The sequence below is a fragment of the Hetaerina americana genome, unplaced genomic scaffold, assembly GCF_022747635.1.
Source record: "Hetaerina americana unplaced genomic scaffold, ioHetAmer1.1.p SCAF_4, whole genome shotgun sequence".
Taxonomy (NCBI): domain Eukaryota; kingdom Metazoa; phylum Arthropoda; class Insecta; order Odonata; family Calopterygidae; genus Hetaerina; species Hetaerina americana.
Window position 1 is genome coordinate 62,929,747 of NW_027286985.1, and position 288,358 is coordinate 63,218,104.

Sequence of the window (288,358 nt, forward strand, 5' to 3'; positions counted from 1 at the left end):
ATTTAATGAAGGAAACGGTAGTTTTCGCGGAATATTATCTAGAATCCTCTTCATAGTAGCTTTGGTTGCCAACTTCAGAAATACCCAATGGCGACTATATCCAAATTGGATTGCCACAATCTCTTCGGGTGTGAGGCCCAGCAACTCTAGCGTGAAGAGGTGGACCTCCAACGGTGTGGGGGGCTTCGCCTTCTCATCTACTTGCAAGGCGAGCGTGTTTACGCGACGTCCGACCATTTGGAAATAAATCAAATTGAGCACGCCTGCGCGAAAAAAGGGCGCGCCAAAGGAACAAGCGCTCCAAGGAGAGAGAAAAAATACTCGTGTGCACTCCTTCCCCGCCACAAGCACCCGGCGGTAGCAGAAAAAAAAGAGCCTCAGATCTGCACTAGGTGATAAGGTCAATCCTGAACCAGTAAACAAAACGAAAGCACGGTCTTTCCGACGGAAGAAGTCGAAAGTTGAACCTCACGCTCCTAGATGAACTAGGCAGTCAACCGCCACTCGAAACAAAACACGATCGGAACCTCGATTTCCGAGAGTCCGGCAGTGCTACTCTCCAAATCCCGGCGGCCGAATCCACGATCGCCGGCGAAATCAGACACTCGGTAAACACACTCACGTCCTGCTATCGAGGAAACGCAATTTAAAACTGAGATCTGCGGGTGTTATATGTAACCAAGAGCCCTGATTCTTTGGCCTAGAGATGGCGTTTGGGTTTTGGGCGTTTGGTGGGTAAAACAGCCCCACCAAACCCACCAAAGGAGAAAAATACGAGACACTAGAGGAAGGACAGTAGGTAAGCGATCATACATCATAAAGGATAGGAACAGTGCGTTTCATGGCACGCATAGCCAGAAGAAAGAGATGAGCCACATTAGCCAAATGCACATTAAAACACGAAATCCCGCCATACGGCGAACAAATATTCATTCACATGGAAATAGATATAAGGAAAGCGGATAGGAATACATATAAAGGACGAACACAGGAGAGGTGGGGAAGACGGAATCGAGCAGATCACAAGCGCGAAAATATTTTTGTGCTCCTTTCCCTTCCCTTTTCCTTATATCCATTTCCATATATATATATATATATATATATATATATATATATATATATATATCGACAAATCTATGATCTGCACACTCCACAAATACATACATATCTAAGCATATCAAATTGAAGATTTCGCACGGTAATAACCACTCGCCTTGACCATGAGTCAAACCCAGATTCCCTAATATGTGGCCGAGCCTTTGGCCCGTTAATTGGCTTGATATCAAGGAATCCAGGCTGTGACCCGGGTGGGATGAATGTTTATTATGGAATTACTTGTATTTGTATCCACACTAGCGGGTGAATTCGGGCTAATTCGGGACTTCCGCCGTTTGCGACATTTTACCCATTCCTTTGACTTTTCGAATATACATACACATCAAGTCAAATTTAACGAAATTTACCTCTAGCTGATCATACGATTTATTAGTAGAGCGCGATAAAAGCGGAATCCTTGCTTTTTGAAGTAACGATGACCAAATTTCGCACATTTAGTCGGATCGAGATTAAAACTGACTGGATACGTTACACTCAATATTTTCTACATATGTTAAAAAATACTATGGTGATGAATACATGGAGACACTCGAGGGTTACTGAATTTCGGAAAGGTCTGTGATTCCCATTTTTTCAAAAAGTTGCCATCCATGCGTCCTGAACTCGCGCACGTTGATATTTTATTATTTTTGATGTAAGGCAAAATCTATGGCGGGCATCCGTGCATCTATAGGTTTTTTTCACAACACGCTAGTCACTAGAATTTTTCGTGTTCACAACCTAGCCGATAATAGTGTCAAATGCTAAGTTTTGTACAGATTTGGCAAAGTTGCAAGGAAAATTTCATACACCGATTTCCGTCACAAGTGCGTTAAACTACGCTAAGTGACTGGGAGTATCATGACGCGGGAGTATCCGCCGCTGATGGCCTCATCATTCGAGGGGATCCTACTCCCACGGGATCTCCGCGATGGAGTAACGATAAAATATGAATATAATGAAAGGGCAATACGAAATCCTTTCAGCTCTCATCTACGGCAGACATCCACAGCCTAATGCGAGATTCTAATGAGCTCTCTAGTAAGCTTTCCGCTGACTGCAGTATCCATTGGCTGTGACGTACACTCCGAGGGCACCAACCACGGAGTAGGCAATCATTCTATGTTTGCCTACTCTGCGACATCGACTGATGCAGCAGTGAATATGAATTGCTTATCTATCTGGGAGAGCGCGTGGTCCGCCGTTTACTCAACGCATCGTTTTGCTCAGAGGCGGTCCAAGTGTGCGTATGTTGGCGTCATTATTCGCTCAACTGATGCATACATTTGGGCGGTGTTTCTGAGACGAGCAGTTCGAGGGTACATCCATACGCTCAGTCGCTAGATAGACACTCGCGTTTCTTTTTTTTTCATTCTATTAGGGAAGCTGCCGTAAGAGGGGCGAATATAGAAGGCATTGGTTGAAAAACATTCTCCCGCCATATCCAGGGTTTGGTAAAAAAATTATTTTTACTGTAAGACCATTGCTTAAATTTTCGTCATGAAAATAATGTACCGCAGTCAAATATTGAAAAAATATATTTCAGATGACCGCAAAAGGTTAGTTCAAGATAAATTTCGTTATAATCAGTATTGATATAATTCCTTGGTTTTGCCACTTTCTTGCACATTAGTCGAAATATTTATTTACAACATATATACTTAAATCCAGTTATGTATTACGCTTTCCTAATAACATGATTAGATGCAAGATATGTACGTCAGTCCCTACGTGAACTGAGTAAAATTTGAAAACCTCGTCGAAAATGAAATATTTTTTACCTTTCTGTTAGCGAATATACCATTTCACCCCGATTAAAATTTTTTGTCTATGCTGTTCGTAATGCGCTTGAAATGTGCATTTTGGTGTGACCCTTGAGAAAAACACAAAATGAGGGTGTTGAGAGGAACAATGGAAGAGGAGAGATATTCTTCCTCGGGCGGGGGTTGGACCGCAGGAGGGAAGTATTGGTGATTTGGAGTCGGCCGTTTTGGTTCCATCTAATTTCTAACCCATGTGCAGGCCACGCATGCAGGGACCCTTCTCCCTATCCTTTTCCTCCTCACTCGGTTGGCTAATCGGTGTCCGGGGCCCCTCCATCATTTCCCTGCCTGACGTGACAACTTGCCCCGTCGCCCTTTCCTCTGGCATGAGACAAACAGCATGCTCTATCGGCAGCTGAAATTTATTTTCCCGCAAAGCTATCACATCTCTCATACATGGGCTCTCCGAAAATCAGTTCTGATCCAATTAATATATACATCAAGGTTTTCGAGGCTAGACTTTGAATATACAGGAAGAAGGAAAGGCATTTACCACCCATGTCAAATCCAATCGAATGGATGGACACATATGGGAGTGCAGTGGAAAGTTAGAGTGACCAAAGAAGTATACATGAGGGTATCTTTTTTAAGTAATTATAATAAGAGATATCCAATTTATCTGGATAAAATTTAGTCTGCATTTAAATTGATTCGTATTTGCATAATGTTGTAAATTACAGCTAATAATAGGATTTTTTTGTTTCAGGAAGCTGTATATTGAAGCAACTCGCAGTATGGAGAAGAGATAGGCTCGTAGATTGATTACTTTCCTTCATTTGAAAGGTTACAGTGCCCGGAAAATCCACGATACAATGATGGGTGTCTGTGAAAATGATAGCCCGTCATATGGCAAAGCTGTGAAGTGGAAAAGGAATTTTCAAACTGACCACATGCCCTTCAAAAACGATCCTAGAAGTGGATGACTCTCACTCACGAACGATGCTGCCACAGTGAAGAAAGTGGAAGATTTTATCCTATTTGACCTAGTCACACCATCCAAATATTAATGAATGAGACTGATCTTAGTTATATCGGTGTGTGAAAAATTACTCACGAATAATTGTGCATATCAAAGGTGTCAGTAAGCTAGGTTCCGCAACTACTGACGCCTTTTCAGAAGTAAACGCGAAGCGACCTGTCAAGGGAGACCTTGAATATTTTGTAACGAGAAGTAGACAATCTCTTTGTCGCCATAACAATAGATGAATCTATAATCTATCAATATGACCCAAAGAACAAAGGGATGAGCAAGGAGTGGAAGCACAGCAACTCACCTCTCTCCAAGAAGACCAAGGTGTAAAAGTCAGTATATAGGGTCATGCTGTCTGTTTTTGAGACTGTCGTGGAGCTATCTTAACAGACTCCCTGGAAAAGGGTCAGAATATCACTGGTGCCTATTACTGCACACTACCAAACAAATTGCGTAGTTTTTTTGAAAACGAAACGGCTCGGTATGACCACCGATGGCATCTATCATCTTGCCGAAAATGCACCTACTCATTCATCTCGAGGTGCGGTTGAGGAATCAAGCGATCTGGCTTTGAACTTTCACCACACACGCCCTATTCTCCCAATTTCATCCCAAGCAACTTTTTCTTATTCCCAGTACTCAAAAACCATAGAAGGGGTTGGATATTTGTCAACTTAAATGATGTCACCCAAGAAGTGGAACAATGGTTTTCGATGGAACCTTCTGAGTACTACAATGACAGCCTTCGACAGTTCAAGAAACGCAGAGTGAAATGTATAACTCTGGCTGGTGACTATGGAGAGAAGTCTTAAGAACAACTAGTAAAAATTTAGTTTCTATCTCGATTAACTTTAAGTATACGATACTCCCTCGTATACTACACAATTTTTTAAAGATGAACAAATTAGATGAATACTTATGCCTTCATAAATTGCCAAATCTCTCTTTCAAATTTCGTTTTTCCAGTGTTTCCAAGTTAATTACAAAATAATATCATAAGCAACTAACGGGTAGGTTTCAATATCTTATAAGTTATTGAATTCCTTTTTTTTTTGTAGTACTACTTACTAAGGAAGCCGAAAGACGGCTGTGGTCTATAGTGCCGTTACAGATATGGGAATTATTGGCAGTGATACATTTTAGGATATGAGGGAAGAGTAGAAAATTCTCGAAAACGGCGATCACTGATTCCTAATGGTAAGCACCAAGGGGTTGCACACAATTTATAACGTTCCATCTGACGGATGGCGTACTCCACTTGGAAGTGCCTCTCCACATGGTAGCCAAGTAGGGATCGGAATGCCACTGAAAAATTCTGACACCGCTGGACTCCTAACCCTCGCCCTCGGGGTTGGAAAATTTAACACTAGCCACCACATCAACTCCAGGTTGATTGTTTTTAGTACCCGTTACAATACTTCAAGTCTCCCTGAGTTACGAGAGCATGGGAATTCAGACGCACCGTGCTGAGACATAGCGAAAACCCACCTTCCTTCTTCAATTCTTTTCTCTTGAAAAATTTTGTTTATTTCAAACACTGTGGCCATCATTTTATCCGATTTTTTTCTTTTTTCTCCTGAAAAGAGGCGTCGCTCTCCTTCCCTTTCCCACACCCGTGTGTTCATCTTTTGTGCTTCTGCTTCAGCTGTATTTTCTATAATTGCACACCACTAGAGGCCATTAATACGGCCGTCAAGAACACTTCGTCCCAACACCGTGAGCTACAACTCAGAACATTTAGCAAGATTTCATTTTAATAAATTAACCTCTCTTTGTTGCTTGATAAGAATTAAACTAAGACGAAAAGCTTGATCAATGAAAAGGAAATAGTATATGGTACTTCAAACAAATAGTTACCGACTTCAAAGAGAAATAATATGATATGTAAATATAAATATTTATGTATGCATAAGTATTAAATTGAAAGGGATAGACGATGGACGAACTGAGTGGGAAGTTTCTTCAAACTAATATTGAAAAGAGTGATGATTAGCGATCATAGGCGAATAATGCCGACGTCAAAGACCATTGGCTAATGATATTGACTATTGATTCAATATTAAATGCCTCTTCATCACCTATTGGGAAAAAATGGACGTAATTGAGTATCAAACATCTGTGATATGAATCGAAATAGCAAATTTCAAATTTCAACCCCCTACGTGATTGAAATACCTTTCTCCAGCAACAACCCGATCCCATAGCTATCATGTAACCCTCACGTTCTTCCTCGAAACTGTAGAATTAACGATTTTTACGTCAGTTTATGCGGTATGAAAGCAATCTGTACTACATTTAGTGAATTTAATATGTTATCGAAGAGTTTAATGACCTTTTGTGAATAAATAATTTCGAACGAATAATTCCCAAATGATAAATCATTCGGTGAATCACCACGCTAATTAATACCTTAATCCTGCCATCTCAAATTGGTCCCATGGAACGGTAAAAGAATCCATAAAAATTCATTGATTTGACCGACATCTTTTGGACCAAACTGATACTTGTCCGTCACAAGAAAAAAAAATGTAATTTGAAAAATAGTTATCTGCTCTTTCGTGGTCCTGAAATGCTTTCCGTTTGAACCCGTGAATCTACCCTCCGGCCTCTTTTTTCAAATCCACCTATTCGAAAGATTATTGATGCCCTGTTCAATTGGGAAAAATCCGATACCTTATGGCTGCCTTCGCTAGTGGAGAACGATAAAATGCAGCATCATACCCCGAACACCAGAGCAGAAAACCAATTTAATGGCGCCACAATCACGTACCGCATTGAAAAAGAAACGGTTTCCACTAGGCCGGTTTTACTGAGAACGAGAAGGAGGCGGAGCGAAAAATATTTTCAGTTTTATATGCCCAAACATGCGTCATAGCAAGTACTGCGATAGCAAATCGATGGTGGTAACAAACACATTCTTGGGGGTGGCTTCAAAGCATCCGTGGCCCACTTTCTCGCGTTCTCTTACCGCTTAGTACCTCAGAAAGCGATGTTTAGGGTTACTTCGCTCAAGCACTTATTAAGGTTATTGGAATGAATGGCAAATCTACATTTTAGTTGCACGTAAAACTTAAAGAATAGTAATTTCAATGTCAATATAGGTTACAGTTATTTTGAATCAGGTTAATTCTCTCGAAGAGACTAAAAATATTTCGGCAAGTTGAGTGATTTCGGGATTTTTTTCGGAAAACGCGTGTAAATGCAGTTCAGCCATTCGCTCTACGAGTATGGCTCAAAATAATTCAGAAGAATGCTTACGTCATCGTCTTCACCAACAAATACGGGAATACAAGAGGGAGCGGGATCGCGGGGAATAACAACGCATGCGCATTCCGTATGTTTTCTCCTCTTTGTTTTATCATTTCTATGCCTGCGATCGAAGTCATTTTAGAGCTTACTCATCCTTATATTGTAGTCTCATTCATTATTCTAGGTTCCATGATCACTTCAATCAACTCCTCCGTGAAATCAATTTTAAGTTTAGCGTATCAGCAACGCCGTACAACCAAAAGTATCATATGAATGGCAATTATAGAATCATAAGTGAGGACTTCGAAAGTATGCCAAATAATTATATTTATTTCTTTGCGATGCTTCAAAGGTTTCACGAACGGCTGCATTATGTGGCTTCTGTATCAATTTTAAGTGCATTTATAAGTACTTTAACTAACCACCATTATACACACCTTCTTTAAGTCAAAGCTACGATTAATCGAATGTACATAAATGGGAGAATGAATAGATCTTGAAGAATTCCTACTTGACCAAAACAAGTTACGACTGATTATTTGGCGGTATAACTAGAGAATCCTCAGTAATTCATTCTTTGCTTCAATCTAAGTTTATTATTGTGTACTAAAAGCTTCATTGGTATTCAATATCTAAAATATGTACTCATTTAAGTCTTAGCCCTTATGACTGCTTTGCCTAAAGAAGGGAATAATTTAAGCAGTAAGACGCATTGGTATTTTTCACTGCATATCTAAAGCATATTTGAACTCTTTTTTCGTTTTTAAAGTTGTATCAGGAATATTTTTGGAAGAAATATGATTCAAATAAGTATGCTTACGTTATGCCTTCATATTCCACGGATCTCAGAATAGCCATAGGAATTAATTAATTCTCTTGATAATTTTTTTGCATCTTACGATTATTTAAATTTCAGAGCGTTAATTTGATACAGCAGCATGAGGATTGAAAAAATGAAATGGCAATAATTTGCTTCGTCATTTGAATCTTATAATTATTATTGTTTTTTTTCGAACACCCGATGTTCCTGGGAAACCATAACCGGCAAAGATAAAGGAACTGGCCTCCTTACCCTGGTGGTTGCATTTCACACGCCGTTGAACTGGGTGAACTCTACCTTCACCTACCAAACCGATTTTAGGGTTGATTACTGTGCTTATGGTTTTTATTATTATTACTACTTTACTACTAATGTTATCATATTATTATTATTATTATTGTTATTATTATTGTTATTGTTATAGGTAATCAACCGTTTAAGATAAGGTTTGGTTGGACACTAGCTATCAAATAATGCTCTTGTGTCTTCTCACAAAACACACAGCCCAACATCCTGCTCTACTATAAGATGCTCTCTTATTTACAGGTATATAAAAAATGAAATAAAAGCAAGTGTAACCAATGTAGGGATTAGAGTTTTTCAAAGATACTAGAGATTGAGAATTAGTATTGAGACAGACAAGTATGATGAGAGAGAAAGTGTTAAGCAAAATCAAAAATTTATTTATATTTAATTTAAATATTTTTATTTAATAATATAAATTTATTATTTATAAAATATCTATTTTATTCTGATGGACGCCAATCGGGCATTGGCATTAAGTTACAGCTAATTTTAAAATATAAACATTCCTATAAAATGTAATTGCCATCATGAACAAGCGTGGAAACTGATGAAATGTGAAAATAGAAAATAACAGGGATGTCGGACAAAAGTTAATTACTAAGGGAGAATGGGTTTTTTTTATTTTGCCTGCTTTCGCTATTGCTTGGTGGTTTTTTTTATATTCCGCAAAAAGGAAAAAAATAATTCTTTAGTTTTGGCTGAATATTTCGTTCCTGCCTAGTTATCAGTTTGTTTTGAAAACGACTAGGGTGAGCTTGCTAACCAAAAATTGTAATTTTTAATATTCTTTACCAAAGTATAAAAATGTATGCTTCAATTTATTGAAGCAGGAAATTTCAGTTTCGAAAATTCGATGATCTATGGAAAATTTTGGATAAAAACTTCAAAAAATATTTGAAACAAAAATAGGGGCATAGTTCCTGTCACGAGGGATTTAATGCGGATGAATTTATCATCATGGGTTATCGTTCCAAGGATTGATAAGTATCAGCTCTCCAAACTATCGAGTTTCATTCTGCCAATTTCTCCATTCCCTCATAGCACCTGGCACCTTACATGCTTCTCCTGTTTATTCATGGGCCCTCCCGAGTAACTCTTCCCCTTTATGCTTCTTTCAATGATTCTCTTCAGTAAACTATCATGCCTCGAGATATATCGAGTTGATTTCCCTCTCCTAGTAGGTGTTCTCAATAGGATTCCCTCTTCACCCACTCTTTGAAGTATTTCTTCCCTTATTATAGCCTTAAAAAAGCCTAAAAAATAGCCTTAAAAATTATTACATCTTAATAATTTAAGAGTATATAAAAATCCATAACCAGTGCCTTCGCGGGATAGACACTGCCAATGTGAATACGTATTGTTATGATAGCTATTTGCACTATGTTTATAAGCTTAGTAGTTTTTTTATATACGCCTAAATAGTTAATATCCACGCTGTGGCCTAGAGCATATTGGCTAACTTGTAGGGCTAATTGACCTCGACCTTCAATCTCGAATGTTCTGGCAGAAATATAGTCAAATCACGAAGAGCTTTGGAATGTTCACCATTGAATTCAGCGTTTCTTTTCCCTTGATCGAGAGGACTGGAACCCATGGAATCATGGGATGGGTACTAAAAAAATTAATTTTTTTTTCATTTTAAATTGGCGTATTCCTTCCTTATTTTTTTCGGTTTTCTCAAATTCCTTCACCGTCACGGTAAATTAAGCCGATTTTGAAAAAAAATGATGAAAACTACTTTAACTCCCTCGCTTCATTTTCTGTTCTCGTGACCATCAATTTTTGCCATATAATGTAAGTTTTTTCAGTCGGTATTTAATATAAGTCGTAATTTTTTTCCGAAAACCCTTAAAAACCTTTAACTTTAAACGGACGTCGAAATATTAAAGAGAAAAACCATTGCAGTCCGTGATGGTGGCTCCCAAAGTGTGGGACTAATATTTTTCACTGTTGAGAGAATGGCGCGAGGAAATACAACGAGCAAGATTCGCACACACGAACTACATGTAGTGATATACGGTCCCTTATGTGGGAACAGAAAACCGTGTTATATGACGTCAACCTTGAATGTTTGTGACAAAATCATTTAACCTTGTCACCAGGTCTGAGGTAATTTAAAAAAAGATTAACTTTAATATAATGAATGAAGTTTCACAGTTTACCTAAGGCTTTTAAGTCAATAATCACCAACAAGAAATTTAATTTGATCGCAAAGACTACTGCTATAATTCCATCACTGGAATGGACGTAGTTAACTGAAGTCTATGTGCTAATGGAGTGACAGGCAAACAGAAGTGTCCAAGTTTAGAAGCTAAGATTTAAACAGATTGAGTAGCTTCAGGCGTGATGTGGTGGAATTCGAACATAATGGATAAATGATCGAAGCACTTTTCCACTTGATAAAATTTCGATGTATTACACCATCATCACCTGATGATGAAACCCGATCGTAAAAATAAATTTCATCAAGTGGAAAAGTGCTACGATCAGTTATTCGCCAAGATAAAAAAGATTGATTTCGCTTTATATTTGAGTGAAACTAGGATTATTACGATATTTCCCTTGAATAGTCTATCCCACTATCACTGCGGCCGTGCTTAACCGAGTTATATCGGGAAGTGGAGTAATGAATCATTGAATCTGAATGTGATATTGATGTTCTGACAAAGACTTTTATTTTCTATTCAGTAGAATATATTCGCCTTAAACCGAGGTTCCTCTAAACAATAACTGAATTAATTGAAAAAAATATTCACTAACATGCAAAGGACATTCATGGTGTTTCCTGTTGGGCGATTTGCCCCAACCGACGAATCCCACCATTCGTCATTCTCACTCTCTGATCGCTCACCTTACATAATGCAACCCAACAGCACCAAAAAATATAAAAAACCTGAATGAAGGCGCATACTACGCGAAAATAATGGAAATTGCTACGCTTTCCAGTAATCCTCATCCCGGACATTGAAATTCACCGGATGTGACCATGAAGAGAAAGAGGATGGATACAAAGAGACGGGACAGGGATGCGTTGCTGGCTCTTGTAAATCAGGAATCTGCATCTCTTAGGGCGACGAATGATTCCCACCGCCAAGGGAATCCGCTCTCGGCAGCGTTTTCCAAGAACCATCATTTATTGGCTCCGGCGGTAGAGGGAGAGATACAGCGAGAGAAAGAAAACCCAAGAAGTACAATAAAAAAAGCCTGGAGAAGTACACACATTTTATTCGTGAATATGTTACGCAGCGATGTATGGAAAAACAGGGCTGTGGGACATACAAGTATTTTGAGTGGCCAGATACCCCGACGCTATAGTGAATACATTGAACCGTCACTAGTGATCGAGGCATCTTTCCCTCTTTCGTCTATCACCCTCCATATATTCATGCATGTATTTGTATGTTTATATATATATATATATATATATATATATATATATACACATACTATATATACGTATATACATATACATATGTATATATATACATATTTATATATATTATATATGTTTAAATATATATAATGTATATGAAGTTAGTGCTATCGGAAAAAGACCGAAACACAGAAATACTGTACATAAAAAAAGAAAATAAACTCACTTTTTGTGTTTTCCTATGTTTTTGGCTTTGTTCGCTAGTGCTAACTTCATATATACATATTATTATTCACATAAAGGAGACTTTAACATTATATATATATATTTATATTTATATATATATATATATGTATATATATATATATCCTCTTACGCCTTCTTCAGGTCAGACTCCTCTCACTCCTTCGTTTGAATGATAGTATACATCTGTGTGTGCATGTATGTGTGTGTGAGAGAGAGACAAAGGATATATTTGTGTGTGCATATCACATATATATGCATGTATAAAACGAAAGACTACTAGCATTACAATTCCTTCTCTATCTCCGTATCCGTCCTCACCCCAGCATTTCTCTTTTATTTTCCTTTTCCTTCATTATTATCACCATCGCTTTGATTAGTTCCTATACCAAGTGCAGCGTCATGTCCCGATCTACGACAATCTAGAAAGGCGCGGTCTCGCTAATCGTGATATTGTTCGCGTCGAGGGCTGAGGGAGTATTAGTGAAACGTCTGGAACTATAAAAAAATATGAAGTGAGAGATGGGTAGGACGGAATGTTTATTTTTTTCGGGAGTTATGGACGGGAGAGAGATTAGAAAAAAACAGGAGGAAGAAGGCGAGGGAAAAAAGTCTCCCTCCCACTGCGCCCAAGGCGTCGCATATATATTTTTTTTATTTTCCACCTTCCTCGACTCCTTCGAAGCTCGGAGGGGATGAATATTTTTACGGGACAAGAGCGTAATCCGGCGATTGCAATTCCCGGGACGAATCGTCACACTCCGTCATTATTACCTACTCACATTTATGTCTCCGGCGCGCAAAATTAGGTCGACTGATTCGGCTCCCTTCCTGTCTACATCGAAATTTCATCTGCATCCGGCCTTTGAACGTGATGGTGACTATCTCCCTCGACGCACTTCGATCCGTAATGAAAAACCCGACGAACTGTTTCATTTACTTCTGGAGAGTGATGCCCCAGAGTTCCCCGTGATGCAACCGCTTTAATACTAGGTGCGACTGACGTTACCCTGCTTCCTGCCGGTCAATGTCTAACGTACGCATCTTTCGTGGCTGGTTGAATGTCAATTTTCTGCATTTCCTGGTAACTAAATAGCTTTTATCCCCTACTGCAGAACATAATCAAGATTGGCTTCTTAAATAATCAAGGAAAACAGTTGTTTCATCTATTGAGGTCTTTTTAAGTACCTCTGATTCTTAAACCATCCCTCTCCATTCAGTCCGATTGTTTATAAAAGGTTAATACAACGGCGTTGCTCCGACTATTTGAACAATTAGATTCTCAGAATTCATTTTTTTCTGCTTCCAAATGAATGATATACTTAAGCAATTAGCGCCCGCAGATTTTTTTGCCCATTGAAACTTTCCTGATACAAGCGAGATAAAGTTTTTATTACCTATTGGCACCTGTTTTCTGAACAGATACTTGATGTAGAACCTTCTTTTTCACAGCGATATAACATCACATTCGGGATAGAACAAACTTTGATCGCTTCACAATAACTTAATGCTCGAATTTACGGCCATAAATTACTACTTTTCACGTCTCGAAGGAAAAAGTCGCTACCTCGACGAAAGAATTTCTCAGGCATTTAGCCAACGAATGCTTCGTTACACCTCCAAATAAAATCGAGCGAATGAAGGGTGGGTAGGAAGAAATAAAAATTATAACATCGCTTCGCTATATTTCCCGTAAGAAGAAGATCTTTCCTCGATATCTTCAGACATCTCATATCCTAAGTAAGGATTCGATGCACTAAACAAGGGTGTCAAGTATAAAGAGAAGGAATCGAAAGACGAAGGAAAGGTATTCCCTCGGATCCAGCATTTAGCATGTTCTAAAGGGTAATATTCACATATGACCACCAGACCTTCACGAGCGCTGGACCCTTTTGAGGTCCCGAAAAATTTGTTTACAAAGTACGCAGGTATTTCGCTCAAATACCGAAAAACTTGATATCGATGCTGAATTCAAATCTGTCTACCGAATAGGTTCAAATAAATCAAAATCCTCTGCACGATTTTATTTCAAAACAAAATATCTCCTTTTTTAGGCCCTGATAAAATATGCTGACTTTATAAAACCTTTTTACGCGATTTGATTCGCACGCAATAAATATAACATTCACCATTCTCCGAACTCCTCAGGATATCCGCGGATACATCACATACGTGCGTCATGCATATCTGCATGCATGCATATTAACGAAATACGGAAAAACCTACCCAGCTCGTGAACATCCATAACAAAACGGAAAAGTCTAAAATATCGCAAAAAAATCTGGAGACCAAGCTGCAACCTGCAAGCACTTTGAAGAAAATTGTTCAGTTTTAAGTGTAGTCAGTATTCTGCAGCATGAAAACTAATGCGCCTTAATTCTCAATATGCGATCTGAGCTAAATTGCATTCAATTAGGATGATAAAAATGTATATCTTAATTGCTGATGTATACATCGAGTTCATTCCGCTTTGAAAGTAATAATTATATAACGAATTTCTATCAAAACACAAAGTAGATAACTTAATCTCGAATAATTAAAGTGTAAGTAAAAGTTATTCGTAACCCGGCATATATGTTAATTTTATTCAAGTATCAGTAGAAAAATAGAAGCTATTTAAGGTCAGTGTATTAATTTAAAGCGTATTCGGCGAACTTTCAATGCAAACATTTGCGAATTCAGTTTTCTGCCTTGGAAAATTTCAGCATCGTTGAGTAGAAACCAACTTTTTCAAATGTTCATTGTTTTCATTAGGTTAAGTGGAATAAGCAACCTTGCCTACTTTTCCGAATTCCTAATTCATTTAGCCGTAGTCTACAGAACAGGATTGAATTCAGTAATTTCCAAAATTTGTTCGTCGAACATAAAACCACTGTGTCTGCATCGGATCTTGTAACATGGATGAACCTCGTGAACGAAGGCCGTATAAACTCGGGAAATGATGTATATGGAATTCTTCCCTTGTTTTTCCTTTAAATGTCACCAATTTAAATCATACATACGATTGAAGGGAAAATGTCTAATTTATCAAAAATCTAGGTCAGTCATTCAATGGAAAAATCGCATGCCACACACGCATTGAAACGAAATTGAAAACTGTGACAAACTTATTATATTAGAATTAAAGCAATTCCAACGGGTCAAAAGTTCTGGAAGCCTCCGACAAATTTTCCTTATTGATATTTTGTTATATGACAACGAGAATGCGAAAGATGTAGCCTTATTTTATGTACTACATCGCGTTCTGGTTACTTCACGGGACGGAGGACGTAAAAATCTTATGTTTACTCGGAAAAACCCCTGCGGAATCTGACTGCAGCCAGGCCATAATAGCTTTCTTTCCCAAATAAATGGGAAAAAATGAATACCCTTTTTCGAGCCGAGACTTGTGAGCGAAACTTTTGAAATGCATTTCCTCGAATGGATAAAATAAACAAACGCTGGATAAAAACTTGTGAAAAAAAAGAAAATTCACCTCCTGGAAGGCGCCGGGTTCCTGGAAATAGCACGCTGCGGAACCATTATGCCCGGTACCCCCAAAAAATGATAGCCTTGGTGGGATCAAGGAGTTCCAGGGTTAATCTTCCGCTCCGCGGCCCCGTCCTCTCACATGCAGGGATGAGAAGGAGAGGGAGAAAGAGGTCACGCCCACAAGACCAGCGCGTCCCCCTGTTCACATGACGACTTACGTCCAAGGGAGGGAGACAGAAGCAGATTTTTTTTGACTTCCGAGTGTCGTACAAAAAGAATACCTGCCTGAAGGATCACGGCAGCTCCAGCTGGACCGCGCTAGGGGGCAGGAGCTGTATTGATCTCTTTTCGCACTTAAAATGCGATATGAGTATTCTTTTAAGATTAGTGAGGGAGGGTAATCCTCGCTCAGGTCAACTTGGTAATACCACGCTAGCCACCACACGTAAAATTGGTGTAAATTTGGTGGCATTTGGATTCCAGTCCCAGAAAGTTAAGAGAAATCTCCGAAGAGGGTATACGGAGTCCATTATAAAAGTAATGCGCATTCTCTGGGAAAAATAGATTTATTGATCTTACTTGTATAAATGCTTAAAATTCTTCAAAATACCCTGCCCTGCATCAATACACTTGCGAAGACGTGTCTGTAACTCCTGGAGGGCACCCTGAAACTCCTCGACGGGAATGTCTCTCAGGAACATTGTAATTTGATTTTGGATGTTTTCCACGGTCTCCCAAAGCTTTCCTTCCAGCTCTCTTCAGTCGGGGAAAAAAAAGTCGCACAGAGCCAAGTCGAGACTTTAAGAGGGCTAGGGGACCACCTGGCTGGGGTGGTGCTCCGTGCCAGGAAGTTGATTACGATGAAGGGTGTGTGGATGGGGGCATTGTCATGCCCATCTCCAACGCAACTCTCCATCGAGCCCTGTAACGAAGTCTAAATACACACTTCAAGCGGAGGCTCGTCTTTCCGCTCAGAATGCTCGGATCAAACTGGCGATCGGCTGCGTTGGAAGGGCAGACCCCCCACCACATTTTCCGAGTGGTTTAAACACGTTGTCATGGATAGTCGTGTTCAATAAAATCATGTGCATTGGTTTTATAATTGACCTTGTATGATTAATTATGTGAGTGTTTTGGTTTCATTTCCGGTTCAGGTCTTGAATTTATGTCTGAAAATATATCACTGCTTTCCTTTTCACATCCAGCGGTGGAGTTGTGAAACATAACTTAAGAGAGATTTTTTCTTTAATTTTTCCTTGCTATGTCTTCCAGCTATGCGTTACAAAAACGTGATCTAATTCAAATAATCCCGGATCAGTTTCCATTGCTAGCTAATTTATTAATAAAAATATTTTAGAATATATCTAAATATTTTTGGGAAAGAACTTTCTTATTTACTGCAATGCTTTTCAATTTCTTTCAGCCATTGTTTCTCTGTTGGGCAAAACAGAATCCATTTAATTTAGGTTTTTAACAGTTACACGTACTTTTTTAACCACGGAAGAATTCGCTGATTGTGTAAGCCTGACCAAGTTGCTAGCTAAACAATAATGAGAATTGAGAATTTCTAAATATGTTGACTAGGCAAGTTAGTGAGGAGAACAAATTATACTGTGGAAATGAAACGCCAAACAAATCATTCCGGAAAATCTTTCTTCACTGTAGATATAGTTCAACCTCGGAAAAAATCTATACGAGAGGTGAATTTTCACTTTTGAAATCGATCATAAGATCAAACATTTCGTTTCCTTGACATCGAAAGAATTTTTTAATGCATTAACTTCAAAATTTGCCAAATTAATTCCTTTTAGATCAGTCATAAACATACAGGACTCAGAAACATCTCAACAAGATACGGGGGACATAACTCATGCCATAAACACAACATATTCGAGAGATCAAGAAATCTGCACCTGTTTATCAATACAGGAAAAAACATTACACCAGCCAACTTGAGACTTTTGGAAACTCCTATAGTAAAAAAAATAGACAACTCGCAGGATCAGTATGGAAATCTTTAGATTTTCAAGCAAAAATATAATCAAAGGATTAAGCCCCTATTCCGTTTTCACTGTTATTTCTCTGATGTGCAATGACTAGAAACTAAAAACTTTTTGATTGAAATTAAGGGTCTTTTCATCTCAATGCTCTCTCGCCATTTCACTCCTTCGTTTCCTTTGTTTCTTGCAAGCCTCTCCACTCCCTCCCACTGGTCAGGTGAGGATGGTCAGCAGTCAAATCATGCAAAATTCCATACCGAACACACTCGACCTTCTTGCGTACCCATCGTTCTCCTCCCACTATATCAATGGTCTAAAATATTGGTTTCAATCCTCATGTTTTATCTCTCCCCGTCCTTGTTTCATATAAAGCCATGACTTACAATTCACTTGAACTTCATGTTCCAGTAGTTTCTATCGTATTAACATCAGTACACTGGGGAGGGTCACCTAGTGACCGAAATACGTATTCGCCTAGTGTAGCTTTAGAATTTTAAAAAAATATTTTTACATCATAATCAAAAGCGGTGACTTAGGTCATAGAATTTGTTCTTACCCGTGATTCCCTCAATGAGAACTGTATCCAGGTGGGTGTTTTTGTGTTTTCCTCGGAGAACCGAGCGGAGATTTTATTTTGTCTGGCTAGAGCCCTTTATTTTCATAGCCATAGTAGTTATTTAGGAAACCATTCAATTTTCACAACAGCACGATTCATCTGCGACTCAGTATGGCTGAAACTCTGTATGAATGCCTCGGAAAACAGGAGGAGTATTTTCCAGGAATATAGAGAGACGAAGATATTTGTTTGGTGATGCACACCATTCGACGCTGTAGTCTGGCAACCGTGCGGTGCGGTGGTAAATGCTTGCCACCATAAATGCGAATTGCAGCCATCAAAGTATTCAGAAGGGAGGATTCAAAGGAGATATGCACCATAATGGCGGCAATTTTATTTTTTCATAGTCATGGACGGGTTCATTATAAAAAATATTCGAAATTTAAATTTGCGTTAAGAAATAAATACCGCTAAAATTACCCCGTTATAGCAGTCGTGCATCCATAAAATATGTGAGCCAAATTTGTAATACATCGCACTCTTATCCTATATTAAATGATTTCATTTAAGCATACTAACATATGATAGGATATATTTAATAAATATATGTTAATGGTAATAAACATTACTATACTTTCACTCCATAGGTTTCGAAACCTCATGTAACATGTATTCTGCTCCAAGGGACTTTGCTCCCAGAGCAATAAAAATTGTTTATTATTATAACAATACACTGTACAATTATGGCACAATCACAGTAGACTAAAGCTACGTTACTCATTACAGACTGTGTGATAAGTGTGGGGTGAGATAATATAAGAAAAAGAAGGTAATGAGGTTCTCAAGAAATAGGAAGTCCAAGGTTACATTAAAGTCGAAGGGCATCAACTAGAACAGATTGAACCTTTTACCTAGTTAGTGTTTTAGAAGAAGGGGACAAATGGGTGGGTGGGTAGAAAGAAGTCGCAACAAATATTACGTTTGGTAAATAGGCTTACAAAAAAGCTAAGTTTTGTTCATGGGTACCTAAAGCAAGCATTTAAAGTAAAGACCGGAGGAAAACTTAAGTACATGTATAGAGGGTAGTTTAGTACGACTCGGAAACTGGTTTTTTAGGTAATAGGATAAGCGTCTATTTGAGACTATTGAAATGTGGATGTTGTGAAGAAGGCTTTTGGGATACATTCGAAAAAAATGTAGGACAAGTGGATGCAAGAAATTCTTAAGGGAAATTGAATGTTGAAAAAGGGGAATGTATTGGGGAATTGATGTAGATGGAGGAAAGAAAAAGGCATTTTCATATGAAATTGAATATGGTAGAAAATGTGCAGGTTTAAAGAACGAGTTATTTTAGTGTGTATTATGTGATTAAGTATAGTTTTTAGCCAGGGCTTAGGAGAACGGTAGAGTGCAGTGCCTGGATTCATCGAAAACTTACCCTGACTTCTGATGGTAACAATAATTTAACACAATTCAATCCTTCATGAAGGCTTAAAAGTAGAAATTTTTTAATACTATATTGGCATGCCTCTGTCTTGGGGACGCATTAATTACTTTCGTGGAGGAAAATCGAATCCTGAAAATCTATTTTTTTAAAGGTTATTCCCATATTGTTGTCAATATCATTTAACCTACCGATGGACTTCAATTATTTACCCAATGTCGGAAGTGAAATCGCAAGACTGATTATTATTTAATAACACATCGTTGAGGCTTCTAACCTTCGGGTCCTCAGGGTCTCAGGATACGTAGCATATGAATTAGAGTGTAATACTAATTGCATTTGGCATTGAATTTTATAAAATCGCAGCATAAACATAATATATCGAAATCATCAGAGAGCATTTAATGTTTTACTGGATTAATACTATATTCGATGTACTACAAATATGCTCCACCAAAAGATTATGGAGCAGTAAAAAATGAAGAAAAACTAATATTATTAATACAACATAAACTTATTATTTTATTAGGCAGTCTGCCGCTTTTAGTAGATTTTGAATTGACACAGACTGGGCAAAGATACACTTATTTGCCTCCCAAGCAAAACCCAACTCGACACCCGAAATTACAATATGCCCAACTTCAATCATGCACACTTTCTTCCTTCATTCCGTCCAACATTCCAATTCTTTTCCTTCCCCTTATTTGATGGTCTATTGTTATTTTCTCTATCACATTCTTCAAAATTCCATCGCCATTCAAGTTCCCCTGCAACCACTTCTCTTGATTCCTTTACATTTTCTCGAACCATCCACTCTTCTCCACCACCATGCCTATTAATTCCTCGTTTATTTTCCTTCCTGTCCATACCCTCTTTTTCAACCTTTTCTACACCCACATTTCAAAAGCCTCCAGATTATTCCTATCAACTTGTTTCAACGGCAATGTTTCCACGCCTTTCAACACTGTGACTATATGATTTTTTTCGCTAATCTTTTCCTAATATTCCAACTCACGTCTCTACCATCAACTCTCTTACCAAAGCAAAGAAGCTTTCACTAGAACCGAGATTCTTATTCTTATGTCTCTACTATTTTGAACAGTTACGTCCGAAACACTTCCAAGATGAGTAAACTGTTCGTTCTACCTGCTCTAGTTTATTACCTCCTATTTTAACGTTTATTTAGCCTTCCGCTTTTTCGAAAATGTCATAACCGTTCGCACACAAATGTAAGGAAAAAATTTAGTCACCAAAAATATATTAGAAAAGTTAATTGAGATTATTTATACAATTTTTCGAGCAAGATTTCAATGACCTGATGAATAGATAGCCATCTCTAAAGTAACAAAATGTAGAAATTTATGGAAAATATTCGCCCTTTTTTATGTTTCTCGCATTAATTTTAACGCTTATAGATGATCATGGTAACTACAGTTTTATTCTTTCATAACAGTTTTTCACAAATCGGGTATTTTCCTCTGAAATTATTAATCGATTTTACTTTTTTATGGGTCTCAAATTCAATGGAAGCGATATACTAGTGGGGATAGAGCATTTGGCTACTGATCGGATTTGATTCTCGGTGACTTCATGCCCAGCTTCACCGCAGCTTGTGAGATTATGGGTGCCGGATCGCCCTAGATGACAAAAGACTGGTTGTGAGCTCCCTACCATTTCATACGGCATTGGATATTTGGTACGAGATGAGCCCTCATTTATCAAACCAACTTTCGGGTTAAATACTGCGGTGGAAAATTCTCGCAGCGTATTCTTTAGAGGGAGTGTAACGAAAGAGAGAGATTATGTTTTCATCCTTCGTGTTTACATCGACATATATTCCAAACGTGTTTCACAAATGTAAGCTTTTATCGGCTGTACCCATATGCTGCGCATGCGAAATAACCTTAATTCCTTTTGCAATACGTCATCAGACCGTGTAGCAAATAAGCCAGGATGCATATAGGTATCCTTTTACGTTCTCAATCCGTGAAAATCGTCGATTTGTCCCATATATACGAGATATGCATAAAGTGGTCTCTAAAAATGGTAAAGTGACGTAAAATGATCAATTGTTTTTTTCTTCTGTTGTCACAAATGGCAGAAATGTCCCCGAATTTGCAATATGTCGAATGAGACCAACCACCCACGTCATTTAGAGCTGATTCTTCAGTCTTCCAAATTAACACGATGTAGCATTTTTCTGCTTCATTTCTAATTTCGTTCCTTACCAATCCTCATTGCTTAATAAGCGCACGAAATGATTTTTTTTAGGCTGCAAAATTAAAAGGCTCTTTTTTCGACTAAGTAGGCGAGCATTTGCGTTCACTGCGTAAGCTCTCGCAGTACTTCTGAGAATATTACGCCCTGTTTGACGTAAGTGCTGCTCATAAATAGCACCAGGGTGCTTTGGCCATTTTCAAACCTTTCTACCATATTGTCATACTTTGTATGGCTACAGTGAAGCCCTCCCTTCCATATTCGCTCCCATTTACCTCTAGCTATAGCAAACCATTGCCTAATCGATTAAGTTGAAATTAGCTAAACTCCACTAGTGAACGCATTATCCCTGTAAGATATTTGTGTACCGACCTATCGCAGTAGGGAAGTTTTAAGGGCATGAATATTCACTAATACCAATACTAGTGGAATCAATCACAGCAGCCTATCGGTTAAGGTCAATGATGGGTAGAAAGGCACTGCCTAGTCTCTGCCTTACACTTTACTAAACACCACTGTAATATTAAATGAAGAATACAATGTATCTTTCCTCTGTCCTTAATTCACGTACAACTAGTTTCAACGCTTAAGCGTCATCATCAGGTACAATTATATCAGGTACCTGAAGGCGATTACATCAGGTACCTGATGAAGACGCTTGAGCTTTGAAACTAGTTGTACGTGAATAAAGGTCAGCGGAAAGATACATTGTATTCTTCATTTAACAAACATGAATTTCCACAAGTTGAGCCGGGAACAATTGACCACTGTAATATTCTACAATACATTGCAATAAACCATTCTTCAATAGCACATACTTCTGGCTTCTTTCAACCGATCCAATATGCGTAATTTCTCTCTTTCTTTGAATCGTATTCCCTCTCCAATAGAATCTTTAAATATTCCAGTACCACTGAACATGCCCAGCATTCATTTTTACTGCCTCCAATTTTCCCCCAACAATCCCTTCCCCCGCCTACCATGAATAGCTCTTCCTCATTAACTTTCCTTTCTGTCCATTCTATTTTTTCATACTTCTTTACATACACAACTCGAAAGCATCCAAGCTAAGCTGAACATCTTGTCCATAGAGTTATGTTTCCAAGATTTGAGAACCAAGCTCCTTATCAAAGTTTAATTCATATTTTCTTTAGACCTTTATTAAATGTCCTTATCAGAAACTCCTCCCTCCTTGTATATGTAAAAGCTTATCTCGCGCATTTCCTCTTTTTATGTCCCTACTTTTTTGCCAATTTCCATCTAAAACAATTCCTGGGTAGGTGAAATTTTCTGTTTTCCCTAGTTTATGCTATCTTTCTTTAATGAATACTTTCGCGGGCCTATTTTTCGACAAAATCAGATGAATACGATGAGGGAAAACACTAAATTTTTACCACGACGTCGAGGTGATTATCACATATGTTTTAAATTGAATACTACAGCTTTAAATCCAGTTAACTGAACAGGGGTTGATTTAGTTTTTCATACTTCCAACCCCCTGTCCTCGGCCTCACGGTCGCTCAAATCACACCCTTTCCCTCCCCCCTCAACTATAGCGTCGCTTAACTCTCCCTCTCACTCACATTTCTATGCGGCACTTAAAGCACGTCCTCTATCCTCCATTTCACGGTTAAGTAAGGTTCACATTCTAATTCTTATTTATTCACTTGAGCCGTAAGAGACAAGTTCTTTTTTATGAGAAGGTCGATTCTCTTGAGCATAATGTGACTAGGTGATAATCTCTACTACGGAGGAGCTTGCTATCGTAACCTATTTCGTAAAAGGTAAACTCCGCAGTAATCTTCCATGAGAAACATTGAAAGTTTGTGTTATGTTAAGATGGTTCTACTCCGATGCACTGGAAACAATATTTCTCTCCCCAGTTGAGAAAACTTGCTGCTCATTTATGATGCTGACGCTTCCGCCTTCTTCGTTGTACGCTACTTTTCAAAATTACCAAATGCCATCTGAAAGAAGGCTAAAAAGGTGTGCTTTTCTACGTCCATCACGGCCAAGATAGGCTTCATGTGCATTTACCCTAATGGTGTTCCAGTACTATTATCCATGTTACGTAGAATATATCGCAACGGAAGTGCAGAAGGCACAAAGGCTTAGCTTTTTTTTCGTGAAAGCTTAAAGCAATAGAGTTAAGATGGGAGAAATCCAGTTAAATCCGCGAACAACGTTTCCACGATGCCATATAGTGCTTTTTCATAAGGGGATTTTTTACCATTCCTTCATGGATGGTATCACTATGAAGGTTTTTTTTAAATTAATCTCTACCCTTTTGAAATCAAAAGAACACTTCCCTTAAGCTGATTAAGAGATGCGGTATCGTTAAGTATGCATGGCATGTCTAATAGGGTTTAATTTTTATGTATGAGGGAAATAAACTATCTTTTTCATAACAAATACGGAAACGAAATGGAGTACTTCTCTTGTTTAGTTATCATTATAATCACGTTTACAAATAATGTTGATAACCCCGCGAGCAACTATGGTTTTAAAAGGGTAACTATCCTATTCCCCGTGTATCCTGGGAGTTGATTGAAGAGTTGGCGTGATATCCCCTTCATGATAAAATATTCTGTCATGGATTTGTAGCTTAAATCTCTTCAGCCCAACTCATGCCGACGAAGAACATTTCAACTATGGTGAGAGAAAAGTCATCAGAACTCGCACTGTGCAAAAGGAGTGTACGGACATCGTAATGCAAAAATAATTTTTTTAGGTTTTATGATCAGTGAATTGGTAGTACCCACCTCTGCTTAGGTTCAAAATTCGCGGCCGCAATTCTTGGTACTCCCTCATGCAACTCAAAATTCTAATAATTTCGTGCCGTTCAAATAAATGAGGTTAGAATTGTCATTAGTTTTTCTTTTTTTAATCCGTGAGACATTGCTGGTTGCTATTGATATATGTAATTTATAAACATCACCTTCAGGAAACATCGACACGAAGATTGCTTTGTTTCTCCCCAAGCTATCTTGTTTCTGGCCAATTTCTTAAAATGTTGCGATCATGATTTCCTTTACCCCCTTCTCGTAAATCATCACTGGCCTACCTCTTTCATTCTTGCCATTATATCCTGTCTTTCTTTCAGCTATGGTGTTCAGTAAACTATCGGGCTTCATGTTGTATCCAATAAGTTTCCATATTTTTTTACAAGCGCGAAATCTTTCTCTCTTCTTCATCCTTTCGAAACACATCTTTATCTTTTCATATTTCTTTCGACAACTCCATTGTTTAAAATCTCTTTTCTTCTGCTGCTAAAATCGTCCAATATTTACAGCTAAAGAAGAGTTAACTCCGTATAAAAGCATTAATAGCTCATGATGAATAACTGATATTAGCACTATTCCACTGAATAATACCCAGTGGAATAGTACTAATATTAGTTATTCATCATGTTTGATTTCCACCACATCACGCCTGAAACTACTCAATTCATTTATAGATCACTTTATTACATCCATTTCAATACTATTTGCCGTTATTTTTCGTTTATTCTAACAAATAGCCTTCTTCGCTATTCCTATCTGACCTACTCCCTTCCCTTCTTGCCTCTCTCATCACTAAATGGCAGGCCTCTGCCCTTGTTCCCTGTGTAATTTCCTGTCTTACATGGAAATCAGCTTCCCTATTTCAGCAGCAGATTGGATTTCAGATTTATTATTTTTTTATCCAGCGGTTGTACGTTCACATTTCCATCTGCATACAGGCCTGTCTTTGTCAGGATTCTCTCTTCTCCCATCCGAAAATCTTAGAATACTTGTACATTATTTGTACGCCGACCTTTATGTGTCCTTTGACCTAGTCCATTCCCTTTTTAATATGCACATGAAATATCAAGGAAATTCATGACCAGTTCTGTCCGAGTTCATTCTTTTTTTTCATATGTATGTTCTATCTTCAATTTTTATTTTCCTAGCCCTCTATGTGGCACAAATATCGATCTTCTTCGCCCATTCCCAGTCCTTTTACTGAATTGCACTATACATAGACAAAACATTCTCGAAGTGCATGAATAGAACATAGATCGGTTGCCTTTTCCATCCTCTACTATACGAGAAGTGAAAGAGCATAATAGGTTTCCATGTCCTTTTTATTAATTAAAATCGAAGTTGGTCCTCGCTGAAGCTATCTTCTGATTTCCTCTCCTTTTTTCGATAAATCATTCTTACTGTTACCAGATATTCGGAACTTTTTTTTACTTATAGGTTTTAAACATTTAGTGCCTCAAAATAGTTAACACGGTGGTATTTGATATGCCATCAAACTGTGAATAATGTGCAACAAATGAATTTTGTAATTTCAATAAAAAATTATATATGTCGTTTCTACTCGTAATTTCTCACGAAAGTTTATGTCATTCGAGTGAATAAACGATTTCTTTTAAAAAATACATAATTATTAACTTTTAAAATATTAGAGTTATTTTAATGCATTGGCTGATCAAGACACATTTTTTAAACTGATACTCCCGGCCGCGGTTGCATTAAATTTCAGTGCTTAGAGCCGAAATTAGAGGCCAAAAAACCATGGTGGTCGTTTTCGGCAATATCTGAAAGTGAATCTTCTATCATATGGTTAATTTCTCTTGGAAATGCCATGATAAATGAGAATATTTTAAATATTTAAATCGAATAGCGTTAAAGCAGGCACACCCATACCATTTTTGTACCCAGGTCTTGTTGATGCTGATCATAATATTGATACGAGTATACCGACTTTCCACGTAGAATAATCTGGTTTGTTCTCACTGCTGACAGTTAAGGCAATAATTTCTTGTCAGAATTTTGTAATAAAGGAGTCTTATATTTTTCCACAAAATGGTCCTGTGGATTTTTCAATAAAAATATCAGCATAATTTAAAAAAAATAAATTCAAAACATTTTCATAATATATGAGGGGATAGAAAAAATTAGTAGAGTGTAAGCTCTTTATGGAGACAGCACCAAACTTTCTGTCAGTTGTCATTGTTGATTGGTGGCGGTTTTGCTGAGAAACCATTTCAACACCGGGGGCAACCTAACTCGATTGCTCGAATATTAATCCCAAAGCGCCGCAAGAATGGCAATATTTGCTATTCTCCTAGCGAGTGCTTGTTTTCAAGCAATTGAATCATGTCCCGAAATAGCTATTCATTTTCGCCTTAGCTTCCCTTGCATCCCTTGACTTTAGAATCGGCCAGATGTCATAACTACGAGCTTGTATTTCCCTCGTCTGTCATGCACGCCAAAAAATATATAAATAAACCGTAAAAAATGCACATCCTGCAACTATGCATTACGAGATGGGAAGAGACACTTAGACGAATGACATGGGATTTTTATTTTTCAGGCGTATTTATTTTTTATTTCAGGAAATAAAAATGGAGTAATTTAATCAAATGGGAGGTATTTTTAAGCTCTACTTCATGATGTTGGGCTTCATCGTTAAGGATCGTATTCTGAATGTATCCAACAAACTATGGGCCACACCCGTCATCGAATTGCATTATATGAAATGTGTTCTAATCATTCTAATGAACGAAATCAATGAACGATGAAAAGGCATTTGGTGGCAAACAGAAAAAAAATGTAATGGGGGTTTTAGCTTGGACATGTATGCCTATGTATACTCATTAGTTTGTATTTTTGGCACATGGTTATGGTTATTCTACGGAAACCTGCAGGCACGTAGATTTGGATAAATGAAGATAGTAGCAAATGTATAATTATAATATATCGTCTCTTTGCCGTAGGCTTGATTCTCCATGTTGGGTATTAAATGAAATCAATTAAATATCATATAGCTATCATAAAGTCATTTCCAAATTTCCTACGGTTAAATTTCATGATACATTGGTCTCATGATTTTAATGACAAGAAAGTAATACGAGAAATTGAAATTCAATTCAGTAAGTTTCATTATTTGTTAAACGATTCTTATATGAGCAATCTTTCCACAAAAGTGGAATAAATTCTGGCCGAGCGTGCAATTTTTTTTTTTTCAATATAAAACTGGTGTTTCATAACTTAGGTGTCAGTCTACTTTTCAATGTCCGAGCTGCAAGTTCGTGGGTCCAATCTATGTCGCTTGCATGATAAATTATTACATAATGCAAGGCATGTATCATGAAAGTAAAAATAACATTGGAAGCATGATATAAATAATGGAAAAATAGAATAGTAATGAATATTAATAATAAAATACGTATACGTGGGGGGCCATTTCACCTTTTCCGTCCTCCTCACCCTAAAAATCCTCAAATTTTAGCCTTTCACAACACTTTAATTACTTTTTCCGCGCCGCATAGAACCCACCTTACATATCAGTTTTAACCAGTCAATTGTTAACATCCCTAACATTCCTGTCATTAATTCCATCATCTTGAAACCTTCTTTGCCTAAAGTAATTCTTCATGTGTCCCCGCTACTTTGACCATTTTGGTCCAAAACACTTCCGAGACAGGTAAACTGTTAAACCTCCTCAAGTTTTTTTCCGTTTTATGCATACGTGTAACTTAACTTTCCTCTTTCTCGAAAAATTAATAACAATTGTTTTTTGCATTAATATTTCTCCCATATCCATAACAACAATGGATTCTTGGATGAATGGTTGACTGAAGCTTGATAATCCGCAAACCTTACTGATTTTAGTGACTTTTTAGCCAGCACTCATCCTCATCTCCCTTGTTTACCATGCCTTTTTTCAGCATTTCTCCCACGAACGCGTCGAAAACCTTGGGTGATAATGGACACCCCTTACTCCTTTTCCTAACACTTCTCATTCCGACTGCCCAAATCTACATACATCTGAGTGACTGTCTAAAACATGCACAAGTGTATGGATAACTCGCTTGTCTCTTTAGTGTACTCATTTCCTCCGTGAAACATTCATCCATTGTACCCCGATTGTTCTTCCGGAATCTAGGAACAAGGTAAACGTATCTTGATGGTCCTCATGTTCCTCTGTATTGGTGACCTCATTAAAACTACGGCATCACACGTACCTTTCCTCTTGTTAAACCTGAGGATATCATCGCCTAAGTAATCATTTGCTCTCCTCTCCATTTTCTTATTGATGATCCTGAGTACCACCTTAGCTGTGTGCGTAATGAAACTTATTGTTCCATAGTCCTCAGGTATACCTTGCCTTTCCCTTCCTTTAGGATGGGAACTAACACTTATCTGATGAAATCATCTGATCAAAATCCTTCCTCATCAATATCACAAATTATCCCGTAAAAAACCTTCCTTTCATATTTTCCTAACTCTTAAGCAGTCCCATATAGATGTTAGCTCTACCCATGGTCTTATTTGTTTTGAATTCCCTAAATGCTTTTTCTATCTCGTAATTAATTATACCTGTGACTAAGCCCACATCTACGTTATTATCTCTTTCTAAAGTTTCTGGCTTAATATTCTTGCCAGAAATCTTCTTTGTATTCTTTCTATGCCTGGTTCAGTTTATCAATTTTTCCCTTTTTTCTACTTTCTACCTTTCTGCCCAAAGATAAATATGTGGAAAATTGATTGAAACACACATACAAGACAGATACAGGATTGTGTACAAAACCTTAAACACAGTAATGAACCCGAAGATCGGCTTGGTAGGTGATGGTAGAGTTCACCCAGTACTAAGCCCTATACGTCGTGTGAAAATTCACACATCAGGGTAGGGGGGCCAGTTCCTTTCCCTGTGCCGGTTATGGTTTCCAGGAAGACCTGGTACCCGAAAAATCACTTTAGCTTGGGTGGAGCTGCAGGTGCCCAGAGTGCCTTGCCCGGAAATCGAACCCGGGACCCTCTGGTTAGCAGCCCAACGCTCTACCCACTGGACTACCGCGACCCATATATATATATATATATATATATATATATATATATATATATTATAAAAATATAAACACACAAACACACATATATATATATATATATATATATATATATATAACTAAATGATTCATTTTTCTACTTCTTCCTGGCGCTCCTTTTTTTATTTCAATTCTGTACTTCTGCATTCCATTTTCTCGTACGCCTTTCCCATTTTATCCTCTTGAATCTGGCATTACTCGGTAATAACGGTGAAGTATTAACTAGTGCTGTAAATATCTATGCGATTTTTTTCCTCATTGCCCATTTTTACCAAGCCATGCACTAAAACCTTAGCGTGGAGGAAGGCTTTGGGCATTCCTATGACCCCTTGAACTTAGCTTGCGGGAGCAATTGTAATTGCTCCTAGCAATCACTCCCAGGATCGTCCCTGTTCCTTTCGTCGAAGGGTAGGAGATAAAGGAAAGGTAGCCCGCGTTGCGTCTGTTCGTCAGTTGGGTGAAAATTTGGGTAGAACCACGTTTAAAACACTCTTGAGAAGGGCAACGGGAAACCACCTCAGTTATTTATTCAAAGAATTATGATGAAAGATAATGAATATTAGTACTGGCAAACTATTAATTCTTTCAATATGAGGCCTATCACCAATGGCTCAAGGATATGCTACGAGTAAACTCGAAGTAGACGCAAGGAAAAAATATATCACATACGGAACTGTAATGATACTCCATTTGAAAAGAAATATTGTAGATGGCGCTTAAAACGTATGTACAAAAGGTTTGGTCGGGATTAAAAAGGGTGGAATGTGTGTGGAATAAAGTGGGAACAGGCAAAAACCCAGTGGAATGAAGGGGTAAAATAATGATGGCGACGAATGAGGCATGCAGAGGGTGGCGATAACTAAAGGTGAGGAAGCTATAATTATTACACACGATGTCTATAAAGAGAAAAAGAAATAAAGATGACGCGCCACAGATAGGTATTGAAGAGGGAATAAGAATGGCAAAGCAGAAATATGTATCTTGCATTTCAAAAAACTGTTTCGAAAATTGGTCAAATGAGCAAATCAACATAAGATAAAAGAATGGGGGCAATAAATAATAAATTCAGTGGTATTGTATGGGATGGATGTGGAGAGGGTTGCAGTATCATGTGAGCCAGGGAGTATTTTTAGGATTTGCATAATGTGTGGGGTTTTTAAGCAAGGCAACGATGAAAACCAATGCGGAGATATTGATGCACAGGTAATTGAAAATGGTTTTGTACTAACTGTGAGAATTTTGAAAAACGAAAAATGAGCGGGCCTAATTGATATTCCTAGCAAAATTAGGGTAGCAAAGACAAAGACGAAAATATTTTGTGAAGAACATCAGGATAAGGCTGACGTTGGTATGCAGTAAGTCGCTCATGTCAAAATAAACTTCTAAGCCCTTTTCGTAACGCTGCACCACCTTTTGAAATCCCTCGGCATAGAAGTTCGCCGCCTGGGAATTGAACCAGTTGTCAACGGCGGTCTTGAGTTCCTCGTCGTCTTCAAACCGTTGTCCATCAAGCCACTATTCGCTGGGAGGGAGGTCGGGTACATAGATAAGCTGCCAAAAAAAGCGTTTATACAACATTCTTTGCACGGTAACGATAAACATTTTCGGTACCCACCTTGCGCATGCGATAACTTGTGATATCCGAGCTTTTCCTTGACAGTCGTGTAAATAATGATGCGTTCTACAAGAGGATATTTATCAGCCAGAGCACTAATAGTCAATCATGGATCAAATCACAGTTTTTGGGCCACTTCTTGAACGATTTTACTGGTCTGGATTCTGAGCCTGCCACTCCGCTCTTCATCATACACATAACTTCAACCATCTTTCAAGTCTCGACACCATTGTCTAATCTTTCCTTCACTCTTTCCTGTTGGTCCATAAACTAGGGACAACTCCCGATGGATTTGGACAGCTAATGATCCTTTTGCACACAAAAATCGAATCACAACATCCACACAGCAACTGTCGGGTCGGAAATTATCACCTGCTTTCACCGTTTGGGAAACGACTGCTTAATCAAAACAATAACTTTACTGTCTTCGGAAGAAATCATATAGATTGTGCTGCATGTGTAAAACTTTGTTCTGACCCGCCAATATTTATGTATAACAAAACGGCCCTTAATTTTCGAGTGAGTCTCGTACATATCGACTCTGTGGTTAGATGGTAACATTTCAAGAAACTAAAAATAATACATTTGATATGAATTTTAATTTATATTTACATTTAAACATAATCAACTCGATTGAAAACTTACTCGATATACATTGTAAAGATCAAGCTTAAAATATAAATTAACAGACACTTGTAATCTCAGTATGACACCCACATATTTTCCCATATTTTCACCAAATAATAACACCTTAAATTGGATTCATTTGAAACAAAATCAGCCTAGAGAGCTACGGAGAAAGGAAAGAAAATTAAATAGTCTGGTTTTTTAGCTTCTTCTAAAAAATTGGTGCCTTTACCGGAAAATTTTCTAGTTTTTTTTTTAAGTACTGAGTTCCATTCCCATAAAACCCAATTGAAAATGAATTTTTAAAAGATAATTATAATCTGTCTTGAAAGTTCAATTTTAAGTTTATGGTCCCTCCTGGCTATATGGCTGGCGTTTCAATTCATTCTGTTATATCTGGCCCAAAACTTTCTCCCAAATAGACGTTATATATTTCCGTACGGCGCACTTTTTCAACCTTTTTAGCTCAAGAAAATCTCACCATAACTCATTTACCCTATCAGTAACGCTCGCTTTCTTTTTAAATTCCTCTTAAAAATTCTTACTCCTAATCGTGGACGAGTTGAATTTGTTTTATTTGTTTTACGTGAATCACGGAATTAGCATTCCAAATTGAAGAGAAATGCTTAATTATTGGTCTGATAAATGTTTTATATCCGTTTCTTGACTACTTATACCTTATGTTTTCATGAAAAAGTGTAATACTTAAAATTATTAAATTGGGACGCATTCTACTCGCAATTCCTATCGTGAATCATTAGGTCACACCAAGGTTATTACTTATTGATTTGGTTGGTAAGAAACTTGGTAGCCTGAGAAGCCGTAGGGAAGGAAATATTCTAACTCATCATTAGTATATTAAGATTTGTTTGAAGCGGTTTTTGACTCAGTTATTCTCTCCGCTGACCTCTTCATATTTTTACACACACACACACACACACATCTTCTCAATGGAAACTCCCATTACTTGTCTCATGTTCATTCCGGAATCTTCACCTCTCCCTTTCTTCCAGTGGACCTTTCCCTCGACGTCTCTCTTCATAACGCCATCGAATTTCAAAATGTGTCCGATATGGTTATCCCTTCTCCTTTTTTGGGCTTTCATCGGACTTATTCCTTCTCCTACTCTTTGTAGAACGTCTTCTTTAATTCATCTGTCTGGCTGTTTTATCTTTGACGTTCCTCTGTAGAACCACTATTCCACAGATTTCAATCTTCTCATATTTTTTCTCTGCTATGACCTTGTCAAAATAATCATAAACCAAATAAGAAATTAAATTATTCACAAATATCAACTAAACTTTAAACGAATTTGATAGTTTGAGGCTCTAATTTGTGAAAATTACAGAACAAATAAAATTGATATTTTTTCATGCAAAACTGGACTGGTACGGAGAGATACTGTAACGTCTTTGAGTTATTTATAATCCCAGTGTAAAAATATTAAGTTCACTTCTTAGGAGGAAGTCAAAGGAAAGCTCAATTTCCTTGATATTACAGTCTCGAGAACCAGTAAAGGCAATGATTTTTCAATTTACCGGAAGACAGCCTCTACAGATCATATTACTCCCTTTAACTCCCGCCACCATATTTCCCAGAAACCGTCCGTAATTCATTTGATGTTGAATGGGTTGCTAAATAATCCACTCCCAAAATGTAATTTTTCCAGAGTACTGAATATAATTAAAATGACTGCAGCGAAAAACGTACAGTCAGTTGAAAAAATACAGTCAGGACTCAATTGTAAGAATGCTTAATAAGAAACGCTCCACAAGAACAAGTAATCTAATATATTCAGCCCTAAAAGAAACATTTTGCTGGTGTAAACTTCCATATGACGGACTCATCTCTGAAAAAATAGCCAATCTCCTTCCCGAAAGACAAATTTAGGATTGCACACAGCAGCAGATACAACCTGCGAACGTTTTTGAATAGGACCAAGGACAAAGTGGAAAACAAGGAAAAACGAGGCATTTACAAACTTAAATGCTAAGATTGCAACGCAGTCTATATAAGACAAACGGGGAGATCGTTAAAGCTACGCGCCGAGGAACACAAGTGGAATCTCCGAATTCGGAATGTCACCCAATCCCATTTCGCCATGCATATATGGGAGATGTACCACAAGAGTTACTTTGTTCCGGACATACCTCTCCTCGAGGAAAAGGGACAAAAAATAGGCACACTGGAACAGTTAGACAATAAAAGAGTGTATTACCGGACATTTGGTTAAAGAAAATATCTTTTTAAGATACTCATCTTATTTCATCTACATCTACTTAATACCCCGCAAGCCACCGCAAGGGCGTGTGGTGGGGGGTGTAAGGACACCACCCGTAATTTAGAAAGAAAATAAAAAACCGCATGCAAAAGCCACAATACATATATCCACAAAAAAAACATGGCATACATTCATGTAAGAACACTTTCACCCCACACACATGCAAACACCCAAACTACGAACTAACATACACATGCACCTGAAAGTATACTTAACATGTTTGCAATGTTTAATTTTGTTCCGACGTATTAATTCAATGTTTTTAATATTTCTAATGTGACTTTGGTTTCTTAATATTATGATTTCTGATTGTTCGGGGAAAGAATGAGTATTTGTATCTATCTGTACTGGAATCTATCCATCTAATATTTGAAAGTTTTATTGTCCATTAGCAAAGTGCATTTCGTAAACTCTGCGTCTTCCCCTGTGTATAATCCCTTCCTTCTTACATATTGTCTCTTCCCTTCCCCCGTCAGTCACATCAATATACTAACCCACGCCCCTCCACCCCCCTCCCCCACGCGGCCGCGTCCTGGCCGATACTTCCCTCCCTCCTCGCCGAAAATTACCTTCCATAACCCACCTACCCTCCTAATGATAATTCGTAAATTTCCCGGCCATGTATTATTTTATACCTGATCGAAACCGGTAATAATATAAAGTTTTTGTGAGAAAAAATACCGAGTTCATTTATTCATTAAACATTAAATATTCTAATGCCTGCAAAGTGCGCTGACGTTTAAATAATCACCATAAATATTGCATACCATGGCAAAACTGATATTGAAACAAGTTCTTTCATAACATTTTTTCATACCAAAGCCCGTCTATATCAAAATACACATCATAAATCACATAAAAAAGAAAATTAAGGTGAAATAAGAAATGATGAGACTGGAACGGGTAGAATAAATATTTATGTTTGCGATAAAACTAAGAGAAAGAAAAAGCCAATAATCTTGAGAGGGAAAAGCTGTGTAACTATGAGGAACGTTAGGAATATATGAGGAAGAACTTGGTGAGAGAATAAGTGAGCTCCTGAAATGGAAAGGAAACGCTGACTAAACCTCTCTAATAATGAAGGAAAGGTAGGTTCCCTTACTTTGAATGGACGCGTAAAATCAAAAAAAAAATGTTAACTTCTTTATATTTTTAGGAGAGAGAGAGAGAAAGAATAATGAAAGGCTCAAAGCGTCGGCATCATCATTTTTTAATTGGTGCGAGAGAGAGGGAGATGAGGAGGACCAAAAAAAGACAATCGGCTCAAAAGGTGCAGAGGACTCTCGGGGGTTAGTGACTGAGTCGGACACGGCAGATTTATAAAGATTACTACCTCCCACCACCCATTTTATTTATTTTATTATTCTCGTGAACTTTTTTTTAGATTTCACGGATCGAGGAGACGACAAAATAAATGGTAGGTGTAAATGTGGCATTAGTCAGGTCTCATCTTGGATACACCTCAAGCATTACGGAGAGGAACGCAGAAAGATTTAATTTGGGATTTTTTAAAAAAATGCAAATAAAAAGATACATGAGTCTGAAAAGTACTCTCAACAAGGAGACGCGCATTTAATAGGGAAATCAGATGGGAGAAATGCAGGAATGTGATACGGAAGACTTAACATACGGAAAGATTATTGATCGGATGAGTTTAATGCTGACACTGACAGAATAATTATGATAACTCTTTACATTTTGGTATACGAGACCAAATTAAAAGCGGCTTGCGTCGTACCGCATCAATGACCACCGAACTCAGAAAGTAGTGGTATTGATCCGCGGGGTAAAAAACGTGACTCATTCGCTTTTGGATGAAACTGTTTGGTTGTTGCCACGTCAGCGTGATGAAACCTAAAGTTTGTGCCACAGGAACCTCAACTTCTTGGGTCAAAATTATTCTTGTGTGTATTCATCCCCTGCCACACACGCTAGCTGTGGCTTGTAGGGTATCAAAATAAATAAATATATGAAATAAATGCTGACTTTCATGCCGTTGTGCAAACTCCGTCGGTGAAAATATATTAATTATTTAAAATGTATTAAAAAATCAGTTCAAACTAAGGAAAATTTTGAAAAATTTAGATGGATTTACTATTCGTAAAAATGGTTTAAATTAGCTCCGTTGCGTGAAAATTCCTTCCTTCGTACGGGTAAAAAAATACGATAAAACGAATGAAACTATATTTGATTCTCAAGAGCGCAAGATCTTCAACAATCTTTTATAAATTAAGTCACTAGCGATACAAAGTCTGAGGGAAACAGAAAAAAAGCCTGTTTGTCTTCACAAGTCCATCACTGCTGCAGAACAATTTCGGGACAATTAACCGATTAGTGAGGTTTATTTATAACCCCCAAATGTCCTTTGAATTATCCTAAAGATCCCTAATATGGCATCATAAATATTCTATGCCTCACTATTTCCCATGTAAGTATGCATAAAACTGTTGAGATAATATATGTGGTGTGCATGGGTTTGGATCTAGAAACAGTTTAACGTAAGAAAGAGAATGAATTAAAAAATGAAAATTTTGTAATACCCACGAGAAATCTAGATTTTTAACACTTCCCAAATATTATTTTTTCCAGTACATGATTCATGACCACTATACAAGGACAGGGACATGGTGGTATATACAGGAACTGTAAATACCTGTACATTCATTAACCCACTTTTTCTACCTTTTTGTGGCTAGTGTCCTATTATCCCATTAAATGTGCCTTAGCTGCGAGTTGACAGACATTTTAGTTGTAGATGTAAGACTTTGCTCTAGTTGCTAGACTTTTCAACGAGATCAACATAAACAAGAGTAAACTCAAATAAGTGTTGACTATTGAAAGTTTTCATCGATTTTCACTCATTTAATAATAATTTGGAGCCCTTCGTTTGTGTCTGAGAGCTTAATAGATTAAGTCCATATATTGATAATCGTCTCTCTGTCCCTGATCAATAATACATATTTAATATGAAATTGCAATGGGTCCTCATGCATGACTAAGTCGCGACTACTATTTTTAAAGTTCTTAAATCATATAACAATATCAGAGCGCAAAAATCATTCACCTTTTCCGGGATTCGAACCCGGATCCCTCGATGTTTGACCAAGTGCTTCAGCCAGTTAAGTAACCTCTTAACTTCTCCTAAACTTTGAGATTTTGGGGGCTTTTAAAGGAACAACTGGCATTCGGCCGGACATCTTGGGATCCGGGTACGAATCCCGGTCAATGTGAATGACTTTTACATTCTGATATTGTTGCATTGTAATCCGCATTTAGCGGATGACTCCGTTAAAAGTTACTGCCGCGGCATCTCCCGCAGTTTCTTGGAATTATTTAATCGGTTTTTTAGCTACGTATGACCTTTCATTAAATCTCTCTCTGGGATTTTACCAAATCTATTTTTATACTTCCTTTTTGCGATAAAATTTCTGATATAACCGTATAATCTCTCATTGTGATTGTTTTTCTCTCGCATTATTCACAATTGCAACACGGAGGGAAGGATTAACTAACAAACTAAGGCATATCTCCTAGACATTTCTATTTTTAGGTGTTATGTGTTCAAATAGCCTCTGCCCAATGCTGCTGCGGTGGCTTGAGAAGTATTGCATATAAGGATATAAAATGGTCAATCCGTCACATGAAAAAATAACTTCTCATATCGAGCGGTCATGAGCAACACACATTTCGCTACTGCTACTCTTCACGGCAGGTTTTGATCATATCTGTACGACTCACACTAATAATATACTGTATAATAACATCTCAACAACAACTGCGCGCAGCCATGCCCCCTCCATTTCATAAACATCTACCTTATATCTTGAAAATGTTCCATTTACTTTCTTGGACCTTCCATTTGTTGTCCTCATTGTTGGGATAAAACTTTGCAAACCATGTTGGGATGTAGCCAACCATCCACATGCAGAGTGAACATCCTATTTTATTTCACTGAGAAAAAAGTTCTTTCGGGAAAAAAGACTATGAAAGAGAGGCACAAAGAAAATCCAGGATGAGGGGAAGGTTTCAAAATATGGCATGGGAGGTTCCTGCTGAAAATTAAGCTTGAGTAAGTACGAAATGGGCATGTGTGCAGCAGAAGAGAATAGGGGAAATGATGGTATGAAATTTTATCGTAAAGATACTAAGTAATAATTAATGCAAGGAAAAAACCATGAGGTTGGAAAGTACGTAGGATTTAACAGTTAAGAAAAATAAAAAGAAGAGACTAAATACCTTTTCCTTTTATAAATCTAATAGAAAGTTAATCTAGCAACAAGATATCATATTTTACATTGTGTTGAAAATTTCAACAGTTACCTACGTAATAGCAATGTATATTGAGACACAATAATGGTCATCAATTTTTACGTTATATTAATTAAAACAACACTTATCCTAGTTTGTCTTCAAGTCTTAAATACTTTCAGCAAATTCTGCTTGCGATTGATCAGGTAGATACAAACGATTTGTCTTCTTCGGGTGTGTTTTCAATGCTTACCATTAAACCCGATATTCTGTAGAGGTCCGAGTAAGAAGTAAACTCTCGCGAAACTTATCCCGATGCGAGGATTGCTATTTCCAATTGCGCATTAGGTATATGAATGAAAAGAAGAGTATGAATGAGCTATATTTAAGAAATAAATTCACCAGTGAAGCCCGAGCCAAAGAGCAAGAAATTATCGTTTTATTTTAACGCCGAAGACGATTTAATTAGCAATGGAAAATTAACTTAACGGAAAACTTTTTCAGTAAAAAAATAAATAAACATTAATACCGTGAAACTAAAAACATCTTTGTCTGTTTTATACTTCTCACAATTCCAATGCCACATCGAATGATCGCGGAGTAAATTACATTATCTCTTCTGGTAATCTAACAGCATTTATAATAACCACTGCTGATTGTTTACTCTTTCCACTTTTTGTCTTGAAAAAATAACCCTTTTCCCATTTTCCCTTTAATATGTGATTATGAGTCCTTCACTTGCCTTGGAACTTGGAAGTCTTTGACTATATACACCCGATTTCCAATTATAATCATCATTTTGCCCATGAGAATTGTCTATATCGCAAACGCCAATTCCAAGTGCCCCCTTAGTATCTCGGCAAACAATTAAACCAGCATGTTATCTGGTTATTCCAAATAATGGAAATTTCATAAAAAGTGTTTTAAAGGTATCCTGGCAGACAATCTCATTCTAATATTTTTCATTTCATTTTGTATAAAAAAGTAAGTGGCATATGACCAGGTTTCACCAATTATTGTTTCCATAATTGCCAACTATGTGAGTTAAATTAATTTATTTCTTTCAAATTGCATATTTTTAATCAAAATATAAGAATTCATTATTTGTGGATAATTATTGCTGTTGTGTTTCCTACGAAACAGCAATTGGAAAACCTCTCAAATTGAGGCTTAAGGGAATACAAAATTAAACGAATAAATAAGTTTTCGACACGGTTATTGTAGGTTAAATGCGTTATAAGATAGTATTATAACAATGTTTTTACTGAATTTATTTATTTCAATTAAAAACACAAGGATTGAATGAGAGCATTGACAGAATATTCTTGCTTGTTGTGTCCTGGCTTGCGTGTTTTAGGATGGCTTTGGTGCTGTATCCTGGGGTGCAGTTTTTTGTTGTTTTGCGGTGTATGTGTTTGCATGAGTATTGGATGGAGGGAGTTTTGCATGAGTGTGTGCGCTGCTGGGGTGTAATTTTCCGTGTTGTTTTTTGCATGTGGTATTTTTCGTTTTTACGGTTGGTGACCTAACACCCCCCGCCACACGCCCTTGCGGCGGCTTGCGGGGTATTATGTAGATGTAGATGTAGATGAATAACGAAATGATGCTAAGTGAAGTGTCTCATCTAATCGACCGAGTCTGGGAGGTACTCGTAACTATTGCATTCTTCTAACGGTTACAAAATAATCAATATAAAATTCTATGTTGCTCTAATCGCCAGTTATTAACCGAATATTAATCCTATCCATACGTATATTATTTCATCAGAAAAACGCGCATAACTTGTCAGCAGGATCTGAAAACCGAACAACCAATAATATGTTAATTTCTTGTGTACAATTCTGCGTTGAAGTGCCGACAGGGAAAGAAAACTTTAAATGCTATGAAACCAAAGAAAGCCCATATGATTAAAGAATAATGTCGCAATGGAGCTGGATAATTGTAGTGGATTGAGGGGCGAAAGTCAGGTATGGGAGTTTGAATTAGGAGCAATAAATTACACGTTTACTCGTAAAGAACGGATTTTCGCAAGAGGTTTCATTACCTTCATCTGATTCAAACAATACCATCGACTCACGTATGCGAGAGTTTCAAGAAAATAGCAAATAGATTTTATTTAGTCAGACAAATTTACAGGTAGATAAATCAATGTCCACAATGCCTCCATATTTATATAATTAATAGCCATATTGGTCATGATATTAAAATTAAAAATCTGACAGGCTTGAAAGGGGAATGAGAGTGAGGAAGTTGAATATGAAAGTTTTAACGGAAATAAAAAAAGCAAGGGTTACCACGAAGCAGTTGATAAAATTTTAAGCGAGATTCATAAAGGGGATGAGAATAGTGGCATTTTCCCTTTAATAAGGTCAGATCTAACGTAATAAAGGGGAAACGAGAGCTACAGGGATAACAATGGGAACAGTAAATACGAAAAAAAATCGGGATATGTATGCTACAGCAAAGAATGTTGGGAAGATAGAAGAGATAATGAAATGAAAGAACATGAACACGGATTTCGAAGAGAAGATATGCGGAGAATTGGATATTAAATTGAGGAAAAAAATCGATAAGGGGAGAGGGAGAAACGCGATGGGAAAAACAATGCGAGGTTATGAAGAAATTTGGAGAAAGGAAAAGTGAACGCGTTATGCAAGATGGTGAAAGAATTTTCTGGAGTTAGAAAGGAAAAAACGGCATATACTATAAAAATATCATTGGAACGGTGTCGCTTGTTCGAAGTTTCCGTCAGCACTCTTCCTCACTGGAATGAGGAGGCTCCGAGAGAAGCAGCGGTACAATATTATTGCATCATGCAACTCAGCTACATTATTATTCTCCATTGCTCCAGGCGCTGTAAAATGAAGAAAGAGAAAGATGCCACTCCATCCACTTCCCGCTGGCCGGAGTACGCACACGCTGATCTCAAGAAAGAGAGTAAACAGGACCTTTTTTAGCCGCTCAAAAGGAGGGTTTGAGCCAATGCATTGAAAATGTATAAAGCAAACAAATAGATACACGAGGAAACAAGAGGTACGTCATATGTGATAAACAAATGTAATAACATGATGATAATTAAATAAGTCCATTTGGCTTACGCATAGAGAAGGAAAGCGAAGTGGATCAAAGCATAGGTTGAATTCAAGGACATGGATTGATGAGGCAGAATATTTTAAGAGTAATTTCAGCGGTTGGGTCGGGTCACACCCCTCAGAACTATTGATTAAAATAAAAATGGAAAAAGGACTTTTTAAGGTTGCTTTCGAGAGGAAGAAATGTTCTCAGAGCACGATGCTGAGTCGATTTTAATCCCAATCACGAAATAGGGAGCACGATATGTCTGTTCGTATTCCATTTCAAAAGCGACAAGTGCAGTAGCGAGAATAATCATCATAATTTTGAAGAATAATCCAACTGACTTCTTAGACGACGGTCATTTTGGGTTTATCCATAGAAGGGGAACATGTAACACGATTAACTCACCGAGAACATTAAAAATAATAATTAAAATCATAAAATGTCATCACTTTATTCTTGAATTCCAAGTTGCCCGGCAGATTAGAGCCAATAAAGTTAAAAAAAGGTCTCGTAGGACCTGAAGAATTTGCATCTTATTTTATATAGTAACTCAAGAAACTAACGTATATTAACGAAAGCAAAAACGGGAGAGAAAGTGACGGGCAGGGAATTAGGACAGGGTTTTCCGTTATCGCCTGGGCTATATAATTTACACTCTCAGGAAACGGTTGGAGAGGCAGGGAGGTAGTCGGGGAGCTGATTAAGTCAGAATGGAATTAGAGTAGGCGGGGAGTTGATTAAGTCAGATTTGCAGAAGATAAAGTTTTAGATGGTCAGTCAACAAAGAGATTTCAGTCGTTCTTATACCAATTACAGGATCAATGAGAGAAGGGATGAATGCGAATAATTAGAAGGTGAAAGTAATGAGATTCTCAAGAAAGAGGAAGGATAGATTAAACGTCAAGTAGGAAGACCAATGAAAGTTAATGGAACAGTTTACGTTATTTGACAGCATGCTGGGTGGAAATCGGCATAGTTTTACCATTACCATTTAATATTACTGGTAGAATAGCTTTATCTTAATTAGGCAACTAAAATTGACGAGCAGCACTTAAATCAAAGAGCCAATGAAAATATAACCAAGGAAAACAATTAATAAGGAAGCGTAACGTTCTACGTGGCTCAGCAAATTGGCCATTGAGAATGAAGATAAGCTTGAGCTAGTGAGTTTTGGGTCCTAAGATTATTTTACTCATGTTATTTATTATCAGAGACATAGTGTTGACTATTTTAAGACAGTCCTTTGGATTATAATAAATAATTATAATAAAAGATCAAAAGAAAAGGACATAATTATATTGGTAAATGATATATAATTAATTAAACATCATATATTTATTAAGGCAAAACATGAATATATATAAAAGTTATATTTTTATACTCATTTACCATAAAGCAATGAAAGCATTAGCAGTGAATATTTAAAGGAATTACTGGAAATGAATTGTAGATAAAAACAGAGCGTTGGGATTTTTCCTGTGCTAGGGTCAAATGCAACGTAATAATTAAATAGCAAGGGCATATTCTTTAGCAATCTACACCAATCTACCTGTATTTTAGCTTTACGGTTATATATTGCTAAAGATATCCAATATGCCAAATAAATTCTTGAAACCAGAATTTAAAATATTGTACTTCTTATGAAACTCATAATTGTTAGACCATTACTTTTAGGTAAGGTGTTAAAACGACTTAGTAATTAAAAATATTGTGACAGTTCATTCATTGAGGATTGATTATCATGAGACAAAATGTCATCAAGAAATAACTCACATAGCCACATCGCAGTCACGGACACAGGCACAGATAAGTCACATCACAAGCTACCATCCAAACATCAGAGGCATGATCATAATTAACTCACCCAAGTTGTACTCTCTAGAGTTGCGTGATGTAAATATTGAATTACGTTGGTAGAGAATGCGATATTATTTTATTTGTATGAGCAATCGATCCTGGATAATACAGGCAAGATCCTTAGGAGTATAATAAAGAACATTAAAGTCTTTGAAGAGTAAAAATACAAGTATAATCACTTTATGGCCAGCTATGGTGAGGAGAATGTCTTGAATATGAATGCAACTGTGATCACTATGGAAACCAGATTGATGTTTACTTAGTGAGTTGATTATGAATAAAAAATCAACCGATACCCTTTGAGAAAGTCGCTCTGTGGCTTGGAGACAGTTACGGAATATGGATCTGCTGTATAGTGCAATAGGTCAGTAGGATTGTAATTTTTTTGTCCCGGGGGAGAAATCTTTAATATAAAGCGTTTTACTATGGCAGAAATACATTCCAGAGCAGTGAACTGGCTCATATGAAAATATCTCAACATCATCGAGCAACTGAGGGCAATAAAATGTCTCCAGTATTAGAATCTCATAGTTAGAAAATATTACGAGGGAAAGTGGCACCGTCATAAAGCCAGAGATCCTAATAAATGAATAAAGTAAAGGAAGTATTAATCTACTACTGAGAGACTTTAAGATTTATATCAAATGCTCCAGTTGTAACAAATATAAACTTGATATCCTAATTTCGTATTTATTTCCATTCCAATGTATCAATTTACTTAGTCTTCTTTTACCTTTTTATTTGTGATTAAGCTTCATTTCTCAGGATTTTAATCTTCAGATAAAGTGTTAACAATTTATTCAAATTAAAATTGGGTCCCGTTACACCCCTTGTGGGGTTTATTTATTTGATTCCCAACGGTACGCATGGATACGGATTCCTCTTCGGCCCTAATATGCTCAAAGACGCGCGAGATCTAATGGATAAATCAAGGGAGATGTGAAAATTAGCATTTTAAAGAAAAAAAAATAAGCGAGAAAGAAACTCGTTCCAGGTAAAATAATTTGTATCAAAATATTGCTGAAATAAAGTTCAATATAATCTCTGGAGCAAGTTAAGGATGATTCACATTTAGGTTGGCGAAACCTTATTTTATTATTGAGTTATCGCAATATATGGACGGAGCAGGCACGTAATTTTAGTTGTCTCTCAGTAATCAATAAGATAATCAAGATAAAGCAAGTAGGTCTAGCAATGGTTACAGGTAGACGACACGTCGAAAGGAATGATACCATGGAGCGAAAATTTCGCGTAAAAGGTCCTTGAGAAAATGAATGTTTCCAATTCGACCCTCGGGCCAATTCCTGTTCGGAAGGCTTAAACATTCGACAATTCAACTGTATCCAATGGAATACCTTAATCTCCATAACGTTCATGATTGAATCCTGTTCACGTAATTCAATTGTGTCACCAGAATATTAATTTGCTTAAGAAGATTTTTACTTTATTTAAAAATGGCTAACAAATCTCCCATGATTATTTTATGAACTGTATTCCATATAGGTATTAGAGAATCGTATTAAGAAAGCTTAGGCATACTCGTTAATTAAATTTTTCCTGGATGATGAAGCTTTTAAAAAAAAAGAGTGGAGGGGAATGGAAAAATTAATGTCGATGTATGTGAGAAGGCAAATGGAAATTGGGAGGGGACGAAGTATACGGTAGAGTGAATTCGAAAAAAAATGGAAAGAGTGGGCGGATGAGTGGTATATTAAGACGAGGATGTGTTGAAAGGAGTTTTTTTGTAGGGTTGGGCTGAACAATTGGCAGGAAATGAATACGTATTTGACGGAGCAGAGGAATCATGATCTGCTGAAGAAGGAAAATTATAAGGAAAAGTGTTAACGCTGCTCAGATTTATTTCCATAGCTCAGAGGACCATGCCATGACTTCCGAGGATATAAGTCTTCCTTAATCCGGCAGACCATGCAAATTGTAACAATAAAAAAAATTGGATTTCTTTTGAACCATTATTATACTTACTAACACCACCACAACCTATTCAGTAAAGCATCTAATCAGGTCCGAATAGCTTCCGGCTTTCCCTCGAATGCGACTGAATCGTATCTGTCCCTGAGAACATAAATATATAGAGAAGGGAACCTCGTCTCTCGTTCGTGTTCTAATAATCTCCGTCACTCTAAGGGTTCCCGCATCACGATGAATTCCCCTTTCTTCCCACGGGGTCCAATTATCCAATTTCGGCTTAGTCCGAAACATGGAAGTTTAATTACGCCGCGATTCCGAGATGTGTATTGCCTTTGGGGGGCTTTTGGGAGTCAAGTTGGAAAATGGATAATAAGTTTATCGCGTATCCCGACTTCAAAAGCAGTTATCCCCTTCATCCCCTCCAAAATCCAACCTTCAACAAGCCTCTGGTAAAGATGGGCGAGGGTGCGAAATCCAACACGGGCTTCTTTTACGACCCTTACGCACTTTTATCATCTCGCCTGATGATCTCGAGCTCGCGGAAACTTTATAGACACACCTTAGTCATATCTGGAAGGCTTTTTAGTGGTGAAAGTGGCATTTCTCCGTGTTAAACCGATTTGGAGGCTCAGGTTTGTCGCTTTCGGTGGGCCTTGAAGGACAAGCGTAGAAAAATATCTCTCGCGTAAGATATTGCAGGAGTTTTCAAGCTTTAACGATAAGACTCGGATTTAAATTCTCCAATTTTACCTTCTTTTTGGCGATCCCCATGTTACATGTGACTCTGTGTACTGATTACTGGAAGATTTCAACGGATTATAAAGTATAACTTAATAATATTCATGCAAAGTTTTCGCCACATTTGAGGTTTCTTTGTAGGCTAGGGCTTTAAGCGTTGTTTGCATGAGCTGATTAGTTCAACAGCGAGTGAATGCACGTCTTCATGGCTTGCCTATTCCGGCAGGAGATAATAGCTTCAGATTTTCAAGAAGGAAAGGTCTTATCCCAGATGTACCAATAATTGGCCGCTTTTGATATCTTTCACTTTTTTAAAACAAGTATCGTGTCTGGTAAATAGATAGATAGATATTTGTCTTTATTTTGGGGCGAGATTGATACTCTGGAGTAACTTCCACCATCAAAATGGTACAGTGCAGTCGCAAAATGAGCAATTTTAAAGTGATTTCTGCAGGAAACCCATTTTTCCTAAGACTGACAGCCAGGAGTATCTGGAATCAAAGCTTTTCGACCATGTCTAATGAAAGAATAGACTGCATTTTTAAATATTTACCTAGACATGTCGAAAACTAAAACTCAACCATTAGGTGAAGGTTAGCCAGCCACGGTGGAAGTTTAACTTACTTTTACGGATAGTCGAAATTTGAAATGTGCCTTTAAATCAAAATTGTATCAGTCCCGACCAAATTAGATAAATTAGAGTAACAAATGTTTTGCAATACTCTTATGATATTAAAAAATACGTAACTAAAAATCGATTTAAGAAATCGTATCTGTTCTGAGGGAAAATATAATGCATATTAATTTTATCCTCTATCCTTATTAAAAGTTGTTTTCCTTAGGGCATCGTCCCTGTCCACTCTTTATCTCCCATTATATTTTATATCGAGTATTTTAATTCCACAGGATTGGAGGCGGTGGGTTTACTTTTTATGTCAACGCCCCAAGTTTTAATTCCGATGGTGGTGGATATTTCTCTGCTATTTTGATCCTTTCTTCATTTCCTAATGAAGATCATTTCAAGGGCTGTACTCGGCAATCAGATGTAAGGTTACGTTATGGACCCCAAAATTCCTTTCAGAAGAAGAAGGCCACATACATAATACCCACACCCCTATAAAAACCATGGATAACCCTTGTTTCCCCCTTTGTAGTACAAATTACCTCTCGTGTCATTTGAATTTCATGGTACAATATTATTTTAAAATCTCATTAAAACAATTTTTTCTCTCCTTTTAAGGGCAAACTATTGCCACCAGGAAACTTTTTTAATCAAAAACTGGCCTTGAAAATTTTTAACAAAGCTAGCAGCTATGCAAATTGAACTCTCTCTTGAACATGCATATTTTAAATCAGGTGTTTCATATTGAAATAAAGCAGACGTGCAATCCTTCAGGTGATTTGAAATTCCAAATGCGAATTAATAATTTTATAAAATAAAATAAAAATATACGTAAATATATATATATATACACACACACGAGGGTCATCCGGAAAGTAGTACCCGTTCGTGCCGCATGAAGTGCTGACGACGCGAGTAGCCGCTGGACGAGGTCAGATAGCTTCAGTGGCTTGTCTGCCTTCTCTGAGCCAAGTTGCGTGACGCTAGCATTGCCTGTGTTGTTTCTGTGATTGTTTACAATGTTTAAAAAAATTGAGAACGCCGCCAGTTGTGAAGTGAGGGCAGTGATTAAATTCCTCAATGCAAGAAACGTTCGCCCATGTGATATTCATCGCCAATTAAAGGAGGTGTATGGAGACAATGTAATGGACGAGTCGTCTGTTCGGCGGTGGTGTCGCAACTTCAACATGGGGAGGGGGAACACACACGACGATGAGCGTTCGGAGAGACCGTCTGTCATTACAGACCAACTGGTGAGCTCAGTTGACGAATTCGTGAGGAACGATCGGCGCGTCACAATTGATGACATCTGTGAGCATTTTCCCAATGTTTCTCGAACAATTGTTCATTAAATTGTTAAACACCATCTGCATTATGCAAAAATTTGTGCAAGATGGGTCCCTCGCGTATCTCAATGAGCTGGCGGCGAAGGACTATGCAGCAGGAATACAGAAACTTGTCACACGTTATGACAAATGCCTTAATTTGCTTGGAGTTTATGTTGAGAAGTAGTTTAAAGTATCCTCTTTCAAATAAAATTTTTTATGTTTGTTAATATTTACTTTTGTGTCTTTATTTCACGAACGGGTACTACTTTCCGGATGACCCTCGTATATATATACCTATCTATATATAGAAAATATATATATGTTCGTATATATATCCACCACCTACAACCTCTTGTACTCTCCTTCCCCTCCTTCACAAAAGACACCACTTCCTCCACCGTTCAATTCTGTCCCCATTCCCTCCACCTCTAACCTACTACTTATGATTAACATCGACGTTACTTCCCTCTATACCTCTATTATCCATACAGAAGGCTGATCCTCTCTCCGACATTATCTCTCTCTACGCCCCCCACCCCAGCGCCCTTCGATCGAATTTATCCTCAATTTAGCTACTTTCGTCCTCACAAAAAACGCATTTTCGTCCCCAAATTGTCTTTATGTACAAACCATAGGCACTACAATTGGAACAACAATAGCGGCACCATACGCCAATCTTTTCATGGGCCACCTTGAATAGACATTCCTTTCACAACAACCCCTTCAACTTCTTTTCTGGGTCCGCTACATAGACGACATTTTTATTCTCTGGACACACGGCTCTGAGTCTCTCAATAATGTCTTATCGGCCTTAAAATCTTCTTTCACAGTAAAATTCACTTCTTCCATTTTAGACTCCAACATCTCCTTTCTTGACACAAACATATCTATTCACTATAACAAATTTACCACTTCAGTTCATATCAAAGCCACTAACCATCAGTAATATCTACACTTCAATAGCTGCCACCATTCTCACACTAAACGCTCGATTTCCAACTCTCTCTTTTTCCTTGGACACCGGATTTGCAACACCACAGCCATCCTCAAAAAATACCTCCACAATCTACACCATGCACTTCATAAACGCGGTTACCCACAAGACCTCCTACAAAATAAAATCCACTGCCCCACCCAACTTCACACACCACAGAAAAGCAACCCTTTATCTGACGCAGGACTCAATCTTTGCACCACCTATTTCCCCTGATCCCACTGACTGAAAACCTTTCTTGATCCTATTTTATTTATCCTTCATAATTTATTAACCCTTTCTAATTCCTATTTTACAGGATAATGACACTACCTCATCCTTTTTGCCTCAATGCCCCTCTCTTGCAAACAGATAACCCGCCAATTTCAGAAACATCCTGAGATGTATATCACTTTTTTGCATTTATATATATATATCCCTTTTTTGAAAGTCTCACGGACGTGAATGATAATTTATAAAGGTTAGCAATAGTGGAGACAGTCAAAAACAAAGAAACACACTAAAAGGAAAAGAAACTCACTAGGTTTTGAATTTTCGGTGGTCCAAGCCACCTTTCTGAAGGAAGAGAGGGACAGAAGTGAGGGAAATATGAGGGCTGGAACGATGGATGGAAGGGGAAGGTGGAGAGAGGTTTCCAAGGGGATGAGTTGGGAAGTGAAGAGTTGGGAGGGGAAGAGTTAGACGAGGGATTGTTAGAAGGGTGGTGAAAATATGGAAGGTGATGGGGGTGGAGGAAGGATGAAAATATGTGCAGATCAGGGTAATTAATGCCTAATATTAATGCCAGGGCAATTCCAGGAGTCCCAGAGCCAGATAAAGGCTTGCTCTATTGTTTTGAGTTTCAGAGGAGGATCAGAGGGTGGGAGGGATGCTAAGATGGATACACTATAGCATTTATCAAAGGGGGTGTTGTGGTCAGAGGCATGTTTGAGGATTGGGAGCAGACCAATCAGGGAAGAATTCTTGCATTAGGCCAAATGGTTATTGATTCTAATATTGAGGGGTGTGATACACTGTCCAATTTAAAAGGCAGGGCAAAGTTGGCACTTCAGAAGGTAAGCTACATTGCTGGGTGTGCATGTGGAGAAGGTAATTGGTGGGAGAGAATTAAAAAGCAGGTGGGAAAGGGATGGGATACTGGTGTTGAAAATAGGGCATGTTTTGCATCTAGGTTTTATTTCAGGGTATGGGAGTGGTTTTGGGAAGACGCAGGGATTTAAGGAGCGGATTGGTTGATTTGAGATCTGATAAGTTGGCGGGGCATTTGAAAGTAACCGAGGGACATTTGGGAAATAGGTTGGTGATGGCATTATGTTTTTTTAGGATAAGGTAGAGGTCTTTTATGATTAATTGCAGATATTCTAGGCCAGGATAGTATGTGGTGCAAATTGAAAGAAAAGGATCCGAAGACATGCCTACACTCCTAAACCTTCCTCCGCCGTGGAAACCTAGTCTCTTTCATTTACTGTACACTTACTCGGACATTAACTGTACTTGAAATCAAACTTAGAAGAGTCCTATAGTTTTCACATACTGATGCTTTTCTTTTTTTAGATGGGTAACATACCAATCTAATCAAATCTTTTAGCCATATTTTTCCCTCAGAAATGCAATAAATTAACCTATTAAAGCTTTTCCTACCCCATTTTCTTGAATTCTGGATTATTCCTACAATTTTGTCTATTTCCACAGCCTTTTCTGTTCTCACATCCTTTAATGTATTTTCTAACTCACAGTCTAGTATTTCTAATCCTAATCTATCTTTATCAACATCATTTTCCCTTTCTATATCTGAACTCATGGCCAATTGTCTTTGCCATATAGTTTCTCTATTACATATTTTCATCTTTCCAGAGCCTCTTCTGCTTGGATTAATATTATACCCAATGCACCAAACAGTGGGACTAAAATCTAAATTACAATGACCTAAAATTACCTAAATTCTCATATGAGAATAAAAAAACCAGACAAAATAAAAAACAGATGAAATGCTTTCTTCCAGAATATATTCAATCTTTTCGCTTAGTGTTATAAGGGAGACGTGCTTTTAAAGTTAGTGGAATCAGAAGTAGATTGTGCATTCTTCTTTATGTTGTATTGATATGAACCAATCCGGCATGGTTTAAGTTAACGCCATTGTATTTACCACCTGTTTTTAAAGCTATTTGATTGAACCGGAATTATTGTTCTGAAAGAAGATTGCATGTCTATCTATGCATGTTACATGGCCTTTTTAATTGGGATAGTAAGCCCTTGAGCATCCTTCATTAGTACTTGAAAGTACAGTCCCTCTTTAGAACACAGCTAGACACTTCTGGACTATATTTACAATACAAAACCATATTGATCAAATAATTATGCCTGTCACCTTGGCCCATCTTTTCTTAGGAAATTTGTGTTTTTAATGCAACCATCTCAAAATGTAATAGAATCAGTAATTGCTGGAAGTATAGCATTCTGGGACTGAAATATTTTAAGCTCAGCAGAAAGGTCTTATTCCAGTCATTGTCTGAGTTGACCTTATGTAATTTCATTTCATTGAAATTAATTTTTGAAATTTTTCCAGGAAATAGTTTTTATTTACTCAGTTTTCCAATAGGCCAACCTATCATTTCTACCTGTCTATTCCCTCTACCCCACTCCTCATTCTCCTTTCTTCCCTTCTTTTTTCATACCATTGGCAGTTAAATTCATTTCACATAATTAATCACTAGTTCAGGACTAATTTAATATGTGTGCAAGTGGTAAACCAAATCAATAAAAATGTTAGAATTATTCTTCATTTCAAAGAGAGACAAATGACAAATTTTTCTTTAGAAGGAGTCATGATCATGTTCATAATTTTTATAGACTAAGAATACTGAGATTATATACATGCACAGTGTTTAAGAGTACTAATAAAAGGTATTACTACTTTTAAGCAATTACCCTTGTATGCCTGATATATGTAGTGTTGAAAAGAATACAAATGTACTAGTTTTTGGAAGTAGATCAATAATGCCAGATCCTAATGCATATCATTGTAAGACATCTAAACTTCATGATTCTGATTAGTGGCCAAGAGTAAGCAGTCAGGTGGAAATCTATACATGGGCAAGTATCATCATCATCCTATTTGCCTGCATTATTATGTTCTTTCAGAGTAAGTTTAATACAGCTGTAGTATTTGTGAGATATTCCATCCAGTAGAAATATTTGCTAACATGTTTCAAGATATGGAAATACTTAAATATGGATATGAGCAGTTTTAGAATTACAAAGAAACTATTTGCAACTTAAATACTATATCTAAGTTTTATAATGCATGCTGCTACACCTCTAAGCCTTGCTTAACATGTTATTAAATTCTATAATGCCCTGCACTACAAAAACCAGTCTTTAAGTTTTACATCTCCATTCCAACCAGCATACTCTGTTCCTTCCTCTACTGCACTCATCCAGATTCTCCCTTAGATCTCAGTTTTCAAAATCCCATTGCATCTTAATATTCCCTGTATCCACTTATGCAGAAAAAGAATAAGAGCAAGTTTAGTAACACTCCATATTACTGAATAAGTGAGCTGCTAAAATTTCAGGATGATCAATCAGTTGAGAAAATTAGGCAAAAAATAGGAATCATATCCTAATTATTTAGAAAAGAAACAACATTATTATGGGCTAACTTATCTCATCGAACTGTTTCATTCTGTTTCACCTGTTTCAGTCAGCAGGGCTACTTTTCAAAGAATGATGTCAGATGTACGAGTAAGCATTAACAACAGATTGTACTCAGTCAAGATGTTTAAATACCTACACTCTAAGAATTACTCTGTTCGATTTATTGCTAGCATTACAGGCATTCTAACTAATAAGGTAGGCCCATAATGAATATTATCTATACATTGATAGCAATTCCTCATCTTTATCCTATCTTTTCTTATTGAGTTTTGCATAACTTCTGCCCACCTCCATAATATCTAAAAAGCCTATTCTCTTCCTTCCTCCACCTCTCTTACCTAAATTCTCCCCATCATGGCTTTCAACAGTCTACTACCTTCCAACATTTACTCTATCCACTTTGTCTACCTTTTCTGAATTCCCCTGGCAACTTCCTCTTCTTGCCCATGATTAAATGACAGTGTCTATCTTACTCTCTGTCAAACTTATTTTTTTATCCTTAGCCATATAGTACATTTAGGAAGCCTCCTACTCCCAGCTCAGCCTGTTTCCCCAAAGATCAGGTGTCAGATTTATTTTGCGCGATGCTTAATTTTAGACTCTCTACTAATCTCTCATCTTTACATCTCTAGTTAAAATGCCCGACATTAATTTTCTTCTTCTTTTAAATGCTCCTTTCACCAATACAATTCTCCTTCTAATGTACTCTGGCCATTTTCCTCATAAATATGCCCAAAAACATAAGCTGCTGAAATAATTTTGTTTCTTTCCTCCGACTTTATTGTTTAGCTTAGCTCAGCCACTTTTAGATAATCCTATTCCTTTATTTCCTTCTTGTGGTTGATCTTCTTAAAAAAGTTTATGATCTTTGGCTTGCTCCCATAAATCACTCATAAGTAACTGCAGTTTGATCATCTGCAAACCTAAATGGCTAAATATATCCTCAGCATACTGGTATGTTTTTGCATTCTATATACTGGTTTCATCCCTTCAAAGAACTAGCTCCGTAGAATATCATCCTATATCGGTGACTGGTGCTGAAAACTTTAGCCCATTTTCTCATGATATACTCATTCTGGATGTTCTGCCTAGTTAAATGGACTATGATAAAGGTAAACATGATACTTTGGTGATAATATGACAAGGTTATGGCATATATGTGTAATCAATGTCCCCGTTGTTTATCGGAACTCAAGTTTTTGTACCATTTTTAGCATTATGCCTTCAACCCCTCCCTATGGATGGCAAAGGTGGCTGCAAAGGCATCTGACCCCAGTCAAAAGGTCATCGATTGATGATTTCACATTACAAAAACACTATTGAGGAAGTATACAGGAAGCCACCTCAAATATTCACCCCAAAATTTTTATCATGGACAGGAAAGAGAAAATGAACTGTAGAACTATGTGACTTTGCCAAATCAGCCATGTGTCATGCCTGGCAGCATAGGAGGCAATACTTCTTTGGTCATCCTCTCACAAAATCTTTGCTAAGAGAAAACAACATCATCAGGAAAGAAGATGTGGGAAAAGACCAAATTATTTGAATTAGGACCTTTGAATGCTGGGACAATGGTGAGGGCAGGAAAATTAGAGAATATAAAGTGAAAGATAGAGAATGAAAATATAGATGTTTTAGGGCTGTGTGTGGTGAGAAGAAGGATAAGGGGATTATTGGAGTAGTAGCTATAGAATTAAATACAGTGCAAGGGAAGAGAGTCAGTGAGGAGTGGCTATCATTTTGAACAAAAAGTAGATAGAAGCATAGTAAACATGGAGTAAGCGATTGATAGAATATTAATAGTAGAAGTGAAATTGGAAACAACAGATTTCGTCATTATTCAGGTACACATGCCACCACGTATTAATAGGGAGGAAAAAGTCGGCAGAGTTTACCATCAGTCAGAGTACATGATCACCAGGGTTCCTGAAGGGAAATATTTGATATTGACGGGGATTGGAATGTATTGTTAGGTGAAGGAAGAATTGGTTGTGAGGTGGGGGACTAAAATTTAGGAACAAGGAATGGCCATGGGGAGAAAGCAATAGAATTCTGCAGAAGACAGGAGTTAATCATCAAAAACACATGTTTTGGACACCACAAAGGGCATAAGTATGCATGGAAAAAGCTAGGTAAATCAGGAATATATCATTAAATTACATTATGGTTAGGCACAGAGTTAGGAAAGTGTGAGATAGGTCGGGAAAAATATTAGTTTAACCAGTAAGACGCAAGAGAGATGGAAAGAATACTTGTAAATATATATGTAGAAGAACTGAATGGTAAAAAAATTAGGCCAGTAAGGTTAGACATATAGTAGATAAGGATAGCTTAGGTCCAAACTTACTTGATGGGGCATTGGGGAAATTGAAATCAAATAAGAACATGGAGTTGGGCAACATCCTCACAGAACTACTAGAACATTAAAAAAACATGGGAGGAGCAGGAGTTTTTATGGACTAATTTGTAGCATTTATAAGGTAGGAAATTGCCCTGAAGACTTCACCAGATTAGTGTCAGTTCCTATTCCAAAAAAGGTAAAGGCTACTTCATGTCAGGGCTACAGAACAATAAGTTTGATTTCACATGCAGCTAAAGTGATTCTCAAGATTATCAATAATCAGGTAGAAAGCAGGGCGAATGATTAACTAGGGAATGATCAGTTTGGTTTTAGGAAGGGGAGAAGCACCTGTGATGCCATTACAGTAATGAGGTCACTAATTGAGATGAACATAGAATGCACCCAGGATGTATTTTCATCTTTCATAGATTTTGAAAAGGCATTTGATTGAGTGAATTTGGAAAAATGAATTACTATTTTGCAAAAAATAGGAATAAATAGGATAGGAGACTAATCTGCAACCTGTACAATTCTCAGACTTCTAAGGTACGAGTGGGGGCAGAGAGTCCGGATGGGCAGACTTAGGTAGAGGAGTAAGGCAGGGTTGTCCATTATCACCGTTGCTGTCCAACCTATCACCGGGCAGTTCAACATATACATTTAATCATTTCCCCCACATACCTGTACGTGGGGGAAATGATTAAAGAAGCATGGGGATAACTAAGCAACCAATAAAATCTGTTAGTTTTGCTGATGACCTAGCTTTAGTTTTTCTATCAGCCAAGGGGTTGCATAACTGCTGGGTGCATTTGAATGACAGTGGGATAGGTAGGGGATGACGATAAATGTAAATAAAACATAGGTTTTATTTTACAACAAATATGTTTAAACAACAAATAACCAGTAGATTACTGATAATATTGAACACCTTCAACACATTCACCAGAGATTAATAATGCACCTCTGATCTTAACTGTATTATTAAACTACTCTTGTTCTGCATCATTAATTTTGTGCTCATTGTAATACACCTATTTGTGAAGCCAATTTACCTCATCTTTTAAATTCATTAGTTCTTTCCCAATCATCTCAAACCTCTTGCATTTTTTAGCCTGTTTGTATTTTTAATTGCAGAAGGTAAACTGTTAAATAATTTACATCTCATATACAATGGCCCATTATTATATAGCATAAGATTATGAAATGCTACAAAAAACCCTGTCTATTCCTAGTGTGATAATTATGAACATCTTGTCTACTGATCAAAGTTAATTTAAGTTCATATTCATTGAGGTACATGATAGCACCATACATATAAACGCATGCTAATGGAAGAATTCTCATTTCTTCAAATAGGTTCCTGGAATTTTCTCATCTTTTTGCAATGCAGATGACCCTAATTGCCAATTTTTGGAATTAAAAAAGGTGTTCAGTTTTTTGTGAGTTCCCTCATACCATAATACCATACTTTAGCCTACAGTAAATATTACCATGGTATGTATATGGAGATGGCTGTTTCAAAATTTGTGAATTTGATCATTCCTCCGATTAGGTAGTAGTCAGGGCCTATTGATGATGAGAGGGAGGCGATATGAGTCTCCCAACTTAATATTTGGTTGATAAAAAGCTCAAGAAATTTAGTATCTATGACACATCTCAGGCTGCAATCAACAAATTTGATTCACGGCCTATGATCAATTATTTTTTGTGTGAGATGAAAAAGAACAAAAGAAGATTTATTCTTATTTATAATTTCCCTGTTCAAGTCACACCAGTTCTCCATGTTACAGACAGCATTTTGAGCTAAAATGATGTAATTAACCTTTTGTTTTAGCAGGTGATTTGCATAATCTAGATACGTATAGACTTCACCATTCAATGAGATTGGTAGACCATTTATATGCAGTAAGAATAACAAAGGCCCAATCATAGAACCTTGGAGAATACCCCTGACTTCCTCCAGCTACGAGTATGAATATTTCATCACTTCAGTACTTGAAATGGTTACTGCCTGAGTTCTATTAGTAAGGAAGGGCCTTATGAAACCACTTGATTTACCTCTGAATCCATAAAGGTGGATTTCGTCCAAGAGAAGTTCATAATAAACCAAGTCAAATACTTTCTTAAGATCATAAAAAATACCAAGTGTATTGACATGAAAGTCTAGGCCATTCAGGACCGGAAATATTTGTGCATGTTGAAGGGTCGATTGAGAAAGAAATCCTTCTTTAGAATGTTAGAAGTGGCAATTAAAATTAGTGGCTTTTGCATTGGGTTTAGTAAGCTGTATATTGCTGTGGGGAATAGAATCAATTGATTTAATTTTCTGCAATTTACCAGAGTTATTATTTGTTATGTTCCAGGCTGTTTTGATTATGCAATCTGATGAAAGTATTGAATGATATTGACCTTTCTTTTTGTTTCAATAATTAAATTTGAATAGAATTTTTCCATGCAACGTACAGCTTAATATCAGTATCCCTAATAGTCATGTATAGTGTCTACAGGGATTTTAGTTCCTGGGTGATTACCATTATCTCAGGAGTAACCCAAGCTCTGCTTGGAACCCTTCGAAGTTTAATTGCTTGTAAAGGGAAACAGCTATTTAGAAGACTAATTGTATCCAAGATATTGTTACTTTTTCAGGGCAGTAGAAAATCTTCAATGGAATCTGGGCTAAATTATTTTTTTTAAGGAGACTTCTACCATTATGTAGGGCTTTTGAGGCAGCTGGTATAGTAGCAGGGTTCATAAAAGTTTAATAATCAGAAAGATGTGAGTCCTTCACTCTACCATCAGTTAGGGTTATGTTTTTGAACATGTTATCGATAATGGATGCAGAGTGATATATTTGTTTGGTAGGAAGAAAAACTGTTGGCTTGATGTTAAATGTTAATATGGTATCCAGTAAAGAGTTTTTCCTGTTATCACCTTGACTCAAGTCAATATTATAATCTCCACACAGGATCAAGTTATTTGTTACAAGAAACAGATTTTTATAGTACCTAGATTAGATTATCTAAAATGAGGGAATTACCAGTAGGTGATCCAAACCACCCACAACATAAATAAGGCACTTTTATGTAAGTAGGTCCACTGCACAGCACTCAAAATCCATGTCAGCACAATTCAAAAGCTATACCACTGCCTCAGGAAATTAACCATTTCAAACAAAAAGTAATCACCACCACATTTTAAATTTTATGTCCAAGGAAACGATATAAAAACCATTGATATTCACACTGAAAAGTTCATAAAAATGAAGTTAGTGTTCAGTAATACAAATAACATCAACATTTGGTTCTTTAGCAAACGATTCTAAATAGTCAATTTTGATCCTAATATTTTGAATACTCAAGGTTATCACTCTTAAGAAGAGTCTAGTCAGCTAGAATGAATTCATTATTTCAAACATAATAATAATTGTGAGCCAAATCATGTATTTATATATATGTATTACTGGTGTACACCTTTGTAAACCTTTCAATGTATGACACAAATTGTGGTATTCACCACTATGGGACCAGGTCTAAGGCACCAAACTTACGTAAGAACTAGAACCACTGCACTAGGCCCTAAATCTATGATCTCCTTATGTTTATTAAGCTAAATGAGGACCTGAAATCCAGCACAAACATTTATCTATTTAAAACGAAATTGAGAGCTTTTCTTCAAAGGAATTTGTTCTATTCTATTAGGAATTTCATGGAACATGAAACTTAGAATAGGTATATGTATTGCATTGTGTATTATTGTATACTATATTGACGTGTCCTATACTATGTGTACAATTTTTCGTATGATGCAGTCTCTGGACAAATAAACTTATTATTATTATTATTATTATTATTATTATTATTATTATTATTATTATTATTATTATTATTATTATTATTATTATTATTATTATTATTATTATTATTATTATTATTATTATTATTATTATATTATTATTATTATTATTATTATTATTATTATTATTATTATTATTATTATTATTATTATTATTATTATTATTATTATTATTAACCTTTTTGATTTTGATGTTATGTTTCCTGAAATTGAACTTTTCAATAGCCATGTTCTTTGGCCATAAGCTTGAATCAGATATTATTATTACAAGGTAATCTACCGGTTAAGGTAGGTTTTTGGATGGACACAACTACAAAATAAATATTTTTTGACTCCTAGCCAAACACAACATTCAGCATCCTACTCTACATCAGGTCCCTCTTCATCTCTGAGTACCTTCTTCCTCCCTTCATCCCATACAACATCCCTATCCTGCTCCTTCCCTTTCCTCGTTTGCCTGACATTCTCACCTCTATCACAGTCTTCAACATCCCACTGCCGGTCAATACCGCCTTCATCCACTTTTCCTGCCTCCATAGGATTTCTCTCAACAAACCCCTGTCCTCGCCCACCATACCAAGCACTTCCTCATTTGTTTTCTTCTCTGTCCATTTCACCTTCTCCATTCTTCTCCTGACCCACATTTCAAAAGCCTCCAATCTATGTCTATCCTCCTGCTTCAGTGACCATGTTTCTGCGCCGTGCATATATATATGCTCCATATCAAAGTTTTGACTAGCCTTTTCTTAGCATCCTTACTCAACATCCCTGTCGTCAAAGCCGTCCTTGAGAAAGCCTCTTTGCCTAGTGCAATTCATCTTCAAACATCCCCACTACTTTGACCATTAAGATACAAAACACTTCCAAGATACATAAAATATTCCACCTGCTCTAGTTGTTACCCTCCTATTTTAATGCTAACCTTGACCTTTCTCTTTCTGGAAAATTGCTTAACCTTTGGTTTATTTATATTGATTCTCATCTCATATCTGTCACATTGAATCACCAATTCACTCAGCAAAGCTCGCAGCCCTTTGGCTAACTGACAAGTTAGAGCTTCATCATCAGCAAACCTAACTGACTTAACAAATACCCCTCAGACTTTCATTCTTACTTGCAGTTCTTCCCATTCCTCTTTAATTTTTTCCTCCCCATTTACTTTGAACAGCACCAGTGATAATGGACAACCCTGCCTTCCACCTCTTCATGACACTTTTCATCAGCACGGTCCGTTCCCCATTCGCACCTGAGCAGTCTGAAAAATTTACAGGTTGCAGATTAGCCTTCTGTCCCTCCAATTTATTCTTATTTTCTTCAATATACTCGTTAGTCATCCCCAATTCATTCTATCAATTGGCTTTTGGAATCAGAATTTTTCCAGTGGTATCCTGATCCCTACTCTGGGTACCATGTGTAGAGCATTTTAGCTCGCCCTACTTGAATGAGACGTTGCAATATGGACCTCGTTGTGGCGTCTTTCCTTAAAAATAGGCCAATGTTTGCGCCGGGTTACGCTTCATTCCATAAAAAGTACCCACATATCCCCAACGTGTGTGTAGATATAAATGGTGTAAATGACCTCAACCATCATTCAACTTTCCGGGTAACTACTACCATAGCGATTATATGATTATATGACCGCGGTTTGTATGAGGATTCGACCAAAACCTGACCTAAACTGGCTTCAGTCGAGACTTCTGGTTTAATTTGCGTTGTTGCCGGAGGACGCAGGCAAATAGGCATTTCACGTTAGCTACAACAACATTTCTCAGTGAAGTGCATGGCATGTTCAATTTGACTCGTCATCCCATGAAGCCTCTATTCTGTGCGCATAGCTCGTTACCCTGAGTCAATAGTGTCCCGACGTGTAATAAAACAAGCTCGGGGGCAGAATACCTTTGCTAACTGAATGGTCTCTAAATATGCAAGGATAAGTGGTTAATATGTGTGCATGCATCTTGGGGAAAAATTTACAAAGTTACTCCGTTTTCTTGTGTGAAAACAAATCGTTTTGGGCCGATATATTTGTATGTTCATGGTTGCGCATTTGGTGTCGGCGTCATATCGCCGATAAAGTTACTAGAATGAACTACTTAGCGGGAAAAGTCCCATTTCAGGCTATTCCCCTATGTCCTCTCCCACATGAAGGGAAAATGTCGTGAGCATGTAATGGAATAACGATGAGTAAGGGCTCGTCTGCCATCTTAAGGCACATAGTCTAAGGAATGGTTCAAGCATAAAAACCTTTGAGTTTCTTAAAATAATCTACTAGAATAACTGTATTATTTAACAGAACAATTATGCCGTTCGGATGCCATGATGCCATTTAAGTTATTTCGTAACTTCCAGCGGACTAGTTAAACTTCCGTAACTAAATCAAACCAAAACTTCCGTTTCCAGCCGAAGTTTCCTAACTGACTAAGGCAACGTGTGCATGATTTAAGATACAAAATGCTCGCAAAAAGGTAATTCTCTGAAATACTGAAACGCTTCCACGGTTCTCCTTACGATCGTTTCTACAAGGTATTATGTTTTTTTTAACTTAAAGATTATTAATCTTCTTCGAAAATTTCTTTTCGGAAGTGTTTCCGAAATTCCCTTGAAATAGAGCCATAGATTCTATAGGTTGTCGACAGAAGTTTTCCAGTAGAGTTACTATATGTTCCAACTAGTGTAATTCATCCGTGGTGGAAGTTATGCTCTCCACCACCAGCCTTGGTTTTGAATTTAACAAAAGTTACCCAGGGCCTTAGTACATATTATAATTAACCTTTGAAATACTACCTAATTTTAAACTGAAAATCTCTGGATAGTTGTTATATTATCAAATGTTTCGGACCATTAATTTCAAAGCATTTCAATTTTTCTAGAAATTTTCCTGATCATTTCAAAGTAACCTTTACCGGAGTATCATTTACTTTCCCCCCATTAAATTCCAACCATTTAACAGCTCAAAAGATTAACACCTCTTTGTAGACTTTCCAGTATTCTTTAAGCTCCATGTCTAATCAAGATTTAATGGCAAAATTATATCGATTCTTTTTCTTTAATTTATAAGTTTATCATTGCTATCAGCAGTAGTCTACCAGCTAATGTTGGTTTTTGATGTACTCTAGGAAAACGAACTGCTATACTCATTAGCCTCGCTTATCACTGAACTGAATAACGTTGCATCACCATTATTTACCTCAGCATACATTTTACCACTTCATGGCATGTGTGATGCTCAATCTTTCCCACCCTCTAATTAACTTAACCTACATTCTCCCAAATATCAAACCCATTAACGTCATATTGCCTTCTTTGATTTTTTCCGAACAACCTTCTTCATTTTCATATCATACTTAGCCTGAATTCGGGTTTCATACTTTTCTACATCCATAAGGAATCCTGCTCATGTGCACAAGGGTAGGCTGAAAACTAATTCACTCATGCTTGTAGAGCGCGAACGAAATGACCTTCAGAGACGAGCCAGGTGTTACGTGGAAGTAACATTCCCCTCATTGCGCATGGACACGTTTGAGGTAGTTGCGGTCATCCAGTGTATTGCGAGAAGCGGAAGTATGAAGGCGTGTTCTAGTGCTATGTCAACGCGAGTTAAATCTGTTATCGAATTTTTATCTGCTGAAAAAGTTACTCCTACTGAGATTCCTCGTCGTTTAAAGGCTGTTAATGGTGACAATGCTATCGATGGGTCTACATTAAATTGATGGATGGTGAAATTTCGCGGTTGCGAGCTTGGAAAAGCCATAATTGTTGATGAAACACGCAGCGGACGTCCGATCACTGCCACACACGATAAACATCGCAAACTCGTCGAAGATTTTATTCAAAATGACCGGCAAATCACTCAAAAGCGTATCGCAAACCATATTGGTCGTGTTTGTCGCCTTAAAGATAGCGTGGCGCCAATAATCTTGCAATATGACAACGCTTGTCCACACACCTCGCGCACAACTAGAGAGGCTCTGCAAAACCTGAACTTTGAACCGATTCCACACCCTCCTAATTCCCCCGATCTTACACCTAGCGATTTTTATTTTTTCCCTCACCTCAAGAGAGACCTCAATGGTAATCATTACACCTCGGACGACGAGGTGAAAGTAGCTATCAATAACAGCACGCTGTTTAACATGCGTTGACATAGCACTAGGACACGTCTCCATACTCCCGCTTCTCAAAATACACTGGATGAATGTAACGGCCTCAAACCTGCGCATACATGTTGAGGGTAAATGCTACTTCCACGTGCCATAAGGACTGCTTATGAAGGTCATTTTGTTTGTGGTCTACAAGCATGTGTGCATTAGTCTTCAGCCTACCCTCATATGTAGGTTTCGGATGGTCCATAATGACAATTTACTTTTTATTATTGTTAAGAACTTCCTCTTCATTTTTTAAAAATGATATCTGTAATCATTTCTCAGTGACTTCTGTCTGCTTTCATGCTGTCTAAGAAACCGACTTCCTTACTTCCTCTAACCCGCTTACCCAATGCTCTTCCTTCTATCACGGCCTTCGATATAGAAACACCTTTCAATTTTACTCCATCAAGTTTCTTTGACTTTTATGGATTTCCCCCCAGTAGTTTCCTATATTCACTCAACATATTTAAAATCTTGCTGTTAATATTTCTTTCTGTCCAACTTATTTTCTCCCTTACACCTATTAAGTCTCCCTCTTGCGCTTATTCACTTAATTCAACGATTATTTACAAAGCAATACAAAACTGGGCCCCAGATCATAGTTTTCACTGGTGTTTCCTCACGCCTTCGCTTCAAAATCCCTGCCATCAAGCCTCCTCGTTTTTTTTAATGCTTTTCTTGTATTCCTACTCGGGATCTAAACGGATATAAATGCTGCCCCGGCCGTCAGGATGCTAATTCTATAGACCAGAAGTTTCCATGTGTCCTTCCCCATATGAGTCTTGAGAATTGGACCATCTTTCTCTCAAGATGCTGTTTTCTTCGTCCACACCGGAGACCATTTTCGCTGCACTGTCCCTTCAAAGCCTTCGCGAACTACCGAGCCAGGCCCTGAGTATTAACTCACTCCAGTCGGCTAGCAACTCTTCTGTCGCAAACGCCGCGTTGATTTGGGCGCCGTGTGGCCACCGACGATCAATCGGTCACTCGGTTCGGGAATTTATTCCATATGAGGACGGCGGCATTGTCATCAGCAATTCCAGAAGTTCTCCAGCTGTTCTCCAAAAGAGTTTGACGGGCGATACTTTTTAAGACATGTAGTTGTTAAGTGTCCCATTTCACCATCAGGAATATGGAATGTTTACGGCTCTGTGGTAATCAGATAAGACAAAATCTGTTTTGTGATCTGGCTTTGGCATTAGCAAACTCTTAACAAGGGTCAATAGTGGTGGGGGGCTGACAGAAGCCGAACATTTTATGCATAATGCCCAATACTCCGGACCTAGGGCTCCATGGAAATACTCTCCAGCACAGGCGGAGATCGAGGTATCACCGTAGTGACCTGTCACGCCCCTCCTAATGAAACGAGGACCTTCAGCTATCAGCAAAAAAAAAGTGCATGATCAACCAGATTCTCCTCCTCAAAGGAGCGTACTTTGAAATAAATCAGCAGTTATCACCCATTTTAGCCCTTTGGTATGTATCTCAGAGTTAGGCAAAGCTCATGAAGATTTGCTACATGCGTGGCGGAAACTGACTTCAAAAATTGTCTTTCAGAGGGATTAAATTCGAAAAACGTGAATGCATTTAAGGCCAGGATAACTACGAAAAATTCTTTTCAGGAGGGATCTTTAGTTGACCGCGAATGACATAGCAACAACAAAACTTGGATTTGCTATGGGAGCGACAGGTCATTAAAGGAAACCACAAAATTGACAGCGATTCACTTCCTTTCCTGAAAAAAGCTAAAACTAGTCTATAATGCATGAGCCTTCTTTCTTCTATTCATTTTCAATGCTATCTAAACACGCACGATGCCATTAATAATTAGGTAACATGATATTAATTTGATATGTATAAGCTCTGTATGCGATGGGAGCCACCAATTGACGTCTCAAATCGTCCCGGTCAATGATAAAACCATCAATACGGTGATTTGACAGCTTACAACACATAATTCAAGCGTATTTTTATTAAAAAAACTGTTTACTCAAATATTGAACTCACAGAGAAAAGGAAATTACATCTATTGTGCTCGCATTCTTATAATTTAGAGCTCAAAGGGCTTTCTCGCGCATGTTGATCCGGAGCAAAGCCCGGTCAATATACTCGTCGTACTCGTCAATCCATCTCAATCGAGTCACAAGGCAGTGGAGCAGGCCTCGAAATCCTCCAGAAAAATCTTCGGAAATACATATACAGAAAATATTCCACGGAGCCATTAACGGATTTATAAATCACCTGTGGAGGAGAAACGTTTTCATGCATGGGCAAAAATTAATTTAAAACCACTTCCGTAAAAAGAAAGTTGTAAATCTTATTAAAATTAGAACTAATCTCTCTAAAATTTTGAGATCGCAACGCACCCTGCGATAGATGATTGTATGCTGAGGGATCCGGTTACCATTGGTGGCCATTTAATTAATTAACGTTTTCAAAATTTTATTACAGCCAATTGGGGAAAGGGCATGACCCCCATTGCCCTCCCTTGGATCCACCCCTGCACAGGATAGGCCTTTATCACATGTTTTTCATCAAACTTAGATATTCAGTGCGTTTTTAAGGCGGAAGTAGTGACGAAATTTGACGGTTTTCACTCTCCGTATTTACTTTTCCTCCGATCGATCAATTGCCGTCAAAGCCAATGAAGTGTAATATTCGGAAAGCCTGTTCAGATGGGTAGGGTAAGGGCCTGAAGAGTAGGGTGCCCTGCTGTGCATTGGCTCAAACTTTTTCGGCTAGTGAAAACTCTTCTTTGGTTTCAAGTTCACTCGTAGCTCTTGACGTTGAAAACTATTCGGTCCAGAGGAATATTGCATATTATTGCCATGTCAAATCCATGAAGTGGTCATTTAGGTCCACTTATATCAATTACTGGACGAGAGAACGCATGCTTGATGATTGAAAAGACACCACTTGGAGGGTCAGCTTCTAGGAAGATTGCATCGTGGCAAATGTCACTTTGATGTATATATGTGGTTGTAAATATAAGAAACTAAGTTCCCTCGTTCAAATGAGAATAGCTTCGTTTCAATCAGCATATTATTTGAGCACCTCCATTCTAAAAACAATGAGTATTATGCGGAAAACAGAACTATTTTATAAATGAAAGGTTTTCCTTTAATTGGTTATGCAGGTGGGCATGATATCTACCGAAAAACGACACTGAAAAAAGCGACAGGCTTGAGAATAAATGAAAACTTTCGAAATTATAACGCATTAAGTCAAACATTCTCCAGGATTTTTAAGTTATGCCATTATAGTTACCGAACTCTCTATGGCTAAAACCTGCTTTCAAACGAATTGGAAATGTCCTTCATTTCATATCTTTTTTTGGAGGATCAGTAGTGATTTCTTTGATTCCTAATTTTTTCCTTTCCTTGACAATCCAAAACTTCGGGTCAATAAGATTCAAAAAATTATATTTTTATTATTCATGCACTTAAAAAATTACAAAAGCCAATGTTTTCACCTCAGTGAGGTAGCCTAATGGATTTAACTTGTAGTTCCTTCGTATTCTCGACTTTATCTTATTCCGTATCACCAAACATACTTCTTTAAAGCTGCGTTCTTTTAAGCTGTCATCGTGTGTCCTTGTGCGATGCGATGATTGGAGATGCCTCGTAGCTGTCATTAGTTGCCATAAACCCAAATTTATCGATTGATAAATATTTTGTAGAAGGACAAAGAGATAATTTTCAGGGGAGGTTTAATGTAAAACAAGTTTAGCACATCCGACTTCAAAGCAAGCTGCTAAAGCCTTTATCACCAGAAAAGTTTTCAGAATCGTACTTTTCACAGACTGCACTATCGGCACAGAACCATATTATTCTCCAAACACTATTTCCACATCGTTCCATACTCAAAAATACAGTATATCCACTTATTAACCATTTGGTAAACGTACTAGCCACCTAAAAAGAAAGGGCATGTAGTATTTAGCGAAAGAGTATATTGTAAGTACCTTAAGTATGATTTTCACCTATAGTTATACTACTACTAAAGGGATGCAAATTGCAAAATCTTCGGGACGTTCTTTCAGACGAACGTTTAAAACCTAAGAAGTCAAGATGACACTAGAAAGGCATGGTGTTGAGGATTTCGGCAAAACCAAGGAATATTTGGAAGGGGTTTAACAGCGTCTTGACTTTGCTTTCAACTAAGTACACTGGCTTGGTTTGTCAATTTATTTTCAATAAGATACTACTACATTTATTCACTTTTGATACCTCATGCAATGGAGAAAGTAAAAATATGACAAGAATTCGTTGAAAATATTTCAACTGTTTTAAAGATGTTACAAGTATTTGTACAAGTAATCTGTTCAAATAATGAGAACTACAATTCGAATGTTGATACATCTTTGTCATGTAAAAGTTTAAGCCTTAGTATTTATTCCCCGTAAGGGTTATTGCTACCGGAATCGATGTAATCACAGGTATTTAAAATGGTCCAAAACTTGGTTTATCTAATTAATACACTCTTTTTTCAGATGGAAACTCGTAGACAATTTATAGTCTTTTGATGTCTTCAGCCGGAAAATAAGCGTAAAATATGAGCAATTTACACGCATATATTATATGATCGTTGCAGTATTGACCGTTGCTACCAGGAAAATCGCCTAATTGCAACGTAATTCTTAAATAAATAACATATGATCTCACCTCTACGACATAATACGAGGCACGGCAGTAACATAATGACATCAACTCATTTGCGATACATTTTTTCTTTCTTTTTATTTTATAAAATTGGTAATTAGAATATTTAGATTCCGGGAAAACAGTTAAATACGTGGGCCAAGTCTCTGCTCTAAGGCTCCAGTCTATGCTGTAAATTAGGCTACGGCGAGGCACTGCATGCACTGATAATAGGTCATTTGTACTTTAATTTTCTATGCAATTCAAAGAATAACTATTCCAATCATCAAAATGCGATGACTACAGTCACTCGATACGGCCGTTATTGAACATTGTGCAACTCCGAACCAAGCAAATATTTATTGATCCCGAGCTTTTATTTCTTTTTTGTCGAGGCAACAAGAATGGGAACCCTGCGAAAATATGGATCCCGTATGGAAGCTTCTAAATAAATTTAGGCATTCGACCTGATTTACCCACGCATCTTCGGCTCAAAGTATACCATTCAAATTAAAAGTCTGAAGATTCTCGAAACTTGGAACATTACCAAATCCCACTCCGCAGTAATAGTTCATATCGGCTGTCCTCAATCATTTAAAACAATGAAATCGTGCAGAATTTCCGATAAATTCGCATCCGGTTCCCGGGTGTACTCGGGGAGAGAGAATAGGTATTAAGATTACATGTGATACAATGTCGTCCATATCTGGTCCATATTGCTTGATTCATGGAATTGAAACGCAAGATATTTTAAATAAATCCCTCGTTATGGATCAAATCAACAACTTTGCAATTCACTAACTAATTTAACATGCTTGACCCAGATTTCGTCGGTGTGAGATGTCACGAAGTGACGAAAACCGGATCGTGCATATTAAATAAATTCGTAGAATGTGAAGTTCTTGTTTTGATTCCAATATTGAACGATTCTACAAAGAAACGCCGGGTACCATTAAGTGAAATGCAAGATATATTAAGGGCACTATTTTGCCAATAGTACGATACGGTGAAAGTTAATGAATTTTTCTTGGATATCAAATGACAACGAGACTATTGTGCATTGCCCATTAATACACAATGTCACTTCGTGAAAAAACTTTCTTTTCCTACGGCTTTTGATCCACGCAAGATATTACATTCACGCACTTTTTGCGCATTAATATCTTTCATACCATGATAATTTGGCTGCAAATGACTGTGGTCAATAGGAATGAAATACCTTTGAGGCAAATACTTAATTAATCGATTTACAAACTGTCTTTTTGACGGCTGGATTGATCCATCGTCCAAGTGCCGAATAAGAAAATAAATCCTCAGAATAAGACGTGTGATTTGATAAATTAGAATTCAGAGTATTACATTCAGGGACTCCGATATTTTCTTTTGCTGCATATTTAGAGTCTTTTCTCTGTAACGTATAGTATATCATTGTGTCCTCATTTTCCGCTTTGGCCACTGATAGTGACTAGCGTGCAACGAAGCACGTAAATATCCAAAAACATCTCGCTGCTTACGAATTCCCTCAATTTTCCGGCTTGCAATCGCCCAAAAATGTAGATAACTTAAATTTAATGAATTTTACCTGAATTAATACGTGAACCACAATCGTTATTCCTATTCATATTTATCTGTGGTATAATTTTCCAAATGGAACCTTTATGTTCTCCGAATGCAGGGCATAGCGAACTCACATAGCATCGATTATTGGATATGGATAAACCTCGAAATTCTCTCCGATGATTCATGATGCCCTCTTTGCCCTTGTTTCATTTATTCACAATGATCACGTGTCTGAAGCGCACACTTTACGAGTGGCTCTTTGCCATTAACCCTTTAACTGATGAATCCTATATCCAAAAAGATCAATAAATTTGAGTTGGCAAGTTGATATTTTCACTGTGAATCCTTTAGCTGGGCTCGAAAGAATCATTAGCAGGCGTAAAAACAGATCGTACTGATTGTTTGACAAGAAGAAATTTCGACAAAAAAATGTCTTCCTTCAGTGAACCAAATCAATGTAAAACCAAGGAAAAATCTCACTCCTCCCGCGGAAACAGACCGCTTTGCTATATGGAGCCTAAAAGTGTGTAACTCCTAGTTTTACCAAGTAGAAAATAAATATATCTCGAAACTAAATATTCAAGAAAATTGTTCATCTTTTGCACCGTATTCTTCCAAAAATATTTCAGCAACATTCAACTGGATGGGCGGGGACTGTGAATTGGAAATCCACTCACTATAGCTTCATTATATAGTATTTAAATTAGCACAAAGTGAGTCAAAATACTTTTGAAGTATTTTTGGTGAGGAAGTTTAAAATTTTAGAGTCCGAAACATCTAAACGCAACAATGGTGTGGGGTGGTGCATATTTGTAAACATGTCATTGATCATTTCATGCGATGGTAATCTTTAACTTTTTAACAACCATAACTTTCAGTACGAGCAAAATTATCTGGAGTACAATTACGGATTATATCCAGAAAGTTTTAAAGGTACTATTTCGTAATGGGTTTGGCATTCGAAAGTTACCGTAGGAGGCCGTGCCCATGAATCCGAAGCAGCCAAGCGAAGTCTTTTGTTACCCCCAGGGCCCAGGTAGACAGGAGGCATAACAAGAAGAGAATTGCTTTCCATTTCCCCAAAGGTTAACGCGCTCTGTCGAAAACCTCATTGGGAAATACTACTGAAACAACCTGTCCAATGCGATGCAAAAATTAGATTGTAAACATAGCAACATCGTTTTTCGGTGAAATTAATTTTTTCTTGAGTGCATGGAATGCTTCCTGTTCATCCCCCTTCCGTGATATTTATTTTAGAAAACGTCCTGCGGCGACAGGACTATAAGGGACGAGTTTTTGTGCTAGTAAAAAAAGGATAATTTTTTTATCCCGTTATCAGAACTTAAATTCCGCAAAATTCATCATTTGGCATACTAAATCGAATTTTAGGTACTTGGATATTTTTGTATGCAATCATAATACTCCGTTTAATGTTTTCGTTAAAAGTACAATAACTTAGGACCCCGTCCGCGTGCATTACCCAGGTTGGAAACTGGAGGCTTCCGAGATGTCGGCAGAGACGAGACATTTACTCTGGGCCATGTCCCCGGTCCTGTTCGTCGGGAGGGCCCTCGGTCTGACGCCGATCCCCTTGAGGAACAGGAGTCAGAAGTCGAGGGACTTTCTGCTGTCGTGTTTCCAAGCGCATAGCGCCCTCACCTTGGTCATCTTCACGGTCACCTTCATCTACGTCGCCTCCGAGCACTTCAAGTTGGCCATCGACGCGAACTCGGAGCAGAGTAAGGTGATCACCATCTCCTGGGTCTCCGCGGACACTCTCCTCTTCACTCTCTTCTTTCCCTGCGTGGCATTCCGGCAGAGGGCCCTGCACGACCTCCTGAACCGCTCCGTTTCGGACGGGCGACGCGCCTCTGGCCTGCTCCCCGACGCGTCGCACGCCCGCCTCAGAAGGCAGTGCCTCGCCGAGGCCTCCTTCCTCGTCCTCTTTGCCTTCGCGTACGTTGCCTCTCAGGAGTTCGCCACCGACAACATCAACGTGCCCATGAAGGTCATGATGTTCTACCGGAACATCACTATGATGTTCGCCGAGCTCATATACGCCCTTGTGCTGCGCTCAATCCAGATGCAGTTGGCTGAGTTGAACGGGGTGGTCCGGGAGTTCGCCCTGGAGTCGGGTTAGTGACCTCCAGTAGTCTAACGACGCATCCGATGCGGAACATATATTACCTGTTTTCACAACTATTTGAACGTGAAATCATCATTATTTATAATTTATTCTACCTCCTGAAAGATTTATTTTGGATGTACACAAAGACTACCACTACCACACTTAAAAGCCTCAGCGAATACGAGCCAACGCGACGCCAAATAATACCAATTAACCGTTCTTCATTTTCGCAAATATTCTGCCTTCCTGCCGTCCAATAAACTTACTATTATCACAATCTCGTTCGCCAAACATTCTCGCCTCTATCACCGTCTTCAACATTCTATCACCAATCAAAACGCTCTGCATCCATCTTTCTCGCCAATTTTTAATTTCTCCCCCAACAAACCTTGCAGGCTCTTCTTCGTTTTCCTCTCAGGCCACTTCACTTTTTCCATCATTCCCCAAACCCACATTAATGAAGCCTCCAATCTATGCCTATCATCATGCTTCAATTGTAATGTTTCCATGCCATACAAAACCATGCTCCATATCAAAGTTTTGAAGTGTCTTGTCTAGGACAAGACACTTCAAATCCTTACTCAATCCTTACTCCTTCACATCCTTACTCAAAGTCCTTCCATCAACTCCTTCTCCTTGTGAAAGCTTCTTCGCCTAACGCAATTATTTTCCTTACGTCTCTACTACTTTGACCGTCTTGGTCAACAACACTTATTAGATACTCGTATACAAACTGTCCCACATCTTCCAGTTGATACCCTTTGATTTTAAAGTTTAACTTGAAACGTGGAATACACAAGCAAAAATGTATAGAGTAAACATTTTGATGAAGAACGATAATCGATAGAGATACTCTTTGTTGACAATAGTAGGTCCTTGGCATCGTCAACAAACGTAATCCAAATTTAGCAGGTGACGTCGCGAAACAGTAACGCTGGCATTCTTAGGCAGGCTTATAATGCGAAGGTTTGTTTGAGAATATTTGATGAAAATTAGCGTTTCATCTTATTTAGAGAAAAACCAAACTAATTTCAGTGAGATTTCATTTAAGGAATATAGATTGCAGCAACTCAAGTGCCTTGTTTCGTGCCTTGCTATACTAGACCATCTATTTAAACTTCGGACAAGGTTTTTATTTACGTTTACATGGCTTTGAAATTATAGAATTGTCAATAAGTTATTTTTATTTCGTCAAACTGATAATGGGGTTTTAAAATAGGAGTGTAGTCGTCAAAATTAAGAACTACTCCATTTCGTAAGAACTGTAAAGAGGTCATATAAATAAACCATAAACGCAGTAATCCCGTAAACCCGAAGGTTGGTTTGGTAGATGATGGTAGAGTTCACCCAGTTTTCTCAAATAAAAAAAATTAAGAAAAATTTACAATATTTAATCTCTGTAATCACAAAGTAAGGTGGATAGAGTAGTCATTTTTTAATGCAATAGATTTGCTCAAATATGTCTTTTTATATATAGTATTGTTATACATTTAGCTGGTCTATGAGCGACGGCTTTCTACTATATATCCCAATCAAGTGCAATAACAAAATTTTAACAAAATCATTAGTGATACAGGAATTCGCACAGGATACGTACAAGTTTCTTGAGGTAAACTCTACCATTAGCAACGATATGCCAAAGTTCCACAATATGATTTAAACGTAATAAAACAACCCTTAAGAGGTGAGGATTTGATTTAACAGTCTTAAATATTTGCAAGCCAAAATTTCTTAATCCGAGTCAGTGTTTGCAGTCGCTAATGGTAAAAACTTAGTTTCTTTGAAATAATTCATTCGCTATAAAATTTGGAAATCAGCCGATGACTATTAAATTCCAACAAATTTCTTAATTATTTGAAATAAGGTCATCTGCTGGTTTTCTTAATTGATATAATATAGGATTCACTCTCTCAGGAAACGAAAATTAGCGCAATTTTTGAAATGGCAAACTTCAGCCTATAACGTGGTCATTCATTATATTTCATAGATTCACTATTTCATACATTCATTATATTAGCATAGCTGGTAGGCAAGAGCGTAGGTCATATATTGGGAAAAATAAAGTAGAATCCAGCGATTTTTGTCAATTCAGTTCAGGTAATGCCTCTCAAATCCCCAAAAAAATTGAACAAACAAACACTTGCGTTAAAACAACATATAACCCACGTAAATTTAATAAAATTGGTGCCTCTACATACATAACAGATAGCAATGCAAGTGAATGTAATTCTTTTGTCTCTGTTCACCACGAATCGTCTCAAAACAGTTTTGTTAGCGTACATAAAACCGAAAAACAAGAAGTTATTAGCCATATTAAAATTATAACATTAAACTGCCGTGGCATTAGAAACAAAATATCGGATATTGAACATATTTTTGTCAGTACAAACGCAGACATAGTAGTTGGAACGGAAAGTTGGCTCACGGGAGATATAGCAAACAATGAGGTTTTTCCAAACGGTTTCACAATTTACAGAAGGGACAGACCAAATAGGTTGGGTGGGGGAGTATTCATTGCAGTAAAGTCACATCATAGTAGCCAACGATATGAATGCGACGTAGATGACATAGAAAGCGTTTGGTGCAACATTAAGGACTACAACGGCAGAAGCCTATTCGTGTGTTCATTTTATAGACCCCCAGATTCTAACACAGATGTCCTACACAAGCTCGACCAACAAATATCCACTATCAGCAGCAGACAAAGCAACAGTATTACTATAATCGCTGGTTACACAAATCTACCGTCAATTGACTGGGACAACTACTGCGAAGGAAAATCTGCCAAAAACAGAGACTCATGCCAAGAACTCCTTCATATATTCACAAAACACTCCTTAGAACAAATTGTTAAATCACCAACACGGGGCCAAAGCATACTAGACATCTTTGCGACTTCTATGCCCGAAATCATTACTAACATTGAAATAATAGACGGAATCAGTGACCATAAGGCTATTCTTGTAGAGTTAAAAACTAAGTTGGTCAAAATAAACAAAGAAAAGCGTAAAATATACCTATACAACAAGGCAAATTTTAACGGACTAAGAGAATATTTAAACATAAAAATACCAGAATACAAGACAAAAACACTGACAACAAATACAGAGAACACTTGGAATTATTTCTTAAATATTTTACGCGAAGGAATGAAGACGTGCATCCCGTCCAAACTCAAATGCGACAGTAAGGAACCTAGATGGTACAACGGGGAAGTCAGATCGGCATTAAGAAGGCAAAGAAAGCTACAGTAAATTTTAAAAAGAGTTTAAAAAGTGACGATATAATTTATATGAATACAACCAAACAGCAACTAAAAGAATGTCGTAGTAAGACGAAAAGTATTATGCGCACAGCACTACACTCTTTTAAATCTAAAATGCTAAGCGAATATCTTGAGGAAAATCCAAAGTCATTCTGGTCCTATGTTAGGGAAATACAGGGTAAACGTCCCACTGTTCACTCTTTGAAGACGGAAAATGGAGAAATCATTACAGATAGCGTGAAAAAGGCAAATATTTTAAACCATTTTTTCCAGAGCGTCTACAACAAAAACACAAACGCACCAAACGATCCTCCACACCCACCCGGGGAACACATGAGCGATCTTACACTGACCAAGCAGGGAATAGTACATCTGCTCCGTAGTATCAAAGCACACAAGGCACCTGGTCCGGAAGAAATACCTGCTAGAATATTAAAGGAATTAGCTGAAGACATTGCCCCATTTTTACATATTGTTTTTCTAAAATCGATAGAAGAAGGCTCAGTGCCTCGCGACTGGAAGCTAGCCCATATAACTCCCATCTATAAAGGCGGCGATAGGGATAAACCAACCCATTACCGACCCATTTCTTTAACATCGATCTCTTGTAAAATATTGGAACACATTATTGTCACTAACATTGTGAGATTTCTTGATAGTAGGAAAATACTAATCCACAACCAGCACGGATTTAGGAAAAGCAGATCTTGCGAAACACAACTTGGTCTCTTCATTCACGATATACTTAGATCGGGAGAAAACAACACACAAGTCGATGCAGTATTCCTGGATTTCAAAAAAGCCTTCGACAAAGTCCCACACAATAAATTGTTACATAAACTTAAATACTATGGGATCAACGAGAAAATAATTAATTGGATTAGGGACTTTTTGTCAAACCGCAAACAAATAGTAGTCATAGATGGGTTGTGCTCAACGGAGAGAGATGTAACTTCGGGCGTCCCCCAGGGAAGTGTAATAGGGCCTCTTCTGTTCTTAATATACATAAATGACTTAAGCACACACGTTAGTAGCAATCTAAGGTTATTTGCTGACGACACGGTGATATACAGGGAAATAAGGAGCCAACTAGATCGCGAGCTACTCTCTAGAGACTTAGACAATATCTCGGAATGGTGCAATAAATGGGGATTAACACTTAATATAGATAAGTGTGCAGTTTTGAAATTTTGGAATAAAGGAAGCGAGGAACAGGATATAAACTACAAAATAGAGGGCTCAGTATTGACTACGGCAAATCAAGTTAAATATTTGGGGGTTGTTCTAACACCACGCCTTTCATGGGGAGCACATATCAGGACAATATGCGGATCAGCTTTAAAGAAACTTGGCTTCATAAAACGGGTGGTGGGGAAATGTAATGAAAAAGTTAAAGAGAGGTGTTATTTTTTCTCTAGTTAGACCTCATTTGGAATATGCCGCAAGTATTTGGGATCCGTGGGAGAAATTTTGGCAAAAAGAATTAGATAGAGTCCAGAGAAAATCCGCTAGATTCGTTTAAAATTGTTATGATAAGAACACAAGTGTGACAGGTCTCCTAGGGGATTTAGGCTGGGAACCACTTGAATTGCGGAGAGAACAAGCGAGGCTTAGACTTTTAGAGAGGTTCAGAACAAACGAGTTTAACTATGACACTGAACGAATTATAATGGCCCCACACTACTTAGGTAGATCAGACCACAAAGATAAACTAAGGGAGATAGATTCCAGGACAGATAGGTACAAATACTCATTCTTTCCCCGAACAATCAGAAATCATAATAGTAAGAAACCGAAGTAACTTTAGAAATATTGAAAACATTGAATTTACAAATCGGAGCAAAGTTAAACACTGCAAAGCTAGGTATAATTTCAGGTGCATGTGTATGTAAGATGTAGATTGAGTGTTTGCATGTGTGTGGGGTGTAAGTGTTCTTGCATGAATGTATGTCATGTTTTTTTGTGGATGTATGAATTTATGGTTTTTGCTTGCGGTATTTTTTTATCTTTTCTAAATTACGGGTGGTGTCCTAACACCCCCCGCCACACGCCCTTGCGGCGGCTTGCGGGGTATTAAGTAGATGTATTTCTTGACCACCGTTCTCTCAAAGGGGTTCCTTCTTAGAGACGAGTGAAACACAGAACGTAGCTGAAGCACGTGATCATTGATGTCAAAAGTATTTCCATTTAATTCGCCCTGATCTGTCCGCAGGTTCGGATTTTATGGCTGTTAAACGTACCAGAACAAATTACGGCGATCTCAATCATCTCCATCGCACATACGACTACCGCACAAAGTCTAAAAACCAATTGGGAGGAGGCGACACGGAGAGCGGCAAGAAATGGAAAGAGAGGGAGCATCTGGTCGTGAGGAAACTGGCATGGCACTACCTATCCATATGCCAAACTGGGAAGAGCATCGATGCTATCTTTGGCTTCCCTTCCTTGCTCTTTGCCACTGGAGCCTTCCTGGGCGCCGCGTTTCAGAGTTTCTTCATCATCATTTACCTGCTCGAAGTGTACGCAAACGTCAAGGCCGGCGTGGTACTTCTTTTCCCCATTCCATGGAAGGTCGCAGCGATGGTGGTATTTGCCGTATTGGTGTGCTGCAGTCAGTCTGCGGAGGACGAAGTAAGCCTAATTATTTCCTATGCTGCAAGGAGAAAAGTTTATTTTCCGTTGGGGAGCTGAATGTAAAAGTTTAGAACCAAAATCCATTTTGCTTTAAAGCGAATCAATCACAATAGTTTGCCCAAAATTGCACCGACGCTTTTGCTTACGTACCCAAAAGTGGAATGATGGAAGGAGAATATGATATAAATAACAAAAATTTGTAACTATCAATGGAAATGTAAATTTCTTTGAGTTGACTATAAATGTGAATATGATGAGCAAATATAATTTTGCGCTTCAACAAAAGTACGAAACTACGTCTTTTTTTCGTACATTAAAACTCTACATACGAGCGACAGAATTATTTTGATGTCTTAAACAAGACGTGTTTAAATATGTTTGCAAACTCTGTGCTCTGTTTGAACGTAAACTATGTGGATGACTCGATCTCTTTCCAGTTCCTCCCGCATTGGAGCATCTAGGTGGACGAAAATGCCATCGGTATTTCAGTCGACATTATCAAAACTGATGATACCGTCTCCCAAGATGACTCGACTCAAGTGCAACTCAAAAGCCAACGATCATCCTTCTATGCATACAATAGAGTATTTCGCTTAAAAGATAACGGTCAAGGGCGTATAATCAATAGAAATTTCACCAAGAGCGCCTAAATGCGTTCACTTTAAAGAAAACCAAACTTTTCTTTGATTTAAATGAGTGGCGGTTTTTTAATGCTGAATTAAATGGCATACTGGAAATTTATATTTCTCTACGTGCGTAAATTTAATTTTTGCTAATAGAAGTGCCACAATCATGGTATAGGTATATGCTTTTCAAAGTACTCCGGTGGTGCTGCAACAGTAAGTTTAACGGAGTTATCCGCTGATGAGCATCGAAATGCGGAAATTTCACCGCACAAATATCATACGCCTGCACCGGGAATTGAACAATAATCCACTCAATTTCCGGCCAAAGCTTTTCACTGTTTAAGATAACTAGGACTTGACTTATTAATGCCGCTAGGAAGTCACATCATGAGAGGTGGGCCGGAAATCGAGCCTGCCCGTATTCGAGCCCCGATCAAGGTGAACGATTTCATCACTGTGAAATTTAACTGACACAGTTTCTGGCGTCACTTGGTGGAAATTCTTCATATTGAAATTAAATTTAAAATACTTCGCCTTTCCACAAAAACCATTTTTATTACGGCCTAGGTTTCGTTATGATATCACATCATCAGGTTCAAATGAAGTTGAAATTAGTGTTGGACCTGATGATGTTATACCATAACGAAACCTAGATCGTAATAAAAGTGGTTTATGAGGAAAGGCGAAGTATTTTAAATTTAATTTTACTGTGAAATTTCATCATTTACGAAAAGCACATATTGCACCAATTATTTCACACCACTTGTAACTCGCCACACCTGCTTGAAAGGCAAAGTTTATTTTTTCTTGTAATTTGATTTATTCACAGGGCAGGAAAACTCGAGAGGTGGTGGCGTTGTATCTGCTGAGAACTAAAGACCGTCGCGTAAAACAAGAGGTATACATTGTTATGGTGCGTTTTAAACAGCTATATATAATTAGCTTTTTGTAATATATTTCCTTACATTTACCTTATTTCGATCCTACAGCTTCAAATATTTGCCATACAACTGGTCCATAGTGAGATAAAGTTCTCCGCGTATGGATTCTTTGATTTGAACTTTAGGTTGTTCACTTCGGTAAGTATATATTTTGAGTGATATTTTTAGCTATTGCAAAAAGTCTATGTTTGAGACAAATATGAAATTTTTCGAGATAATAATTTATATTTCCAAATCATTTTTGTATTCAAAATAAATACGTCCCATTGATTTTACCCTCCCTTTCAGATATTTTCGGCACTTTTAATGAATCTGGTGATTCTGGTTCAGTTCCATTTGACGAACTTTTAAAAATCCTTTTTCAATGGCTGACACCGAGGTAAAAAAATCCTATAAATAAGCCTTTATTTATTCGAGGCACAAAGCTAAAATTTTTCAAATTCTTATGTGCGAATGATTATCAATGCGTGTGATGATATTATTCAAGTCAAAAAGAAATGAAAATTTGAAGTACAAACATTGGAGTTCCCTAACAAAAGCACAATAATTAATATGTTGAGTAAGATTAAGTAAGTGATTAATTATTAGTGAGAACCTTAGATAAAATTATATATGTGAGCGAATGCATGTATGCGTATTTTTTCATGCATGATGACATTTTTAATACGATTAAGATAGCTGTGGAGCTTTAATCTCAGTATTTTAGCGTTTTAACGCCTAAATTTTTAGCATAAATTGATCTTCTCAATTACTTTCCAGTAATTTTAAGGTATGATGCTTGCACATTGAACACATGAATAATAGTAAGCAATTAATGAATAGCATTAACATTTGAAGTGAACTCCGTTTATTTCCGGAAGATGCTCGACCAAGGACGGATTAACAATTCGTCACAAAAATAAAGGAGTAAAGACGGAGTATTGAAGACAACTATTATTTCTAGAAGAGACTGGTGATGTAATTTGTGGGCAACCAATAAGATTTGCGTTAATAGTATACTATCACTTCTATCACATTGCGTGGCCTGTGCAAGAGAAGAGCTTTAAGTTTGTGAAAAAGGTGTAGTTTTACACAAACAAAGGAAAGTGGAATACCGTCAGCTGAATACAAGCTGCTAATTTGAGGTGTAAGAAATGGACCTGGATTGCATGCATTTTGCTGAAGAATCTCAGAGACGCGATTAAAGCCGCTATCCCCCCGTCGGACCTTTTAGCAATACCAGTAAAAATATTCATGTTATTTTTCGATACTGAATAAAATATGTACTCCGCAAGGTTTCTTAATTTTTATTGGTAGCAATTAGTTATCCTCAAAACGTAGCTCTCTTTCAATTACAGATTAGTCACCTGGAGCTGTTGCCATTAGATCATCAAATCTAAAAATGTTTATACTATTATATTGTTAAATATTATTCAAACAAAGCACGAAGAGGAGTCTAAATTTCAGCCGTAGCTGAATTCGTTTAATCATTATTTTTCAAATCTCTCCTCGAAAGTGCATGCTACATCACCCTAGCAAAAATATGAAGTCAATGTATTGTATAACGTCTTTCTTGAGATAGATTTATTAAATTAACTTGTCAATTCATTCCAAATTTAACAAATGAGAGTAAACACAGTATTGTTGATTGGGTAATTATGCATTCTGGACAATTATGTGGAAAATTAGAGCTTAGATCGGAATTAAAAATAATTCCAACAAAATACAAGCAATCATTGAAGCTAAATAGCAATTATACTTGTATTTTAGTCACCTACTGGAAAAAGCACCTGACATTTCCCCACAATTGGGGGTAATAGTGATTGTTCAATCCTCATTAATTTTTTTTGATAAATCTAACTTTAAATGAGTGATTAATAATTTTTCTGAGTAAATTTAATTCCTAAAATTTGTGTATACATACAAACTGTGCGAAAAAAAATGAGATTGGTCTTTCTACCCACAAACTGCTAGATCCATCACAATCGATGAGATATTGCCTTATAGTGGCGTTTGTGAGAATTAAAATACCTTGTAGCCCTATCTGGACTCTCTCCGCACAACAGCGATTCTTGTCAGAGGTTACACACGCTTGCTGTGCAAATTCTTGTGACGGTGAGAATGAAGGTGTTAGAACGGCAAGGCGTGTGCATTTGAATTTGTTTCAACCTCGAAAATACTGCAACTGATAAAATGATTCAAGAGACATTTGACAATGAATCTATGAGTCGGACGTTTTTTTCGGTAAAGCTGCTTTCAGCCTAGACAAACCTCGAACGATGAAGGGCCGAGAAGTGAGCGACCATTTACGAGAACAAACGACGTCCACGTCAACAGTGCGAATGACTTAGGGTGCGCAAACCGTAGGTTAACTGTCGAGGAGATTTCCAATGAAGTTGATATTAGTGCTGGATCGTGTTTCACCATTTTGACAGAAATTTTGGGCATGTAGCAAGTCGCGTCAAAATATGTGTCACGAGTGTTAACGGTTGAATAGAGGCAAAAACGTTTTGACATCAGGCAGGAACTTCTCGCTCGTTCAAACAACGACAAAAACTCCTTAAACACAATCCTTACAGACGACGAAACCTGAGTTTATGACTATGATATGGGTAGAAGTTAAAGCCCAATCTTCACAGTGGAAGTGGAACACATCTTCCCAACGGCCCGAAAAAACTCGGATAACATCATCAAACGTGAAGGTTATGTTGATTGTTTTCTTCGATTGGGAAGGGATCATTCCTAAATAATATGTCCCCAAATGACAAATAGTGAATTGGCAGCACTATATCGAGGTTACGAGAAGATTAAGACACACCACGAGGCGTAACAGACCAAAAATATGGAAAAACAAGTTTTGATGCTATCATCACGACAACGCACCGGCGCACACGTTATTGAATGCTACCTAGTTTTAGGCCAAAACAGCAGACTGGGGATCCTCCAGCCACCCTACACTTCGGATCTTATTCCGGAGGGCTTTCCATATTTTCTAAGTTGAAATCTACCTTGAAAGGATGAAAATTCCAAAGTTGGAAAAAACATTATTAGCATTGCATTGGCTACCAAGGGCTGTATTTTGTAGGCGACAAGCATGATTAAAGGGTCACTAATAAAACCAAGTATTTATTCATACAGTCTCATCTTTTTTGAACGTATCTAGTATATTTACACAAATAAACTTATATCAATATAAATAATTAAAATATAACTGTTATGCATATATTTATTGTATTATTATATGCTTTATGTATTTAAATGTTATATATACGTGTTATATATGTATACTCATGTGTGTGTGTGTATATATATATATAAGCATTCTCAAATGCAAGTATCCTTTTACGAGTTCTCTATTTGATTTTGGTATTCTACTGCGCCATCCAAATGTTATATATATATATATATATATATATATATATATATATATATATATAATTAAGCTGGATTCCTGCCCAGTGTATTTGTAGCTCCTGTGTATTTATTGGTCGATAGGTCGATATACTACATTTATAAATTTGATTTTCCTTGAATGTGCATCATTTTCAAGGAAGTAGGCAAAGAAATTAGATTGCAAACCTTCAGTGCAGTCAATCTCTCCGGTGAGGTGAAGAGTATGAGTATAATTTACCAAGAAAGCCGCATATGTTTGCAATTACCATGGATTAAACAGCTACTCTTTTTAAATGTATAATCAATACATCTCATTTGTATTACATGAATAAGCAATTCTGAGAGACAATGGAAAGCATGGAAGAGATATTATTTAGGGCTTAAATCCGAACAAGGTGGGAGGAAGGATTGCGAGTGGAGTGTCACATACTATTTGTAGGCATTTAGTCCGTGAATCAGGTGAAGTTTCATGTTGGAAAAGCTCTTAAATAAATGGAGCACACTTAGACTCACTACATTCACTTCTTTAACCCCTCTTTAAAAAAAACCACTAAATAAATATAGTCAAACAGAGATATCTCAAATAAGACTAGATAGCACAAGACGAATAAGACCAGATAGCATTTTCTCCAAGACCTGCTGATGAAAGTCCATTCTCATTGAATGTTTTGTGAAAGGTGAAACTGCAGGAGTATGACCAAGTTCGTCATGACGGCTGATATTATCTGAAAGAGAAGTGACAAAAAAATCATTTCATGGTCCCCATGGAGGAGAAAATAGAAAAGGTACTTTATAAAAATACAGATGGGTTGTTCATGGCCCGAAATAAAATAAACGAAAGAAAAATTAGACTTCATATGCCATTTGTACCGATTGAACTCAAGTTACACGCGAAATCAAATCGCAATCTATGAGTATATAAGTTCGTGCCATGAATCCCAGCTTTTATATAAATAGGCCATTATGAAATTAGTACACATGCTTTTATTGTGACGCGACTATACATAGCAGCGCGGTTAAACCAGTCAGGAATATGGTGGGAGGGTCTGGCCTTCGAATGCACCCGGTCGCCAGTTTGCTCAGAGCAGTCTGAGCGGAAAGACTTGCCTCCGCGGGAAGTGTATGTTTCGACTTTGTAACACGGCGCAAAACACGCTCAAGCTCAACCATGAAAATGCCCCCATCCACACGTCCTTCATCATTACCAACTTCCTGTCCTTAGCACTGAGCCAGGAAGGGGACTGGAGGATGGTTGTCCCCCAGTCCCCTTACAGTCCCAACTTGGCTCCGTGCGATTTTGTTTTGTTCCTCCGACTGAAGAGAGAGCTGAGAGGAAATCATTGTGAGACCGTGGAAAGCATCCAAAAGCATGCTACAACGTTCCTGAGAGACATTCCCGTCGAAATGCTTCAGGGTGCCTTCCAGGCGCGACATGCATGTCTCTACAAGTGCATCGATGCAGGGGAAGTGTATTGCGAAGAATTTTAAGCATTTATACAAGTACGATCAACAAATCTATTTTTCCCAGAGAATGCGTATTACTTTTATAGTGGACCCTGTATAGATACATTGTTTTAAATTAACTAAATATTTGCGGATCTATTATTTCTCATTCAACTTACCGAAAGTAAGAGCGTGAAGTCGATTGAAAAAAAGTGGCATGCTGAGAATTCCAGGTGCATGTGTCTCAATTGGTCCGAAAATATGGATAACTAGTTACAATAGAGATGTATCATGTTTTAATTCAGAAATGGTATTTCAATTTTCATGTGTACCAAAGTAGAAAACCATTCATTTCCTCACCCATTTTCTCACACTGTTATCCTCGGACAAGTAATAAAACTCTGTCACCAAGCTGCGGGTCAAGTTCGCCTGAATGAAAAGTGAAAACTTTGCTTTAGGACATTTAGTTCTGAATGTTAATGCTTGCCATAAAATTTCAATATGGAGATGGTTTTATGTATGCGTATTTTTGCACAAACAAACACACACACACATACATACATATATATATATATATATATACATATATATATATATATATATATATATATATATATATATATATATATATATATATATGATTTTTCGTCTAAGTAACACGGAAGTGTTGAATAAAAAACTTGAACAGCAACAAACAATATGAGAACACATAAAAAGAACATTCACACGTTATTTCTTAATAATTTCGAAAGAATTTAGCTCCGTCTTTGGAAGACGGAGCTAAATTCCGTGGTAGACCCGCCGAACTAAGTGTATCAATGCAGGAGGAATGTATTTTGAAGATTATTAAGTAATTTTAATGATAGCTGCAATAAATGTTGATTTTTGGAACCAGTCCCGATACTTATTGTACAGACCCTGTTTATATATATATATATATATATATATATATATATATATATATATATATATATATATATATGTATATATGTATGTAAATATATATGTATATATATATGTATATGTATATATACACATACATACATAATATATATATATATCCATATATATATATATTATATAAATATATAGAAATATATATATATATATATAATACAGATAAATATTGTAAACAATACATTTCCTTACCTCTCCAATACAAAAGTGCAACCTGTAATCGGACACTAACATAAGTCCTTTCTCAATTTAGATAGGAGTTCGATAGAATTGGATATATTTGGAAGCCATGCACTCGAGTGGAATACATCTACCCTATCGTGAGAGGTAAAAAAAAATACCGTGAGACAACAAAATTTGGTTTAGAAAAATATAGGATTACAACGCTCATCAAAGAATAGATTCATTGTCCTTCTTCTTCAATAAATATAAAGAAGGAAATAAAAAAATAAAGAAAACTACGAATAGCATCAATGCGCAGTGAAAACCTGCTGTCCGCTGAAGTGTTGTCGACGAATTAAAATTGGAAACGGTGAGAAAATGTTTCATACATGTATTATTCCTATCAACACGTTCGAACAGAAGCTATTCAATACGAAAGAAAACTTGGTATGCATTAAAACAACATAAGAATTTATAATGCACCACTCCAACGAGAACTTTATAAGAAAAATTCCACATAATTAGAATTACATTATCAATTGATAGAGAAGTAGTCTAGGATGTAAAAGGAGATTTTTGGTGGACGCCAGCACTGCTGCCCTTTTGATTCCAGCCTAACAATCCAGTAAATTATCTATAAAACCAAAACTACATGAAACTACCTCCTCCTTGAGCTCTGCATACAATATTTATGTAAAAAGTATAGGTAACATTTTATTCCTGACGTGTGCGTGAAGTGCTGAATTCAAACCGCGAAAGAAGAAATGAACATGTCCTCCATCTTGAATCTAAAACCAATAAGGTGTCATGCCATTGGCTAATTCAATATATTTTTACCCAAAAAAACATTTCGACGATATTTTCGTTTAAACACAGCCAAAGGGGGATGACTTGAGTGCACGTATTCATTATAATAAAGCTATGAAACCCTCGAACGTACCCTAGTTCAATGATATTTGTTAACATCAATGAATTATTCATTTTAGTTTCGAAAAGTAATAGAAGTACGCTATGTAGTTAACAACCAGATCATTACTGTAAGCCCAAACTAATGCTAAATTCAAATTCAGTTCCAATATTCCACATTTAGGTTACATGTCAGGCTTGGGAGTGTGCCTTAATGAAAGGTCTATGGCCTCGTAGTCAGAGCTGAACGGGTAGAAAAACATTTTTCGATCCATGCAGAATTTTATCAACTCATCACCTCTTGACTAGCATTCTCGCACGTGGCCAGGACGGCAACAAACACGGCGACAAAGGGACACGTCCAGAAGAGACCAGCGATGACCCGCAGCCAAAGGTCAGCCCCCCGGTGGATGCCCACCGCGAAGTTGAACAGCTGGAAGGCCAGCTCCATGAGGGTCATGGCCGAATGCACGACCAAGGAGGGCCCGTATATGCCGCTGAGCTCTACGGCCACTCCGTGAATGCTGAAATGCAGCTCTGCCAGCATCCGGACTCGATCCGACATAGGGATATTCCGCTTCTTGGGGTCGCTGAGGCGGTGGCCCCCCGGGCTGACGAAGCCGCGGTACACGGCGGAAGACCAGGTTGAACGCACGCCATCGAAACTCGGGGACTCCGTCATCATGAGGACTGAGTGGGGAAGGAAATCAGTAAAAGAGACATGCGATTCCAAATTTCACTGTCAAACGGTGTTCACTCATTCAGCGAATTCAAATCCTCGCCATTCATATGTCCTATTCTCCGAATTTCCTTCTGAGTTAGTTTTAGAATCTTATATTTTATCATAACATGCGTAAAGCACGTAAAATAATAATAAATACCTAGTGTTTTTCTGCCTAATAGTAATCAGAAGAAAATCGAAGTGCGAATAATTATCACACATACCTTAATATCATAGTAGCTCTTGAAAAAATATTGGCCATTCAACGACCTGTTGGTAAGCCATTCGCCCACCAAGAAACGTCTTTCTTCACACTCTCCTTGAATTCTAAAGAGTACTCTCCATTTTATCAATATAGATAAAGTATCAGGTACATGGGGTTTCATTGTAAATATAGATAAAGGAATGACTCGTTGCCATTGTCCTCGCGTAATGTATAGGTTTTTGACAATTATAATTCCAGAGTAACTAATGGTGAATTTTAGTTTCTCAATAATCTCATTTTATCTATGAAAACCGCTGACATTATGTAGAACACGTGAGGGCTAGTGACAAAAAAAGTGTTCACGTTAGAGGTTTCCAGAGTGAGAGGGCAAAATACGATAAAAATTCGAAACTAGAACTTAAAACTTCATATTACATTTTTAACAATCAATACCACAAAATTGACCAATATAGTGACAAAAATAAGATTTTCATGGTTAAGTACCAAGTTTCATATCACTCATTAAACATTTCTGGTTTTTACACTATGCCATGAGACTGGATTTCAATTAAGGAAAAATTAACCAATCCATTTCCCCTTTATCGACAATTTAATGAGAAAGGCCATTTAATGGTAACATTAAGTTGCCGCGGTCTTCTGTTTAGAATTAACAAAATAAAGTCAGACAATATTCATAATGGCTAACTATTATTCAGATTTATCATAATACTAGCCATTACAGAAAGGGGGACGAAAAAGTAAAATATTCACATAAACAAGATTAACACTAAGGTAATGATCTTTAGTTGATGTAGAGAAGATAATCTCAAAGTAATACTAGGGCAAGACGCTTGGATTAGTTATTAGGATTATTAGTTTTGCTTTTTGGGCAGCAGGATCAACATCAATGTAGAAGGCAAGAGGGATATAGTCAGAAGAATAGGAATGGCGAAGAAGGTTTTCTATCGGAAAAAAAAAAGTAACGGTAAATTGTAATAACATAGCTTTAATGGAGAGATTCATTACAACACAACGGCTGTGAGACGCGGGCGATAGGGACAGCTGAGAAAAGAAGCCTGAAGGCAATGGAAATGCGTTTCAACTGAATGACGACAGATGAAATATGTTGGTGACAGGTTCTGCAGTATGATGAAAATTAAACTGATAGAATGAACAACAAATGAAAAATTTATTTATGGAGTTAGTGAGATAGAGGCTAATGGAAAACACACAAAATGAGGAGTCCTGTAGCACGATAGCTTACTAAAGACCCATACTTGAAGAAAACATTCAGGATAAGAATCACAAAGAAAGGCCAAGGATGAACTATGATAGGCAAGAAGTGGAAAATATCAATGCAAGGAGCAATGGGGGAGAGATTGGCTTGGAATGGGACAGTTTGAAAAGGGGCTACAAACCAATCCTTAGATTGATAACCTCAGAAGGGGATTCAGGGATATGTAAAAGTACAGCTGAGAATGCATTGCATAAAATTTAAAAAAAACAAACAGAGGTGATTCGCTTATAATAGCCATGAATTGCACACGAATATAATATACCAACCCAATGGGAGAGGTATATGATATGAAAATAATTTGCCTTATAAAGGATATAAGAAACTAGGGTTCAAGCGCAAGAAATATGCTTAAATCAATTAAAGGCTGAACCAGACAAAGTAATAAAGATATTAGAGAAGAACTTAAAACACAAGACACTAATGTCAAAAAAACATAAAATACGATAAAATGGAAGGACCATAAAGAGAACATTGCAGAAAGAAATATCTAAAAAAATCTCTTCAATACAAACACAGTAGTCAAATAACTCTTGATTTTAATGATGAAACAATATGATGATGATAAATTTTCCCGATTCAAATCCAACAAAAACATAGCTATAGTGTTTTCAACTAATAGCTATTTTGAAAATATTACTTGGAAATTTCTATGAGCAACAACTTCCATTCACTTAATTGTTTTAAATCCATTTTCCTCTTAACAAAATTAAAGAAAATTACAGAAGAGGTTAACAAAAATATTTACGTCACAGGAATATTTAACCAAAAAATCAATCGTCATTAAAATGTATATTATAATCGAGCGACATTCATTTTTGCTTACGCATAGACTAATCTATTATTTTACTTGATTACTCGCATCTCACATTTAAATTGAAATGAAAAGGGTGCCTATCTAATTGCTTATTTAAATGAAGTCTTAATTTTGACTAAAGGAAACGTAGAGGAAATCTTAAATACATAGTCTATTTAGAATGGCTTGAAGCTTATGTGCCCACGAACAATAGTATAATATCAACTTTACATGAAAATCAATATTTCTCATTCAGGTTACTCAGTGACACAAACTGAGACAATAATATGTGACCCCTTCTTACACTTCCATTAATCTGGACAGAAAGAGAAGGAAAAAAGCTTCAGGATAAAAATTTCAAATTTTTCTTACACATATTCAAAAAACCCTTTGATCACCTCATTTCCACAAATCTTACAAATATAAGCGCATGAAAATTCATTTACAGTCATATTAAAAGGCGTTCGATCACATTAAACGTAGTTTACTATTGATTTGATGAATTTAGAGGTATAATCTATAATACCAAAGACACCCCACAAAATTACAGGCTAAGTTTCACTCGAGTACCCGAATGGTATACCTACCTAACGAGCGATTGATCAGCACCAGTTTCCGGCGCATCACCAACAGCAGATTTATAAACTGGACATCCAAGAGGATGGTCACAAAAAATGCGAAGAGTGGAAGATAGAGATCAAAGATTGCCCTGTCCCATTCATAACCATATGTGTCGAAATGTAAATAAGTAGTTCCGGATACCACTCCAACAACTAGGATCACCTGGAATGTTAATATCCTTAAAATTAGGCACATTTAGTATCTATTAAGGCCTAAGAAAATTTCACTTGATTATAACTAATAGAGAGGTGTATTGGTATAGCAATTTTACCTGTAAATTGGTATAACAATAGAAATATGGAAGATTGTTTCCTGAAAAATTAAAAAAGGTTAGAAATACGAAAATGCGCCCTGATAAGCATTTAAGATGATCAGATAGGTCGATGGGTTAGCAAATTATGATAGTCAGAAATTATGATGAAGGCGGGAAATCACTTACTATCAACTTCTCCGCTCCTACCTGTATCCGAGATTTTGAAAGAATCAGAATGTTTATAATAAAAATATAGGGCATTTCTTAATGCCCTATATTTTTATAATGCCCAAGGCACTGATTAGGAGAGTTTAGTATCTTTCAGATTGTCACATTAGATTTCTTGAAATCACCTTAATGACCAATTCTGACATTCGAAAAGTAAAATTCGAATGTTTATCCCCTTCTTTCATTCCTCTGGACAATATAAGTCCATTCAGTGAACCACAATGTGGAGTAGTAAGTACACCAATAATGTGAAAAACTCGTTTGAGGAGAATCGTGCGATTTTCCGCAAAATAATTAAGTTTTGGTCAAATTAACAGTTAACATCCGAAGCAACACAATTAGCTCGTTTGATCCTGAAACACGCGCAACCAACAATACACGAACCTCGCCGTTGTCCGGGGGCTCTATACAACAATTTCATATCCTCAAAATAATTTGTTAAAGGAGAAACTGTGTGGGAAACGATGCAGCTAAATGTGAGCACGATGATTGAATGAATAATGATACAAATTACCTCTTATTTTCATACTTGAGAAAAATAATTGCTGAGATGCTATACATAAGTAGTCCTGGGACAAAAGTCACATTCCCCGAGCCCGTATTCAGGTAATCCGTCTTACCAAAGAGCATGGATAAACTCAATAAAAAACTCGACAAGAGAAAAGAATTTTGCAAATGCATTCAAACCCCGCACATTTTTTCCACCACTAAATTGTCAATCAGTTCTGGGTACGAAGCACTAACTTCCCAGAAAGAGCAGTCAATCGTCTCACCCAGATTTGAACTTGGGTATCTGCGTACTGTATCTGAGCGTAATATCTCATAAATACCACGCCAAAATCACACCCTGTGCACTTGAGCAATTTAATTACAACAAAGATTTTCCCTCTTGACCGGAAAGCGTGACCTGACCTGTAGGACGAGGGAATACCAGGGCGTCTTGAAGCCCTGGACACTCCTCCATGGCTGCGGCATGAAATGGATGCGGTCAAGATCCACGAGGACATCCCGCAGTCTCCCACGGCGCGATACGTAGGTCACCATTACGACGATGGCGAAGAGGCACGGCACGAAGGTCCAAAGCAGTGAGATGAGCACGTTCATTCTCTCCGAGGCGGAAAATGCGGTGGACATCCGGTGGCGGTAAATAATGGGGAAGCTGAGGGCGAGGGTGCCGGCGAAGGTGACCATCACCACGATGCTATAGAGGAGGGCGACGGAGCCCAGGGACCCATGGAGGAGGCGCCTAGACCAGAAGGGGATGGGCGCCAGACCGACGACCCAGCTCGCGGCGAAGATGGGCCGGAGCTCCTCCAGCGGCCCTCCCCGGTCCATCGCCTTCATATTACGTGGCGAGCCCCCGATATCGTTGATCATTCAACTTTGATGGGTAGGTGCTACTAAACTACGAATCCTGTTACTTTGGATAAGAACTTAACCTCACAGATAGGTCCCTTTTCTGGCTTCCATTCTTTCGAATTAGCCTTGTGGGCATTTTGTCACATGTGAACCGATGGTGTAGTGTATAAATAAAGAAAGTAGTTCCCTAATTTTTCATTTGGCTTTGATTCATTTAGGACAAGATTTTTCAAGAACGTCGAGGTTTTTCCTTTTTTACCGGAATATTGAATTATCAACACAGTGAAAGTGTTTTAAACTGAATGAGTTCCCTCTATAAGTTCCCAACTCGGTACTATTTTGGTTTTGAGAATTCTCGATGGCCCTATGATTACGACTTTCCGCACTATTTCTTTCCATCAAGCAGAATGATCCAAAAGTGTATCTTACGGTAGAACGTGCTGTCTTTCACCAGAGGGTATTTTTCCTTTAACAGGGGTTTAAGTTTATTTTAAAGAACATGTTCCATGGAAGGATGCGTGGTTGTAGTCAATTTAGAACTCTCTAACTAGGGGTCAGTGATATTAGATTATCTTCTTTGGGCAAACGATAATTATTCATTAATTTATATATTCACCAAACATGTTGTATAACAGTATGCTAACTTTCTTTAAGCAGTGAAGAATGCTATGCGATGTGAAATATGGAAGGACAGAAATTATGTAAGGAGGAACGGAGGTGCTTTTAAGTTTGGAGAAATAATTGTGAACGTATAAATATAAAACAATGCAACAGTTAGTTTGGCAGTTTCATATTCGACTATCCACAATATTACTTAGAAAATAAAATATATTGAAGAAAATGTAAACCCGAATTACACCATTCAGCTTTCTAGACCAAATAAAAGATAAAGAGTACTTTCTATCAATTGTTAGGCAAATATTTTAGGCAATTTTAAAGGAAGATCTTGGGTAAAGATAAGGAATAAAGTTCAAATTGAACATTGGATGCTAGTAAATACTGTTCAAGTTGCGGGGTTGGGAAAATCTTAACAGCTGTACTTTTCCCGAGTAGAACTGTGACAGCTCCACCATGACCGGAATTTTTTATAGCTCACAAGACCATAGGAAAAACATTTCTGACCTCAATTTTTTAATAAATGTCACAAATTTTCCTCATATGTCACGCGCTAAATACGTACTTCGAACTTTGAAAAACTTTCGAGTGCCCTCTAGGGGTATAATTTGGACGCCAATGAAACAAGCGATGAGATAACGATGCATATCAAATTTGAGAACTTTTCGGAGTTGAGAGCTCTGAAAAGTTTCATTGGAAAGGAGTTTAAGTTGTCAAATCGTTCATTTTGCACAGTAAAGATCGTCTGCTCGTTTTCATTGAACCGATATGGAGTGCTGTTGTTAGTTTGTATCGTCGGTTAAATTATTTTTCTGTTTGAAGTCTTTCTAAATACCTAATAAAATATTCTTTCAATTTTTAACAGTATTTCAATCAATTAAATCCAAAGGGAATTGAATAGACGACCAAAGAGTGGATTATACGTGCTTAATCGCACACTATTATAAAACATATTCAATTAATTACTTCTAGCCTAACATCATAAATAAACCGAATTGTCTCTTTCATTAAACAGCCGGGTAGTCATTACCATGTAAATAATTAAGTCATAACTTATTCACATCCATATAGCCACGTGGGACGTAGTGTTAAGTCGTAGATTCACATCACACAACAGCTTATGACTATTAAAAAACATGAAACTAACTCAGATGTAAAACCCTTAGTGATGAAAAAACTGTCTCCACTACACTGCGTTGTTGATCATATATTTTTCCTGATCCATGCTCTACTAACATTTTTTCTTCAATTGCGAGCTTATTGTTACAACACGCACCACAACGCTACGAACTGCGACTTGATCCGAAAAAGTGTCTGTGATTAAAGCCGTGATTACTTAGGAAATGTTGCGACGTAAACTCACACCAGAAAAACCAGACCCGAGAGGAAAGTCGAAACCGCGACCTCCTGATCAGCCGGTGGTGCTGTGCCCACCGAAATAAGCGGGTCTTCCGTCTTACGACGTCAAGAGAGAACACAATCAATCTACTGCCTTTGAGTGACCGGGAGAAGTGCGGTTTGGTTCGCGGTCACTAGGGCAACCAAAGGATTCAAAGCCCTCTCCTTCCTCCTTCTCAGACGCAGCGCCAGTTTCCTCGCCCTCGACTTGGCTCCTTTCTTTCTCTTCTCGCCCTCACGCTCGTCCGAAGTGCGTTTCCCATTCCCAGGGCACCAAACCTTCCAGCCAAAGTAGTACAGGAACTCCACAGCACTCAGGAGACTTGCCCCGGCGAACAGACCACAAGTTCCACCAAGAGCCACTGGCAGCAAAGAAAGGGTGAATGCATTGAAAACAAATTGTCATAATTTATCCAGTGAAATCCTGCAGTAAATCAGAAAAATATCAAGATCAAGGATTCCAAAGAAACTGCGGAAGATGCCGCAACAGTAACCTTTAACGGAGTCATCCGCTAATGTGCATTTCAATACAACAATTTCAGAGTGTAAAAATCATTCGTCTTGACCGGGATTCGAACCCGGATATGAATTCAGAGTTTAAGAGGTCACCTCGATAGTTTAACTGGCGAAAGCACCCGACCGGACATTGAGAGATCCGGGTTCGAATCACGCTCAAGGCGAACGATTTTTACACTCTGAAATTGTTGCATTGAAGATCAAGGATAGTTCAGTTATGAAAACGCTTTAAAAAAATGTAGCAATACAGAGAAAACTTCGTACAAAAAAGCTACGATAGGATCAACAGTCGCGGAAATAATGTGGAATTGCAATCATTTATAGGCACAGTTTTGACAACAAAAACTTTTCTTTTTCCCATGAAACTAAACTCTGAATTTTCGTAGACTGTAGAAAATGCACTAACATTAGGAGATTAGGAGTAAATTCTTTTCACATGGGTAGTTAAAAATTATTTAGACGGATGAAATGAGAAGTGCCATTACTTAAATTAATGACAAAGATAAAGGTAAATAACTTAACTTCACATACCTGAAGGGTTATACTACTTAGTTCATGCCCATCTCAATTTTTTTTTCATTTCATAAACACTTAGGGTCCTTTCTTTCAGGCGATATTATATACGCCGCTGGGATGACTAACGGTCGACCGACGACGAAAATGCCATCGTCCCCCAACTTAAATGGAAATAGTCGGCGCATTTAAGCACGTTCGAAACGCAAATACGTGCGAAAAGAGCAGATGGCAAGATGATCCACTCACCCACCAAATCCAGTTTCCCACGGACAACATTCCTCAGGTACCGCTCACTAGGCAGTCGATCCATTATCATTCTAAAGCGACGGGCGTTTCCTTCTGCCCTGGAATATTTTCCAAAGAGGAAAAAATTACTGAAGAGATCTTAGAAAATACGACAAATAAAGAAACTCCTATTCACTCTAAGCGGAGTGGTTACAGAGTATAATAAAAGAAATCTACGGACCAACATTATGAAATGCATGGTCGGTTAAACTAATGATTTTCAGTCACTCAAAATCAGCATCATTTTGGTTACTATGAATCAGCTAGCAGGGTTGAAATGTTAAGATTCAATAAGTTGCATAAAACTGGAAGATAGCAGAGTCTGACTGCATGTCTCGCTTACTTGGTCGCGTACTCTTCGATAGTATCGATCTCGATCTCCTCGCAACTAGGGAAGCAAGGGCAGTAAATGCCGTTCTTGATGAGATTCCATTCAGATTTCAGAACAGCCAGTTTTCCTGAAAAAATATGACCAATGTTGATCCTTACAATTAGAAAGCAACTTAAACCGTGTCCGTTAATGACAAAAGAAAAGTGTAACCTATGTAGTACTGAGAAAAGATGGCAGAGAGAATAACTATGGAGTTATAAAATACAACATCACCTTAGATACTCGTATTTTTCCCAAAGCTCACAAACATCGTAGAAAGTCCATTTTTTATAAAGCAAATATAAACATCGACATGTTTTTAAAAATCTAACTCAAGTTCATGCAGGCGCACAGATCCCTGTCCAATAAGTAAATCAATTTCACAGCCTTTCACCATAATAAGTAGAATAAATCCGAGAAAAAATTATGGCAGATCAAAGCACAATTCAGGAAAATTCTTCAAAATAGCGCCCCCGTGCATCGAGACACCGATGCCGGAGACACCGATGCCGGCATCTCTGCCAGTCGCGGTACGCTTCCTGGAAGGTGGTAACGGCAACACCATTCAGACACCTCGTCACGGCTTCTTTGTTGCTATACAGCATTTCAAGATGGTTGCTCTTTACGTCGACGGCCGTCCAGCTCGGGACTCGTCCTCCACACTCTCTCGGCCATCTTCGAAGGGCTTGTGTCACTTAAAAACTGCAGTTTGTGACAATTTTATCCTTAAATACTTGGAAAATCATGCCCAACGTTTCCGTACTCGATTTTCCGGTCCAGCATAAAGGTTTATGGCGTGCCATAAACTATGGCTGTTCAATCCTTCGCCGCATTTTGTACCTGCACCGAGTCACTAGACAAGGACCCACTAAAAACACGATCCAGCCTGAACGCAAGCTCGCAAGCGATCGGTACTCAAACATCCCAGTAGCACAGGAGGCTCAGACCCCCCGCCACCGAGCCTGCGCGGTGCTAGCTTGCTGCGACGTCCAGTCACGCCATGCCATATTCCTGATAATTTTTACCCATACTGTGTATACTATATATATATATATATATATATATATATATATATATATATATAACCATATACACAGTAATCAACCCGAAAGTCGGTTTGGTAGGTGATAGTAGAGTTCACCCAGTACTAAGCCCGGCGGGGGGTGATATCCACACATCAGGATAGGGGGGCCAGTTCCTTTCCCTGTGCCGATCATGGTTTCCCAGGAAGATCTGGTACCCGAAAAATCACTTTAGATTGGGTGGAGCTGCAGGTGCCCTGAAACTAGCCCGGGAATCGAACTTGGGACCCTCCGGTCAGTAGTCAGAGTCGAACGCTCTACCCCCTGGACTACCACGATCAACATATATATATATATATATATATATATATATATATATATATATATATATATATATATAAGGCCGAGCAAGATCCGTGGTTCATTTCCCGATCAAGGAAACCTTTTCTGCCTTTTGATCTGCATTCTTTCACCTTCCCCACCAATCCGGTGTTTGTCTTCTGTGTTTTCCCATCCCTTTTTCATCTAGTTACATCCTTGCTAATGTATATGTGATCGTCATTTGGCGAGGTTTCGTATTTGAATGCATATGAGTATGTAATGCACTTTGAAGTTAGTTGTAAAAGTTGTAAGAATTCTCACCAATTATCTGGCTTAGGCAAATCATGCCAGACATGTTGCACACCTCATCTGGACCTGAAACACACAAAACATTGGAGCACGTTATTGTGAAGAAAGATTTTTCTCCTCGCAGGTAAGAAAAGTTAGAAGAAATTCCAATTCAAAATCACTAATATTTTTCGTAAAATAGGAAAATAATGAATACATCGGAATAATTTCTCTATCATTTCAATTGTGAGTTAGCACTAGAAAGGGAAGATCAAGGAGCTGCAATAAACTAGTAATCGGATTTAGCGAAGAAAAACAACATCAGACGTAAGTGGGGATAATCCCCACTTACGTCTGATGTTGTTTTAGTATTAAAGTTTAATATTTAGTATTTAATATTTGTTTAAAATTTAGTATTAAAGGAGTTGTAATATACATTTAAATGGTGAAGTGGCATTTTTTAGATTTATTCAGCATATTGCACCTAACTGGTCAAAAGGATCGATAGAGAAAATAGCTCAATTAGCTCATTTTGCACTGCGCACGTAGGCGAAATAGGAATTAACTACACGCAAAAATCGCCTATAGTTCAGGTGGAACAATGCGTTCACGAGACTAAACTTAGGCTTTCACGCATCTGGCTTTGCGTTGTTTTCACAGAGGCAAAATGCTTTACCGTCAACCTAATTTTCATCAATTGTGGAAGATAACATAAGAGATACCCTGTTTCCTGGACAATATTTATTATATTTGGCCATACTCGTCGAAATGATAGTTAAAAAAGTAAAATAATGGTGTTTTAATGGGATAAATATACTCATTTGTAAAACTACGGGCGAATCATTGGGTGGTTGTGTACGTGAAGTAAATCATTTCTGAACTGTTGAAACTGAATAACAAGTACTATTACTGAAGTTACGAACCTCAAAAGATATAATATACTCTTCCGTAAGAATGCAAGTACATTTTCGAATTCACCTCACATTAACTTGACCTCTCAATAGCGACCATAGTCGATCAGTTTCCACATTTATTAACTCCCAATACCTCCCTTGAGTGGTCAGTGAATATAGTGTAAATATAAAATGAACCCTAAATACAGTAATCAACCCGAAGGTCGGTTTAGTAGGTGATAGTAGAGTTCACCCAGTACTAAGCCCGACGGCGTGTGAAATTCACACATCAGGGCCGTATAGGGCTTAGTACTGGGTGAACTCTACCATCACCTACTAAACCGACCTTCGGGTTGATTACTGTGTTTATGGTTTTTTTTATGAAATGAACGTACCTACGGTCGTGAAGCAATAAAAATGAGATAGCTGAGACCATAAACTTGATTGGCACTGGTCTCGGCTATCTCCTTTTCATTTCACAGTAAATATAGTTTTTAATTATGTAAGCATGATCAGCGGTATTAAAGGACTGTTAGTTTTAGTCAAAAAGAAAGACTGAAATGTTACAGGTTGTAGTCGATGGAGAAGAATATCCAAATTTTTCGGTGGTCCTCTCAAAGTGAGACGTAAAGTGAAATGCTTACACAATGTAGTGAATACAACACCGTAACTATCAAAAAGAAAAAAATGGAAAAACTAATCCTCATCGATTTCCTGGAATGACACAAAACACTGAAAAATGATTTTTTTAAGAAAAAGGATGGGATACGTATTGTTTCTGTGGGCACATAACGTGTTAAAAATAAATACATATGCATGCACGGAGGTATTAAACTAATAACGCGTATTACCCATTATTATAACTGCTCCCACACGCGAACCTATAACGGTTAATTCATCATTCCCAGGAGTTGATCGTTGTATGGAGGCTCTCCTCTGTTAATATTTCTTTAAAATATTTTCAACGGTAAATATAAATATTACAAACATGTTGAGAGGGGCGGGCAACCCTAGCGTCATCGCAATACGTCCTGCCTGGCGGTGCAGAGCGTGCGGCGACGCAAGGAGGATGTACGAAAACGTGGCTTAACCCGGAATCAATTCTAAATTGAAACCCAGTCGAATGGGACAGAACACCATTTGACCGGAATGCCCCAAATCTCTCCCATCATCCTCTCCTCACGTGATCCCGGCGTCAAGGGTGGCGTGCAGTTGCACTCCCGCTTTTCGTGGAGTACGCGGCACTGGACGACGCACGCGCTGTACGAGTAGTGGTCGTAGGCCGAGTCCTCGCCCGCCTCCCAAGGGAACTTGCAACGGCGTACAGTCGCCTCGATGTCCTCTACGTCCTCGCCGTTTCGCACCTCGTGCACGGCGAAGCGCTTCGTGATGAGGGCCCCGGACGCCGTCGGGGAGGACTCGGGAGAGTTGAGGAATGGCACCTCCTCGGACGAGTGCAGATACACCTGGAATCGAGTTTGAATCATCCCTGCCCTCGCAATTCTTATCGATCAAAAATGTAGTTTGGGCTGGTTAAAAAATAATAGGGTTCTTACGGACATTTCTGGTATATGTCTGTAGCAAAAATATAAAACGTTCGAGCAATACTTTAGTTACTCTGATAAATTAGTATTTCACAGGTCCATCTCTTTTCCTGCCCAAAATGGATTCCCACATCTGGGCTCGCCACAACTCCCCCACAATCGCTTTTCCCCGCATTGCCTAGTTATCTCTCCTTTATAGGTGGAGAGATAGTCATTCCTAACCCCCTACCGATTCACTTAAAACACACTTTCCGCCTCTATTCCCTCTATCTCTGCCCTCATCCTCTTCGCCATTACCCCAGCGCCGTCAGTTACAATTATCAAGATCTCTTATATTTTATGAGAAAAATTGCTCTTAAACCTTCCCATCGCATTTCCCAACACTATTCTTAAAACTTTTTGCAATGTGTTTTAGAATTATTTCATCAAAAAACGCAACATCATTAGATTCATGTAAAATCATCTTGATTGAATTTTCCTTCCAAAACGCTAATACAGTATTTTCGTAAATCCAGAATTTCACACGTTCCTAAGGCGGTAGTTGCTTTATTTTCAAGTAATTTTACTCGGGAAATGAGTAGCGCGTACTGAAAATGCACCAAAATAGAAGATAATGTGGCATTTCTTTTCCAACCACTTCGACAATTAACTTTTCCCTCACTTACATGCCGTGTATGGGTTTGAGTGGGTTACTCTCTTTGACCTCCAGATCAATAACGACTGGCTGAAGCCGTAGGGAATTGAAATTTCTCCGAAAACTGAAGTCACCATAGATCATTGGTAGTAATCTAGCGAAAGGGTCTTGCAGCGTTTATATCCAAATGAGGCTGCCGCAAAGGCTTTTGATCCCATTTTCGCAGCCACAGTGACCCATCTTACGAAATGTTTATTGCTATTTAGGTAACCATAGCATGGTCCGCAAACGAGGAACGTAAGATCGCTGGAAAGCGTGTGTACCCTGTTCGAGTAAATCCTGCGCCGTTAAATTCACTGGTTACCATTCGGTTCCGATTCCATCATAAGAACCACTAGCCGACCCCGTTCGCTCGAAAGGCCAAATAGAAGGTTTCAGAGTCGAATCCCAAATCGTTTTGTAATTGATTTTAGGGGTTCAGTTTTGCTGTGTGAGTGCATAACTGCTACTGCCAAACCGATTCTGAGAACTTCACCACGAATGAAAGCTTCAGCAAAAAAACATTTCGGACTTCAAGTACTTAGGTAATGCTTGTGATGAAACCATTTCAACTGTTCAAGAAAGATAGTTCTCTAATCAATACGGTACTTATTTAAAAACTAGAATTACTTGATTATAGAGAGTAATGAAGTTTTACTTACTCTGGATGGTACTTTTATTTCAATATCCAAGGTCCCAGGACCAGTACTTCTGTTTGACACCATAAAATGGTCCCAACCGTTTCCACTGAAAATAATAATTTTATACTCTAAATAAAAGCTAAAACTATTTAACTACCCTGTATTTTAACTAAAAATCATCATTCTCCTAAGGTAAGTAAATACTAATATTAATAGAAATAAAAGTAGACACTACCGTTTAAAACTATTATATTTGTGTTCATTTATGGCCGCTTGCCCTACCGATGGACAATACCCTTGACGTAGAAGAGCTTATCCGTTCTGATTACCCATAGAGTTGTACTGGGGGGAGCAATAATATTTTTCCTGGAAGGGTTACCCATGCCAGAGAGGCGAAGGATAGGAGCCAGGAGAAAGGTAGTTTGCCCAGTTCCTCAGTGAGGCTGCTGCAAAGGCATTCGACTATTTTTTATTTTAAACCCTTTTAAAACAGTTTCTAAAATAAAAAGCAGTGGAACTTACAAAGTTGTTATTATTCACTTTTCATCAAGATGTTCCATCAAGTTGAGCCAAAAACCATAGAACCCATCTGACCCTAGTGTGGAGGCCATCTGAGTGATAATGTCACGTTGAAAACACTATTGAGGAAGGCAACGGGAAACCTCCTCAGCTATTATCTCATGGCCAAGGAATTTTATTTTTATGACAGCTTCCCTGTAGTTTTAAATATCTTCTCGTTGTCAACGTTCGATATGAATATTCAATGCCCGATGTGGAATTTCCTCTTGTCAAGTACCTGAAAGGCAACTTGTAGCTCCGCATATGGATTAAATTTTTCGAATGCATCTAATCATAGAACCTCACGATGGCTAATCCAGTAGCCACAACAACTTTGAGTTGAAGCTAACAGTAGAAGCCTTACCTTGTAAATTCCATGAAGAAAGAGATGAAATACGAGTAGTAAGTAATAATTTCAAAATTTATTAGGAAGCACCTCAACTGATACGGCATATCGACGTCATCATCGGTGTGCTGGGCTTACAAATAAATATCCTAATTATACAAAAAGAGTGTAGGGCTGTGGAAGGGGAGGTTAAAGAGGCCATCTTGAAATGAATATGTTTAACGCGTAATTATTCTAGTTCGGCCAGACAATCGTCCCTGAAGGGAAGTTAATGATGTTCGGATTTAAAACGTAGCCATTTATTTGACTGAGCAAAGATTTTTCCATCATAAAATCATGAGCGAAATGATAATATCTGCTGATCAGTTAGATATAGCTGGTGCGAAATAAACGTGATAGAAGCACTATAGACGAAATGCAACAAGAATAGCTTGACATTTTGGTAAAGGTTCAATTCTAATAAAAATATTGAAACTAATTTATACTAACTAGCGTTGTCTTGCTGACTCTTAATATACCTTCCATGGACGGAGTTGATCGTGTAGCAAGTGCCCACTTCGGTGTTAATAGCCTTGAACCAGGAGCAGCAGTCGAAAGGCTTCGAGTTCCACCTGCAACTCTGAAAGACGGCATCGCACGGACTTCTCACCTGAAAGTTGAGTTGAGGACTTAGCACCATCAAAAAATAAATAAACGTCGATCTGAAATGATTATAAAGCAAATCATTTGTCTCGTTATATGATTCTTGCACAAAAACACGGCCAGACGAGGCAGCGAGGTGTGCAATAGCGTGAGAACAAAAATTTTCACCATGTGAATAGAACTCTTCCGGATTGAATGACAAATAAGTTTCAGGAAATCTATGGAAACTCCTTTTTAAATACACTCAAAGCGACTCGCCGCTCGATCAATGTCATCTCTTTAGGAGATACGGATATTTCTCAAACTGCCGAGAGAAATAAGCAACGTGCTGGTCACAGTCAATACTTTCGCAGATTTTTTTGAACTTCGTCGTCTTTCATGTTAACGGGAAGTTGATCGGTCGAAAGCCAACACATTAATAAACAACGAGGCATCCCGTCAAGTCTCCTTCCTCGATAGCCTTATTCGGTCTCAAAGAAACCTTTTGCAAATCCAGATTTACCATAGATGCGAGATATATTTCCGTGTTTAAATTTTTTACCTTGGACATGAATTTCACATAAAAACATAAACAGAGGGCATCGGTACTTAATAACAATCGGCAAGAGTTATCAACCCGAAAGCCGATCTGACAGGCAAGTTTAGCCCTTCTGACAAGGCCTCCAGCGCGTGAAATCCATGGCTTCAGGGTAGCGATGCCCATAAAGCTTGGGTTTAACTAGGAATATCAGGAGGAATCACCTGGATTAGAAATAGGGTTCTTCGGCCGACAACTGTGCCCAATGGGCTACCAGGCAGGATAGTCGAACCATCAAAAACGATCGATACGACACCAGCTTCCACTATATTGTTAGGACGGTTAGTATGTCAAGTCATACGTGCGGAAAAATATGCAGATATTTGAAAGATATATACTTTACGTCATTACTTAAAATCGGCAAATTATGTATTCAATGGGGTTAACTGAAGACGACTCGATTGTATTGATAGTTTTTCCGGTCTTATGGTGGCCGTAATTTCACGTATACGATTCCGTTCTGTGCGCTGGGAATTTTTCCGACACGAAATAGCCAACGGTGCTGAGGCCAGTACTCCAGCGTTGAAATGTTTGTGTGCTGTCCTCAGGGCTTCAAAAGAGACGTCGAAGAACGACATCAAAAACAAAGGTGCTTTAAAAATAGAAGTGTAGTCGTTTCCTTTCGGATGACACGACTCAAAATCCTTCACCTTCCCCCACAGCAATCATTTTTCCTGGGGCCAAAAAGGAGCAGGTGAGATGACAAAGTGGTTTTTCGATCGCAGGCGTGTGAAGGAAGGGTCGACAAATTAAATCGCCTTGACTTCGAAGATTTAAGAAAATATGAGATTTAAATAGTACATCTAGTAACACAATTTGTCTCAATGTAAAAATTATTCATTCGCCAGGTTTTCGACTCTAGGATTGGTAATTGCAGCGCTTCATCGCCCCCTATTCCTTCCCACTGGCAACCATCCATTCCTCCCAAACTTCCCCTGATGTTGTACACATATCCACTCGTCCAGACAGTTAAACAAGGAAATCTCAATCAAAAATTCACTTTCGAATCTTATTTTCTTAATCGCGTTTCTTTTGCAGCGCGAGAGTTTTGGTTATTTGACTCGATTCATCCCGGACAATGATTCATTTCATTCAATCAAGTTATTCCACCTATTTCAAAGTTAAATTTCGGACGATCCCTAAGAACTATTTACTTCAAAGTATTTCTCCAGAACTTCCTCAACATTAAAGCTTTTAAACAAAGGAAAACGTGTACGGTGGTAGCGTAATGATTCCAGATTCTGATGACCCGGATTCAATACCCCAGTGAGAAAGTATCGACTCGTTACTATCAATACCTCAGTTGTATGTGTTACATTTATTTTATTTTAGTACCCTGCAAGCTACCGCTAAGGTGTGTGGCAGGGGGTGAATACTTATCAGAATAATTGTGATCCAAATATGACCCTACCATGGTCGGACAATGTTATTCTGATCCCTTATCGTTTCTGGAAAAAATGATATCTTAAATCTATCTGTTCTACACTTGATCTCTCTAATTTTATTGGCATGATCTCTCCTGCCGTTATAAGATGGGGGTAATACTACATTTTCAACATAACTGCAAAAGAGACGTCCTTCCTATTTATGCAAGAGAGTCAATCTGTAATTTAACCTTCACTCCGAAAGTGATTCCCAGCCTAGCTGATCTAATACTTCGGATGCGCTACTAAGTTTATCATAACAACGTTTTACAAATCCAGCTCCTCTAGGCTGCGCCCGATCCAATTCGGCAATTAATTTCAAAGAGGGTGAAGTCTGTCTGTCGGCTGGATAGGCAAACCGTCATCTTAACATAATTGGTACAGAATAAGGAAATACTGACGAGTTATCTACCCTTTTCTCGATAGTTGCTATTTATTGCTAACCATGACTACGATTTCCTCACAACTCTTCACTTTTTTCTAATTTCCTATCAGTACATATGTACAATCTTCATTTAATGAGCATAATTTTATTTGTGAAGTTATCATCCGCTCTTATTAATTTATAACGCTCATGAAGATGCCTTAAATGGACATAGCTGGCTGAATTCCGCCACAATAATATGCTTATCTCTAATGGCCGCGGGCGACTCTCACGCCGATGAAAAAATGTCATGCGACTATTTCTGGCTTGCGTCTTATCAAGTGTGTCGCGTGAAGAATTTTTTATAACTTAAGACACCGCTAGTACAAATCGCTTATCAATCCTACTCGGCCAAATGCTTGGCACTCGCCTCAACAGCCGAAGGAAGTATGGCCTTGGGCGACGAGCTTACAGTCCCCTTTCCCTTCCCGTCAAATCCTTACACACCTCAACCCAGTTCACCTGCAGAGGCAGTCTACGAGCGGTTTCGCCAACCAGCTGCGACAGCCAGTATGAGTGCTGAATAGGGAGGCAAGAAGAAGAGAGGGTAATGCACTACTATAGGCACAGCAGTGTGTCATGGGGGGGTCAAATGCAGAACTGCAGTGACAACTGCTCAGATTTTTAATTGACTAAGTCGCCAATGAGGTAAGTTTCGTAAATAAACTGGAGAGCCAAGCAGCTCCAAAGCATCGGCATTAATGTCATATTTTCAAGTTTTATTGAGAAACAATAGAATTCTTTGAGTTTTCCAGGTGACAACCCTGAAGAATGATGATTGGTTTAATGCTGCCGACATTCTAGGACTAAAAATTAGGTGTTTGCATACAATCAACCAGTTAAATTTCATTTTTATTTATGCATGAATTTTGAGTGAATGCGGCAGAAGATACTTATGTCTAACAATGAAATTATTTCACCCAATGCATAAATATATGTAAGAGTTCTACAACGAAGAAATCCGAGACAACAGCAGAAAAAACAACATATCTGTAATAGTGAATCACATACTGTCAATAAACCAGATATTTAGTTGATTTAAATGCTGCCCACTACTGAATCGAGTCATTTAACTTCCCTAAATTCTACTGTATGATTATAAATACCTGTAACACTACAATGATTAACGATAGCTCTATCAACTTAGAACCGAACCTTAACGTACGAGTACAATTTATGAATTAAAGGTTCGTCGAAAATATTCGGTAACATATTAAACTCGAATTCATTACTATTAAGAGTATTTGATTATGTTTTTTTTAATTTGGATTATTTTGGCCATTATTCAGTCTTTACCAGGGAAAGATGGCTAATGAATGAAAATTGAAATGTTTTGATTCACTTTCTGTTACCTCAAATACATTTGAAACTATTTTCACATGATTTACCCAAGTTCAGTTATTACTGCACAATTTTTACTACTTAATTCATCTAAAAACTCTCATGTTTTATAGGGTCCGCGTTAATGCATATGTCATGGAAATATTATCTCTTGGATTTCACTTTCAAGTCAGTTAACGACTACTTATATATAGCTTTGACAATTACTGACAAGATTATCCTTGAATGAATAACTCAAAAATCAGTTATTCATTATGTTCGACTTCCACCACGTCACACCTGAAGCTACTCAAGATTGTCCTTATTAAATCCAGCATATAAGTGCCTTCAAAAAGTAACGTAGGGTGTAGCAACTCTTTTCGAGAATATAGTCCATCCTTTGGAATTAATCATGAACGTTAATTTTTATTAAACTTCCCTTGATACAATCACTTGAAAAACTTTTTGACTTCACTGTTTAAAAATCCGCAACCCAAAGAAGTTCACTGTTTTATCCCCTTTAAATTTGAGGTACAGTTCTGATTAAATAATTTGTGACGCCTTCCGTCTTAAATTTATCGTAAAGCAGTAAACGTTTTAGGCTTGTACTTTATAAGGAATTTTTTTGCAGGACAGTATATTGTATCAGCTCACCATCTATATATTAGATAGATATTTTGAGCAACAAATTTAATACGAAATAGTTTCCGTTAACCTATACCCTGAACGCCAACACTATATACACCTTCAAACTTAAAGGAAGGCTCTTCGAACTCCCAGTGCGGCCGGTTTTTGTTGGCCAAATGTACGTAGGTGATAAAACATGGAAGCTAAAGACCACATGTACCTTCCAGTCAGTTAGCTTAGACGCGGACAATTTCATGTTTATATATTTTGGACGTCACCTATTTAAAAATGTTTATGTATTAAAAATTCGGTCAGAAACTATGGCAAATAATTATAACTGTACTATATTTAATAAATTTTGCTACATGTACACCAAAGCAAGAATTATTCTTCAAATACAAAATATTAAGAAATATTAGGGAAATGTACAACTCATTGACTGCAAACCCGCACAGTGGGAGGTGGGTGGGTGTGACTCCAAATACTATGAAAAAGTATTTAGTAAACAAAATGCATTTTTGGAACTCATGCGCTGGATTTTTATTCCTCAAACATTTATAATATGCGGATTATGAAGCTATTGGTACAATAAAAGAGAAAAAAATTGCTACAAATTTGAACGTCAGAAGTACAATTGTAACCGTTAGACACCACAAGGTTTCTTTGAGGATTAACGTGTTGTGTATAACATGGACTTTTTTTACTATGAGGTGATGTACAAGTTCAGAGTCACCCGGGTGTGAGCTTATCATAACGTTCGGCCTATTACACGGGTAACGCGATTTTCCAAGACAGGAAGGAAATGTGAGCACATTCTTGTCAAATGATGATAGCAGAATATGATTGTTTATTTGGACCGGATTAATCTGTGTACTATTACTGCTGTATTTTTCTTTCAAGATTTGAAAAAAGCCGTAGTGGAGCATATTAAGATATTTTGCGGCCATAAAATGTTACAAGGCGTAGGTTATCCGTTGAACGATATGGAAATTACGCTCTCAATCGGAATTTCGTCGCAATATAGTTCGTTAGTTACAAACATATTTCATCCTTAAATTCGATGATCACTAATGTAGAATACATTGGAAAATAGGTGAAATTGGTCATTTGACAGATTAATACGAAATTCACTGGCATACAGGTGAACTTAGTTCACATACTATTTGCATACAAGGCGCCATATGAATAATAGAGAAATGTATTCATTTTGCCAATTTTCACGCACATTGATCTCCATATTTATCTTACTGGATTTGTATGCCTTTATTGCTTTACTTTGTGAATGCACCTTTAACCTAAAGTCGTCACCTAATATGTGAATGTAATAGTAATTACGTGAATAGAATAGTCATCGCGTAAATGAAATAGATTATGATTGTTTTAAATTATAAGCTGAATACAGAGGAAAGAGAGAATATTTAGTTTCTTTCACAAAGTCAAAGGTAGGTGCCCAAGGTGGCATTTCTATGATGTGCCCGACTGTGTCATATGATCTTTTGTAAAAAACATCCACCAAATATTTAAGTGAAATTATAGTGTTTATAATCAAATAATAAAGATGATTCCTGAAAAATATAAAAGTAAAGAAAAATATAGAAGTAAAGAATAACAAGACACTCGGGACAAATGACGTTAATTCACATGCATTTACTTATAAAATATTATTTGCATTACACGTAAACATAAAACTTCCTGAAAACATCCGCCGCCAGAAACCGCTAGTATGTCTTATACTTTTCAACAATTGGAACCAGCGTAAACTTTTTTCGGTGGTAAATTCAGTGATGGACCTGTACGCCATCGGAAAAAGCACCTTCCAAATAGAAATATGGCATGCTCTTCATTTTCTTTCGCGGTGTGCGCAGGATAGAGAATTTGCAACTACGTGGGAACAGCAAAAATGAAGTAACGATTCATTCGGTTGTTTTGGTGGTGTGGTCTGGATTTCCCAAGAAGAAACTACGCAAGGCCTGGTTTGGATTTTAAAAGGCAAATTCATAAGATTTGAGAATTAAAATGTTGACCTATGCATGAAGTTACAGTTGTAAAATGAGAAAATAAATTCGCGTTCTATGAATGGAAAATATCCAAATACCATTATTGCTATCTCTTCTAATCCAGTTTGGGGACACTCCAAATTGCCAGTGCAGAACTCGTTGATGTAGTAGGTTGTCTCCCGAAAGTAAGCTATTTCTCTGAAAACTTCATCGAGGTTATAATCATGATCTTCTCCAAAGGTCCTGAAAAATTACAAAAACAACTCACGTCATCACCAACCCTTTGACGGATTTTAAGATAGAATACAGAAATCAAAACTTCAATCGACTACTCGTCAACAACTCTGAAGACGTTATCCTTGTTGTCCTCCTCGCAGACAGACACAGCAGGGAAAGAGGTATTCCAGCGTAGGTAATCTGTTTCGACGACGAAACTGATCGGATTATTTTGGTAAACGCTCCAAGTTTCGGCCATAAAGAGCGAGCAGTAGTACCACGAGACTCCGCAGACCACCACCCAGAATAACCTGCAAAACAAGGTGGCAAAGAAACAGTCATTTGATTTAAGTATGACTCTAATCGTGATTGACTTTAATTGTGGCCCGATACTCCCCGTTTCGTCACCGATAATATCGAAAGCGAATAAATACCTGTCATTATCCAGAGTGTAACAACTCTTTGAAGCTACAATAATCTGGATATTGTAGAAGAAATATTTATCCCAAATGTAAATGGTTTACAATCGGTGAAAATTTTATCCTTCTAACTTCCCATTACGTTTTGCCAATAAATATTAATCCCGCATTGTCAAGGTCGATTTTTTTACTTTTTGCCTTCATAAATCTTCTTTTCCACTATCATCAAGGCTGATGAGTTGACGAGCATCGCGGAATAAAAAAAGAGTAGCTCATTAAAATCGGCTTTTTAGTACTGCAATTAGGCTTTACAAAACGTTAAAGTGAATATAAAGCTTATTATAATTACACTAAAGTAAAAGAATCGCATTTTTTATGTCAAACGTCAACTTTCATTCAAAAAAGGACGGCTTATTACTCAGAGAAATGCCAGCCAACAAATTGAACTTTCATTCGAAGAAAATAAAAATACTTCACTGTTTTCACTAAAAGTTATTCTTATAGGCAATCTTCAAAATGTCGTACAAAAAATATTTTTTTCTGTGACAAAAGTATAATCATAATGTTTGATCAACGTTCGATAATGTATTTTACCAATCGTTACATTGTCGTAAATGTATCGTGCTGACAGCATCTCAAATTTTGTTGCCCATTTTTTTACAAATTTTAAGTTTCTTTTCATAAAAATGTAAATAAATGTAGGCGTAAACGTAGAAATAAGCTATTTATTTTAATACATACTCTAAAATCTGCGTTATAATAAGTCATTCTTTAAACTCACATACACACTTTCTAACTCCCTTCATCCCGCCGAATATACACTTACCTATTCTTTTCCTGCCTTTGCCTGATTCCACCCTCTATCATAGTCCACTACCACTCCACGTGATGCATCCATTTTTCCTGGCTTCATTGAATTTCTCCCTACACCTTCATCTCCTCTCCCACCCTGCCTAGAACTCCTTCGTTTGCCTTTTTCCTCTATTTCACTTTTCATATCCTCCTCCACCCTCACATATCAGATTAATATTACAAAATTCTCCTGCCTAAACTGATCCTCTTGCTTCAACGACTGAATTTCCGCACCGTACAATAATGCATTCAATACTTCAGTTTCACTATTCTTGTTTAGAATCCTTACTTATCAACCCTGTCATTAACTCCCCAAAAATAAATTCCAAATGAATATTTCGCAACCTACTTTGTTGGCCCAATAACATCACTTAATTTCTTTCTGATCATTAAAAATGTTCATTAATGAAGGATTAAATTTATGCAATTGCGGATATGTCGCCTTAAAGTAGCGTGGGGAAATACGAGGGTGATCTTTTTTCTGAAATTTTCTGAGGCCGGAAACTTTTCAGAACACCCTCGTATTGCTTTGACTTTGATATTTTTTCCCTTCAACTAACTAATTACGATAATGTTAACAAGAATAAACGGAAAAGTTGCCACACTTCCACTTCAGAGTAAAACTTGAGGTATGGTGAATCTAGCGTGTGTTTCAAGGACAGAAGGCATGAAATATGTGCCCCTAACTGGAGACTATAGCTTCACTTACCTCTCTGACCAATGCAGGTTGTCTCTGACTATGTATTTAAGCCCATGGATAGTAGTATTCGAGAGATATTCCTTCACTATCGGTAAAAGCAATAACTGGCGGGTCAAACTGGTTTTCCTCATTTCCGAATGCTACTTGCTTCTTTCACTCCGTCACACTAGCGAATTTACGAACTCCTTCTCAACACCAATCAACGAGACCATTAGAGTCACGGCTGCATGAGTCTTGACAAGCGTCATGTGATAGAATAATATATTATACCCTCACATGGCACGATTATTCCAGCGGTGCATCATGCAAGATCAAAACAGTGAAATTAAATATTCATTTACAAATTTTTCCCGACGGGATGACAAGACCAGAAACGATTTAGAAGTTGAGAAAATGTTAACATAAAAATTATCACCGAGAAATTATCTACCTGCACATGAATAATTTACCGATGAGACTCGGGCGAAGTAGGCCACATGAACCTATCATGCGTACTTCGTGCGCGAACTTTCCGAGCATGAAGCTCGTTCGGTGTAATAAATATTTCCAGTACATTCACCCCTGAGGAAACATAATCAGCGTTTAACTACATCTTCGGCACAGGATAAATACCTTTTGTCGATACTGATTAGCTTGTCTACATCAGGAGTAAAAAGAAACGACGTTCCTATTTCAAATGGACACTTAGGACCTGAATCGCACAAATTTAACAAGGATTATTATTATATTTATATTATTTTTCTTCCATTTTTTTCTTTAATTACTCCTTCGCTCATTATTTTTGCATATAATTTCTTCCTTAGATTTTCCGAGCCAGCAAATAATCAAAGATTACATAAGTTTTCCATTCTTATCTTCGGATGGAAATCTATAGATGCTGAAGTTAGAACACGCACATTTTCAAATGCAACATATCAACATATTTTTATAATATCCATCCATCGGCAAAAAGTAATCCCGGCCATCTTGCGAATAGCTGTAACAACCATTTCTTTTACTCAATGCCCGGCATTTTCCTACATTCTTTAAGTACAATAAATACAATTTCTTAGCGAAAACGGGATGAGGCTTTAACGTAAAGACATACACATTAAAATATACTTGAATCCTTACTTCGTGACTATGTCCTTGATAAGGAAGATACGACGTTTAAATAACAATTTGAATGACGCTTTGGAATGCTTGGATATTCTAAAGCAAAAATAATTTGAATTATTCAAGTCATCCAGCCAAGCAAAAAAGTAAGGCTAACAATAATTCATCAATTGAAAATTACCTTCTTTTGACATTCAGCATATGTATTATGCGAACTCGTATAACCACATATGGACCACTTACGAGATAAATGACTCGCAGACGAAGTGAAGTTCTTTAACGATCAAATAATAATTCAGTTTTGAACAAATCTGTTTTCTGCAGTCTTTATCTCTAAACTCATGATACAGTCGTTCAATTTCACGTAACTTCATCCTTTTGGGGATCCTTTTTGACCGGGAAAAATGACCTAAGTCTAACTTACGTAAGTGACATAGAATGACAGACTTAACTGTGCTCTCACTCTCATGGGAGAGTATGAAAAATAGAAAAAATTAGGGGAGTAGGTCAGGTGCGATGTTCCTCACCGCGGGGGAAGATTTGAGGAAGAAACTAGAAAAACTAAGGGGAAAAACAACCGCAGTTTTTAAATAAAAATACCACCATAAACAAAGAAAAAAAATGTTCATTTTTAAATAGAAGCATTGTGTAATGGAACGAACTAGCTACCTGGAGAGTTGTTTGAGCCCTTCCCATTACATTTGAGGAGTTTTAATCATAGGTGTCAGGTAGCCACTGAACAAATGATTGGGGGATAAACTTTAACATGACAGTGCGCGATCATAGTCAGGAGGTGATGTTGACGTCGTGAGATGTTGGACTGCGGAAGTGCGAGGTGTTCGACGGTGCGTTTGGACGGGGTATGATGTTGGACATTTCGTGATTTCTGACGGTGTTTTATTTGCATGGTGTGATGCGAGGCCATAAGTGATGACACTGGTATAGTATTGCTTTGATTACGTGTGTCTTAGTATGAAGCAGCTTAGTTTTATTGGCTAAGAATGTTATCATTGGGATGGGGATTTTTGTGATAGAGATTGGTGCTTAGATTTTCCTGCAGACGCATTTTGTGCCTAATTGATTATTTTTTGCGGCATAAATTGTATTTCAGATGTTCATTTTATTTTCTCAAGTTTGATGGTAATGCTAGGGATTTGTATGCCACGTGTCTACCTGCACAAGTGTATTTTAATAATAACAACAATATACACATAGTTTGGTGATTTGACTTTCATCCATTCTCTCAATACGACCAAAACAGTGAAGTAGTCATGTTTATCTTTTTACCATTCATTCAATCCGCATTATTTCACGAACCACTCATTTTTCATCCTCTCTCTCAATTTTTAAACACACACACTCCACGAGTACCTCACTGTAAGCACGCGAGTTTTAACTTAAGAAGGTTGGATCAATATGTCACGCACATGCCATTTAAATGACATTTTCTGTATTTAAAGTCAGGGGTGCAGCCTGTCAAATCATAATGCCAAAAGAGGGTCTTTTCCCGTAAGTTTTCATTGTTCTTGATATCGAAAACAAGATTTTATACACGCCTTTATGGCATTAGAGGACTAAAACCAGAAGAATTGTGGATTAATGGCGATTAAATGAATGTCGTTCTAATGTAAAACTGATATTCTGGGCGCAATTATATGTATATAAGTTGCAATAGTATTCGCAAAACAGCACTTACCGTTATTTGATCAAATGGTATTAACGAATTAATCAAGGAAAACAGCCGAAATTGCAAGTTACGAAAGTTGGCGTCTTAGGAATGATTCAAAATAAGTTTTAGAGCAAGTTTCAAATATTAATAAGAACCGCCGAGTGCTTAAAAAGTACATATTTACATACGTGTGAACGAACTTCGTATGAATGGATGTCACCTTAATTTCCATTTCATATCATAAATAGATGAACTCAGGAGACACATTAGGGTTATATGAAAGAAGGAACCTTATGGTCTCAATTTGGCCAGAATTAATACGTTCATCTATCTGTATATCTCTTGACTAGTACAACCACGATCCAACCACCTTAAGATATGACATTATACACCTTGGTTCAAACGTAGACAAACATATCCAAAATAATTCTTCATGACGCCTCCAACACGGAGAAGTTTTTCAAGCACAACCTTTGACTTGGAAAATTCATTGTTTAGAATAAGGAGCAGGTTTTCTTACATATTAATAAAAATTCATTGTCAATGCGTACTTTTTTATAAAAAAACACGTCATAAATATGCATTTCATACAAAACACAAGAAAGTTCTAAAAGCTGACTGGGAAACCATTTAACAGTCAACTATGTTGAAGTCTCTCCATTTCATGTCCAATGCTGTCGTACAATCCACTCAAGTATATTTCTCCAACCATGACCAAACAGACTCCCAGCAACATTCACTGAAGTCTCTTCTTCTTCACTGACTGAAGATGTTCTCACAAAAAGCAGGTAGACTGCGAACTGCACAGCCATTCCCCCCGCAAGTGATGGTGTCCATGTTGTGGCTGCCACACGACTTACGATATGGCTCTTGATTTGTTCCCGCCCCACTCCACTCCAGTGACACATTCACCAGCCAATAAAAAAATAAAGCTTGAGCCGAAATATCCTTGCAGCACATAAAATGGCCGAGTAAACCGGATTACGATACATCCCCGTATGTCGTAAAACTAATCTGACGTTGGCAAATATTGCCTACACTTTTGACAGAAGCACCAATGTGATGCAATATTTGAAAATCTATATCAGACACAGCTGTGGAAAATACTGAGAGAAAAACGGAAATTACACTTAACTGAAAAAGACCAGGGGTCAAGGAAAATTCAGCTATAACCGGAGAATTAAGCCCATATGTAATTCCCGTATTTCTGTCACAGTGAAATGTGTAATTATTCAGGAATGAAGTTCAATATGTAAAATATTTTACGTTTCTGCTGCTTAGAACTCGTACAAATCCATACTCAGGAAGCTTTCTTACATTATGTATGGAATAATAAAACGATGCAGTTATGGGTGACGATGCATCCTTCACATAGTAAACGAATGAGAATAGGTCTCCGGTGACTGTTACGCCCCCGAAAACGAGTAGCTTCCCGAAAGTGAGTCAGAAACCGATCCTTGAACATAACGCAAATGCGATGACTCGATAGCAAACGAGAGTGTAGTTTAGTTTGTTTACGTCGTACAAAATTGCACTTATGATGCATTGTTTAAAAATTAAACATCTTCATCTGACACCTTTCCTGTTACTTCACAAAACTGCTCCAGCAAAAATTTTATTTGAACTAGACTTCAAGAAAATACAGTAGTCAAGGAGTGTGAAGAACAGAGGAGAGAAAGCCATGTCGCCACCACTCTACTCTCGATTGAATGCACCGAAAACATGTTATCCAAATGCAGATGTCCCATCGGGGACGGTCGGTTTCCCGCAAGTGCTCTCCACGAGCCATCCGAGAGGGATCGAGAGGCGCACTAAATAATGCTCCATATTCCCGGAAATTAGTCCACCGCTTTCCCGCATGGAAAGCGGTGGACTTCTTATAGTTGACCTTCTGAAATATCTCACTATACCTGTACGTCAAAAGTCTCCTTTGGATTTGAAGCAATACAAGCGTCAAGGCTCTCATTCGCCTTAAAAAAAACCGATACGGCTCGTCGGTCTTATAAATTAGGTCACCGTCGCTATCGCGTGCTCGTCAATGAAGAATTAAAATTTATTTTTGTATATCCTCTCGAAATTGAATGCAGGAAGATACAGGTATGCATGAAATAATGCCTAGAAGAAACTCGGGAACAAGCATGAGTGATTCTGTCAAAAACGTTACGCTGAAGGAACATCTCCATTTAATCACTTCGCTGACTAGGATAATAACATCGATCTAACATGCGGATAGATATTCCGAACGGTTAAATATCGTTACTTTTCACGAATCCTAAATCATCACGCTTTTCGTAAAAATGCTCATCAATGAATAAATATGTCCATGACGTCAAAACCTTGCTTATCAGCTCCGCAGGTACAAGTTCCGAGGAAAATTTACAGCCTCGCAGTTGTTGAAATGTTATGAATTACATGAATAACACGACGATCAGGCGGGAAGGGCTCTCGGCCGTTGGCTGGAGTGTCCAAGGTTCAGATTTGGGAGCTATGTTAACATTTTTTTCCGAGTGATAGCTACGTTAGGAATCAATATGAAAACGTACTGCCCCTACAAATCTAATGTACCTACACAATGTATGTCCTAAAAGTCTTGATTTATAATGTAGTAGAAGTCAGTACAACACTAGCTCTCACACCAATCGTCATATTGATGACTGTTGGATTGTGTTTAAATAGAAGCTATCATAGAATTCCAATGACTGAAATTACAGCATGTAGTAGATGTATTTTTGGCAATGTATGTACGTCCTTCGCGCGCAAAAACTGCAGTACGACTGCATTTAACGTCATAAGGAACGAAACAAAAAATCTGGAATGCCTGACGAAGTCCCGTGCCTATTCTAAAATTTCACGTCACGATTTTAAATTAAGTTCCAATCGGTTTACATTCATTATGATTTATCTTGCTCCGAGAGCTCCCGAAAGAATTAAATATTAGGAAGACAAAATCATCCAAGAGTCCAAATTATAGAAACATTGTTCCTTATCTCTAAAACCTAATCATACACATTTCGCATTGGATTGCCACCATACTGAATACATAAACTTAATCGATCAGGGCGAGGCAAGAATGACTACAATCCGTGACCAAGCCGCCAGGCATCGTAAATTCTGGTATAACTGTTACTACCGAGGTTGAAAATCTTGCTCGAGTCCGAGATGAAAGAAAGCCCGAAACCTCACAAAGAACTGAAATAAAAAACCTTCCTACATCAAATCGTGATCGCATATAGGTACCAAATCATAAGTTAATCATTGAGTACATTCATCCGCATATTTCTACACGGGAAGATTGAATATTTAAACCAAGCTTCGTCTTTACGAGCAAATTGCTAACAATTTGACCACAGCCGAATGCCTACTTTAGGCAGAATTTATCGCGAAGTCTAAGTCATATTCCTTGTCCAAACCAATGATGCTCGCCCTCGCTCCACGGATGTCGGCCATTCCTCGAGAGGGATAGGAATAGAAATGAAGGGGGAAGTGATGAAAAATATTGATGAATGAAAGACGATCGAAAGGAATGGAACATGAATGCTATTTCAATGCAACAATGTCAGAGTGTAAAAATCATTCGCCTTGACCGGGATTCGAACCCGGATCCCTCGATGTCCGGCCGAGCCCTTTAGCCAGTTATGCTATCCAGGGGATGACTACGTTTAAAGTTACTGCAGCAGCATCTCGCGCAGTTTCTTGGAATGAATGCTATTAATTAAGATGAAGGCTTGGCAAGTTATAACTGCTGGGGCCACTGCTTAAAAGATATTCCGAGGTCATTTGAATGCCTGTTGTACATAACGATGACCACGATTGGCATTTCCTCTAGAAAAATGTATTTTAATTTTTTTTATATCTCCATGTCACACATTCTCCGCACTACGCAACACAAATGGGAACAAAGGAGTAATTTATCACTGTTATGGGGGAACCGCAGCTCAACGGCAGAATAAGTGCAATGCTAACCATATGGCCCAGAGGTTTTCAACCGCGCGATGGGAAAAGTTATACCGCAAGGTTTTTTAATGCAAGTTGATTACAGACTCCCTTTTATCGAGGAGTGGATCAAAATACTACGATGCAAATATAGTTGCATAGAAACATAGGACAAATAATATGATGCAGATATTCATGCTGTGCCGATGAGCTTACATATCCCGTGATATAAAAGTGGGTAAAAAGTCGTAGATTTTGGCAAATGCCATCACGCATTCGGCCGTGAAAAGTTTATCCGCCTGTAATAAAGTCAGCCACTAAGATACCACAAAAAGTTTCTAAGAGTTTATCGTCCGTGGGAAAATAAGTACTTTCCAAGTTTTATCTCAAGATTTTTACCTCAAGAAACATGTTACGAGAAGTGGTTAATTTAAAAGATGCCGTACAGCCATTTCCGCTACCACGGGTGCTTGAGTCTTAAGTGTATCAATTAGGACAATCAAGAAACGGTTTAGCAAGAAAAGAAAATATAACAATGTGGAACACAGGATTCTCGCATTAACTCTCCGAGACAAGAAAGCACCAGCGCATTTGTTAAATATCCCACCCGAAGGATTACCACTGAGCATCCCTCTGCGGCTAGCAATGAAACGTCAGCCTCTGCCAGAAATTCACGAATGATATGAACCAAATAAAATTACTCCAGATCTCCTAATTGAACTTTTTTCCACGGTCAACAGAGTTCAAAATGGGATACGTCATTAATTCACCAGCCACGTCTACAACTTGCCTTGTATTCATTCATAACATTCGTCTCGTTACGCACCGGGGTAACCTAAGATTTATATATATTTTTTAATATCTTCAATTAAGAAATATAAATTCCGCTGGAACTGTGGAATCTCAATTCTTGAAGGAATAAAATCAATGCCTAAAGCTTTATTTTATCTTGGTAATTATAACGTGAACGAAAGTAAACGAATAAAATGGGACCATATCCATGTCAGCTAAGCTATTATATTTAAATCTAAGTAAGCTAGTCGAATGGATTGCAAGTTAAATCTTCAAGGTGAACATGAAATCTATTCATAAAAAATAGCTATGTCCGTATAATACAATAATGAGTATAAATAAACATATTTTAGTCTAGAACATTCTGAAGACCATGAAAGATGCCCAGGGTGGTGTAAAATCAAAAGGTATTACAACAACGAATTAGCCGGCACTTCAATGGAACTATAACGCACTACGCCCATTGTTGCTTGAAAATTATATTTAAGAGTATTCCAGGAATCAGGAAAACTACACCCGACGAAGTTAATTCTTCTTCCAAGCGGTACTTATGCAGGTATGAAACTTCTTCCTGCTCTAATTAATTATTTATGTTTAATTACAATGTAAGAATATCCTTTTAAATAATATGGGGAATTCAACGCACGCAGTTTTGGCTAAGAAAATCACGAATTCTCACAAAACTTCAAAAATTCCGTATTCCGCGCCATTAAGCGCATGGCGCGCATTTGGCACCATGCAAGCGAGTCAACTACAGGATGCGCTGAGGCTTACATACCTTGGCGCCAAGAGGCGCTCCACTTCTAAGCCTGGCGCACTCTGTGCGGAAGTTCTGTGAACGAACATGGATTGCACGTTTACGGGATGTCGCACAAAATCCATAGAGTCCATATTTTCCGGCCGACGGTAGGAAGCGGGGATGCCACCTTCCACCAACAAGTGATCTACGGGTTCGTATGAAAAAAAAACTAGTGTGCGCACGCAGTACTTGAGCATTACTTGACTTTTAACATTCCGTGGAAGGGAAACACTAAAATGATCTCAATATATTACGCCCTGTTTCCCAAAATATGTTGGCTGAGTATTAGGTTACACCTTCCACGAAGTGACTTTAGCAGACGGCGTAACCTAGCAGGAAGTTTAGTAGTTGCCACGGTTATCAACGATATCCTCGTCAAACTCTCTCTCTCGATTTAAAGTTAACCTAGAGAGAAATGTATCGGCCTTGATATTGTCAACGGTCTTGCGAGACTAACTCTGACTCTAAAGCATAAAATTACGCTGACCGAATTGAGAGAAACAGTTACGTTCCATACGCGACGCCACACAATGGTAAATTGTTAGTGCAATATTTTGGATTCACAAAATAACTATAAAATTACGGTACTTTCAACGCCAAAACACACATGAAACATATTTCTTGTTCCAAATATCCCTCAAAGATTCTCAAAAATCCGTTTACTAGCACAAGTTTGCGAGCTCAATGCGAGAACCCCGCGTTCATCAGCATTTAAACTCGGAAAATGATCCGCAATGGAAACATCGTCATTCGAATATTTCTCCGTTTCTTCAATAAATTATGCGCAACATTTAGTCACAAAATTACACTTTATTTTATCAATTACTTATGATGGTGTAATTTCGCAAAAAAAGAAAATTATTATACAAAAAAGACCAAAAGACATTTTTTGACCACAGAATAGATAAACAAAGTATTCTTTTATTATGGGCTCGGTTCAGTGAACTAAATACACAGCAGAAAACGCAATGCGATTTCGAATCTTCCTTCAAAAATGAGCAACTTTTTGGAATTATTTTTTTGTTAGTGCTGTAAATTATCTCTGACGTCTTTGGCACACTTCAATGCCAACGGTGTCACTATTCAGATAGTCGTGCATTCTTGTCTTAATCTCTTTAATTAATCGACTTCTTTTAATGTTTAAACCAACTCTGTAAGGTTTCAACTCTTGCATCGATATTTGCGACTTTTCGACGAAAGTCCTGAAGAGAGTCCCTACTTATCGGGTTGGTTTGTGGAGAAGGAATCATTACATGGCAAAAACCCGTGAACATACTAGCTTTCACTTTAATCACTATGGGTATAAAAATTTCCGGAATCCTATTAAATATACTCGTGGGCACTGTCTGATTTGAGCAACTTCCAAAGTCCATTAATATCATGATACGTTCGGGAAACATTTTTAAACCGTACTCACGTTACTTTTCCGCGACATTTCCGCCTTCCTCCGCCCCTTACATCTTACTGATACCGTTGCTTCTCACAAATTTCAAAAGAATGTGCGCTGAAGTACTGTCCTTGTCGTCTTCTTTGGGTGGAAATTTAGAATGGGAAATTTTAATAATAATTGCTGAACACTGAACAGTGAAAAAACATCACGCCGGTACGCTTTCATCTCAACCAGGTCGCTATGGATAATTTTAAGGAACAAACATATCGCGAATCCCTAATTATCTCCGATATGATGACATTACTAGCTATAAGCGAAAAGTATCGCAATGTCGGAGTGCCATCTCCTCTTCGAGACTCTATATCGATGGTCGAAATGGGGAAGTTATTACCGCAAAGCGCGACTTTCACCCCGTGGTTTAGTGATGCCCACTTAAACCCCTCTATTGTTATTGAGATGTGAAAATCATACTTGGGTGAATACGTTACCGTTGTCTTCAGGGAATTGCGAGTGATAGTTAGTGTCATTGTCTAATTCGGAACACCAAAGAGAGGAGTGAAAATAAAATGTGATTGAGTGATATGGGATCGATTCATTTTTCAGAAAATTTAAAAGACTCGATGAAGCATATCATCGTGCTCCCGATGCTTCGTGAAATTATCTCAATTAAGATAGCTCAAATCCTTCTACAGAAAATACCCACATAGTCGCTCAGCATCAAAAACAGTATTGCCGTATGACCCGTTACTTTCGACAGGAAACTACTTAATAGTTACTGTTTCGGGCTTAAATTTGCGTAATTTCTCTACCAGAAGTTAAAGAACTTTTTTTTAACTCTCAATTCGAATATTTTAACAGCTTTATTGCACGATTTTGGTTACAACAAACTATGCTTATGGTAAATAAATTATTCAAACTCTGATCGTACAATTGAGCTGGCGAAATTTCGAAAATTCATTTTTTTTAAGAATTAGGAAACTATCATTAAGAACTTTCCCCTCATATTCACCTACGATTCCTGAATTCTGAACCTAACTTTTAGAAGATAAACCGTGTGATTACATCTTCTCTTGAAGACAAATATTCGGCTTGATAGCAAATCCGAATGTCTCCATATGGTTTAATCACAACCTAAGCATTGTTATAGCGTAGTCAAGTACTTGATATTTCATAATTGATCCTCCAAATTAAACGCAACCTCATAATTTAAATTGTCTCAAAACTTTTTTCCCGCTATAATGAAAAATCGAAGCACTATTTCACCTCCGTGAATCAGCATAAAGTAATTCACCCGGCAGAGTGAATTACTCTATGAAATTTACATTAAATTATATTATAATATAAAATATACATAATATAATATTATATATAATAATTTCTATGAAATTTATATTAAATAATTACCTTCTAACATAAATATATAGACAAGACGTGGGTTGATAAGTAAAATATACACTAGATCAGTTGATCACGGACATCTAAAAAATAATGACCACCGTCTGTTCACCTAAGTTTGAGAGTGACGTTTACATATTTGTATGGCGACATCACCAACTACCCTCCAGTGAAGAATACTTCAAGGAGATCGTCGATCACAATCTATACCGTGTCTTCCTCTAGAATTTTGAAAGCCGATGATGTGAGAAATAAAGGGGCTCAGAAATTATAAAAACAACATAGAAACACCAAACATCCAGTTTGACAGTTTCATGGCTTCCGAAACGGGATTAATAATATCCTCTTGAAGCAAAAGACTTTGTACCACAGAGGCAAATACTACAACCGGATGCTTTTCCACTTTCATTACAAGGAATAATGAAATTTGCGGAGTGGAAAATATTTCATTATTAGTAATCTGATACGCTACCCGAAATTAGAATTATTTTTAAACTTGCAGGTGCAGTCGGGATTATCGTGATAATGCTGTCAACTATAGCGTAGTTTTCGCTAGATGTCATATATACGAAAAACAATTATAATGGCACTTATCTTTTAGCGCCAGACTCTATCAAAGATATACGGCTGACGGCTTGAGTTTTCAGGAAAGTCGCTCATCAATGTCTCACACGTAATTTCGAATTGGAATAGCGAACAGAATTTTAACTGCTGTAAAGCTTAGTGTTGCCGGTATTATGTGATAGTATAATTACTTCCTACAGAAATAATTTCAACTAAATAAAAATCTACACTCAAATATCAATAGAAGCGCAAGATATGTTTCGGCCCTATTAAATACAGATTTGAATATTCTCGTAAACCTGTGCACAGAACCAAACTGCCAGTGTGCGGCCGATGAGAAATACGAACATATCGATCATGCGACCCAATTCTTTCATTGGTCTATTTCCAACTCTCACGTGCTTGCGATAACTTCCAAGGCAATTCAATGAAATTTCGCGATGATCCATCACTCAGCATAGAAAGGCAAAAACCCTGTCTCGTTTAATACTAACACAACTTTCACAAAGCCACGAATTAAATACTAGTATATTACCATGGATAATCATGTCCTCTTCAAAATCTCTAAATCGGGTCTTCAATTGATTTACTCAAATCAATTCACAGCAATAACCTCCTGAAACGATTACACTGCAGTTTTAATCGGAAAGGAGGCGCGTATCATCTATATCCAACGTTATTTTTCGCTTTCGCAAATAGTCGCATGCATGCTGTACAATTCAGAATGCCATTTCAGACAATAACACTTATATTAATGAACAAAAATCGACACGGTGTCCGTGATAACCGGTGGCTACATCTGACAATGCTTAATTATTGTGCTAATGACTAGGCACTCCAGCTAAAACTATATACAATCTGAAGATTGTAACGTCTAAAATAATCCTGTCGCAAACGTTAATTACAAAAGGAGAACATAGTTGCATTCGAATAAGCATCCTGAACCATAATTGCAATTCCCAGAACTCTATTTATAAGCTTTGCAAGGAAAAAACCGAATAACCCCGCGACAATGTCATCCTGGGTTAACTCATGACTCTTCTGTAGTTATAATTAATAAAAATGACTCTTCTGCCGTTGTATTTCCGACGAACTTCAAGGATAAATATTGAGAAGCTTCTGTTGTCTTATGCACATTTATTATGCTAATTCGACAGTGCCACAAATGAAATATCAGAAAAAACTACCTGGCACTAAAAATAACGTACGCTGACAGCGATGCAAAATGGTGACAAAATCGTTATATGCATTTGAATATATCGAACGAACCTGAAACCTTCAAATGGGACTCGAAATATAAGCGTTCCCCGCGTTCAAATTTCACCGTTCTCCAGCGAAATATTGCATCCTCAAGATAAATCGATGATAATAACATAGTCCATATTATTTAACGCTAACAAACAGAAAATGGATGACATTATGATCATGGACTACAGAAATATTTCACCCCAAATTAAACTTCCGAATATGCTACAAAAGTTACTCAATATCTTTAAGACACAACCGAGACAAAAGCGAAGAATAAAATTCAGTAATTTACAAGACGAACTAAAATTACGCTGTTATAATGAAGTGTCAATGATGCAAGATGTCTAGCAAAATTCAAACACGCCTTCATATTCATAAAAATTGACAATGATGGAAGAGAAAAAAGTTCAATATTCACTGTGCAACCATTAAGAAACGATATTATGTGCCTACAGGTACTGCAAAACCATGAAAAAAATATTTTACAAATAACCAGATTACTATATAGTACCAGACCAATATTGATTAGTCTGGAATCATTAGCTTCGCAAGAAGTAACCTTATTCTTAAAAATACAATTTCTGCGATTTCAACTTAAATCCCCCCCCTCCAATTTCAATGCACATGCTGACGGTTACTGTACATTTTTTCCTGACATTACTGTTCCATAAAACTGACGGCTATCCAGTCAACTTTTCCATAAAGCCTCCACTGAATTTAACCACCAGAACATCACTGCTCTACATTGCGGTGGTTTTCCAGTGGAGATATTATTTCCTCAACGTTGTATATAAACAAAGAGAAACACTTTAAATTTTATTAAGTATACACTTCACGGACTCTGATCACGTTATGCGACAGATGGGAAACAAATTCAAGGCTAAACCTATGCCACTCCTACCATCTCTTTCTGTCATACCAATGCGAAATGATACTTAATTGAAATGGTAATAATTCGGAAAAAGTAAAGCCAGATTTGAAGATATAAATGGCATATAATTAACTTGGGGAGAGTATGAACTATAATTTAGGATTTTTATGCCCAAAAAATATAGGATATTTCGCGATTCTTACTTGTATCAAATTAAGCTATTTTACGCAGCGATACCTGTATTACAACTGACTTGGAATGGTCCTTGAACCTTCATATTTTTTTACTAGATGCTTCTGCGTATCAATTCAACATCTTCAGGTACAAGGTTGTAGCTAATTCTACCCGATACCGTGATAATACGCTGAAAATTGCTGTGATAATTGTAAAGACCTGCGAAAAATTACATGCCCATCGTTATTCATTCCAAATAATATCTCAAATTAAGGTATTTCCGTCTTAGCCTGTGTCATTAAAATATCAGAAAAGTTTATGATATTCCATGCTAATACATAAACGTTTTACAGAAATTAATTTTCCATTAACTCAATGCTAATCTGTGATTCAATTTAAGCAAGAAATAAGTCACGTTAAAATTTTTCACGCTCGAGGTAATTTCGTCAACTACGGTTTAGTGTAAGAGTACTTGAAATCTACCTCCACACTTAACTTTGCACTTTTGAATCATTTAATGATCGGAGTAGATCCTGGATTAACACGGCTATTTTTTACCTTAATTCACGTCACAGCTTTTTTATCTCAAAATAATGAGTCCATCTATCCGATTCTTTTTCACAAACCACCTCATCTTGGAACGATAATAGTTAATTAAGAATATACATACATGTATATATATATATATATATATATATTCGATATACAAACGACTGTATAACTAATTCCATATCTATAATCGATATAATTATTCAATATATATACATACATATACATATACCTACGCACACACACACACACACACACATATATATATATATATATATATATATATATATATATATATATATATATATATATATATATATATATATATATATATATGGGCTGACACAATATAACACAAATAGAAAAGAATAGACACATTTAAAAGAACACTCACACGGTAAATTGTTCGAGCTTTCGGCCCTCTCAGAGGCCTTCTTCAAGAGAGACTGAAAAAAAGTTTCAGTCAGAAGAAGCTTTTCAGAAGAAAAAGTTTTTTCAGTCTCTCTTGAAGAAGGCCTCTGAGAGGGCCGAAAGCTCGAACAATTTACCGTGTGAGTGTTCTTTTAAATGTGTCTATTCTTTTCTATTTGTGTTATATTGTGTCAGCCCATTATTGTGCCGCTCGTGTGAGTTTTTCCGTACAATCGTTATATATATATATATATATATATATATATATATATATATATATATATATATATATATATATATATATATATATATATATATACATATATATATACGCGTACATAAATATACGTACATGTTGCAATAATGACCGCACAAATATTTGAGACGTGAATACTTTTTACTCTCAGTTCCTACGGCTTCTTAAAAAAACCCATGACAGAAGCTTTTCTGCTTTGTAGATACGTGAAACTTTCTATGACACCGGTGACTACTTTATAATTCCTTTACATTGATATTAAATAAGTGCCCGATTCATTGATACGCAAAGAGCAATCAACGCTATCTAGATGATGCCTTATCATTACTATTAAAAGATAATTGAACTTCACGTAGAACCACAAAAGTGTAAACAACAGTACGGCGAAAAATAAGAAAATGGACTGTTACTTGCTCATCTAAGAAGTAAAGGTAGAAAACAAATTTCACATTTCACTTCGATTGTTCCCAGGGTAGAATTTCAATTCAAAGTCTTTTTCACATTCGCTCCAAGGGCATACAGCAAGGACGTGACCAGAACCTAAATACATGACATATTCTAATGATTATATGACTGTCCCTTGGTCTGGAAAAATTAAGTTTTAGTTATGTGCGTGACTTGACTGACTTGATACGATCACACAATTTAATACTGCCCGTAATTTGCCAGAATTTCAATAATACCGCTCAACTGTAAAGAGGAAACAAGTGGGATTGTCCCTAAAAAAATGATTACTGCATTTTTTTCCGTTTATGTACCTTAGGACATTAGCTCTAGGACAGCACAGGGCATCGGTCGATTTCATTTCGGGTGGTGTCTCCAGCAAAGGATATAAATTAATTGTCAGGATTCTCAAAGTTAACTTTGATTCATATTGCTCCACTGAAGAAATTAAACGCGATAAGCAATAAGAATGAAGAGAACTTCTAAGAATATATTCGATTGTTCCTTCCAAAACATTCAAATCCACTCTCAACTCGTTTTCTAGTCGATTTCTCAGGCAATGACGACGCAGGCCGATTTCGATACGTACTTCCTGTTCAACGGAACCTCTTTAGAACAACTTCTGGACTTATCCAAGCAATAAACTTGAAAGATTATACCCGTAGGTTCACGCCACTGTCTGACTACTGAAAGACTCTTGTTTCATAAATATTACCATATTACCAAACTGAAATTAGACGTAGACATAGCATAGGCTCTGCCTTATTAACTGAAGGAACATAACCGTAATAATAGCAATTTAAATAGGGATTTAAAAACAACGATCGAAACGATTAAACATCGGTTCAATCAATATACCGTTGTAACACGGCAGTACAGTCTTTTTGAGCTAAATGTAATTAAATTTTTCCCGGGTAAGAATACAGTTGAGGAGAAAATCATGGCTAGTAAACTGCCTATAGGGTATGTCAGTATAAATCAGAAATTTAAAATTTTACTCGGTTCAACTAGAGCAGGTAGATCAGTTTATCTATCTCGGAAGTGTCTTGGACCAAGAAGGTAACAGTAGTGAGGATATAAGAAGAATTGGTTGCGCATAGAAGCTTTCACATGGAGGAGGGAATCGATGACAGAAGTTTAAGAGAGGAGGTTAAGAAAAGACTTAGTGAAAACTTTGGTTTGGCGCTTGATTTTGTACGGCTCGGAAACTTATCGCTGAAGCAAGATGGTAGCCATTGATTTTTGGAAGCTTTTGTGATGTTAGGGCGGAGAATGATGGATAGGGTGAAATGGGCGGAAAGGAAAGCAAAAGATGAAGTGCTGGGCATGGTGGGGAAGGAGAAAGTTTTGTCGGGAGAAATCCAAAGAAGACAGGGAGGATGGATGCAGAGAATTTCGATTGAAGAAGGAATGCTTAAGACTATAATAGAGGGGAGAATATTAGGTATACCAGGAACGAGTAGGAATAGAATAAGGTTGTTGGACGGAATGTAGAAATATCGAGTAAATGTGGAATTGAAGAACAGTCTATTGTAGTGTGAGGTGTCAGGTTTTGTCTTGTTAGGCGAGGCTAGCAACTGTAGCAGGGTATGCCCATCCAAAGCCGAACTTAAATGGTCAAATACCAAATAATAATAATTAGGGATTAACGCTTTCACTGGTATTTCCTTTAAAATATAACGCAGTAGTAGTCTGAAGAGCGGCAATTTTTCTCACACCGGGACATCCAAAATCCATATGACTGTTCGTGAAATTTGTTCTGCAAAAAAAATCTATCTCCCGCAGTGAAATATTTATGCATAACCGATGAACCTAAAATAAATAATTATCCTTCAAAGACCCCAGAATTGACGGTTATAAAAATACCAATCCGTCAACCGCAATTTTTCCATAGGAATCCGTTCAAAGAACGCATCGGATAGATGACAGGAAAGAAAAACATACGAAATAGGTAATAAATATTAAGATTCCATAACGGAATGAAAAAGTATCGAAATTTTCAACATTTGTAAAATGTCTGGTACAGATCAAATGTCCAACTCGCCAGGAGGCAATGTATAACCAAATGCGGAGAACGCCATTAAGAATGCTTAATCCTTTCAAGCATTTTAATTCGTATGTAAAAACGCCCTTTACAAATAGGAATCAATTCTATCGCAACAACAGCCAACATAAAAAAATGGACGTCAAAAACTCGTGGGGCACTTCCATAAACAATGAATCTTGCCTCACTCCCAAAAATGCAAGGGAAACATCCACATTTCGACAAATTCATCCACCAAGTTCCTCAATATCTCCTGCCGAATGCAGGTATTCTTAAAAAAAACCAAATACGAACAGAAATAACAAATATCTGCCACACTCGCATACATACTCTCACACACGTAATATTTTCGAAGCCATTCACATCCTCCAAATTTCACCATCGTGTTCGCTCGAAAACAGAACATTTTTTTTAACGGAATGGGGATTCTGCATTTGGGGCGGTATTGGCGCCATTTCCCGCAGAGACGCTTCGGGGCGAGAGTTGAGAATATTCATTTTATTTTCAACACATCAGAACCAATTCTCGCAAACAAAAAATCGAACCTTTTTTTTCTTTTCTCTCTCTTTGTCAGTGCACTGCAATCAACTTTCCTTGGCTTGGCGCAGTAATTCCGGATGGCCACGGTTCCTTTTAAAACTATGGCCTCGAAAGAAGGGTGGTCTTCGCAGGGATGAACCCTTCTGGAAATATCGTTTCTATTTTTTTCGGATTCGTCATCCTTATCCGTCACCCGGTTAGTTGAGGTCGAAGACGGTTCGAGGTCGTTCCTCTTGGTAAGGTCCGCCTCGGAGATGGAGCCTAGGATGGGAACTGCAAGGCCCGAGACCTTCTTGCCTTCAGCAGCTCCAACCTGCGATTTCTCCGGCCGGCCCCTCCTCTTCCCCGTCTCCTCCTCTTCCTCCTATGCTATCCTGCGGGAGAGCCGTGAGTTTGCCGCGAGGGATGGTTGGCAAAGGTTCAGAGGGGGGAGAAAAGAAGACAAAATGGAAAACAATTAGTTCCTAAAATACGGTGCCATGGAACATAAATCACAGAAACACACTAGTACATCACAAACCAAATTCTATCCAATATTACACAACAGTTGTTGAAATAAGGATTGTTCTCTCCACAATTTGATTTTATGTACACAACACTCCACTTTACAACGCTTAGCAACCTTTTCAAGTCAAGTGAAAAGGATGCAACACTTTCAGAATGTAAAAATCATTTGCCATGACCGGCGAATGATTTTTACACTGAAATTGAAGCATTGTAATGCATAATAGTATGACTTCGTCTTAAGTTACTGTCGCGGCATCTCCCGCAGTTTCTTGGAAGTTTAAAGAAGATTTGAGAGGAAGAAGGAAATATATAGTAAGACAAATAAATATAATACAGAGATTAAATACTAAGTCAAGGTAGAAATGCCGATACACATATCGAATCCCCATTACACCAATTTAGATGTTTCCAATAATTTGTTAAAATGACTGGTTTTCAAATATTTCTCTAATTTCCTCCGAACGAAGGCATGGTATCCCATTGGACACTGATCAGAAGACCAGGGTTGGATTCCCAGTGACTCGAGTACACCCAGTTTAATCAATTCTGCGTGATTTTTAGGTACCTCTCTGTGAAACTCCTAGCCGTATCTCACCTCATTTTCAATCCAAGGGATAGAAAATGAGGTCACGAGTAGACGAATTTGGCGTGGTGTAAATAAAATCAAATTGCGGAGATCTTCAAATAAAACAATGAAAAATTTTCACAAAATCGCAGCTGATACCATTCATCCTACAAAGGCTGTCCAGAAGGTAACTTGCGTTTCGGCCTACCGTGGCAGAGGGTAGGGCTATAGTCACCATCTTGGTATCTAAACGTTCCTATTTTATTTATTTATTACTAATTTAAGCAACCTGTGAGCCACCGCCAGGGTGTGCGGCAGGGATTGAATACACACAGACTAATTTTGACCCGAATGCGGTCGGACAATGTTATTCTGATCCCTTATCGTTCTAGGAAAAAAATACATCTTTAATCTATCTGTTCTACACTCCTCACGCATCCTGCTGTGGTAGAGTGGGACTGGTTGTTCTACTTCGCTTAATGCGAACAGTTAAAATGTGCGCTCCAATAGAAAATCCCGCGAGTTGTGAAGGACGATCGGTGATTAGGTTTTTACTGGCAAAAAATCCAAAATCCTTACTGAAATTCATATGCAACTTTGTGAAGTGCACGGAGACGGAATAACGAGTGAAGACGGAGTGAGGTAGAGGTGCATTCAGTTTAAAAATGGCCGCAGCAATGTTAACGACGAGGACCGCAGTTGTCGTCCTAGCGTTGACAGAGGAATTGACGGTGAAATTCAACGTTAAAATTCGAGAGAATCGCCGATTTAATATTATGGCTCTCTCGCTAGACGTGGTTTGCAACACAGCGCTCAGACAATGACGCAGAATTGCATTCTGGTGTAAACAAGTGGTTAAAAAGGTGGCATATTTCTTCAGATACGGAACAGAAAAGCTTTAGTATCGTTTTGATAAATTCCTCCAATTGAATAACTACTATGCAGAAAAACGGTTTCAGAATGGGCCTTTCAAATATATACGTATAATATCACATTGTCTTGTCACTAGGTTAAGATTTTATTTCACAACGTAAGTTACTATCTGGACAGACTTCGTATTACGCCAACGGTCAGGTATTTAAAGTTAGAGTATCCCTTCGAGCATATTATTTGGCCAGCAGCGTTTAATTTCGGACTATTCCAACACCAAGTTGCATCTATTACGACCACATTATCCACAAAAATGTGTGGCATTAGTAGGCGAGGTTGGAGCTCACCGCAAGTGGCGAGTGAAATGCACACACTCAGGGTAATGGTCAGGTTCTTTCCCTGTGCCACAATTCGGTTTCTTACATACTCCCACTCAGCAGAAAATCGCTCTGCTTTGATTTTGACTGGGGAGAGACATCACATGAAATTCGAACGCAGGGGAGTAAAACGGGGAAACCATAATTCTTATCGTTATTTATGCGAGGTTTAACGGATATTCTATCACCGCTCTTCAAATTTAGCATTCCCAAACCGAACAAAGCGCGCGAATTACGATGTTTACACGAATCGTTAGAGCTGGGCCGCAAGATCCATCATTGCCAGCTTATACAGGGTTCGTCCGGAAAATAAGTGTACTGAGCTCAGGAAAAAAAATTTATTACACTTTTACATATCTTAAGCTAATATTCCTCAAAATAGGACCCTTGTGAGTCGATACACTTGTTCCAGCGGCGTTCCCATTCCTGGAACGCTCCCGCGAAGGCATCATCCGGAACCTCTCGAAGACACGTCGTCACGGCCTCTTTGACGGCGTCCAAAGTCCCGTATCGCGTTCCTTTCAAAGATCCACGTCTCGTCACCCGAAATAACGTTCTCTAAAAAATGTGGATCATTTTTGCAGTGATCCGCAAGTTGTGTCGCGATTTCCAAACGATTGAGTCTTTGATCATCACTGAGCACTTTCGGCACCAACTTTGCACAAATTTTTCGCATCTGTAATTGCTCCCTTCTCTCGTGCACTATTGTTTTTGGCACATTACACTGCTCTGCTATCATCCGAACACTAAGACGACGATCAGAGTTCAGTACATCGCGAACTTTTCGCACATTTTCGTCGGTGAGTGTCGTTGATGGGCGTCCAGGCCGTGGTTCGTCGTCGACCTCTTCTCTGCCCTCCACGAACATCTTGTGCCACCGAAAGATCATGTTTCTGGACATGGCTGACTCCCCGTAAGCCTGGTTAATCATACCGACAGTTTCGGTAGACGATTTCCCAAGCTTTACCGCAAATTTGATGGAATGACGCTGCTTCGGCATCGCGTTCCGTGACGTGGGTCGAGCGTGGAGGTTCGCGTTAACAGAGCTCCTCACTACACCACAGCTCAGAGCCGACTGCCTTTTTCAGCGTCGCTTGCCAACATACCCCCCTCCAATCGCAGCCCGTCAGAGCGGTGCTGGGCGCGCCTGGAGCGGCGGGAAAAAATCAGTACACTTATTTTCCGGACGAACCCTGTAGGAGTAACCTCGCGCTATGGATAGGGATAACTAAAACGCATAAAAGACGATCCATGACCCCAGGTCTTTCTGTCAAACGCTCAGCTCAATAGGCTACCTACCATGCGATATGATATTTTGTGAATGTTGATAAATTGATACCTTCTATTGCTCTAAGTTGCTCTTAACCACAATACCCTACCCCTAACCCATTACGAATCACAGCGTTTATGCAAGTTTGTTTCAAATGAGGCAGCAGGGAAAATGAGACGGAGTCAATTCTAACAAAAACAAAGAAAAGAATCAATACTTCCCAAGTTTCACACCACATCCAAAAGGTTTAATTTACTAATTTAAACGCTGCACGTTCCACCGTGGCATCATTCTTATAAGATAAACCAACTCTAATGCTGAAAAGACGTAAAATAAAAGATACGCATTTTTGATCAATGGAATCAATTCGCGAAAATCCTCATGCTTCATTTTGTAAACCTCTGACGTAAAATAGAGTCATTGCAATTAAAATGAATAACATAGCTCTCAGTCAAGAAGCACCGCATGCTTTAAATGTATGTCCTCAGAGATTGCCACACGATTGAAGTTTCACATTTGGTGTGTTATTTGAAAATTGGTACGTATGTCCGCGTAGTTGCTTATCATGTGAAAAAACTAATTTCTTTAACAAGCACGCAAATTTGATATCGCCATTTTATAATGCAACGGTTTACCTCATGAATTAATATACCTACAGAGGTCAAACTGCTGAAATAAAGCCACTACCTAATAGTCGAAATAAGGCCGACAGGAAAACTCAAAAAAATCGATGCACAGTAACAAATGGACATATTGGAAAACAATCGGGAGCATACCATTGAGCAAGATTCACTCATTACAATATCTACGTATACAGTTGCTGAGTAATCATGACTACTTTCAAGTGATCATTTGAATAATATGGCAAATTCATTACAGGTTACGTGTTTCTTGAAAGTAATTTAACAACATTTAAGATTTTGTAATTCCATTACGGAAATAAATCAAGAATAGTAGCTTTAGATTTAAACTGAAATTATTTCCCTTTGACTCGACGCCAAATAAACCAGAAAGTGTTTTGAGGCCTTCCAGATACCTAATGTTACCTAAATTGAGAGTGACCCCTCGAAAACACACTCACAGCATTGGTCACTAATTCGGTGACATATTACCAGACATTCCTGAGGCAATAAACAACTAATTACGGTAATATCATTCGGGTTGGTTTCACTACAGCTTGTTAAATTCCTAATATAGTGGAAATAGTCCAATACCGGCAGTGAAACGTCGGGCGTTTCATTCACTTGGTGTCGTTCCAAAGCAGAATTTCGTAGAAATTATAGCGATCGAACCCAGCACCACAAAGGAAAACGGTCAAAGACACTTCAAAGATATTAAAACTGCGAAATCAGTCACACGTCGTCCTCACATTTACAATTTTGGCCGCATAGTATTTTACTAAACGACACTAATAACTATCAATCAGACGAAATTTCACAACAGGCACCCTTCTTCGAAACAAGCTTGGCGCTTAATCCGTAAATAGCATGGACGATGGGAATACTCCTGCTTCATATATATCGTACATTTTGAGGCACAAAGCCGTTGTCTGCAGGCGTATTTGTAGTGGTATAATATATGGCGATTGCAATCGAGTCTCAATTTAAAATCAAAAGTCAATTTGACTTCAATTCAATAAATCTCTCTCAAGCATCAAAATTACTGGAGATGAACTATCGCGGGGATCGGGACGGTGCGGTGGCTAACGTACTGGCTTCCCAACGAGAGGGCCCGGGTTCGAATCCTGGCGGCGGCAGACGGTATCCCCGACCCCTACTTGAGGTGTGTTGTTGAGAGAACTTAAAGTGAGTACGACGTCCGTCGGCTGGGACGTATAACTGCGGACCCCTTGGCGCCTTTCGATAAGAGTAGGCTAATGCCGACGCCTGGTTTCTCTCCACCCTTCCTTTCCCATCCCTAATGACGCAAATGACCTTAGCTGTCGGTCGCCTCCCCTAAAGCCGCGAACACTCCCGAAACAGGTCGGCAATCGGGGTGCACATGTCGAGCACTGTCACAAGTTAAAACAATCCACCGAATTCCCTTTCTTGGAACTTGGCTCGCTTTGAGATAATCCACTTCAAAACAAGACGGGCAACGTCCACAAAAATTGTCCGCACTTGAAATCGGTACTTGAGGAGAAGGAATGGATAAGACAATGAGTTCGTCGTTCGTAATACCGCCCAGTTTGCCTCCTCACTTCCTGTTAAGGGCGAGCGGCTTACCACCGCCTCCAATTGGAACGCACCTATTTGTCCGGGTACGGATGTCGCACTCGTCCGGTCACCAAGTACATGGCGTGAAAAGTAACTCTTTACTAAATAACTTGAAACTCATTATAAATTGCAGTGGCAACGTGATATGCATGTAACATTTGACGGGACAACCTTGCAATCACCAACCCTAAATCGCCAGCATAACAAAATAAGTTAACAAATGTGAGCTTTCCCAGTGATATAAAACATTCGCCAAGAACGGGATGTGCCGAGGACTGGATTACACAGTGAAATTCTCACATATGTGCTCACACCCTGCTTAGGTTACTTCAGCGGCATTTCCTGCGACATCTCCGAAATTAGGTTAAATTTATTAGCATTCATTGCCGTTATGATATATACAGAGAACCTTTAAAACCAACAGTGAAAAATATCGTTAGGGAAAGAGCTAGGGTAGTTGCATTAAGGGCTTGATGAACGGGCCGTCACCTGTAAGTTAACACTAAATAATTATTACCATGTTTATCTCCATAAAAAAATATGAATGGTAATTCTGTTTACACAAATATAAGACACTACCGGATGCGCCCACTTCGATAAATATTTTTTGGCCTACATTTGACCGCAGAATCAGCAGGGCATTCCATTTATTGGAAGTTCCTGGGTTAGTCTCACCCTCGCCAATGATTGCATCACCCCATTAATCTCTCATTGTGGTCATGTTGTAGTAAAGCCGTGCCGGAGGACAAGTGAAACAGCAGAGCCCTTATCGCGAAGTCATTTCATTCGATACTATCATTTAATTTCACCCCTTTTCCTTTCCAAATCGCAAAATTTCAGGGAAGTCGTTTCGAATTCCGGAATGATACGCGTGCTGTGTGAATTGCCTGAGAGGTATGGCCGTTAAATTCAAGTCCATCAAAGAGAACGCCTTCGGCGATTTTGCATTTACTCTTTCAATCAAATTGGCAATACTTGATAAAAATAACATGATGTGTGAGAATTCAATAATGATCAACAATCTTAGGGTCATTATATATTATTAAAATAATATAGAGCAGATATTTATCGACGCAGCAGTGTTCGCACCAAATAGTAATAAGAGACCACTCGATACTTATCTCTTTGAGTAGTCAACGGCCGTTTCAGTGAGACATCTAAAAGCAACATATCAAAACGTGCACCTGGCGATAATATCAGTCGGAATAACGAAACGTCTAACCTTAAAAAAATTCTCAACACGTCGCATAGAATACTGACAAAAATGTATAATGAAAACAGCATTTGCATCGAAAACTTCAATAAAAAAACAAGCGTAAAAGCTTCAAACACCAAATTTTTCGATCCCAATATTACTCTAAGCCTTAAAACAAACTAAATTTCCAGAAGAGGTTCGAAAACATCATAATGCTGGGCGGATTACCCCTTGTACGGTCAATGACTGAGAACGATATTATCTCGGTTTGTTTCCGGCTCGGTATCAGAATGTGAAAGCGCACTTCATGCACTTCGAACTCGCAACCGAGGAACAAATGAAAATTCACGATAATAAACTTGGTAAATAATTAGTGCGACGACACAACAACATCACTTTCCCTGTGAAGATGTTTCGTAACGTCCTAAGAAAACAAGAACAAGTTATCTCTAAAATAAAAATATTCCTACATCTATCAAAATTCAAACCATAATGATAGAAACCCCTCGCAATAATGCATTCAACGAAAGAGAGCAGAGTCCTCGTAATAAGACCAGATACAATATCTTCATGCTGAACAGAATGAAATTATTTCTAAGAGATTATTATTATCATCTAGACGTACAAGGTTTGTATAAAAAGTATCGGTACCAATTTTTTCCTGTCGTGAGCGTTAAGTGCTGACTGAATTCATTCCGTCGGTTAAATGTGCTCGCGGTCGTATTGGCATTGATAAGATGAAATTGCACACCATTATCACTGTAAATTCTGCAATGCGAAAGATCTGCACTATATACTCGTCCCTAAGGTCTTGGCGGGTGACGAAGCGCGAAGTGTCTGCTTGCGATGACCTTCTGCAACGACATTGCGACGATTCCCTTTGAGGGGTTGCCCTTTTGGGACACGACTTGGCACGACCAGACTCTTTCCTGCTCCGAAAAGTGAAATTCTCCCTCAAAAGACACCACCATGGGACCCTAAGTACCGTCAGAGAAGCTCGCATGCGACCCTTTCAGAACCTTCTGGAATCGGCCTACCAGGGAGCCTTCGAGTCGTGGAAAAGGTGCTGAGGTGTGTCGACGCCCAAGGGATGTACTTCGAAGAATGTTGAGGCATTGTACCAATATCTTAAATAAATCTATTTTTCCGATACTTTTTATACCAACTATGTATATTCTGCTCGGCCATCAAGAAATGTCTTAGCGCATACGTTCATCACCACCAGTTAGCACTTTACTCGCACTATCAATACTGAGAAACAAAAAGGTGGTAATTTAGGTATATTCTTAAATGACACAAACATCGTACATGGGGTTAAGGTTTCCTTGCTGCCTTTCGCGTCTTTGAACTAACAGCAAGCAAATCGCACAATCAATTTTTTAACTATACAGAAATTAACAATTACTTAAGAAAAGTAACCCAAAACATTAAACAATAATTTAGAAGGTAAATTTATACAAATGCTTTGGTCTTGAGTAAAATTATTTTCTTCCGACAGAAAATTAAGTCTATGGTGTATTTGTGAGACTCTCCGCTTTCGGTCGGAGGGCAACCAAATTCTTCTATCGAATTTAGTGAAAATAAAATTCAACAAATAAAGTAAAATAAAAAAGAAACCTGGAGTTTTAGTGGAACAAGTATCAAGTTATCTACCTACTACAAACACGTTTCCGACTGTCCCTCCCTATTTCAGTAAACAATAATAGTTGAACAGCTATGCACTACAGGTCGCGAGGATTTCCTTTCGATTGCCCTACACTATTTCCTTCTTTGGCTCGAAGTACTTAAAGATGCATTAATGCTGTCCAAAATGCCTACTCTCTTCCCTTAACCGCCCCTGTAACTTAATGCTCTTCTTTCTAAGACGGCTTTTAACATGTTGCTACCACTTAGTATTACCCCCATCTACTTTTCAAACTTCTTCAGATATCGCTCAGCCACTTTTTTCTCATGTATTTTAAACTTCGTCGTTGGTATTGCTCTCAATAAAAATGAACCTCCTCTATCCTTCTCCGCACCTCAAGAGCCTCCAATCTGATCTCATACTCTAGCTTCAAAAACCAAGCTTCGGAAAAGCAGTATTTTCCACTAAATTGAAATTTTCATTTGTCTTTTCTTCCGGTCTTTACTCAATGACGCGGCCAAAATAAAATAAGGAAAGAAATAAGATCCTCGAATACACTTCCAACACGAGGAATAAAGTACATTACATTTTTTAGCACTATCACGCGGAGCAAACGCCAAAAAGGGCTTTATAATAGGATACAACCAGGCAAGCGCTTTTCTCAGGCATTCAGTGGTCAGATTTTATGTGGTTACAAAAGGGATTATATGGGTTATAGGGGCTGAGTTGGCAAACACTTAAGTAAACTTATGTGGAGAGATTGCGACGTAGGGCAAGCAAACAAATACAGCCGGAGGCACAAATGCATTGTTACAATCGGTACCTTTTTAAGCATTATATGCTAATTACTGACTGGTATAGCACATCATCGGCATTAGACCAACGCCGTAACTGGTTCCCAACAGACAGTATTTCATCGGACAGGTAGGAATATTGCAAAATGGCATAAGATCGACCTTAACCCCTCTCACTGAAGTAAAAGGCATACCCATCCTTACGACGCCTTCTGCGAAAAGCCTAACAGTCCCAGTGACCGCATTAAATACGATGCTGCGCCGTTCGGTATCAATTCCAAGCTTGTAGGTACATGTTGGTGGCTTACTCGCCACATTGATTTTTTTATTGAAGGTCGTACGCGGGTATCAATGCTAAGCCGGCGCCCGCGTACTACCGACATTGGTAAAACACCGTAAATGAATGGCAATCGCATTAAAACTTGACAAAAATTATTAAATACGACGGGTAATGGCACACGACCGACGATACCGGTCGTCACCGTACCTACTGTCAGTTCAAATGCGTCCGGCGTCGGCCCTGCATCGCTTTCCTCTTTGAGAATTATTACTTCATAAAACAACTGCCCTCACCCTAAACAGATTGGCATGTGCCTGGTTCACGGAGAGAAGATTCATATTTGCATTAATTAACATTAAAGATGTCGAATGTGTATTAATAATTTCGACGGATGGCAACAAAATCCATTAATAGCTCACCAATTTTGTAACATGCCACGAAATAGGGCGTATATAGAGTAAAATAGGGGTTACATCAGATGAAACTACGTGGGCAGGGCAATACCTCCTTAGAAAACCAAGATGAATTCAACCCGCTCGTAGTATCGCAAAGGTTTACTTACAGCAAGCCTCGAATCTCACTAGACCTAAAACTGACCACCCTCAATGTGATGAAGAAGATCAAGACCTATTTACGTCCTGATCTTCCGTTCTCGCCATTGAGTCCAGAGTTCTGACATTCTTTGCGAGTCAACAACAGCAGGTGCGGCACTCTATTGTCATTTAATAAACAGAAGACGGTGTATTAATATCCATCTCAATAAATTAATATCTACACAAATTTTAACGGAAAGGGGATCCTTCAATTGAGGCGATTATGGCGCTATTTCCCATAGAGACGCTTTGGGCGAGAGTTGTGTAAATTTGTTTTACTTACGAAACAGAACGCGGAGGATTAATATCATTTAAATACATTAGTATCACCTGTACATGTAAACTGAACATTTTTATTTTTCAAACAGTCTGGTAAATCAATTCCTACTGCCAACTGAGAAGATGGCAACGGTTTCTTTCAAAGTGATGTGGCGTCATTGTATTGTCACAGAAAAAAATTAAAATTCACGACATTGTAATACAAAGAAAATGCAACTTTTACCCGATCAAATTCGTTGACATTTGATCAATTCTCAAACCTTTGATTTGCTACCGCATAATGCTGTCCCGGCTGGTTTCGTAACTACTCGGAAACGATTTCGGCGGGGGTTAAAAAACCATAAATTTTCTCACTTCCTCGAACTTACGAACATGGTGTTCAGGGGATAGGATTATTTTAAGCAAAAGCAGGCTATTTTCAAATTTCCCTACAGCAGCTAACATTAGAAGTGGAACATCGGCTATCAGAGAGAGGGACAACAACGGATTGGTATTTCATCACGACGCGGTTCTGAGCTCGCACTTCAGCACTGCTTTACCTCTCTCTTCGGAGGAGAGGAGATTATTTCCCAAGAGACACAAAACTACAGCGGTAGAATATGGACCAACGCCAATCCGTTGATAACATGAAACTGAAACAACACAAGTAACCGAATAATCATAGCCGATCCCAATGAGAGATTGTAACATTGTGGGGCACGATTTAGCCTTGCGAAAAAAGAAAAACTTTTGCTACAGCTTCCAGCATGAAAAAATAAGGTAATGAATTTAGCCATATTTGCGTTGATAACTGTGCGCATCACAAAATTCTTATAACTACTCCACAAACATTTTTTTCAGTAAAATCGATATAAATCGTTTTTTTGCGGTTGGCGATTTACTGCTAGGCGGGAAAATAAGGGTTTTATTTAATAATTATATGTGTACAGAAATGTACGTGTATATATATATATATATATATATATATATATATATATATATATATATATATATATATATATATACACAGGGTGCGGCGCTTAAATCCGGACAAGCACGCGACATACACACACACACATACATATAATTATGTATACGAAAACGACCGCTCATCGGTTACGGCACAATTAAATGAATTAACTTCGATACAAACTTAACTAAATAGAAAAAAAGTTCACTCACTAATATGCTGTATATCTTGAGAAATGACGGCCGGCCCGCAGATATGTATAACACATTAGTGAGAGTTCTTTCTTTGTGTTTCTGAATTTAAGTTTTGTATCAAGTTTATACACATACTTCAAACTATCACACACACAGTACATAAAATGGCCAGGCAAAAACAAGTCTAAAAGAAATTAATCATTCATTAATGACATTCCCGCTTTAACACAATATTGCGCAAATAATGACTTCAATTATGGCTATTATTATATGATGCGGGGATAAAATTGAGACAATCATTCCTCTAGATCGGGTTCTTAAAATATTTAGTTCCGTTCCCCTGGTCCTAATTAAAGTTCTCACGACGCTGCTTTCGATGAAGTATTCCCGCACAGCGCTGCTTTTTCTCTGAATGCCCATTTAGTGTTCCATCCGACCCAATAAAAAGCTTTTTACCGTGAGATGGTAGGAAGGTAGAAGGAATCGAAAAAACACCAGTTTGCGATGCTTATAGAGATCTTTTCTTGTAGGTTGTTTTAGGACGGCAACAATAATGAAAACATTTCTACGAGAGAGAAAATAAACTAATTCTCTATCATTAAAAAAGCTCAAAATTGTATCGGAAAATGGTCTACATAATAATTAACTGATACTTAATTTCGAAATTCACCAATGCAGTAGTCGGTCGAATCAATTACCGAGGTGACCCGTCCGAATATTATTTTTATGACCTTTAGTTTATTTCTACACTTCGTCTTCTGGAAATACTTCCTAAATTTGCCGAGAATAGGTGTATCTTGTACAAGTCACATGCAGTTACATTATTGGAACAAGCAAACACACATCTCGCTCGGTAAGTAATCGAAATCTGGGGAGTCACCACGATAGTTAAGATACCTCGCACAGCGCCGGAACTGCAAGATAGTACTTGTTGAGATATTCTGTTCACCAATCGCGCGTTCAGTATCTATTTTGCGAGATTTGCGTCAAACCAAACATTATCATACATATATACTCGTGTGCGTGTATATATATGTGTGTATATATATATATATATATCTGGGAACAAACGACGACAATCATTCTTTACAAAAAATTGCAAGATAACGAATATAAATGAAAGGTAACAGTGAATGATAACTAATGCGTTCACCACGTCCCGAAGTTTCATCGCTGCACACGCCAATGCCAAGAAGGAAAGTTTACATTTTGTCCAGCATATCTCGATATGGCACGGTTACTTGCACTTACCCATAAAATTAATAATGCACACCCGTTTGCTATTCGTGCAATTATTGCCAGATTGAGAAAAGTTGCAAGCATTAGGTATTAAAAACCATTATCTAATGACATACTCCTACTATTCAGCTAAAACGCAAGAGATTTAACAACAGGATTTCATCATTCACGCATGGAAAAATGTGTCCATTTTCACGATGATCTTCACTCCCATAAAAACTAGGCAAGAAAGTTAGTCAAAAAATGTTTTACTGGATCCAATTTACTCCAATACCTTGAACTACTGCAATATGAAAAATCACGAACCCTTTGCGGGTGCCGCACGCGGGTTTTACGTCAATTTTTTTGGATTAAATATAAGAACAATATTCACGGCAATAAAATAAAACTTACCACGTCTATTCTAAATTCCGCATAGTTTTATTCAAACTTCGAACACTTGTGCCACTTGCTAGCAATCTTCACGTAGTAGCATTCACTCTCAACAGATGGCGCTGGTGCTACCTTAAAATATACCCATTACCCGTCGAGAGTTGTGAGCGTATCGTTGACTACGTGGTGTTTGTGGTTAAGCCGTCAGCTGATATTGATCGTAAGTTAGCAATGAGGCAACATTCTGCCGATATACATAAACTACCAAGTATACGCTATACTGACTGACATCACCAGTCTTAAGACTTGCGGGATCCTTCATCATCCACTCCGGCAATCAGACGGAAGCCAACATGCAAGGTATCGAAGTCTAGTATCCCTACACAGCATTAGCGGCAAAATTCGCATCATTGCTAACCCTAACTTACGCTTCTGATTGTTTAAGATGACAAGAACGACCTAATATTCGTGTACCGGCGACTTCTATTAGCATACTCGGATATTGAAAAACTGACATGTTCAGAATGTATTCACCATTTAATTTCACTAAACCCTTTGCCAACAGACATGCAATAACTAATTTCGAAAATATCCATTGTTAATGCGCCAACCTCGTCAATTCTTCCGGTACAAAGCTAAATTTCCATAACGGAACGTCTCACACCCTTAACCCGTGAGTGAGGGCTGGCATTTCATGGACGATGTTACAATATAAATAAAGAACTATATTCAATACTATTTAAATAGCGAGGGTGTAAAATAAATTATTCCAAATGTATCGTGCTAGGGCACAATGTCTAACGTTGTTTTAGAAGTTCTTAATCCTTCACTTCCTGTATTAGTGTGTATAGAATGATATCACTCTTATAAAAGGAACTCAAAAGAACCATAGCAATAAAATAAATCCTTAGAATGAACTACCAATTGCCTAAGTGATAAGACTTCATTTCAGGATTAATTTCTTAATTTGTATATGAATTTACACAGCAGATGGATTTTTTTAAACCATTTCCCTCTAATCCTCACAAATATGGACATGATACGTGCTTTCAATGTTCCAAGTTACCAATCCTTCAACTAATCTTCAGCTTTGATAACTTCTTCACCTTTAGCTTCATTCAGCTATTATTGACAGCCTTACGTATAAATTATACAATAGCTTAAAAATGCCCATAAATTACCAACGAGTGTGTTCAATTACCACTACAGTACTACTATTTCAGCTTAATCAAGCAACTGAAGCCCAAAATGTGAAAAACAAAAACTACTAGTCAGGAAACTGCCAAAAGTGACTGGCTGAAAAAGCCAATTGGGGTTTGAAATTTGAAGTATAATTTCCCTTAGCACATAATAAACTCTTTTGATCCATTACATTTTAAACTGCAACACAGAATGCCTGGAAAAAGGAGACATGGAATGTGTGTACCCAAGACAACAAAACATAAAAACAAAGTCAACACAAAATACATGCAATAGCAGTGATAAAATATTACATAAATAGGAAAACTTTTATTTCAATTTTTTATTTACAACAAATCATTCAAGGCATACCATTTAGTCCTGTACCAACATTCCACAAGGACACAAAATCTATTGAAAGTGTGAAGTCAGTTATACCTGAAATAAACCCTTACGGTGTTTTATCTGCGGCACAAGGCTAGAATTTACTACTGGAGAGTAACATTTCTTATTTTCCACATAGAAAATAAAAGATTAAAGAACACCTAAATGACTCGTAAATAATCTGCCATTCTTAGTGGCAAACTGAGCACAAAAATTATAAAAAAGTTAACTTCATGTATGCCCTCATGTTTAACTTATGACACCAGAGCAGTTCCAAACTAAGTAATTTCACTAATGTCCAAAATACATGACATACCTACTCTACTCGCTCATCACATTGACTTTTAAAAACCTGCTGATTTTTATATTATTCTAATCTGTGTGATGAACAGATAACAAAATAAATTTAATTGAATGCACACCACTAAAATGTGCACCAGCAATTCATAAGGCAGCTGAGCATCAGCAGGATACAAGTCAATAACTGTACATACTTTTCTCAATGGTTGCTGCAATTATTGCAACTATACCTTCCCTGTACACCTGCTGTCAAGACCATCATCTCTTGTATTTACAAGTTTTTCAGGAGTATTTTTGGAGTTTTTACTCTCCCAACCCACTCTTCTGAACCTTTCTCTCCATTTATGTTAAGGGAAAAATGTATTGCACCTCTACCTTGTGGAATGTTGAGGAAAGTTCCAAGTATCTTCAGAAGGTATGGAATACAATGGAAGGTGATGCTGTACCACTTGAAGGGGTGGTGGCTCCCTGTAATTTTCAGCTGGGGCTTGAGCCATCTGACAGACTCTTTCCCCAACCCCTCTTCCACCAGAAGGCAGCAATCTAGTGATGGCCATTGGGCGTGGGCTCCCTGAACTTTCCAAGCTTGGAAATGAGCCACTATCTTCAGAGATACAATCCAGCCCACTACTTACTGCAGCCACCGAGCCAGCTTCTGGTTTTTGCAACAGATCCAATCCCGGCAGTATCTCTTCTGATCCTCCTGCTTTAAAACCCTGACTCGAAGGAAGGGAATCCAAACCACTGGAACCAACAACTTCAACTCTTGTGCTAGGTCCTGGCCATGATTTTTGCCTGCTGCGCGAGGGAGGAGGAAGTGGGGTGCGAGAAAGAGACTTCAAGGGCGTACCTGGTTCCAAGCCAGTCGAAGGGAGGCCATGTCGAGACATCAGAAGAGCCAGTGCACTTTTCACGCCCTCTGTTGCAAGTGGGGTGGATGCTACCCTCCCCATACCAGGGCCCATGCCCTGACGGGCCGTGCCCCACTCCCCACCAACACCCCCGGGAAGGGATCCTTGTCCCCCAGGTCTTCCAGTTGCAGGATTCCGCATGCGCTCCGTGTTGGTGGCATTGTCACCTGCGTAGACGGCATGAGCATCAAAGCCTTCAGGATGATTGCTGCACCAACTGCCACTCCCTACTCCACATTAGCGGAGACAAAATTGGAAAGGAAATAGTTCCAATCCTTCAAGAATTATGTACGTCAAAGGGTAAGTATGACGGGAAAGCCAAAATTGACATAATGTCTTACTTCCATCCAAACAAAAAATTACAAATAATCCCCATCTTCTAATTCTGCATACTTAATTTTATTGAAAGATGTGACACTATTGTGAATCATTTGATAATTTAAAATACGTTACGGTAGCAAGGGAGTTCCAACTTTGTTATCATACAGCATAAAATATAAACTTCACACTACATCCTTTTCATGAATTCAATTCTAAAAGGGGCATCATAATGATTTAAAGCCAAGTCTATATTTACATTCTAGGACAAAATAGTAACAAAAACATACCTGGCCATTTAACACTTTCATTATATGCTTACTTTAATTCCATTATAAAGTATAAACCTACAATCCAGTGGCTTATGGCGCATGGCCCATTAAAATATACATCAACAACTTCTCAAGTTAAATAAATCTCACTTTTCTTAAGCATCAGAGAGGTAATTATGAATAGCACCACAAATGAGTAGTGATCCATGTACTGACTTAATTTTACTCTTCCAGAAAGACCATGCAGAGCACTCGCTATAACTATTATTGACACGACATACCTTGAGTACTAAAAACTGCTTGGTTCATATCCAAAGGAATATTTGCAGACACACCAGCAGCTAAGTTCATTGCTGCTGCTGCTTTTAGAATCTCCTTGGAAAGATTCTCCACCAACTGGCCAGTTTGTTGATCAATCTGTAAACAGATAATGATAGAAAAGTTTAAGTTACATGGATTTACATTTCTTCCCAAGTCGTAAAAGGCAGAATAACCAATACCAGAGTGAAATTAAATATTACTCTCAACATTCTGGGCTGATTTCTAACCACTGGAAGACCATTTCCAGAATCTTTGAAAATGTATTGTCTTATATTGACCGCATTATTTTGATAACTTTCAATTGAACATAAATGAAGAATCCAATAAGAGTAAACCACATTAACTTCAATTCCAACGACTTCACTGTATACACTGAAATGGCACAACTTTGACATTAAAATGAAATATCAACAATTAGAACACAATTATTACAAAAATCCTTTTATGTATGAGATGGTTAACACATCGAATCAACTTATTTCATATTTTCATCTTCATTCAAATATTGCAGCCCCGAATTATTTCTATTGTGAAAATTCCCATCATATGGACTACTGCTTTTGCTATAACTGAAAGACAGTAATATTATTTCTCATTTCCAGTAGAAGCAATTTCTTTATGTAACTTGGTTAACATTAAATATAACTTATAATTATCCTTATATTTAGAAGTTGATATCACTTATCCCAATTATTGCTAATGCATTAATACACTGACTGGATGTAAAGAGTAGTAGCAATAGTAACTATGGGAGATGACAAGGTTAATTCTGTGGTTATGGTTTCAAATCTAACTGCTGGAGAATTCCTTGGAAATTAAGTCTACAAAAAATTAATTAATCAATGAGTAAATAATTAACTTCTAGCTTAAGAACCAAACTTTGGTGTGATTCTGGACATAGAAGTGAAAGGTCATGTGGTTTTTAAGAGTATGAGATTAAATGTTAGGACTCCCAATTCCTGACTCCCGTGCCACACAGTTGAGTTTTAGGTGGAAGGTTTACCTTCTCACATAAAAAAAGAATAATCACAGCAGTTAAACAGAAAAATTATCTTCCCCTATCTATACTTATTCCTTAACAATGTTACATCTCCCATTTCTAATTTCGCATTAACTTGGCCTTCCTTCAGGTGCAATTCACTTGATTTAAATAAGAATTCACTTAGACTTCGTAAAAGCATATTTCAAATAATTTATTTTGCAAAGAGGTCCTAGTCAGACTCACTTGAATAGGAAATATTCAGATTAAAAATGACAATCAAAGAAAAATAGGGAACTTAATCAGAAAATAACATTTCCGTAAATTTTTAATAATCTGGTCCAGAGTAGTAAAGAGTGAAGTTTTTAATGAAGCATTAAATATCCATCATAATTATTATTTTTTCTTTTCAAGGTCTGAGCACAAGTTTTGCAAAAAACTGAAGGCCTATAATTCAAAGGATGAGGCTAATCTAGCCAATGATCACACGTTTAATTCCAAAATATTAATGCCATTGAAAGCCACCTATAAAAAAAAATACTGCCATCACAGCAATAAGAGGCGAGGCATTCATTCACTCTTAATTAAAAATTTGAAGTTACTTTTTTTGCATTATCCAATATGATTCCCTGCATTTTTTTTGGCAGATTTTGTTCTACATAGAAAAATTAAAAATAACAAGGCAAAGAACCATCGCTACAATAGAATTCAAACCAGTCAAGTTGGAAGCCAAAAAAAGGGCTTACTATTAAAACATAACTTCAAGCCATAATGAAAGTTGGATACACGGAGAAGAGACAATTACAATAAAACCATTGCACATGTAATAAAAGAATCCTTTCCCATTTCAAATTAAATCAATTAAACAACGTTAAACTAATTTGCCTAAATCCATATCAATTGTCATAGTTCCACGTTTCATTCAGGGTATGAAGTCTATTATAGTAGTGAAAAAAGGTCGCTAGAGAGAGGGCCCTACTCATTTTAGGCTAAAAACTACAATTACACTTCAACTGCGAAGAACATAGCCTAAAATCTTGTATTTGGATTATTTCACATGTAAATTAGTTTATTATTTCTTCACTTACATAAATCAGTGGATTTGATGCAATGCTTATTATTATATTTTAGGTAAACCAAATTTCCTTAAGGGAAGAAACAATTAGTGCCAGTGAAATGAAATTACTTAATGTGTGTGCCACATCCTTCCATTAATCCTTTCCATATTCAATAAAAAATGTAGTTTAAATTGACCACTTTCGTTAGCTAACATGTTGGGCATAAAATAAAACAGGGAAGTTTGGTGGTCTAACTTAACAGTGACTATGCATCAGACCACTAAGTGAAACTAAGGAGTCAATTAATAAGGAGGAAATAAAATTTTTGTACATAATTAAGAATCAAGCCATAATATTCATTTAAGTTTAACTAACTGTACTTGGCTCCTGGGGATGATGCACATAGCTTGCCTCAGAAAGGTTTACATTTTGGATAATCTAAATTCAGCACAGCATACAGAGAAATGCAATTAATTTCAAATATAAGTACGTTAATCTCACTATTTATCAGTTACTTTCAAGTTTTGCATGATTTTTTTCCATAAACCGTAGAAATATGTTAATATTTACTACCAGTAAGTCTTTCATTTTGTAAAAAAAATATGAGAAGAAAATGTCTATCCAAATTTGTTAGCAGTGAAATACCTAACCAATGCGAAATAGCAATGCTGGGCTATCTAAAATTAACTAATAATATGATGTGATGTATCCAGAATGAAAAATATAAAAGCTTGAAAAAAACACTACAGCCAGCAGAAGGAACAAAGTTTTTACCTTCCAGCACACACCTAACACATTAGGGGATTTTACGAGATTGGCTGGGCACATGGATCACCTGGGCTGTACATTTCTAATTCCTGCCACTCATAGGCATAATATTCACTGAAATTCGGTAAAAATGCAAGGTTTTTTATTCCAGTGAAATATTCTAAATGTGCTGTAATATTTTCAGCATACACACAATTAATATTTTGAGGTATTTTCCATTTTTTCATAAAAATGAAGCTTACTTCTCAAAAGAATTTAAATTGAACTCAAATTAGTAATAAACTGAGGAACCCAGGAGTTGTAAATTTAATTTTAAATTGTTTCTTTAACTGAATCAAAACGTAGGAATTACAGAAAGCTAAGCCCAATGCTGGCCATAGCCTACAGGATGGTTAGTTAACCTATGACATCTGCTTGTCATGGGTTAATAATTGCGTAAGTGTTGAGTTGCGAATATTATGAATTCATATTAATGGTTAAGGATGATACTGGTCTTGAAGGTAGTGAGCGACTAAGTGAATCAAACGATATCATTACGTGCCACTTTGAAAATATAAGTAAGAGTTAATCTTGGGTAGCCAATCGAATACATTGGGCACAGGAAACTGCTGGTACATTGACTGAATTTTGCAAAGCCCTAAAATAGCAATAAAGAAAGATTATTAGTATGTTCTAACTTCAAACTGATGATTGATCACTTCATTTTAAACAAATTTCCAGCTGGTTTAGTCAGATTTGCAACAATCTCGCCTACTAACCCAAAGGGTTTGGGGCTCAATGTTATTTATGAAAATCTTCAGATAATATTTTTATTTTCTTAGCTACATTTAAGGAATTTAATTACATTAATTGTGCAAATTTAAAAATCCTTACCTACAAATTCTCTAGGCTCTTTCTTCACAAGTGATGCAAAATTATGTACTTTAATTATTTTTTAAACAGGCAGCACAATTTTCCCTTTTGCCATTGCAAACACTCTTAACAGTACACATGTTAAATTTAAAGTCAACAAAGACCAAGAATACTCTGAACTGAAGATGAAAACTATCACTCGTTTAAATCACTGCTAAGCTAAAGTGCCCTAATATTACGTTACCCTCTGTGTTGATTAGTATGAGACTGCAGCCACATGAGACATATCAAATCAATTAAATGTCAAATTGATCAGAATGTATGAAAGCTGAGATAGTAAAGAAAAAGATTCCTTACTTCAATGAAAATCTTACCTTTAAAAGTTTTAAATGGAATCACAACTTAGTGGTATATTTAAACTATTTTTAATTAAGTATAGTGAGTATTAAATGCTTTAACAGTTACCAGCAATTAGTTCACTTTTATTAAATTGGTGACTATCATATTAAATATACTACAGTTATCTGAAGTTTTCGTACGAGTGTGTTTTGACCAGAGGGTTTTAAATAGGATGTTTTATGAATTCCAAAGAAACTACAGGAGATGCCGCAACAGTAACTTTTAACGGAGTCATCCGCTAATGTGCATTTCAATGCAACAATTTCAGAGTGTAAAAATCATTCGCCTTAACTGGGATTCGAACCCAGATCCCTCAATATCCAGTCGAATGCTTTAGCCACTTAAGCTACCGAGGCATCCTATCCTCATCTTTTACCACTTTGTAACAGAAAACCCTTCTACGAGATCACAAGGAAAGCCGAAAGTAAAGAAACCATCATTTTAACATCCAATTAATTTAATAGTATGCCATAGAAAGCCACACAGCCTATGATTAGTCAGTTGATTATAGTAAGAACAGCAATGGCAACCATGCTCAATGAGAAGAACTGAGAAACATCGCATTTTAATGGCCAAATTTGGCAATATTTTAATGTGATGTCATTTTAAAAGGGTAAAAAAAATGCTCTATCTTTGGTCAGTGTAAAAATCATAACATTCAAATAGTATAATCTTTTGTGTCAATTTTAGCATCCTCGTTCCACAACATTATTTTAATTGCACTATTGAAATATGCAGTGAATAAAATTTCTCAGTGTATAATTTTTAAGATTCTTCTGGATTGCAATTCAGGAAACTTTAGTGGTCTTTTCGAAGTCTATGATCAGTCTTAGATGTGACCTGAGTTACCTGTGAAATTTTTAGGATTGCATCAGGTTTGACAATAGCCTATATATTTTGTCCATCTGTCCTTCACATATTTTCAGGAAATTGCGCAAGCAGAGCTAGTTAAAAATTTAAAAACTGTCTACAATCACACATGGAGGAAAAGGTAACTCAAAGTAAAAGAGAATCACTAGAAAGGCACATTTCCAATTGTATGAGGAGCTGTTTAAATGCACATAAAAAGTATCAGAGCCTTATTTGGTCACATTTAACCCTTATAATACACAAATGGGGGGAAATAAAATTTACCATGGTAATGCAGCTCAAAAGAATGACAAAATAACCATAATTTTGAACCTAAGATTTTAAATATTTGATTTTCAACATGATCATTTTCATTATACGAGCAAAAATATTTACTACTAAATGTTTTAGCTTAAGTTCCACAGTTGTAAATCAAATATTTGATGCATGCACTGTGCAAGTTTTAAAGAAACATGGTAAGAATTAAAGTTTTCCTGTATACTATATGGCCTACAACAATAGTAACTGCGATTGATCCTATGCCACTTTGTTAGAAGGCTTACATTTTTAGCTGGTTTTAGCATGAAGTAAAATAATTGTGAAATTTACATCTTGTCACATCTGAAAGTCATCTGGAATGTTTCAGTCAGGCACTATAGCTTTAAACGAAAATTATTATGCACAAAAGAACACCGAGACCTAAAATTGATTTCTAGTTAATTCTAATATTCATTACTGCATTGTACCCTAAAGTAAGGCACACAAAAAGCAACAGGTAGTGGACCCCCTTCTAGATTAATCTGCTCCTTCTGCAGGATTAAGAATGGCAATTATGCGATAGCAGGTCTAAATGGGACAATACAACAGTTGGGTACTCCCTTCAGACGTCTCTGATTTGCAGTTATTGCTTGGGTTTTTAACACCTGCTGAATTTGAAACCGTAGAACCACCTTTAGTGCGGCAGAATACCGCTATTTTATTTTAGGGGAGTTCTTTGTCAGGAAAAAATTAATTTGTTTTTTTTATGATATTGTTAGGAATAATTATTCATACATACTATATTAACCAACTCAAAGGTTACTTTGATATTGTGCATCCAGGGTATTTGAAAAGGAGGACAGTGTTGTTTCCCAGCAATACCTAAATTTCCTTACATTCCCTCCTTAAGAGCTTAGGGGTGCTTTAAATACATTCGTATATAAAGCATCACTAACCTCTCATGTCTGCCTCTTTCCTTCCTTTTATCTCCAACTATTGTGGATCAGACAGCAAAAAAAGCCCTTTCAAGGCTAATAAACGTAATTTGCTCAGATATAATTTTATACCCTGATTTGCATTTTCAGTCAAATAAATAACATTTTAAGTTAAGGAATTTGTATGGAAAGGCATCAATAAATGGTAGTTATGTTCAAATGCCTACTCAATAATAAAAATCAAAGGGAATTCCAGAGGTAGGTATGATAACATTTGTTGCATGACTAAACGGATAAAGCAGCCATATGTCAAATCATATGCATTTATATCGAAGTCTTCTAGTGCGTACACACAAAGAAACTACCCATAAATATAATACTGATTAAAACCTCTTTTTGAAACATTGGAGACAATTAAATGGTTGCAAGACAAACATCCAATGGCACCAATTAATTATGGCCGCAACATATTCCAGCAGTAGAAATAGTAAGAAACACTAAGGTTTCTTTCAGGCCAGAGACTAGTACACCTTTCCAAGTTCTAACAATTTAATGCCCAGTACTGAAGTCCAAATTTGACTAGCTTATACCTCACTCTCATCACCTACGCATGAATATACATCCCAATCTTTTCATAGAAATAGTCATGGATTGATTCTAACAGGGTTACTGTCAACAAATATTTAATTCTAAGTAAATGGAGCAATATTGAAAATTTTCATAATGTTTCCAGCATTTACACAAATCACTATTTAACCTAGAAATAATTATCAAAAGCAATACCAATTTCGAAAATGAATACTCTTTGCTCGATAAAAGACGGGTATATATTTTGAACGATGAAAAATGGTACTGGCGATTGTGAAAGCAATCGACATATATGTTGTCACTGAACAGCTGCCTACTCTCTGGGAATTTTTTTTTCAAGCACGAAAACTGAACATTAAAATGATACGAAAACCAAAGGTACCAATTGCTAATTTAAGGGAAAATCCAAGATAACACAAAGTGAGTGAAGAGCATATATAAATTAATTAATGTAAGCGCAGAAACAAGGAGTCATTTGTCATTTAGGGACGAATGTACTGAAATCTGATCTTTCCAGTCATGCATTTAAATCACAGCTTGGAATGTTCCTTGAGAATATAAAAGCTAATTTCCTTAACTATGCTTGTTCTGTAAGAAATCATGAGAAAGCAAATGTATTTTACATGCTTGTAAGGTCTGAATACAGTCAGTTTAAAGATTAAATGGAGAATTACAAGCAGGAATTATGAAAGCACAAATTACCAGAAGAATTAAATAGCTGAATACTAAAATGAAATTGCCATAAACATTTGAACAAGAACAACACTTAATACTGATATTCTAAAGTACACATGTCAAATAAAAGCAGAGGGGATTTAATCAAAACATTGCTTGCTAAACTATAGATTCAACCATCACCATGGATTTTGCATACTTCTTAGTCAGCCCCAAGAAAGCTGATGGCAGGATAACATCAGATAATCATGATTCAGGTGGTAGGAATTGTCAATGGAGACAAAATGTCCCAAATAGCAAGGGTCGAGCAAAACATGAGACTTGCATGGAAATACCAAATCATATTAAGCTAACTACTGGAAGTATGTGATGGCCACCCGAACATATTTATCACAGTTTAAATTTATCAGCTCCCGAAATGTCACTCCTGAATATAGTAGTGAGGATTATAAAATATTTGTAACCACTTAATGTAAACTGAAAACCATATCTATTGCTTCTGAAATCATTCCATTACTACCTCATCAACACGAAGACATTTGGAATGAATTCAGTTAACAATGATAACGAAGATGACACAACAAAATTTAATTCTCAATAGACAGATGTCAGTGAGCACATAACTAATCACCTAACCAAATGTTATAACCTTAAAGACGATTATTAGCAAGAAATGGTCTTCAAATGAAACTGATTAAGAGAATATTCGATAACAGTAAAATGAGAAGGAAACATTTTTAAAATAAAGAGAAGCTGATACAAGAACTCCTTTTATTATTTTTTCTTATCAACTCTCAATAATTTCAAATATACAAGCATTTTAACAATTGCGCAGTCCAATGATCTTCTTTCACCAACAATCTAAAAGATTGTTTCTCACTGCAACTGGTGCATGTACAGACCATGAAGGTCCATTAATATATACAACAAAAATGTGCTGCAGTGAAATAACAATCAGCAATATATATATGTATATTCATTACTGAGTAACACAAAAACTTTGGCCAAAATTGTAGCAAACATCCTGAAAAACAAGGTGCCTAACGTTTCAAGCCACATCCACTGAAACAATTTACTGAAACTGTAGCTCACTGTACTTACCTACACCTGTATGTAACTATATGTGGGGTGCACCTTCTCAAGTCTGTATGCAATATAGAGCTTAGTTATTACCTGTCTTACCAACCTCCATCGATAACAATTGACAATAATGTGCATTAGGTTTCCTGCATTATGGGGAATACAAATCATTAAAATCCAACAGATGCCATCTCAAACTGCCCTAGAGATCAAACTTTCTTGCACCACATTATTTTCCTTTCCTTATGCAAACCTATTATTCCACCCCACAAATAATTGCTTCAATGGCCACACTTTACCTTATATCTTTTGGGGACGTGCAGGCTGTTGTACGACACACCCTACTTAAAAAAACCACTTTTTGATAAACATTCTTCAGACGAGTGATATAATAGAGAAGATTTTTGACTTGAATTAAAATTGAAAGAAGTTTCTAGGATTCTTTGGTTTTTTTATGAAGTAGTTATCTTTTTTAAAGAATTTATGCTGTCCGAATTTTTTCTTTAAGGTGATGAGCATAAATAGAACGGTAGGCATTCACATGATTTCATTAATTTTAACTGGAACCTTTCCCAACTAAATTCTGTTTTTTTTAAATAAAGAAATATTCAATAAACTGGAAAATGTTCAAGAGTAGAAGTTTATACTAGATCTTTAAGAATACAGCCATTAATTGGGAAGAAATTCAACAAGAACTTTTTATTTCTGGAACCCAAAGTGGGTATTTACAACATGTTAAGGACACTTTTTGGATGTAAGTTACAACTCAAGAAAAATTTTACTTGAAATTCCAGGCGTGGATCTGACATCAAAGAAAGAAACATCATACCTGATAAACCAAAAAAGCTAATGACCAAGAGATCTAAACTGTGAAAATATGATGGGGAGGAGCAAAGTTGATTGAAACTCTAACGCTGCGCTTCTTCCTGTAATCTTATTAGATCCATTTGTTTGTGATTATAGCATTTTACATGACTTTCATTTATTGTTTGTAATGCTTGTTTTATTTCAGTTAGAAATTTCTTATATACCATCGGAATACTTTAATACATATTCTGATAAATTGCAAAAGAAAACTGGCGGAAAATAATCCTTCTGGTGAGCATATGATTCTTAATAAAAAATATCTGTTGAACTGTTATTACTCCCCTTGCCTTCAACTAGTTATGGTTCTTGCAGATTACACAACTTTACAATCGTCTTCTTTATATTCTATGAATTGCTTTTTGCAGAGAATGTGTTTACTTATGAGCAATTAAAATATTACAGGTATAGAGATGTAAATACATAGATGCCTCTCGATTAACAGGTAGGAAATTGTGTATCCCAAATATAATAGGTTTCTTTGCCCTCAGTAACATAAAACAACTGCATGGAATATAAACTTTATTTTTGTTTACTGGGAAAATCACCCTCCAACTTAATTGTTTTAAACAACATTCTATATCAATCACTTCTATGGATTTCAACCCACTGAAAAACCTTCACTCAAATAGCATGTACCTGTAAAAAAGGTCCTTTCAATTAATACATTAAAAAAACCATAATCTCTTCCTTCTAGTTGAATTAGTTCCTGCTGTTGAATTCATAATAACTCAAATGAACCACAATGATGGTCAAATCATGGCTATCCTCAAGTTAAATACCAAATTAAATGAATCAGCAAAAATAACCAATTTCCAGTCAATACATAGGGAAAATTGTGACACTGAATCTCAATAATCCAATAATCTTATCACTCCAGAGGCACTTGATATAAAATTCAAGTCCATCACTCATTATTTACAAAAATTGATCTCGTGCATGCATTTTTCATAACGCAACCAGTAAAAAAAAAATTCTAAAGAAAAGTTCTTCTTCTATAACTGTACGACGAGTTAATAATAGTTAAATTGATAAAATATGTTAATATTGACTGCATTACTTACAGGATCCACAAAAACAGCACCAGGCAAACAATGTAGTGCTATTACTGTCATCCTCATAAGCCTGCCAAGTCCATTACGAATATGAAGAAATTAAGACTTCAATACAAGCTTGGATAATAATATTCACAAACTCTAGCCTTTAATGTTTTTTTTTCTACTCATGGAAGGCCCTCAACAAATCATTTCATACGTACATACAATACAATTCAGAAGATTCGAGAAATTCAAGAATCACCACTCCAGAAGGAAGTATGTAAATGGAATTAACACGATAGGGCAACTCAACCGACCTCCTTCCCGGTCTGCTGCAGGGCAAGAAGCTGCTCAACCCGCACTGTCTTGTTATTAGCCAGCAAACGAGAGATGGCAGACAGTTGGCCCAGGACAGTTCCATCCAGAGAGGAAGATGACGACGGTGGTGTTGCACTTCCATCCGAGAGAGTCATGTTCTGACCACGACTTGGATAAGGCTGCTGCATCATGGTCCGTGGAGCTGAAGGTGGTGGTGGCGTGAGTGAGTCACCCACCATCATGTCCATTGACAGGCCAGCTCGGGAGTTGATGCGACCAGAAGGCTGAGGCATCCCACGGTGGAGCATCATTTGGTTGGACCGCATAGGGGATAAATTAGGTGAGTTGGAAGAACTAGCAGGAGGGTGCAAACCATGAAATGGAGCATTCCCACCACTGTAAACATCTTCCCGTGAGAATCCTGCTTCCTTCTTCAAGGCTTTGGAAGAACTGGAGAAGGCAAAGAATTTTCAGAAACAACAAATTAATAAACACCAGATATAGGGAAAAAATGAGGACTTGAACAATACTATTTCCAAGTCTAGATATAACTTCTACACAAGTCACTGTAGTACGCACGATTCTAATAAATTGTATAATGAAAAACCATTGACATTTTCTAGATCAATGATGGCAAACATAATTACTAAATCATTTAAGAATGAATAGCTGTTGGACATAATCTATACTTGCACTTTCTACTATAATTATAGTAGATTCTTGCAGGGACATTCTTATTTAAAGCTTATTCCTGAATATGGTAAACATAGCTTGGTTCCCTTCGTATATTTCAATAAACACGAACAATTAGCCTTGAAAAAGTAGGCATCAAACTCAACAAAAACAGCAGTGAAAAGACATTTTAATGTGTGAAAAGATCAAAACCGCTCCAAACAATAACTCACTTTCTGAGCATTATTACACTGTAGATGAATTCTCAATGGACAACCAAGAAGTCCATCTATCTACATAGTCCTATTTACTTTTAAATTTTCTGTTTTCTTTATTTTAGTATCCCCTGGGCATTTCTTTTCCTGAGGAATTATTCTGCATGCAGTCCATGTTTATGAATAATAATAAATGTAATTGTACTTTTCTAAGTTTTATTTTAACATAGGTTTATAATAAGCATGTGTATGACACTTAAAAAAAGTGAGATGAGATCACCTACTTCAGTAGTTTTGAGTGTAAATTCAACTCCCACATGACTTATTCAAGTAGTGACAGTTAGTTAAGTAGGTGACAAAAAGGAAGAAACCAGAACCCCTACTATTGATTGAGAGCTTCTAATGTCATCAGGCTTAGTAAAACGTCAGCTAAAACCTTACCAATCATAAAAAACTCTAGGTTGATTAGGTTTGAAAGCCTAATTTCATCTAAAAATGTTTTCATAAACTTCCAGAAGTAATCTTTCGGGAAGACTTAGCTAACGATTAAGAATTAATAACTGACATGAAGTAAAAGCCTTTAAAAATTTATATTTTTATAGAGATATTATAAATTATTATTTAAACGGAAGAATAATTAATTCCATGGCTATACTCATTATTTTAATTTTTGCCAGTATAAAATTCCATAGAACAAATTATTCCCAAAATCCTACAGCAATCAATGTATTGGAACCTTATCATAAAATGTACTTCCATTTTCATTAATTTTCTTTGGGTATTTATACTAGTTAATGAGGTGTATTCTAACCTTACGCCTCACTACCCGAAGTCAATGCGATACAATTTGGGGATCACTCACTCAATCAATGTACTTAAAACCTCTTCAGCGATATTTCATTTCTAAATCTAAATAAATTTGTCCACTTTACCTTAACCCCAGCTGTAGAAGATTTGACCTGGTAAATATCCAATTAATTTAATATCATAATGCCTCAGTGAAGCCTACTTTCATCTCATAATTTAAAATGACAGATATGAAAAGCTATATTCCAATCAGAACTTCTAAAATAAATTCAAATATGTCACATTTAAGTACATCACATTTGCCATCACTGTCCTAGGACTTCTAAATATGATTTTTGTCCATGATTATAATTAAATTGAAATATTTTGAGCTATTGTTCAATTTGTATTTTATTAAACTACAACTGGTATGAAAAGTTCTGCTCAAAATAATATTCAACTAGTAGTTGAACATTATTTTTTTTTATTTAAGGAACTAATACCAGTGCACTTAACCAACCTTCTTCCCATAAAACAATGAAATAACAAACATCAAAACTACATGCATGCATATAAAAATCAGAAGTCTCTTGCTTTTTTAAAAAGCTACAAACACAAAAAAACTCCTCCAATTGAAGTATTACACATTAAAATGGGTATGATATGTAAGCTTTCAATTCTTGATTAGAAAACTTCATTAAAATGAACAATTACATTATAGATCAATTTTTCTGCAAGTGCAAAATAAAAATGCTATTCATTAAAATTGAAAATAATAAATGCATGCACAAGAATACATCAGCAAAGAAGGTAAGTAAAAATACTTTGCATAGCAACATATACACACATAGTAAATTGACAAAATTTTGATCTGTTGATTAATGCTTCTCATGTTTGGAAAGAAGTGAATTCCAGAATCCCAAGTTAAGATGGCACCTGAATATAAGCGTGAATATGAGCAACTACTTAATTGCAAATTTGTAAGTAAAATAAAACATTCATTAGAAATACCACTAACCTATACAATAGGGAGGACCGTCAGTAAATGAATACTCAATTATTGAGCACTCACACTGAACTGGTCAAACCAACACTATTTAAGGAGCTAATGAGACAAGCAACAAAAACAACCAGTGGGAGGGGACACTATAGGAGCAGGTTAATAAGTTCCTTACAATACTGTCCACTGTCACAATCAATTCATGAGTATCTCATCCATTCATCAGGAGACGACAATATTCAAGATTATATCATTAAAAAAAATTCCATAAAGTGCCCTCTATAATACTGTTATCCCTTCCTTAGTCTCATCTAGTATATTCACAGTGAATGAAAGCAAGTAGCAATGAATCTCAAATCTGCAATTTGGACAACACTGTTTAAAGTTTTATGTCGGAAGAAAATGTATCCCTATTCAAAAATCAAGACCTGTCTTTACCCCACATTCTAACCTGAGTAATATATATTAAGAGGATTTTACATTAAAAATACCATGGAATGGCCATTATACAAAAATATCAATTTTTCGACAAGGGTAAACCACAGACGTTAGGTACCATAGAATTACACAAATCAACTACACCAGTAGTTACTTGTCATCACTGTATCTTTATAATGATTTTTTTTTAACTGAGACATGATGAAGTTTAATAGCTCTTTTCCCCTTAGTTTCCAAGAAATTGAAAAATTCTTAACTTCTTCCTGGTTTTCCTAAGAGATTGCTGCTGATCATTACATCCAATAAGCATCAAAGCCTTTTCTCAAATGATTAAAATATATAATAATTAACAGTTTTAGGGATTTTGTAATCAAAACATTTTAATAAGGACATTCAAAGAACTGTAGGAGATGCTGAAAGAGTAACTTTTAGAGTCATCCACTAATGTGCATTAAAATGTAACAATTTAAGAGTGAAAAAAATTATTTGCCTCGACCAGGAAAAAACCTAACTCGCCTAACAATTTTCAAACCAAATCAAGCACTTATTATTATAGATGGTAACTTAATTATAACTTCTTTGCTAAAACCAATGAGTTCCAGGTTAGTATAGCCAAAGATGTGATTTTTTTGTCATAGGTACAAGGAAGTTGCCTGGGAAACTATAAATAATGATTTTCTCCATTAATTTTTTAACCAAGCAGTGTCATCAGATGGGTTTAACTAAAAAATGGAGCTTATTATAGAGAGTGAATTAACATGATAATGGAAATGCCCTTAGACATTTAGAGAAATGAATAGAACACAGGTCTTTGACAAAAGATATTATATCACTTCAAGGCTCCATTAAAAATAATTGCATTTTTATTAATAGAATATAAGTGACTACTGAATCAAAAAAAATTCTGTATAATATGCAATATGTAACTGATATTTTGGTACCTGAATGAGATGTCAGTGCTCATTGCAAAGTATTTACAACAGATTTTCTGGATACTTACAGATGAGAAACAACAATCCTGTTGGCATGCTGTTGCATGGAAACTTCTTAGACCCTCTGAAGGTGATGGCTTGGTCATTTCTGAGCTTGGTGATGTTATTCCCAATTATTTTATTGAAATTATAGTAAAAGTGTCCAACTTTTGGGCACTACTGTGTTTTTTTTAAAGTTCCAATGCTTCACTCAAGAGCTACTGAGTAGGAGGAAGTACTGTAGCACATTAAAAGTAAGTCTGTACACAATTCTTAATGGAATATATCACATCCAAATGGAACACAAGAAAAATTGCTGTTGTGCTATTGTTAATTATGCTGGACTTATTACGAAACAAGCACTTGCAAGCTGACGACTATTTTTCACTTGTGCACAGAGTCTTATGTTGATTCTTGAGCTTGATGATATTAACAGAGAATTGATATGAACTTGCTGTTTCTCCTCCTAATTCAGTCCAAGGTTATGAGCCTTGTGAATACCAGTTGAAGGACAACAAGGCAGGTAAGTGCTAAGATGACATCTGGGGTGACCTTGGGATGACACAGAATTGACACTTTTTTGTGCTTCAACTTTACCAGCATTGTTAAAGCATTATAAAGCTGAATGATGAAGCTGGCTTGTGAGATATTTTAGGGATATGAAATACCATAGGGGTATTCCTTAAGTATGACTAAAATATATTTACGGTGATAAAATTTTCACCATAAATTACACAGCTTAAAAATCTAGCCAGGGACACAAAAATACTTCTATACAATCACACCAAGTAATGCCCCTAATAAAAAAAGGCAGCACTGCACAGTGGACCCCAACCCCATTAAATGTTTGTCTAGGGACAAAGATTTTTACTATGTTATCAAGTCATCTGTAAAAAAATAGGGATGGTCTTATATTTTAAGACCTAATGGCAATTTATGAATAAAAAATCATTATCGATTGAAAATACTACGCATGAAAGCACTTATTATTACTATGCATAAAAGCACTTAATTGAAAGGCATGCTTCCTGTCAACCTATAAGATGTTTATGCAAAGTAAGAACATAACAGTTTTCAATGCAATTTTTCTATTTTTTCTTTTTCAAACAAGATTGGTCCATAAAAGTTTCCGGCGTCACTCAGTGGAAATTCTTCATATTGAACTTAAAATTAAACCACTTGGCTTTTCCACATAAAAAAAATTTTATTTACAGCCTAGGTTTCGTTATGGTATAACACCATCATAACCTGATGATGTTATACCATAACGAAACCTAGATCGTAAATAAAAATTTTTTCTACGTGGAAAAGCCAAGTGGTTTAATTTAAAGTTCAAGATTGGCCCACTTAAACTTGAAATTTTCTATGGCATTGATGGCAAACATAATTACTAATAATATGAGAATAAATAGCTGGTGAGCCAAATCTATATTTGTAATTTCTATTAATAATTAAACTTTCAAAACTGCATAATTTGAAACCTATACAGCGATACAATCTCAAGTTCTTCGCAGGGAATTCATCATATTTTACTCTTTTTCTCATGTCTCACATTTATCCCCCACTTCCATTATTGCATCTTTTTGTATCATAATATTTGGTCAAATCAGAAGCTTATCTTCAACTTTTAGAATTTTTCAAAAAAATCATACAATTTATGTTCTAAGTATGCATTCGCAACCTAGAATATTTTATACATACGAATTGCATTATAGTTACGTGAAAAGTACTGGTATACTATACTTGGAATCATTTCTATGAGTCGCATGTAGTGCAAACAGTTTTGTCTTGAGTGTTCTCTTTCAAACGCAGTTAGGCTTTCTCTTTTCAATTACCATTTATATAATTAAATATAACTTTTTCATTAATTGTACTTCAGACCATAAGGCAAGCTGCAGTTTACACCATTAGTGAAATCATTTACGCTCTCCATTTTATGTAAGCTGCTATATCAGAATAAAAACAGATGGGTATCAAAATCTGGCAGCAAATTTTTAGTGAACATTTACTTGCTACACACAACTTTCATTTACTTTATGTGAATTGGATGAGGTAATTAAAAACAAAGAGGAATTCAGTCAAAAAAACAATAAAAACCTATTTGATTACCATGAAAAAGTTGCAATGATATCCTTCATGATATCCTGCATAGCCCTGAGATATTTAATAATTGTGAAGTTATGTTATAATATTATGAATTTTGTGAAGTTACAATCTGTGCCAAAGTATGATTACTAATGATAACAAAAAAACCGTTTAATATGTGAGAGCATGAGGTATTACTGAATGAGAAAGAGATTTTAACAGGGGATTTGCTATATCTACTCATGTCACATTCAGATGAACCCGAACTTTGTGAATAACAGCAACTCATCAATTACAGTTAACTTAATTCTTTTGACACCTATAGCCATTAAATAACAAAATAAAATAACATCTATCATAGAAATGTAGATTCAAGGCAATTGACCCACACAGAGCAATACATTTTGTTATTGATAGTAAGTATCAAAGCAATCAAATGTCTGAAGGAAATTTCGAGGCTTGTTTTTTGAATGTACACTACAATATGGTGGCAAATATTCTATGTTAACTTTTACAATTTATTCATAAATACGTTTTGAAGGCAATGTTATGGCCAAATTTGAACAGCTAGGTATTTTGCCATATAGTGAGCATTGTACCATATTATCATAACCTCGGTAGGTAGAAATGGTCATTTAAGAAAATAAAAACAATTCACCACTAAATAGAATACTCTAGCCTTATTACTAGTACCAATTAATTCGAAGTTAAATATTTCACATGAACTTATATTTCTTTAATTTACTTATGATTCTAATGGGAGATGTGCACCTAACTTATGCTGATGGAATGATAATTGTCATAAAAATTCTCAAATCAAAGCTGAATTTTGACAGACACTGTGTTTTTGATTTTAACAAAATTTATATTTTACTACATTAATGTATATATTTCTTACACATTGATTATTTATATGAAATATGATTGCTTGTACATGCCCGCAACAATAAAATGTCCTCATTATGTGTATCTTATTTTGCAGCAATTTTCATAGAGAAACCAGAAATTTGTTTCGTAACACAGGAAATTCAGCAAATCGAGAAAACAAATCAAGTAACAAAATATATTACATTATGATGCTTCGTTTGGGTCCCCAACCATAAACAATATTAAATTTGTGTAAACTTTAAATGGTAGAAGATAAAAAATCAGGATTCCACTGCATTCCCTTACAAGCAAAACCACCTCATTTTATTTTTTCCAATTTTTTTGGAAAAAATATTCCTCTTAATATGGTGGGTTGATATGCTAACATGAATTAAAACCTTAGCCAAGTAATCTCAACGCCAGGTAATCTCAGGACCAAGTTAACTCAGGATTCATTCCCCATAAATGTGTACCATTTGTTAGTGAATTAATGTTATTTTTACCCAAAGAGACACAGTGACATGAATAAATCATACAAGCATTGATTTCTACTTTCAGATTAAATTAATTCTTTTGTAATAGTACCTATTTTTAAAAACTTTGATAAGGAAAATATAAGCATTAAACTTCAAGCTTATGAAATTTCAACGTGTCAGTGAAAAACAGACATCATTACTTAAAGTGTTTTAAAAAGCACAATTAACAACAATTTTAAGAAAGAATAAACTAAAGCTTGCATTTAATATATTTTCATGCTTTATAATTGTGCTTACACTGGCAGGAAATAAATTAGCTTTTGAAATTCACAAACATACTTAAATTCAAGCAATTATTGCTAAGGTTAGTAGTTAGTTAATGATAGCTGCACCTTTTGAGCAGCAAAAGAAATTGTGTCATTCATTACCTGTCATATAATGACCTCTTCAATGGGGAGCGGTTAGGGGATCTGGAAGCAATTAGCCAACAGATTCTTATTTCATAACAGTTTACAATGTTATTAAAACAATGAATGTGCAGAATTCTAAATAATAAATTGTATAAATATATATATAGATATGTATAAACAGAAGCAGACAGACAGTTAAAAATGCTTATTTCAATCTCAACTTCAACTTGTGCATCATACAAAAGAGAATATAAAGTTGTTTACATTATTGTAAATAAACTACAATATCTTAAATAAAAACATAGCATTCACTTATTTAAATTATATAAATATTGAACATATATCAATCACATTAAATCTAAAAATAAAAGCACATGCAAAGTGTAATGAATTGTATAATAACTTTCCATCAATGAGGAACTGGATAACTGAACAAAAAACTTAAACCTTACGTTCATCTGATTGTTTATGACTTACCCTCCCATCTCCATGCTATCTTCAAAGGGTTTACCAGAGTCTTTAGAAGATGATGGCTTCCCAGGAGGCAAATTTTGTACAGCCTCTTGTTGCTCTCTCATTTGCCTTCTTCGCTTCTTGCTCCAAAGCTCATGACAGTCCTGCCAAGTTGGCAATTCAGGTGGTGGCATTCTATATTAAAGATGAATAGTTTTAAATATTATTAAGTATTTTAAAGAATTAAATATGCCAAATGGAATAAACCTAGTCAAAAAATTAGTAAAACCTCAATATACCATAATTCAAGGCACCAAAAAAATTAAACTATGAAATATCAGAGAGTGAAATAACCTTTAATATTCGTACTTGACCAGTAAATCTCTATCAGTCCACTATAATCTTAGACTTCCTGATCTGAGAAATTGGCAATTTAATTTTTCAATCCAGTACTTAGGTGTGAATTGAGCACTGCCACGAGTCTTAGATATAAAAAATGAAAATGAAACCTATCCCTGACCCACAAAATCAGATAACTATTGCTTTAGGAGCACATATTAAATAAATCAATTTTCAGCTGCCTATTTCCACTACTCTCACTTCTGCTAAAGAGGAATACTTTATCTTGAGCTGCATCAATATTCTCTTCCACTATTACTCAGAAAATAACTCTCTGATGAGTCAGAAGTATGCTAGTGCAGTCATATTTCCTTTGAAAATTATTCAAGGCATTATGCCTCAATCATTCACCCCTATCAATTTCATTGCTTCCTCTTCAGATAGTAAAATACATTTTCCTCCATCCCTGATTTTTAAAAGAATATTAAAATAATAAATTCAAAAAAAGCTAACTTTTTCATCTATGCCACATTAAGCTAGTGATTTTATTCTTTAGCTACCGCTTCCACATTTACACACGGTATTTCACAATAAGTTGACTGAAATCCCACTTATGGAAGTGATATATTTTTGTAGAATGAATTACATTGTGATTTTAATTTAGCATCTGTAATAGTTTAAAAACCAGAACATGACTACTACAAACATGAGGTGTTCAAATAATGAACAACATGTATTTTTCTTTCTGGATTATGCACAACATATTCCATAGGCACTTCTTTTGGTGAGAGGACAGGCATTTTCCCATTCATTGCCAGAAACATTGTATGGATGGGCATCAAGTAAAAGCACATAGTAATTAAATGAGATGACAGACTACTAAGGTCACTGCACCAATTGGGATAGGTGGTTAATTTTTCCCAGTGGTAGAATTTTCAGGAAATTGGGGAAGGGTGGAAGTGAAACATGGTGCCTGCATTACACTATTCTTAATGAAAGGCACCATTGAGTCCACAATATAATATTCCATCTAACAGATACGTTCACTCCACTTGTCCTCCACAAGGCACCACACACAGGGTTCAGGATACCTCATAAAAATTCTGCTACTGCTAGGATTCAAACTCAGAACCTCAGAGGAAAGCAGGTACAGCTACAGCTGCAGGAAACACTAACTACCATACCAATTGGATTTCAAGCTTTGGGCAGAGCAGTAGCACTGTAGTGTTTCAGTGTTCCTATTTCCCCTCACTGAACAAATTCAGAAGAGAGTACTAGAAGAACCCAAGTGAAACTATTACTGGCATTGATTCTCAAATAATCTTAGAAGCATTTTGCATGGCATCTCAAAGGGGCTTCAAGGTAGATAACCAGTTCACATTGTAAACAAGTTTGCATAGTGCCATAGTTAAGTTATCCTCCACCCATTTTCTCCCTCTCTCTTTCACTCCCCTTCACGAACTTCCATGTCCTCAAGAGTATAACCATTTTACCACCAACATCCACCCTCACTCCAACAGTTAGACTTCAACAGGTTAGTGACCTTGACTCCTATTCCATCTAATTAATTGTCTGAGTGAAAAGAATGGGGAAAGAATGCTGTCACCTAATTGTCAAGTTATACGACCAGCACATGCCTGGCTATGACACCACCTCTCGTTGAGGGAAATCCCTAAATAAATTTAAGTTAAAGCTTATGCGCACAAAAATGAAGAGCATAAACAAAATGCCTTCATAATGAATGCAGGTGAAAGCCACATGCTAGCGGTGTGGAATTGCTCTCAGCTGTTAAATACCAAGGTGAAAAACTCAGTGAGGTTTTACTGTATTTATACATCCTAGCACAAATAATATTTTTCTTATTTTAGGACAAAAATTTACATTGTGAGCAAACAATAGGGCATCTCCTTGGAGGTATTTGTAAATCATGGACTGCCAACACTACAGTCACACTAATAGTACACCAGATAATATTTAAGTCACAAAACAAAATGCATTCACTTCAGGAATTAAAAGAAGAGTTTATTGGTTCTGGCTGAGGTATGGCTAAGTGGGACAACACAATTTATCATTTCAGAAAAAAAACTTAGTTCAGCAAGCCCAAGTCCCAACTGAACTAAACCCAAGAAAATACCCCATGATACTGAAAAAATCTAACAACCTAATATTCCATAATCTATTTCATTAGGTAGGATGTCATAAGTAATCTCCACATCCATCCATCCATCACCACAGAACTAATCTATTTTTAGACATGACTGAATAAATGATAAATAAATGTTAATAAACTCCAATATGCAGCAAACTTGATTCTTTTCATGTTATGAATTTGTTCGAATGAAAATAGATCAACAGTCAAAAGAAAAACAAACAGTAAAGCATATTTCATTCAATGAATTTTCCGGAGTGCATCAAGAAGTTCTCCGTAGGCAAAAGTATCTCTCAAAATCGAATACCACAGGATATGATTTCATAAAATCTTTTGCAATCAAAAAGTTTCCCTTAAAATCATCTTCCTTAAAAAAAAAGGAAATGGCACAAATAATGTTAGCTTAATGGGTAAAGAGCACAGTAAAGGTTTCATCGATATCACTACAGCATCAGAGTTAGCAACAGCCAATGCAAGTTGAAACATTCAGTTCACCTATGGCATCAATGGAGGTAACATTGAACAAAAATGTACATTGAGTTGAAATTTTGCTTTAGCCGTAGCAAATAGTCAGATGAGGCCAATACAATGCTAAGGGAGGTTTATGGAAGATCTGTTCTTCCCTGAAGAGCAGCTAGAAGATGGTTTCCAATGTTTACAGAAAGTGGAAACAGACACTGCTTTTTATGTAAAGAGGCATCAACATTGTTGCTGCCATTGTGATAAAATATTGAGGAATACTGCACAGGGCACCATCATAAACACAAGATTTTATTGTGCTACCCAAATGTTGATAACAGAAAAAATTACATACGAGATATATTTGGGCATGATGGGTTCTATGACTGCTCATACATGAAAAAGAGACCTTACCATGCACGTTTGCTTGCATTTGAAATTGGTATCACAGTAAGATGACAAGTTTCTTTTGAAGGTTATTACTGCTGATAAACATAAGCCAAATCATTTTGATTCTGAGAGCAAACAGCAAAGCTGTGAGTGGAAATCTCTGGCACTGATAACAAAAGAAAGCCTTCTGCTGGGAAAGTTATTATAATATTATTTTTTATACTCAGGGTATATTTGGCACCCTGTATCAGTACACACAGCTGTAAATGAAGCATAGTATAGGATGTACAGAAAAATCTTGAAGGTCTAATCACTTGCATAAGGTCACATTTCAAAGCAAAAGGCTGGATGCTGCTGAACCAGAATCATACACGGCTGTATCCAGCTAATTTTGTTGATAATTATCTCATAAAAATATGAGTGAATGTTTCTCACCTCATTCCTCATTCTCTTTATAGTCCAGACCTAGCCTCAAGTGACTTTTCCTCATTCCCTATTATGAAGAAACTCTTATGCAATATGCATATTTCAACATCAGTATTATAAGTTGGTTAACTGCACGTTTCAACTTACAATGGTAGCCGTTGACACAATACTGGTTTCAAATCAATGAAACTTGTACCACATATGGATTATACATTGAGCTAGCAATACATAATGAAATAAAATTTTTGAACAATTAACCAAGTCAGCAAAAATATTAAGATCACCTTTTATTTAACAGCCCTAATAAAAAATCCAAAATTTTTAAAAACTCAAAAATTTCAATTAGGAAAAATAAACCCTATCAGTGAAATTTCATAGTTAATAAACAATGTGTTTATAAATAAATTATGAAATTTCTCCAATTAGTTTTCTCTTTCCACATTAAGATGGAATTTCAAAAGTCAATGCTTACAAAACCAACTTTATTTAAAATAATATCAGTCCAAATTATGAAAAATTCACGATTTTAACATAGTTAATTTAAATAGAAAAGACAGTTCAGGAAAGGGACCTAAAGACAGACAACCAAATCCAATCTTAACCAATGAACAACAAATACTATATCTGGTGGAATACTAATAATCAGGGTACATGATTGCCACTAATTTCTGATTGCAATGTTTCCTAAATTTTCATTTAAAAAACATAGTTTCAATTCCTTTCCATAACATTCCTCATTGAAAGCACCCAACTGCATTGCTCCCACATATTATTGCCTTGAATAACTTACATTGCATTATTACTCAACATGTGTAAAAATTATTAGGTTAATTTGAACAGGTAGGATTAATAATTTTCGCAGAAAATATTTAACCAGTATTTCACAAAAACTTAATTTCCATTTTAAGAAGTAATAGTATTTTTTCCTATAAATAAAACTTTGAATTCTGTGAATCAACAATGAAGAAAATTTAATACTGGCAAAGAATATATTCACGTAGCTCTTTTTTCTAATCCTTGGAAAATCAAAAGCCCCATGCTAGAGGTGAGCTCAACAAATCAAGTAGTCAATGCATCTCCTATGTAACAACAAACCCTAATCAAGTTTTCATGCTCTTATATTAAGAAAATGAATGTACCTGTCCAAATAAGATAAAAAAGATACCTCAGTAATTAATGCAACAAAGGAAAGAAATAGAAGTAGTGATAAATTCTTTAAAAAATTAATAAAAGGTGATAACAAAATTGTTCTACCAACTACTAGTGCTAAGTATTTAGTATAGCTATGGTTTAACTATAGTATAACTTTTGTCCACAATAATATGAAACTACTGAAAAGCTAACTTTTTCAATTCTACGTCATTTACAATTATTTTGTTAGAATTTAGCCACATTAAATGGGAACTAATTTTGGCCAAATGAAATGAATGAGCATATAATTTTTGGTAGGATGTTAATGGGAAAGGATAGTAATGAGTGAATATGGATTTTCTTCCCCACTTCACTATCATTAGCCATTTATATTCCTCCAAATAGAATAAAATTTAGCTAGATCCACTAGACTACCAAATGAAAAATTAAAAACTGATCAATACTCCATAAAACTCTAGACATTTGTTGGATTATACTTGGTCATTTCAATAGTTTTAAAATAGGAATAAATGTAAAATGACCATTTGTTAAATGATAATTTACTAAACAAATTGTTTACCAGAAACAAACCATGATGTACATTATTATATTGCCATTTATACATGAGAAAATAAGGTTTACAGTTGCAAATAACTAAATATGAACCAATAAGTTCAATTTAAGTATGATTAAAAGTCTCAAACGAAAGGAATCAATTAAAAAGGGTTAAAATATGTCAGCAAATTTGGCTATTCAAGTTTTAATATCCTTGGAATAATATACATTGTGTTGCAAGAGCAAAAAAGCAAGAGAAATATTATTTAATAGAAACCAGTACTAAATATGACACAAAAGTTGAATGAATAAATATTTTCTTTAATGCTTTCAATGTGAAAATTATAAAAATATATCTAACATTTTAAAAGATTATGCCACTTCAAATTGAAGTTAAAACCAAGAAATATAATACAATAACCTAAAATATTATTTTGAGTGGCTTATTTCGACTGAAATCTAACCAGTCATCCCACATTTTGTAAAATACAAAATACCATCCTGCTTGTTAGTATTATTAGTTTTTGGTATCCATAGAAACCCATTAACACACACACAGATAAAGAAATCAGAAAAATGATCTCGACGCATGAAGAGAACCTTCAAATAAGCATTTTCCTTAAATTTGTTGACTTTTCCGTCAGTATACCAGTACTTTATTTCCTCCACACTACATGAGGAAAAAGTACAATTATAGTCATACAAGCAGTCAAGGAAAATGACTTAGATCTTGTAATCAAATTGAAATAATAGAGAATAGACAATAATACTAAAAAGGAGAAAGTGTAATAATGAACTTACTTTTCAGGATTTACATTTTTCAACCACGAACTCTTCAATGCATCTTCAGCAGTAATTCTTTTGCTGGGGTCCAGCTCCAGCATTTTATCAAGTAAATCCAATGCTGTAGTCGGCATAAAAATGAAATCTTCTCTTATTCTTCGCCTGTATGTTTTCTTTGGCTTCACTGTGTGCCACAATGGAAGTTTGATAACACTAGGCCAAACTGCTGGAGTAGGGGTGCCACATAATCTTGAAATCATTTCTAATTGCATTAACTCCACATTAGCCTGCCAACAGAGTATGAGAAATCATTAAAATCTAATGCCAAAGAAAAGTCCATTCATATTACATTATAGCATATTAGAACTAAGTTTAGTACATCATTTTATCATTTAGCATTGCACACATTTCCTTATGCTGAAACTTAAATTGAGAAAGTACCCACTTACAGCATCATTTTAAGTCATATTTGAAGCAGCTATACTCCAGTCACCATTAATAGGATAAGAGGGATGGATACAGTGACCACGGGATGGAATTTCCAATAAATTTTAGCAGCTTAATTTTAGGAAAAGTATGGCAATGCTCCATTCAAAATCTTAAACAGGGTTTTCAAATGATAAACTGTAGTGAAACTTAAATTATTAAAGGAGCCATGCCATAAAAACTGCAAATTAGATATATGTATTTAAGGAGTAGTTAAAATGAGGTATTAATAAATCAATAACGTCGTTGAAGAAATTAATCTAGTTATTGTTACTAATACCTGTTAGGGTAGGTTTTTTATGGATACAAGCTGTACAAATCCCTGCATATTCTACTAACATGACACCAAATAAAAGAGGTCCAGGCAAAAACGGAGGGACCACACGACTGGTGCCAATCCGTTACTTTCAATCATCTCTTGAAGGAACTCACACAAAGTTTCAGCCATATCAACCTCTATCTCTCTCTGTGTTTAACATTTTCTTGAATCAAGCAAGTGAAGTTATTTTCAAAACATGGATGAAAGAGAATTTCATGTTGATCAGACATTTTATGATAGGCAATTAACCTAAGGAGACTAAAGAGAAACAGGTCAAATTTTATAATGAATCAGCAACTTTGAATATAATGGTTTATAAGTGGTTTCAAAATGTGCAGTGATGTCAAAAATTTGGAAGCACTGTTGAGGTCACCACTCAAGAAGTCATTGCTAAAATCCAGGTTGAATGATAAAAGTGTACAAGGGTAGTTCAGGTACATACTGAGAATGCTGATGGTGAAGGGATTCCAAGTGTGAACAAGTGAATGGGTACATTTTTGCAACAATGTGAGGACATGAAAAAGATCTTTGCAAGATCAGTGACACACTTGCTCCTGTTACCTAATATAAAATTATATTTCATCTTCCAAGGTCACTTTGCAGCCATTTCTGCAAATTCTACAGGGCCCTCGGCATTGTTTCAACACTGGTTGATACATGGATAAACCACAACACAGCTAAAACAAAGGCACCAAGGAAGCAATGGATCACTAGAGTGTAGCCTGCATCAAGAAGGCAAAGACCATCAAATTCCTAACATTTTTCAAAAATAGATTCCCAATATTTTCTCCATCTATGCAGCTCTTTCAATCAAATTTCAAGCCGCCAATTCCTTTCTTGCCTTAGGCTGATACTCAGTTCTCAAACAATCTTCAAACCTCCTTGCCTTCTCTTTTTCATCTTCTTATCACTTCTTTAATCAATTGGATTTTTTACCTACCAAACTGTACCGCTCTATGCATTTCCTCCTATTCAATCTGTATCAGTCATGTTGCAAATTTCAAGGTTCTCTTTGATTTCATACCATATACTCCACTCTTAGTTTTTCCCTTCACCCATAATAGCAAGTCCAACACCTAATTCGGTGCTATATTCCTATCTACTCTGCAACAACATTCATTTTTATTTCTTTAACATATTCACACTTCAGCTGCTTAGTCCCACTGGAAGCATATTACTAATCCAAAGGAAGGGAGGAACGGGATTAGAATATCCAAATGAAACCCTGAAAGATTGCTGCCAGATTTTACTACTTACACAAAATGACCCAGAATTCTGATTTGAGAAAAGTATTTTATATACTTAGAAATTTATGAGCACTCTTCCAAACCCTTGAAAATTTCCATTAGCAATCTCTTAACAATTCGAAGATAATATTTCCGATTCTATTATGGGTTACGTAAGAAATAATTACGGCATTTTAATGATTTTTTATTACCGTACCTATTGAGGATTCCAATAACAAAAAGAATAAATTAATCACAAAGCTCAATCTACCAGCTGCATTTTGGACCAAGACCCATGCTTGTCATGGATTTTACTTCATAGAATGGACCAAACATTTTCAAATACATATATTTGTAAGGATTATGAAAACTTTATCATTCAGTTGATGTGTATCTATAAATTTGGTACAATTGTTTTGAAACTTAAAAATCCATTAACAATGTACAAAAAACCTCAATCATATTAAGCTTCTTGTCTATTAACAGTTAACCTAATCTTACTATGACAACTAATAAAATTAAGGAAGAACACACTTAGTACCACTCTATTTAAAGTTTGTTTTTCTTCGGTAAAATTGTCCCAATAAGTTGAACTTTTCATAAGGACATTAAATATTTGTAGGCGATTGAGCTTTTGTTTAGCATTTCAACTGTTAATATCTTAATACAAATCCAAGTACAAGAATCATTAAAAGCAAAAACCAAAATCAAGAACAAGCTAAGAACCAAACTGACCAGAACAAAAAAGGTGAACCGACCCATCACTACTTTATGCTCCCTTAATGTAAATGCCTATGCCTATTCTTTTCCTCACTGTACCTAGCTTACCCACAATCTAGCTTCTACTGCAGTCTTCAGCACCCCACTGCCTCTCAGGGTGTCCTTGCATCCACCAATCCCACGCCATTATACCCTTAATCTGTTTAACTTAGCCTTCCAATTTATTGAGCAACTCATTACCTAAGTGATATCGATGCATCCCGTTTAAAGCTGGCAATCCTAACTCTCCCTCTTCTACCTGCACCACATAGGAATTTTTAAGTTTTATATTACATTAAATATTCCTTTCTGAGGATTTGCATTAACTTGTAGCTTTGAAAACCAGGTTCTAGATTAAAAAGGAGTACTTTATGGAACTAAATTACCAAAGGCTATTACTATTGACAATATGACAAATTGGGCTATATTGTAGATACAGGTCATGTCATATCAACAGTATTGACTTTTTAAACTAAGCACACAATTTTAGGAATCTCAAGGACAAAATAGTGTGATATGGTTGCACAATATACTACTACTAGAATGACATTATCCTTGGGGTGCACATCCAAAAAACAACATTAACTTGACGAAAAGAAGATTTCATCATCCAGAAAGTTATATATCATACTTTTACTTGATCACAGGAATCGACTGGCAATTTGGGGAATTACGTATAAAAATAATTTGAAGCCTTCATTTATCATTATATAAAACAGGGTATATGACTTTAAAACAGTCATATGCTTATTTGTGAATTTAAGATAGGCCCATTTTGGTGCCTGAGTTTGTTTAAGGTGTTGATTTTTTTTAATTTTAAGAAGTAATATGCAAACAATTTCTAATAGTGCACATATAAAGAGGTAACGTATGATTACATCCAATCTGTATGAGTTCAAAGATTTTATACATTGCATGAAGAAATAAAAACGTTTATCAGAATAATAAATTTCTACAGATGGCTAAATCTTGAATATAAACTAATGACATTGATATTTTGCTCTACATTTAATAACCTTTCTAATCAAATTTGCGCACTTCATTTGAAAAGGTTTGTTTAATTCGGATAAGAGAATACTTTTTACTTTCGAGCAGCAAGTATAATAATTTCTGGGCTAATATCCTAGCCATTGAGATTTTCCTTTTACTTCTCACATTTCCAGTATTTCTCACAGTGTCAAATTTTCTAAGACTTTTTCCATTATGTCTCTTTATTGAATGGATTTCTGTTGAATAATTCACAAGTTTTTTCACCTCCCTGTATCAAATACTAATTTCCCACTGTCTCGGTAAACTCTCCCTAACCTCACCTAACTCTTTCAACTGTCATGCAACCAAAACTTCCAATATTATTTTGATGACCTTATGGTACAAACCAAGTCAGTAATTAAATTTAAAAAAGCAAGTAGTTGATATGTTTTCCCCTTCATTGAGCAATCTATATAACATTGCTATGTGTAGTATTTTGCGACTCTCTTTAGACTTAGGCAAGGGCCAGGGTGAATGTGAATGGGATCACAGGCCTAGAGTGAATGTATTTGTGTTTGTGTCTAAATTTACTGCATTTTTCTCCAATTTCAATGAATAATATATTCATTGATTTCATTACAGTAATAATCCGTCCATTTTGCATGTACAATAGGAGCGTCCTTCGAGGTAACCGCTCTCTCTCTATTTATAAACATTGTACCTAATAATTCTAAAAGGAGAATTCTTGATTAGAGTTTTGCAAAGTGTATTAAAGGTGGAGGTGATTTCACATCCTAAACTAATTAAGGAAGAATCATTGCAAGGTTGAAAAATACGTCTCAGTATTACAAATCAAACTTCAATAGAGCTATGAATTATTATAAATGATAAAAAATCTTTGGCTATCATTATTTTTGAGTCCTCTTTATACCAAAGTCTCTTTATACCAAAAACTGTACAGATAGATACATGTTTAGTAAAGCACTGTAGCATCATCTGGACCGATTACAAAGTCTTTGAATCTTTCTCTATGCTTTACTAATGGATTTCCACAAGTATCCACCTCAACTATCTCTCGTTCACGCAAACATGAGAAAACTAGTCTGGATAAAATGCCATAAATAATCTCACATCACCAAAGAACCAATAAGTTTCTTAGATGAGGGTGAATACATATTAATATACTTTAAATGCTTAGTACACAGTTATATTTTTGGGTTATGATTTTGTTTGAATGATATGGGATCACAGTCATAAGATATAGACAGTGTAATACATTTCATTCAAATAATTTTCCTGTGTGCATCAAGAAGTTCTCCATGGACAGGTGAATCTCTCAAAAATCACAGGTTATAGGGAAAGCCAGAACTCAAGGCACTTGATCAGTAGGGAAGATGATCCCAAGTCAGTAGTAAAATGAGGGAAAGGGTTGTTTTTGTGAACAGATCCTTTCCTGAAAAAAAGGAATCTCTGCTGTCAACTTGAGGGAGCAGCTTACTTACAATGGTTAAGAGAGCTGACCACCAGAAGAATACAACAGGGAAAGAACTGTAGATATATAAAGTGAATGGGCATAAATCCCCGCATTGCTTTCTCTTGTTGGTAACTTTGACCATAACTTGCTCCTGCCAACCTAAATCCCATTTTTTTATTACTTCCTGCCCTCTTACTTTCCTCACTCCGTCATGCAACATTGCCACCAGGTTTGATTTCATCTATAGACATTTCATCAGTGCACTATTATACACTTGTGAATCTTACTATCATTCTCTTCTACATGAAAGAAACAGCACTCAAGGAAATGACAGATTAAGCCTCCTAATAGCCCAAACCTAATTTCAAAGTCCACCAAAATGATTAATAAAATGCATGGTTCTTTAAATTTGGTTAACTGATAAGGGAAAAGATATATTGGGGGAATGGGACCTAAAGCCAGTCAATCAAGTGATGAGGTTTAATTAGACTGCCCTATTTACTGAGCATTTAAACATTTTTGTAAACATTCAAAGGTTCATAGTTTTATCTTTCTCAAACCAGCTTTTCACAGTACTCAATCAGGACCACATGGTAAAACTTGGTCAAGTTTTGCAGTCCATGGAATTGATTACCCTCCGTGGGGTTATAATTCATTGCTGAGCCAAAATTAGAGGTACTCCTAATTTAACATTCCTAGTTTTCAGAAGAATTCGAAGGATTGGAAAGGGTCTGAGAGGATGAACAGCACGACATCATTCAAGCTCTCCAATGATGCCAATGTACATAAATCAAGAGCATCTAATGAATACAAAAGGAATAAGGTAGGGTTGCTCATTATGGCTCTCAATATTTGAATGTACATGCTGAGAAGGCAATTAATGAGATCAAAGAAAAATTACCATATTTTCCCATCGATAACACACGCGTTATCAATACAAAAATGTTCGGATGTCATTAAAATGACGATGCGCGTTATGTAATGACAATTGAAAACATCCAAACATAGACCTATTATTATACACACACATCAGATATAGACTTATTTTTACACACACTATATATAATTTTTATGTGCATATATATATGCATATACAGATGCGTGGCATCTATACACGTTCAAGATAACTATGAAGTCCTGGGCTTGCGGTATCTATACAAATTCATGATAACTACCAAGTTCTGGGTGCGAATTATCGATGGGAAAATATAGTAATATGAATAAGGATGCTGTGATTTGCATAACACTTATGTTTGCAAGGAAGAAAGAACACCTGACAAAGAATAGTCAATATAGGTCAAGGAATGAAGTATCAATTATTACCTCAAGATACACAAAATTAACACAAAGGTCTGCAGTCAAAGAAGGGAAAACGATCTCCAAGAAGAACTAGGGAAAAAGACAATGGAACATATTGAAGAGTTTTGCCATTTAGGCATCAGAATTACATGCTGCAGTAAAAGTAAGTACTTTTTCATTTAAAAACTTGACAGAATTTTTATGGACTACGGGCTCCTGCTAGTACATTTTTGAAAGTTCCCAGAACCTTGAAAATACTAACAAGTAAAATCTAGTTAACAACTAAAAACTAGTTAACCTTCAATGGCAAGTTGCAAATGTAATGCGGGCATCATAACTTACGGGTGCATAATTAACAACATGCATAGAAACTTATTACAGTAAGCCCTAAACTGTATTACACCAAGGGTTGTAACGACTAGGTAAAATATGAACTATTCAGGGATTTAACACACACGATCTTATGGAGAAACTTCCCCACTGAGTGCCCTTGATTGTCCTCAACTCTAATCAATCATGGCTGTGCTTATTTAGGTATGCCAAAATCAACATAAACATAGTTAAATCTGAGAACAAGCAGCCTTTGCAATTTACACACAGCGACAATCTTCACGAGACAAAATGAAAAATCCTTAAGCTACCAACATTTTTTTTGCACCATTCTCACATTCAGTGTAACTTGAGAAAGGGGCAAGAACAACTTCCATGAAAACAGGTGACTCACCTCCAGAAAAATTAAGATTTACACTATGCCCAAATCATCCAATTTTTACCTTAATTCAGTTTTCAAATTATAGGTTTTCATAAATGAACACTGAAGTCTAATTAAATGTACATGAGAATATGATATATCACTTGAACTTGACGTTATAATAAAGATAAAAAAAACTCACCTGAAACAATGGCTTCTTGCAGAAGAGTTCTCCCAAGATACAACCACAACTCCAAACATCAATAGCAGGGCCATATCTTTCTTCGCCAAGCAGAAGCTCAGGTGGACGATACCAGAGAGTAATGACTTTATTAGTGTAAGGCCTTTGTCTATCTTCAGCATTATACAGTCGTGCCAAACCAAAATCAGCAAGCTTGACCTCACCCCTGCATTAAAGAAAAAATTTAAGAGATTAAATTTTAAACATAGGTGTAAGATGCTAAACTTAGGAGTAAGAACCATAAATACTCACAACTAAATCTTAGTTTAATATAAATTTCTGCGTAATAAAAATTAATTTATAAAAGATAAAATGTATACAAGCATTCATTCATTCAGTGGATTCATAGTCCTTGCCATAATATTCAATTGCAGTTTCAAATTAAACCACCACTATAACTACCAGTGAAACCACTGTTAACAACCATTACTATTAAACAACCACCCCTCTTATTGAAAAATGGGAATTATGTCTGCTTAATTGCAATCTTAAATCTTGGGACTACCAGAGCATCAGTCCTATTGAAAAACTACCCTTATTTAAGTCCATTTTACCATTGGTAGTTGTTTGATACAGGTTCCACTTCAGGCTAATTATTCAAACAACCATATAAATATTCCTTACCCAGGATTGAAATACCCATTTAAAATAATTAATTCATGATAAGGACAATGAAAAGCTAAATAAAAATGTTAAGAATAACTTGCTAAAACTAAATACGAAAAAAATTATTAATTACTTGAAGGATTTTCATTTAAATATGGTAACGGGCTACATAACACAATAGATTCAATTTCATACGGAGAGCCACAAAAATTAGTCTATAGACCAAAAAGTAATAGCCAGAGAAAATTGCCTTTCCAAATGGAAGACCATAGCAGTTTCTTTCAGAGATTGCTTTACCCTCGTCTACCTTGACTTCAATTTGAGCCTTACAGATGAACAATATGGTGAAGACGAGTTGTTTAAAAAATGAATTTAACAAGAAAAACTATTTAAGGGCATGGTTCATTTTTCATATTTTAACTTAGGAAAAGAATACTTCTTGTTGGGAGCCACATGGTGACCTTTTTCATTTATACTTCCACAAGAAAACATTATAAAGGATGTCTGGGCGATACAACAACATTCCAAGCTATAGAAGTAACCTTATTGAAAAAGGAAAACTCAAATAACTGCAATTCCAGATAACATTATTTTAATTATCTATCGATATGTCTTTCCATTGTCCATCAACATCTGGACAATTAAAATTCTATTCCGTGGAAATGAAAAGTTATTCGATTCTTCCTTTTTCATAATAATGGGATTCTATAAAGCGCCATAACTATTTCTCAAATATTAATCATTTTTTTATGAAGAGAAATTAGTAATGAATAGCAATACCATTCATTTAATTGCCTAAACAACACTTCATGGCTTCATATTCTCCGAATGAATATTACAAATTCCTTTAACATCATACATACCTGTTATTCATTAAGATGTTGCTGCATTTTATATCCCTATGGAGAAAATTTTTCTTATGGCAGTAGTTCAACCCATCCAATAACTGCTTCATTATACTTGCATTATGGTGCTCATTGAAATCCACCATCCCAGACTCCAACAAACCCATTAAATCATGGTCCATATACTCAAAAACCAAATAGAATGAGCCTTTATCCTGTGAAATCAAAGGTACAATTCATGAATTAACATCATAAAATGTGTACTGACATGATAAGAAACACAGCAATGAAGCTATTTAAATTAAGATAACAGCTTTACCTTCCTGAAATCCAAAGCATCTTGCTTGTCTGTCACAATTTCACGTAGATTCACAATATTTTTGTGATTCAACTGCCTTAGAATTTTAATTTCACGAACTGCTGTGATAGGAAAGCCCTCTTTTTCATTCTCTAACCTTACTTTTTTTAGTGCTACCATATCACCTGTTTAAAAAAATTCAGGAATTAATTATTTTCAAAGGAACACAGGGAATATTCATTAAAATAATTACCTTAACTGTAACACCCATGCACAGCAAAATTTTCATAATTTATGGATAATGTTGCATGTAGGCAATCTGCTTTGATCTTAGAAAGCCTCAAAATGAACTTCTATTAAGTACTTGTATTACAGAAAAATGTTTTGCCCATAAAAAATCTTTTATTGCATAACCATGCACAATGTCACACTAAGCATAGTTAGCAACTAAACTTATAGTTAGCAACCTTTTCATGCGGATGAATACACCAGTTTTCTTAACATCATTATACTTATGAACCTATCTAGGTGTTAGGTGAAGTGTCATTAACCAGGTAACTTAAGTCTCCAATGCTCAGCCCTGTTGCACTTCTTAAGAAATCTCTTAATTCTAGCTTATTTGTTTTTCTTTAGAAGTCTTAAGCTACATATGACAAGGCTAAGGTGAACTAAAAACACTGTCTTAATATTTCCTCAGTAAGGCATGACCATAATATTGAATTAATTTGACACTTCTTTCCCCATACGGTTCAAGTAAAATGTGTTGTTCATGTTCGACATGAATGTCACTTATTGATAAGGTAGCCTCACAATTAATAATCTGCAATTATAAGGGTTGACAATTAAAGGAATTCTACAAGTTATTTTACACAACCATAATTTTAATTTTGTGCAACATCAAACCATGGTCATTTGAAAACAACTTTTGCAGAATATCAGTATTCGACTACAATTTACAGAGTTTACACCATGTTAAGCCCAAGGCTTGTTTCCTGCAGTTCTTTGAATGTCAAAATTGAAATGAGTTTAAATTGGCATAACTTGGACTTTTTGGATAATGTGCATAACAAATTATTTTACGACACTGCACATAGAAATTCATGAGAACACCTTGTTCCTTTAAATCCCTTAGTAGATACTGGGCAAGAAATTAATCTATTTGATACCAATAATGATGAGTCATAGGAGGACAACAAACAAGAAGGTGATTATCATCACACATTCTTATCATACCATGTTATTTCTGCTGAAAAGACAAACACTTGACTTGGAAAATATGTATATCTGTCCAGTGACAAGTGTAAGGGGAGGTGTGATAGCATAACTATGTACATTGATACAAGTTCCCGAGGGACATTCCAATGCAGCATAAAATACTGAAAACAGCAGGGGCAGTTCATTTCTAAAAATGAAACTAATATAATTTAAGTGTGCATTAGTGTCAGCACATTGGACTGCTGTCCTTTTCAGCACCCTATCTAAGAATTGTATGTGTGAATTTATTGTTTATCTTGGTCTTCCCAGTGCCCTGTTTTATCCTATAATTACTTCTCATTAATTACAATGCAGCTGTGCAACAAAAGCTGCATAGTAATTTTCTTCATTTTTAGTTATGATATGCATTTAAAGATCTGAAAATACTTTATTAGCACTCATTTTCACCATAAATTAGTCCCTCTAGACCTTCACTATTTATGATTTAATTTTACAGTTTATTTCCATTAGGGTACCAAATCAAAGATGCTGGACATCCTGATAAAGAAATGGACAATAAGCATAAGTGATAACATGCTTTCAAGGTCTGCAACTATTTCTTTGCAAATGGAAACCTAAAGAGAAGCTCATGCTAAGAAATAAGGCCATATACATACTTATTTGAATCACTTATTTGAATTGATTTTTTTACTTGGTATTAATTTAAGCAAATTTTTTAAAAGTATTTTTAGAGTACAGTCTTGGGAAATTTAATAATCGACTAAAATACTGGCAGAAAATATGAACCCGGAGCTCATTACAGCTCAAAGTTCAACCTATTTCAAATACCTAACAAAATGATTGACTTATTTATTAGGCAAACAAGGATGATCATTTCATCACCAAATTTCTCATTTTCCATTAAGTTTGTGTGCATTGTTGTAGTAGTGCACTTTGTGTAACTAGTCAGTCAAGGCCCACCAAATGTGGTGCCTCCAAAGGAACACTCTCAGCGTGAGATTATTGCAACACAGCATGGGCAACCATTTACCATTCTGAGAAAGGAAACTAATACCTGAATTTTGAGGTGGTCTTCATAGATCTTATGGAGTTTATTTATAATCCATAAATACTCAGAAGAATTCATTTTCTAAACTAAGTTCTTCTCAAGTCAGATATTTTTGTTAATTATTCTCAGAAATCTTATGGAACTTCACAATTGTGCAACAAACTAGCACATGTTTCTTACAAAAATATCAGCCTAATCGATACATACCATTGCATTCCGTTCCAGTTTGCTCTACACATTAGACTACAGCCATTAATGCATATTTTCTCTGGAGTGACCTACCTAATGTAATATTACCATGGTTTTGCTACATTTATGCAACTCACAGGGGAATCGGACCAAATGAAATATCCTCAATACCCTCTATCTTCCACATGCATTGGTTTAAGTTTTCATTAGAGCTAATGATCAAAGGTTGAGAGATCTTCACACAGCATGTGTATTATTTATGTGCCATGATAAGCCAATCTCAAATTTCATTCATTTAAGGTCCAATATTATACCTGCTAAATATAATATTGTTGAAGTATATTATTGCCAATATTTCAAATTACTTAACTATTTAACATGAGGAAATATTTAGAAAATGAACACTACTGACTCTGTACAGGAAAGCCTATTTTCATCAATTATTGGTTCTTCCTACTATTTATGTCCACTCACCTGACTGTTTGTCCCTGGCTTTGTATACCTGGCCATATGTTCCTTCACCAATTTGAACAATTACTTCAAACACATCCACACATCTTTCTCCCCAGTCCTTCCCTACAGGACTCACACGGTGGCTTCGCTTTCGGTTAACTATTTTTGGTCTCTTAACCTTCAACTTTGGTGTTTTCACTTTTTTCTCTATGGCTGGAGGAGGAGTGGATGCCATATCTTCATCAGGACTAAGTTCTTCAGTACCAGGAACAACTGTGAAAAGAGGAAAATGTCAAATTTATTCACAGTTGAAATTTTACAGGCTTAACTGAAGGTACATATTATGGATAAGGCCAATTAGAGACTAAAAATTATATTATGAGTGAACAGGTTGAAATGCACAGGAATCTGAAGAAGGAAGGTAAGATGAAAGCCTTGAAACACAAATGTTCTTTTCTTCAGGCATCAATATCTCAGTCCCTGAAGTTTAAAGAACTCCTTTATTAAAGCAAGCAAAACAAATATTCTCCAATCCAAATGCTGAATAGATTAATACTGAAATACTATTACTTCTCTGTCACCACTGGAATGAAAATGTGACCCCCTAGTGAAATACAGGAAATTTCATTCCTACCCACTACTAGAAAATAGTGCTAACTAGAGGTTCTAGAATCTCAACCATCTTCAATCTTTAAAGAAACTAATGACTCCCTCCCATTTGTAAGCTGTTGACAGGATAGGTAGCGTTACATCACATAGGGGGATCTCACCAATTTTTCTATGCAAAATAGGTATTTGATCAAATAATTATGCCTTCACAATTCCCTATAGTGATATCATGAAAGGTCCATTTCCTAAAGGAGATGTTGTTTATACCCAAAATGAGAGAAAAGTATGCCGCACTGATTCTCCTTCCTTCAATGCTATTAGCTAACTCATGAAAACCTAACAATTCAATAATTGAAATTGACTAGAGATACTTTTATTCTGGAAATGATATATCCTACGACAAAACAATGTTGAGAATTTGTGATTTTCCAAGCTGTAAAGCTAAAAAAAGAAAAATGTTGAACGAGATTGCCTAAAACCATTTTTCATGTCTTTTTGTTATTCAAAATGACTAAGTTACATTGGTTTCTGCAGATATTAGAGGCAACTGTATCATTAGATTTTCCTCTTAAGATATTAGTATTTGTAATTAACGAGTTCAATAGGAATGAATAATGTCCATAACATGCATGCAAAAGTATTTTGAAATAAGACCCAATATGCATGACCTAGAAAGTCAACGAACATACCTACTCCAAAATTAATAATTCTTAGTTCGTTCTTCATTTTAGCACCAATTCTTACAATAATCACCAATCCTTTATGTATTGGTATTCTACTAGTTGTGGTAGGTTTTGGATGGACAGACCCTATACCATAAATTTACCTGCCCCTCCTAAGAAAACAAAACTTAACATCCTACTCTAAAACAAAGTCCCTCTTCACCTTCATACAGGGTGCAGCGCTTAAATCTGGACTAAAGAAACTTTTGCTTAAAAGAAAATTTATTTAAAAAAATGAAAATGAAAAATTTTACATACAAGTAGTGGTATCTGTCAAGAGTAACTTTATCCAATGTAACCCCCCTCAGCTGCAATGACCACATCCAATCTGGTCCTGAATATTTTGCACAAACTCTTTAAAACAGAGCTGTCCATATTTGCGAATATTGCTACGATAGAGGTTCATAGAGATGCCACATTAGGGCGCCTCGTCTAACTAGTAACTCTTTCGACTACGCTCCAAACATAATAGTCGAGGGGGTTCAAGTCCGGGCTATTCGGAGGAACTCCTTTGACCAGAACATATCAATGTTATCTGAGAGCCAGTTTTGGACTAAATGGCTCGTATGAGCTGGTGCACCGTCCGGTTGAAAGACATTGTCTCCTTGAGACCACAGTTACCATCCATGGTTTCACAACATTTTTCAAAATTTACAGGTAAGACTTCTTTTGTGATTGTTTGTCCCTTTTCAAAGTAATGTGGCGGCATGATATCACCATCCCTGGACACAACACCTAGGACGTGAACACTAGCCGGAAATTTTGTTTGAGCCAAAATCGGGACGTCCTCGGGGTCATGGGCGAGCCAGCGATCATTTCTTCGGTTGACCTTCGTGTCAATGGTGAAAATTTTTTCATCAGAAAAGAATCTGATTCACCCCACAGCTTCAATTTTTTAGGGAACACAATAGCAGGTTGCAGCTAGCAATCCACTATGTTCTGGCAGCCTCAGACAGCATATGCCAAACCTTTATTATGTACGACTTGTATCATAGGTCCTCCTCTGCCATCGGACTCATTGTTTGCTTGCTAACATTCAATTCTGATACCGATTTTCTCGGCAAACACTCTGGGTCCTCTGAAATCAGTACCTGAGCCTTCTCGACAACTCCTGCAGTTCATAACCATTTCCTCTGAAACGTAAACTTGAAAAAACGGACCAGCCGTTTTTTCAAGTTTACGTACAGAAAATAAACTGAGGGGGCTAAATCTGGCAAATAAGGAGCATGAGGTAGCAATTCAAACTTAAATTCATAAATTTTGGCCATTGCAATAACGGATTAGTGAGCTGGTACATTGCATTGATGAAACAACACTTTCTTCTAAGCCATATGCGGCCACTTTTGCTTGATTTCTTCGCTCAAACATTGCAATAAGTTCACATAATACTCACTGTTGATAGTTTTTCCTTTTTCAAGATAGTCAATGAAGTATTCCAAAAACTGACGCCATGACCTTGCCCGCAGATGAAACAGTCTTCGACTTCTTTGGAGGTGGTTCTACCTTTTGACTCCATTGTCTTGATTGTTCTTTTGTCTCAGCCGTTAAGTAATGGGCCCATGTTTCATCCATGGTTATGAAAGGGCATAAAAATTCTACTTTGTGGCAGTCAAACTTTGTAAAACACTCAATTGAAACATCTTCATAACACTGGTTTTGATGGAGTGTGAGCAAGCATGGCAGCCACCTTGCACACAGTTTTCTCATGTCCAAATTTTCAGATAATGAGATGAACCGCACTTTTTGAAATTCCTATTAGCTCCCACAGTTTCAGTCAATGATCATCCAGGATCACTTGGTGGATTTTCTTCACCGTTTCTGGAGTCGTCACCTTATTTGGTCGGCCAATGCGATGCTTGTCTTGGCAGCTCGTATGGCCTCATTTAAACTCTGCTACCCAATATTTTACTATTGCAAACGAGGGAGCAGACTCACCCCGAGTAGAATCCAGTTCAGCTTTTATATTGGTAAGGCTGAGGCCTTTCAAATAGAAGTATTGCTACACATAACGATGACCAATTTTCTCCATTTTCACAAATTCACTGAAAACGTTCACTATTGATGGCTGCCAAGCAAATAATTAACAACGTGGCGTCTTCAAACTTGACACGTATGCCTTATAGAACGCATATTTTCTAATACAGTTATGTTTTTCAAACAACTACCACCATCTCTGGGTCAAGCCGGGTACTTACGGGACCACCCTCTTAACTCTAATAAGCGAAGCATTTCAGCAAAAATTAGACAGTTAAGGCAAAATATTACTATTTATAATGATCTAACATTTTCACTTTACCATATTTCTTCGAACATAATATGCCCGCGAATTTAAGATGCACCTAATTTTAACACACTAAAACCAAAGAAAAGACAACAGACATTCTAAGACGCAGCATATTTTGGGCTAAAACAGGCATTTGTTCTCAGGGATCCCTTGGTTAGCGTTAAGTGGCGAACAGTGTTGCCAGGGATTGGCAGAGATTAATGATCGGTCGTTTCTTGGAATTGGGGTAGGGAATGGAAACACATGCAAAACATGTACAAAGGAGGGGAAAAGGGCGATAATATTTCTACCGCAATACTTCCCAAGTGGGTGATGTCACAATTATTGTAGGTCAACGAAATGTTGGACTCAAGGTTATTCGTATAAATAGCTTCCAATGAGCGGGGTGATCCAGCATGGGTAAAGAACAGAGACCTGACGTGTGTTGGCGAGAATTTTACACCGTGAATGGCATAAGATGAGTTATCTTGTTCCTGAAAGAAGATTGGAACAGCAGAGTAGTTGCAATATTTGGCATAAATGAGTGCAGCATAAGATAATGCATCAGAAAAAGACTGCTTTTTTGCATGCAAGTCTTCATGAAAGAAGTTCACCAGGCCAAAGATCGTAAAGACTTTCAAGAAGAGCTGTCTCAGCAATAAGATGGACAGTACAGAAGATGACGTCCTTCGGGAGGCAGAAGGTGAAGATGACATCCTTGCCGATGAGGGTGATGAAAGTACATGTATTTACAAAACCCATAGGTTATAACTCTAGTCTGTCCCTTCCTCCAGCTTCACAATATGCATTTGCATGCACTTTTTCTCTGTTCAGATGCTGAATGGGAGCAGAGCGATTCATCCAACACTTCAGACAAAGAAGCCAACAATTAAGGGGGGCTACCTAACATAGCAATGAAACAACAATTGAAGCATCCTAAACAATGAAATAACCTTTAAGCAACTTTTCCGTTATTGTGCTTTTACTAAAGTTCCTTTTGTAATCAATTACTAAAACGTCTGTATCATTTCTCATATGCCTCCATGTAATAAGTCTATACATACATTGGCAGAGCACTGCGACATCAGGGAGTAGTACAGTGCAATTTTGCGAGTTGCATATGTCGTCTCTCGCCTGTTCTTACATCTGATCTTAACCTGTGAATCTTAGATACCACCCAATTTCTGACGGGAAGAATTTCTTAAAAAAAAAGATACATCTTAGATTCGAAGAAATATTGCATTTCACAGTTAGCTAACAAAATCTGATGTAAGAAATGAAGTCACAAGAACAAAGACTAGAATATTCTCAAATGTTTCTGCATCACCAAGTGTTATTTCCTTCTTTTAACTGAATGAGCAGTCAAAATAATGTTTTTGATGATTAGCTAGGATCACTACCCTGAAAATCCAATTGAAAAGTTACCTACAAGGTCATACAAAAACACCATGATTTCAATTTGCTAAATGGGATGTTTGACTTTGTTTCTATTTCAGCTTAGAAGATCTTGGAATCAATATATGATTTCAATACACACAAAAATCCATCGACCTGTATGATTAAAAAGTACATGACATTATCCTCTCGTATAGGCAGACTAGATCAACAAACACTGCCGTATGTCTAAGCAGTAAGATTAATCTTTCAAAAAGTATTGCAGAAATGAAGCCAAAATACTGCAATGAAATTTACTCCAAATTAAAAATAAATCCTTGTATTAACTCAATTTTGTAACCATAACAATCAATCAGTTCTACTTTTAAGGCAAATCTAAAATATAAAAATAGTGTGTCTTGTACCAAATTTTGGTGTTTCCTAAAAAAAATGCAATATAAAGATAGATAAAGAACCACTGGGAAACTGGTTTAAATTGTTCGAGGAGCCACAAAGAGCTTATTTCCGTTAAAATCTGAAGCAATTTCACAGTCATAATATATAAACTGCAGGCCATTCCTTTTCAGGCTCAGTAACACCAATGCAGCTTGCTCCCAAGTCATTTCAGAGATTTGAATCTTTTCACTCTTTTCCCCATACTGCACTGTCCTTGCATGTTTCTTTCTCATCTTGCAGCATATTGTTTCATACGTTAGGGTCACTACAGCATACTTAAATTCTCTCACTTGCCCATGTTATCCAGGACATAAAAATATTTCCTCACTCTTCAGAAATGAGTAATATTTGCAATGGTCATTTAAGTTTAAGTAAAATAACATGATGTGTTTGAGAAACCTGAATGTTGTTATTACCTGAGCTTTCCACATTTCTAGGGTAATAAATGACAAATATGTATCTTAGTTTTGCCCTTCAATGTCAATAGATGACAACATTAGACATGATGGAAGGGATTGTGCATTCCGATGACCCCTAGAGTTCAGTTGGCAGAAGCAACAATATTTGCTTTAGGTAAGGTCATCCATGTCAGTTAGGTGAAAGAGTAAGAGCCAGACTAATGATAGTCCAGACAGAACCTGTTTCCCAGTCAGGCGGCTACAAAACCATCTGACCCAAGGGGGCAGCCATTTGAGAGACGGAGTCACATTAAAAACAATAATAAGGAAAGCAACAGAACACAGACTCATCTGATGGACACAATTATGACAAGGAGGCAGCATGGAATACAAAGGAGACCGAACTAGTTATAAATGAGACTTAAAATGCTAGGAAGATAAAGGGCGGGGAAATTAGAAAATATTAAACAAGAGATGGAGACAGGAAATAAAGATATTAATGGCTGCAGGAGGTGAGATGGAAGGACAGAAGGGATCCCTAGTGCAATAATTATAGAGCAATAGTACAAATAAGAGCAGAGGATAGACAGCAATGGGGGTCCATTATATTGAATAAAAATCATAGCAAATATAGAGCAAGCAAGTGATAGAATATTATTAGTAATAGTAAAAGCTGAATCAACAAAATTGGTCAGTGTTCAGGACCACATGCCACCAAGCAACCAGAGGGAGGAGCACATCAACTTGGTACACAATCAGGACAAAATTGCAAGGGTCCTGGAAGGAGCCATCTAATAAGGCTAGCACAACGTAATATTAGGCGAAGGAATGCAAAGGAGTTCTGAAATAGACCAGGCTTAATCATAATGAAAACTTGGCTTGGACATCACAAAACATACAGGTATACCAGGTACTCATATAAGGGAAATGCTCGGGGATTCAGGAAGGTATCATTTAGACTATATTATTTAGAATCAGCATTATCATTTTGCAGACTTGGTACATAATAGGAGCACAAGTTAGTAATCACTGAGGGTAGCATCCAATTCAAAAAGATAAACTGAGAAGACAATTTAGGAAATGGAACATAGACGCATTAAACTGAGAAACAAGCAGGGAGTATCAGCAAACTGTTAAGGAACACATGAGTGAGGGAAGGGAGCCAAGTACCACAAGAAAATAGGAAAATATTAAAAAGTAATATGGAAAACCCACAAATGGAACTGTGGGAAAAGTAAATAGGAAGAGTTCCAAAGAAACTGCGGAAGATGCCGTAACAGTGACTTTTAATGGAATCATCCACTAATATGCATTTCAATGCAACAATATCAGAGAGTAAAAATCATTCAGTGGTTCATTCTGTTCAAGACGAATGATTTTTACACTCTGAAATTGTTGCATTAAATAGTAAAAGGACAAGAAAACCATGAATTAAGGACAAGAAGATTAGAAGGATAGCCAAGAGAACTGATATTGGCGTGCTATACAGAAGTGTTTGAACTTGCTCAAGAAATAAATAGGGAAAATCATTTAAGATAAGTTTAAAATAATATTGTTGAACCAGAGAAGATTCAAGAGAGATAGAAGGAATATTTATAAGAACCGATTGGTAAAGACACTATCTAAAGGCTATCAAGGCTAGACATAGAAATGGCATTAAGGGAATAATAATCAAATTAGGTTAAGTGGATGGGCACCATTCCTGCGGGACCATATAATGATTTAGAAAAACATGGGAGGAAGTATTTCTATGGACTAATTATTAGCATTAATAAGGGATTGGCCAGAAGATTTTGTCAGATCAGTGTTAATTCCCATCCCAAAAAAAGAGAAACTTAGCCCATTGGAGGATCCATATGAGGGGATTAGAGAAAAATGCTTGATTTCACACATAGCTAAAATGGTTCTTAGGATCAACAATAAGATGAATGAGAGCAGAGCAAGTGATTTCTTAGAGGATGATCACTATGGTTTCAGAAAGTGGAGAGGCACGTGTGATGCCATAGCAACAATGATGCCACTAATAGAGAGGAAAAGAGAATACAATATGACAATAATTTTATTTGTAGAAGGAATTTGATAACAGTAAATTAATGTATATATTGCAGAAAATAGGAATATTTGGAGACTTATCTTCAACCTTTCTGTATCTTCGTCCAATATCACATCTACTTTTCAACATACGTGTGGAAGAAATGTTTAAAAAAGCATGGGAAGAACACGAGTAGAAATGAAATTCAGTGCAGAATTAAATGACTAAGATTTGCTGATAATCAAGCAGTCTAACAGTCAGCAAGGGTTGGCAAACATTGCTGAGCACATTGGAAAGCCAGTGCCATAGGTATTGTATAAGAATAAATGCAAATGAAATAAAGGCTATGAGGTTTTCAAAAAAGAGGAAGGCCAAGTTAAACAGCAAAAAAGGAATTCATAAACTAGAGCAGGTGGCACATTTTACCAATCTTGTTCAAGTTTTTGGACCAATATGGTCAAGGTAGTAGGGGCATAAGATGGATGATTGCATTAGGCAAAAAAGCTTTTATGAGGAGAGAATTTATGGTGGGGGCATTAAGTAGAGATGCCAGGAAAGGCTTGTTAAAACTTAGATACAGAGCACGGTTTTGTACCACAGAGAAACATTGCCATTGAAAGGTGTTGGAGGCTTTTGAAATATGGTGTGGAATGGATGGAAAAGGCTAAATGGACAGAAAGGAAAATAAATGAGGAAGTGCTAGGCAAGAAGGGGAAGGAGAGGAGACAGCTGGGAGAAATCCAAAGAAGGCAGGAAAGGTGGATGCGGAGCATTTTGATTGGAAATGGAATATTGAAAACTGTGATGGTGTGGAGCACGTTTGGCCAGCATGTGCAATTGAAGATGGACTTATCGTGATGTTGGAGGTCAGATTGTTTTTGTCAGGATAGACAGGTAAATGCATCATTGTTGAATCACATAGAAACCTACCATAACAGGTAGAATACTAAAAAATAATAATTTAACTTCATAGTATAATAAAAAATAAAGATTTCTTGGGCCATTTGTAATAGAACAGGGATGGGAGCAGTTGTAGGTAAAAATTTCAGTTTCCTTGGAAAAGTAAATCTTAAATTTAAGGAATAATGATTACTGCAGAAATATTATTTTCAAAAAAGGCTCCTTTCTTGACTGATGAGATATCAAACTAATAAGATAGAAAAAATTGGGTGGGCATGAAATATTATGAGATTAAAAATCAAAGAATGTTAAAGTGAATTCAGAACTGGTAGGCCGCATCAGCTGAGAGGCTGCAGCAATCCTAATATCAGACATAAGCATTCTGGAAACTCTGAATCAATTATTTTTAGATAATTCAACCACCTGATATTATAGCATCATGAATAGTAAACAGACCAACTTGAGAGGTCTATAAGGTTTTGGGAAACCCAAACACATCAATCATCCTATATATCACTTCACAAGGTTTGTACCTAAACTGCTTAAGTCCTTGAGATTTACATGTCACTGGACACTGATTTTTAATAAAACCACATTTCTATCCATTCTCTTTGAATGCATGTTGAGTTTTAGAGAGAATATGATGTAAAAAGGAATCATCATATCTTGTATTCTTCAATTCAATATATTAAGTCCTTGATTTAAATTGTTCCCGTATGATCAATAGGATGGCAAGTGGTGTTGTCATCAATAATTCCTAAATTTTTGATCCAATACAATTTTAAAGATTGGTATTCGTTAGAATAACCTTATACCTGTACATCCAGTTTTTAAATTGGCTTCTTTATTCATGCCTGCCATTTTATTATCACAGCAATTCCAACTTATTGGGTAAGCTAGCCAACTGATTGCTTCAAAATGACAGAACCAAGACTATGTCACATCAAGTAATTTTTGTCAAAGAGAAAGTATGATATATATAATCTGAAAGCCTCATGTATGGAATAAATTGGAGAAATGCATCAATTCACTATTTACTTCAATAGGTAACAACAAGAGAAGCTACGTAAAGGGTGAACAAAAAAGGCAAAATGCACAAAAGGTTAACTTCCAGGTATGATAAATACAAAATTGTTGTTCCAGACAAAAATTTCACCTAAAACAAAGGAATTTGTAAACCTTGTTTGATTGTTTTGCAGATAATGAATTTATGTTTTATTTTTACAAAAGGTGTTGATGTATTCACAACATTTGTATCACAGCCCACTATTCATTGATTTATACCATCTTTACATGCATAAAAAAACTATTTTAAACATTGGATGTGTTCTAAGATGAGCTATTCAAATTTTGTTTAGGACCTTTCAGTAAAGTTTGGAAAAGAGCATTATGACAATGGCTGACAGGAAGCCAATTCATGGATGTGTTCAAGACTCAAAGAAGAGTACATCACAAACTAAAGACTATGATTCAAAATCAAAATCGCCACAATGTACTAAATACAGAAAAAGGCAGTAGCAATTTAAGATTAGATTGAATAACCAAATTCATTTCATAAACAAAAAATTAAATTGTCAAGAGAAAATTTTCCCCAGGCCAAAAAAAAATTTCTACTCTTGGAACAGCTAAGTTGCATTTTTAAAATACTCTAAAGATGGCTTTTATCCAACTGAAAAATTCATGTTACATACACTTGCAATCTGCAATTAATCCCAAATGTTGCAACATTTACAACTACATTCCACTTAGCAAACAGCCACACGATGCATTAGGGTTTCTCGATTTCAAGAACCAGCTTGCCCATCAAAATAACATAACAATGCCATAAGTAACTTGTGATACTTCATATTTAAAATAATAAGGGAATATGGAACCATGTATACATAGATTTAAGAGAGCATGCATTAATTATTACCCTTACCTGGTGGCATTGGCAGATCTCGAATTCCTTTCCTTGGGGGAGTCCTAATTAGTTCAGGTTCTGGGCTGGCTGACAAACTGGGAGGAGAGTCTATGCTTTCAAAGTCACTCTGATTAATTCCTGGAGGCATCGGTAATTTTGTGAGGCTTTTGGGTTTTGACATATTATCTAACTGACTCTGAGTAGGAAGTTTAGTGTCAGCTTTCATTTCTGCTCTCAACTTTGTTTCAAGAGCACTTTTTTGCTCCATCATCATTCTAATATCCTGCTTTAACCCTGCAATAATACTAGGATCCATGCCCACTTTGGGAAACACAGAAGTCAGTGGATGCATTGGCTGGGAACTTATATTTGGTTGAGAAAATGGGATAGCACTTGACAACACTACTGCAGGGTCCACAGGACCTGCAGTTACAGTTTCCACTGGTACCCGTACTGGTGTAGTCGATTGAACAATTGGAAGTGGGAGAGTTACTGGGATAGAAAGCAATGGGGGTATTGTAGGCACCTGAGGGGGCAATTCAGGATGACCAGGTACAATGACAACACCAGGGTTTACGTATGTGGTTACTGGTGTGGTGACGGCAACAGCAGAAGGCGTTGAAGGCCCTGCTGATGGAGGAAACTTTATTGCTGAGGATTCGCAAGGAATGGGTATACTGTTCACATCCATAACCTGAGAAACTGTAAGATTTGAATGGGGGATTGGTTCTGAACAGGGCTGGGATGATGATGGCAACGATTCCTCAGATGGTTCCTTATCTAAGTCTACTATTTCAATTGAATTTTCTTCCTTGGCCTTCTCTTTCTCTTTGAAAGCAGCCAGTCTCTTCATTGCCAACTCACGCATGTTCTTGTCTTTGACAAGCTCAGCGAAGAGGCTAGTCTCACTCATTTTGGCCTGCTCACGCAAGACCTTGGCACTGGGGGTGGCATGAGAATGTCGATGGTGACGGTGGTGATGATGGGATGGAGATCTGGGTGATGGACTAGAGGGTGACCTCCTCTTAGATGAACTCCTTGCAGCACTTCCAGAACTTGTGCCAGACTTACGGCCCCTTGTGGGAGTGCGACTACGACTCCGTGACCGAGCCCGTGAACGACCCCAGCTTGGTGAACGGGACCACCGCCTAGAACGAGGTGACCTAGGACTCCTTGGTCTAGGTGAACGGGGGCTCCTAGGCCTTGGAGAACGAGGACTCTTGGGTCGAGGTGACCGAGGACTTCTGGGCCTAGGCGAACGAGGGCTTCTGGGCCGAGGTGACCGTGGACTTCTTGGTCTAGGAGATCTTGGACTTCTTGGTCTAGGAGTCCTAGGACCCCCACTCCTCGAAGATCTTGGACTTCTTGGCCGAGGAGATCTTGGGCTTCGGGGTCTTGGTGATCGGGGGCTGCGCGGTCGAGGTGACCTTGGGCTCCTAGGACGAGGAGACCGAGGACTTCGAGGCCTGGGGGATCTGGGGCTCCGTGGACGAGGTGCTCTAGGACTACGGGGCCTGGGTGACCTTGGACTACGTGGCCTAGGACTTCGAGGACTTCTTGGTCGAGGAGATCTTGGACTGCGAGGACGTGGTGATCTTGGCCTACCAGAACGACTTCTTGATCTTGAACGCCGCCATCTCGGAAGGCTGCGGCTTCTGGATCGTGTTATTGACCTACTAAAGCCCCTCCTTACCCTAAGATGAGAAATAAGGTAGACTGTCAGTAGCATTTAGTACAGGTAGCCAAAATAACTGCTTGACTATAGCAACCCCAATAAGTAACTTGATTCACCTACAACAAAAAAATGATTTACCCATTGCAGCAATAATGTCAATGAAGAATTAAACAGAGCAATAGCATTATTGAGGAATGGGATTAGTTAAGTGCCTCGTTTACCAATTCTTCAAGCCAAGGGTTCCAGTTAAACTCCCAGAAATATACTCTTCACTGGTATTGTAATTCCTACAAAGGCATTATGTTCAGGGAACTTCAAATACAGTAATCCATTGGGAAATCCTGCTGCAACATTTCCCTCTTAACGTCCTCCTTCCCCGAATCTCTTACACTTACCCCACATAAAGCCAATGTACATTATCACCAGCCTATCAAATTAATTTTAAAAACTAAGCATAAATAATTTAAGGGACTAACACCCACCACACTGTCTCTGCAGACCATAATTTCAGCTCTACACATCAATTCTGACTCAATTGATGTAATAGCATAGTACATAATTGCAAAAACCAAATTTTATAATCTCTCACTAAGGTTTTATCAAGTCTTTCTTTCACAGTCTGTATAGAGTGGCTGTTTTCAAAATAAAATACATGCTCTTCTATGTGGTCACTAAATTCAATCCAGGGAGATATCTTTAATAAAGCTACTCATACCTTTTCATGGCTTACCCCTCTAAAACATTTCGCTCCTTAATTTAAACATGAGTATGCCTTCATTGAAAAACATATCCCCCATTTTCAGTAAAGAATCAATGTATCCCAGAAATTATAGATGACTTTTCAGATTATAACACAAATTCTGGATTTAGTTCTCTTTGACATAGGTGTCAATTGATTCTTTGATATTAATATAACATTTAAATTGTTTAAGCAAAAACGTGGTAACATGATGAACTGGCTGTTCTAGAAAGCCACTTTCTAACCAAGGGTGGATTGTACCAATAATTAAAATATACACTGCAAAGGGTTGTTCATATGGCCTTAAATCAGTGCTTCAAAAATTTAAACAAAATTTAAACAAGCAACTCCCACTGTTTAACTCAAAACAGCTTTTCAAATAATTTTCAAAGCAACTAAAATTAATTAAAATCACTTAACATGGACCGAATGCACTTTAAAACTGTACTCAACAAATATTTTCATGGCATTTACATAATCAGATAGAACTGTGCAAGTGAAACAGTAAACAAATTATTATAACAACCATCTGAGGACTGCTTCAATTACATTATTAATTTACCTGTGTGCATCAAGAAGTCCTCCATGGTAAGGAGAATCTCTCAAATTTCACAGGATATTGAGTTTTTATGAAATGTAATAACAATTATCACTACAGCATAATCTTAAATTTTACTATACATATTTTCCACTTTTAATCCATTTAGAATTCATAAGAAGCAAGAAGAAACAGCAAGAGGGTAATTTGGAAAACTCACAATGGATGAACATTGGATTTGATGACGTGGAAATGGGAATTGTGAAAACAAGGTTGGGTAGACAAACCCAACAACAAATTTCCAAGATTTTTCCAGGCTTGCGCCAATAATTCCCAGAATTCATGAGACATTTTTTTTTCTTATTCTACTACCCATGCCACTCAAAAAGAGGAATACGCAGCAGGATCCATGGCATTATTGGGTAACTTCTATACTTAATGACAGACGGAAGAAGTGTTAACCCTTTTAAGTCCCATACATAATTGCTCCATGAAGTACAAAAATTGCCAGGCTATTTTAAAGAGAGATCCAGTATTTCTGAAAAACAACTGTAAAAACATTTATAATAATTTACTCAAAATTAATAAAACATGCATGAGGTCCAAAAAATAAAGCATAAATATAATTATTTAATTGTTATTTATATTTATAGGCATTAACTAATGTCACCTAGAGTGATACTGGTATTTTGGGGAAAATTTCCTTGCGAACAGTAATGTTAGTACCATCCTAATCAAAATGCAAATGGATTGGAGTGCATGTCTTTCCTCCCTGCGCCTGGTGCTTTCTTCCCTAAACATCGCGTCTGTGCATTAATATCGTGTTTACTGCGTTCGAGCCATATTTGAACGCAGGGCAAATTCAAGTATTAACGTAATTCATTTAAGTCTTTTGCTGCGGAATAAAACGGTAAAACGACATGTGAAACATTGTACACGCGTGCATATGGCTTCTTCCATTTGGTTAACCAAATCACTACTATCCGCGATTCTATTTGTGATGAAATACGAAGGATGTTCAATCAAGAGTCATCATAACATTTTTAATCGCATACTATTGAAAATTTTTAATTTTATGTTACGAGTATTATAGCTGAATGTGTTATGTAGATGTGGTACAAGTTTCATTTATAGACTCCGGGATTGCGTCTGCAGCAGCCGTTGAAGTTGAAACGTTTAATTAGTCTACGGCAAGGATGGCAGGCGACAAGAGCCGCTATACCGAAAGCTTGAAATTAGGGGAGCCCATTTCAATGAAAGGTACACCCGGGGCTCCAGTCATTGCTCTTACGGAAGTAAACACCAACACCGCTGACGCCGTGGGAGGAAGACGAGAAAGAGACGAGATGGTCACAGCTATTTCAGAAATAGTATTGGAAATTTCATAGGCCGCAACCCTCACGTTGTCAAATGAAAATTGCACGAGGTGTGTTCGTGCGCGTTGGGTTCTACGAAATCGCGATGATATAGCGAAAATCAATTTGAAGTGTGTTCCTCATCCACCCCATAGTTCACACCTGGCCCAATTCGACCTTTATCCTTGTACCAAATGTAAAGGTACACCGGGTTAAGGGGCTTTTCGTCACCAGAAGCAGGGGTGGGTGAACTTATGCTCAAACTTACAAAGACATTTTGCGGCAATGACGTAATTGCTTTTCACACGTTCTCTCGGGTTTCACACCAGGTAGCATTGATGAACACCGGCATTTTAATGACTCCGCCATCGTCTTTAAGATAAGTCCAATTTCAGCCTGGTGTGAAACCCAAGAAATCTCAGTGAATGCTGTACACCGGGAAATCCTATAATCTTGCACGGATTATAAAATGACGGCAAACATTTGGTGACTCAATGGGGGACATTGCCCCCTCTCCTTGAGGACGACAGATTTCTGAGATTCCCCCATATATTGGCATGCTAATTGGGATAATTTGGGTAAACTGAGAATTAAAATGCGACTAACTTATTTGCGATTGTTTTCGGCTATAAACTTTCGTTATATGCTTCGCCTATAAATATCCCGGTTTCATTAGAAACAGTTTATTGATGGCGCCGCTTTCTCCCTTCATGCTCTGCAGGACGAACGGACATTGTCAATAACTATCAATTTCTTGCAGAGGAATCAAAAACATGGAAGTAATGGAGCGGGGAGGTCACATTGGGCGAAAAGGATTAAACCTTTAACTAATTTGTATACATGCTTACTTTTAATTTGATTATTGACTTGGTCTTAGAGGAGGGGGTTCGAACCCCCTGATCCCCCAATAAGATCCCCCCGCCTCTGGTAAGATTAAGAATGATACTCAAAATATTACCAGCAATAGTGTAACGAATTCCACTGAGCAAATCGTTAGTTAAAACTGTACTTCCCAAAATGAAATGATCGCAAAGCATTATAGCTTTTCTACGTCGAGTATTATTGTTTTTCATTACACATCGGTGGCCATTAGCAAGGATCTACCTAATCTATTTCCATTTGCCTATTTTTCGAGGTCCCTTAAAATGCATCGTAATATGTAGCAAAAAAACTGTTTCACGCACATAAATATTCATCAATCTATAGGATTGCCATATCTAAATACATCGCTGGACGGTGGCATTGAGAGGTTTGAACAAGATTAAACTAACCTGAAGCATCAATATTTCGGAAATTCTGATGTAATCTACGTTTATCCAATATTAAAGTTCAATTAAAGTGGCACAATACGGGCTTTCAAAAACAATACCGGAATATGAATGAAGAGGTGTGACGGTTTGAAAGAACCGTATCCACTTCGTTTTTCTTATATCACTCTTGATGTCGATCGAGTAACAACGTACTAGATCGGACAATCACTTAATTTTTTAACGAATTATTAAAAACATCCATATGCGTAACTAGACCGCAGGAAATCGACTTTTGGTGGGCGATTAAGACCTTTTTCCTGAATATCGTCCATTTTCAAATTTTATGTCGATCTCATCCGCAAAATTGTTCAAAATCAATTTTAAAATAATTTTAGAATGGCCTCAGGAAAAAATCTCGGACTTTCCTTCTACATAATGATGATAGTTTCGATGTAAATCAAATAAAATCAATTCATTCCAACTCGTTTCGTTCAAACGAGCAAAGATGTGCTACCTACCAGACCAATCAAGTTATCAAACAACTTCATTATATTTTGATTATATCAGTGTTACATGACATTAGAACTCTCAGAACAAGAGATTATTTTTATTTTTTACAATCGTATCATAAAAGAACATTAGCCTTACAGCGTTAGCATTTCTCCCAAGGGGCATTAACAGTAACCCACGGCCGTGTACGCTTTCGCAGATATTTTACGCTTTAGTGGCTTCCGAGGTTAACATTTTCAGACTTCAGGTTCCTCTTGCATTAAAACGAGCGTCTAGTAGAGCGAAACGAAAGTCTATAAATATTTATAATCAGTGAAGCTTGGATGCCACCAGAACATGAAATCAATCAGCAGAATGGTCATTACAAAGGTAAACACTAACTACAGCAAGTAATATCTAAGAATAGATGTCATGGGTTTTTCATTTCTTAATTTTTGGTATACCCAGGGGTCAACAAACTATAAAAATGTAGCCAAATGTATTTCGCAATGCTGATATCAACATTCATTATGCAAGATATCTCATGGGCGTCTGGCAAGCGTTTATATGACAATTACCAGAAAAATGAGAATAAACGGGAAAATTATAATTTTCTAATTTGCATTAACTGCCAAATGCGGAAGGAAAATAATTTTCTTTAATGTCATCTGCTACCCAACCAAGCCCTATAATTTCTGTGTGATCTAACCTGCCAAAAAAGTGGGTTTTGGATCATGCTCATTACATTTGAAGTGATCATCATACAAAAAATAATTTACTAAACCTATAATCTAGTACTGAGCCATGGTCTTTACAAGGTCCTATTCCTGGAGTAAATCATTTTATGTTCTTCTATATTAATTTTTCAATCTCTTTTCCGTAAACTTTTTGAAGCAATACTTTCTGGAATGGAAACCAAATTCACATTATATGGGGTGTCACTAAAATGTACCTTCTCTTTTCACCATCATATTTTCCATCCAGACGACAGGCTAATGTTATTTTCTTCAAGGCATCGCACACATATGCAAAATAAGATTTCATCATTTTAAGTGCAAATCAAGAATATTTAACCCAGGAATATTTTTTTTAATATTTAAAATTTTTAACAACAGCTACTTTAACTCCACAATGGAAAAGGTTAAACAAGGTCAGTAGCCCTTCGTAGTACGGTTATTATTGGCTCTTAAATAAATGCACTGGCATGGACTTTTACAACATATTAACCTATTTGCAAACATGGACATTGTACATGTTGCTTTCAAATACTTAAAAATCTAAAGGCTCATCTATTTCTCTATTAACTGCCCTAGCACCATCACATATATCATAGTCTTGACTTACGGCTTTGGTGTCATCACTAATGAACACGAGGAACCGTTTTTTTACGAAGGTTATTATTTACCATTGATTATAACTTAGGCAAAACTGAAATATGGTTTCCTACATGCACAGTTTCAGGATATTTATTTGAATTTGCATACCTAAATTAAGCAAGGTGCTATTTGGGGAGCTAGTCATGAATGTAATAACCATCTTATTAATTTGGTAAACAGAATACTAAAAAGCCTAGGATAAAAATTTGTATAGTCCATGAAAAGAGCAGCCACTTACTTGCTCCTTTCTATTGCATTAAAATAACCATATTTCTGAAAATGCCTTTCTATTGGGTTATTTTTTCATAGCAGTGGCTAGATACGAGTTGTTGTGAATATTTGCCATGAAACAGTCAACACAGGTGTTTCAGGTTTCTGAGAATCAAGAAATTAATGAGTATTTCATAATTGAATGAGTCATATTTTTTTCTGTTTTAGAGATTTTTACAGTTTTACATTTTATTTAATAGAACCATTTTCCATTGTTAGCCCTAGGGAATTTGATACTTTGAAACTGATTTACTGAACAAAAATCCATTAAATACGGTGGCTTGATTTTATAGAATAGATTGTAAAGCAAAGGAATGGTTGATGACTGACTGACTATAACACAATCATTTTTGTGTTTTCCCAAGGGGCCAAACAATTAATGGGTCTCATCCTGACCAGAGTATCTAAACCAATTGCATGGTTCACTTGTCCGGTTCGTTGTTTTAGTAGAGAGCAATATTCCTCACTCAACATTTCCCTGAAAAAGAATTAAAATGCAAAATCTATCTTCTGAAAAAAAACTTTTATTTCAACTAATAGGCATTCAATGTGAAAGTATTTTTGACAGTTAAAGGTGAACTCTTACCAGGTAATCAACCCTATGGCATATGAATGTCACTTATTCTGGGTAGATTAACTACTAACTAATTTTAAGTACATAGATTTTTATTGATAGGGTTTACCAGGTGACAACCAGATTGAAATCACACAATTTTACATTGTACACCCCTTCAAACAACAGCTGAATAATTTGGTCGGCCAAACAGATTCTACAACATAATTTATCTAGAAATGTTTAGGCAATGCTGGCAATTTGTTCGGCAGTGCTACATGGGCTTCATACACAAGTATAATAAAACATAAGTGCCAGCTGTACATCAACTTAAGAGAATAAATACCCCATGCTACTTGTATCCACCTTATTGTTGACATGACTCAAAGTGCAATTATGTTATGTTATTTATTCCATTGCAGTTTATTTTGAACTATTACAATTAAATTATTTCATCATTCAGGCTGAAAATTAATATACTCATTTAAAAAATTGAGTAACACAAAACCATTTACTAACTACATAATTAAATTATATACTTCTTGCAAAATGTTTCATGCAACACGGTTTTGGTTTTTTGTCGATAATATAGATAATTTACGATGTCATTGTGATAAAAACCACACTTAGTTATATAACTTCTTAAATTATGTATATCAAAATTAAACGGGTAAATTACTCAACTATTAGCCAGATTTCCGTGGTTTAAATCAATGGTATGCTTTTGGATACAATACACTTATACATATGTTAGGTATCAGCGGGTAAATTACTCAACTATTAGCCAGATTTCCGTGGTTTAAATCAATGGTATGCTTTTGGATACAATACACTTATACATATGTTATGTATCAGCTACACTCTACCAGGGTTTAATTGATACCTAACATGTTTCTAATAAACCCCCGTTAACACAAATTAGGGTACGCTTCTCTCTACCCCTAAGATCAGATTATTAACTCCGCAAGGGTTAGCATTGGGCTTAGCATGGCGTTATATTTCATATAAAATAACGTAAGGATGTTTATATTCATAATCATTCTACCAAAAATGCTCACTTCTCCAGAAACACTGTCACCTTAAAAACGAGTTGGGGAAAATTGTATGACTTACCTAGCCGGAGACCTCGTCCGACTTCGACTTTTTCTCTGCTTATCTCTTCTGGTTCTGTGATTGCGACTGGAAGAAGTTTTTCGGCGCTTCGCTGGAGAAGAAGCTTTAGGTGCAGATTGTGGCAGAGGTGCTGGTGAGACACTTCGGTACGGCAACTGACCCTCGATACTTGCAGATCGTCTGGATGATGATGATAGGGTACATGAGCGACTCAACAACAATGGTTGCATTTGCCCAACAAGTTTTTCGTAGGCTTTGGGGGGCAATGGTGGAGTATGTGGGGAAACGGGGCTATGGGAACCTCGTCTCATATGCGGGCAACTGGAAGATAAAGTTGGGCTGTAACCTCCTGATGCTTCGCCGCCTCTTCTCGGTGTTACACCACCTGAAGTAGGGAACGAATCAGAATCCCTAGGGCTGGCGCTACCTAGCCGCCGCCTCTTTTCCTGAAAGTCGTGAATGTCGTCTTCAATACCACCGCTGGTTTTCCAACTGTCGACATGAGCTGTCCTCGCCTCGGCAGAAGAAACTGCACTCTCTGCCTCAGCAACATTATTGCTACCCGGACTCAGATTATGAGACGGTCTCAATTTCCACTTTTTCCGCCTGTTTGGCGAGGATTTTAGCTTTTTCCTTTCCTTCTCATGTCTGTGCTTCCTGTCTTTCCTATCCCTTCTGTCACGCTTCCTATCTATTGGTTCGGTGTTAACATCATCTTTAGATTTCTTAAAATCCGACAACCTCGGGGACGTGCTTTGATCCAAGCCCTTTTCAATGCCGGTGGTGTACGGTGAATTACTATGGGATATTTGCTTCTCGGGATTCAGAGTAGCAACAGGGGAAAGCAAAATATCCCTTAGGTCACCCTTGGGATGTTCTAACGGAGTTTGACTCCTATCACGCTGATGCTTATCACTTCTCCTCAAAGGCGAAAGAGAAATATTCTTCGACCGATGTCGTTCGCTTTTCGATTCTTCTCGAGGAGATACAACTTTGTCCTTGTTTTTAATACTTTTCGACACTAAGGTATCACTACGAACTGGTGATGGAGTAAGATTCCTGTCGCGCTTATCAACTCTCACTGGTGCCGGAGAGATTTCTCTCCCATGACGCCTATCCATTTCATCAGAATATTTCATTTTAGATTTTCTTCGGCGCTTTTTTGGCACAGGGCTCACTTCACCTTCACTCAAACTAGCACGCATACTATCATCACTTTGAATTTCCCCAGCCTCGGGTTCAGAAAGATCTTCTGAACTAACGTCCGAGTACTCAACCAAAGGCTTGAGGGGTACACCGGGGCAATCAAATCCATCAATTTTGGAATGTCTTTTTTTCTTACCTCTCTTGCCCAACTTTCTGTGTTTACGCTTCCTGTCCTTAAACGATGCACTTGATTCATAATTACCTAAACTTGGCTTGTCTAAGTCACTCCCACGAGCTTGAACTTCAGATTTTGGACTAGCATAATTAGGGCGTCTGCGATCCAAAGAGGTTCTTCCATTTCTTTCTGGATCCTTGCCACTAGGCATGACACCTAAACGAAAAGAAGAAATTATGTATGTCAATGAATATAAAACCACAGTCCAATGTTATATCCCAACGAAATACAACAAAAAGCATCACAGTAACAAATTCACTTACACAAGAATATTGAATATTTTCACTATTTAACTCCTTTTCGGTTTCAGATAATAAAGAATATTGTCATAAGCGTAATAAGACTTTTATTGTGATAACAGTTATGCACTACCACCGTATCACACTAAACGTCCGCCATCTTAACATCAGTGACGAGTAATAATCACGTTAAATAAAATGCACACCGAATACATTAAAAACTTAAATTCAGGGTTAAAAAACGCTTTATAATTAATAAACAATACTTACTTGGATTTCAGGTCTTAAATCCGACTAACTCCTTCACGTATGAACGGAAGGTTATTCCTTCATCGAGCAATGTTCAATGGCAACCATAGGATGAAACCATTAGTTCAATTTACTAAACCCAAATAAGGAAAATTTGCCCCTTTTCTATTATCCATAGATATCTTAAATACTATAGTTTTAATATTTAATTTCAATATTTTTGGATTGTCAAAATTGCATCTGATTTCTTTGGATTTCGTCGCTGACGAATACACGAACATCAACGACGCCGTCCTACCTGCTCATATATTAGTGACGTCAAACAGATAGTGCGCAATGCAGGAGACGTCTGACAACTGAATTGCGAAATTCTAACTTCTGAAAGCCATTTTCGATCCAACTTCTCTTTTGAATCCAAGAACTGTTGCCCTTTATACGAACTTACATTATTACTTTATCTTCTGAAATGCTATGTTATACTGAAATTGTACACAGTGCTAAGAAATTAGAAGGAGAAAATAAGCAAAAAATAGATTGTCATTAATCGTTAAATAACTGAGGAAAATATTTCCACGAAAAGAGGGAGATAAAAAGACAAATGAAAATGTATGATTAGCATCAGTGTTTTTCAATGCATTTTCTGGAAACATTGCTTTATGAACACAATATCTCTCTGTACATAATTATCTTTATTAAACAAATTCCGTTGCAGTAAATTACATGTGGAACTATCTACCGTAAACAAATTATTTGCAAATGGTGCAACATAATCTTTTGAGAAGCAAAGAATGATTATTGGAAGTAAATGTTATTAAAAGTAAACGTTGAGAGATCAACCAAAGTTCAACATAATTTTTCTGAAAGCACAATCCTAATTTCTTGGTTACTTGGGATGGCTACACCAATGGTTTGATTTCCATTAATTAACTCTTTGTTTAGCATAAAATGTACTTGTTCCAAATTATCTGTAATTATTAGTAATAGAAATAGATTCAATGACCAACTTTTGTGTTTCGACTATAAACTTGATGAAGTACAAACAAAAACAATGATTAGGGTGTCTATGTTAAGGTTTTGGTTCACAATAGCTCTCATGAAGCATTCACAAAAAATATGAATGATGGACCTACACCACAGACAACTTGGTGAAATGAGAGATACTAGCACAATACATAAATGGCATAATGAAGAATAAACTTATTTGGGATACTTGATCATGGGTTCTACCAATAGTGACATGTGGGCCTTGTGGAACAAGGCGGCAAGCCTAATAAGGCTTAGATCCCAGTTTGAGGAACGGTTCTGAGCATTGTCAAACCCAAGAGGAGTGATAGTTTGGGAGAATCTGTAGATGAAAAAGGAACTGTTCTTAATAATGAATATCCCCTTAACCCAAGTTTTAAATCCCATGCAATTTAATACGAGAATTTATCCTCTTCTTTTCAACCAACTTTGCAGTAATTATTGTGGTATCATGTCATGGAAGAGGAATCTAACTTCGACAGCAACTTAATATCAATCATCCAAATTGAAACATATATTTCACAGGTTTTTACCAAGTAACAATAATGGGACTTTCCACTGTTTTGCATAAAATATATAGGTACGTATGTGAGAAAAACCAAAGTCCCCTCAGTTTTACAACTCAAGAAAGTACTGCCAGCTCTTGTGCACCTTAAAATTGGGTGCAAGATTATAATATACAAAGGTGAAAATAATATAAGCCATATTTTGCAAGAGGGACATGTATGAGTAAGTCCCAAGATAGAGTAATGGACTACTGATCAGAGGACTCAGGTTCAATTTCTGGGCATGTCTCTGAGCATCCTCAGCTTCATTAAAGCTGCATGATGAGTACCAGATCTCCATGAGAAAACACATACAGCACAGGGAAAGGGACTGACCTGATCTGTGAATTTCACATGCCTTTGAAGCTGTATCCTAACTTATTTAACCAACTTTTGGGTTGATTATCGTGGTTATTTATCATGCTGATATTGGTGCAATATTAAAAACACTAATGAGGGAAGTAATGGGAAGCCACTTCAATACTTATCCTAGAACCCTAAGATGGACACAAAGATGAATATTAGTCCTGGCAAATACAGAAACCCACCTTACTAGAGCAGCAGCAGCACAGGAGAAGACACAAAAGATGACCAAACCAGTTTTTTTTCGATTGGTGATAGAATACTGAAGACAGTGATATAATGGGAGAGTTATGCAAGAGAGGACATAGGACAGGATGGGTATACTGGATGAAATAAAGGGAGATAGAATTAATGTGGAATGAATACCAAAGTGTCTGTTAAGACATCCACATTCAATATTACCCATATTATTGGTGAATGCCTCTCAAAAAAGTAGTCCGAGTCTATCTCAGGGTCATAATTGCTACACAAGCCAGAGTAACCAGTCCAAAGGTTGGTCCAATGGCTTAGGATAGAGATCAATTCAAATTAAACCATAAATCAAGTGAAGTTCACACATTAGGATGGGTGGGGACAGTATCTTTCCAGTTGCTACCTGTGGTACCCTCATAAATTATGTGGGTACCAAAAAAAATCACAACCTAGGTGAAAATGGGAGTATCCAAAGTCACCAGGAATGGAATCTGGAATTCTCTGTAGAGCCCTGAATCCAGAGACACTTGATCCATCTTGATAGCATAACAATTATCTCAGATGGTGAAGCCTTAAATATTGCTTGGTCTTTTCTTCAATGTATCCAGGTCAAATTATTCCAACTACACTTCAGCCAAGACAAATAAATACCATTGGATACACTGCAGTGGTTAAGCTATCTCAAGATTCTACACCTTCATTGTTACAGTGAATTTCCTTTTTATAGCAAAGTGTAGCAATTGTTCCCCTTTACTCATCAAATAAAAATTTATAAGATAAAAAAGCCGTATTACTTTCTCCGGAAATTTAGACAAAAGATTATGTCCTTGAATTATTAAGGATCTTTCTTTAACTACTAAAAAACTGATGTACCAGAGAATGTGCATCACCTAGCTATTAAGGAGTGTGTGGTCAGCCAGTTAAGTTCTGCATCAATATGCTCAGCTGCGCTCAAGTCTACTCAACTGATGCTTGCAGTAGTAGTCAGTTGGTAGGATGAATTTGGCAAGGTAAAGTTGACTACATGTTTTGATGCTGAATTTATTCGGCTAGTAACATGAAAGGGATATAACATGAAAAATTCTGGAAACATCTCCCTACAACATTAAGGCTCATTTATATTAACTATTTTCTGCACACCTTGTGCTGAGTAAAATAATATGTTACTATGGGACTGTATTCAAATACAAATAATTTTTCAAGTCAGGAGGTAAATAAATAAGGTAAATATTCAATGCAACAATTTCAGAGTGTAAAAATCATTCGCCTTGACAGGGATTCGAACCCAGATCCCTCAATATCCGGTCGAGTGCTTTAGCCACTTAAGCTACCGAGGTGTCCTCTTAAACTCTGAAATCTTGTTCCTTTAAAAGCCCCAAAATTTCAGAGTTTAAGAGGATGCCTCGGTAGCTTAAGTGGCTAAAGCACTCGACCGGATATTGAGGGATCTGGGTTCGAATCCCAGTCAAGGCAAATGATTTTTAAACTCTGAAATTGTTGCATTGAAGTGCACATTAGGGGATGACTCCGTTAAAAGTTACTGTTGCGGCATCTCCCGCAGTTTCTTTGGAAAGGTAAATATTGATAATACTGGTAACCAAATAATGCCTTCATTTTACTATGAACCCAGGAATAATTTTTTTTTCAGTTTACTCAAAGTTAATCATTCCTTCTTTGTTATCATATAATTGCTTGTGAGGTATGTAATACAAACAATATATGAAATTGATATAGTATAAAAACACTGAAAACCAGATAGTTACACTCCAGTAATGGAATGTGTTACTTTGTAACCCCAAGTAAATATCTTGGTTGCTCTTCATCATAGGTTTCAGATGTACTGTGGAAAGGGAGTGTGAAGACTTCCGGCTCAGAACCAATGGGTTGTTGGATTTCACCAGGGAAAATAATGGTCATAGGAATGCACAGTATTTCTTCGCGTGACTCGAGAAAACAAAAATAACAGAAGTGGAAGTAAAGAGAAGTGATCTCCTCCTTTGGGGTGGGATTGCAGAAGAAGAATGGAAAGTAGCAGTACCTTTGAGGCAAGTATTAAGATTCATTCTCCTTTCCAACTCCTATGCAGACCATGCTTGTTGCTGTCATTCCATTCTCTTTTCCCCATTACCTGGTCAACTGATGCTGAGTAGAATCCCACTGCTGTTTCACTACCTACTCCCAACAATTTGACTTGTTGGGTCTTAGATTTCAGTGCTGTTTATCAGTAGAATTTCTCTCAATTTTTCCAGTCTTCACCACATTCATCAACAATGATGACAACAGTTTTACTGGTATTCCAACCAATATCTTCAGATGGATGGTGCCGGATTGATGTTTTGGCCACCTTTATCAAAAGATGTAACACAACATCTCAAGGATCCTTAGGAAACACTCGGCAATCACCAGGTTCAATGGTGTGAAAAAGACAATGAGCACCAAAAGACAGATTGCCACATGACCTTCATGAAGGAGTGCACTGGCTGCCATTCTCATATGGGAAATCATATATTGGAGAGATGTACAGAGCTATGAAAGTATGACTGAAAGAACACCAGTGTGTCATGAATGAAATAAGTTTCAAACTTCTGCCATTGTGGAACCTGGAGTGAACTTGACCATGGCAATCTTTTTGATGAAGCAAATGACATTGCTTAGGAGAAAAGATACTATCCCAGGCTATTACAGGAAGCCATTGAAATCACAAAAATGCCAAAAACATATATATGGAAGAAGGATACCCTTTCCATAGTGCTTGGAAGAGAGTCCTTTGAGAAAGAGGCAATCATGGAGCAGTTGTACTGTGGTACAACCTTTATAAAGATTACAAAACTTCAGTCAGACACCTTTGACCTGAAGATATTGGCTTGAACACTAGTGAAACTTTTATCAACAACATCAAAGCATGTAGTGAAGAACCAAAAAAATAGAGAGAAATTTTGATTTGGCCTGTTGCCTCTCTACTGGAAAAGAGACAACACACTGCACTGCCATGTGAGTTTTCTTTGTTATGGGGAAAAAGTAAGAGTACAAAATGAATAGTAACTTACAGGCTCAGATCCACTGATGATGGATGCCCCGAGTTTTTAATGTTATAGAACTTTCACCTGTTTTTGAGTGGCACTGGAATATAATCGGTGACCATTGGGGCATGAATGCAATATAAAAGAGGGTAGAAGTAGGGGATGTGTGAGGAACAAAAATTTTCTATGGAAAAGGGTAGAGAGAAGACATATTTGCAAAGCTGCTTTGATAGCAATGCCATCTTCAACAGGCAAGGTATAATTATGAAATGATTGTGCATCCTATTGTGGGGAAGTTAAGCAGAAGGGAGAGAAAAAGGTAATGGAGGCAGAAGATAGCAATTATGTTAACTGTATGAGAATAACTGGAAGAGGTGGGAGACAGTGGAGCCTAAGCATGAATATGAATTGCTCAAAAAATTTGCAGATAAATACATTCATTGGGGTCGAGGAGGTTGATGGATGGGTTTTTAAATTGTGTAAGTCTTGGGGAGTCACAGAGTGTTTGGCATCAAATGTTTGGTGATGGTGGATTCTTCACATCTATTGTATTTTAAGTGAGTTATATTTAAATCAAATCCTCTCGTCCTACTTTATATTGGATCCCTAACCAGATGACCACCTGTTTTCTGGTGCTCCTCATAAACCAAAAATCATTTCTAAGTCCATTCAAGGAGGCTATCAGCACTCTTTATACATTGTTTTATTTTGTCTTGGAAATGCCATGGGATAGGAAGTCAGGTGGTACACTGTGACAAAGCCAGCAGAGGGTACTGTTCCCTTCTTTTCTCATTAATAATTACATTTCTTTTAAGAGCTGTAGCCATTGCTCTTTCCTCATGTCACAGTGATCAAAATGATGTATATGGAAAAAATACCATACGGCTGATTTTAGTGATGTGGTGATGAGTAAGTAACGTTGATTTAAGAGAAAATGAAATTCAGTTGGAGGTGGGAGTGATAGTTTAAAAGCTGTAAAAAATTAAAAGCTGTAGGTTAAGATAATATATCATCCCATATGTTGAAACTTGGAGTGAAAATTATTGATGACTAGATGTGCAGCACGCAGTTTAAGGTGAATGATATTTGATGAATAAATTCAAAAATAGTAGTATTAGTATAAAAAGTAGTAGTAGATACTAAAAAATCAATTTATTAACACAGTAAGGCCAGAGTAAGATTTATCCTGCATTCTCTTGCACGCCCTTGCGGCAGCTTGCGGGGGTATCATGTAGATGTAACGTGATTTGAAGTAAATATATTAAACAAGTATGATGTGAAACAAAAAAGCATAATGTTGCCATTGTTATTTAATGCTTTTATGCATGAGTGAGAGGTGAATGCATAAATAAGGCTGCTACAATAATTCTAAATGTACATTTACCTACGATTTTAAAACTCAATGATGCAGTACTACTGGTTGAGAGCTTAAGGGAAGCCCTGCATTTAGCTTCAGTGACATAAGAGAGAGAAAGAAATTGAGGGTAGATAAGACACTGAAAAAGGATGGAGCTCAGGGTATGGAAAAACATTTATATAATAATTGTTAAATGAATGTTATTACAAAGCCAATACATTTTCATGAGACCAAACTGCACCAGGGAACAACAACAAAAAAATATAAAAAACTTAATAGCAACTGTAGAGTTAAAGAAAGTCAAGGCATGTAAAAATTATACGCATGATATATGAAGTTAAGGATTCCTTTTAATGGTACTAGTTTGCCTTTACAGTGAATCTGTTTTTCATGCATTCCAATGAATTGTGTACCCAAGCATTATGCACAAAAATATGTATTATTAAATATCAAAGTGCAGGATTTTGGGGATGAAATAGCTGCTGTGGCCACAATCCCTCAGGTGTTTGGTGAAGAGTGACATAGAGATGTTTTTCTAAAGCATGCTCGGTGCTCCTTTACTCTTGTCTCAAATCTCCTTCCCGTCTAGCCTATGCATATCTGGTTGCAGCCTTTGCAGAGGAGTTTGTACACCCCACTCTTGTTTATGGGTTTAACATGGTCCTTCGTGTGGCATAACTGATTGTTTAATTTTGTTTTATTATAAAAGGCTGGTCTCACCTTTTCTTTTGGGAGGATTCTTTGTGCTTAAAAAACAAAAAATACTGGCTCATATGTACGAGTAATCAACCTTATCATGCACATTGCTGATCTCTTTTTTAATATTTGGGAATACTAACTGTATCTTGTAGATACATCTATCACACAGTGGCTTATGTTATGAAAAATAAGAATGAACTTATGATGAACAATAGTTGAAACTGTTACCAAACTAGAAGATGTAAATATACAAATTTTTAATCCATTAACCTGTCTGTGGTAGCCTAAGTACTAACTTCAATGTGCACAAAATTGTTGAACAATATACCTAACCATGTCAAAAAATTACACAAAAATTTCTCTGTCTAAGTGCAAGCTATTTGGTATATCTGGTGGACGAGTGATATTATTGTGTAAAAGAATATCTGTGTAAAAATTCAGCGTACATTACTTTGATGTCAAACTATGTTGTATCTCTATTTGTTAAAGAATCATTTTCTACCGACAAGTCCTATGCAAATGTCATTTGCATTTTCAATACTAAGCACTCTGTCTACTGGACAAATAAACATTATTATCACAAAAAAATGATTCTGGGTTTCTGACAAGCATCAGGGTTTATTGCAGTCATGTCAGCCAGAGAATCAAGAGGCATTAAGTAGGTTGAAAGGAGCTGTAGGAGTGGAAACCCAGCCCAATAGTCATCCACACAGTGCCAACTAATTGCCCCTAGGAGAATTTTTTTTACATACAAGTGCATGAACTTCAGTCCTGAAATATGGGATGCATATTGTTTTCTCTCAGTGTGCCTTCAACTAGAACAAGCATGGCATGGCTGCAATGAAAATTATTAGTCTTTGTAAGAAGCCAAAGTTATTCACCTACGATGTTTGGCCCTTTTTCTATCTTCTTAACAGTTCCATTTCATAATGTTGCCCTTGGTAGATGATGAAAACTCAATGATCAACATGAGAAAAGGTGTTGAAGTACACACCATTAGACTTGGTCATTGTTAGTAGCTTTACAATCTTAGATTTTCACAGGCTTACATTGCATCTGTTGAAAAAAAACTTTATTTCACAGGGTGACTGGCTTCTTGGGTTGTACTTCAAATTAATATGAACAAGTGTCTGTTGATGCCTAAATGGATGAAGAATAATTTTGTTTTGATTATACCCATGATAACTTCCAGGTTAGCTGAAGCTGAACACTTGTCTGGATAAGGAAACTATAAAAAGAAGCACAAGGAGGAGTGAGCTCAAACTAGATCTATCACATTCAACTTAATAAGGTAAATGCAAGGAAATGATCCACATAACTTGTGAAATTTAATAAAAAATTGTGTACACTTTTTGAATCAGCCATGAAGCACACATCAAAATCACAATGAAAATTGTTTGAAATTGTCAAAAGTTATATAATATTAGCCTAATTAAAGGGCTAATCTAAAAATTGAGAAATTAGGGCTGCAGTTTCCGAGGGCTCATTTAAATGAAAATGATGAGACCCTTCAACTTCATAAAATTCAAATCTTTTTGCTGATATTTTCATTAGTTCCAGAGCATTATAGTATTGATCAAGAGGAATAAAGCTTGCTCCTGATTTCCCTCTTATGTTTAACACTTCACACTTAATATTTACAGCCATTCTATTTATGTGTGAAATGGGAAATGCTGATAAGTCATTGGTACTCCTGCTAAGACGAGGATCTCGAGAATAGCAATATTTTCCATCACAAAATTTAACAGCTCCTCTTTTGAGAAGAACTTTGCATGATTCCTCACTAAGCGAACCTTGATAGCCTGTAAAAAGACGACTCATTAGTTCATCATAACTAAACTTTGGCCCAGATCCCATACTTAAGTGGTCATTATTTAAACACCGGTCAATTATATTTTGAGCCTCAAGTACCAGTGCATATGGATCGATTGCCATTGGCCTTGCTAAGTCTAGCCCAATATATTTCTCTACCTCATCAGGAAAAACTGCAGCATATAAATACCCATAAGCACTTCCCATTGAATGGCCAAGTAAATATATTTTGTTCCACTTAAAATACTTTACAACATGACGGAGCACTAGTAAACCTTGGGAGGAATTATAACTTGTACTAGATGGGTACCAAGATGAAAGACCATGTCCCGGCAAGTCCAAAGCAAGGAGGCTAATATGGTTTGGAAGTATTGGTGCAATTCCATCAAAGGTACCAGCATTATCCTGCCACCCATGAAGACCAAGTAATGGTTTACTGTCAGGGTTGCCCCACCATTTCCCTAAAAATAAATTTAAACCACAAATAGTAAACCACTTTTGTAATTAAACTGCAGATGGCTTCTGGATGCTTTTTTTTTAATTTTGGTTAGCAAATAACTCTTACTGTATTCTTCAATACAAATCATTCAAGGGCAAATATTTTTCAATAGATTTAATTTACCTCTCCATACTTCGATATTTTAAAACAAGGTATCAAGGTTAAAAGGCATGGTAAAGGCAATATTGATAAGCATAAAGAAAATTCATTGTTAACGTAAGTTATTCTTGATAATGAACAAAACCTTCCTTTGAGCAGATCATCATATCTTTCTTGCTAAGTGTTAACGAAATGATTTCATCCATGGGAAAACCTATTAATTACACATCAACATGGACAGAGTTAAATTGGAGAACCTCTTCAAATGCTTATGGTTTATGCAACAAAAACCTTCGTATATCAAAATATACGATAAAATAAAAACTATCTTATCATGCATATTTAGAGAGGTTGATTCGTATTGATTACACACAAATATTTTACCCTACTAGACTTTCACCAAGTACCAAAATGGTAAAATAAATGGAAATGCTATGTAGTCTTATGATTTACAGGAAAATCGACCAAGAACTGATAAACCACCTGCAATGTGTCCCCATGGCACCGGAATTTGTATTTCGATGAATTTTTTTATTGAGGTCCAGTTTCGGGTAGCTTCCCACAAAATAGGATTTAAATTCGCATGCTTCGTAAATCTTCTTAGCCTCAGCATGACTGGACACTTCAGTTGGTATTGTACTGATGGCTGTCTAAATACCATACATCTTCTTGCGACCAGACCACACCTTTATAAGCTGTCGCATATCCCAATACAAAAGAATTAACCCTCATTAGAAAACATATTTCATTGGTTCGAATGCGCTCAAAATATGATCAAGTAAATGAAAGAAACGTTTTCCTAGTAACCAAACGAACCTACGAAACCACTTAAGTGATTGTGTAAGTACGTATTCCCAACCATCGATTTAATTCTTCAACGATTTAAAGGAGATGTAACTTGAATATCATTTAATATTAGGAGCTCTGGTTGAAAAAGAGCTAAGAGAAACAATGGTGATATAGAGATAATAGCATACAGCTCGAAGCCGTGTACGAAACTGATTTCGACTGAAGGTAACCACACAAATATGATTCTGTTTGAGTAATTCTTCGTAATTCGCTTTTCAAGTTTTAACTTACTGGCATATGATACCTCTCATTTGAAACAGCAACCAAGTTCCATGAAAATATTAATTACTACACGACTCATTCTGGCTAGTCAAGTTAACTAGTTTCCGGTAAACGGTCCTAATTTATAATATCAGTTATCTCTTCGTTGCTCAATACTCGCAGGCGTAGTGTGTCTGGAGTTGAAGACTTTTAAGTAGCAATTACTTTTAGAATGCATGATGCGTTCGGATTGAGCGCCCGATAGAGCCTTGCAAATATTCTTTCTTGTTTGTAATTGATCCTCTGGTGTCTCTTCACCCTAAATTTGAGCATTGAAAGCAATCAGCAGTTGTTTCTACTTCCGCGTTATGGCAATTTTATAATATGCGACTTAAATTAATTGTAATGTTTTGAGATAGAATTTATTTTCTTAACGCAACAGAACCCGAATGAAAATTTTCGCATAGTGATGAAGCGCCACAGCTTAGAAGAAAATATTTACTAAGTTTCAGATTCGATGACACACGGTGGACATGCGTTGATGTAGGTCTATCGAATACTACGTTAGCAGTCACGTTTGAATAACTGTAGCTTGATACATACTGCATAAGTAAAATCATGCGGCAGTTGATTGCGCGTTTTCCATCCATGGGCGTCGTATTGCCCAGGAAAAGACAGCTATGCTCGTCTTCAAGATTATTTTGCATGGATTACCAGAATAGTGCAAAATATTTCGAAGATATCACTATACCAATTCCTTGGGGTAATGTTTCAGGTATTAAAGTTTACCTCTGTCCACTATAGTAATGTTTTTACATAACACAAATTTGACATTTGGCAAAATATACTATCATTTTCTTATTATCAGGCAAATGGTGGGGAGCAGCTAACGTGCAACCAATTCTTGCTGTCCATGGATGGGAAGATAATGCTGGAAGTTTTGATGAGTTGGCTCCATTATTAGTTTCAGAGAATTCAAGTTTTCTTGCAATTGATTTGCCTGGCCACGGCAAGTCTTCGCATGTCCCTTTAGGAACTACGTACAACTTTATGGACGGAGTCACCTTAATCAGGCAAATAGTCAAGCATTATAATTGGGATAAGATTACCCTTATTGGCCATTCATATGGAAGTAAGGTGACTTTTACATATTCAGCTTTTTTTCCTAATAATGTCTTGAACTTGATCGGAATTGATTGTGCAAGAGCCGAGATAATCCAAACAGAAGATAACGTTGCACAAGGTTTGAGAACTGCCATCGAGAGTGCGTTATATTTAGAAGAGAAAATTGCTCAAAAAAAGCCTCCAGCGTACAGTATGGCTGAAATGATTCAATTAATGCAGACGGCTAGTAAGGGGCCTTTCTCCAAAAAGTGCTGTGAAGCAATTTTGAAGCGTGGGGCCAAAGAATCCTATGTTAAAGGAAAATATTATTTCTCTCGTGATCCTAGACTGAAAGCCCTGCCGTTTGGTAGGTTGTCGGAAGAAATGCTTTTTGCGTGTGCATCAAGAATATCTTGCAACGTTCTACAATTAAATGCGAAGCCAGGCTGGGGGTTTGGTCAGTCTGAAGCTCATGGAAAAACTTTGGAACTGATGGAGATGGGAGCTAGGAGATTCGAACATTATTTCCTTGAGGGTACCCATCATTTCCATTTGGACACACCTGAACAAGTTGCTTCCGTCGTGAAAAAATTTCTTGAATCTTAGATATTAATTTCATTACTAGTATTCTGGGAATGCCTTAGGTACTTAAATTCAGGATTCATGAAGGTGGTGCTACAGATACTTAGATGGCTGTAAGTTTTCAGACCGTATATATCTTTTGGCCTGTGTATCGGAATATAGCGTTACATCCTTCATACCACATTATTACTGACGGTGCCACAAAATTGAAAAGTTAAAGCAGTCTATCGATCCTTCTAGTCGCATAAAAGCAAAGCAATAGCATTTGATATATCTTGGGGTATCCTGTACAAACGTGGAAGATCAACCGCATCCTTAACATACTAGATACCCGCGATATCTTCCAAGTAACTAAGTTTGTAAATTTTACGAATGTAGCAAGAAACATCGTAATGACGAAAATTGCGAGGAAACATCTGAATGCGTAGGTCGTCCGCATTTCGAAATCGTCTATCAAAATGAGGTTGGCTAATTGTTGCTCCGTGAAGCGATTTGTCAGCAGTTCTGCGGGAAAAATTGGAAGCAAGATTACGGAAGTGAAAATTCCTGTTCCTTGGGGTCATATATCGGGTATGCCGTGTTATCTTTTGTAGAATTGTGAAAAATATAAAGAGCAGATGTTCGTTAATAAGCGAGACATTGGGACTGCATATGTGCATAAAACTGCGATGGTTCACGTTGCATCCATTAAAGTTTCGTTCATTTTCCTTTTATAATTAGGAAAGTGGTGGGGGAGTACGGATATTCAGCCTTTGCTTGGTCTTCATGGTTGGCAGGACAATGCGGGTACATTTGATAGAGTGGCACCATTGCTCCCAGACAACATCAGCTTAATTGCAATTGACTTCCCTGGACATGGGTTATCCTCATGGTACCCTTCAAGCCTTTCATACAATACTCTGCAGGGATTGCTAACAATTCAGCGAATTGTGAAGTATTTTAAGTGGGATCGTGTGTCTATTTTAGGGCATTCATTGGGAAGTGAGTTGGGCTTTTTGTATTCGGCTGTATATCCTGAGGAAACGGAAACTTTAATAGGACTTGATCTCGCCAAACCGGTGACCGTAAACCCTAATTATGTCCTCAAAAAAAGCGATTCAATGATTGATAAAGCGTTGGAAATGCACGATATCAGTGTAGAAAATTCTCCCAAGTACTCTTACCCCGAATTAATTGAAAGATTATATAAAGGTTATAAAGGATCTCTTACCAAATCATGCTGTGAAATTCTTTTAAAACGTGGAAAGATTGAGTTTCCGTGTGGAAAGTATTATTATTCCCGGGATCCCCGACTAAACGCGAGTACAACTTTATTGTCAGAATATCCTCACAGTCTACTAATGAAATTGGCTAGTAACATCAAATGTGAAGTGCTTAACATCAAAGGCAAACCAGGGAAGGATTTTGAGAATTCAAAGTTTTATTACGAAGCCCTAGACATTATGAGAACTTCAGCGAAGAGGCTAGAATTTTACGAAGTTGAGGGCACCCATCACTTTCACCTGAGCAATCCTGAGCGAACAGCAGATATTATTACCAAATTTTTGTGTTCCAAGTTATGCTAGATTAAGTATAACTGGTGCTTATTGTTCATTCAAACAATTCAAAATAATATCAGTTACCATACATTTCCTCTTTTATTTTTTGGGGGTCTTAAATTTTATTTGACTGATTTTCAGTATATATTTTTCTGGCCTTCGGTATGACTCACATGTGACCTTCTAAGTAGTGTCCTTGCTTGTTCTTATAAAAGTGGTGACACGTGTGGACCTTTAAAACTAAAGACGAAATCTTTCCCAGCCAAAGAGCTTTTATGTTCCTAGAAGTTTGTTGTGTTCTCTTTGAATCATCGGGTTCACAAGGATTTGACAGTATTATTCCACTCAGTTTTATGGAGAGAGTGTAAGGAGGATGCTGAAGTTGCACATCTTTTTCGCCCAGCAATAATATTTTTTTGCACAAAAATTATTAAAATCCGGAATTTTACTTCAGTGCAAAAGGTTACCTAAATTTTGATGGCCAAGTGGACACAAACATGAATACGATGGATTTTGTACAGGAAACGATGTGAAAAAAATGTTCGTGAACACTGTTATATACTAAATAAATATAATCACTGGGACCTAATCAATTTTGAAATTATTAAGGCAAATGGAAAGCCTGCTCGCTATGTTTGAAACATGATTATTCTTAAAACAAGTATGTATGTATATTGTTGTTAATTTCCATAAATGGAGTCTGTTAAAAGTTTTGTTTTTAAAGAAAAAATATGTATATGGTTGTTGCAAATAATAAGTTTGATTACACAAAAAATTGACTGTGGCATCACTGACTCCTAAAACTACTTTCTCTGGAGGTGTTTTACTAACCTTGGCTCCATCTTCAAAACTACTACACTGGACTACAGTAAGGATATTTATGATTTTGGAATTACATGTATAGAAAACTACCATACAAAAATTACGGAGAAATATTACATTGTGGCTTTTGCTTAATGGAAAAATATTTTTATCTTTGTTTGCTATATTGTTGCTGAAGAATCGTATGATACTGCATCTATCAAAGCATTTTGTCCTTAGACCCAGCAAATACTGTTAATTAACAGAGAAAAATAATTGTTGTGAAGAAATAATATAATGAAATTAAGAATTGTAGATCCACCTATTTTATCTGATAAGACATACTTTGATATTTAGAGTAAATAACGCTGCAATTCAAGTATTGAATAGTGTAATTAGCACAATTGATAATGCCTGCTTAGTAGTAAAATTAACTAGCACAAATGGTTTCATTTTAGGCAAAGGCTGGGTGATCTATGGGATCATTTGTATGTGCTTTAGCTATGGATGTTGACACCAAAGGGCTGTATGTTGTGCACTCTGGGATCTCAAGTTTCCATTTAGAGGCTATTAATAGGTGATGACTGGGGTCATCAGCCCCTTGGTATTGGGTAAGTGATTTGGCAAGGTACGATTTTGTGAAGGAATTGTTACATTACTGAAAGATCTGCTACCTTACGAGTATTCATCTGATTACCACCAATTTTATAACAAAAACAAAAGAGAAATAAATTTCTATTAAATTAAAAATCTATTAATCCCTAGCTGTCCAATGTGTCAAAATATCTGCTTTGTTGGCTCCTTCAACATATTCCACATGGTTGAATTTTTAGAAGTCACCTTAAAGCAATCATAAATGTGACTTGAACTTTGAAGTATTTATTTTTGTATTCTACCAGTTATGGTAATTTTGGATGAACACAGTCTATGCAATTTTTCCTAAACAAAGGACAACAGAAAATCAAGGACTGCAGTAAATCTCTCTTCAATTCTGCCTACTTCTTTCATCCCTTCATTCCATCCAACATCCCTATCCTATTCCTTTCCCTTCCTTGTTTTCCCAACGTTATCCCATCAATCTCAGTCGTGAACATCCGATTCCCAATCAAAATGCTCTGAATCCGTCTTTCCAGTCTCCTTTGGATATCTCCCAACAATATTTTCTCCTTCCCCACTATACCCTGCATTTCCTCATTTGTTTTCTTTCCACTTTTCAGTCCACTTCACCTTTTACATCCTTCTTTACACCAACATTTCTAAAGTCTCCAATATATGCCTATCCTCCAGCTTAAATGGCCATTTTTCCTCACTGTAGCAAACCATGCTGCATGTCAAAGTTTTTATGTACCTTTTCTTAACATGCTCACTCTATGTCCCAGTCATCCATTCCCCCTCCTCATGAAAACTTCTTTGCATAGTGCAATTCTTCACCTAATGTCCATACTACTGTGACCATTTTTGTGTAGGGCATTTTGTTGATAGGTAAATCATTCATTCCAGCTGTTCAAGTTTATGCACTCCTTTTTTAATATGTAACTTAGCCTTCCTATATCTTGAAAACCACATAACCTTGGTTTCATTTACATTTATTCTCATCCGGTACCAATTGCACTGACCTTCAAATGCATTCGGTAGAGTTTGCAACCCCTTGGCTGACTGGCTATTTAAAGCTTGATCTTCAAACTTAACTGATTTTTTGAATTTCCCATCAGTTTTCATTCCTGCCTCCAGTTTTGCCCATGCCTCTTTTACCAATCCTCCAGTTTGAAGTGTAGTGACAGGAAAACAAAAGCTTATGTGGCACAAAAAACTAAAGCTATGCCAAATGGCCAATTTACAGGCAAACAATTTACGAAAATGAGTGCTTCCTTTAAAAAATGCATAAAATTGTTAATGTATTATAAGATGCCAAGTCATAAGGGTTGTATATTGTAAGATAGCATTTCAACTTCTAATGAACAAAGGCATCCGAGGAGTATTACTCCTCAAGGAAGGGTGTGTGACTTGCATGACGCATATCCTGTGCTGGAGGAAAGGGAGAGGATTGTGAAATTGAAAGAAGAAATATTGGTGAATTAAGGTATTCTCTCAAAGAAGAAAACAGATGAATTTAAGGTATTCTCTTAAAATGTAATCAAAAATGTATGGTCATTGAAATTGCTTAATATTTAATTACCTGTATGAAGGAATGCATCTGTAATCTTAATTGATTACTCAAAATTTTATCTTTGGGTATCTCAGCCCCAAACATTTGTAGCTTTAAGTTTTTTTGAAACAATGGACTCAATTTAATTAAATCTCTGAAGCTGATGATTTGTTATTAAAATTGTGGTAACCTTCAGAATTATGATTATAAATATTAATTACATAATTTTACTTATTTATTAACAACATTGGAGACTTTGTCCTTGAGTTTTGCAAATTAGGTACGAGAAAAAAATATTGCAATGAATATTTAGTGATACAATGTGTAAAATAAATCATCATCTTCATTTTGGGTTGTTCTGCCATGTGGTAGGTTCACTCATGTTTGGCCTCATTATTTTCATTTCTTTGTATTTTCTGCAAATCATAATCACGTCCAGCCCCATCAAATCATTTATTTTGCCCAAGGATTGGTTGAACAAATATTGGACACATCAGAGGAAATGATAAATTTGCAAATTATAGTTGCTGATATTGATCAACAGAGTAGAGCATATATTTTAACAGATATTGGCAAGGTTTTTTCAATTTGACTAAGATTCCTCACATTGTCAGGTAACGTATTAAAATATATCTCTTTCTCCCTCATCCTCTCTCTCCTTCTCTCATTCCTTCTGAGACAGTCTTCAGCATGCACTCTTCAAGCAATTAATATTTATTTCTTGATTTTCTTTACCAATTCTGCCACGAGGACATGTCTTTAGGGATGACACTTCCCCAATACCTGAAGCTGTACTTCATCAATCACTTCATTTTCCAATGTGATGCTGATCCATTTGCCTTTACCTCCTATTATTATTATTATCTTAAGTATTTTTATTGCTTATTACTATTCATATTCTTTACATTTGTCTTTCAGGTCTGCTAGCATCTTATGACTTTCCGTTTTCCATCAAATTATTCTGCTAGTATCTCTTCCAAGTACAAGTATATGTTAGATAAGGTTGGTGACAGGCAGAATCCTTGTCTAACATCCATTCCTATTCCAATCTCATCTATCAGCCAGCCTCATATCCTTATGTACTTTGATATTCTGACTGAGGTACGGGGTTTTTATTAGTCTCCATTCAAGTCCTTGCTTTTTCAGAATCACCATTAATTTTTTCCATCTTGCTCTATCAAAAGATTTCTCCAAGTCAATGTGTACAACAGATAATTTTTGTTGTTTTTGCTCTTACTATCACCACTTACTTTCAACAGACCTATTTCATGCACCTCTTGTGCCTACTTCTTGTCTGAACCCTTACTGTTCTTCTCCCATCATGCTTATTAGTTTCCCATACAAACTTCTATTGATTGCTTTTAAAACTATCTAAGCCACATGTGATATCAGGCTTATCATGTTGGGTTCCTCTCATTTCTTGTTATTCTACTTTTTCTATAGGAATCATTACAATTTCCTTGAAGTTTTTGGACCAATGACCTTTTTTTAAATCTTATTACTCAAAGTTGTTCATTCTTTCTTTCCTTTCTTATTGAGAGCTTTCAATCTTTCAACTGGAGTTTCATCAATCCCCGTTGGTTTACTGATTCTCATCTCTTTTTTACGAGGGTAGCTAGAAAGGTTCTTGGGATCACCACCAGATTTCAGTGCTAGCGCAATGAGTTTCCCACGTAGTAATAGGTAATTCTTAATGAGGAAACACATAACGCAGCAGTGTTCTGGGAAGAGATCTGTGCTGTTGATGCTTCTCTGTTGTTGTTCCTATGTAGTGATTTGTAACTGGAAAAAATTGAGATTTGAGCTGTGATTAATTACAAGGTCTGTCCCAGATATAAGTAGAATAAATCTTGGGAAAAAATGCATTGCATGTCAGAGTATAAATTGCTAAAATTCTTCATAAAGGTACCCTTATGTATCGACATACCAATGCCAGTGCATCCCCCAGTTGTGGTATGCTTCCATTGTTGTGGTAAGGTATCAATGGGACCCTCGTTCAGGCACCTCGTCATGGCCTTGGGCAAAATCCAGTGTTCCAAAATGATACTCAAAGGGGTTGTACTTGGGTCATACTCAAAGACCCTTGACTTGTCACCGGTAAACACCTATTCTAAAAAATTTGGTTCACTTTCAACGTGGTCAAGAGGTCCTAGACAAGACTGTCACACAAACAGTCTTCCGACAGCATCTTAGGACCATGTAGGCACACCTTATTCATGGCTAAATCTTCTGTAAGAATTCAATACACTGTGGTTTGCTGAATATTGCTCTCTTCTGCTAACATCCTGACACTGAAGGTCAATCAGAATTGAGCATGTGTCTCACTTTTTACATACTTTCATCACACTGTGTTGTTGATGGATGTGCATGCATTCTCAACTCCTCATTGCCCTCCCAGAACATCCTGTGCAATCAGAAAACTATCATTTGGGACATTTCTCCATCTCCATAAGCATCCTTAACTATAGTCATGATCACCAAACCCAATTTTCCAAGCTTAATGCACAATTTTATAGCATATAATTGCTCCATGGAAAGTGGCATCATGAATTTGTGATGTGACCTTCGAATAGGGGTCCAGTCCAGCAGCAATCAGTGCACTGCAAATGCCCTCAGTTGACGTACGTCAGTTGTGTTGCTTTCCCAATCTCCCATTACCTTTCCCACCTCTAATCACCCCACTCCAGCCATCTGCATCGGTGGCAAAAAATCATTCTCCTTATTTTTGGGAAAGGAAATTCATGCCAACTTTCAGAACACTCTGGGGGACTCTGCTCCTTCATATTCAACTGTTGCCAAGTAGACTAATGAGTTTAAGTTTGGTTGGGGCAGCTTAGATGATGATCCTCGTAGTGGTCAACCAAAATGTACCACTACTCCAAAAATGACTGCAAAAGTGCATAAAATGATCTTGGAGGATTGCCGACTGAAAGTGCAAGAAATCACTGAAGCTGTAGGGATGTCATCGGAATGGATTTATTGCATTTTAACTGTGGGTCTGCATATGAGAGAATTATCTGCTAGATGGCTGCTACAACTCTTGACTTAGGACCACCAGTGCATTAGAATGCAAATTTCCAAATAATTTTGACCCATTTTAAGAGCAACTAAAAGATTTTCTGCACCACTTTATGACCACAAATGAAACTTGGGTCCATTACTATATCCCAAAGACAAAACAGCAGTAAAAGCTGTGGAAACATGTTGATTCACCACTACCAAAGAAAGCAAAGGCAATACAGTTGGCTGGAAAGGTGACTCTTCAGTTTTCTGGGATGCAAAAGCGATTCTGCTGATAGATCATCGTCCCACTGGTCAAACAATTACTGGACAATAGTATGCTAACCTCCTGGATCAACTACCGTAAAAGATACATGAAAAAAGGCCAGGTTTGGCAAGGAAGAAAGCCATCTTTCATTAAGACATTGCACGCCCACTCACAAGCTTCATTGCCTTGGCAAAAGTAATTGAACTAAGATATGAATTATTGCCACACCCATCTTATGCACCTGATTTGGCTTCATCAGATTTCCTTCTCTTCCCCGAGCTCAACATTTTCATTCATGGACAGAAATTCTCTTCAAACAAAGAACTAACAGTCGAAGTAGATGGGTATTATGTAAATTTGAAGGAATCTAATTTTCGAGATGGGATCAAGACATCAGAGCATCGCTGGACCAAGTGAATTGGTGTACAGGGAGTCTACATTGAAAAATAAAATAGTTTTATTAAGGTAATTTATTTATTTCTATTCCATTTGGAGAATTTTTCTAATTACCCTTGTAGATGCTTCAATTTTCAACTATGTTGTATCCTTTTCCATCATTGACCGTCTTGTTTTCTTCCTCTCATTCTAATTCATTTTCCATGGTCTTTTCTCTCTTTCAAATAATTATTCAATGTATTCCTTCCATCTGTTCGCTATGCATTCTGGTTCAGTAATAGTTTTCCCATCTTTGTCTTTTATCTCAAAGCTACTTCTTACTTTCCCTCTAAATGTTAGGTGTCCACCTTTACATCTTTATACATCACATCATATTTTCCTTCCTTATCTAATTGTTCTATCTCACTGTAATTGTAACCTATTGATTTTTCTTTGGCCTTTTCTGTTTCTCCTCTGAGTTAATTACTAAGTCTCCAATATTTTCTTCTGCTTTCTTCAATATTTATATCTTCCCAGCTTCTTCTTTCCTGCATTTTGTCCAACCATTTTATCACCTGTGATTTATTCTTTTCTTATCTTCTGCCTGCACTTTCCTCCAACTGTCTCTTTTGCTGATTCTTTCTTGCTGTGTTTGATTTTCTCCCATATCTCTCACCTTTCTTATCTCCTTTGGCTTCCCATTTTTCCTTTAATAGTATATATATTTTTTCAGCTTCGCCTGTTTCTTTTAGCTGTACAATGTCTAATTTCTCTTGTTTACTTCCATTCCATGTCCTTTTCAAATTGATGCATAACTCTTATTACTAGGTTATCGTCAGAATTGATATCTGCTTCTGGACAGCCTTTTGCTACTTTCACGTAAAATCTGTGCCTGTGTTGTATAAATTTTAAATCAATTTGGTATCTCACTTCATTTATTCATGCTGTCCATGTATATTTCCTCCTTTTATGGGTTTCAAACACGATGTTACAAACTTCCAGACGATTTTCCCAACAAAAGTCAATTAGTCCTCGTTTAAATGAAAATACTTTGTAACTTCCACACAATTTTTATATTCGTACTACCGGTTTCAACGCTTTGGCATCATCATCAGGTACCTGATGATGATGCCGAAGCGTTGAAACCAGTAGTACGAATAAAAATTGTGTGGAAGTTACAAAGTATTTTCATTTAAATGAACATGAACCTCCACAAAGTTGAGCCCGAGACCATAGAATTCATCAATTATTCCTTGTCGTCTATTGTTCCTTCTTCCTAGTCCAAATTTTCCTACTATCTTACACTCACCACCTTTACTCACAATCATATTAAGTCTCCCATTACTATTGTGCAAGCCTTCCAACTGTCCTTTTCATGCTTAGTTCTCTCTTCTCATAGCACTCGTCCACATCTTCCTCAGAATGTTGACCAGTTGGCATGTAAGCTTGTGTTACCAAAAGGTCTTTGCTTTTTCCTGTCACTGTTATCATTATTATACTTTCATTAATGTACCCTACCATAATCACTTTTTCTTTCATCCTTTTTCCCATCATTATTCCAACTTATTACATTTTGGTTTTTCTTTACTTAAACAGTAGAGCATATACTCTCCACTCTGCTGCTCTCCACGATCACCCAATCTCATTTCACTCAATCCAAGGATGTTTAGTTTAATTTTCACCATTTCTTACTATTCTTTTTACTACCTTTTTGTGCTATACTACTGCCATTACCTGGTGCCTCTTTCTCTCCGCTGCATATTAGTTGATAATTATTGTTCCAGTTATCCCTGATATCCGTCCATCTTACCTCACAGAGCCCTGAAACATTTTCCTGTACTCAGCATCATCCCAACATTCCAAGTTTCTATTCTACAGGAATAATTCCTGTAATTTCTTTGGTCCTTTTCTGAATCTTCTGTGCTTCTGTTAAGGTCAGATTTGCTTTACAGAGACTTCATGTGATGACGACCTCAGAAGTCTTGCCTCCCCTACTGCCAGGCATGACAGACAGCTGATTGGATTGACTCCCATAGTTGCCAGGACTCATTTTCACCATATTGTCATCATGATGTTCTTGGGATGAATAATTGAGGTGGTTTCCCAATGCCTTCCTCAATAATTTTTTTAAGGTGACACCATATATCAATGGCTGCCCCACTGGGGTCTGATGCTTTTGCAGCCACCTCATTGAGGAACAGATACTGCATGGAGTACCTTTCATCTGGTTCTAACCCTTCAACGTATCTGGTATGGGCCATAAGCAAACCATACCATAAGCAAATATCATTGCTCCTGCCAGCACAGTTCTAGGGGTCATTAGAATCCACGAACCCCTCTGCCATGTCAAGGTTATGGTCTATGGGCAGAGTTTGGTGGTAATATACAACACAATAAGTAAACCAATCCCCAGTCTTTTATCTGAAAGGATGTGTGGGTAGAACACTGAGACCTGCAGTTAGTGACATTCATATATCCATGTTTTAGGAAGCAGCCTCTTTACCAATGGTGCTGGAAGTTATCTAGACTGTTCCTAGCTCTAAGAAAATAGCATAGGGAAGGCCAAGCTTGTGAGATTCCAAAGGGATCATACAGGGTTGAAAAAGTTGTCAGATATCCATTTGAAGGGTCTTACCCACTAGGTGTAGGCTCTGAAAAGATCCCTCACTCTCACTCCCTCCACTCTGTTCTCCTTACCCACCATGACTAACAACGAACACAATTATTTTCACCATCACCTTTTTCCTTCTTCCAATTTTTGAAATGTGTATGTGGATATTTCCACCTATTAGAGAGCTGTAGATTATATATTTTCTGCCTTAATGAAGAAACTCTCCATCTAAATTAAGGTCAGTCTTTGTTTGTAATATACATGAGGTGTGTGGACGAGTGTTGTCATGATGCAAGATTATTTAGTGCCAGGCTGCCTTAACCAGACAAAATCAACGTTGGAGGTGTTTTGGAGTTTGTATATTCTGAGAAGAATTTACTGTTCCCCCCTAGTTCCAGAAAATTGGTCTCATAAACTTGGTGAGCATCCCAAAACACAGGCAAAAGAAGTTTCAACAATTATGGCTTTTTCAGGCTCACAACCATGAAATTTTACTGCCCATCAATTTACAGTAAACCTATCAACAGCAGCAACTTAATAAACAGCCTTTAAATGACGATGAATTTCTGTAGGAGTCATATATTCAGCAGTTAAAAATTCGACTACAGCACACTGTTTAACTTGTGTTGACATAGCACTAGAACATGTCTCCATACTTCCGCTTCTCAAAATATACTGCATGAAGGAAACGACCTCGAAACTTCTCATGCGTGTTGAGGGGGAATGTTACTTCCACATGCCACCAGGTGTGCTTCTGAAGGTCATTTTGTTTGTGGTCTACAAGCATATGTGCATTAGTTTTCAGCCTACACTCGTATGTTGCCAGGAGCTGCTGACTTTTGACATTAATTTTAGGGGTGAAGGAGTTAGATACCTTGGGATAATCAGAGAATCAATAGTGACTGCAATGTCTTTAATGCCACTGTTTTATGCAGGGCATGAAGGCTAGAGGGTTGACAATTTAGGAGTTGGAAACTGCCACGATACAGTTTTATGCTCAATCCACAAAGTTTAATATCTTTCTCCAGTCTAATACTCCTCTTCAAATTCCAAAGAAACTGCGGGAGATGCCGCAACAGTAACTTTTAAGGGAGTCATCCGCTAATGTGCATTTCAATGCAACAATTTCAGAGTGTAAAAATCATTCGCCTTGACTGGGATTCGAACCCAGATCCCTCAATATCCGGTCGAGTGCTTTAGCCACTTAAGCTACCGAGGCATCCTCTTAAACTCTGAAATTTTGGGGCTTTTAAAGGAACAAGATGTTGTGACGAAATACATCTTGTTCCTTTAAAAGCCCCAAAATTTCAGAGTTTAAGAGGATGCCTCGGTAGCTTAAGTGGCTAAAGCACTCGACCGGATATTGAGGGATCTGGGTTCGAATCCCAGTCAAGGCGAATGATTTTTACACTCTGAAATTGTTGCATTGTAATACTCCTCTGACGATTCCCGTTTTCATTCCACTCTTCAACCCATACCATACATACTGACCACCTTTTGCCTCTCATCTGATCCACTCCATAGCTCCTGCTTCCAGCAGAAGTTACATTATTCATCCCTGAACGAACATGCTGTTACTCTCCTAAATGTTTATTAATATATGATTTTGTAATGCAAACTGGCTATTTACCTTCAGTCATTGAGTTTGGCATGCAACACATATATGGAGTACTATCTAATACTATCCTATAAACTCAAGTATTAGGTATATAATGAATAAATTGATCATATGGAAATCTTACATATACATGTTACCCTATAAGTCACCAGCAAGGGGTATGGCAGGGTGTAATTAACACCAGACATGCACCATATGCAAAGAGTTATAGTCACATAATGTACATCAAAGGTAAAGGACAAAAAACATCTATTATATTAGGCAAAGAAAAATTAACTCTGTCAAATTTGCAGAGAAGTAACAGCAGCATTAAATGTGGGTCATCTTAAATTAAGTCCAAGAGATAATAAGGACTCTTATAACAAGTTTTTGTGTGTGTGCAAACTCTTAATTCTGTACGTGTACAGAACGAACTACAGGGTGTGTCCCAAAAGTAATGGAATTATTTTTTAAAAATTAATTTATTGAACAGATTTGCAAAAATACTTAAAATTCTTCAAAGTACTGTGCATGAGCCTCTTCACATTTTTCCCAGCAACCCTGCCGTGACCAGTACGCGCCCTGGAAAACATCTTCGGGCTCCTCTCGTAAGGTCTTCATCCTGGCTGATTGGATCTCTTCTATGGACAAAAAATGGGTTCCCTTCAGGAATGCCTTAATCTAAGGTAACAAAAAGAAGTCTGGTGAGGTGACGTGAGGACTACAGGGGAGGTGGGGCAGCATTGGCACCTGGTTTTTGGCCAGGAACTCACACTTGTAGCATGTTGTGGCAAGGCACATTGCTGTGATGGGAGTCACCAAATAGTGGAGATGTCTTTTCTCCTACTGATGACCCTTTAGACTAGTGCAAATGCAAAGCACAACAGCAGACTTCAAGTTCAGTTTATTGGCAACTACGAGGGTCATCCGGAAAGTAGTACCCGTTCGTGAAATAAAGACACAAAAGTAAATATTAACAAACATAAAAAATTTTATTTGAAAGAGGATACTTTAAACTACTTCTCAACATAATCTCCAAGCAAATTAAGGCATTTGTCATAACGTGTGACAAGTTTCTGTATTCCTGCTGCATAGTCCTTCGCCGCCAGCTCATTGAGATACGCGAGGGACCCATCTTGCACAAATTTTTGCATAATGCAGATGGTGTTTAACAATTTCATGAACAATTGTTCGAGAAACATTGGGAAAATGCTCACAGATGTCATCAATTGTGACGCGCCGATCGTTCCTCACGAATTCGTCAACTGAGCTCACCAGTTGGTCTGTAATGACAGACGGTCTCTCCGAACGCTCATCGTCGTGTGTGTTCCCCCTCCCCATGTTGAAGTTGCGACACCACCGCCGAACAGACGACTCGTCCATTACATTGTCTCCATACACCTCCTTTAATTGGCGATGAATATCACATGGGCGAACGTTTCTTGCATTGAGGAATTTAATCACTGCCCTCACTTCACAACTGGCGGCGTTCTCAATTTTTTTAAACATTGTAAACAATCACAGAAACAACACAGGCAATGCTAGCGTCACGCAACTTGGCTCAGAGAAGGCAGACAAGCCACTGAAGCTATCTGACCTCGTCCAGCGGCTACTCGCGTCATCAGCACTTCATGCGGCACGAACGGGTACTACTTTCCGGATGACCCTCGTATCTTGATACTCAATTGATAGAGTCGAACAATTGTTGAACACAAGCCACATTATTGTTGATTTTGCTGGTTGATGGCCACCCAGAGCATTGCTCATTGTGAAACTCTTCCTGGCCCTCCTTAAAGGCCTTTAAACACCTCAAAACTTGTGAGTAGGACAGACTAGGGTCCCCTTAAGCCTCGCAAATCATTTTGTTAGTCTCCTCAAGAGGTTTTTTTCAGTTTAGCACAAAACTTAGTCATCGAATAACATTGCTTGATCATTGATTCAATTTTTTCATGAGATGGTTGGCACACAGAGGTTTACAATAACTAACTTCCTGCCACTTCCACAGCCTGGAGAGCACTGAGACCAGTTTTGGGGTAAGGCTTATCATACCCCCCACCTACTTCAAGGGGTTTGATCCCACTGCGACCAATAGGAGTGGCATAGGAAATTCAATTGCATTACTTTTCGAATGCATCCTGTATTAGAAAGAAAATCTTAACCAAGAAATTTAAAAAAAATCAATATTTTGTTTAAATTCTGTTCAGTTCATTTGGTGTAAACGTTCAGTCCTTGCATGTTTTGTGATACATAACATCAGTTTGCTCCTCCAACCCTTACACCCTGATCAGATCACCAATTTTTTTAGGTAATCTACCGGTTAAGGTAGGTTTTGGATGGACAAAACTACCAAATAAATATCTCCTAAGAAAACACAGCCTAACATCCTACTCTAAAACAAGTGCCTATTCATCTCTGTGCAATTCCTTCATCCCTTTATCCCGTCCAATGTTCCCATCCCATTCTTGTCCTTTCCTTGTTTACCTAACATTCTCCCCTCTATTACAGTCTTCAACATCCCTTTGCTGATCATTATGCTTCGCATCCATTTTTCCTGCCTCCTTATGATTTCTCACAACAATCCCCTCTCCTTGCCCACCATACCTAAAACTACCTCATTTGTTTTCCTTTCGGTCCATTTCTACTTCTCCATACCCTCATTTCAAAAGCCTCCAATCATTGTCAATTCTCCTGCTTTGGTGACCATGTTTCCATGCCATACATAGCCACACTCCATGTCAAAGTTTTGATTAGCGTTTTCAAACATCCTCATTCAACGTCCCTGTCATCAACTCTCTCTTCCTTGTGAAAGCCCCTTTGCCTAGTGCAATTCTTCATATGTCCCTACTACTTTTACCATTTTGGTTCAAAACTCTTTTGAGATACGTCTTTGTCTTATTAATATTGATTCTCATCCCATATCTGTCACACTGAATTTCCAATTCTTCAGCAATGCTCGCAACCCCTTGGCTGACTGACAAACTAAAGCTTATCTCAATAGTTTCAGCCTCAACTTTGTGGAAGTTCATTTATTAAACTAAAGCTTGGTCATCAGCAAACCTGACTGATTCCCTGCCGACTTTCATTCCTCTCTCCAGTTCTTCCCATGCCTCTTTAATCATTTCCTCTGCATACAGGTTGAACAGCAAAGGTGATAATAGGCAACCCTGCCTTACACCTCTTCCTAGCACTGCCCAACCGGACTCCCCATTCTCCACTCACACCTGTGCATTCTGAGACTAATACAGGTTGCGGATTATCCTCCTGTCCCTGGGGTTTATATGGGTTTGTTTGTGGTACATTAGGAAGAAATTTTACTGGAAAACTTTCTCAGTATTGATGCCATCTCAAAAAAGGGAAAAGAAGCAGCATACGAGATGTAAAAGAATTTATAAGTAGGATATCACATTCAGCCAAGATATTACTTAGGATCATCAATAAAATGATGGAAGATGGGGTAAATGAGTGCTTAGGAGAGGATCAGTTTGGGTTTAGAAATATGATGAATGCACATTATATGACAGCAATAATGAGGTTACTAAAATGAAAGAATACTGTACACGAATTTGGGAAGTTGCTCAACAGAGTAAGCTGGACATAATTAATGAATGTTTTGCAGAAGATAGAAGTAGACTAGAGAGATAGGCAACTTATCTGTAACCTGTAATGTCTCAGACTGCACATGTATGTGGATAATGAATGGCAATTTGGGATAGACAATGCTAGGAATACATGTAAGACAAGAATATCCACTATCACTTATTATTTTCAACATGCATGCGGAGGAAAATGGAAGTAAGGTATGGGAAGGCTAGAGGTAGGATTTAAAGTCGGTGGGTAACTTCAAATCAGTTAGATTTGCAGATGATGAAGCTTAGTTAGCCAGTGAGTTAAAGGCTATGGTATTAAATTTTGAGTAGTGCATATTGCATTTCAGAATCAGTGTGATAGGTATGGGATAAGAATAAATTATGGGAAAATGATGGCAGTGAGATCTTAAGTAATAGGAAGGATAAAATAAACATTTAATTTGGAGGATATAAACTGGAATAGTTAAAAAAGTTCATCAATTTTGGAAGTGTTTTTGATGAGTGCAGGGAGAGTGATGGAGACATTAAAAGAAGAATTGGGTAAGATAAAGAAGCATTTACAAAGAGGCAGGATTTGATGACATGGATATTAAGTAAAGATGAAAAGAAAAAGACAAGTGGAAACTTTAATATGGAAGAAAATTGTATGTGGTTCAAAAAATTAGCAAGCAAGAGGAGAAGAATAGATGGTATGCCTTTGAGATTTAGGTGTGGAGAAATAGGTAAAAAAAGAAAAGGGAAAGAAAGGAAAACCATAGATGAAGTTCTAGGCATGGTAGTGAAAGAGAGAAGGTTGTTGGGAGAAATTCAAAGAAGGCAGGACAAGTGGGTGGATGTAGGAGTTACCGTTATGCCAAGGGATGCTGGAGACTGTAATAGAGGGGAGAATTCTGGGATTCTGAGATTGAGGAAGGCCATGCTGACTGACCACCAGCTGAGCTAGGCTTACTGAGTGGTGAAACCTGATGAACTTTGAATCCTGGGAAATCGATTCAGAGCCCAGTTCTGTCTCATGCCTGTCATAGGCATACAAAGCTGAGCTCCATTTCATGATTTCTAAAAAACCTAAAGTTTGAGAATTTCTTTGCTAAAGGAGAAGTCTATTTTATATTTTAGCAATAATATTGCTGTCGCCTCATCAGTTACATACAAGCACTGTGGATAAGGTACTCAAAATATCTCTTCAAGCATCTCTGTGTTAAAAATATATTTTTAATATTACTTTTTTAGATTAACTTTCAAGCTAATTGCTGATATTTTTGGTTTTCCATTGACAATTGTTGCTGTTTTGAGATATCATCACTGCTGTTGTTAGACATTGTCCTGGATTTTGTGTGAAATTGGGATTTCATAATGAGATAATAGTCGAGCAAAATGCAGGAACATATCTTCACTCAACCTTCTTCAAAGGAATCCCATTCTTTAAACGTTGAAATCATGCTGACCTCCCATCTTTCTTAGCTGAATGCCCCTGGTGGCCATTCCATTCACTGGTACATTGATAATGATCCATCTTTGATGAATGTTTGTAATTTTTATGTAACCTACTTCACCTTGCTTGATTGTCTCATAATATTTTCAACGGCACATTCTGCCTAGATATTTAGTTGTTTTAATACGCTGCAAGCCATCACTAGGGTGTGTGGTAAGGAGTGAATACACACCCGACTAAATTTGATCCGAATATGACCCTACTGCGGTCTGACAATGTTATTCTGATCCCTTATCATTCATGGAAAAAATGGCCTCTGAAATCTATCTGTTCAACACTTAATATGTCTAATTTTATCGACATGATCTCCCATATCATAGTACGATGAGGGTAATAATACATTTTCAACATCACTGCAAAAGAGACATCCTTCCAATTTGTGAAAGAGATTTACTATGTTGTTAAACCTTTGCTCTGTGAAATGCCCAATTATGAGAGTTGACATACCTATATCCTCAATTTTGAATCTTTTCTGGGTACAATAATCTTGCTTAGTTGGTGGTCCTTTCACCATTTAATATTATTAACTGAGATTATTCTGAAGGCTTCTGTGATGTGCAGTTAATAAAGACTCCATTCTTCCTCCTGAATTTTTGTCACGTTCGTTGTTACAACTCTTGCTTGAAGAAGACTGCGGCAAACTGAGCAAGTAATTTCTATTGCAAATGTTGGAGTGAAAAGAAGCTGTTGAGGCTAGAAGATTGTGCAGAGGTTAGTGAATTGGTACTTCAGCAATTAGTTAAATTGATACATTAGTAATACCAATCAGCTTTAAAGCAAAGGGTAAATGTCATGGGCCAAAGGTAAAGTTGGAGGCGTTGCTCAAGACTCTATTTTGTGCTAATAATTTGAGCTGAAAAGGGAACTATTTGGAGTGGACATCATATTCTACAGATGAGTCTAGGGTTTTAATTGTGGTCCTAGATTAATCAGTGAAAAGTTATCAATTGTTGAGAGATAAATAAATATATTTTACTTATGTGTGTGTGTGTACGTTCAGTAAGAGAAAGGAAAGGAAAACTATTTCCCACAAACCTATTGCTACAATCTTTACATTTTCCATTAAATTAGAGAGTTCCAGAATAGGCAAGTCTTCTAAAGCTCGTTCGTTTCTAAAATCTCTACAACCCATCTGATCTTCCCCTCGAAACTCGGAATCAGCTAATTTTTTCCTCTTTTCACCGCATTTCTCCGCCTTTTTTTTAATCAGTCGAAGAAGTAGGATTTCACAAGACCCTCAAAATAGGCATTCCTTGTTGATGACACAATATCCTTCGATGCCAATCCGTTTTCCGTCGAGCCATTTTTTTTTAAGTATAGAAACAAAAAAGACAACGGGCCAAATCTGACTTGGATTTTTTAATTAATAGAACTTTAATTCCATAGTTTTCGCCATCGAGGATACACGGGTGTGCACTAGTGCATTGTCTTGCCGAAGAGAATTTTTTCTTTAACAAATGTGGACCTTTTTTGTTGATTTCTTCGATCAGCCTGAGTAATAACGGCGCATAATATTTTCCATATATCTTTTGTCATTTTTGCAAGTAGTCGATGTAGAAGATTCTTCGTGCGTCCCAGAAAACCGTGGCCATCACCTTGTAGGCAGATTCCACCGTCTTCGACTTCTTTATCGTCTTTGATCTCGTATAAACACTGAATTTAAGTGACGGACTCGAGCAACTTTTTCTTTGCATTCCTAAATTAATCGTGGTGAAGGGGACGGTGTACTTTTCTTCGGATATTTTTTCAGTTTATTTATTCAATAAATTTTCTAAGTACAGTATTTTGCGCTGCTTGCGTCTCCAATTTTTGCTTCCCGGAATAGTGGTGAAATTGGCGATAGCCATTTATTTCGTATTTAAAAAAATCATTCCAACGACTGGAGTCTTCCGTGTCTCAGTTTACCGAGGTCATCTGCGTTTATTGTGTGTAGTATTCAAAAGGGAAGAAGGGATAAATCGACCAGACAATGAAATGAGGAATGGAATACACCTAGCTCATGGGTAACCGGGTGGTCTGAGTCCAGGGGCGTTTTTGCGCCCTTGACAAGTACATGGTTCCGCACCATTTAATGGCACCAATATTTGAAATAGATAAATCGTAATCAGTGATAAGACTTCACTATTATTCTATTATTGCTATATTACAAAATTCATAATTTCTAGATTTATATGCATTAACTCGGTTATGACAGTACTCAACGGATTTTTTCGCTATGACTTAACTAATAAACAGCCATCATCATCGGAGGTCATCTGTCGTGTTTGGCAGGTCCATGGAGGTCCCTTATCCACCATGCTGTCTTTCCTGTGCCCTCTTCATTTCCTCATACCCGTCACCCTTTTACACGTTATCCGTCATTTTGATCCTTTCCTGCCCTCTCTTACATGGCCATTTCGTGGTGCTTTCTAGCACATCCTTCAAGAGGCAGCCCCTTCTTAGCACGTGTCCAAGTCAGTTTATTTTCCTTTTCTAGATTGTTTTCAGCAATCTTCCCTCTTCTTCCGCTCTCCTTAAAACTTCTTCATTCCTCACCCGGTTTCTCCCCTTTATGTTCTTCTCCATTACCACATCTCAAACGCCTCCAGCCTTTCCCGGTCCCTTTTCAACGTAGTTAAAGCTTCACAGCCATATAAAATGACAATCCATACAAAACACTTGACTAGTCTTTTTCCCAGTCTAGTATCTATTTTGCTACATAACACTTTCCTTTTCCGGTTGAAAGCTTGCTTGGCCATCGCCTACCTTATTTTAATGTCCTTTTCACTCCAGCTTTTCGTTACCTCCGTCGCCAGATACTAATCTCTCTCCACTTGTTCGAGCCTTTCTCCTTCCATCTCAATTATATTTCATCATCTCTACCAACATTCGCCACCTTGGTCTTGCTCCTGTTTGCCATCAAGCCGTACACCTCTTTCATGCCATTCAGATGTTGTAGCATCCCAATTAACTGTTTTATTCCTCAGTAAACAATCATGTAGTCAGCAAACCTGATGCACACAATCCCTCGGCCTCCAATTGACACTCGTGCAGCTTCTCTCCAGCATGCCCTGAATATATCTTCCACATAAAGGTTGAAGAGGGTGGGGGAGAGACAGCGCCCCTTTCTCAATTCCGTTCCAATTTCGAACCAACCCGTCCTCTTTTCTCCTATTCTAATACACATCTCCTAGTTTAAGTATAAATTCCCTATCAGTCTTCTGTCAATCCAGTTCGCACCTTTTTCTTTTAGGATTTTTAAAAAGTTTTCTCCATTATACTCGGTCAAAAGCCTTCTTTAAATCAACAAAACACACACACACACAAACCTTTCTTCTTCTCCAGACATCGCTGTCCGATGATCACACGACTCCTATTGTATCTCTTGAGGTCATTCCTCTTTTGAAGCCATAATATTCCTCCGCTGTGTTCTCCACCATGATATTGTTCAGTCTACTATTTTAGCACTCTCAACAATACTTTCGCTGAATGAGTAATGGCACTTTTCGTACCGTGCAACTACATTTTCTTGTAACTGCCTTTTTGGGGTAATGGTATCTTTTCTGATTTCAAGAAATCTGGCAGCCACCGTCCAGTACAATAATTTTTTTATTACAGAGGAATGGCAATTCTCTCAGCAAGATATTCGCTCCTATGCAGTATTTGTCCATTGCGTACTCCTGCACATTTAGCTTTTCAGGTTTTTCACTTTTACCTTGTGCAGATCACTCATGTACTCCTGCTCATATTTCCATTATTTATTTTCCTTTATTATATTTCCTTCACTGCTCTCTCCATAGCTGTTGGCTGTGCTCCCGATGTTCTTGTGCCACCCCACGTAATATTGTTCACTTTGCAGTACACCAAGTTATGCCTTCCCATTAATTATTCCTGAAGCATAAATCTGGGTACTTAGGGTGGATCTACTTGCTTTTTCATTAGTATGACTAGTTACGATTTCACGATAATCTATGTAGCTAACCAATGCTCAATGGAAAGGGGAGACAGAAATGGTGTGCGGTCTTGTTTTGGTGTTGATCTCAAATGATTCTTTGCAAGCTTAAACTTATCGTAATTCCTCTCAGCCGTGGCTACAGATACCGATATTGTAAAATAATGTTCAGAGAGTAAGTTCATTTTCGGGTAGCTTTCTTGGAGTTCCTATTCAGCCAATGCATTAAAAAATCTAAATGATGAACCTTTGGGGTTTTTCAATGTAGTAGCTCAATAATTTGATGCTAAAAGAATTTTATTTTAATAATGAATTAATATAGAATTATTTTCGTGCATGTTTTATGAATAAAATTTCCCTCGATTCTCAATCCGCGATAGTCATTGAATGAACTGCTTCACCAGTCAAAAATTATGTCCCCGGTAATTTTTTTAAGAGATTCAAATCTTATAACTTCATTATAGCGGGCTAAGTTACGGAGAAATGGAGAAATACGGAGAAGTTACGGAGAAAAAAGGTGTTAGTGCTTCGGAGTTAATTGATTTATCTTCAGCTAGCTCGCCGACATTATCTTTCGTTTTGGCTATCTTGTTTTCAGTTGAATCTATTTCTATTTTTTTATAAATGGCCTTGATTTTAACAAATATATCGTGGATCTCGTATCTTTTAGATCCTCCAAAAACTGCAAGTCATTTAATTAATATAATCGATCGATAAATATTCTGAACTTTGTTGTCATGCTACAATGACTTTATTTAACCTTTATATAACCTTAATAGGTATCCAATAACGTGTTTACAAAGGCAACACACTTGTTGCTATTAATTTGAGGGTGTAAGGATTTAGCAAGGGATAATGTGTCCCCTAATTAAATTATTATCTCAATTAAACTCTATACTACTCAATTAAAATTATTTATTTCAGTTGCTTATACACGGCACTAACGTCATGTAGTATGCTTGCCACCTGTAAGTAGACCGGGAAAGGATGTGAACTAAATAATTGGTTGGTCCACAACTGTTACCCTATTTCCCTTTATTATAGACGCATGTAAACCTACCAAATATAGGTAATAACAACAAAATGCGATGTACTGAGCTTGGGGATTCCCGCTTTGGATTATATCTTGAACATGCCCGTACTTCTCAGACAAGTTGGCGCCATTATAGAAGCTTTGGCCACAAATATATTTTCAGTCAATAGTCCATCTTGAATAAGTTTTTCATGATATCGGAAGGAATATCTTGCTTGGTTTTTTCTGTTCTGCTTATGGAATCAGTGAACCTCAACTCTATTATGTATTTAACATCAGCGAATTTTACATACCGAATAATTGTGTTAGCTTAACTTCGTGTGATACATATGGAGTGCTGCTTAGTTTTATACTATAATAATTAGTCATTTGAATTCCTATATTTATTTAAAAGATTGTTTTTATCGTAATACAATTAGTTAAAATAAATATAAAATAATACATTATTTTAACATTGTTGGGAATTAATAATTATAATAGAGTTTAAAATTAGGTTCAAGATGATTTATATTCCAAAATTAAATTGCTTACTAATTTTTTCAAATTTGAAAATATACCGCAATATTTTGTTTCTAAATTGCTACTGTCCATGAAATACCATCCATCCTCAGAGCAGAACAATATACATTTAACTCTTACTTTCAAAATGGGACACCATTTTCGATATTTCAGTATACAGTGATGTTCGTGTAAGGTCATCAAGAAGTCCACCCCTTTGAAAGCCTTTTCCTAAATATTTCCCTTTCGTAAACTTATTTAAATGTTTTAATGAGTACTCATGAATCGAAACAGATGGATTTAGTTGTTTCTAGCCTTTAAATCTAACTGGATTGCATAAATAAACATTAATAGCTTCCAATTCAAATAAATGATAAGATAAGTAATATAACACATTTTTATTTATACAAAAAATAACTATTTTCTCTCTTGTTTTTTTAACCTAAATTTTTTTCAAGAATGCATTACTAGTGACGGGAATTTAATTCCTCAGTCCATATACTGCCCAGAATATTGTGCTCGATGGACAAAGGCATTTCAGTTGTCATTTCTCTGGCATGTGTCCCGTGAAGAACTCCTATGAATAAGTTTCGACACTTAAAGAAGCAAAATTCAAACTAATATTATTCTTGTTTCCTTTGATGTAACAACTTTATGCACAAGTGTTGGAGTTAAAGTAGCTCGTAATCTATCGGAAAATATATTAATCATGAAGTACCTTCTACCGACAGTGATCGGTGAACTGCACAAATTATTGGTACTTTGAACTTCACAAAATTATTTTCTGTTTGAGAAAAGTTATTACAGAATAATATTAAACTATCTATCATGTTCGAAGAAGAGAAATCTTTAGTAGACAAACCCTTTTGGACAGTTTCAGGTTGAAATTTGTGGAATTCCTTCATTATGAGGGTAAAAAGAAACTTTCCACATCCACAATAAAGATTTTAATATTTCACGACCATGGTTTCGATACTGCGCATCATCGAAACCATGGTCGTGAAATATTAAAATATTTACCGTGGAAGTGAAAAGTTTCTTTTTACCCTCATAACCCTTTTGGACTTCAAAATCATTAAATTAAGGTTAATGAAAATTGGCATTCAAAAACTGAAGTTAGTAGCTAAAATTTTATAACTCATTTTCACTATCTTTTTTGCAATCTAAATTATCATAGCTGCATATTTTCTTGCTGACATTTGCCAAGAAAGGGCTAGTTTGGCAGCTTCGCAAAATATTATGCAATAACGACACAATTCTCCGGAGGAAATTTTCTTTAATTGTCAAATCCTTTATTTGTTAAAGTTTAGTTATTTTCTTTTCCATACGTTATTTCTTTCTGTGCTCTCCTTACTTTTCCCATAGCTGATCTTTTTATGTGAAATGCATCGCATGCATCGTTTTAATACTATAATTATTGGTATTCTAACGGTTGAGATAGGATTTGGATGGAAATACGAGAAGATACAACGGTAAACCATTTTTAGCTTCCCTCATCTAGAAAAACAACTTGACATCTGGCCCTAAAGTAAGTCCCCTTCAGTACTTCGTACTTCCTTCCTCCCTTCATTCCGCCAGACATGCCTATCCTATTCATTCTCCTTCCTCGTTTCCATATCATTATCCCCTCCATCACAGTCTTCAATATCCCATTGCCAATCAGAATACTCTGCATCCATCTATCCTGCCTCCTTTGGATTTCTCCGAACAGTATTCTCTCCTCACTCATCATACCCAGCACTTTCTCGTTTGTTTTATTTCTGTCCACTTAATCTTCTTCATACTTCCCTGGCATCCTTGCTCAAGGTCACTGTCATCAATTCTCTCCTCTTTTTGAAAGCTTCTTTGTCTAATGCAACTTTTCTTTTTATATCCCAATTACTTTCACCATATTGGTTCATAACACTTCCAGGATAGATTAATTGTTCCACCTACTCTAGATTATGGCCTCTTAATGTAATATTTTACTTAGCTTCCCGTTTTCTTGGACGCCTCATAACGTTTATTTTGTTTACTTTTATTCTCAACCCATATCAATGAACTGATTTTCCATTGCGCTCAGCATTGAATGCTACCCATAGCCTGAATGGCAAATGACAGCTTGATCATCCGCAACCCTAACTAATTTCATTAATTTTATAATCCACCGACTTTCATTCTTATCTCCAGTTCTTCCCACGCTTCCTTAACTATTTTTTCCACGTCACGTATGTATGTTGAGAAGGACATGTGATAATGAACACCCGTCTTACCCCATTTCTAACACTCCTCGGTCGCGGCGGAGTAACGTCCTCGCCCCCTAATCTAAAAAAATGTAATATGAAGGGGTTAGGTGGGAGATGGGATTATAAAGTCTCGGACTCGCCCCACTAGAGTCGATAAATAAATAAAGAAATAGTTCCTTAATAGTTAGGAGGTACCGCATGCGTATCTCCTCATCCGCGATTTGCACCTGAGCAGTTAGAGACATAAAGGTCACAGATAAACCTCCTATCACTACAATTAATTCCTACTTTGAGCAATATACATGTTTTCATTAGTTTTTGCAATTCGCTATATAAAAATCCTTATCGAAACCTGTGAAACAGACAGATATATCCTATTGTATTCTATAATACTATATATAATAATCACACGTGCCTCTCCTCTTTCTGAACCCAAATCGATCATACCTTAAGTAATCAGTTGACCCGCTTTCCATCCTCTTGTGATTGATCAAACTTATTGTTCTTTAGTCCTCTCATTTGGTTGTTTTTCCCATTTTTTGGAATCGGAAATAACACTGTTCTGACGATATCTTCCGGCAAAACTCTACCCTCATAAATGGTACGAATTAGTCTATAGATACTCTTCCTCTCACGATTTCCTAAAGAATTGTTGAACTCTATATACTCCCATCTACGTAACTCTGTTTACACTCTTCCATTTTATTCTCATAATTATCTTTCTAATCATCTTATCTTTAATCCTTGGTTTTCTTGCTCATTTTCCTATTCACTATTTCTATACAATGCTTGTAAAAAGTATCGATAAGAATTTTTTCCTGATGTGTGCATGAAGTGCTGAATTTAGACCTTCGGTTAAGTGTACGCATGATCTTAGATCGTATTGGTATTGATAAAATGACAGTGTATACCATTGTCACTGAAAATTTGGCGATGCGAAAGATCAGAGCAGAGTCGATTGCCTGCTTGCGAAGACCTTATCCAACACCAACGCGACTATTCCCCAACACCCTACAGTCCCGACTTGGCACTAGGAGACTATTTATTGTTTCCAAAAAGGAAGTCCTCCCTCAAGCAACACCACGATGGAACCCTAAGTACCTTCAAAGAAGCTAGCACGCGTACCCTTAAAAGCCTTTCGGAATATGCCTATCCGGGAGCGTTCGAGTCGTGGAAAAGCCGCTGGCAAAATTGTGTAGACGCTTAAGGGATGCACTTTGAAGAATTTTGAGGCAACATAGTAATTTATGAAATAAATCTATTTTCTTTCCAGAACTTTTCCCGTTAATTTATATACAAACCATGCAGTTTCCTTTGCACTTTCGATATCACTATTATAATATCACTTCCTGTCTTTACTCATAATTTTCTCCAAAGCCTGATGTAACTTCTTTAGTGTCGTTTCGGTTAATGCTTCTAAATTCCATTCCATAAACCGTCCTCCCTGTTTAATCCTCGTACATCTAACGCTACACTTCATTAGTACTAAATTATGATCTGAATCCGCATTCGTTCCCGGGAAACTTAGAATTCACCACGCTGTTTCTAAATCTGCGACTACCCATAATACTATAGTGTGATATTTTTCTGAATTCCTGTGCATTTTCTTTGTATGCCTACGTCTGTTGTTCTGTTTAAACCAAGTATTCTTTATGATCCACCCTTATCTCCTGCAGGATTCTATACGGAGGGTTATACATTATTTCTCTTTTAATTTAAATTCGTTTTGGTCCTTTTCTTGCCTTTTTCTTGACATATCTGTGTATGATCTGCATAATCGGCAATCAAATTACATCAAAGGAGTTGTCGGTATCTAAAATTAGTATTTTTATTATTTGCATACCATTTTCAATTATTATTTTAATTTATGTACATATCGTATGTATGTCTTAATGCTGTGCTTTGAAATATGCCTTGAAGGTATTCATATAGTGTTTTATTCTGTTTCAGTAACAGGAAAGATACATTAAAAATATATGTTTAATGACATGATATCAACCCAAATATTTAGTGAGGTTGGCCAAAACTTAATTTGAAGCTAAAATTCAATCACGATAACTCACCTCGCGATAGGGATGAACATTTTTAAACATCAAATTCCGTTCAAGCTGGTAAGTATGCGGAATCAAATGATCAAATTGTTGATTAAGTGAAATTATTCCGAACAGTTCTAAAACAAAAACTCAGAAAATGCTGTCCTTTTCATGAACAATTAGTCAGAATGAACTGAAAACCTTGCATTATTATTGGATAGTTTCAGTTGGTAGACATGGGAAGTACGACGGCTTCATGCTCTAAGTAAACTATCAGATAAATAATAATCATTCAGGTTTGGCGCCTATACAGAGGAGATAATTTGAGCTCCGAATTACATTGGCAGATGAAACGGTGAGTTTTTTGCAAAATTAACTGTCAATCAGACCTTAGGAAGGAATCCCTTTTCTCTCACAAGGTTCTTGTCCACAAGAAGAGGAAACACGACAATTCAACTTCCCGAAAATGATTCGAAATTCCAATACAGAACGCTGATTTACTCTAATGGATGTGACTAAATTCAATCACCACCTGCTACACGCCATCGTAGTGGCTTGCTGGTTAAGATGTAGATGTAACACGATCATTACCTATTCTAATTTTATCTGGAATTGCCACTAAAGGCATGGGCATGGAGCTGTTGGGTTAAGGCTGTCCTTATGGTTGGGGGTCATCATAGAGTCCCCATAAGCATGGTATAATCAATTTATGGACTTGACTCATATGTATCATTGAACAAAAAATTCCTGTGGCGATCGAACGTAAAGGTGATGTTGATCGTTATCTTCCATTGGAAAGGGATTAGTCATAATGAATATGTCCCAGGGAAAGGAAAAACAGTGAATGGACAGCACCTTATAGAGGTTATAGAAAGGTTAAGACAGGCCATGCTGTGGAGGAGACGCCGATTTGAAACTATTGAAGACATCCAGCGAAATTTTACCGCAGACTTAAAGTCTATCCCGAAAGAAGCGTTCCAGATTGCATTCGAAAGCTGAAAAGAACGCTGGGAGCGTTGTATTGGCAGCCAAGGGCTGTATTTTGAGGACGATGAGCGTAGTTAAGGGTAACTAATTAAATAAAGTATTTATTCAAACAGGTTTATTTTTTCTTGAATAGACTTTGTTGTCAAACTTTCAGCGTAATGATGACATTCAAATAGCAGTGCGACTTGATAAAAGTTCAAACATTTTACGGAATGACAAAGCATTGAGACAACTTTTGAATATTATCGAAGATACTTGTACGCAATCGAAATTGTACATATATACCTAATTAATCCATGAAAGCGTCATGAAAACGCTGTTACAACAAAAAATTGTAACATTTAATGATGACTTTTAATATATTTATGGCCAATAATGTCATATATAAAACGGTGTTTAATTAAAGATGTAATATTTAAAAAGAAAACGGAAAGTGACAACTGCTGTAGTAAGCAGGTACAATGAAAAAATGGATAAAGTCGAAGGAATATTTTAATCTTATATCCGGAAGATGTCTCCAGAAGTGTAAGGTCCTCATATAGATCATGTTTTCGACCAAGAGCGTCCTAGATAGGTCCCTGAGCAAGAAAAATCCTTTATTTTCATATTTCCTTGGCCGTCTTTTCAAAGAATGACATTTCAGTGTGTTCTATTCCCGTTTTCTTCGAAGCGAAAAGAAAATTTGGCCTTCAAAGGGCAAACCTAAAATGAATTATGTTTTAAAAAGTAGGGTCCACCCACCTAGGAGAATACAGCTACCAACTTGAAGCCAGCTAGTCAGTACTAAGCGCTTTATAGTCACGATTGTAGTGGCAAGGAAGTTGTAGTTACAAGTTACAACCATGAAAATGAATAATTATTTGCTTAGGAAGATTTACAAAACCTCGGGAGCGTGGAAAACAATTACATTTCGATGACGACACATTTAGAAAGGCGACGATGGATCTAAAAAGGCAAAAGTTAACCACCATGAACAGCTTTCTAAACACGACGACGTTTTAATAATTCTCTAGAATTAATGCTTCTCAAAGGCCGTCGTGGCCCCACTAAAAAACCTCTTGAAAATTCACGTCCAGCTCGACGAACGGACGTATTCAGATTGACGAGAGCAACGCCGAATGAAATCATATATTTTTTACGCGGCATTGAAAGTCTCTCCAATTCTTCTGCCAAGGGATTGCGAATATTTTAGAATTTTCGACGTTTCCCAGGACTTCAACATAAAAAAGTGACCCTTAAATCGACCCTTTTATACTCAAAGCAGCATAGTGATGGAAATGTCCCCCTGAGTTGTGCGCGAATAATTTCCTTGATTCCGTGGAACTCCGTCGAGTATTTATTTTTTTCCTTTTATTATTATTTTGCTTTCTATTAATTATAGCCCTCCGGCGATGGAAATGGCTGGCGGACGGAGTGCAACCCTCACGTGAAATACTCGGGATTGATTCTGGGCCATTGGCTTTGTCGCTGAAGAAATGGAAGAACGGGAACACGACGGCACGGGGAGAGAGGGGAGGTAGGAGGGAGGAGGTGAATACATCCCCTCACGAGCCATTAGGTCAGCTAAAAGGACACCCTTAATGAAAATTGGCCCCGAGAAATGAATAGAAGGGGAAAAAAGAGACGGTAACCTAGAGAGAGGAACATTTCATTTGGAATCTTCCTCATAGGGACTCTTAAGGCCACGGGATATATATTTCCCCTTGCTCTGTTTAAGATTCAGTCATTCATCACTCCTCTATCGGGAACTATAATAGGTGGGTGCCTACATATGTGCACGCATTCACTCTCTGAATGGTTGCAAAAGGCTGCTTCATGGTGGGGAAAGTTTATTCCTTTTCCTTTATAAATTTCCCCACGCAGCTGGATAACAAACTCTTTTGCCAATGACGGAATGGTTTTCAATAATAGTCATTGAAATATAGTTATTCCTTTTGCGCCTACAAACAAATTGAAGAATACAGTTTATCTAAACTAATACGTGCCTAAAATTGCACCTACTACAAGTATTGTTCGTAGCCTTTAAAAATAAATCTGTGTACATCGACTATTGTGAATATCACGACGAAATAATATCAGCGGGATCTTCTAAACCTGTGACTAATCCGTACTGATATTTATAAACATTTTTTACCACTTCGAAATATTTATGTAATTATTTACTCTACTCTTGTTTTTGGTTTATCTTATAAGCTAAGCAAACTTTAGTTGCAACGGCATGTATGTTCGTCATTGCTTATAAAACAATTTTGAATTGACGCGTAAAAACTAGCGATTTTTCGTTGAAGAGATATTTTATACGGTATTCTTCGGTTTGAGAACTAATATTTTGTTGATCAAAATAGCGGTAAAAAAATAATATATTCTCTCATGTAAATCTCAAATATCATTGCTGTAACGATGGATAACACATTGAAATCAATCTACGCCATTCAGGATTCGTATAGCCAAGGCTTTTCCACCGCGCAATCAAAAGTTCTCTTTGGGTCCTAAAATTACTCTTTAGGTCCTATTCACTGGCGTAAACTTTTACTTTGTTCTAATTTAACTTTCATGGCGTGCCTCTCTCTCGCTACTGATTGGCATAGATTTTTATGACTCACCGTCTTGGCCAAACGGAACGTCCTACCCGAGGGTAATTTTTTCTTCGATGTGAAATCAGTTTTAATTTTGTTTCAATGGCTATTTCAAATATGCAGCCCGGCCACTTTATATGGAATCTGCAAAATCATACGTGGTCCCCATCAATCATTCCCCGTCCCTTATGAGAGCACTTCAGTCCACGTCACTTGACACAGTCGAGGCCCTGACGACCGCAGCCTCGAATGACTCATCCATGCATCCAGGAGGGGTACTCCTCACCTACTCTGCCTCCATTATTATCTCACTCCATTCGGATGTTTCTCCAAAAGACTTCCTCCGTCCCGCTCCATTGGTCCCTTCGTTACGCAGCCCGGTGCGCCAATCGCTGCTTAATTAAACGTACCGGCTAAAATCCAGACGGTCACGACGACGGCCTGAGGCTGAAACTGCAAGCCAATTATTAGTTCTTCTAAAAAACAGACCTGTAGTTGCACGTAATATAAAACCTACATCTTCAAGTATATTTTACTTGATCATTATGGCTAGGTTAAAAGAGCTGCAACATATTTATTATTATTATAATTTTCTAAATAAGAAAGTTGTTCCTAAATTGACTGGTAACTCTAAGGTATTAATAAATGCTATTGACTGTTTCATTGACAACTCGTTCTTGTTTATCATGACCCTCGAGGTTTTTCTTATTTTCCAATAAATTCTTATCCTGAGCGACTGAAAGTTTTTAAATATAAGCTCTGTCATACATTAGATAAATTTACTTGGAAATCAAATGTGTACAAAGAATCCATATCCTCCGAGACTGCTTAAAGGAGCTATCGCAGCTAAATGGACGCTCTTACTTTTGATATGTACTTTAAAACCGGAATAAAGTGGGACGAGTGTCAGGTATTTAATACAACGATATGAAAGACTCTTTCATAAAGTATAGTTACATTTTTAGAAGAGAAAGAAAATAACCTTAACGTACGGGCAGCTTAAACTTTGTCCATCTGCTTTAATTTTTCTCCAGCTATCCCATCGACTACTCTCCGGAATTAATGTACCAGCTCATAGAAATAGTCTGTGAGCGTCATGCCTTATGAGAAAAAGTTAAAAAGGGGAAGTCGCCTTGATGGATCTCTAATATAAGGAATTATTATATACATATATATTATATTTTAATAAATAAATAAATAAATAAATAAATAAATATATATATATATATATATATATATATATATATATATATATATATATATATATATATGATTTTTCTGGTACCGAATATTCCTGGGAAACCATAACCGGCATAGGGAAAGAAACTGGCCCCCATACTCTGATGTGTGAATTTCACACGCCGTTGGGCTTAGTATTGGGTGAATTCTATCATCACCCATACCAAATTGACCTTTGGGTTGATGACTGTGTTTATAATTTTATATATATATATATATATATATGTATATATATATTTTTTAAATACATTTTCGGGGAAATATGCTCTCGTTGAAACTTGGTACTTTATTCTATAGAGTTTTATTGGCATATAGAACTGTGCTATTGCGAAATCTCGCTGAAAATAAACTAAAATTTTAAGACAGGGAGGAAACAATGATAATGAAATTTGAATTTTAATTTAATTAGCTATCACCCATAATTATTATTTTCTAGAACACATTCAGGCTATTTCATAAGCGAGACAGGGAAACAGAGAAAAGAGGGGAGAAACGAAAAGGCATGGTAAAGGAAAGGAGAAAACGAGGAAGGATACATGCTCTCAGGTTTCTCTAAGTATACTGTTCATGGCTGATAATTATTATTTTATCGTTTTAATGAAATCGTTGCTAGTTGGAAGTTTATCAGGTGTTAACGTTTATTCAATGTACATTTATGAATACAATTTCACACAGTTGCATCCAATTATATTTAATTTTTGCATTTTTTCTTAAATGTATTTACATTGCTTAAGGAAGGGCTCGAATAGTTCTGCAAGTAGACTTGTGATGAGAACTCTAAAATCGGTTTTACCTTCAATAATGGTTTCGCTGGTATTGGTCAATTGGAACATATTTCTTTATGGGACCGTTTCTCATAGCTGTAAGAGAAATAAACAAGTCCTTGTAGTTTACTCGTTCAGGACTCTCTGATGGGGTAAATATTTACCACAATTATCAAATCTGCTTGTCAAAAACTTCATGGTAGAGACTTACTGAAATTGCGCTAACAATCTTTTTCTAAATACTTGCACTTGAAGCTGTAAGAAACGGGCCTCCGACCGAAGTGAAGATACATATACATCTACATAATACCCCGCTAGCCGTCGCAAGGACGTATGGCAGGGAGTTGTAGGTCACCAGCCATTCTACATATATTCCCTCTATCTCTGCATGCACCTGGCACCCCGCGATCCACCAAAAACTGCGTGGGAAGGGGGTGACCGAAAACTAACCATTTCAACATGCCTACATATAGTACGAGTATTACATGGATAGCAGCTAGTCCTATGCCTACACAAAGAGGATAAGGAAATACGTTAAAAGATGGGAGGCACGAATGAATTTCAGACATTTATTACCGGTTGGTATTCTACACATTCCGGAAGGACAATTCACAAATACAATAGACTTGGTATACAATCGCCTACATCCCACCTGGTTCAAGGGCGTACGGTGGGGGCTGTTAGGACGCCAAACTTGTTGGAATTTAATCTTGTAATCTCGTATACACCTATTTTCGACATCTATTTGAATCTATCAGTTCGACAATCTAACTCTCTAATTTTGTAGCAATTGTCGGCGCTGCCAATTTAATTAAGAGATCTAATTATATCTATAATGTCGTTCACCAAACCACACTCTTTATATCTTTGTAATTACTTTAAACTAGCCCTGAGTCTTCGTACGTACAAGTATATCTAAAGGTTCCCTCCCCAGATTCTGTTTTAAATATGTGACGCTTTGTACCCTTTGGTACGAGTTTTTCACGAATCTAGCGGCCTTTCTCTCAAGCCTATTGAATTATGTAATTAATGTCATTTGTAATGGATCCCAAGCGTTCCACGCATACTCAATGTGAGGCCTTACTAAAGATAAATAGCACGTTTCCTTCTTTTTTCGCCACCACACCTTCCGACAATACGTTTGACGAATGCCAGCTTTTTAGTGCCCCTAAAAAAAAACGTGCGGAAATGTTTTCTCCAAGAAAGATCCGATGCAATGGTGACCCCAAGTATTTAACTCCATCCACGAAGCTCATCCGAGCACCTCCGAGTTTGTAAGTTGCTGAAGTTTGGTTGAGCTTTCTATTTTTTATGAAATGCATCATCAGTATTTCAATCCTAAGATTGGTTCACTGCAACCCTCCATTCTTCCCTATTTAGAGTTAATTTCATCACCCTCTCATAGGTTCCCTGTTTAACATCCTTCTTAATTCTCCCCATGTTCTTTCCTTTTGGCCTTCCTCGCGGGGTCTTTCTTTCAATGTTTCCTTTTATCATTTTTCTAACTAATCCATTGCTCCTCAAGGTATGTCCAATCCATCAAGTTCTTCTTTGCCGTAAAGTTCTCCGTATGGTTCTATCCTCTTCTGCTCTTCTACGAGGGTAATCCCAGAAGTACCCACCCAACAAAGAAAGCACAAAAATATTGGGAAAAAATGTATTTATTTTTCAGCAGAATCTCCTTTCAGCTCTATACACTTTTCCCAGCGATGTTCAATAAGTTTGATACCCTTTTTATTATAAGAATTGTCTTGCTCCTCAAAATAGCCATTAAATGCTGACATCACTTCTTCACGGTTGTAAAATCTTTGACCACCAAGCCATTTTTTCAAGTTTGCGAACAGAAAATAATCCGAGGGGGCTAAATCTGGCGAATAGGGCGCATGAGGTAGCAATTCAAACTTTAATTAATAAATTTTGGCTATGGCAATAACGGATTTGTGAGCTGGTACATTATCTTGATGAAACAACACTTTATTCTTAGCCAATTGCAACTGGTTTTGTTTGATTTCTCAGCTCAAATGTTGCAATAAGTTCGCATAGTACTCGCCGTTGATAGTTTTTCCTTTTTCAAGATTATTCCATGCGCATCCCAAAAAACTGACGCCATGACCTTGCCTGCAAATGAAACGATCTTCGCCTTCTTTGGAGACGGTTCTCCCTTTTGAATCGATTGTTTTGATTGTTCTTCTGTTTCGGGTGTGAAGTAATGGACCCATGTTTCATCCATGGTTATGAAGTGGTGCAAAAATTCTGCTTTGTTGCGATAAAACTTTGCTTAACACTTTATTGAAACATCTTCACAAAATTGGTTTAACTTGAATATAAGCAAACGCGGCACCCATCTTGCACACAGCTTTCTCATGCCCAAATTTTCAGTTAATATGCGATGAACTGCACTTTTTGAAATGCCTACTATGTCTGCTAGCTTCAGTCGCACTTTCAGTTCGACGATCATCCAATATCACTTTGTGGGTTTTCTTCGCCGTTTCTAGAATCATCCCCTCATTTGGCCGACCAATGCGATGCTCGTCTTGACAGCTCGTACGGCCTCGTTTAAACTCTGCCATCCAATATTTTACTGTTGTAAACGAAGGAGCAGACTCACCCAGAGTAGAATCCAGTTCAGCCCAACTATATTGGTTGGGCTGAGGCCTTTCAAATAAAATATTGTATTGTATAAGGGGACCAATTTTCTCCATTTTCACAAATTCACTGAAAACGATCACTATTGATGGCTACCAAACAAATACTAAACAACGTGGCGTCTTCAAACTCGAAACATGATTTGTAGATTTCGTACTTTCTAATACAGTGATATTTTTGAAACAACTATCGCCATCTCTAGGTCAGGCCGGGTAATTATAGGACCTCCCATGAATATACGTCATCGTTCCTTACTTTGCCTGTCCATTTAATCTTTAGCATTATCCTCCATTACCATGTTTCAAATGCTTCTATTCCTCTTTGGTCCACTTTTGCAACATTTCATGTTTCCGATCCGTAGAGTGTCATGCTCCAAACGAACGCTTTGACGAACTTTTTCCTTGCTTGCAATATTATGTTCTTTGAACATTGTAGTTGCCTCTTCTCAATGAATCAATCTTTACTTGGGCTGTTCTTTGCTTGATGTCGGTCGAGCTTCTTCCATCCCAAGTTATACTGCTGTCTAAAAAGATGAAGGATTCCACTGGCTCTAGTTTCACTCCTCGAATTGTGATATCTGCATTAAGCTTCTCTCTTCCATACACAACGATTTTCGTTTTCTTCTTGTTGATATTCATATTATATTCCCGAAGTACTTGGTCCATAGTATTCAGGTTTACTTTCAGGCCCCCTCGCGTCTCTGCTACTACTGCGATGTCGCCTGCGAACCGCTGCATGTTAATGTCTTCGCCATTAACGTTGCCTCTTTTGATGCTCAATTCTTATGCTTCTTTTATTGCCTCTTCTAGATGTACGTTGAATAGTGCTGGCAAAAGGTGCATCCTTGTCAAACTCCTTTGTTTATTTTAGCTTCTATATTCCTTCCGTTTTTCATTTGCATGGTTGTAACCTGATTCTTGCTGAAGTGATTCTTCTGTCGTTGTAATCCATTCCATGCACTTTTAGTATCTTGAACATTTTGTTTCATTCGACATTGTCGAATGCCTTCTCCAAGTCCACGAATACCACATACTACCTTGATCAAAAAGTTCCCGGAATAACCACCGTGTGGCGCTCCCATCGTTCCGATTTGAGTTCTGTTTTTTTTGTTAAATTGGTACATCTGTTGTTGATATTCCCTTTAAATCTTAGTGTCATAACTTGACATTTGCAAAAGTTACGTAGCCAAGAGTACATCTATCTCTGTGTGTGTTGGCGATTTTTTACAATTGCAGAAATGGATTTAAATTTGCAACAACGAACTTGTATTAAATTTTGCGTAAAAAACGGATTTAGTGGCGCACGGACGTTGGAAATGTTGGAAAAGTGTTTCGGCAACGATTCTCTAAAATAACGGTCGTTTACCAGTGGCACGAGCGGTTCAGAAGTGGTCGTGAGTCAATCGAAGATGACGAACGCAGTGGCAGACCATCGACATCGAAAGTCGGTGAAAAAATTGATAAAGTAAAAGAAATGTTGGTCAATAACCGCAAATTAACCATCAGAGAAATAGCGGAGGACTTGAACATTGCCTATGGATCCGCCCAAGACATTGTGGTTAATGATTTGTGCCAAAAGACCTCAATTTCATGCAAAAAAGAGACCGTGTTGACGTCGCAAAAGACATGATTTGCGAGGCTGAATCCGATCCCACATTCATCAAAAGGATCATTACTGGAGACGAGACGTGGGTTTATGAGTACGACACGCAATCCAGACATCAGGCAAGTGAATGGCGTTCACCAAATGAGCCGAGACCAAAAAAACCACGTCGTTTTCAGTCAAAAAAGAAGGCAATGCTGACGGTTTTCATGGATTACAACGGTGTAGTGCATCATGAATTTTTGCCAGAAGGCCAGACAGTAAACAAAGAGTATTATTTGGGCGTTATGAGACGTTTGCGTGAAGCAATTCGCCGAAAGAGACCAGAAATGTGGGCAGAAAACTCGTGGATTTTGCACCATGATAACGCACCGTCGCACAGTGCTATCATTATTCGTAATTTTTTGACGAAAAATGCAACAAATACCATCCAACAGCCACCGAATTCACCTGATTTGGCTCCCTGTGACTTCTTTCTGTTCAATCGAGTTAAAAAACCATTACGGGGAACGCGTTTTAGCAGCCGAGAGGAAGTAATGGAAAAATCGCAGGAAGCACTGATGGACATACAGAAAACCGAATATAAAAAATGTTTCGAGGATTGGATCAAGCGCTGGCATAAGTGTGTTGCAGTCGATGGGGATTACTTTGAAGGGGACAATATAGATTTAGATGAATAAACTTGTATTTTTAATTTTCTGAATAAATTCCGGGAAATTTTTGATCAAGGTAGTATAATGCCTTGTTTGCATGGATCAATTTTTCGGCTAGTACCCTCAAGCTGAGTATTGCCCCTCTTGCTTCTCGGTTTTTCCAGAATCCGAATATTTTTTCAGAGAGGCTTTCTTCTACCTTTCCTTCTATTCGTCGGCTGATTATCCGAGTAAGTATTTTCGATGCGTGAGAATTCAGACTCAATGTACTGTGTGTGTTATTCGCATTTATCTGTTCTAGGTTTCTTTGGCATTGCAATCATTACACTCTTCTCGAATTCCTCAGGTAGGTTTGTAATCCAAGAATATCGTATCTACTAGTTTGTTTCTTTCCCCCGATTGTGGAGCGTTTTGTAAAAAAAGTCGCAACAGCGTTTTACATGAACTCTCCTTTCTGAATCTCCTTTGTCCGTTGGATAATAGGTCCTAAGTGTCGAGGAATGTCACAACGTTACTAACAATAATTTGTTCCAAGACTTTACAGGAGACGGAGGATAACGGTATTTGTTCGGTAATTACTAAGGTCTTGTTTAATGAAAACTTCGTTGCAATTTTTCACAGTTAAAACTTTATTGCCGACCATGGTTTCGATACACTGTATCATCATCAGGTCAAATCTTGACCTGATGATGATACAGTGTATCGAAACCATGGTCGGCAATAAAGTTTTAACTGTGGAAAATTGCAACGAAGTTTTCCTTATGTCTCGATTCCACAACATCACGCCTGACTCTTCAGTTTTCGTAAGGTCTTGTTTATTTCCGCTTTTAAAAGTAGGTGTGATGTTGGCTATTTTCCAATCCAGGGGAACGACATTTCCTGAAATCGATTTGATAAATATGTATTAAAAAAAAGAGCAATTTCGGTCGCGAGCTCTTTCAGTACCCTTGCGAGAATATCCTCTGGTCCCGGTGATTTATTTCTTTTTATGTGTAGGAGTTGTTTTGTGATTCCTCCGCGCGTAATTTTGATATCATCCATCTTTGCGATAGGTGTGACGTGGCCTTCACTGGATGTATCTCTGTCATTAGTGAATACGCTTTGAGAGAAATTATTTAAAACATTTGATTTTTGGGTGGTCTCTGAAGATTTGCCGACGATGCAGTGGTTTACCGTGATCCTGAGGACACAGCAGCTTTATCAGATCACCTAAATTCTACACAACTCTGGTGCGACACTTGGCAATTAGATTAAATTTGAAAATGTACGTAATAATGAATAGTTTGGAAAAGAGCAATTCACTCTAGAACGCCTACTGCATCGGGAACGCCTGAATGGAATGTGTAGACTCAATAAAATACCTAGGCGTTACCCTCACTCACGATCTCTCCTGGGTGAAAAACATACGGGGAAGATGTGGACAAGCTAACATAAAATTAGGATTCATTAGAAGAGTACTAGGTAAATGCGATGAAAGAAAGAGAAATGTTGTTCATCAACTCACCTACGCGACGAACATTCCCGGAAGCAGCATGAATTCATCAAATAGACGTCGCGGAAGCCCAAGGATTTATGTTATCTGTCGTTGGTTAGACCTCATTTAGAAATGCTGCTAGCATATGGTAACCTCTCGAAGTTAGATTTATTCTGCATTGGATCACGCGCAGCGTAGAGGAGAGAGATTTGTAAAACGTTGTTATGGTAAACTTAGTAGCGTATCCAAAATATTAGAGCAGCTAGACTGGGAATCACTCACGGAGCGAAGGTTATGTTACAGATCGAAGCTCTTGCATGAAATGGAAGGAGGTCTCTTTAGCAGAGATGCTGAGAAGGTATTGTTACCCCCATCGTAACTACGGTAGGAGAGATCATTAAGAAAATTAGAGAGATTGAGTGTAGAGCAGATTGATTTAAGATGCCTTTTTCTCCACGAACGATAGGGGATCGTAATAACATTGTTCGACCGCGGTAGGGTCATGTTCGAGTAAAATTATTCTGGTGTGTATTCACCCACTGCCACAAACCCTAACGGTGGCTTGCAGGAAATACTATAAATAAATAATAAACAAAATAATAAATATATAACCATTCAGCATATTTTATCAGCCCACTTGCTTATAACGTCTTTGTACTGCTGTCTTAATTACATTGTCAGCAGTTTATGCGAACATTATTTCTTAAAATTTCTTGCTTTGCATATGAAGTCTCCAATTTCATCCGGTTAATGTCATGGAAGCTTGTATTTATCACTCTTTGAGCCATTTTCCTTTTATCGGCTAAAATCTTAGAGACTGATGTCTAATTTTTGCATGTATTTCCTTTCTTGTTCCTTTTTGTCCTATTTGAAGTAACCCTGGCAGTAATTAATGTTGACCTTTGCCACAGATACCAACCAAAATTACTAAAACTGTGCAACATCTTCAGGTGACTTCAAAAACGAGTCATAAAAAAGGAAAATTGAGGAGAAAAAACGGAAATGATGAGTTAGCGGCAAGGGATATTTTGAGGGAATCACGTGTTTTTAATTTTCTCCTCTGGAGACCTTTTGCCTTTTTCATGCTGCATCACTCCTGCTCATTCTGAAGCAGCGTACTGTATTATCGACTTTTTATAGCTCTTGCATATATTTTCTGTTTTTCAGGGTAAGGGAAGCATAGTATGAGTACAGCCCAAATCTAGAACCTGTTTTCTTAACTGTCAAACTACCCACGTGAGGGGAAAATACGAATTTTGCACATGAATATTCCTAATCCTCGTCGTGTGTTGCCGCTCTATGACTTTGCTATTGATTCTGCTCTGCTAGGGTGACGTAAAAATTTAAGTTTTACTCAGACGGGATATGCTTCGACGGTTGATTTGAATGCACCATTGTGCTTACTATTTAGTGGTAGTCGCCATGGCTATTTGCCGACACTCCTTTGTGATTTAATTCCGCTCCGAGATTTCCCGACAGAGTATCCACGTTTTCCGTCTCATCATTATCATCGTTGGCAATCTATCTATTCGAGGTAGATTTTGAGCGATATCTAATGGCAACATTACCCATCGAGTAGACCACTGCTAGCGTGTATGGCGGAGGGTGGTTCCACATCACGGCACACTTATTTAAATTTCATTCTAATTGCGTTGTGTCACAACAGCGTTGCATTGCGTTAAGGCTATGCGCTAATTTTACATTATTTTCATGAATGATATCCGTGGAAGCTACTACGCTCTCGGGAAAAAAGTACATTTTTGTAATAACCAAGGCGTTAATGTCGCTAACATAAAGGAGTAAAAGAAGTCCAATGGCCCTTACTTGGTGAGCACCTGGTGTGAATTGGACTGCATTACAACTTGCACCATATATGAGTACTCTTTGTACACGACCATTCAAAAAATCTTTAATCCAACCTTGGATATTTTTATCCAGGCCATAAGCTCCTAACTTTTTGAGTAGCTTGCTATGAGGCCCTTAAGGGCTTCCTCTTGTTTTTGCCATGAGTCCATTAGGACTTGCCCTTGTTCATCGTAAATTATTTTCTTCCTCTCTTCTTATTACTTTCTACCTGCCTTTTGGAAGTCCAAAGAGCCTCTTCCTGTTTTTCGTCTTGCACCCTTAATTATATTCTCCTCTCTATTATGACCTTCGTCAAATTTCTATCTCCAACTCAGTCCACTTTTCTCCCTTCCTCGAATTTCCTCTACAAATTTCCTCTCTTCTCCCATCTCATTTAAAACGTTCTAGTTAGTACCCTGGTCTTTCCTGAGTAGTTTCTCCATTCACCTCTAAACCCATATTTCAAAAGCTTCTAATCGATGCTCAACCTCTTGCCTCGAGGGTCAGCTTTCGGTTTCATGGAGCACTCCGCCCCTTTTTAAAGCCTTCATTAATCATTTCCTTCTGTATTTACTTATCGTAACTGGCTTCAACTTCCTTCTTGCAGATGCTCCTTTTGCAATAACTTCCTTCACCAAAGCATTCTTTGTCCACGGCAGCTTTTGCAATCCGCAATTAAATATACGTACACCATTTATTCACGACATCAAGGCTTCCTTTCCATGAAATGAATTCTCAAATCATAAAAAATAATCAAGTAGTATGTATAATTAGAGACAATGGTTCCACGCGCCAAATAAACTTCACATGAGCACACCGCATCTTAAATGAACTCCTCTATCTCAAATAATTTTTGCCACTAAATGTAAAAGTCAAATTTAAGTTATTCATGACTGAGAGGATTTGGACTGCAAGTATACTGTCAGACGCGAAGAGGCTGAAAGCATCCTGGCACATTTATGTCTGAAAAATATAAGACTAATTAATTATTTTTGCGTGGAATATTCGTATATTTGTTACTAATGTTGTCACCCACTATTTTGAGGAGTTAATTCCATTACATTGCATTCACAAATTCAAGACCCAGGAATCGTAAAGCCAAGTTAAAAATACACACTTAATTTTTATTGTGTCTTTATTCCCCACCGTACATGTTCACATATTTGATCATATTTGAAGGTAAGGAGGTTGTGAGTACAGAGGAAAATCATAAATTCCCTGATTGCAGCTATTTAAATCTGATGAGTTAAATCGCATTGCAAGCAACTTCGCAGATGAAAATCAATTCAAATTTGGATTACTTAATATGATATACCGAAAGCTGGTGGGATCTGAAACTATCCTTATTTAATGCTGAAGTAATGCGATTTCATTTGGTTGATGTAACTCAACATTTTCTATTGGATGCAGTGTTTTTAAAATTCACCTTTTAAGGGGTAGGATTTCCGTTTAAGATCATCGGCTAATAGACTCTATGAAAATAGGGCGATTAAATGAAAGCATTCGTTTCTAATGCCATCAGTTGAATTGGTTTTCTCGAATAGATTGCCAAGATCGTTTACGGGTGTAACCCATTCGGGTCTGAGGTAACGTACTCAAACTGAAAGTGTTCGCATTAAAACTGAGATCAAATCGGAGTTCGCGTTGGAGAGGTGTTGCAAATTGGCGAATTTCTCCAACAGGGGCGGTTGAATCACCTCAGAGAAAGAGGTCGAGTCATCGGAATCACAATGAACGGAATAGTAACGAGACGTATCGAAAGGTGATCGGAACGAATCAAATCGAAAAATAAAAGCTGTCCGGAATTGCATGAAAAGAATGCATTTTCGAGTGAATCCTATCGAAATAGCCCATCTCAATCTGAGAGGAGAATTGCGTGGAGGGAATTCATTGAGAAAATGCGCGTAGTGCCCACGATGAGATGACTATGGCGGTTTTTCGTTCACCAACCTCACCATTTGCTCGGTATCCCTTTCCTCTCGCCCAAAATCCTCCATCCCCCCCTTTACCATTCCTCTCGTGGACTATGTGGAACCCTTCCTCGTATCTGCCCACCACTTCTCTCCCCGGTATATCCGTCCACCTCTTTTTCCGCGTTTTACCCCAAACTCAAGACCGTTTTATGCCTTTAGCTCCTTCGGGTCTTTAATCACCACGGTTGGGGAGTGAAAAGGGATGCTGGGAATGGGTCAAGATAGGTTGTCGCCAAGCGACTGCCCGCGGAGAGTACTCGGGCACTTTGCTGTCTGCAAAGAATGGGGTCGATGACCGCTGCGGAGTTTTAACAGATAGGGTTATCTTCGGCGAAGAGGCACGAGCTCAAGTGCTTTGGACTCGGCTGAACTACCCAATGACCTGTTGAACCCACGGATATTTATCGATTTTGGAGTTGTGGGAGGTACGGCGCCGCACCCGGAAATTCATTCATGTGAGGCGTAATTTAATTTTCTTTCTGGCATGCAAGTAAAAGGAGAAAAGAAAATTTTGTGCCAATATAACGTCAGTCGAAATAATTTTCAAGCTCTCTGTTCATAAGCATTTTGTCCAAACATTTTTTTGGCCATGCTTCTTTTTATGACTATCACGCTCCTTGATGCAACTTTACATACGCTGTATCCGTTCGTTGATCCCATCCGCATAGAATAAGTACTGCTGATGGACTCATGATATTATTCAAATAATTACCTCCACTGGAAAGTGGGTCAGTCACACCCTTCTGTAGTGCTGCGATTTTGGGCGATGGAATCGACAAAATGACTGAAAGATTCAGGATGGAGATTTCATTGAATTATTGAAATGGAGTAAATGAATTGTGCTGTGATTATAATTTAAATTATGATAAATATATATATTTTTTTTCTTCAAAACTTATATGAAATGAAGTCTGAAATCACAGTTAATGCCTTATTTAATTATTCAGTATTTTTCTGTACTTCAACCGTGAAAATGATGAATTACGAGTATCGTAATATATCGCCTGAACCACTGGCTCCTGGTCACGGAAATGGGAAAACATTTCAAAAGCATTTAAGTATTGTGTTTAAGGATAGAATAAAAAATAAATAAGTATTCAGATAAAGAGAAGAAAATACTCTGAGCACCTAGAGATACTGAAGCTCCGCGGGGACAACTGGAGAAGAAAAATGTAACGGAAAAGGATCAAAGAAAAAACTTAAGGATTTTAGAAAAAACGATCTGCGTAAGAAGGCAGAGGCATAAGAGTCAAAATAATAGGAAAGAATGAGTAGTAGGCTAGAAAAATCGATATGGAAATAAGGAACGATGCTCCCTTATCAATGTTCAACCGAATCCAACTGTAGAAATACAATCAATAAATGCGGTAAACTTCGCTCGAATAACTATTGAGAAGGTTTCGGAGAGAGTTGACCCCAAGGGATTTCACTCATCGGAAAAAATGTTAAATTTGAACCGAATGATTTTTTTAGGTGAATTAGAGCTTAAGCAACGATGCGGAATGATAAGAGCTGCACTCCGTGGCGAGTAGCTGATCAAACGAATTTCATCATAAACGCATTCGCGTTCAACTCAATAACCTAATTGGGGCACAAATACCTATTTTTTCCCACAGATTTATGGCTTAAATCATAAAACGTTTTGTGACTCAATTATGAATATATTTCACGAAGAATACAAAGTTCAAATTAATAGAATATAAATAGTCTAAATGGAAGAGATATCTTTCAAAAATTAGAAATTCTACTGGCTAACAGGCTGTATAGATGCCAGCCATTATGATGGGATATTATTTTAATGACAAATGTAAAATACATGGCTTACAAAAAAAAAGAATTGCCATTAAGGGAAAATATCAGGTATATAACAAAAGATATCAAAAACTCAAGGTAAGATAAAATTGGAGGTAACTGTACCTCGAATATTTAATGAAATACCTGAGGCTTTAATGATATTACGGTCAATAAATGGTTTGAAAAGGAAAATCAAAGATTGCATATTATATGGGGGGACTATTGTTTGGAACGTAACTTGACACAATATATTTAAACAACTGCAACGTTTTATGTTATCTTTTATTGTTTATGTGGCGCCTGCTGTTAAACCAGAACTGACTGACTTAGCAGGACCAGAATGATTGTGTTCAATGTGTGCCTGTAGCACGTTATACATGCACATGATGAAGATTGCCTGCTAAATGTCTTTGTATTTACATTTTAAATTCTACATTAATAACGTTGTCTCTCTCATCAAAGCTATGACTAAAAAAGCAAACACCACACCACAACCGGAAGCACTTTAGTACGTGTAGCTCCACGAAAAATCGGCTATGAAAATCATTCCCGTCACAAAATCGCGTCATTCAATGCGTGATGACCTCTAGCTTGTGCAATATCACCTGCGCAAAAGTCGTTTCCAAAGCGTGATTGTCACAGCTGCTATTTCGACTTGCATTTACTCTGCATAAGCCGCACCTTCATTTATCGGATGAACAGCAAAATATTCGATTTTCAGGTCAATGAACACTTTATAATGCGCTTACCGGTTATCCCTTGAAAACCAACTTCCGCGGACAGAGAGGATGGGAAAGCTTTTGAAATTGTTTTCCGGAGGTGTGGATTTTTGGCGTTGAATATTTCGTTTCCCGATTCTTCCTTCCAGCCAAAGGCCCTTGAAAAAATCAATACTTAATTCTATTTACGAAATCACTGCATAGCTCCGAAGCGTAACTGTCTTTGCATAAGCGTTACAGGCATGGCAGTTAGCTGGTGTACTTTCCATCAATGAATGATATCTTCCTCCGCATTTCCCAGACGCTCTTGTATTTTACTAAAGGTATGATGCCTGTTGTTTTCCTGAACATAGACATGCTGAGAGCATGGAATTTGATGCGAGTACATTAATTCAAAATGTGATTAGTATTATAATCAAAGAGTTAGACATTAGCCTCACAGTCGCGATTATATTGGATTTATTATTCCTCAATCGGAACTTGGGAATGGAGTCTATATTACAAAGATGATATCCACACATTAACTTATTATTTTCATAATATACAAGACCGTACCTTGATATCTGTTTAATACCGAAATGTTCGACTATACCAAGTGCAAGTCGTGTACACATCATATGAGGTCCTTATCTAATAGCTTACTGAATATAATCCTAGCTATCTCATTACACGTAATTGAAGTTTAAACTGTAGAATATTAAACATTATCCTTCCTAATGCTTTGTTTAGTATTTTTCTATGGATTTCAATAGGCAATTTTTCAATTCTTAAATAAATACAGCTAAGGAATGTAAATAAATCTAAAAAATGTAATTGATTTCAGTTATTAGGAGCTCAAATTTACTTTAATATGCATTGTATTATCCTTTTTTAGAAATTTATCACACTATAATAGAAAAAGCTGAACTGTTTCTAGAAGCTATTGACATGCTTTTACTGTTTACGTTAACAGTTTTTGGCAGCAAACTTTATGAAGAATTAAAAGTTGTTATTTTCACATTGCCTTTGTCTTCCCTACGAATAAATGTGATGGTTATGGTTATACTATAATATTTTAGAATTTAAAATCATATTCACAGTGGAAAATAATTGCAGTTTAAATTTGTAGTTTATCCTAAATGAAAATAACAATATTTTTCTAGAAGAGATTGTGGTGTAAAAATCTTATCCACTATAATCTAATTTTTCTATATGGTCCTATAGTAAGTTGATATCGGCATACTTTTCTAAAAAGGGATAGTTAAGGCCTATTACGTGACCTGCTATATTTTGAGAGGGTGTGTTTTCTCGATTACTAACGCTCAACTTCATAAAGACAATCCCGACTCTTATTGTTAGAATTTACCCTCGGAATAAAAAACTAATAATTGGCAATCAATAAGGTATCCCGAATCGACCGCGAAAAAATTGTTTACTTTCGATTAAAGTCTGTTACGACATGAAATTTAGTTGAACATTTAAAGGCAATATATATATTTGTGAAACGGTGAATGCAATTTCGATCATCCTCGTCAAGTCCGAAAAAAAACTATATTTTCAAATCATTTTCATAGATGTATTCAAACTAAATCTCGGAAGGAGAAACTATTTAATTATTTATGTTCTCCAGCAATAATTATCTATTTATGTGTGAAAATTATTTACCTTTAAATTATGACAGTGCACTTCTATCGATAATATGTAAAGTGTCACAGACAGATGACGATGAATATTGAAAGCGATTTACTCCCAAGAAGAGGATGAAATTAAAATAATTCAGGACAAGATAAATAAAATATAGCCATTATGATGGGGTTCCAATTAAAAGTAATAACGAAAAGAATAATTCTTTAATTAGGGTAATAATTTAGCACATTAATATAAAATAACTAAATATATGTTGCATTTAGGTGAAGTCAACGATTTTGTTAGCAATCATGTTGATATTTACGAGACAAAACATTTTGAATATTTTTAGGAGGTATTTAACGTATGTAATTAAATTTCGTATTCTATTTATTTTAACAGAAAAGATAAATAATAATACAACTCTTACTTGTATGCTGCGGTCTGTTAGTAAGTGGAAATGCATAAAGTAATTAGATTGAAAATGTTTCGATGTTTTAAAGAAAATGTTGAAGTTGGAGTACATCAATTTTACAGTCCTTTTGAGAGCTAAATTTAAAATCCCAATTTCGATTTGATGGATTGAACATGCAACTTGTTTTCGCCAATGCGCAGTGAAAATAAAAATAAAACGTATTTTTACGATCTAATATTTAACGGACCCTTTTAAAGCTCCTTTCCCAAGGCAATCGAACGCAACATTGACTATCAAGCCTTAGGTGCGCTTAGTGCATCTGGGGAACAGAAACATTTTGGAAACTGGCTCAAATCCAGGAGGCTTTTGAAACAAACTTGGCGTTCATTGTAACTGTATCTAGGTTGCTTCCGGAGTGAAATATTGGTGTAGCGGAGCTAGCCGGAAATGTGACACAGTGTACGGACTACCGCTTTTTTCATCTTATTCCATTTAGAAACGCGGAGTTTTTTCAGCAATTCCAAATTGTGCGATCTTACCGGGCTACAAAACGTGGAACTCTTTCAGATGCTCCTTCTTCGGTTCTATAACCTGAAAATGAAGAGAAAACAAATGTTTTCGTCAGAAAAAAGATTGCAATCAAATCCTGTTGTCCTTATTTAGTAGAAAATCGATTTATTTCCAAAACTTCGAGAACTACTATGCACGCCGAATGATTTCACGATGCATACATTTTTTTAAGCTTTAAACACCTTTCCCGGAAGCTAAACTACGTCTGAATATTAATAAATTACTAACAGAATGGCGGGAGTTCAAATAAAAAGTTCGGAAGTCAGAAAATTTATCATTAACGGAGCTTTGGAGGTGATCGGCATCCCCATCTATAACGAGGACCCGAATTCAATTCACGGCGGAGACAAGATTAATCTCAGCTCATTCCCTGCTTGAATTTTGCTGGAGGTCATTTCAAGTTAGGTTCATTGCCCGTGGAGTTTGTCGAGAAGATTTAATGCTTAATCCGCCATCTCTCCATCCTTAGTTCTCTAACCCCAGTGTTTTTCGAGGATGACCGCCCATCCTGAATGGCTGAAACGGGATGAAGAGTTGCAAGCCTTTTGTGGTTAAAATTGAAATTTTATCAAAACGTGCATCTGGTAGGGAGTGCCACGGGAGATAATGAGGTAAAATTGATAACTTCAGACAGTGGAAACGAGTTGATGCTAAGCATTGTTGAGGAAAAAATTGACGGCAAAAATTACCTTTTTAGGAAGCCACCCGTGGATCAAAGGAATCAAGGGTCAAATTCGAAAAAAAAACAGTCGAGGAAAAGGGAAAAAGCGGTTCAACGGTTTATGATTTTTAGCTTTGAACAAAAAGCTGAGAAAACAATTGAATAGAGAAATGAGGACAGTGGTAATGAGTGGCATGGGGAGTCGGTTTTTCGTCGGCTTTTCTACTACATGATCTATCTTTTGTCGTGCTAACAATGCACTTCATTTTACACAGGCAAATGCAATACCCGCTTATCCATTTGAAAGAACTATCACCGCTACTCCTGTTATTCTGCCTCACTCTCTTTCCTTCTAATCCCTTCACACGTAAAATCCCACAACCTTTCCTTCGACCAGTGTCTCTCCCTAACCATCCTAGAATCCCTACCCGATTCAGCCACCAATATAGAGTAGACAACTCGCGAATTCGCATATATACTGGCTTTCCGATCTTTCCCACCCTTAACCGCCATATTTTATTCCCTTCCCAGCATACCGTATGCGTTCGCCTATGTAAAATGAAGGGCATTGTTTGCATGGCAAAATATAAATAATATTTTTCGAGAGGCAATTAGCGCGGGAACGAGGTGAGGGGGTAATGAGGGGATGTGGTGAGAGGGAAGCAGATCTGATAAGCAGATATGCTTTAAATCGGGGCGGTTGCAAGAAGGGGAAATATGAGGAAATTTGTCGGGGACGCCAAAGGGTTGGTTTATCTCAGAAGGTTTTTGAGATTGGCGTGTCGTCTGGATGCGAGAGAGGGGCATTGTGGCAGTTAGGATGAGATTGTGTCATTGTCGGGTAAAATAGGAAACAGTTCTCTAATAAAGGTTTTCAGCCTATGGAATCCGGGGAAATAGGTGGTGCTATGGTTGAGTCCTGCGTCAGATGTGAGGTTGTTTTACTGTGGTGTTTGAGGTCGGGTGGGGCGGTGGATTTTATTTTGTAGGAGGTTTTGTGGGTAACCGCGTTTGTGAAGTGCATGGTGTAGATCGTGGAGATATTTTTCGAGGATGGCTGTGGTGTTGCAAATCCAGTGCCCGCGGATTGAGAGAGAGTTAGAAATCGAGCGTTTAGTGTGAGAATGGTGATAGCTGGCGAAGTGTAGGTATTGCTGATGGTTAGTGGCTTTGATATGTACTGAAGTGGTGAATTTTTTAAAGTAAATTGAGATGTTTGTGTCAAGAAAGGTGATGGTGGAGTTTGAAATTGAAGAAGTGAATTGAACAGTAAAAGAAGAATATAAGGCCCATAATAAATTATTGAGGGACCCAGAGCCTTGTGTCAAGAGAATAAAAAGGTGTATGTAGCAAAAGAAGTTGTAGGCGTTGTTGTGTAAGGAAAGTCTCTTCAAGGTGGCATATGAAGAGATTGGCATATGATGGCGCCATCATCGTTCCCAAGCCCACCATTGTATATATATATATATAATATGTATATAAAATATAAATATATATAATATATATTATATATATATATATATATATATATATATATATATATATATATATAAGCCAACCATTGTGTACTTTGTAAATACCGAACATCCGATCGTAGAAATTTGAGTCGTGATAGAAAAATGAATAAAATTTGGCATGTAGGTAGTTTTTATCAAAACCGAAAGGAAAAATAGTAAATTGTGCAACGGCTTACTTCAAGTGGTTGTTTTGTACCGTCAATCGATTAAATTTTAGTTCAATAAGGTAAGAATTGTATTCAATGAAGAGGATTTTATTTAATTTGCATAAGTTTGAGTCTCAATCATGGCACTTAAACTAAAACGCGATCAAAAAATTAAATCCTCTTATTTTCTTTGCGTTTTTGTACATCTCTCCTTAATAATTTAATAAATTGTTTTCGCAAGGAGGAATGTAAGGAAATCTTAACCATTGTTAGGTTTTTGTTGTTTAACTTTAAATGAATTAAGTATCGTTCTTTATTAGATATTAAAAATCTCCTTAGGAATGCTTCAAATATATTGCTTTAAAATGAAATGAAAAATTTTATATTTTCATCTTACATTCAATTTTACCGTCATTTTCCACGAAATGCACACTAATTTTGTCAGAAAAATTCAGGGGTAGTGAAGAATCGGCAATGAAAGGTAAATGCTAAGGATGGCATTACTGTGAACTTTATCGAGGAAATGAAACACTCAGGAGTTGAGATGGACTACAGAGAGCACCTTTAAATAATTGCACGTTGAACTCGACTCTGACCTTTCCTGGGAAAAATACTGGCAAGAAATATGCGATGTTCCATTAAATAGCTTGTTTTTGTCATGCGAAGGAGATGAGTCAAAAAGTTCAAATAAAATTATTCTCTCATTGCACCTCCTTTAACTTGGGGATCGCATAATTTTCGAAAATGTATCCGGCTCATTTGAAATAGTAGTTTTTGCAAAAGAGGAGATAAGAGCCAGAAATAAAACTAAGTATAGTAAGATGAAAACTCAACCGAATTCAAGCGAGAACACTGAGGAAACTATTCAGGCCCTCCTTTTGCTGTATTTCCCAGTGGAGGCTGTGTGTACATACTTTCACCGTGTGTGTTGCTTTCGTGCGTCGAAATTTTCCATGCAACTCCAACTGTAGTGTCTTCAGTTAAACAATACGTTTCTGTCGTTTCGTAAGGGAAGTGCGAATTGAAAACATTGCCAATTTTAAGTCACGCAAGTGTTGTGTTTACAATTAACATATAAATGTTGAAATCATGATCGGTGTTTGACAGTAACTTATTAAAGCTATTATAATTATTATTATTGTTATTAAAGCTACGGTTAAATCTTTCTTCAAGCCTTTTAAGTGACTCGAGGCCATGTAGACAGAAAATAAATGAATACGCACTGCACTCTTCTATTGGAAAAACTGCACATTTGCTCTATACGTTTGTCGTCAGTCTAATAAACAGTGAAAATGTCGAAAAAATACAATCATCGGAAACGAAATAGGTATTCATTCACATTTTATTTTTAAAATTTTGTGGAAAATAACAATGGTTTGGAATTCGATGGTCTCAGGCCTAATTATGGCACCTACGCATCGAAACTGGTGGAAGTATCTCGTCATAAAGTTTTTGTGGATAACACAAAGATTATTTTTTCAGTGAATACGATAGTTATAATTTCATTTTAAAGACACCTAATTCAAATTAACAGTTTAAAATCAACCGTGAGGAATTAAAAAGGCAATTGGAATAATATGATATATTAGAAGAATTCTTCTTTCCGGAGACTGAAAACGTTGCACAAGGAACAGATTTTGAAGATTTCATTAACTGATTGGTACTAAGGTAGCGCTTATCGAGGAATATTATTTTCCTATTTTTAATCCGTCTTTCTAGAATACACGGAGCAGAGAAGGATGTCACCAAGAGTCACAGCGAAGAGCAACTGGTTACTACAATTGTTCCTGCTGAGTTGTAGTGGTAATGTGCTGTTTTGTTTGACAGAGAAACTGCACGCTCAGCGTGTTTGTTCGCCAATCTGAGGTTCCTGAACCACAATCAAGGTACGTATATCTGAAGTTACAATTTTCGGCTCAAAGAAGCATAAAAAAAAGTTACTGATAAAAGTTTACGAAGAAAGTCTTGTTTTGGAAGTTGCAAAGTGTGTCAAAGTAACCTCATTTTTTTCTTTCCTCGAACATTGGCGCCGTTTGGAGGTTTTCAACTAAGACTTATCTTTACCGTGGTTATCTGACATAAATTCCTTCCTCCGCTAACTACAGCGAAATGAAACTATTTCATTTCAAAATGAACAATTGCTGATTTATCTTTTTAAGCTTTTTTGTTATTAGTCAAGAAAACGTGAGTAAAGCTGTTTTATCGAGACTTTTATCAATCACGCGATGTCCGAATCATTGCCTCCGAAGGGCTACAGATCCAAAACTCTGGTCCATCATGCTATACACTTGTGGCCATTCACTTGGAGTTGCAATTTTCTTCGACCTTCATTTCAATTACATTCCATCGAAATCCTTTTGCCAATGTCTTCTCACGTCTGTCCCTTCCGCCAATTTGTTGCTGTCGGAAGAGGTTACATTGATATTTTCAAGTATAATAAATTTTTTATGTTTAATATTTATTAACATAGCACCCTGAAGGCCACCGCAAGGGTGCGTTGCAGGAGGGGATAACACACCATATTACTTTTGACCAAAAATACTTGTTCTGACCCCTTATAGTACGAGGGAAAAATGGCATCTTACATCTATCTATTCTGCCTTTAATCTCTCTAATTTTATTGACATGATCTCTCCTACCGTCGTAGATGGGGTTTATGATACAATTCAAAGTATATGCTAAAGAGACCTTCCAACGTTTGTAAGAGATTTAATCTGTAATTTACCCATCGCTCCTTGAGTGATTTTCAACCTAGCTTCTCTTATAATTTTGATACCTTACGCAGTTTGATATAACAAAATTTTACAAAGTCAGCTCCACTACACAGCACGCAATCCAATTTGGCAATCAATCCAACTTCTCAGTTGGACAACCACGGAATATATACTGCGTAAAATGACCAATAATATTTAACGGCGTATGTATTTTTGGATGCTGTTAAACCTCATTTACTATACAAAGCAAATGCCGTAAAGAACACCAAATACGCAGAAAAACTAAAAATCGGTCGGGAGTTGCGTTATTCTCCTCTCTTGTTTCTTACAATGGGCCAACACATTTCCATCTTGGGTGCCACTGTATAAAATTCAAATTCTCAAATCAACTTCAAAAATTCAAATATCTGTATTAATCAAAACTACGAAATTCCATACATTTGTACACATAATCCTTGAGCTTGTAACAAGTGTAATGAGTACGTACTTCGTTAGCAAAACAAATCGTTTCTTATATTGTGGAATAGACGGCATATGTTAAAGTAAATTATTCCTTGAGGAGAAACTTTTAATAGCTTTTTTATGTAGAAGAAACACACTTGAAGATTTTATGAAGATTTTCATCATAAAACACAAAAATTTGATTTAAAAATAAGTAATTTAGATATAAATATTTTATCTTTCGTCGTTTGTTGATTACATTATATTAATATAACTCTCCATTATATTCAAGAAAAATGTTTGAAGTTTTCCGTTTGTTAACATTTTCAAGATAACATTTTTCGACGTTTAGAACCTATTTTCATGGAAGTCCTCGTATATTATATTAAGTCATCCAACCTGGATGTAATATGAACATCAAATTAAGAACTGCTTGAATATTTCTTGCCATCTCTTGCCATTTCTTTCGGGATCTTCGCTTCAATTTTACCTTATATTTTCCCTGAATAGTACATTGTGTCTAATCCATCTAGTTCCTCTTTTCCATAGAGCTCTCCATATGGTCTTTTCCTCTTTTGCTCTACCTTGCTACCCACTTTGTCTATCCATTAAATCTTCAGCATTGTCCTCCAGAACCAACATTTCAAAGGCTTTTATTCTTCAATAGTCCAATTAACCATTTCAAATGTCTTTGTTCTGTAGAGTTCCATGCTTCATACTAACGTTTTCACGAACTGATTCTTATTTGGAACCTTCAGTTCTATGAGATTAGCTGGTTCCATCGTCTTCGTAGCTTGAGCAATGCTTTGCATGAAGACAGACGAACTTCTTCCATCTCAAGTGTTACTTGGTAAAAGAAGGGTTCAACCAACTCTAGTTTCTCATGTCGTATTGTGATATATGTCTTCAGCTTTCAGCTTCTATCTTACACACACAGGGATTTTAGTTTTCTTCTTATTAACGATGCTCATGTACGTGCACATACATACATTAATAGTTGTCGTAGTTGACCCTATTTGATCGTGATGAGAAAACGCACTCATAAGATATTTCACGTAATTTTATATGAAACCTAAATAAGTACTTACTACATCCGAACAGGACAGAAATGGAACAAAATGCTTGAAAGTTGTCATGTATTACGAGAGAATCAGCGAATATAGGGCTACTCTGAGGGGAAGTATTTCCATATATAAACAAAAATAGTTATATTTTACAGAAAGAAAGTTGAAAGTGATGTTAAATTTTAAAAACGTCGGACTTATTTTGAAAGAGCGACGTGCCCTACATATTTTAATGCAGCGGTAAAAAAATGTATTCAAAAGTAGTTTTGGGCACAAAGTAAATTTCATTTTGAATTGTTAGCCAATAAAAAAAATCACACAAGTTAGTGAGAAAAGGTTATACGAACGACTTTTACTCTCTCGCACTAATGACATCGTAGGCTAATAATTTAGCCTTGCGGTGTCCGTTATCAAAGAATCACTCATTATGAGTAAATCTGAGGGGGCGGTGTATCTAAATTCGCCGGGAGTCGATCCAAGGTTCCTCGGGCCAATAGGGATATAGCCACTAGACTATCACTCTCCGAATAAATTAAGAGGTGAGATAAAAATATGCGGGGCTGATTTTTTTAATGAATATTATAAATAAAGAAAAATGTATGCAAAAATATTACCTTGAAAGTATGGCTAGTCACGCAGCTCTCCCCAAGGTGCTGCCTCTGCTGGAAGTATGTGGAAAACGCATTTCCCGGAATATTGCTTTGTTCCTCGAGCAATTTTTCTTTTGTCTCCATGATCCTGTCACGTTTACGTCCCTTGACGGGGGACTTGAGCCTGGAAAATAGAAAAAAGTCAGCAAAGCTCAAATCAATTGAGTACGGGTGGTAAAGAAGGGCTGCCTTCCTATTTTTTATGCACATTTCGCAAATCGTAACAATAGCTAGGTATACAGCAGCATAATTGCGGTGCAACTTTTATTTACCATTGCCTAACATCTCTTTCTTCTGAAACTTTCATACGATTTCCTTAAACCTTTTATGTAATAAAGACGATATATTGCTTTCTCCAGCAGTTTTTGGAATGGTTAATTGATGATTAGATGGCAAAAAGTTCTTTCATTAGAGAATATGATTTTCGTCAGCCTATACTGTTCATTTGTTCTGAATGATGGCCACCTTTGATTGATTCCTAGCCACTCATGACTCATTAACATATTTCACGGCAGTACATGCAACGATTTTCAATGTGTAAAAATCATTCGCCTTGAACAGAATTCTAATGCATATAAGCGGATGAATCCGTTTAAAGTCACTGTTGCGGCATCTCCCTCAGTTACATGGAACTTAATGACACTTAAATCTTCATTCCCGTGAGCAGTTTGAAACATTTCAAAGGTCTCTGTAAACTTTTTCCTCGAATTCACCCAAAACATAATATTGTTCTTAAATCAAACTCATATCAACATTTACAAAGGTAAAGTAATACTTAAAAAAATATTGTAGCTCCACAACGAGTTTACATAATAGTCAGCAATCCAAAACAAGGCCATAACCTTCAAGATTCTTTTCTAAATAATAATACCAACCACGAAACGTTAAGGCTACTGGTTTCCTCGTGATTAAAAAAATCCTGGAACTTTTTGATCGGTCCTGGAATAGGGAACAAATTATCTCAACTTTACGAGTTGAATTTCGCTAAATATATTCGCGCGTGATAAGAAATATCCGTTTCCCCTTGGTGAGGATTTCCATGGGAGTGGAGAAAAAAACAAGTATCATAAAACCAAATATTGGTTTGATTGGAGAGCTGTACTTCACCACGTTGCAGAGTGAGTGAACATTGACGAAAGATGTTCATGGGCGGGGTTCACAAAGACCTCGTACTCAGTAATCCAAAGAGCCTCGCTAAGATGGAGATGTACTCACATTACCTAAACCTGTGACTATCCACTCAATTGCTGAGCGCTGTGGCCATTTCAATTCAAAATATGAATCCTGTAAAAGCAATCATTAATATAGCATAAAGCATTCTAAACTACGTTTACTGAAAACAAAAGTCTTGATACGCGTGTCGGAACAGATTTATTTTCATCTTGAAGGTGTGCCACGAGTAAACCACATGGATTAATTTCTGTCTACAAGAAACGGATTCTCATCTCAGGTTGATCACAGTAAAAAGTAAAATTAATTTTATGAGCATTCACGAATAGTACTCTCTTAACGTCTTTGCTCCGTAAAATGGTAAACGCAAAATAGGAATTGAGTCAATGTATTCGAAAGTTTTATAAAATTTCACCTTTAGAATGTGTGACGTTGTGCTTGGCGCAGCGTCACTTGCCCAGTTCGAATACGCGCGCCCCTCTCGCGATCCGTAGAACGGCGGGGCGCTATCTGTGGGCGCCGACAATGTATGTAAGAAAAAAGAAGAGCGGAGCGCGCCGCGCGCGGAGAGTGCCGGCCAACACGTGGTAAGGAGAGTTCGTTGTGAGATGTCCGAGAGAGAAGGTCGTGTGCTATCATCGTCGAGTCACCGACAGCCTGCGAACACCGGGGGTGCGCGTGCCAGCAACCGACCTCGCCGTGTGGGCCCCCCGCAGGCCCCGACCGGAACATCGGGAGCCAGCAGTCGACAGCGAGGCGGCCATCTTCGGCTGCAGCCGAGCGGCCACCCAACATCGTGGCCCAGCAGGCGTCGGCACCGCGCGTCATGTTTGCTTGGGAGCGCCCACACCTTTTCTTGTGATAATAAATAGTTCTTATGAAGTTTACTCGTCGGAGTCCATTTTTATGCGCCTCCTTGCGTCCCTCGTGATTTCAGCTGAAGAGCCGCTGCCCACCCCGGGGCACATAAAAGGTGAGCGAGCCCTCCCCTGGGACGAGGAGTGTGATGGGCCAGGTGACAGCCAGCGGCGTGACTCTGCGGCTAGCCATGCGGCTAGCCTGGCGCCCTTAAAACAAGTAGAGTCGCGGCCTCCCTTGTCTCGCGGTATCGGGGAAAATTTATCTATAAATTAAATACCGCGTCACAAATGGCGCCCAACGTGGGGCAGCCTTTCTATTGTTGTGCGAGAAAAGTGACAATTATATTTCGAGAGTGCGCATGAGGCGCGAGTGTAAAATGGCGTCGCGTCGGCCTTGACGAGGCAACAATGGTGTGAAGGAGAGCAAGCGGAGTGATACCGGCATGGTGTGCAAAGCGTGTGTGTGAGCGGGAACAATGCGTGATTAACATCGCGCGAGCGCTAGTTATTACGTACAGCTCCTTCGCGAGCGGTACAAAATTTTTCTAATTGATTTATAAATTAGTCCTTTTTTTTGGTATACATTTTCATGAAATAAAAAATTTAAAATTCTTTGTGAGGGAAGCAGTAAATAAGAGATTATAATTTCTACTCAATCTTTTGTACTTGAATGTGGTTTGTGTGGTTGCTTTGAGTGGTTGCTTGGCGTTGAGGGTGGGATGAAAGCTGTGAACATTCCCGAGGCGACTTGTTTCCAGTTAAGTTGCGGAGGGACGATCGGTTTCTAAGATTAACTACTATTATTGGCGTGAGGGAAGCTCCGTGCGTGGCCACGTATCCCCAGAGTGGCAGAGGATCCTTTGAAAAGAGGAAGTGGAGTTTGTAATTTTTGAATTTTGAGGTTAGGTTATGCTTTTAATATAGAATTCTGATTTATTCTACCCTATTTGTTATAATAACTGTAGAATAGGGAAATATCTTTAGATTAGGATTAAATTTTTGCAGTAAGCGTATTTTAGGTTAGGTGGGGCAAATCCTTAAATTATTCAATAGGTTAAGAATTTTTTTTTTTCTAATTTACAATGGAGGGTGACACTGGATTTTTGGCGAGATATCAGAGAGATATGAGGGCACTGCTACAGCATTCAGCGGTAAAGGCAGAATTTGAAATAATTAAGCAAATGAGTGAAGAAGAGGTGGAAAATGAGTTGACACTCCTTGGTAGGGCCACTCTTAGTGCGCAAAGAGCGATTATTGCGGGCTAAGCTTCTTTTGGCACAACCACGGTTAGGGACACCATGGTCAAAGAATTGGAAGAGGATGTGCAGCCTGACGATGTAACCCTCTCAGGAGCTTTATACGCCTTAAACTGGGACGAATACCTAGATGCAGGGCGGAAAATGAAAGGAGCATGCAGTAAGGGGCATAAAAAGAAGCACATCGAGACGGAGAAAGTTGCCGCAAGCGACGGAGAAATTAATGAGGAACTGAACCCCATTCGGACCATTACAGCAAACGTAGCGGGAGGCCCTCAGCCCAAACTGCCGCTGATGGACTCATATGATTTTCCGCCGCTGGGGGAAAGGAAAGAAGCGTCAGATTTGACCAGAGAAAAGGAAAAACTGCGCATTCTGCCTTCGGAAGCGAAATCAAATCAGAAAGAGATACCAGTACAGAGCGACCGCAACTCTGAGGAAATAAAGGAGTTGCGGAGACAATTGCAACAGCAGAACGAGATGATCAACAACCTAACGGATGGAATTAGCCGAATTTTACAAAAATTGGGCAGTGAGAAGAATGATAAGGAAGTGAACTTGAGAAAGGGTTCCAAGAAAAAGTATCGGAGGGAAATAACATCCACTTCGTCATCTTCTTCAGAGTCGGAGGTAACGAGCGGGTCGTTATCTACTGACAGCAGTGATGACTCGGACGATGCATCAGGGGACGATGGACATAGACAGAGCATCAGCTATGAGTTAGGAAGGGCCATAACGAGACCTACGTGGTCTAGGCCTTCACAGGCGAGAGACCAGGGACCGGGCTTTGACGGAGCTTGTTATTCCTGCGGAGAGTCGGGACATAGGGCAAATGCGTGCCCGAGAGTCCAGTGTTTCAGCTGTGGCGCAAGAGGGCATATCAGTGTCAATTGCCCCAGTCGACCTGGAAGGACACAATAAAAGTGCCAACTTTGCGGCAAGGTCGGCTTATTGGCAATTAATTGCCCTAATTGCAAACACCTGTTTACTCGGCAGGAAAACGGACAAGCGGGGAATCGCCTAGCCCAAGCGGCTTCCCCGCAAACCAATCCGTCGAACACGAAACGGCTGAATTAGATCTAGGTAATCATAGGAATAAGTCGATTAGGTTAGGAAATGGTGATTCGATTTTGGAAAAGCCGAGTTGGACAGCCAAATTCTGCGAACCAAATTCGATCAAGGGAGATGTAAATAGTGGAATAAAGGATTGTATAGGGAAAGGAAGGGAGATAAACTCAGATGGGCCAGATGAAACATCTGCTCCTAGGTCGAGTTGGACAGCCAACATCCACCACCCATCTGAGGCGTTGGCAAAGATCAAGGATGAAGAAATCTACAGATCGAGGTGGACAGCCAACCTCTATCTATCTGGCCAATGCAATGGAGCTATCAGGAAAAGCTCTCCAGCTGAGCAGTCGAGACGGACGGCCGACCTCCACTGCAAAGCTGATATTTGCTGTCCAGCCGTTGATTTCGCCGAGCCGAGCGGGTCAGCCCGTCTCCGCCCATCAAATCAACCGCATATGGGGCAGAAGGCGCATTGGTCGACGGAGTCAGCTCCGCTCTGCCAATCCGTTAGGTCGGAAGAAAGCGAAAGGGTCAAGTCCTTGGTAGGATCGAACAGGCCAGCCTGTCTCCAGCCGCCAAAGCAAGCAGAGAGTGTGATATACCCTGTAACCATTGAGGACAAACCTGATAGGCTGTGTCCGGTTCAGGGAGGGGGAGTCGGCGTGGAGTCCACGCCTAGAGTGAGTTTAGCGAGTGTGACGGCAGAGAATAGAGACCAAGTCTCAGTCCTGATCGGGGGAAAAGAGTACATTGCGCTCTATGACCCCGGGGCTCAAGTGACCATAGTAGGTCTCGAGGTGGTGCATCGTCGAAGTAAAATACATGATTTGCCTGATGCACTATCTTGTATGTACGAGCAACTTTCTGGCGAAGAGAAGATCGCTGAAATTACGGAAGTAAAGGATGAGGACTACCAACGCAGAGTCGAGGAAGTCAGCAAATATCCGGAGAGGTATAAAAATTGGAAGGTCGAAGCGGGCCACTTGTATCGTTACAAGTACGATGAGCTGCTCGATCCAATCGCTGATTGTGAAGAGGGCTGGAAACTCGTGCTTCCAAAAGAATGTCGAGAGCGGGTCATAAGGGATGCCCATTGTGAACCTTCATCGGGCCACCTCGGAGTGGAAAAGACGTTCGATCGAGTCGTACGAGATTACTATTGGAGAGGGGCCTATCACGACATTCACAACTTTGTGAGGCAATGTCAGGACTGTCAACAGTTCAAAACGTCGCAGCAAGCGCCTCAGGGACTATTGGGTAAAAGAACGGTAGAGAGACCATGGAGCGTCGTAGCAGCAGATCTCATGGAGTTTCCGCTTAGCAAAGCCAAGAACAAGTACTTAATAATCTTTCAGGACTTATTTTCAAGATGGGTGGAGCTAAAGGCGGTCAGAGCTGCTACGGGGGCCAACGTGGTTAAAGCACTTGAGGAGCTTGTCCTATTTCGCTGGGGAACGCCGGAGTATCTCTTGACAGATAATGGAAAAGAGTTTGATAACAAATGCGTAAGAGAAGCATTGGCAGAGTATGGAATAACGCATACAACAACGCCTCCATACCATGCTCAGGCAAACCCAGTGGAAAGATCCAATCGAACGCTGAAGACGGCCATCGCGATGTTTGTAGAAAAAGACCATAGAGACTGGGATCAGCATTTACACGAACTAAGGCATGCAGTCAACACCGCGAAGCAGGCCTCGACTAAGATCTCGCCAGCCTACTTGAACTTCGGAAGGCATCCACTGCCAGTGAAGAGTTTGCGGCGCGAGCTTGAGAAGGGGGAAGGCATAGAGAGCAGATTGGATCCACAAGCGTGGAAAAAGAGGGCCGATAGGTTAGGCTTTTTACGAGATTTAGTAGCCGAGAATATAGAGAAAGCTCAGAAAAAACAGGCGCAAGCGTATAATAAGGGTAGAAGAAACATCGAATTTAATGTAGGAGACCTAGTAATGCGTAGGACCCACCATCTGTCCAGTGGGATTGATAGGTTTTCAGCCAAGCTAGCCCCTAAATTCGAAGGACCAATCGCGATACTAAAAAAACTGTCTCCAACAGTTTATATCGTAGAAACGCGTTCCAATAAGCAAAACGCGAAAGTAGATATTGGCGACTTGAAAAGATATATAGCACCAAGATCCACTCGTCAAAGTGGTGAGTCCTCCGAGCGCCAAGCCCACGGAGCACACTCTAAAAAAAATTCCTTATGAATTTTGGTATTATGTAATAGGTCAGCATTGTGTGTTTGCCTCATGTTATCTTGTCTGTGTGTCAAAGTGAGCGATTTATTTTTCAATAATGTGAAAATCTCTGTCGGACATTATTGTTGCTACGGCACATAGCCCTTGAATTGTGGTGAATGAGAGTTTACAAACGAGGTGTGATGTGTTTGAGCGGAGGACGTACTGCCTTTTATAGAGTGAATTATCTGAGCGAGTGATGCTTTTGTTGAAATTTTGTGAGAAATTCCCTTAGAATGTATGAAAGATTCATGCCAAAAGTTTGTTCATACCAAATGTATTACTTGATGTTCATAGAGAATGTGGTTAAAATTAGAAAAAGTTGTGCTATCCATTTTCTATCCAATAGCTGAAGACAGAATCTCAAAACTGAGTGAACTACTGGTAGAAATCTGTGAAATTGTTGTTATTATATTGTGTTCATAGGTTTCAGTTGCAGGCTCGTTTGTAAGCGGTCCACTCGGACGAGTGTCCGGCTTAGGGAGGGGGTATGTGACGTTGTGCTTGGCGCAGCGTCACTTGCCCAGTTCGAATACGCGCGCCCCTCTCGCGAGCCGTAGAACGGCGGGGCGCTATCTGTGGGCGCCGACAATGTATGTAAGAAAAAAGAAGAGCGGAGCGCGCCGCGCGCGGAGAGTGCCGGCCAACACGTGGTAAGGAGAGTTCGTTGTGAGATGTCCGAGAGAGAAGGTCGTGTGCTATCATCGTCGAGTCACCGACAGCCTGCGAACACCGGGGGTGCGCGTGCCAGCAACCGACCTCGCCGTGTGGGCCCCCCGCAGGCCCCGACCGGAACATCGGGAGCCAGCAGTCGACAGCGAGGCGGCCATCTTCGGCTGCAGCCGAGCGGCCACCCAACATCGTGGCCCAGCAGGCGTCGGCACCGCGCGTCATGTTTGCTTGGGAGCGCCCACACCTTTTCTTGTGATAATAAATAGTTCTTATGAAGTTTACTCGTCGGAGTCCATTTTTATGCGCCTCCTTGCGTCCCTCGTGATTTCAGCTGAAGAGCCGCTGCCCACCCCGGGGCACATAAAAGGTGAGCGAGCCCTCCCCTGGGACGAGGAGTGTGATGGGCCAGGTGACAGCCAGCGGCGTGACTCTGCGGCTAGCCATGCGGCTAGCCTGGCGCCCTTAAAACAAGTAGAGTCGCGGCCTCCCTTGTCTCGCGGTATCGGGGAAAATTTATCTATAAATTAAATACCGCGTCACAAATGACGATCTATTTAAAAATGAATCACTTCACAATGTATGACGAACAAAAAGGAAAATGTGTCAATAAGTTAGCCATGCTTCAATACTGGAAGTATTAATTTTAAGTTAATCCCCTGAAGGAAGTAAGCTCATGAATAATATTTTTTCATGGAATGTATAAAACAATATTTATTCTATGCTTGTCTATTCTCAATTACAAGTTGTATGTGAAGAAAAATGGCAGGGGTTCGTTGGAGAAAACACGCTACTCAGAGGTATCGCTCACCGTACGCAGTATGCGACCGTTAACTTGGCTCTCAATTAGGCTAAATATGAAGAATGACCCGGAGCCTCATAAATTCCTTTCAGTGAGAAGGTGATAGTCTCTCTCGCCAGGGAAGGCTTTTCCTCAATTAGGAGAGGGTGAACTTCCGTTCATCAAAGGAAAGTCTTGGAATGAGAGCGAATTTTCTTATGATGCCTCTTCCAGAACTTTATCTAACGTGGTCATAACATCATTTCAATATTCTAATTCGCTCCTCATTTTTCTTCGAGACTTGAGTTGCAGTTTTTTAAAAACTTTTTGTACGATACCAAAAATGTGATAGTGCATCAAAAAGGAAATATATAATTATATACATAATTTAATAGATTATTATAAAATATTATAAAAGATATTGTAAGTATTAATTACAATATCTGATGATGAAGGCCGTGCCGTCGACACGTCAAAATTACAGCTGTGAGTTTCCTTTCTTTGTGCTTCTATGTTTTAAAAATCTATATCAATGTTTATATATATATATATATATATATATATATATATATATATATATATATATATATATATATATACATACATATAGATATACACATACACACATACATATGCACTCACGAGAGCAACATAACATTTGGACGGCACAATAGAACACAAAAATATAAATAGAAAACGCGTAAAAGTACACTTAAATTTCAGAAAGGTGAAGAAGATTTTGGTCTCCTGTGAGGCCTTCTTTGGGAGACTGGAGTAGTCTTACCTGAAGAAGGCCTCCGAGGACGAAAGCTTAAATTTTCTGAAAAGTGAGTTTTCTTTTACGTGTTTTCAATTTATTATTTTGTGTTCTATTGTGCCGTCCAAGTGCTATATTGCTCTCGTGAATGCTTTCCATGATATATATATATATATATATATATATATATATATGTATATATACATATATATATGTATATATATATGTATTATATATATATATACATATATATCGATATCGATTATGTAGAAAGCACTCACGAGAGCAATATAACACTTGGACGGCACAATAGATCACAAAATAATTAATTGAAAACACGTAAAAGAAAACTATATACATTTATATATATATATATATATATATATATATATTTATATATACGCCGTGTAGGGCTTAGTACTGGGCGATCACCATCACCTACTAAACCGACCTTCGGGTTGATTACTGTGTTTATGGTTATATATATATATATATAAACTTGTTACGCGTTTTAGGCTACAGTCCTATACAGCAACCGGAATTTGCTATGCCCAATGTACGTGTAATCGCTTAGGAGGAGAAAGCTTGAAGAGCACCTGCTTCCTGCAAGACGCCAATTGCATTTTACTTCCTTTTTATTCCTACAGGCACGCTTCAGTTTGGTTCACTACAGGCTTGCATCCTTGTTTAAGTATCATTCCCGGGAACGTTGTACTCCCGTCCTAGATTTCCCTCGATTATTGTTTGACAGTATCTATAGTTCCCTCGGTTTTTGTACGAAAGCATGATCCCTTTTATCACTATAGTACAGACGAAGGGCTTATTGCCCCCTAGGGAGGCGTCTCTTCACGGAAAGGTTGGCGATATGGAGTACTGGGAGAGGTAAAGAGCGATGGAGGCACAGAGAAAGGCCGATCGTAAACGGATGAATCAAGAGAATCGGCTCTGATATTTAGATTTGTGTCGATTCTATTACTTTGCTTGCGTTCGAGGGTTGGTTACTTGTTCACGCTCAATAGGGGTCTCTCTTCGTCCAGATTGATTCTGCGTACGTGGGCGATCGATGGGCAGACCATCGAACGTTACTTACTGGGTTTTCGAAACGAACTTTTCACGAGTTTAACACACGTGGAATAAGGTTTAATTATGAAATGGGGCCAGTATGGTAGCTCTATTCACTACTTTGGGTATGCTACCTCATGGGAAACCGAATGAATATCATATGCGCCCATGAGCACGTTCTGCATTAACTTCGCATGACTTGAATACATCAAATAAATTGTGATGCTGAGAGTAGTTACTCTCTTAGTCAGAACACAAGACACCGCGCTGGCGATAATGTTGCTGACATCAATTTGCAAGATGGCTCATGTAACAAATTGTAAAAGGGATACAGTTTGTGAACCAGGATGGGGAAGCATAGCACTAACTTCGAATTAAGTGATTTCCTGTGGGCAGTACAGGAGCTTGTACGAGGCTCGTATGTCCTGGAGAACGTGTATTAAGTTCCACGAGATGATGAGATACCTAGACGGGAATGTAGGATCTCGCGGCGTTATCAAAGTCAAGGGTGTGCGCAATGCAAAGCAATTTAGGTTGGCTAAGAGTGAAGAGACAAGTATCAAAACTTCATCTTTGGTGCTGCAAACTTGGAGGAGGAACTGTTGCAAGTGGCTCTGGTGTGGTGCAGTGAAATGAAGAAGGGGATGTGAAGATTAAGCAAATAAGTTGCGTATACAGAGCGGGAAACTCGTAGAAATGTAATCACGTTAGAGATACACCATGGTACGTAAACATGACGGCGTAATTAATTTGATAAAGGTAATTATTACAATTTGAAACACATTATGCATGTATCATGCACAAATTTCCGGAAATAAAAAATGCATATTGTATATTCTGATGCGATATATTTTTCCTAAGAGGAATGACGTAGAGAGCTGAAGGAATTATCCTCTACACATATATTTGCACTTACGTCTACGTGTATGCTCGTATATATATAATTACCTTACACTGTAGAAGACGGCTGGTTCTAACTATAATTGAGAAGCTTGGAGAAGCTTGAGCATCTACCCCGTTAAGGAAGTAAACACTACTAGGCAGTTTGAAGAGCTTTGTTTACGGACACTGTTGATGTCGTGGCCAAGTTCCACTCTCAAGTTTCACCGCTCAAATTTGTGGAGTTATACCTTGAACTTGTACGTCCTGTAGTGTAGCGTCTTTATTGAACGAATTAAAATTCCAGCGAATACTTTCAGGAATGATTTTCATCCTTTCAAATGGAAATGCTTGATTTGTGGTGGATAAATGATAATCATTAATTCAATTTAAATTTGCTACATATCCCAGTCAAGTGAATCGTGATCGAAGTTACTGAATCAACGACTTGTAACATCACAAGGCGGGGGTTTGCTTAAACCAGATCCCCTTCGTAAGCGGCAATGATTCGTCTCTAAAATTCTCTCTGTCCTCTGTTCAAAAAATCCCTGGAGAATTCCGTGTGAAATTGAAGGAAGTGAGTTGAAAGGAAATAAAGTGGTCAAGTACCCCCGCCAATGCAAAGTTTTTATGATCAGTTGACAGTGCAAAGAATTGTTGGCCACACTATTTTCATTACTTCTGATATTAGTTCTTTTGGATTAAGTACGACCGATGCATACTGGATATAAGACTTGGAAATTTAGAGTCCGATTGATGCCGTGTAAACAAAAATGTAATGAAGGTATTATTTTTCATTACTTCTGAATAGCCACCGTACAGGTAAGGATTCTAGGATGCCCCTGGAAATTTCAAAATATAAATACTTCTAATTTCAGAAATAATTCTGCGTTTGACATCAAAATCTTTTTCACAACACTCTTATTTTATTTTAAATCTATTTACGAAGCACTTTATTAAAAGGCAAATAAAGCAATAGGGACATTAGCAGAATAATTTCATTAGGTAAAGAAGCTTTCACAAGGAGAAAGGAATTAGGAGTGAAGAGGAGGAAGTTGTTGGTGGAGACCATAACAAGGTTGCAAAGTAAAGACTAGGGAAAACTTTTAATATGTAGCCTAGCATTGTAAGGTGTGGAAACTTGGGACTTTGAGATAATAGGATAAACAAAAAGAGTATGCTTATGCAATTTGGGTGTGGAAGAGTGTAGAACATGTGAAATGGAAGGTAAGAAAAACGAATACATTTCAGGCATGGTAGGAGAGGAGAAAAATTTGCTGGGAGAAATTTAAATATGGCAGGAAAAATGGATACATTTTATGATAATTGGCAGTGGAATCTTGAAGACTAGCAGAGGTTAGACTAGTTGGGCATACGAAGTAGAAGAAGGAAAGTAATTGGCATGTTCAACGGAATGAAGGGAGCCAGAAGGTATGAGGAATTGAAGTGCACTTTATTTTAATCCATGTTTTAGAGTAAATATTTATTAAGTGTTGCGTAAGATCGGGCTCAGAAATATATAAGAGCATAGGTCGGGGATCCATCAAAAAAGTCTACCTTGGACGATGACTTCTCTCAGTAACAGTGTAGAAAAACTGCTTCACTGTTTTTGAATAACATATTGAAGACAGTCAGCTGAATCAATGTCCCATATTTCACAACATTTTAGTATTTCTTGAATGTACTGCGCGATAGTACGGTGGGACAAAGTCCTCCTCTCGGCTTAAGTTCCCTTTTACGTTCCCTTTTGTGTCGTCACAAGAGTAATTCGTGAAGGAGTTGATGCACGTTCAAGCATGCTTGCTCGAAGGAAAGTGCCTCACAGCCGACGAATATTATCGCTGATTCCCATAGACGTCCGAGACAAATAGGGGTTCTCGTCAGTCAGTGGCGCCAGCTATGAGACGCACTTCGCAGTAGATCTCTTGACGGCGGTGGGGATTTTAAGGAGTCGACTTTTCCGTGTTTGGATAACCCTATGATAAAGGAGAGAACTCCGCCTTGTCTGGGTGAAGAAAAGGGTTGAGGGGAGCTACCGCATTTTTTCACGCCTTTTCCCTTCGCACAACCTTTCTCCTTAACGTCTGAAAAATGTCTCCGTCATTTGCGTTTAGTGTCTTAATAAAATAGTTTCTCTCCTTGAGTACATCAAACATTTTATTACTGTTCAAACTTCTCTCATAAATTGGTAAATACCTTGCGCAAATTTTACACCTGACAACTGGAAAATTCAACAAATTGACGAGTGTAAATGGGTATAATTCGAAGTCTTAATAGTGGCGTTGGTGTAAATGGTGCACGAGAAACAAGTTTGGTGCGGATATCACGAGAGAAGTCGTTGCGATCTTGCTCGAAAGTCCTCCATAAATGTTTAGACATGCTCGGACAGCCACCGAGGCTCCGAAGGGATCGCCCGGCCAAAGCCCCGGTCGAGCACTCCGACCAAATTCTAAGCTCATTCGGCTCCCGCGCGGTCGGGAGTGTCCACCAGAATAGCCGCCATCTCCTTTCACCATTATGCTTATCAGACAGGCCGGCAGAACTAATGTTTGAGCAGTACCTGATGAACATCTTGACGTTCAATGGTCTCTCTGATTTAACGAGATAGGTTGCCGTGGAAAGGGTCAGCATGAATTGAAAAATGTCATTATAATATGAAAAGCATCCTCCATTTAAGCACTTGACGTGACGCTAAAAATTGTCTTCCCTATGGACGCCGACACTATCACATTATATCTGGGTGTACTTAACGCGAAGGGGATATTTTAACCATCTTATGTAGATTCCTCCAAAGTGAAAGAAATTTACCCTCAAATATCTTGGGTTTGCTAAGTGTGGCTTCGTGGAGGCTATGGATGGAAAAAGTGGGATATGAGAAATCGAACGAAGATCAACAGTAATACCATCATTATTGACCTTGATATGATGTTTTAAATTGGAAATTATGGCATGATTTGTTATCCCTTAGTCAAAAAAAACCCAGTGGTCAGGACAGGACATATGCGATTATGGATCGATTGACCCAGTCCGCATCATATTTTATTGTCACCCCACAATATCTATACGCAATGACATGCTTCTGTTCCATCCTTAGTGCAAGAGTGGAATTCCATCCTTCATTATGGATGAAAAAAATGAAGATTCTCATAACCTCGACTGAATCGTTACATTATTTACTTGCAATAATGTCACTTTTTATTTTTATTATGTTTTTATTTAAGACTCCATTAGCAAACAGCCAAGTTTTGGTCCTTAACATAGGATTATGATCAAGGAAAAACAACAAGAGCAATCAGAAACACTCAGGCCTTACGTGGATGAGGACCTATCTACTTGGGAATCAAACCCTTGAACTCTGAATTAGCCGGCGACGATACAACCCCTTTCTCACCGTGGTCGACCAAAGTTATACATGAGATGTAAGTGGACATAAGTTCTGATTCAAATAAATGAAAGGGAGCATCATCTTACTTGAAGTTTTATCGTTTCTTCTTCATTCCCTCTCCGGGATCCTGGTCCACTTCTTAAGGCGCTATTTTCCTTACTCAACGTTGCCCTTATAAAGGTTTGTGTGCTATGTTAGGATGGTGATATCGTTACTTTCATACTATTTTGGCTGGCACAGTGGATGGCAAGTTCAATTTGTTATTGCGAATTTATTATAGGTGTATTTCATTGGAATGTATCGTATTTAATTTTTGACCAACTTTCAACATCATCGATTGATGAGAGGAACTCAGAAACCTATCAGAACTGAAAGTTAAAATATTTTAAGGACTTAAATCATAAATGGAAAAATATATGGTTTATGCCGAGTTCGTTATGAAACTCGGAATGCCTGTGGAACAAACATACTTGTGTAAAGAATCGAAATACAGTTCTCTCGTGAGTTGGATAAATGGGAAGGCAAGGAAAACCAGGTGGCACCGGCAAACAGGATGGGAGATGAGATATGAGTCAAAATTTTAAGTTTGAATAATGGTAGGGGATCACTCTACATTAGAGAGAAGTGGATGTGCACCATGAAAGTTTAAATTTATTGGAGGAGGCACTGGAAAGCGTGGTTATCTTGTATTCCCCTGAATCACGCACGTAAAAGTTATATTTCAGCGGATGAGGAATACATGCCACAAGCAAAACCATATTCTTTTTGTCGTTGCATTGTTTGCGGTAGAAATATAGTGTAAAAATAAAGTTTCCGTGATTATTTAGAAAAAGTTGTATTTCAAATTTTACAGTATGCTCTTGAAAACGATTTAAATGTTTTTCTATTGTTCGTGCTACATATTTTAGTGGGCAGCGTCGTCTTCAGAAAGAAAGAAATGTTTTCAGATGCAGGTTTTGAGATATATTACACACATTCGTTATCTGACTTGAACGGGGATGAAAATTACTTGAATACCAAACGTTTGTTATGGGACATCACTAACGGTAGCGTTTCTGTCAAGAAATATATGTCCGTTGAAATAACTGGGATATCTGTATCTTCTAATTTGAAGCAAATAACATACTGCAAAAACTTGACGAATGATATTGCAATGCCCGGAAAAGAGACGGAAGCCATCGCAAGCGTCTTCGGCTCAATGGAGTCCATGAATCGAGCGCTCTGGCGTGAGTTGTTGGTTTTTTTCCGGGGAACTGAATTGCTCAGGGCATCAAAATGGATGGAAATGTGACTTGAGACGGGAATAAATAAGGTATCGCTTTTATAAAAGGCTGATATTGAGAGAGAAAATGCGATGGAAGTACATGTACAGCGGAAATTAGTTTGATCATTTCGATCGATACGTAGTGTGAGGAATAAGATCATTCTTACTGATTCGCAATACCAAAAGGATAAAGCATTTAATTAGCAAGCGTTGATAGAAAATAACCCGGAGGGACGGAATTAGGAGTTGGAAGCTTAACGGCTCTCAAAGGGAAGAACGACGGACGGTTTAGTTTTTAGCGTTTGTATTGCGTCGTAACTTTTTATAAACCTCGTTTCCTATTTTTTGGTAAGGGGCGGTATAATGGGGAATCTATTTTTGAGAAGAATAGTATACGTGTATGAGAGGGTTAAGTCTACGAAGGCGTGATGTAATATATATGCAAAGACTTTTACACTGCTTGCGGGTATGTCAAGGTTATTTTTGCTGCACTATGGTTTTTAGGTGTCATAGCCAGCGTCCAAAGGAAATGATTTTCGTGCAAAGTTTTTTTAATATTTGCTTACAAATTGTTAGTTCTGTATATTTTAATATATCGGGGCAAGATATGAATGCGAATTTAAAATGGGGAAATCGGTTTGGGCAAATTGCCCGCGCGCGTGGCTGGGCATTTTAATCAATTCACCTAGATAACTCGGAAAAGGAGATAGGATTATGGTGCGGAGGAAACTACAGAGATGAGCAACTCTTTTCAGGAAACAAAATACGGTGGTTTTCAATTTTCTTACGGCTAGAGCATGTATGAAGTTTAAGTATTCATGACCATGCAAAACTTGGCAGCAGGGTCTGTTTCCGGAAAGTAAGTTATTTTCGTTATTCCATCATAAGAAGTATTGTGTTGAAGGTACACATAAATTGATCAAAAGAAAAATTAATTTGGACTTGTAAGC

At 37.3% G+C, this 288,358-nt stretch overlaps 5 protein-coding genes across 9 annotated transcripts; 2 read left to right on the top strand and 3 right to left on the bottom strand.

Annotated features, from left to right (window-relative positions):
- Window positions 1-92,951: 92,951 nt before the first annotated feature.
- Window positions 92,952-113,707, bottom strand: LOC139692461 (sodium channel protein Nach-like). Its single transcript, XM_071590677.1, has 11 exons — window positions 113,509-113,707; window positions 110,648-110,726; window positions 108,181-108,375; window positions 107,947-108,091; window positions 101,356-101,486; window positions 99,955-100,039; window positions 98,259-98,541; window positions 96,216-96,269; window positions 94,525-94,639; window positions 94,143-94,240; window positions 92,952-93,226 (listed from the first exon to the last, which is right to left on the bottom strand). Exons 1-11 carry the CDS (start codon window positions 113,705-113,707, stop codon window positions 92,952-92,954), a joined length of 1,659 nt encoding a protein of 552 aa, XP_071446778.1.
- Window positions 113,708-127,760: 14,053 nt separating this feature from the next.
- Window positions 127,761-204,765, bottom strand: Cdk12 (Cyclin-dependent kinase 12). 4 transcript variants are annotated; one of them, XM_071590777.1, is made up of 14 exons: window positions 204,507-204,765; window positions 202,617-204,153; window positions 193,277-194,952; window positions 182,623-182,874; window positions 179,718-179,881; window positions 179,417-179,613; window positions 177,909-178,113; window positions 170,502-170,770; window positions 164,276-164,446; window positions 163,817-163,858; window positions 155,878-156,328; window positions 145,179-145,314; window positions 144,247-144,534; window positions 127,761-128,583 (listed from the first exon to the last, which is right to left on the bottom strand). In XM_071590777.1, exons 2-14 carry the CDS (start codon window positions 204,146-204,148, stop codon window positions 128,579-128,581), a joined length of 5,388 nt encoding a protein of 1,795 aa, XP_071446878.1. In that variant the 5' UTR covers window positions 204,149-204,153; window positions 204,507-204,765; the 3' UTR covers window positions 127,761-128,578. The 4 variants fall into 4 exon arrangements, with proteins under 4 accessions (XP_071446878.1, XP_071446877.1, XP_071446875.1 ...); XM_071590776.1 differs by lacking the exon at window positions 127,761-128,583 and having other exon boundaries at window positions 143,029-144,474; XM_071590774.1 differs by lacking the exon at window positions 127,761-128,583 and having other exon boundaries at window positions 143,029-144,534.
- Window positions 204,766-212,999: 8,234 nt separating this feature from the next.
- LOC139692626 (probable serine hydrolase) lies at window positions 213,000-215,311 on the bottom strand. 2 transcript variants are annotated; one of them, XM_071590921.1, is made up of 3 exons: window positions 215,175-215,311; window positions 214,578-214,789; window positions 213,000-213,957 (listed from the first exon to the last, which is right to left on the bottom strand). In XM_071590921.1, exons 2-3 carry the CDS (start codon window positions 214,753-214,755, stop codon window positions 213,125-213,127), a joined length of 1,011 nt encoding a protein of 336 aa, XP_071447022.1. In that variant the 5' UTR covers window positions 214,756-214,789; window positions 215,175-215,311; the 3' UTR covers window positions 213,000-213,124. The 2 variants fall into 2 exon arrangements, with proteins under 2 accessions (XP_071447022.1, XP_071447020.1); XM_071590919.1 differs by having other exon boundaries at window positions 214,911-215,311.
- Window positions 215,312-215,420: 109 nt separating this feature from the next.
- On the top strand, window positions 215,421-216,854 carry LOC139692627 (probable serine hydrolase). The gene is made up of 2 exons (XM_071590922.1): window positions 215,421-215,919; window positions 216,013-216,854. Exons 1-2 carry the CDS (start codon window positions 215,763-215,765, stop codon window positions 216,852-216,854), a joined length of 999 nt encoding a protein of 332 aa, XP_071447023.1. The 5' UTR covers window positions 215,421-215,762.
- A 434-nt stretch (window positions 216,855-217,288) lies between these two features.
- LOC139692628 (probable serine hydrolase) lies at window positions 217,289-219,142 on the top strand. The gene is made up of 2 exons (XM_071590923.1): window positions 217,289-217,400; window positions 217,551-219,142. The coding sequence occupies exons 1-2, from the start codon at window positions 217,289-217,291 to the stop codon at window positions 218,393-218,395; spliced, it is 957 nt and encodes a 318-aa protein (XP_071447024.1). The 3' UTR covers window positions 218,396-219,142.
- The last annotated feature ends 69,216 nt before the right edge of the window (window positions 219,143-288,358 follow it).

Coding starts and splice junctions, on each gene's coding strand:
- LOC139692461 (XM_071590677.1), bottom strand. CDS start 113,707: ATGTGTCACTGGAGTGGAGTGGGGCGGGAACAAATCAAGAGCCATATC. Junction 100,040..101,355: donor ATCAACTCCGTCCATGGAAG/GTATATTAAGAG, acceptor TATTATTTTCAG/TGGAAACGGTTGGGACCATT. Junction 98,542..99,954: donor AAATAAAAGTACCATCCAGA/GTAAGTAAAACT, acceptor ACTCGATTCCAG/GTGTATCTGCACTCGTCCGA.
- LOC139692627 (XM_071590922.1), top strand. CDS start 215,763: ATGCGGCAGTTGATTGCGCGTTTTCCATCCATGGGCGTCGTATTGCCC. Junction 215,920..216,012: donor TCCTTGGGGTAATGTTTCAG/GTATTAAAGTTT, acceptor TCTTATTATCAG/GCAAATGGTGGGGAGCAGCT.
- LOC139692626 (XM_071590921.1), bottom strand. CDS start 214,755: ATGGTATTTAGACAGCCATCAGTACAATACCAACTGAAGTGTCCAGTC. Junction 213,958..214,577: donor GCCATGGGGACACATTGCAG/GTGGTTTATCAG, acceptor ATTTATTTTTAG/GGAAATGGTGGGGCAACCCT.
- LOC139692628 (XM_071590923.1), top strand. CDS start 217,289: ATGAGGTTGGCTAATTGTTGCTCCGTGAAGCGATTTGTCAGCAGTTCT. Junction 217,401..217,550: donor TCCTTGGGGTCATATATCGG/GTATGCCGTGTT, acceptor TTTTATAATTAG/GAAAGTGGTGGGGGAGTACG.
- Cdk12 (XM_071590774.1), bottom strand. CDS start 204,148: ATGCCTAGTGGCAAGGATCCAGAAAGAAATGGAAGAACCTCTTTGGAT. Junction 179,614..179,717: donor ATGCTTTGGATTTCAGGAAG/GTAAAGCTGTTA, acceptor TTGATTTCACAG/GATAAAGGCTCATTCTATTT. Junction 144,535..145,178: donor AGCAGTTTTTAGTACTCAAG/GTATGTCGTGTC, acceptor AATGTGGAGTAG/GGAGTGGCAGTTGGTGCAGC.